The 276,689-nt window shown below is 49.2% G+C and overlaps 6 protein-coding genes across 6 annotated transcripts; 3 read left to right on the top strand and 3 right to left on the bottom strand.

The window, feature by feature from the left end:
- Positions 1-1,235: 1,235 nt before the first annotated feature.
- On the top strand, positions 1,236-17,173 carry CDK5 (cyclin dependent kinase 5). The gene is made up of 12 exons (XM_067470461.1): positions 1,236-1,391; positions 1,493-1,581; positions 1,729-1,796; positions 7,629-7,689; positions 8,011-8,067; positions 10,979-11,074; positions 11,206-11,280; positions 11,894-11,990; positions 12,146-12,215; positions 15,007-15,067; positions 16,628-16,708; positions 16,889-17,173. The coding sequence occupies exons 1-12, from the start codon at positions 1,355-1,357 to the stop codon at positions 16,973-16,975; spliced, it is 879 nt and encodes a 292-aa protein (XP_067326562.1). The 5' UTR covers positions 1,236-1,354; the 3' UTR covers positions 16,976-17,173.
- Positions 17,174-21,281: 4,108 nt separating this feature from the next.
- On the bottom strand, positions 21,282-33,216 carry ASIC3 (acid sensing ion channel subunit 3). Its single transcript, XM_067470589.1, has 8 exons — positions 32,653-33,216; positions 25,603-25,753; positions 23,043-23,170; positions 22,564-22,714; positions 22,226-22,282; positions 21,949-22,102; positions 21,700-21,791; positions 21,282-21,448 (listed from the first exon to the last, which is right to left on the bottom strand). Exons 1-8 carry the CDS (start codon positions 33,214-33,216, stop codon positions 21,282-21,284), a joined length of 1,464 nt encoding a protein of 487 aa, XP_067326690.1.
- Positions 33,217-37,638: 4,422 nt separating this feature from the next.
- Positions 37,639-64,428, bottom strand: LOC132779731 (uncharacterized). The gene is made up of 17 exons (XM_067470460.1): positions 64,320-64,428; positions 64,105-64,211; positions 58,630-58,817; positions 53,746-53,891; positions 52,514-52,687; positions 51,985-52,396; positions 50,558-50,668; positions 48,580-48,661; positions 46,901-47,112; positions 46,572-46,814; positions 46,138-46,236; positions 45,618-45,811; positions 43,102-43,276; positions 41,245-41,401; positions 38,492-38,645; positions 38,284-38,395; positions 37,639-38,088 (listed from the first exon to the last, which is right to left on the bottom strand). Exons 1-17 carry the CDS (start codon positions 64,338-64,340, stop codon positions 37,910-37,912), a joined length of 2,766 nt encoding a protein of 921 aa, XP_067326561.1. The 5' UTR covers positions 64,341-64,428; the 3' UTR covers positions 37,639-37,909.
- Positions 64,429-70,662: 6,234 nt separating this feature from the next.
- LOC132779111 (protein HEG homolog 1-like) lies at positions 70,663-90,854 on the top strand. Its single transcript, XM_060782819.2, has 12 exons — positions 70,663-70,772; positions 77,909-78,022; positions 78,241-78,390; positions 78,503-78,606; positions 78,869-78,927; positions 80,553-80,731; positions 82,027-82,155; positions 82,413-82,455; positions 87,100-87,137; positions 87,335-87,419; positions 89,522-89,687; positions 90,018-90,854. The coding sequence occupies exons 1-12, from the start codon at positions 70,715-70,717 to the stop codon at positions 90,174-90,176; spliced, it is 1,284 nt and encodes a 427-aa protein (XP_060638802.2). The 5' UTR covers positions 70,663-70,714; the 3' UTR covers positions 90,177-90,854.
- Positions 90,855-116,848: 25,994 nt separating this feature from the next.
- AOC1 (amine oxidase copper containing 1) lies at positions 116,849-130,681 on the top strand. The gene is made up of 4 exons (XM_060782802.2): positions 116,849-118,437; positions 121,792-122,080; positions 125,985-126,117; positions 130,379-130,681. Exons 1-4 carry the CDS (start codon positions 116,853-116,855, stop codon positions 130,679-130,681), a joined length of 2,310 nt encoding a protein of 769 aa, XP_060638785.2. The 5' UTR covers positions 116,849-116,852.
- A 3,558-nt stretch (positions 130,682-134,239) lies between these two features.
- Positions 134,240-272,189, bottom strand: KCNH2 (potassium voltage-gated channel subfamily H member 2). The gene is made up of 15 exons (XM_060782796.2): positions 271,963-272,189; positions 261,237-261,467; positions 203,955-204,119; positions 200,478-201,008; positions 194,745-194,959; positions 157,958-158,383; positions 151,578-151,965; positions 149,338-149,537; positions 145,899-146,151; positions 143,357-143,550; positions 143,132-143,231; positions 140,384-140,671; positions 137,766-137,991; positions 137,064-137,244; positions 134,240-135,386 (listed from the first exon to the last, which is right to left on the bottom strand). The coding sequence occupies exons 1-15, from the start codon at positions 272,036-272,038 to the stop codon at positions 135,162-135,164; spliced, it is 3,699 nt and encodes a 1,232-aa protein (XP_060638779.2). The 5' UTR covers positions 272,039-272,189; the 3' UTR covers positions 134,240-135,161.
- Between the last annotated feature and the right edge of the window lie 4,500 nt (positions 272,190-276,689).

The following is a 276,689-nucleotide window of genomic DNA, read 5'->3' as shown; positions in this document are numbered from 1 at the left end:
CGGGGCAGTAGTCATAATAATAATAATAATAAAATAAAATAATAAATGTAATAAAATAATAATATAATAATAATAATACAATATAAAAATAACAAAATAATAATAATAATAAATGCAATAAAATAATAATATAAGAATAAAATATAATAATATAATAATAATAAAATAATAAATGTAATAAATAATAATATAATAATATAATAATAATAAAATATAAAAATAACAAAATAATAATAATAAATGCAATAAAATAATAATAAAATAATAAAATAAAATAATAAAATAATAGTAATAAAATAAAATAATAAATGTAATAAAATAATAATATAATAATAATATAATAATAGTAACAAAATAATAATAATAATAAATGCAATAAAATAATAATATAATAATAAAAAACATAATAATAATAATATAAAAATAAAATAATAAATGTAATAAAATAATATAATAATAAAAATAAAATATAATAATAATAAAAGTAATAAAATAAAATGATGAATGTAATAAAATACATTAAAATGATGAATGTAATAAAATAATAATATAATAATAATAAAATATAAAAATAACAAAATAATAAAAATAATAAATGCAATAAAATAATAATATAATAAAATAATAATAAAAAATAATAATAAATGTAATAAAATAATAATATAATAATAATAAAACATAATAATAATAATAATAATATAAAAATAAAATAATAAATGTAATAAAATAATATAATTATAAAAATAAAATATAATAATAATAATAAAGTAATAATAATAATAATAAAATAAAATGATGAATGTAATAAAATAATAATAATATAATAAAAATATAATATAATAATAATAATATAATAAAATAATGAATGTAATAAAATAATAATAATATAATAAAAATAAAATATATTAATAATAAAATAATATTAATAAAATAAAATAATAAAATGTAATACTAATAATAAATTATTATTATTATTACATTTTATTATTTTATTAAAGTTATTATTTTATTTTTATTACATTTATTATTTTATTCTTATTTGTTATTTTGTTATTAAATAATATTATTTAATATTATTTAATATTATTAATAATATTAATAATATTAGTAATAATATTAATAATGGCCACGCCTCCTCCCTCCCTATTAAATAATATTAGGGTTAGGGAGAGAGGCGGGGCCAAGAGGAGGAGGCGGGGCATCCCGATAAGCCCTCTGCAGCAGGCCTTGTGGCGCAGGGGCTGCCGGGAGGTGTAGTCTCCGCCCCTTTTTGCAGCCATTCAAGGCATGCTGGGAGTTGTAGTCTCCACCCGGTTGCAGAACACAGACAGAGAGAGACAGAGAGAGGGAGAAGATGCAGAAATATGAGAAGCTGGAGAAGATCGGGGAAGGTTTGTTTGGAGTGGGTGGGGGTCCCTCTTTGCATCTGCAGAAGGGGAGAGGAGGGGGCGTTCTTTGACCCCCCCCCCTGTGTCCCCCTCCCCCTTTTAAGGCACCTACGGGACCGTCTTCAAGGCCAAGAACCGCGAGACCCACGAGATCGTGGCCCTGAAGCGGGTCCGCCTGGACGACGACGACGAGGTGGGTGGGTGGGCTAGTTGGGGTGGGTGGGCTAGCGGTGGGCCCCCCTCCGCCTTCCCTTGCCCTTTTAACGCAGTCCCCAGGGAGGCGATGCGCGGGGAGCATGCGCAGAAGGACCCAGGCTGTGCTTCCTCCCTCGCCCTGCAGGGGGTGCCCAGCTCGGCCTTGAGGGAGATCTGCCTCCTGAAGGAACTCAAGCACAAGAACATCGTCAGGTGGGTCCCAGCTCGCCTCCTGATTGGTTCCCTGGCCCCTCGGGGGTTTGGGACTCCAACTCCCAGCATTCCTCGCAGCTTCACGCCCTTTCCTTTCCCCCCTCAACCCCACAATGCCTTCCTCACACTGAGAGGCCTCCTCACAGACTGAGACCTTTCTCCCACTGAGGTTTACCTCAGATTGACAGCTACTAAGCTACAGGCACACCTTCAGGGGTTTGGGACTCCAACCCCCAGCATTCCTTGCAGCTTCACACCCTTTCTTTTTCCCCCTCAAATCCATAATGCCTTCCTCACACTATGAGGCCTCCTCACAGACTGAGACCTTTCTCCCACTGAGGTTTACCTCAGATTGACAGCTACTAAGCTACAGGCACACCTTCAGGGGTTTTGGACTCCAACTCCCAGCATTCCTCGCAGCTTCACGCCCTTTCCTTTCCCCCCTCAACCCGATAATGCCTTCCTCACACTGTGAGGCCTCCTCACAGACTGAAACCTTTCTCCCACTGAGGTTTACCTCAGATTGACAGTTACTAAGCTACAGTCGCAGCTTCACGGCCTTTCCTTTCCCCCCTCAACCCCATAAGGCCTTCCTCACATTGTGAGGCCTCCTCACAGACTGAGTCCTTTCTCCCACTGAGGTTTACCTCAGACTGGCACCTACTAAGCTACAGGCACACCTTCAGGGGTTTGGGACTCCAACTCCCAGGATTCCTCGCAGCTTCACACTCTTTCCTTTCCCCCCTGTGAGGCCTCCTGACAGACTGAGACCTTTCTCCCACTGAGGTTTACCTCAGACTGACAGCTACTAAGCTACAGGCACTCCTTCAGGGGTTTGGGACTCCAACTCCCAGCATTCCTCGCAGCTTCACGCCCTTTCCTTTCCCCCCTCAACCCCATAATGCCTTCCTCACACTGAGAGGCCTCCTCACAGACTGAGACCTTTCTCCCACTGAGGTTTACCTCAGATTGACAGCTACTAAGCTACAGGCACACCTTCAGGGGTTTGGGACTCCAACCCCCAGCATTCCTCGCAGCTTCACGCCCTTTCTTTTTCCCCCTCAAATCCATAATGCCTTCCTCACACTATGAGGCCTCCTCACAGACTGAGACCTTTCTCCCACTGAGGTTTACCTCAGATTGACAGCTACTAAGCTACAGGTACACCTTCAGGGGTTTGCACTCCAACTCCCAGCATTCATCGCAGCTTCACGCCCTTTCCTTTTCCCCCTCCACCCCACAATGCCTGTGTCACACTGTGAGGCCTCCTCACAGACTGAGAGCTTTCTCCCACTGAGGTTTACCTCAGATTGACAGCTACTAAGCTACAGGCACATCTTCAGGGGTTTGGGACTCCAACTCCCAGCATTCCTCGCAGCTTCACGCCCTTTCCTTTTCCCCCTCAACCCCATAATGCCTTCCTCACACTGAGAGGCCTCCTCACAGACTGAGAGCTTTCTCCCACTGAGGTTTACCTCAGATTGACAGCTACTAAGCTACAGGCACATCTTCAGGGGTTTGGGACTCCAACTCCCAGCATTCCTCGCAGCTTCACGCCCTTTCCTTTCCCCCCTCAACCCCACAATGCCTTCCTCACACTGAGAGGCCTCCTCACAGACTGAGACCTTTCTCCCACTGAGGTTTACCTCAGATTGACAGCTACTAAGCTACAGGCACACCTTCAGGGGTTTGGGACTCCAACCCCCAGCATTCCTTGCAGCTTCACACCCTTTCTTTTTCCCCCTCAAATCCATAATGCCTTCCTCACACTATGAGGCCTCCTCACAGACTGAGACCTTTCTCCCACTGAGGTTTACCTCAGATTGACAGCTACTAAGCTACAGGCACACCTTCAGGGGTTTTGGACTCCAACTCCCAGCATTCCTCGCAGCTTCACGCCCTTTCCTTTCCCCCCTCAACCCGATAATGCCTTCCTCACACTGTGAGGCCTCCTCACAGACTGAAACCTTTCTCCCACTGAGGTTTACCTCAGATTGACAGTTACTAAGCTACAGTCGCAGCTTCACGGCCTTTCCTTTCCCCCCTCAACCCCATAAGGCCTTCCTCACATTGTGAGGCCTCCTCACAGACTGAGTCCTTTCTCCCACTGAGGTTTACCTCAGACTGGCACCTACTAAGCTACAGGCACACCTTCAGGGGTTTGGGACTCCAACTCCCAGGATTCCTCGCAGCTTCACACTCTTTCCTTTCCCCCCTGTGAGGCCTCCTGACAGACTGAGACCTTTCTCCCACTGAGGTTTACCTCAGACTGACAGCTACTAAGCTACAGGCACTCCTTCAGGGGTTTGGGACTCCAACTCCCAGCATTCCTCGCAGCTTCACGCCCTTTCCTTTCCCCCCTCAACCCCATAATGCCTTCCTCACACTGAGAGGCCTCCTCACAGACTGAGACCTTTCTCCCACTGAGGTTTACCTCAGATTGACAGCTACTAAGCTACAGGCACACCTTCAGGGGTTTGGGACTCCAACCCCCAGCATTCCTCGCAGCTTCACGCCCTTTCTTTTTCCCCCTCAAATCCATAATGCCTTCCTCACACTATGAGGCCTCCTCACAGACTGAGACCTTTCTCCCACTGAGGTTTACCTCAGATTGACAGCTACTAAGCTACAGGTACACCTTCAGGGGTTTGCACTCCAACTCCCAGCATTCATCGCAGCTTCACGCCCTTTCCTTTTCCCCCTCCACCCCACAATGCCTGTGTCACACTGTGAGGCCTCCTCACAGACTGAGAGCTTTCTCCCACTGAGGTTTACCTCAGATTGACAGCTACTAAGCTACAGGCACATCTTCAGGGGTTTGGGACTCCAACTCCCAGCATTCCTCGCAGCTTCACGCCCTTTCCTTTTCCCCCTCAACCCCATAATGCCTTCCTCACACTGTGAGGCCTCCTCACAGACTGAGACCTTTCTCCCACGGAGGTTTACCTCAGATTGACAGCTACTAAGCTACAGGCAAACCTTCAGGGGTTTGGGACTCCAACTCCCAGCATTCCTCGCAGCTTCACGCCCTTTCCTTTTCCCCCTCAACCCCATAATGCCTTCCTCACACTGTGAGGCCTCCTCACAGACTGAGACCTTTCTCCCACTGAGGTTTACCTCAGACTGGCAGCTACTAAGCTACAGGCACACCTTTGGGGGTTTTGGGCTCCAAGTCCCAGCATTCTTCGCAGCTTCACACCCTTTCCTTTCCCCCTGTGAGGCCTCCTGACAGACTTTCTCCCACTGAGGTTTACCTCAGACTGGCAGCTACTAAGCTACAGGCACACCTTCAGGGGTTTGGGACTCCAACCCCCAGCATTCCTCGCAGCTTCACGCCCTTTCCTTTCCCCCTGTGAGGCCTCCTCACAGACTGAGACCTTTCTCCCACTGAGGTTTACCTCAGATTGACAGCTACTAAGCTACAGGCACACCTTCAGGGGTTTGGGACTCCAACTCCCAGCATTCCTCACAGCTTCACGGCCTTTCCTTTTTCCCCTCAACCCCATAATGCCTTCTTCACACTGTGAGGCCTCCTCACAGGCTGAGACCTTTCTCCCACTGAGGTTTACCTCAGATTGGCAGCTACTAAGCTACAGGCACACCTTCAGGGGTTTTGGACTCAAACTCCCAGCATTCCTCGCAGCTTCACGCCCTTTCCTTTCCCCCCTCAACCCCATAATGCCTTTCTCACACTGTGAGGCCTTCTCACAGACTGAGACCTTTCTCCCACTGAGGTTTGCCTCAGACTGAGAACTACTAAGCTACAGGCACACCTGCTTATATAGAACTGAGTTGGAAGAGACCTGGAGGGCCATCCAGTCCAACCCCATGATGTGAGGCCTCCTCACAGACTGAGTCCATTCTCTCACTGAGGTTTACCACAGACCGACAGCTACTAAGCTACAGTACTGCAGCTTTGTATAGAATCCTAGAGTTGGAAGAGACCTGGTGGGCCATCCAGTCCAACCCCATAAGGCCTATCTCACACTGTGAGGCCTTCTCACAGACTGAGACCTTTCTCCCACTCAGATTTACCTCAGACTGAGAGCTACAGGCACACCTGTATGGTCAATCCACGTGCCGGTTCTGACTGGATCCCTGACTGGATCCTCCTCACAGACTGAGACCTTTCTCCCACTGAGGGTTACCTCACATTGACAGCTACTAAGCTACAGGCACACCTTCAGGGGTTTTGGACTCCAACTCCCAGCATTCCTCACAGGCCCTATTCAGGCCCTATCAATCTATCATCTACCCACCCACCTATCTGCCTACTCATATACCATCTATACATCCATCCATCCTATAGGTAAAGGTTTTCCCCTGACATTAAGTCCAGTTGTGTCTGACTCTGGGACTCTGGTGCTCATCTCCATTTCTAAGCCGAAGAGCCGGCATTGCCCATAGACACCTCCAAGGTCATGTGGCCAGCATGACTTCATGGAGCGCCCTTACTTTCCCACCTATTCATCTACTCACATTTCCATGTTTTCGAACTACTAGGTTTTGAACTGCAGCATCCATCCTGTACCTATACCCCCCTTCCCCATCTCTCCACCTAACCATCCATCCATCCATCTATCTATCCACTGACCTATATCAGCTATCTATCTTATCTAGCTCTCTATTATTATTATTATTATTATTATTATTAACTTTATTTGTACCCCGCTAGCATCTCCCGCAGGACTCGATGCGGCTTACACAGGCCGAAGCCTCAAAAACACAATACAATTTACCAATCTTCTGTCCATACTATACCTATACCTATACCATCTCTCTCTCCACCTATCCATCCATTCATCTATCCACACACCTATATCTACTATCTATCTATCTATCTATCTATCCATCCATCCATCCATCCATCCTATACCTATATCATCTCTCTCTCTCTTTCCACCTATCCATCCATTCATCTATCCATCTATCTATCCACACACCTATATCTACTATCTGTCTTTCTATCTATCATCTATCTTATCTAGCTATCTATCAATTTATCCATCTATCTATACCTAATAGTTATCTCTCTATCTATCTATCTATCTATCTATCTATCTATCTTGCTAGCTAGATATCAATTTATCCATCCTCTATCTATACCTAATAGCTAGCTAGCTATCTATCTATCTATCTATCTATCTATCTATCTATCTATCTATTCACCTGTCTATCCATCTATCATCTATCCATCCTATACCTCTGTTATCTCTCTCTCTCCACCTATCTATCCATCCATCTATCCACACATATATCAGCTATCTATCTAGCTATCTATCAATTTATTTATCCTCTATCTATACCTAATAGCTATCTATCTATCTATCTATCTATCCATCCATCCTATACCTATACCTATATCATCTCTCTCTCTCTTTCCACCTATCCATCCATTCATCTATCCATCTATCCACACACCTATATCTACTATCTATCTTTCTATCTATCTATCATCTATTGTTGATTGTTGTGGAGTTGTAAACCGCGTTGAGTCGCCAATTTAGGCTGAGAAACGGTGGTATACAAGCGCAGTAATAAATAAATAAATAAATAAATCTTATCTAGCTATCTATCAATTTATCCATCTTCTATCTATACCTAATAGCTATCTCTCTATCTATTCACCTGCCTACCCATATATTATCTATCCATCCTATACCTCTATCATCTCTCTCTCTCTCCCTATCCATCCATCAATCCATCTATCCACCGACCTATATCAGCTATCTATCTAATCTAGCTATCTATCTATCCATCCATCCTCTACCTATACCTAACAGCTTCTGACGCTGACCCATTCCTTCCTTCCTCCTTCCCTCCTTCCCCCAGGCTGCATGACGTCCTCCACAGCGACAAGAAGCTCACACTGGTCTTTGAGTTCTGCGACCAGGTAAGAGGGGTGTGTGTGTGTGTGTGTGTGTGTGCGCGTGTGCAGCCATGCCCGCTTCCTCTAGAATGCAGGAGAGGAGCAGGAGGCGTGGAGCCCTCTCTTTGGGGCAGGGCAAGGCCTTCAGCCCACTCACCTGCCTACCTACCACCACCATTGGAAGAGAGGTATGGACCAGTGGTACAGGGTGCATGCTGGGCCCGTTGCAAGAAGGGTCTCGTTAGGGGGTGGTCCCCCTTTTTTCCTCTCAAACAGGGAGGAAGCATTGGAGCTGCCCAACCCCCTCCCTTGCGCTCTCTGCTCTCCCCCTTTTCCTCCTTCCAGGACCTGAAGAAATACTTCGACAGCTGCAATGGGGACCTGGACCCTGAAATCGTCAAGGTAGGTGTGTGTGTTTGGGGAATGCCTCATTTATTTATTTATTTATTTATTTATTTATTTATTTCGCTTACTTATACCCCGCCCTTCTCACCCCGAGGGGGACTCAGGGCGGCTTACAGGGAAAGCACAATTAGATGCCTAAGTCACACAATAAACAATACAAAATACAACAATTCAACATTCAAATTAAAACATCAATACATAATAAAATAATAAGACGATCTCATGTCAGAGTCCATATAACAGAGTCCATATATCCATTCCATTCCATTTGTTCTCGTCTATTGTCAGGTCCTTAAATTAGTTGTCAGGATGACCAAAGGCTTGGTCCCACAACCAGGTCTTCAGTTTTTTCCTAAACGCTAGGAGGGAAGTTGCCGATCTGATCTCCTCGGGGAGTGAGTTCCACAGGTGAGGGGCCACCACTGAGAAGGCCCTGCTCCTCGTCCCCGCCAGCCTCACTTGTGAGAGTGGCGGGGTCGAGAGCAGGGCCTCCCCAGAAGATCTTAAGCTTCGAGGTGAGATGTAGAGGGAGATCTGTTCGGACAAATACACTGGGCTGGAACCGTATAGGGTTTTGTAGGTCAAAACCAGCACCTTGAATTGTGCTCGGAATTGGATCGGCAGCCAGTGGAGCTGACGCAACAGGGGGGTGGTGTGCTCCCTGTACGCTGCTCCGGTGAGCAATCTGGCTGCTTCTCGCTGGACTAGTTGGAGTTTCCGAGCAGTCTTCAAAGGCAACCCCATGTAGAGTGCGTTGCAGTAATCCAACCGGGATGTGACAAGAGCGTGGACCACTGTGGCCAGATCAGACTTCCCAAGGAACGGGCGCAGCTGGCGCACAAGTTTTAATTGTGCAAAAGCTCTCCCGGCCACCGCTGAGACCTGGGGTTCCAGGCTCAGCGATGAGTCCAGGATCACTCCCAAACTGCGAACCTGCGTCTTCAGGGGGAGTGGAACCCCGTCTAACACAGGCTGTAACCCTATACCCTGTTCGGCCTTACGACTGACCAGTAGGACCTCTGTCATTGGCTTTGCCGTTGCCCTCTGACCGCTTTCCTGGGCTGGTGGGGGTCTGGGCAGAGGGGCCTGGGCTGATGTGGGGCAGCAATTGATGCTTCTGTTCGGTGTTTGATGTTCTGTCTATGACAGGTTGCTCTTTTTTTAAATTTAATTTTAGTTGAGAAATCGGAAATTGTTTTTAAGATGTCGGGTTGCCAAATGTCGTTACTATGGGTGTACTGTTGTTGTGATCGGGCATCGAATGTTTGCCTTTTATGTTTGGAATCCACCCTGAGTCCCTCCGGGGGGAGAGAGAAAAGGGGGGGAGGATATAAATTAATTATTACTATTTGAAACACCACAAGATGAGTCCACAGCAAGCAAGGCCACTCTGCTGGCTGTTGAATTGGATCACACGTCGGATCCAATTTATTTATTATTACACTGTGCTGGGAGAGGTCATCCGGAGTTTTGGAGTTGGGTGCCACCTCTACGCAGATGACACCCAACTCTACTACTCTTTCCCACCTAATTCCAAGGAAGCCTCTCGGGTGCTGGACGAGTGCCTGGCCGCTGTGTCGATCTGGATGAGGAGGAACAAGCTGAAGATCAATCCCGACAAGACAGAGGCCCTCCTGGTCGATCGTAAACCGGATCGGGGTATAGGGTGGCAACCTGTGTTGGACGGGGTTACACTCCCCCTGAAGCCACAGGTCCGCAGTTTGGGAGTCCTCCTGGACTCATCACTCACGCTTGAGGCTCAGGCGTCAGCGGTGTCTGTGAGGGCTTTTGCACAATTGAGGCGTGCACCAGCTGCGACTGTACCTCGCGAAGGTGGATCTGGCCGGGGTGGTCCATGCCTTGGTCACCTCCAGATTGGACTACTGCAATGCGCTCTACGTGGGGCTGCCCTTAAAAACGGCTCGGAAGTTCCAACTGGTCCAACGGGCAGCGGCCAGGATGTTAACTAGGGCTCATTACAGAGAGAGGTCAACCCTCCTGTTCAAGGAGCTCCACTGGCTGCCGTTTATTTTCCGAGCCCAATTTAAGGTGCAGGTACTCACCTACAAAACCCTGAACGGTTTGGGACCTGCCTACCTGCGTGACCGCATCTCCATCTACGAACCCACGCATTCACTTTGGTCATCTGGAGAGGCCCTGCTCGTGATCCCACCTGCGTCCGAAGTGCGCTTGGTGGGGACGCGAGACAAGGCCTTTTCTGTGGTGGCCCCCCGACTCTGGAACACCCTCCCCAAAGGCCCCTACATTGGCAGTCTTTAGAAAGAATCTGAAGACCTGGCTGTTCCGATGTGCCTTCCCAGATTAGGAAATCTCCAATACCAAGTCCCAGATGCACTTTACTAGAACTAAGATTGCCACACACCGCACACTGCACTTGCCCTAGAATGCCTTAGATACCACCTGTCACATCAGCACTTTTAATCCTGTACCCATTACTCTGGCCCGGCCCAGTTTTATTGTGTCTTAGTGTATTGTTTATTGTTTGTTGTTTATATTGCTTCAATTGTTTTAATTTGCCTTAGTTGTTGTATTGTTATATTGTTGTGTTGAGGCCTCGGCCTGTGTAAGCCGCATCGAGTCCTTCGGGAGATGCTAGTGGGGTACAAATAAAGTTAATAATAATAATAATAATAATAATAATAATAATATAATTATTAATAACTATAACTAGAATATTATTATTGTTGTTGTTATTATTATTATTATTGGACTCCCTGGGTGTGGCCTCCTCTCCTTCCCAGTCTCCTGGAGCCCCTGCCTGTCTGAATGCCATCCAGGCTCGGCCCTGCTGAGCTCCCAATTACACAAATGGGGTGGGGAGGGGGTCTCTTGGCCACAGCAGAGCACAGCAGCCCCCCTCTCTCTCCCTCTCGCCTTCCCTTTGCAGTCCTTCATGTACCAACTGCTCAAGGGACTGGCCTTCTGCCACAGCCGCAACGTCCTGCACCGGGACCTCAAGCCCCAGAACCTGCTCATCAATCGGGTAAGTCCCAGGCTGCAGAGTGGGGCCTCTCTGCGGTGGGATTGAGCACCAAAATGGGGGGGGGGGGGGTGGACATCCCACCAGGGCTGTGGGGGTCTCAGCCGAAGGGCAACAACCACCTTTGCTTGCAGAATGGGGAGCTGAAGCTGGCGGACTTTGGCCTGGCCAGAGCCTTCGGCATCCCCGTCCGGTGCTACTCGGCCGAGGTGAGTGGAGCCGGTCATTCGGGGGAAGGCTGTGCTGAGGGAGACCTCAAGGAAGTGGCCCAGAAGGAGGACCGAGGGGAGTGGTCTTGGTGGAGGGGCAGGACTCAGGGTGTGTCCGTGGGAAGGGGCTCCCCCTTCTGTCCTGTGCAGAGTGGGTGGGCATGCATGTGCAGATGAGCTGCCCTTGAAGGATCCTCCAGTGGTGCAATGGGTTAAACCCTTGTGCTGGCAGGACTGCTGACCGAAAGGTCGGTAGTTCGAATTTAGCGAGTGGGGTGAGCTCCCATCTGTCAGCCCCAGCTTCTTATACGGGGACATGAAAGAAACCTCTTATAGGATGGTAACACATCTGGGCCAAGTCCTTGCAGACAGCCAATTCTCTCACACCAGAAGTGACTCGCGGTTTCTCACACCACTCCTGACCCTTCCCTGGAAGGGCATCACAAGCGCCCAAGCCTCTTAGGCCGCAGAGGGGTCACTCTGTGGCTGAGTGGGGCCAGCTTTCCATAGCTGTCTCGGTGGCCCCACAGACACCCATGGGGAGGGGGTTCTCCAGCTAGGCCTGTCCCTGCTGCCCTCCCTCCTTTCCTCCCTCCCCCCCCCCCCCACCCAGGTGGTGACCCTCTGGTACCGCCCGCCGGACGTCCTCTTTGGGGCCAAGCTCTACTCCACCTCCATAGACATGTGGTCAGCCGGGTGCATCTTCGCAGGTAACCGTTGCTTTTCTTGCCTGGCAGAAAGGAGGAAAGGGCTGGGCTCTCTCTTCCCTAGGGTCCAGCGATGCTATGACCCTGACCCCTGTCAGTGGGGGTGGGTGCCACTTTGGACTCCGAGTGCTGAGGACCCCCATTTCACCTCTTTGCAGAGCTGGCGAATGCAGGGCGGCCCCTCTTTCCAGGCAACGATGTGGACGACCAGCTGAAGCGCATCTTCCGATATCCTTGCCTTTGGGCTGGAGGGGGGGGGAGGGGAAAGGGGGGGGGGCTCAGGAGTGATGGTCACTCATCGGCCTGAAAGGTGTCTTGTGTCCAATTTTCATGTCAATTCGTCCAGTGGTTCTTGAGTTATGTTCATCCCACAAACTAGCATTGCTGTGGCCAACTTTCCCTCCCTCTTTCTCTCCTTCCTTCGCTTCCTCTTTCTTTCCTTGCTTCCTTCCCTTTTCTTCTTTCCTTCTTGCCTTCCTTCCTTCTCTCCTTCCCTCCCTCTTTCTCTCGCTCCTTCCTTCTCTACCTCTTTCCCTCCTTCTCTTTCTCTTTCTTTCTCCTCTACCTCTTTCCTTCCTTCTTTCACTTTTTGCTTCCATCCTTCCTTCTCTCTTTCCTTCCCTCTCTCTTTCCTTCTCTTGCTCTCTCTTTCCTTCATTTTTCTTTCCTTCTCTCGCTCCTTCCTTCTCTACCTCTTTCCCTCCTTCTCCTTTTTTCCTTCTATTTCTCTTTCTTTCTCCTCTACCTCTTTCCTTCCTTCTTTCACTTTTTGCTTCCATCCTTCCTTCTCTCTTTCCTTCCCTCTCTCTTTCCTTCTCTTGCTCTCTCTTTCCTTCATTTTTCTTTCCTTCTCTCGCTCCTTCCTTCTCTACCTCTTTCCCTCCTTCTCCTTTTTTCCTTCTATTTCTCTTTCTTTCTCCTCTACCTCTTTCCTTCCTTCTTTCACTTTTTGCTTCCATCCTTCCTTCTCTCTTTCCTTCCCTCTCTCTTTCCTTCTCTTGCTCTCTCTTTCCTTCATTTTTCTTTCCTCCTCTCGCTCCTTCCTTCTCTACCTCTTTCCCTCCTTCTCCTTTTTTCCTTCTATTTCTCTTTCTTTCTCCTCTACCTCTTTCCTTCCTTCTTTCACTTTTTGCTTACATCCTTCTCTATTTCCTTCCCTCTCTCTTTCCTTCTTTTGCTCTCTCTTTCCTTCATTTTTCTTTCCTCCTCTCGCTCCTTCCTTCTCTACCTCTTTCCCTCCTTCTCTTTTCCTTCTCTTCCTTCCTTCCTTCCTTCCTTCCTTCCCTGTTTGCTTCTTTCTTTCCCCCTTTCTTTCTTTCTTTCTTTCTTTCTTTCTTTCTCTCTCTCCCCTTCCTTCCTTCCCTTTTTTCTGTATCATCATTTAGCTTTTTGTCATTTAGCTTTGGGGTTTTTAAGTCCTTTCCGCTGTTCTTTGATGGTCACTCGTTGGTCTGTTAGGGGTGGAGTGTCCAAATTTAGTGTCAGTTCGTCCAGTAGTTTTTGAGTTATGTTAATCCCGCAATCGAACATTACATTTTTATTTATATAGATATAGATATTTTTTTAATTTAATATTTTTAATGTAATATTTTATTTGATGTTCTATATGTTTCAGGATTGGTTGTTATAATTTTATGTGGCCGTTTACACTTATGTACCATTTTTACTGGCTGTATGTTCTCTGTGCACCTTGGGGGGGGGGGGGCTTTGTAAGCCGCCCCGAGTCCTTCAGGGAGATGGGGGCGGGATACAAATAAAGTTTATTATGTATTGTCGAAGGCTTTCATGGCTGGAATCACTAGGTTCTTGTGGGTTTTTTCGGGCTATATGGCCATGTTCTAGAGGCATTTTTCCTTCTCTCGTTCCTACCTTCTCTACCTCTTGCCCTTCTCCTTTTTTTTCCTTCTCTTTTTCTTTCTTCCTCCTCTACCTCTTTTCTTCCTTCCTTCGCTTTTTGCTTCCATCCTTCCTTCTCTTTCCCTCCTTCCTTCGCTCACTCTTTCCTTCCTTCCTTTTTCTTTCCTTCTCTCGTTCCTACCTTCTCTACCTCTTGCCCTTCTCCTTTTTTTCCTTCTCTTTTTCTTTCTTCCTCCTCTACCTCTTTTCTTCCTTCCTTCGCTTTTTGCTTCCATCCTTCCTTCTCTTTCCCTCCTTCCTTCGCTCACTCTTTCCTTCCTTCCTTTTTCTTTCCTTCTCTCGTTCCTACCTTCTCTACCTCTTGCCCTTCTCCTTTTTTTCCTTCTCTTTTTCTTTCTTCCTCCTCTACCTCTTTTCTTCCTTCCTTCGCTTTTTGCTTCCATCCTTCCTTCTCTTTCCCTCCTTCCTTCGCTCACTCTTTCCTTCCTTCCTTTTTCTTTCCTTCTCTCGTTCCTACCTTCTCTACCTCTTGCCCTTCTCCTTTTTTTTCCTTCTCTTTTTCTTTCTTCCTCCTCTACCTCTTTTCTTCCTTCCTTCGCTTTTTGCTTCCACCCTTCCTTCTCTTTCCCTCCTTCCTTCGCTCACTCTTTCCTTCCTTCCTTTTTCTTTCCTTCTCTCGTTCCTACCTTCTCTACCTCTTGCCCTTCTCCTTTTTTTTCCTTCTCTTTTTCTTTCTTCCTCCTCTACCTCTTTTCTTCCTTCCTTCGCTTTTTGCTTCCATCCTTCCTTCTCTCTTTCCTTCTTTCCTTCCCTCCCTCTTTATCTCCTTCTTTTGCTCTCTTTCCTTCATTTTTCTTTTCTTCTCTCATTCCTTCCTTCTCTACCTCTTTCCCTCCTTCTCCTTTTTTCCTTCCTTCTCTCTTTCCTTCTTTCCTTCCCTCCCTCTTTCCCTCCTTCTTGTTATGTATCAACATGGCCGTATAGCCCGAAAAAACCCACAAGAACCTAAAGTTTATTATTATTGTTATTATAGGGTAGGCTAGGGAGGGTGCATGTGGACCGGGCACAGCAATAGCAGTCCATTGGGTGGGTGGGGGGCTTCCTTGCGATGCAAAAGCACACACACCCCTTCCTCAGCAAAGGTCCTTGACCGCTCTGCCACGCTGCTGGGGACCCCGACTGAGGAGCAGTGGCCAGGAATGACCAAACTCCCCGATTACAAGGTGAGCCATTCTGTTTGGGGAAGGGGAGAGGGGGGCTCTGGGGCCAGGGAGCACGCACACAGGCACATCCTATATTAGACTGACACTTTGGCACTTGAGTTGTGTATTGGGGGCAGCTGGTTTTAACCATGGATGGAAAGTGTTTTTTAATTGTGCCTTTTACTTTATTTTATTTTAATTGATTTATTTTATTATTTATTTTATTTTATTTGTGTTGATAGTGGTTGCGTATCACTTTTATGTGATATTGTTATTATTATTTGATACAAAACAAGATGAGTCCACAGCAAACAAGATCCCTAACCTGGCTTTTGTATTGGATCCCACATCGGACTCTTCCCAAGTGTCTAGGACTGTGTGACGTATCAGTGAATAATGTGTGCAGATCCCAGTAGGGTGGCCTTCTGCAGCTAACAGGTGGTAATTTTGTCAGCGCAAATTGTTTTTAAGTGCAGGCCAAGGTCTTGAGGCACCTGCACCCAGTGTGCCAATCGCTATTATTATTATTATTATTATTATTATTATTTGATACACAACAAGATGAGTCTGCCGCAAACAAGATCACTCTGCTGGCTGCTGTATTGGATCGCACGTCGGACTCTTCCCAAGTGTCTAGGACTGTGTGACGTATCAGTAAATAATGTGTGCAAATCCCAGTGGGGTGGCCCTTTGCAGCTAACAGGTGGTAATTTTGTCAGTGCCAATTGTTTTTAAGTGCAGGCCAAGGTCTTTAGGCACTGCACCCAGTGTGCCAATCACTATTATTATTATTATTATTATTACTAGCCATCCCCTGCCACACGTTGCTGTGGCCCACATGGAGGTTCTGTGTGGGAGGTTTGGCCCAATTCTATCATTGGTGGGGTTCAGAATGCTCTGTAATTGTAGGTGAACTATAAATCTCAGCAACTACAACTCCCAAATGTCAAGATTCTATTTTTCCCAAACTCCACCAGAGTTCACATTTGGGCATACTGAGTTTTCCTGTAGAGTTTGGTCCAGATCCATCATTGTTTGAGTCCACAGTGATCTCTGGATGTAGGTGAACTACAACTCCAAAACCAAAGGACACTGCCCACCAAACCCTTCCAGTATTTTCTGTTGGTCATGGGAGTTCTGTGTGCCCAGTTTGGTTCAATTCCATCGTTGGTGGGGTTCAGAATGCTCTTTGATTGGCCGTGAACTATAAATCTCAGCAACGATGAAGGAAGGAGAGAAAGAGGGAGGGAAAGTTGGCCAATAACAAAATCATTTTTTTGAGTGAAGGACATATATTGACGTTTCACTTGCATCTATGGCAAGCATTCTCAGAGACCTCACAACCTCTGAGGATGCTTGCCACAGATGCAGGCAAAACGTTAGGAGAGAATGCTTCTAAGGCATGGCCATATAGCCCGAAAAACCTACAACAAGCCAATCATCATCATATTGTGTACAAGTCCCCTGTACCTATTCCTTAGCAACTTTAGCAATAACAACCCAGTTATTCCAGCCATGAAAGCCTTTGACAATACGATGATGATGATGATGATGATGATGATTATCCTTCTTCCTCCCCAGCCGTACCCCATGTACCCAGCAACAACGTCCCTGGTCAACGTGGTGCCCAAGCTGAACACCACCGGGCGGGACCTCCTTCAGGTCAGCGCCCCATTCCGTGCCCCACCCGGGGACACTGTTCACCTTTTGGGTTCTCCTGGACAGGGGAGGGGTCCCCCAACAAGGCCTAGACGGGGATCCCCCATCTCCCTTTGGGGTCTCCTTCTGTGAGACCGGTTTTGCGCACACACCCCAACGTTTCCCCCCTTTCTGGCTCTGCAGAACCTGCTGAAGTGCAACCCGGTGCACCGGATCTCGGCGGAGGACGCCCTGCAGCACCCCTATTTCACGGACTTCTGCCCCCCCTGAGCGCACCCCCTCCCCACCAATGAAGCCCCTTTTGGATGCAGCGGAGGGGGGAGGCTGCTGGTGCGGCCCCTCCCTCCTCTCGGGACCCACTGCACCCCTTTTCTCTCCTCCAGGAAGCGGGAGGGTTTGGGGTGATGATGTTGTCCTGCCTCTGATGTGAATATTTGTGATTCCCATAAAGCACTTCTCCCCCCCCTCCTCCTCTTCCTCTGCTCTCTGGTGGGCCCTTCCTTGTTGTGATGGTGGGTGGTGGTCTTGGGGGGGAGGGGATTCAACCCACAAGCCCCACCCCTTCCAAGGGGTCCAATCCTGACTCTCTGTACACATGACTTCCTTGTTGTGATGGTGGTGGTCTTCAAGTGGGAGGGGGGAGGGAGGGGATTCACCCAACCAACAGGCCCCACCCCTTCCAAGGGGCTTAGTCGCAACTCCCTCTAAACACATGACCCTCCCCGGCGCCCCCCCCCCCCACCGCTCCCCATTTTGGTGGGAGGGCAACATGGCATCACAGAAGGTCCTTTAATGGAACATGGGGGGCGGAGGAGGTGAGAGAGGTTACAGGAGGCAGCAATGTGCTCATGCACAGATCCAGAGCGGGAGAATGGACAGAGAGACCGATTGCCCGGCAGGTGTGCATGCAGGTGGGCTGACCCAGACGCCAGTGGGTCCACGCCTGAGGCTTCCCTGGGAATGGTCTTGCAGGAAAGGGGGAAGGGCAAGGGACACAGGGGGGGGGGCAATTATTGTCCTGAGGCTCAGAAGTGTCCAACCAGTGCTGGCCCTGGGGTCACAAGGGTCACCTGACGCCTCCCTCAGAGTGGTCTTGGGGGGGCTGTCTGCAGGGACAGGTGGGGGTCAAATAATTGTCCTGAGGCCCAGAAGCATCCAACCAAGGCTAACTAATGTGAAACCACCTTCCTTGACTGCTTCCAGCGGCTGCTTGGGGGGCTTCCAGCGCATCTCCCACCTGTGCATCTTGCATCGAGCCCTTCTTGGGTCAAGCAGGGTCATCTTCCGGATTTGGGTGGGGGGCTTCCTCTGAGGATGGGAAGGGGGGTCTGCAGCAATGCTCTATTTGACCTATGGGCGCCCCTCCCATCTGTGTGGCAGGAGCAACATGGGAGGTTTCCAACCCTTCTTTGTGGGTCAAGCAAGGTCTTCTTCCGAATTTGGGTGGGGGGCTTCCCAAGTTCGTAGGGAGGGAGGATCTGCAGCAATGGTTCTCTATGTAGCCTAGAGGCAAGAGCAACGTGGGTGGCAGGAGAAATGTGGGAGGCATCTAGCCTTTTTGGATCAAGCAGGGTCATCTTCCGAATTTGGGTGGGGGGGCTTCATCCTGTTTGGGGCTGGGGAGAGGGGGTCTGCAGCAATGCTCTATGTGGCCTAGAGGCACCTTTCCAATCTGTGTGGCAGGAGCAACATGGGAGGCATCTAGCTTTTATTGGGTCAAGCAGGATCTTTTTCCCAATTTGGGTGGGGGGCTTCCTCTTCTCTGAGGCTGGGGGGGGGTCTGCAACCATAGTTCTCTATGTAGCCTAGAGGCAAGAGCAACGTGGGTGGCAGGAGCAACATGGGAGGCGTCCATCCCTTCTTCTTGGGTCAAGCAGGGTCTTCTTCCGAATTTGGGTGGGGGGCTTCCTCCTCTTTGGGGCTGGGGAGAGGGGGTCTGCAGCAATGCTTCTCTATGTGGCCTAGAGGCGCACTTCCCATCTGTGTGGCAGGAGCAACGTGGGAAGCGTCCATCCCTTCTTGGATCAAGCAGGGTCTTCTTCCAAATTTGGGTGGGGGGGCTTCCTCTTTGGGGCTGGGGAGGAGGTCTACAGCAATGCTCTATGTAGCCTAGAGGCTCCCCTCCCATCTGTGACGCAGGAGCAACATGGGAGGCGTCCAACCCTTCTTTGTGGGTAAAGCAGGGTCTTCTTCCGAATTTGGGTGGGGGGCTTCTGTCTCTTCTTTGAGGCTGGAGGGGGTGTTGCAGCAATGCTCTATGTAACCTAGAGGTGTCCATCTCATCTGTGTGGCAGGATCAACATGGGAGGCGTCCAGCCCTTTGTGGGTCAAGCAGGGTCTTCTGAATTTGGGTGGGCGGCTTCCTCTTTTTTGAGGCTGGGAAGGGGGGGGGGGTCTGCAGCAGTGCTCCTCTGTGGCCTAGATGCAAGAGGTGCCCCTCCCATCTGTGTGGCAGGAGCAACGTGGGAGGCGTTCAGCCCTCCTTTTTGGGTCAAGCAGGGTCTTCTTCCGAATTTGGGTGGGGGGCTTCCTCCTCTTTTTTGAGGTTGGGGAGGGGGGTCTGCAGCAATGCTTCCCTATGTCGCCTAGAGGCAAGAGCAATGTGGGAGACATCGAGCCCTCCTTGGGTCAAGCAGGGTCTTCTGAATTTGAGTGAGGGGGCTTCCTCTTCTTTGAGGCTGGGGAGGGAGGGGGCTCTGCAGCGATGCTCCTCACTAGGCGAAATCCAAACTCCCTATATTTGGCCTAGAGGTGCCCCTCCCATCTGTGTGGCAGGAGCAACGTGGGAGGCGTCCATCCCTTCTTGGGTCAAGCAGGGTCTTCTTCCGAATTTGGGTGGGGGGCTTCCTCCTCTTTGAGGCTGTAGAGGGAGGGGGCTCTGCAGCGATGCTCCTCGCAAGGTGAACTCCTCCGTGTGGTCTACAGCCGTGTCACGAGGTAACGGGAGCGGTGGGGGGTCTCCGAGGGGGTCTCTGGGGCTGCGTGGCAGCGCATAGTAGGCATCCTGTGGTGGAGAAGGTGCAAAGAGGGCCACAAAGAGGAGAGTGAGGACTTGGCGTGTGATTAGGACCTAGGGAGGACAAGGGGGGTGTCTTGCAATGTGAGGAAGGGGCGACCCAGCGGAATGATCTTGCTAGCCCTTGACCCTTTCAAAAGCCAATGGTCACCCCTCAGCGAAGCCTGAGGAGCAAGGTCAGCCAAGTCTCATAAGCTCAGTGGAAGAGGACCTCCCCATGCACCAAAACACCTGGAAAGGAACTTCTACCTGGGTGGTGGTGGGGCCACAGGGCTTCTGCTCTCCCTGGGGGGTCCGCGGGGCAGATCCATGTATTCCTGGCGCAGGTGGGATGGTTCCGATGGAGGGAGAGGGAGGCAGGAAAGGGCAGAGAGGAGGAGAGCAATGAGGAGGAGGAAGGCTTCTCGGCCCCTCTTTCCCCCAAGGTCTGGGGGTGAGGATGAAGCCAATGAAGGGCGAGTATCTCTGAGCATGTGCAGAGTGCTCTTCCCTAGTGCTCACATATATCTAGCCAACCCTGTTGAGGCTAGTGGGGGGGTGGGTGGGGGGAGTTGGGGAGTCTTCAATGGGTGGGTGGGGGGAGTTGGAGGGTCTTCAATGGGTGGGTGGGTGAGGGGAGTTGGAGGGTCTTCAATGGGTGGGTGTTTGGGGGGAGTTGGAGGGCCTTCAATGGGTGGGTGGGTGGGTGGGGGGAGTTGGGATCTTCAATAGGTGGGTATATGGGGGGAGTTGGGGGGTCTTCAATGGGTGGGTGGGAGGAGTTGGAGGGTCTTCAATGGGTGGGTGGGTGGGGGTTTGGGATCTTCAATGGGTGGGTTTATGGGAGAAATGGGAGGGTCTTCAATGGGTGGATGAGTGGGGGGAGTTTGGGGTCTTCAATGGGTGGGTGAGTGGGGGGAGTTTGGGGTCTTCAATGGGTGGGTGGGGGGAGTTGGAGGGTCTTCAATGGGTGGGTTTATGGGAGTGGTGGGTGGGTTTATGGGGGGGGTGGGGTAAGTTTGAGGGGTCTTCAGTGGTCCTTCTGGGCAGCAGGAAATGGGGTCCGCTGCCCATTCCTTGCTCACTTGGGGGTGGGGTGTCTTAAAAAGGGGGTTCCTGGTTACCATGGTGTCGCCGTCAGTCTTCTGGGATTGCTTCCTCGCCTGGTAGAAGCCCCAGAGCTTGTCTCGCAGAACCTGCAGCAGCAGAGCAGAGCAAAGTCCGCATGAGCCTCGGGGCCAGGAAACAGTGCCCCTGAGCAGCCACAGAGTTTTGTTTGTTTTTTCGTGTCAGGAGCGACTTGAGAAACTGCAAGTCGCTTCTGGTGTGAGAGAATTGGCCGTCTGCAAGGATGTGCCCAGGGGACATTGCCCGGATGTTTTTGATGTTTTACCATCCTTCTCTCATGTGCCCGCATGAGGAGCTAGAGCTGACAGAGAGAGCTCATCCATGCTCTCCCTGGACTCGAACCTGCGACCTGTCGGTCTTCAGTCCTGCCGGCACAAGGGTTTAACCCACTGAGCCTAGCCACGGGGGAGGGGGGGGCTGTGGAGGGGAGACTGCTGATCCTGGCTGTAAAGGTCACTGTGCTCCCCAGCCCGCCTGCTCCCCACTGTGGACAGCCCTGTTGACCCCCCAGACCCCCATCCCCACAAAATGGTCACTCACGTCATACAAATAGTCCAGGATCTCCAAGATGGTGAGGAAGCTGGCTCCGATGAAGAGGCCCATCTGGCCCCCAATGTCTCCTGGGGGAGCAACACAGAGTGGCATGGGACCCCATGTGCCAGATCCCCAAAGTGCTTTCCAAGACACCCCTATTCCCCCCCCCCCTCCTGGGGCTTCTGATGACCCACCCAGAGGGTCACCTGAGAGTCCAGAAAAAGCCAGGCCTGCACCATCTATCTACCCACCCATCCACCTGGAGTGGACTTCTGCTTTTGGCTGCAAGGACCCACCATCACCACCACCACCACCACCTTCAGACTCATCCACTCACCCAGCAGCCCAGCCACGTCGTAGGCCTTCTTCTGCTCAATGGTTTCGTAGTTCAGAGCCTCAAAGAAGATGTCCAGCACCAGCAGGTTCTCCCTGGACAGGAAGGGAGCAGATAGAGACGGGGAGGGGTCAACAGAGCTCCTGCGAGGGGGACTTTCTGGGGGTCTCTGGGAATGCTCCCCTCATGCCCTTTGACTATGAACCCTATGGGATCATCAGCACAGTGGGGGGGGGGGGGAGGATCACTCACGCAATGTACTGCTCGCTGCGGTTGTACTTCTTGGCCAAGTACTTTGCGGAGGCCTTGCTGGGGATCCGGACCACCGAGAGCTCTTTGCCGTAGCGCACCATCTCGCAGGGGGTCTCGCAGGCGCAGTACTCATTGTCCTTCTCCACCAGGAAGTCTGGGCAAAGCGGGGGAATGATTGGGGGTGGGCTGGTGCGTGTCTGTGGGAGGGGTCAGGACCGCCCATCATCCAACTTGGGGGCACCTGGCAAATAGGGTCTGGGGGCACCCTGGTGCTTACCCAGGGCTGGGTCAGCGCACACCTTGTACTGCTCCGGAGAGCAGACGATGGCATTCCCTGGGCAGAGAAAGAAAGAAAGGGGGTGGGTGAGGTCGCGCAGGGGCAGGAAGGGGCTCCCCCAGTAGCTGTGTGATGCCCCCATAAGAGGAAGAGGAAGCTATACTGGGGGGAGAGCTGTGCAGACTGGGGTGACGGACTGCACTTGCTTCTGTGGGCAGGAATGCCAGCTGTGGCTCTCCTGCAGAAGGACCGGGTGCCCACACCTCTCCCCCACTGACCCCTGGCTCCCAGCCACACACCAGACAGGACAAGCCATGCAGTAGGATGCCCCGCCGGACCTGGCATGTGCACCATGCGGCAGTTGCACTTCTCAGTCACGTAGCGCGTCTCGCACTCCAGGCGGCAGCCGGCCATGCTGTAATTGGCGAAGAAGGTGGACTCAACAGGGCTGGACTTGCAGACACCCCACGGAGGAGGGAGGTAGAAGAGCTGTGCCAGGGGCAGTTAAGGAAAAGTCTGGCAATACCCCCCCCCCCCCAACACTGCTGATGACCCTGTGACCCCATGTACCCCTCTGGCAGGGGTCTCCTGCAGAGACAGAGAGGCCCCATGTGCATCCTTGGCCCAAGCGCCAGCATCCCTGGCACTGCATCCCTACCGATCTGTCTGAGAGAGGGCCAAGGCTCCCTTGCTCCAGACCAGAAAGATGAGATGCCAGGGAGAGCCCACCATTACAGGGGGGGGGGGGAGGGAGTAGGAGGATACCCCCCCCCCTTTCAGTCAGTCCCTACATCCATTTGCTGGCGTCTGCGGATGCCCTTTGCTCTTGGCAGGAGACGAAGGTCTGGAACCCAGGGGCCACACCGAAGCCCAGCTGGTCAATGGAGGGCGGCTCCTCCTGGCTGTGGATCTGCACCTTGATGCCGGCTTCGTAGGAGGTCTCCTCTGAGGACAAGATTTGAGGACAGAGGGAGTAAGAGACAGGCAAGTAAAACATTCTCACAGAAACTGTGGGACAACCTTGAAGCCCAGGTGTGTTCGGCATGATGTCATGGGTGCCTTGATGGGCTTAAATTAAGTGGTTTGGCTTCAAGCCTCTCAGAGGAGACATAGTTGCTAAAGAATGGGTTTCCTGCCGGTGCTCTCAAGTTCATGAAGAGAGAAGTGGGCAGGGAGGGGGAAAGCAAGAACTACGAATCTCACTGCTTTGGAGTATCACTAATCCAGTGCACAGCGAAACTGCACCTTCCAATGAATCCAGTGTATGAGTCACAGAAATCAGGAGAGAGGTGCCATATGTCCCTCTTCTTAGGCATGGAGGGAAGATGCTGTTGTAGCACAGCAAGCGTCTGAGGATTTGTCAGAAGATGAAGGGGATGATGTGTTTCAAACGAGGAGTCTGTGTCAGATCGGAGATAATTGCAGGCAGATGAGGCTCAGATAGAGAATGCTTTAAATTCTGACACTGGTTCCCAGGCAATGGGGGAAAGTGAAAGTCCTTGAGCTGATGGTGAGTTTTCCCGAGAAATTAGATTAGGTTTGAGAACAGAGGGAGTAAGAGACAGGCAAGTAAAACATTCTCACAGAAACTGTAGCATGACCTTGAAGCCCAGGTGTGTTCGGCATGATGTCATGGGTGCCTTGATGGGCTTAAATTAAGTGGTTTGGCTTCAAGCCTCTCAGAGGAGACAAAGTTGCTAAAGAATGGGTTTCCTGATGGTGCTCTCACGTTCATGAAGAGAGAAGTGGGCAGGGAGGGGAAAAGCAAGAACTACGAATCTCACTGCTTTGGAGTATCACTAATCCAGTGCACAGCGAAACTGCACCTTCCAATGAATCCAGTGTATGAGTCACAGAAATCAGGGGAGAGGTGCCATATGTCCCTCTTCTTAGGCATGGAGGGAAGATGCTGTTGCGGCACAGCAAGTTTCCGAGGATTTGTCAGAGGATGAGCGGGATGATGTGTTTCAAATGAGGAGTCTGTGTCAGATCAGAGATAATTGCAGGCAGATGAGGCTCAGGTAGAGGATGCTTTAAATTTCGATACTGGTTCCCAGGCAATGGGGGAAAGTGAAAATCCTTGGGCTGATGGTGAGTTTTCCTGAGAAATTAGATTAGGTTTGAGGACAGAGGGAGTAAGAGACCGGCAAGTAAAACATTCTCACAGAAACTGTGGGACAACCTTGAAGCCCAGGTGTGTTCGGCATGATGTCATGGGTGCCTTGATGGGCTTAAATTAAGTGGTTTGGCTTCAAGCCTCTCAGAGGAGACAAAGTTGCTAAAGAATGGGTTTCCTGCAGGTGCTCTCACGTTCATGAAGAGAGAAGTGGGCAGGGAGGGGAAAAGCAAGAACTAAGGATCTCACTGCTTTAGAGTATCGCTAATCCAGTGCACAGCGAAACTACACCTTCCAATGAATCCAGTGTATGAGTCACAGAAATCAGGAGAGAGGTGCCATATGTCCCTCTTCTTAGGCATGGAGGGAAGATGCTGTTGTAGCACAGCAAGCGTCCGAGGATTTGTCAGAAGATGAAGGGGATGATGTGTTTCAAACGAGGAGTCTGTGTCAGATCGGAGATAATTGCAGGCAGATGAGGCTCAGATAGAGAATGCTTTAAATTCTGACACTGGTTCCCAGGCAATGGGGGAAAGTGAAAGTCCTTGGGCTGATGGTGAGTTTTCCTGAGAAATTAGATTAGGTTTGAGGATAGAGGGAGTAAGAGACAGGCAAGTAAAACATTCTCATAGAAACTGTGGGATGACCTTGAAGCCCAGGTGTGTTCGGCATGATGTCATGGGTGCCTTGATGGGCTTAAATTAAGTGGTTTGGCTTCAAGCCTCTCAGAGGAGACAAAGTTGCTAAAGAATGGGTTTCCTGATGGTGCTCTCAAGTTCATGATTCAAGTTTCCTGATATAGTTCATGTTTTTTTTGTTCCTGTAAGGATTTGCTTTGGAAGAAGCTCCTTTTTTCTGGTTTATGAATTTTTGTTTGGATCTCTGCTTTGGAATTCTGGTTCTCTTGACTTAATGTGCTTTGCCGTTTTTGGAGTACTGCTATTTTGTATTTCCTGTTTTTGGATTACTGCTATTGGATTCTTTCTATTCTACTGACCCTTTTGGAATTGCCCATTTTTTAACCTTCCCCCCTTAATAAACACTTCTAGTTAGGCATTACTGGACTCTGGTGTGGTTCCAGTGCTAGATTGCAACAGATGCCACTTCCATTCTGTGGTTATAGGTGTGTACAGAAGCAAAGCCCCACTTCAAAGCCCCCCACCCCATAAAAAGCTTTTTTTCCATGTATAACTTGGTCAAGCAGCCCTTCCCTCCCCAGTCCCAGACATGGAAAGAGGTGGGTGGGGCAGCAGGCACTCACCGGTATCCCCCCAGACGGGCAGGTACTCATCCTGCTGGATGTTCAGCATCAGCTCCAGGCCATTGCCGGTGCCCCCCCGGATCACAGAGAGGCGCTCGTAGCCGGGAGCCCCCGAGTTGAAGGTGTAGCACTTGCCCAGGCGGGTGAAGATCTGCAGGCACAGAGGGGGCACACATGGGGTCAGTGTTGGAGTTCAGCCTGTGGTTGTGTCTAACGATCAGGTTGCGCTGGATGTTGGGAATGACAATGATGTTTCTGAGGTTCATGTATCTAATGATGTTCCTAATGATGAGGTTGCTATTGATGCCAAGAATGACAATGGATTCCTGTTCAAAGTGTCTTTTCAGATGAGAATGGTCCTGAAGGGTTTGGGGATGATGGTATGGTCCCTGGAAGAAGGCCTGAATTGCTACCAGAGAATTCCCAGGACTTTGAGCCTGAGAATAGTTCGGCACCTGGGCCAGGTGCAGAAACTAATGAGCCAGTAGATAGAAGGCATGTTTTTAGTTGGCACAGACAAACAAACCAATCTCTCAGGCATTCTGCCAGACTGAGAGAGAGATTGATAACAGAGTCAAGGCTGAAACAAAATCCGTTCCCAGCCGCTTGGGATATAGAGTATATTAAAGGATAAAAGTGTCAAGTACAGAATCTATAGTCAGACGAAGCAATGTTGGACTTGAGTCAAGACGTCTCTCCTGGCCCTTGGAAGCCTTGCCTTAGATAGATCCATGTGTTAAGTGCCTTGTTTGATTTCATGATTCAAGCTTTGGAGTTTTACCTTGGAAATTTCTGTCAAGAGTATTGACGCTTGCCAGCAGGACTGCTAGATCAGCAGACACTGTGTTTCAAAATAAGGACGCTGCAGGCATTTAGTTCCAATAGAAAACTAAGTTTTACTAAGTACATCTACACACGTCTATTCACAGCAAGCTACGGATAGGAACTACTAGGCAAAAACAATAGTCTCTGAACATCTGCTTATCTGACTTCTGGCTGAGACTAGTTCCTCCCTCTTCTTCCCAGTTAGAGGACACGTTATCCCATTTCTATCAAGGTTACAGTTTCACAGCCTCAGCACAGTATTTCTAATACACAATAGAGCAGAATAGAATCCATCTTGAAATACATCTTAATCCATCTTGAATTACATAGAAGCACATTGAAAAACACACATACATAACTAAATAATCCTGACAGTTTCTGTATTTGTTTTTCATGGACTCTGATGGACTAATTTCCTGGACTATTTGTTTCTGCTTATCTTTCTACCTAATTGGATTTACTTATTTTTATGGAGTGTTTTTTTTTTTTTACTGCTACTGCTTTTTAATTATCTTCAATACACTGTTTGCATTTTTACTCAGTTGTGTGGTGTTTGAAGTCAGAGCGCTTTCCTGGCCTGGAGTGCAACAGTCAGGAAGAAGCAGGTTCTTGGGGGGGGGGGGGGGGCAGGAAGGAATGCTCCAAATAAAAAGTTTTTCCATGGCCACCCTCTCCTCCCCAGACGGCCTCATGACTACCTGCGTCAATCTCACCATGGCTCTGTTGTGGTTGCAGGCGTGTGCATGCAAACGTGTCACGTGAGGCCCAAAAGGCTTACAGGCTGCTTGGGATATTTACAACACAAAAAGCAGTTCACGTGGGAGGGAGACGGGAAAATCCGGGAGGGAACAATGCAAGAGGAACAGTCTGGCAAAATGGAATCAGGTGTGGGAATTCTGTGTGCAGCCTATGAACAAGGAAGCTTGCTCTAAGATCTAAGTCAGGCATGGGCCAAATTGTCGATTATTGGCCTCAGAGTGTCTGCTAAGAGGCACAAAACAAATGAAGCATGAAGCCATCATTCAGCTCCAAAGCCTCGGAGCGGCACTTAAAGATTTATTGTTACTTTCTACAAAACTATGTACAAGAATAGCCAAAGACATGTCTTCCCTCTTCGCCAAACATGGCTGGAAGACACTGTTTGTTATCTCAACTTTGGAATTTGTGACGGGACAGGAACTGTCCAAAGTTACACTCTAGGCATAAATAAAAGCTTCATGCATTTAACCCTTGCACCGCATCACACTTCTACACCGAACCCACAGAGTTTAAACTATAAGCAATGTTGTCATCACAGCTGAACAACAGTACTGACACAACTTTGGTCCTCCAGGTGTTTTGGACTCCCTTGTAGTTTGAAGCCATGGTTCCATTGTGTCCTAGTCTCCAGGGAAGCAGAAAACAAGCTTGCTCCCTCCTCCTCCCTGTGGCTTCCTCTCACATATTTATACATGGCTATCATATCTCCTCTCAGCCTTCTCTTCTTCAGGCTAAACATGCCCAGCTCCTTAAGCCGCTCCTCATAGGGCTTGTTCTCCAGACCCTTGATCATTTTAGTCGCCCTCCTCTGGACACATTCCAGCTTAAAGTCAACATCTCCCTTCAATTGTTGTGCCCAGAATTGGACACAGTGGGATTCCAGGTGTGCTCTGACCAAGGCAGAATAGATCATGGGGAGTATGACTTCCCTGGATTTAGGCACTAGACTCCAATTTATACAGGCTAAAATCCCATTGGCTTTTTTAGCTGTAGCATCACATTGGTAGCACAGTGGGTTAAACCCCTGTGATGGCAGGACTGAAGACCGACAGGTTGCAGGTTCGAATCCGGGAAGACTGCAGATGAGCTCCCTCTGTCAGCTCCAGCTCTCCATGCGGGCACATGAGAGATGTCTCTCACAACGATGATAAAACATCAAAAACATCTGGGCATCCCCTGGGCAATGTCCTTGCAGACGGCCAATTCTCTCACACCAGAAGTGACTTGCAGTTTCTCAAGTTGCTCCTGACACGATAAAAAATAAATAAATTGTTGGCTTCAAAAATTTTTTCCACACGTTCTGCTCCAGAGCCAGGCATCGTCCCCCATTCTGTATTTTTTGGATTTCATTCCAGGATAATGGTCAGTGTGTGTTTGCTGCATTAGCAATATAGGCAAAGCCAAGTGGGGGAATGGTCCTCGTGCTTCTTTCCGGCCTTTGGACCAGCAACGCTGATTGGCCACTGGGAGGCACTGTTTGCAAATCTTCCCTTGAAGGCTGATTAAATGAGTTGCATCACAGAGCATTCAGATCTACATGACTCTTCATTGCGAAATGAAACTTGCGATCTCTCATCAAAATCTCTCCTTCGGCTCCTTAAGCATTCTCATCAAAACAGGTCACCTTTCCTACAGTGGCGTTTCTAGTGTCTGAATCTGGAACCCAATAAGCCTTGTACTGCAACTGTGTCCAATAAGAATTCCTGGTTCGGAAGTTTGGTCAAATTTTCCTCTCTTTTCTTTTGAAATATATTTGTAAGCTTGGCTGTCAAATAGTGTCAAGTGCTAGAGTTGTGAATTCAGGGTAAAACTTGACCCATTTCGTGTTCTGCTTTCGGGGGAGGGGGGTGATCCATTTTTAGGGAGCCTCCTGAAATCAGGAGGGCAGGTATCTGTTTTTGCACTGGAGTGAGAAAAGATCCATTTTTATCAGCTCGTGGATGAGTGAGTGGTTGGTTGGGTGGGTGGGTGGTTGGGTGGGCGGGCTTCCCACCCACGTTCCCCTTCCCGGTGTGCACTATAAGGAGGCTTCTTCTTATCTGCTGCTGTTTCTACTCTAGAGTAGGAGGCACTCAATTGTAGGCACTGGCAGGCACGGGCACTTTCTGAGCCTGCACACCACACACGCACTCCCCTTGGAAAGAGAGTGGGTGCATGGCATGCAGGTCCAGAAAGTGCCCATAGCCGCTCTGTCTACTCTAGAGTAGGAGGTGCTCGGATGTAGGCACTGGCCGGTGTGAGCACTTTCTGGGCCTGCACGCCACACATACACTCTCCTTGGAAAGAGAGTGTGTGCATGGCATGCAGGCCCAAAAAGTGCCTGTAGCCACTGTGCCTACTCTACAGTAGGAGGTGCTCAGATGTAGACACTGGCAGGTGTTTGCACTTTCTAGGCCTGCACGCCACACATGCTCTCCCCTTGGAAAGAGAGTGCATGCATGACATGCAGGCCCAGAAAGTGCCTGTGCCTGTAGCTGCTGTGTCTACTCTAGAGTAGGAGGCGCTCAGATGTAGGCGCTGGCAGGCACGGGCACTTTGTAGGCCTACATGCCACACATGCACTCCCTTTGGAAAGAGAGTGCGTGCGTGGCACGCAGGCCCAGAAAGTGCCCATAGCCGTGGTGTCTACTCTAGAGTAGGAGGCGCTTGGATGTAGGCACTTGCAGGCCTGAGCACTTTCTGGGCCTGTACACCACACATGCACTCCCCTTGGAAAGAGAATGTGTGCGTGACATGCAGGTCCAGAAAGTGCTTGTGCCTGTAGCCGATTTGTCTCCTCTAGAAGGCACTTGGATGTAGGCACTGGCAGGCACGGGCACTTCTGTGCCTGTGTCTACTCTAGAGTAGGAAGTGCTCGGATGTAGGCACTGTCAGGCGTGGGCACTTTCTGGCCCTGCAAGCCACACATGCACTCCCCTTGGAAAGACAGTGCGTTTGTGGCATGCAGGCCCAGAAAGTGCCTGTGCCTGTAGCCGCTGTGCCTACTCTAGAGTAGGAGGTGCTCGGATGTAGGCACCGGCAGGCATGGGCACTTCATGGGCCTCCACGCCACACATGCACTCCCCTTGGAAAGACAGTGCGTTTGTGGCATGCAGGCCCAGAAAGCGCCTGTTCCTGCAGCCAAGTGCCTTTTGCTCTAGAGTAAGAGGCACTTGAACTTTCTTTGATCACCTCCTTGTGGCTTCGTTGCACTTCCAGAGGAAAGGGACTGCTTGCTCGCTACTGCTGTGGCTGCTGCTGGAGAGGAATCCTGAGGTGAGGCGTAAGGCGGCCAGATGGAGAGGCATTCACACAACCTCTTTCTTGGCCGCCCCCTTCTTTGGCCAGGGATGGGCTCTTCGTGGCACTCTCCTTATCCAGGACCAGGAGGAGGAGGTCCTAGCCGCCGTCCCCTGCTTCTCTACCCTTGTTGCTTATCCATCCGCAGGTACAGGTGCTTTCTGGGCCTGCACATCGAAAGCGCAAACACATATTTGGGCTCTGAATAGTCCATGATAATTATGTGCTGTTAAGATAAATCTTTCATAGACTCCTAGAATCCTAGAGTTTGAAGAGACCTGGTAGGCCATCATCCAGTCCAACCCGTTTCTGCCAAGAAGCAGGACAATCCCATTCAAAGCACCCCCGACAGATGGCCACCCCGCCTCTGCTTCAAATCCTACATAGAAGGAGGCTCCAGCACACTCAGTTGCAGAGAGTTCCATTGCTGAACAGCTCACAGAGTCTGGAAGTTCTTCCTCATGTTCAGGTGGGATCTCCTTCCTTTCTTGTTTGAAGCCATTGTTCCATTGCATCCTAGTCTCCAGGGCAGCAGAAAGGAAGCCTGCTCCCTCCCTGCTATGACTTCCCCTCACATATTGATACCTGGCCCTCATCATGTCTTCTCTCAGCCTTCTCTTCTTCAGGCTAAACATGCCCAGCTCCTTAAGCCGCTCCTCATAGGGCTTGTTCTCCAGAACCTTGATCATTTGAGTCGCCCTCTTCCTCTGGACACATTCCAGCTTAGAGTCAATATCTCTCTTGAGTTGTGGTGCCCAGAATTGGACACAATATTCCAGGTGTGATCTAACCAAAGCGGAATAGAGCATGGGGAGCATGACTTCCCTAGATCTAGACACTAGGCTCCTCTTGATGCAGGCCAAAATCCCATTGGCTTTTTTTGCCGCCACATCACATTCCTGGCTCATGTTCACCTTCCTGTCCACGAGGACTCCAAGATCTTTTTCACACGTCCTGCTCTCGAGCCAGGCATTGTCCCGCATTCTGTATCTTTGCATTTTGTTTTTCCTGCCAAAGTGGAGTATCTTGCATTTGTCCCTGTTGAACTTCATTTTGTTAGTTTTGGCTCATCATCTCTCTAGTCTGTCAAGATCCTGCTCCTGTCCTCTGGAGTATTGGCTATCCCTCCCAATTTGGTGTCGTCTACCAGCTTGATGATCCTGCCTTCTGGCCCTTCATCTAAGTCATGCCCAGCTCTGTAACCCATCATTTTGAAGGGAAGCAGTCCACCCAAAGCCGGACTAGATGTCCACTCCCTCACCTTCAGCAGACTTCTGCAAAGCCCCTGCAATGGGAAGTGCCCTGCCTGCCTCTGGGACACGCAGAACAGAACTGCTCCCCGTGCCATGAGCTGGGGATCAGATTCTGCCGACTGGGCACCCCTGCCCCCACATCCCAGAGATTTTGGGTTTCGTTGTGCTCAGAGAAAGAGATACGGGATGAGGGATGGATGGAGAGAGGGATGCGGCTCTGCAAGGAGGTGAAACCGGAGCAGCCTTGGGGACACAAAGGAGGGGGAGAGCGAGCGGGAAAGAGTGGGGGAGCGCTGCATCTGGATCCAAACACTGGAAGCGAGGGGGAGGGGGAGGAGGGGGCTGCAGGATTCAGAACATCCCCCCCCCCCGAGGAGCCCAATGCCTCCCCATCACAAAGCACTCTGTACATTTGGCTTCCATCTTTCAACAACAGAATGGAAGCATCAACACTGCATCCCTCAGGTCGAAATAGCATCCACCCCAGGGACCCCCACCCCACAGCCCCTTCCTCAAAACAGCCATGACAGGAAGCATGCACTCTGCACATGCACAGTGGCACTTCAGGCCTCTCGATGGATTTGGAGACCCTTTGAGGCCTCTGGAAATCCTCAGGAAGCTGCAAAATGCTGACCCTATGGAAGTCCAGATCATAGGAAGGGAAGAGAGAAGACCCCCAAGGATATGAAAGGTGGTGGGTCTGGAGGGCAAGCCCTGAACACCCCTAAAAGACAAGGCAGGAAAGAGGGGCTCCCTCAGGGTGCAAGGAGTAGCAGGTCTGGCACTACGGGCTGCACTGCTGACCAATGTACCACTAGCCGTGGCCTGTGGAGCTGGACGGCTGTGGCCAGACATACCTGGGGAGGGTCTTTCCAAGCAGAGGGGAGGCTAGGGGTGTCTGCCTGTGTGTGTGTTGGGGGGGGGGCACACTCACGGAGGTGAAGTTTGCCGGACCGCACTCCCGGCCCCCGAAGCGGCATCCCAGCAGCATCTCCTCCAGCCGGTGTCCGGTCCGGCCCACAAAGGCCTCCATGTCGAAGCGCGTGCTGGGGAAGAAGGGCCCATTGGCGGGGGACCCCTCCCACCCCAGTGCCTGCAGGTAGCGAGGGAAGTCGGGGGGCTCCACACCCAGCAGCGGGGGGCCCACCCAGCGCAGGTCGTCGGGGGTCAGGCGGGAGCGCCGGGCGCGGTTGAAGTTGCAGAGGCTGATGGCCGGGAAGAGCAGGGCTCGCCCTTCGGCCTCGTCCAGGGTGGTCACCCGAGGGTAGTCCTGGAAGTAGCGCACCCGCTCCACCGCCTGGAACAAGAAGGCCCCCACTGCCGCCAGGACGGCCCCCGCCCAGGCCAGCCGTCGCGGGGTGAGCGGCCCCGGCAGGAAGACGTGGCTGAGCCCGTGCAGAGTGCAGCCACCTGCAAAGGCTGCCAGGCTCGCGGAGAAGGTTGAGGGTGGCTCGGGGTCCGGGGGACCCTCCTGGGGAGGCTCCTGCAGCTTCTCCATGACCCTCAGTCTGCCGCTGTGTGCAGGAGGCGCCTCTGCTGCCGTGCCACTGGCCGCACGGGTTGGGTTTCAGCACTTCAGCCGGAGCCAGAGGGAAGGAGCCGAGGCACAGTGCCGGCCAATCCCGGGCAGAGAGGGACAGGCAGGTGACCCAGGGGCCTGGACAGGTGCCAGCCGTGTGGACACAGCGCAATGGAGGGCGGGCAGGTAGGCCACCTGGGAGGTCCACCTGGGAGGGAGAGACACCTGGGCATCAGGTAACTTTGAGTGACCCCGAGGCAGGGAAGGGCTGGCTGCTGCTCAGGCTGACCTCTGCGCAGAGGTCACTCCCTTTGTGCTCCTAGGGCAGGATGTAGGCAGGATGGTCAACTGGGAGAGAGACCTGGTCAGCGAGTGGCTCTGAGGCAGAGAAGGGTCTGCTGCTGCTGTTTGTGAAGAAGAGAAAAAAGCTGAGAGTGAACGAACATAACAACAACAATTGGGAAAGAGAGAGATGCCTGGCCAGTGAGTAGCATTGAGTCAGGCCGAGAAGGGCTTCCTCTTGGCACAGGTAGGAAGAACTTCCTGACTGTGAGAGCCGTTCAGCAGTGGAACTCTCTGCCCCGGAGTGTGCTGGAGGCTCCTTCTTTGGAAGCTTTGAAACAGAGGCTGGATGGCCATTTGTCAGGGGTGATTTGAATGCAATATTCCTGCTTCTGGGCAGAATGGGGTTGGACTGGATGATGGCCCAGGAGGTCTCTTCCAACTCTAGGATTCTAGGATTCTATAACTTCCTGACTGTGAGAGCCGTTCAGCAGTGGAACTCTCTGCCCCGGAGGGTGGTGGAGGCTCCTTCTTTGGAAGCTTTTAAGCAGAGGCTGGATGGCCATCTGTCAGGGGTGATTTGAATGCAATATTCCTGCTTCTTGGCAGAAGGGGGTTGGACTGGATGATGGCCCAGGAGGTCTCTTCCAACTCTTTGATTCTAGGATTCTATGATTCTAGGTGGTAGGAAGCTGCTTATGGGTCCTTTGTGCTCCGCCCCTCCACCTGCCCTCCATGAGAAGTCCAGCAGGTCCCACACACAGAGTCCTGCCCCCACCTTGGGCCACTTTCCTTTGCTTGCTTCCCATTGGGTGCCTGCTCACCGCCTTCCTCTTCCCGAGTCCTTGTCCTGTAGGAAAGCGTGCTGTGCCCACTTGGCCCTCTGACCCTCTGCCATAGAATATCCAGGATGTGGCCCTTCACCTTGCAAGATCCTTGCGCTCCATCCCTTCGGGAGCTGGGCATGTTTAGCCTGAAGAAGAGAAGGCTGAGAGGAGACATGATAGCCATGTATAAATATGGGACAAATGCAAGAGACTCCACTTTGGCAGGAAAAACGAAATGCAAAGATACAGAATGGGGGACGATGAGGCCTGGCTCGAGAGCAGGACGTGTGAAAAAGATCTTGGAGTCCTCGTGGGGAGGAAGGGGAACATGAGCCAGGAATGTGATGTGGTGGCAAAAAAGCCAATGGGATGTTGTCCTGCGTCAATAGGAGCCTAGTGTCTAGATCCAGGGAAGTCCTGCTCCCCATGCTCTATTCCGCCTTGGTTTGACCACTTTACCTGGAATATTGTGTCCCATTCTGGGCACCACAACTGAAGAGAGATGTTGACTCTAAGCTGGAATGTGTCCAGAGGAGAGCGACTCAAATGATCAAGGGTCTGGAGAACAAGCCCTATGAGGAGCGGCTTAAGGAGCTGGGCATGTTTAGCCTGAAGAAGAGAAGGCTGAGAGGAGATATGATAGCCATGTATAAATATGTAAGGCAAAGTCATAGGGAGGAGGGAGCAAGCTTGTTTTCTGCTTCCCTGGAGACTAGGATGCAGTGGAACAATGCCTTCAAACTACAAGAAAGAAGGATATTCCATCTGAAGATGAGGAAGAACTTCCTGACTGTGAGAGCCGTTCAGCAGTGGAACTCTCTGCCCCGGAGTGTGGTGGAGGCTCCTTCTTTGGAGACTGGGTGGCCATCTGTCAGGGATGCTTTGAGTGCAATATTCCTGCTTCTTGGCAAAAACGGGTTGGACTGGATGATAGCCCAGGAGGTCTCTTCCAACTCTAGGATTCTATAGTTCAATGATTCTATGATTCACCTGCCCTGCAGGAGAAGTCCAGTGGGGCCCACACACTGGGGCCCAGAAAACACTGGGTCCCTTGCACTGGGTCCCTTTCCATTGCTCACTTCCACTGCGACAGTTTCACTTTGGTCACCTAGGGAAAGTTCAAGCTCGATTTGCTCTGAATAATATGGACCCATGCAGGCAAAAGTATGATAGCTGGGACCCAATGCTGGATGTGTGACGTGGGTCGGAATTAGAGAAGCGAAGACACAATGTAATATATGACTTGTCCATAGATATGCTGAAAGGATAATATGGGCAGTGTGTTTATGAAACCGTAAGTTTTCATCTATCGTAATTCTTAGATCTCGAACATATTCTTGGATTCAATATCTGATCCAAATATTATGTTTGGCAAAATGCAATAGGGCGGGTTTATTCTCAGCTATTGGCAACTGCCTTTTTTTTTTTAACCATTCTTCACTTCCAAACTTAACTGAATGACATGCGCATGAAGAGTGCTATACACTTCGTGCTGTCAGTTCTTGTGGGTTTTTTCGGGCTATATGGCCATGTTCTAGAGGCATTTCTCCTGACGTTTCGCCTGCATCTATGGCAGGCTTCCTCAGAGGTCTGCTGGAGCTGGGAAAAAAGGGGTTTATATATCTGTGGACTGACCAGGGTGAGACAAAAGGCTTTTGTAAGTTGGGCTAGGTGTGAATCTTTTCAACTGACCACCTTGATTAGCATACAATGGGCTGACTGTGCCTGGAGCAAACTCTTAATGAAAGGTGCTTAGATGTCCCTGCCTGTTTTTCTCTCTGCTGTTTTAATTTTAGAATTTTTTAATACTGGTAGCCAGATTTTGTTCATTTTCATGGTTTCTTCCTTTCTGTTGAAATTGTCCACATGCTTGTGGATTTCAATGGCTTCTCTGTGTAGTCTGACATGGTGGTTGTGAGAGTGGTCCAGCATTTCTGTGTTCTCAAATAAAATGCTGTGTCCAGGTTGGTTCCTCAGGTGCTCTGCTATGGCTGACTTCTCTGGTTGAAGGAGTCTGCAGTGCCTTTCATGTTCCTTGATGCGTGTTTGGGCAATGCTGCGTGTGGTGGTCCCTATGTAGACTTCTTGTCCACAGCTGCATGGTACACAATGGTAGACTCCTGCAGAGGGGAGAGGATCCCTCTTGTCCTTTGCTGAACGGAGCATTGGTTGGATTTTCTTGGTGGGTCTGGAGATAGTTTGTATGTGGTCAATTTCAACAGAAAGGAAGAAACCATGAAAATGAACAAAATCTGGCTACCAGTATTAAAAAATTCTAAAATTAAAACAGCAGAGAGAAAAACAGGCAGGGACATCTAAGCACCTTTCATTAAGAGTTTGCTCCAGGCACAGTCAGCCCATTGTATGCTAATCAAGGTGGTCAGTTGAAAGATTCACACCCAACCCAACTTACAAAAGCCTTTTGTCTCACCCTGGTCAGTCCACAGATATATAAACCCCTTTTTTCCCAGCTCCAGCAGACCTCTGAGGATGCTTGCCATAGATGCAGGCGAAACGTCAGGAGAAATGCCTCTAGAACATGGCCATATAGCCCGAAAAAACCCACAAGAACTGAGTGATTCCAGCCATGAAAGCCTTCGACAATACACTTTGTGCTGTCTCGCGCATGCCTTATTATTATTATTATTATTATTATTATTATTATTATTTATTATTATTAACTTTATTTGTACCCCGCTAGCATCTCCCGTAGGACTCGATGCGGCTCACTTCGCTTGCCATCACTCCCAGAAGAGAGGGGAAGCAAGCGCTTCTTGGAGGAGAGCACGTGGCCAATCCCCCCCCCCCCCTTGCCCTTATTTTCAGGTGGGAGCGGGGAGAGAGCAAGCTTGCTTCCCATCTCTTTTCAGAGTGCCGTCCAGGTGCAGCACCTGCAGGACCCCCAAGTGCTGCAAGGCTGAAACATCTGTGTTCCGGGTGGGAGGGAAGGGAGGAGAGGGGCAGAGGTGAAGCAGCAGAACTGGAAAATGCCTGTTTATCTCTATGAGGAAGAAGCCCAGCATGGAAGCAAAGAAGGAAGTATAAAGGACATTACTTGTGTTGTGGAGACCTTGTAATTGTAAATAGTGCTTCCGATGGGAGAGATCACATTGGTTTGTGTGTTTTGGGTCTTTTTATCGCGTTGGGTTACTGGTCCTGGGTAATAAGTTACTCTGCTGCACAATTATGAGGATCTGCGCGGTCTTCCTTTCGCAGCGAGGACGTGGGTTTCCAGGTGGAAGGCAGTCCGAAAAGAGCTTGTGTGATGCACCACAAAAATGGGGATGGCGAGGTGGAGCCTGTCTTGCATTTTTATTGGGAAAGATTAAGGCACACACCACAAGCAGGCATCAGGGGCACCCCGCCCCCTATTCGACCTCTCCCCCCTTCCGCCCCCCATTATGCCTCTCAGGCCCCTCAGAGAATGGGGCTCCTTCTAAAGCTCCTGCACGAGGACACTAGGCAGACCCAGCAGGATGGGTGCCTCGTCCGCACTGCAGAAGGACGCCTCCCATTCTTTGGCAGCGAGTGAAGCAGCCCCCAGGAAACCACTCTCCGGGGGTCTATCCGGGCCCTTCTTCCTCTTCGGAGAGCTCCTCAGGGGCCAAGGGGCGCAGGTGGCTGGCCCGGACACTGACCAGGGAAGGGCACGATGCCTGGAGGGCGGCCACTCCAACGGCGGTCACTCCGGAGCCGTCCAGGTTCAGCTGGACCAGGGTCAGCTGGCGGAGGAAGCGCAGACCTGGGGGGGGGGCACAAGGAGGGGTTAAGGGGGGGGGCTGTGTGGGAGTCATGGGGGGGGGGTAGCAGCAACCCCTCTTGCCCAAAGAGGCAGTGGTCTGTCTTCAGAAGCAGATGGCAGCAGTCACCTTGGCCCCTCGAGTGCCACGTCCTGCATCGAGGTTTACCATTACCATCCATTCCTTTCCCTGCTTACCTCGGTCAGAGAGGCGCGTCCGGCTGAGGTTGACCTTGAGGAGGTGTTTGCAGTGGGCCAGGCCCCTCCTGGCCACCGAGTCTCCCACCAGTGTACTAGCCAGGCTCAGCACCTGCAGAGGGAGGGGACACAGGAGTAGCTACCTTTACGTGGTCGCCAAGTACCCCCTACCCCCCCCCCCAAGCCAGACAACAGGGAGCCGCCCTACCTGCAGGTGGGGAAGGCGGATGATGCAACGCGCCACCCCTGCACTGGAGACCTTCAGTCGGTCCAGGGCAAGTTCCTCCAGGCCGGCGAGGGCCCCCACCTGCCTCAGGCCCACGTCGGTCACCTGCGTGTTGCAGAGAGAGAGACGCCGCAGCCTGGAGGCCAGGGCAAGCGGTCACTGGGGGCAAGTGGCCCCACAGAAAGGGGGAAGGCACCCCCCCCTCCCAACCACCACATGCACTTTGTTCCAGGGCAACAAGGGCCTTCAAGCACCCCTGCAATGAACACACAGGGATTTTTGGAGCTGTGGACCAAAACATCCAGGGGAAGGGTAAGCCCCCTCCTTTCCTCAGCCAGGGAGCCACCTTGCTTAGTAGCTGTCAGTCTGAGGTAATCCTCAGTGGGAGAAAGGTCTCAGTCTGTGAGAAGGCCTCATAGTGTGAGGTAGGTCTTAGTCTGTGAGAAAGGCTTCTGTGTGAGGTAGGCCTTAGTCTGCCAGGCAGCCATGTTGTCTCCACTGACTAGTCTGTGAGAGAAGCCTCTGTGTGAGGCAGGCCTTAGTCTGCCAGGCAGCCATGTTGTCTCCACTGACTAGTCTGTGAGAGAAGCCTCTGTGTGAGTAGGCCTTAGTCTGCCAGGCAGCCACATTGTCTCCAACTAGTCTGTGAAAGAAGCCTCTGTGTGAGGTAGGCCTTAGTCTGCCAGGCAGCCATGTTGTCTCCACTGACTAGTCTGTGAGAGAAGCCTCTGTGTGAGATAGGCCTTAGTCTGCCAGGCAGCCATGTTGTCTCCACTGACTAGTCTGTGAGAGAAGCCTCTGTGTGAGGTAGGCCTTAGTCTGCCAGGCAGCCATGTTGTCTCCACTGACTAGTCTGTGAGAGAAGCCTCTGTGTGAGGTAGGCCTTAGTCTGCCAGGCAGCCATGTTGTCTCCACTGACTAGTCTGTGAGAGAAGCCTCTGTGTGAGGTAGGCCTTAGTCTGCCAGGCAGCCATGTTGTCTCCAACTAGTCTGTGAGAGAAGCCTCTGTGTGAGATAGGCCTTAGTCTGCCAGGCAGCCATGTTGTCTCCACTGACTAGTCTGTGAGAGAAGCCTCTGTGTGAGATAGGCCTTAGTCTGCCAGGCAGCCATGTTGTCTCCACTGACTAGTCTGTGAGAGAAGCCTCTGTGTGAGGTAGGCCTTAGTCTGCCAGGCAGCCATGTTGTCTCCACTGACTAGTCTGTGAGAGAAGCCTCTGTGTGAGGTAGGCCTTAGTCTGCCAGGCAGCCATGTTGTCTCCACTGACTAGTCTGTGAGAGAAGCCTCTGTGTGAGTAGGCCTTAGTCTGCCAGGCAGCCACATTGTCTCCAACTAGTCTGTGAAAGAAGCCTCTGTGTGAGGTAAGCCTTAGTCTGCCAGGCAGCCATGTGCGTCTCCACTGACTCTGCCAAAGTTTGAGAACCAGTCCCCCAGCTGGGCCCCCGAATGGAAGGGAGGACTGGCCGAAGGAATGTCAGAAATACTAAAAATTATCTAGGTTTTTAAATTACAAAAATGCGAGTCAAGCACTGAAAGGGTTAAATGGATGCAATGACTCTGCAAAATCTGCAGTTCAATATAAGCAGATGTGCCTGTAGCTTAGTAGCCGTCAATCTGAGATAAACCTCAGTGGGAGAAAGGTATGTCTGTGAGAAGGCCTCACAGTGTGAAGTAAGCCTTAGTCTGTGAGATAAGCATCTGTGTGAGGTAGGCCTTAGTCTGTGAGAGAAGCCTCTGTGTGAGGTAGGCCTTAGTCTGCCAGGCAGTCATGTTGGCTCCACTGACCCTCTGCCAAAGTTTGAGAACCAAGCCACCCAGCTGGGCCTCCCAAGTGGGAGGGCTGGCCGAAGGAATGTCAGAAATATTAAAAACTAATTAGGTATTTATAATTACAAAAATATGAGTCAAGCACTGAAAGAGTTAAATGGATGCAATGACTCTGCAAAAGCTGCAGTTCAATATAAGCAGATGTGGCTGTAGCTTAGTAGCTGTCAGTCTGAGGTAAACCTCCGTGGGAGAAAGGTCTCAGTCTGTGAGAAGGCCTCACAGTGCGAGGTAGGCATTATGGGATTGGACTTGATGGCCCACCAAGTCTCTTCCAACTCTAGGATTCTATACAAAGCTGCGGTTCTACATAAGCAGGTGTGTCTGTAGCTTAGTAGTTGTCAGTCTGAGGTAAACCTCAGTAGGAGAAGCTTTACTCTGTGAGAGAAGCCTCTGTGTGAGGTAGGCCTTAGTCTGTTCAATATAAGCACAATGACCGTTCAATATAAGCAGGTGTGTCTGTAGCATAGTAGCTGTCAGTCTGAGGTAAACCTCAGTGGGAGAAAGGTCTCAGTCTGTGAAAAGGTCTCACAGTGTGAAGTCGGCTCACTCTGTGAGAGAAGCCTCTGTGTGAGGTAGGCCTTAGTCTGCCAGCAGCCATGTTGTCTCCGCTGACCCTCTGCCAAAGTTTGATAACCAAGCCCTCCGGCTGGGCCCCCGAGTAGAAGTGAGGATTGGCCTAAAGAAGGCCTGAGTGACCGGCCTGAGTGCAGAGGCACAATCCCGCATAGCAGTGTGAAACACAAAACAGCAAAGCGTGGCCCCCCAGGTATTACTGGGCTACAACCCCCAGTGTGTTTCTCCATAGCCCTACTAGTTAATTGGGATGATGGGAGAAGAGCACCTTGGTGTCCCTTGCCCCCCCCCCCCCACACACACACCAGGGTCCCTGCACTCCCCACTGCCCCTCACCTGGTCATCTGGGGCAGATGCTGGAGCCCTGCGTCAGAGATGTGGGCATAGTCCGTGAGGTTCAGCTCCAGGAGGCCAGAGAGGCGGCAGAGGGCAGCCATCCCATCGTCTGTGACGGTGTGCCGCGAGGGCAGCGCGAGGTGCGCCAGGGGAAGACCTGCAGCCGGGAAGGTGGGGGGGGGGGGGGGTAAGCAGGGAAGAGGTACCCACCAGTTAGGACGGTCATCACGTCAGCGCAGTCTTGCTCCTGGGGGTGATGAGGGCCACAGAGCTGAAGGGGCTCTTACATGGGCCAGAGGGGGTCTGTCAAAACTGACCCCTCCTCTTTTACTACCCTGGAGAGTCATGGACAAATGTGTGTGTGGGGGGGGGGGGCAGGGAGGGGACAGCCATCATGACTCCATCAAGGACTGGTTCCCCTCACAGGACTGTTGCCAGTGGGCAGGGACCCAGGGGTCATCTAGTCCACCTCACGCACTCTGTGGATGAAGCCAGAGCCAAATCTTGGATGGTTCTGGATCTCTAAAAGGGCAGCCATTTGCATTTAAGAGCAGCCCACCTCTCCAACCACTCCTTGTCCAGGTGAGGCTTTGGGCCCAATTCTGCTGACCAGTGTGGTCCCGCCATCCCTCTACCTGTGCTGCCTGGAAACAGGCCTTTCCCCCCACTCTCAAAGGCCTGGGGAGACTCTCTCTTCTGGACACCTGGATCCCCCCCCCCCCTCGGAGTGTCTGTCAGAAATATTAAAAATTAACTAGGTATTTTTAATTAGAAAAATGTGAGTCAAGCACTGAAAGGCTTAAATGAATACAGCAAAAACTGTAGTTCTATATAAGCAGGTGTGCCTGTAGCTTAGTAAGCCTTAGTCTGTGAGAGGTCTATGTGGGAGAAGGGCCTTAGTGTGTTAGTGGGCCTCAGTATGAGAAAGCCTCAGTGAGTTTGCCTCAGAGTGAGAGGGTACTCAATGTGAGAGAGCCCTCAGTGTGAGAAGCCCTCAGAGGGAGAAAGGCCTCAATCTGAGGTAGGCCTCAGTGTTAGTTTGCCTCAGAGTGAGAAGATCCTCAGTGTGAGAGAGCCCTCAGTGTGAGAAGCCCTCAGTGGGAGAAAGTACCTCAATGCGAGGTACGCCTCAGTGTTAGTTTGCCTCAGAGTGAGAGGGTCCTCAGTGTGAGAGCCCTCAGCGTGAGAAGCCCTCAGTGGGAGAAAAGCCTCGATGCGAGGTACACCTCAGGGTAAGTATGCCTCAGAGTGAAAGGGTCCTCAGTGTGAGAGAGTCCTCAGTGTGAGAAGCCCTCAGTGGGAGAAAGGCCTCAATGTGAGGTAGGCCTCAGTGTTAGTTTGCCTCAGAGTGAGAGGGTCCTTGGTGTGAGAGAGCCCTCTTTGTGAGAAAACCTCAGTAGGAGAAAGGCCTCAGTGTTAGTAGGCCTCAGTTTGACCAGGCCTGGTGTGAGAAGCTTTGGTGGGAAGCGCTGGTGTGAAGGCTGCTGTGTGTAAATAGTGACTGTGTGAAGTTCCTGTGCAACTTCAGTGTGAGAGGAGGCTCTGTGAGAGCCTGTTTATCTGCATAAGAAAGCAGCCCAGCGTGGAAGCAAAGAAGGAAGTGTTACGGAAACCTTGTTCTTGTAAACAGTGCAACCACATTGTTTTGCTACAAAGAAAAGCCTCCAAAGGAAGAGATCACATTGGTCTGTGTGTTTGTGTTCTTTTTCTCACTTTGGACTCCTGGCACTAGGTCACACTGCTGCTGCTAAGTTACTCCGCTGTGCATTTATGAGGAGGGTCTTTGCCCACTTGCCCCAACAGTCTCCACTGGCAAGATGCCCCAAGGTGCGCCCCCCCCCCCCCATGACCTGGTACCTGAGATGAGCTCTAGGGCTCGGTTGCCGTCCACCGACTGGACTCCATGGAGGGTCAGGCTGGAGAGGGAGGGGTGCGTGGAGAGGGCCCCGAGGGAGGCCTCGCTCACGGGGGTCCCATCCAGGTGCAATGCCTGCAGGGCTCCCAAGTGCCGCAAGGCAGAAACGTCCGTGATCTGGGTGGGAGGGAAGGGAGGAGAGGGACAGAGGTGAAGCAGCAGAACTGGAAAAGGCCCCTCCTTTTCTGCTCTGGGGGGCAGGGGACGGGGGGGGGGGCTCCCTCCTGACAGACATATTAAAAATTAACTGGGTATTTTCAATTACAAAAGTTGTGAGTAAAACACTGAAATAGTTAGCAGGCCGAAGCCTGTTAGAGTTGGTGGGTTGAAGCGAGGAGAAGATGGGGCAATGCTGACAGGGGATAGGGAAAAGGCAGAACTACTTAATGCCTTCTTTGCCTCGGTCTTCTCACAAAAAGAAAGTCATCTTCAACCTCAGCAAGACGGAGTGGATGAGAGATTAGAGGACATCCAACTCCAAGTCGTACAGGAATACCTGGCCGCTCTAAATGAGTTCAGGTCCCCTTTCAGGGCCAGACCAACTACACCTAAGAGTACTGAAGGAACGAGCGGAAGTCATTTCGGAACCATTGGCAACCATCTTTGAGAGTTCTTGGAGAACGGGAGAAGTTCCAGCAGATTGGAGGAGGGCCAATGTGGTCCCAATCTTCAAGAAGGGAAAAAAGGATGACCCAAACAACTACCGTCCGGTCAGCCTCACGTCGATACCGGGCAAGATTTTGGAAAAGATTGTTAAGGAAGTGGTCTGCAAACACTTAGAAACAAATGCAGTCATCGCTAATAGTCAACATGGATTTATCAAAAACAAGTCATGCCAGACTCATCTGATCTCTTTCTTCGATAGAGCTACAAGCTGGGTAGATGCGGGGAATGCCGTGGATGTAGCGTACCTGGATTTCAGGAAGGCCTTCTTTGACAAGGTCCCCCATGACCTTCTGGCAAGGAAACTAGTCCAATGTGGGCTAGGCAAAACTATGGTGAGGTGGATCTGGAGTTGGTTAAATGGACGAACACAGAGAGTGCTCACGAATGCTTCCTCTTCATCTTGGAAAGAAGTGACAAGTGGAGTGCCTCAGGGTTCCATCCTGGGCCCGGTCCTGTTCAACATCTTTATTAATAACTTAGATGAAGGGCTAGAAGGCAGGATCATCAAGTTTGCAGACGACACCAAATTGGGAGGGAGAGCCAATAGTCCAGAGGACAGGAGCAGGATTCAAAACGATCTTGACAGATTAGAGAGATGAAGGGCCAAAACTAACAAAATGAAGTTCAACAGGGACAAATGCAAGAGACTCCACTTTGGCAGAAAAAATGAAATGCAAAGATACAGAATGGGGGACGATGCCTGGCTCGAGAGCAGTACGTGTGAAAAAGATCTTGGAGTCCTCGTGGACAACAAGTTAAACATGAGCCAGGAATGTGATGTGGCGGCAAAAAAAGCCAATGGGATTTTGGCCTGCATCAATAGGAGCATAGTGTCTAGATCTAAGGAAGTAATGCTACCCCTCTATTCTGCTTTGGTTAGACCACATCTGGAATATTGTGTCCAATTCTGGGCACCACAATTCAAGAGAGATATTGACAAGCTGGAATGTGTCCAGAGGAGGGCGACTAAAATGATCAAGGGTCTGGAGAACAAGCCCTATGAGGAGCGGCTTAGGGAACTGGGCATGTTTAGCCTGAAGAAGAGAAGGCTGAGAGGAGATATGATAGCCATGTATAAATATGTGAGAGGAAGCCACAGGGAGGAGGGAGCAAGCTTGTTTTCTGCTTCCTTGGAGACTAGGACGCGGAACAATGGCTTCAAACTACAAGAGAGGAGATTCCATCTGAACATTAGGAAGAACTTCCTGACTGTGAGAGCCGTTCAGCAGTGGAACTCTCTGCCCCGGAGTGTGGTGGAGGCTCCTTCTTTGGAAGCTTTTAAGCAGAGGCTGGATGGCCATTTGTCAGGGGTGATTTGAATGCAATATTCCTGCTTCTTGGCAGAATGGGGTTGGACTGGATGGCCCATGAGGTCTCTTCCAACTCTATGATTCTATGATTCTATGATATTGTCATCCTGAGGAGTGTGAGGTAAACCTCAGTGTGAGAGAAACTTTGGTGAAAGAAGCCCTAGGTTAAAGACCTTGTGTGTAAAACTTGTGTAAAGCTTCTATGTGAAGCTCCTGTGTAATTTCGATGCGAGAGCGAAGCTGTTTATCTGTATGAGGAAGAAGCCCAGCATGGAAGCAAAGAAGGAAGTATAAAGGACTTTACTTGTGTTTTGGAAACCTTGTAATTGTAAATAGTGCTTCCGATGGGAGAGATCACATTGGTTTGTGTGTTTTGGGTCTTTTTATCACTTCGGGTTACAGGTGCTGGGTCACGCTGCTGCTAATAAGTTACTTTTGTTAATAAACCCACTCGCCTAACACCTCCCTCCCGGCTGACTCACGCCCGTCTGCTTGATGCTGAGGAGGCAGAGCTGGGGGACATGGCAGGGCAGTAGGGCCAGGGTGTGCTCCGTGACCCCCGTCCGGTTGAGGCTCAGGTGGGTCAGGGAGGGGGGCGCCGAGGGCAGGAAGTCCGCCAGGCCTCGGTCCGAGACCCGCGTCTGGTCCAGCGCCAGGTGAGACAGGTGCGGCAGCCCTGCGAGAGAGGGAAGAGCACGAATGGGGGGTGGTCGACACCCCTCCTCTGCACCCAAAGTCCATAATCATGGCCTGTGGCCCCAATCCTCCACCTTTGCCTCTCACGTAGCATGGATCAGCACCGCTTGGGCAAAGCAGGAGCCATGCGCTATTCCCCGTCAAAGGCCTCTACACCAGGAATGGGTAAACTTTGGCCCTCCCTCCTGAGGCTTTTAGGAATGGTGGAAGTCCGAAACACATGGAGGGCCCAAGACACTTTGGACCCTCCCCCCCCCCCCCCACCAAATAATGCAAGAGGTCCAGGAGATAAATAGATGGACAGACCTTTGAGGAACTGGAGGCAGTTGTCTGTGAGCTTGACGCAGGCGGAGAAGTTGAGGTGCTGGAGGTGGGTCAGGTGCGGCAGGGCGGACAGGCCTTGGTCTGAGGGAGAGCGGAGCGGTCAGTCCGGCCTCTGCCTGGCATGAAGAGCAAGGGCGCGTCTTCCTGGCTGAGCTCTCATTGTCCTGGCAGGACACCGGCTCCACTCTGGGCCCCCAAAAGGAGTCCTTACCCCCACTGGAAAGGCCTCAGTTATTAGAGGAGCAGATGATACTCCTCTAACCATTGGGAATCCCATTTAGGAGGGGACTGTGTGTCTCACTCAACCCTCCTATTGCCATAGAAAGGCCTGCAAACCGCAATCCAGGCAGGAGAGCAGTGGTCCTGCCCCAAGGTGACCCCCTCCCACCCGGGCCCCGATCGGCTCTCTCACCCACCGGTGATGACGGCACAGGAGACGAGGCTGAGGTGCCGGAGTCCGGGGAAGGCGCTCAACTGCTGCAGGAGGGCGTTGGTGGCCAAGGGGTAGCAGTCCAGGCGCAGGCGCTGCAGGGGGCAGCCAAAGAAGAGCCGCAGGGAGCGGGGGCTCAGCAGGGACCTCTTCGCCAGGTGCGCCAGGAGCTGCTCCGCCAGGACAGGGGTCAGCGCCGAGAGGCTGCTGCAGTACTGCTTGCGGGGGGCTGTGGAGGAGGGGGGTGTCCAAGAGGCCGTTACGGAGGCACATTGCATAATGGGGGGTGGGAAGAGTAGGGGAGAAGGGACCCACCTGTGAGCAGGGCCACGGTCCCCTGCAGGGAGAGCTGGACGAGGGACGGTATTGCGGAAGTGGGGCGGCCTGGGGGGGTCTTTGCCTTCCCTTCTTCCCCCTCTTCTTCCTCCTCGGCTCCCTGAGCGGCTGCCTGCTGGAGGCGCTGTTCCGCAGCCTGGGCCACGGCGAAAGGCAGGGAGGGAGATCCGGACCCTCCCTCATTTGCAGCCCTGTGGGAGGGAGGCAAAAGAGAGGGGAAAGAGGAAAGGGGGCTCTGAGGTGGACTGGCCCACACCCCTGCAAAGCCCACCCGCCTGGAAATGGACCCTGAGATGATCACAGAGAGAGTCAGGGGTGCGCTTATGGGGCAGCTTTTCAGCCTGCCTTGTAGCCCACATTAACAACAACGACAACAACAAAAGCAACACTTTATCTGTATACACTGTCCCCTCGCTACTTCGCGGTTCGCTTATTGCGGACTCGCTGTTTCGCGGGAGCAGCGGGGGAACACTATTGAGCTTCTCCCCATTCCTTCCTCGCCAGGCCGAGTGTCCAAGGGTGCCCAACCTGGCGAGGAAGGGGCCTCCGAGGCGGGGAGCAGTGGAAGTGGCGAGGAGGAGGCTGCCGTGGATTTTCACTTTACGGATTTTCACTTATCGAGGGTGGTCATGGAGTGGAACTGTTTGAGCTCAGCCTGTGATTGTGTTTCAGGAACAGAGTGCTTTGGATGTGGGGAGTGATGCCAATGAGTTTCAAGACGGCAATGGTTTGGTCAAGGATATTGAAGCAGAGAATAACCAGGAGATCCCTGTTCAAAGCGTAGTTTCCCATGAGAATGTCCCTGAGGGGTGTGCTCTCTGAATTGTTACCAGAGAGTTCCCATGATAGGGAACTTGAAAACAGCTTGGCACCTGGCCCAGCTGCAGAAATTAATGAGCAAATAGATAGATGGGAGGAGATCAGTCAAAACAGGAAAGCCGAACAAGTGGCTTCGGCGTTCTGCCAGGCTCCGAGAGAAAAAGGTAAGAAATTCTCAGCTAAAGCAAAACCAATTTCAGAGCGCTAGAGACATAGCTAACGAAGAGATAAATGTCCCAAGTATAGGATATGTAGTCAGATGAAGCATCGTTTGGAATCAAGTCAAGATCTCATCCTTGTTTCATGGAAGCTTTGCTTGGAAAATTCACGTTTTAAGTGCCTTCGTTTCATGATTTTGATTCTTGGTTACTATGTTTTTATATTCATGCTTTGGATTCCTGATTCCTGATTTCTTGCATTTTATTTGGGAAGTTTTGACTTTGTTTGTATGGACTTTGCTGGACTATTACCCTGGACTACTTTGTTCCTGCTTATCTTCCTACCTAATTGGATTTACCTATTTCTTTAAAGTGCTTTTTTACTTTGCGGCTTTTTAATTATCTTCAATAAAAGGATTGTGGTGTTTAAAGTCAGAGGGCTTTCCCTGTCCTGGAGTGCAACAGGAACACCCGCAATAAGTGAGGGAATACTGTATTGCCCTATCTCCCGGAAGGGACTCAAGGCAGTTTCCAACATATAAGGCAAACATTCAATTGCTGGAAAGAAACCATACAGACAATTACATCAATTCCCCTTGGCCCTCTTCCATGACCCAGCCCCCCCCCCCTCCCTACACCAGAAGGTCCCTCTAAGCCCTGCAGGGCAGGAAGCGCTCTTACCTCAGCCGGTTGCCTTCTGCGGGCCAGTGGTGGCCAGAGCCTGCTGCCCCCCTTGGGCCAAGTTCCAGCGGTGGTGGGAGACCTTTGGAGAGAACAGCCCCCCAGCCCTGTCACGATGGGAGCCCTTCCTCTTTGCAAAAGGGCTGCTCAACCCCTGCCCCCTCCCATGACCCCTGCCCCTCCCTCTCCTGGCCTGGAAGCACTTCCCCTCCCTGCCCCCCTCCCTACTTCAGAGGAGACCCACTGAGTTCAGAAGTTATTGGCTTTCATCCCTGGACTGCACAAGTTTCTTGTGTCATCAAGTTTCCAGCCCTCAATGAGTAGCTAGGCTAGAGATAGGATTAGGCTGAGGGATTCCTCCTCCCACATGTATGTTTTTCCCAAAAGGGCTTTGCCTTCTCTCTTCCTGCCCGCCACTGTCTCCTCCCCCTTTGATGATGTTGCAATGGAATTCTCTGAGGGAACTTCCTCTTTAAGTTTTGCTGTCCTTGGGTTGACCATGCAGTCTCTGTTTGTCTCTTCTGCCTTTCCTTCCCACCAGTAAGGACGCATTTTGTCTCTCTCTAGGCAAAAAGTAGCTGCATGGATCTTTTTACATCTTCGTTAGAAGATGAGACTGAATAAGCTAGTTAGCTCCAAGACCTTTTCTATCCAGAATGCATATCTTTTACTTCAATACATGATTTTGAACCTAAAGCTCTGACTCTACAGTGATAGCCACTCTCTCCTCCCCCTTTTTTAATGATTTAGTAATGGACTTCTGTGAGGGAACTTTGTCTTGAAGTTTTATTGCCCTGTGTTTGACCATGCGGTCTCCATTTGTCTCTTCTGATTTTCCTTCCTACCAGCAAGGACGCATTTTGCCTCTCTCTAGGCAAAAAGTAGCTGCATGGATCTTTTTACCTCTTTTAATCTCCTTTAGAAGAGGAATGGAATTCTGTGAGGGAACTTTGTCTTGAAGTTTTATTGCCCTTGGGTTGCCCATGCGGTCTGCATTTGTCTGTTCTGCCTTTTCTTCCTTCCAGTAAGGACGCATTTTGCCTCTCTTTAGGCAAAAAGTAGCTGCATGGATCTTTTTTCCATTTTTAATCTCCTTTAGAAGATGAGACTGAGTAAGATAGTTGGCTCCAAGGTCTTTTCTGCCCAGAATGTATTTCTTTTACTTCAATACATGATTTTGAACCTAAAGTTCTGACTCTACAATGATAGCTACTCTCTCCTCCCCCATTTTTAATGATGTGGGAATGGAATTCTGTGAGGGAACTTTGTCTGGAAGTTTTATTGCCCTTGGGTTGACCATGTAGTCTCCATTTGTCTCTTCTGCCTTTTCTTCCTACCAGTAAGGACGCATTTTGCCTCTCTCTAGGCAAAAAGTAGCTGTATGGATCTTTTTACCCTTTTTAATCTTGTTTAGAAGAGGAATGGAATTCTGTGAGGGAACTTTGTCTTGAAGTTTTATTGCCTTGGGTTGACCATGCGGTCTGCATTTGTCTCTTGTGCCTTTCCTTCCTACCAGTAAGGACGCATTTTGCCTCTCTCTAGGCAAAAAGTAGCTGCATGGATCTTTTTACCCTTTTTAATCCCCTTTAGAAGATGAGACTGAGTAAGCTAGTTGGCTCCAAGGCCTTTTCTATCCAGAATGTATTTCTTTTATTTCAATAAATGTTTCTGACCCTAAAGTTCTGACTCTGCCATCCTATGGAGAGAAAGCTAATCCTAGCTCACAGAATGTAAGTTTCTGATGGTTATGAAGTTGGCTTCTGGTACTCTGCTACATTTATGGTGGACTGACCCCAACTGAGGGTTATTTTGAGCCTAACACCTCAGATCCCCCAACAGAAGGTAACAGGAATTGGGGGCGGGAAGGGGGTCTGCCATCCTGCCCACCACAGACCACAAACCCACCTCTGTGGGTCCCTCTTTCTTTCTGACCCAGCCCTTCTCACAATGCCATCTTCCTACAGAAATGCCCACCTACCTGGCAACAGGTCCTGCTCCGGCTCTGCCACCTCCTGCTCTTCCTCCTCGGCAAGCTCCAAAGGGCCCTGATCCATGGGCTCCTCTGGAGCATCCAGCTTCTGTCCTCGGCCTGCGGGAGAGCAAAGGAAGAAGACACATTAGCACCATCCATCAACAAGCAGGTCCAGGATTATTTTGGGGGTGGGGTGGGGGGAGAGTTTCTCTATGGGGCCAAGAAGGGACAGATGGACAGACAGGGCCATTATTTATTTATCGTGTCAGGAGCAAACCAAAACAGTTGTATTGCATTTTTTAAATAAACAAATAAAACGCAAAGTTTGCAAGCTTGGTAGTTGATCAAATGTCCTTTGACCAGTCTCTGGCCCCTTGGAGTGCCTCTGGTGTTGCCGCAAGAAGGTCCTCCATGGTGCATGTGGCAGGGCTCAGGGTGCATTGCAGCCGGTGGTCAGTGGTTGGCTCTTCTCCACACTCGCATGTCGAGGATTCCACTTTGTGGCCCCATTTCTGCATCTCGTGGTGCCCGAGTGCATTCTGTTCAGCACCTTCCAAGTCACCCAGTCTTCTGTGTGCCCAGGAGGGAGTCTCTCATTTGGTATCAGCCACTGATTGAGGTGCTGGGTTTGAGCCTGCCACTTTTGGACTCTCGCTTGCTGGGGTGTTCCAACGAATGTCTCTGTAGATCTTAGAAAACTATGTCTTGATTTAAGTCGTTGACATGCTGGCTGATACTCAAACAGGGGATGGGCTGGAGATGTCACTGCCTTGGTCCTTTCACTATTGGCTGCTCCTTCCCGGCGGATGTCAGGTGGTGAAATACCGGCTAAGCAGTGTAGTTTCTCCAGTGGTGTAGGGCGCAGACACCCCGTGATAATGCGGTATGTCTCATTAAGAGCCCCATCCACTGTTTGAGCGTGGTGAGATGTGTTCCACACTGGGCATGCAGACTCAGCAGCAGAGTAGCACAGCACAAGGGCAGATGTCTTCACTGTGTCTGGTTGTGATCCCCAGGTTGTGCCAGTCAGCTTTCGTATGATATTGTTTCTAGCTCCCACTTTTTGCTTGATGTTCAGGCAATGCTTCTTGTAGGTCAGAGCACGGTCCAGAGTGACTCCTCCCAGGTATTTGGGTGCCATTGAGCCCAGGCAACAGGGAATCCCCCCACCTGAGCACAACTGAGGCAGGCCATGCCCCGACCTCCTTCCCTGGGAATCTGGGTGATGCTGCAATGCAATCTGCCGCAAGGTTATGGCCCACCTCCTACGCAGACAGGGCCACAAGGGAGGGGGCTACAAGGCCAAAGGACATCTCTGGGTCATGCAAAGGTCCCCCTTCCATGGAAAGAGGCATTTGGGCACGAACTGGTGACACACAGGTATCTTTTTGCTCCCTGTCCTCCTCCCTCCACCAAAGCTATGTATGACTCACCCCAGCGATGATGGTCAGCGGCAGCCATGTCCAGGGCTTCTGGAATCTCCTCTTGCAGTGGCGGTGGCGGTGGCAGCTGCACGGAGGGTCCACGAAGGACCAGGGCCGTCCTCTCCATTGGGCGGAGCTCCCCTCCCTCCCCCTCCTCCTTGGGGGGTGTCCGGGGGTCCGTTGGGGGGCTCCCAGGGGAGGGGGGCTCCAGGAGGCAGAGGGTGGCGCTGGGGGTCAGGCCCAAGGCCTGGAGGGAGGAGGGGAGGTCGGCGGGGCCAAAGTGCCGCTTGGGGAAGGTCTGGAGGAAGGAGGCGGAGGGGGAGAGGCCCGGGTGGTCCAGCAGGAGGCGCCGCAGGAGGGTCTCCAGGGGGCAGTCGGCCGGGAGGCAGTGGCGGACGGAGGCCCCCCAAGGGAGGCGGATCTGGAAAAAGAGAGTGGGGGGGGGGAGAGAAGGGAGGCTCACCCCAGACCAAGCAGACCCCAACTCACACTTTTTTTGGGGGGGGTTGTCTATTTCTGAAATGGGGGTGCATCTCACCATTAGGAGGCATTGCCCATCCCCAGAGGAAGGGGCCGGGGGATGCTCCTGTTGCTGCTGCGCTCCGTTCTCCGATGGTGATTGAGGGGTGGAGGGGGCTGCTTGGGTCAGCTGCGCCTTCACCTGGACGTGCCGCCGGTCGTCGGCTATCCTCCGCAAGACCAGTTCGTGTTCCTGTGTGATGGGTGGGTGATTGAAATGGTATGACTGGGGTCTGGCTAAGGGCCCATTAAGGCCTGGCAAAGCTGAAGACCCCCTCCTCAAACTGAAACCTGAAAATGCCATCGTGGAGGAACAAAGGGGGTGAAGAACTTGACTAACTTTGGCGTGAAAAGTGCCTTTGGGGAATCTGTGAGGCTCAAAAATAACCCTGAGTTGGGGTGATTCCACCATAAATATACCAGAGGACCAAAAGTAAACTTCATAATCAGCCGAAACATACGTGTGGTGAGCTAGATAAGCTTTCTCTTCATAGGATGGCACCGGATTGCAGAGTCAGAACTTGAGGTTCAAAAGTATTTATTGAAGTAAAAGAAATATATTCTTGCTAGAAAAGGTCTTGAAGCCAACTAGCTCACTAAATCCCTTAAAGTATGTAAAAGGTAAAAAGATCCATGCAGCTACTTTTTGCCTAGAGAGAGGCAAAATGCGTCCTTACTGGTAGGAAGAAAAAGCAGAAGAGACAAACGGAGACCGCATGGTCAACCCAAGGGGAGCAAAACTTAAAGAGGAAGTTCCCTCACAGAATTCCATTGCTACATTTTGCCTAGAGAGAGGCAAAATGCATCCTTACTGGTAGGAAGAAAAGGCAGAAGAGACAAATGGAGACCGTATGGTCAACCCAAGGGCAGCAAAACCTAAAGACGAAGTTCCCTCACAGAATTCCATTGCTACATTTTGCCTAGAGAGAGGCAAAATGCATCCTTACTGGTAGGAAGAAAAGGCAGAAGAGACAAACGGAGACCGCATGGTCAACCCAATGGCAGCAAAACTTAAAGAGGAAGTTCCCTCACAAAATTCCATTGCTACATTTGTATATATATATAATATATTGCATTTATTTTTTACTTGTACGCCGCCCTGAGTCCCCTTCGGGGTGAGAAGGGCAGCATATAAATGTTGTAAATAAATAAATAATAAATGAATGACACCTGGGAGGGGGAGGAGGGAGACCCCGCATGGCGGAGACCCCCTCCCCAGCCCCCCCCCCATGGTTCTGCCCCGGGCCCCACCTTCTTCTTGCTCCTCCTCTCGGCCCTCAGCTGCTCCGCCAGCTGCTCCCGCTGCTGCTTCTCGGCCAGGAGCGCTGGGTCCTCAGCTCTCGCTCGGCTTGCAAGAGGCTCCTGCGTGATGGCGGCTGCTGTGTCCACTCTGGGGCCTGGAGAGAGAAAGGAGGGGGGCAAGAGGGACGTGGTTGCTGAGGGCCACTCTGGGAAACAGCCATGGTGAAGTGGTCCTCCACCCTTTGCCCAAAGGCCAGGACTTGCAAATAAAACAGGAAGGCAACTGGAGATTGGAAACACACAAAAAGTGGGTCTTCCTTGAGAATTACAACCCCCCGGAAGCATTTCTACTTGACAGGCAACGGTCACCCAAAGGACCTTTCCATTGACCGTTTGCAGAAGAGGACCGCAGGAGGACCAGCGACAGCAGAACACGCTGCCAGCATTCAAGGCACACCTGAAGATCTACCTCTTCCTCCAGGCATGTCCAGTCCATTCTGAACTGGGAAATTTAAAGGCACGTTCTTCCACTGGGACCATGTTTTAATCTTTGTATGATGCAATTTGGCACGTGTGTTTTGGCCGTGTTGTACCCGAACTCGAGCTGGGAGGCAAGGTGGGTCACAAATAATAATACAGGCAGTCCTCAAGTTACAAACAGGGTTTGTTCTTAAGTTGCATTTGTTTGTAAGTCAGAACAGGCACATTTTTAAAGTGCAACTAATCAAAAGACAGATCAAAAGACAACCTGGCAAAATGGCATGACCTCAAAGAATCCCACACCTTGTGTGACTGTGGAGCAGGACAGACAACTCTGCTTCTCTATGCTCGTCCTCTATGCCCTGCCTCATGTACAAAGGAGGAATTGTTGGAGGCTACGGACAATGCAGTTGCTGTTGCCCATTTTTGGTCAAAAGATATTTAACTGCCTGCACTCCTTCTATTTGAGATCTTCCAGGGAGGCCCTGCTCTCGATCCCGCCTGCTTCTCAAGCACAGCTGGCGGGGACGAGAGATAGGGCCTTCTCGGTGGTGGCTCCTCGGCTGTGGAACGTCCTTCCTACGGACATTAGACTAGCACCATCTCTAATGGTATTCCGCAAAAAAGTGAAGACCTGGCTGTTTGAGCAGGCGTTCGAATAATTAGTGCAATGATTGGTTAATGAACACTGGAATGGAACAATGGATGACGAATCTGGAACATGTTTTTGATGATGAGACGACAGTGAATGGTTATTGTAGTAATTGTTATTAATTATGTAATGGGTTAGGTTATTAACTGTGTTTTTATACTGTAGCATTGAATTTTTGCTGTTCTTACTTGTTGTGAACCGCTGTGAGTCACCTTCGGGCTGAGAACAGTGGTATATAAGTAAGGTAAATAAAATAAATAAATAAATAAATATTTTTATCAGTTTATGCCATGCTTTTGATATGAAATCTATCTATCTATCTATCTATCTTTCTTTCTTTCTTTCTTTCTTTCTGCCTATCTGCTTTGGGTGGCATATGGAAGGGCCAAGGCCCATGTGGGGTTTGTTTTACTGCCTGTGTCACCTCACTTTCTGTCCCCGTGATCATTGGGTTTTGAAGCCCCAGAAAAGCCTGCTCCTTTGCCCACTTTTCAGCTGGTCATTCTGAATAATAACACTTTAATTACAAGAAAGGAGATTCCACCTGAACATAAGGAAGAACTTCCTGACTGTGAGAGCTGTTCAGCAGTGGAACTCTCTGTCCCAGAGTGTGGCGGAGTCTCCTTCTATGGAGGCTTTGGAACAGAGGCTGGATCACCATCTGTCAGGGGTGGTTCGAATGCAATTTTCCTGCTTCTTGGCAGAATGGGGTTGGACTGGGTGGCCCATGAGGTCTCTTCCAACTCATTCTATGATTCTATGATTCTATGATAGATGTGGTTGAAGTGGTCGGATCCTTAGAGGCAAGTGACCATGTGCTCCTGCAATTTGAGGTACAAAGGAAGGCCGAAACTAAGACAAGTCAAACCCGCATTTTGGACTTTAGGAGAGCTGATTTCCGAAAAATGAAGGAAACACTGAGCAGCATTCTGTGGACACAGATACTAAAAGACAAGGGAGTTACAGATGGATGGGAATTTCTCAAGAGTGAAATACTCAAGGCGCAATTGCAAACTGTGCCAACAAAGAGAAAAAAATAGGACAAGTGCAAAGAAGCCAGAATGGATGTCCAAAGAACTTCTAACTGTGCTAAGACACAAAAGAGACATGCACAAGAAGTGGAAAAAGGGAGAAATCACCAAAGAAGAATTCAAACAAATAGCCAACACCTGTAGGGAAAAGGTCCGCAAGGCTAAAGCACAAAACGAGCTCAGGCTTGCCAGGGACATTAAAAACAATAAAAAGGGATTCTTTTCTTATGTCAGTAGAAAAAGGAAAAACAAAGAGGCGATAGGACCTCTTCGAGGAGATGATGGGGCAATGCTGACAGGGGATAGGGAAAAGGCAGAACTATTTAATGCCTTCTTTGCCTCGGTCTTCCCACAAAAAGAAAGTCATCTTCAACCTTCAAAGCAGAGGTCTCTTCCAACTCTTTGATTCTATGATTCTATGAAACTTAGAGCAGATTACAGCATATAAACAAACACAGGCAAACGTTCAATGCCTTGTGACAAATGAAAACAGAGTGAAATACAAATACGTAGGCAATATTTCCGGCTCTGGAGGAGGTGCTCTTCTCCATTTCCAGGCCAAGGACCTGCGTTGTCGTAGACACCTCCTGGTCGTAGACTATTTGGAGGGTCTTCTTTTTGCCTTTCCCCATCAAAGCGATACCTATTGATCTACTCACATTTGCATGTTTTCAAACTGCTAGGTTGCCAGGAGCTAGGGCTAACACTTGGAGCTCACCCCATCATATGGATTGGAACTGCTAACCTTCAGATCAGCAGTTCAGCAACTCAATTTGCCCTGCAGCCCCCTTGAAGTCTCTGAAATTCCGAGTGAGCAGCATTAACATCCAAGTTATTTGCAAAAGGGTTTAAAGGCTTGCCATGGAAACAGAACATTCTCTACGAACAATAACTCTTTCAGGAGTGGATTTCCCTTCCTTCCTACGGCTGAATTTCTTGAGTAATATTGTTCTAATAATCCTTTTAATCTACTTCCCATTCCAAATTTACTCATAACTAGCTGTCCCCTGCCACGCATTGCTGTGGCCCAGTCTGGTGATCTGGAAAGTAATGAGAAGGTGTTGATTTCTAATCTAGGTAATGTCTTTCTGCTTGTGGATAAACAGTATTTCTTGTTGTTTCTTTGTTAGTGTTGATGTGGAGAGTGTCTGGTTTGCCCACTCTGGAATATGCAAGATATCATTGTCCTCCTTTAGGGGTCCCTTTCAAATCTATGATACTATATCTGTGTGTCTGTGAATCATATCTATCTATCTATCTCTATGGCTGGATGGCTCTTTGCCAGGAGGGCTTTGTTTACGTTTTCTTGCCCTGATGAAGAGGACAGATTTGGAAAAACAGGAATGAATTGCAGAGTCTGCGAAGGTCAAGCAGATTAAAAGAAAAAGAAACAAGGGCTTCAAAGCCTGGAGGCATGTCACAAAACAGTTTCCTCGGCTTTAAGTGCCTCTCGCCGGGTTGACTCTTTAGATCAGGCATCGTTTTAGACTGAGGCATTATCTTGGCAGATCTCCCGTTTCCCGTAGCCTTCATCCCAAGAGGCTTCTAGTGCTCCAAGTACGGTTAATGGATTGCTAACAGGTTCCAGGATTTTACAGTGTTGCTTTTTGTTTTTGATCCAGTTCATGCATATTTGTGATTGCTGATTTTTACTGTGGCTTTTTGACTTTGCATTTTCCTCTATTTTGTAACCATTTCCCATCAATAAAAAGGGATTGTTTTTCCTACAGTCAAGTGTGGTGGATGGTCTCGGTTCCTGCTCTGGGTTGCAACATATTGTTGTTGTTGTTATTTGTTTGGCAGAAAAGATTAACTCAAGCACAACACAAAATCAAAGAATTGGCAATGAAAGAACCTTCAGGTGTTGGTGGGGAACAGAGAGGAGGGGCCAGAGCAGTGTTGCATCCCAGTTCAAGAAACGAGACCATCAGATTAAATCCACCACACTGGACTGTAGGAAAAGCAATCCTTGTTTATTGATGAAAAAATGGTTACAAAAGAAAGGTAAATGCAAAGTCAAAAAGCCACAGAAAAACACAGCCGTCAGTAGAATCTCTGAACTTGAGGAAAATCTCAAAAGCCACAAAACAAGAACCAGGAATCTGTTAGCCTTTTACTAACCATGAACTAAGCCTCTGGGATTACTGGCCATGATACACAGGAATTCTGCCAAGGCACAGCCACAGTCCCAAACGTTGCTTGATCTAAAGAGACACCCGGCAGGAGGCCTCTTAAACCAAAGAAGCTATTCTTTGAAACGCCCCTTGACTTTGAAGACTGGGCCTGTCTCTCCTGTAAACGATGTGACCTTCGTAGAAATTGGGAAACATTTCTGTCTCTAACTATCTGTTCTCTTCGGTCCTCATTAAAAACCCCAGGTGGAGAGATATCACGGCTAGTGATATGACGGCTAACTTCCAAAACATTCTCCTCCAGCTGTTGAGTTTCATTTTCATCCCCGCTGACCTCTGCATCAACAACAGATTCCACACTGTCAGGGTCAGGGAGAGCTTGCTCAGTTGGAAAAACTATCAGAGAATCCGGTTCACACAGATCAGGATCAGGCTGAACCCCAACAAGCAGCCTCCCTGGGAAGTGACCCCTAGTGCCTAGGTGGGGATCCCTGCAAGGGGCCCATGCAGTGAAGACCCTCCCCAACATGGCCCACCTTCCCCCTGAAAGTAGGGTCTGAGAGTGGGGAAGGGGAATGGAGGGGGCTGGCTTCTTCACCTGTTGAGCTGAGGCTCAGTCGAGGAGCAGTTGGCCCCGAGGGGGCTTCGGGGGGCTTCCTGGGCGGGTTGAAGGCGTCCATGGCCCTTTGGTCCGGGGGTCCTCCGGGAGCCCTGCGGCGCTGCTGCTGCTGGTGGGGCAGGATCAGGGCGGGCAGCTGCCCACGGTCCCCACGCTCCTGGAGCAGCCTGCAAAGAGAGAGAGGCAAGGATGGGAGTTGTTGCAATCCAGAGCAGGGAGCAAGGCCCTAAGATAACCATCCACCACACTTGACTGTGAAAAACAATCATTTCTTATTGAAGAAAAATGGTTACAAAATAAAGGAAAAATGCAAGTCAAAAGCCACAGCAAAATCAGCAAACATGAATTTAAATGGACAAAGCAAAACCCAAAACCACACTGTAAAATATGGGAACCTGTTAGCAATCCACTAACCGTACTTGATATCCTAGAAATCTTTCAAGACCATGGCCAAGATCTTCATCAATCTGAAACGATGCCTGAACTGAGAAAGTCAGCCCAGCGGAAGGCACATAAAGCCGAAGAATTGGTTCCATGAACTGCCCCTCTGCTTTGAAGCCGTTGTTTGTATTTCTTTTAATCGGGAAGACCTTCGCAAGCTGAGTGATTTACTTCTGTCTTGCCAAATCTGGCCCCTTCTGTTCTCATTAAAGTTACCAGGTGCAGAAGGGAGTGAAAGGTCATGGCTTCCCTCTGAAACATTCTCACGAACACTGGCACTTTCATTTTCCAAGTCTACAGAAGTTTCTTCCTCACTAATTTCAGGAGCATTGGCATCAAGAGGTACATTTTCATTAGCATCAGGAGGAACAAACAGAGAATCAGGGGTTCAAACTCAGGCTGAACCCCAACAGGAGTCTACACTGACAGATAATCTGGGATAAGGAGATAATCTAGGACCAGTTCCTGGGATATAGGGCAGTGTAGATCCAGCCTGAGAGGCACAACAAGGCTCTAATAATAATAATAATTTTTATATTTTTTATATATGCTATTGTTTTTAACAGAATTTGATTGTTTTTACTTGTTATAATTGTTGAGGCATTGAATTGTTGCCAATTTGTAAACCGCTCCAAGTCGCTTCTGGGATGAGACGGGCGGGATATAAATATAGTAAGTAAAAAAATAAATAATAACAATCTATATATATAAAAATGTAATGTTCGTTTGTGGGGGAAACGTAACTCAGAAACCACTGCTCGAACTGACACGAAATTTTGACACAATACACCTAACAGTCCAATGAGTGTCCATCACCCCTAAACACACACACACACACACAAAACCAGTGAAACTGACTTAAAAACCTAAAAAATTACATCATATATACATATAAACATACACTCATATACATATACACATTCACACATTCAGACACACACACACATATAGATGCACAAGCACACACAAATATACACATATACACACACATAAATATATATACACACATATATACATATACACATGCACACACAAACATACATATATACACACACATATACACATGCACACATACATGCACACATATATACATATACACATGGACACATACATACACACACACATATATATACACATGCACACACAAGCACACATATATAAATATACACATGCACACATACATGCACACATATATACATATACACACATATACACATGCACACATACATGCACACATATATACATATACACATGGACACATACATACACACACACATATATATACACATGCACACACAAGCACACATATATAAATATACACATGCACACATACATGCACACATATATACATATACACACATATACACATGCACACATACATGCACACATATATACATATACACATGCACACATACATGCACACATGCGCACACACATATACATATACACATGCACATACATGTACATACACATATATACACACAAATATGCATATAGACAAGCACACACATATAGACAATATGCACATACACATATAAACACATGAATATATACACCCATATATATACGCAGACACACATATATACACAAATATATACGCACACATAAACACATGTATACACACACAAAACACATATACAAAGACTGGACCACAACAACGTATGGCAGGGGATGGCTAGTACTAATAATAATAATATGCACTTTATTTATGTTCTGCTGTATCTTCCCGAGAGGACTCACAGAATGCATACAAGGCAAACATTCAATGCTATCTCAATTACTAACACAGACAGACAGAGGCAAGGCTTCCCGCTTTTTCCATCTCTGGCACCTGGAGGCTGTACTCAGCTTGGCCACTGGGAGGTGCTGTTGTTCCATTTTACACACTGAGGAGACTGATGTCCATGGACGCCTTCCTGATCAGATTTTGCCAGCATGTTTTTCAAGGGCGCCTTCCACCTCTCCACCAAAGTGGTACCTATTTATCGACCCCTTGGGAGGGATAGCCAATACTCCAGAGGACAGGAGCAGAATTCAAAACGATCTTGACAGATTAGAGAGATGATGGGCCAAAACTAACAAAATGAAGTTCAACAGTGACAAATGCAAGATACTCCACTTTGGCAGGAAAAATGAAAGGCCTGGCTCGAGAGCAGTACGTGTGGAAAAGATCTTGGAGTCCTCGTGGGGAGGAAGGGGAACATGAGCCAGGAATGTGATGTGGCGGCAAAAAAAGCCAATGGGATTTTGGCCTGCATCAATAGGAGTCTATAGTGTCTAGATCTAAGGAAGTAATGCTCCCCATGCTCTATTCCGCTTTGTTTGGACCACTTTACCTGGAATATTGTGTCCAATTCTGGGCACCACAATTCAAGAGAGATATTGACAAGCTGGAATGTGTCCAGAGGAGGGCGACAAAAATGATCAAGGGTCTGGAGGACAAGCCCTATGAGGAGCGGCTTAAGGAGCTGGGCACGTTTAGCTGAAGAAGAGAAGGCTGAGAGGAGACATTATAGCCATGTATAAATACGTGAGAGGAAGCCACAGGGAGGAGGAGGGAGCAAGCTTGTTTTCTGCTTCCCTGGAGACTAGGACGCGGAACAATGGCTTCAAACTACAAGAGAGCAGATTCCATCTGAACATGAGGAAGAACTTCCTGACTGTGAGAGCAGTGGAACTCTCTGCCCCGGAGGGAGTGTGGTGGAGGGTCCTTCTTTGGAAGCTTTTAAGCAGAGGCTGGATGGCCATCTGTCAGGGGTGATTTGAATGCAACATTCCTGCTTCTTGGCAGAATGGGGTTGGACTGGATGGCCCATGAGGTCTCTTCCAACTCTTTGATTCTATGATTCTATGAGGGGAGTTTCAGAGGGGTCACCAAAGACCATCAGAAAACACATATTTCTGATGGTCTTCGGCACGCTTTGGGCAGAGAAGGCTGAAGATCTCTCCACCTGTCCTACTCCTCCTTTTTGGTGTTGGTGAACTACAACTCCCAGAATTCAAAAACAGCCCCACTAACCCCACCAGTATTCAAGGTTGGCCATGGAGGTAGTGTGCCAAGTTTGGTGAAGATTCATTGACGGTTGGGTTTAGAGTGCTCTTTGGTTGTAGGTGAACTATAAATCCCAGCAACTACAACTCCCAAATGTCAAGGTCTATTTTCCCCAAACTCCAACAGTGTTCCCATCTAGGCATATTGAGTATCCGTGCCAAGTCCACAGTGCTCTCTGGATGTAGGTGAACTACAACTCCCAAACTCAAGGTCAATGACCCCAAACCCCTCCAGTATTTTCTGTTGGTCATGGAGCCTGTGTGCCATGGCTCGATTCCATCATTGGTGGAGTTTAGAATGCGCTTTGATTGTAGGTTAACTATAAACCCTAGCAACTACAACTCCCAAATGACAAAATCAATCCCCCCTCCCAACCGCACCAGTATTCAACTTTTGGGTGCATGATGTATCTGTGCCCAGTTTTGTCCAGCGAATGAAAATACATCCTGCATATCAGATATTTACATTATGATTCGTAACAGTAGTTGTAGTTGCTGGGATTTATAGTTCACCTACAATCACAGAGCATTCTGAACCCCACCAACAATGGAATTGAACCAAACTTGGCACACAGTTTTTCCATGACCAACAGAAAATACTAGAAGGGTTTGGTGGGCAGTGTCCTTTGCTTTTGGAGTTGTAGTTCACCTACATCCAAAGATGACTGTGGACTCAAACAATGATGGATCTGGACCAAACTCTACACGAAGACTCAATATGCCCAAATGTGAACACTGGTGGAGTTTGGGGAAAATAGAATCTTGACATTTGGGAGTTGTAGTTGCTGGGATTTATAGTTCACCTACAATCACAGAGCATTCTGAACCCCACCAACGATAGAATTGGGCCAAACTTGGCACAGAGAACTCCCATGACCAACAGAAAATACTGGAAGGGTTTGGTGGGCATTGACCTTGAGTTTTGGAGTTGTAGTTCACCTACATCCCGAGAGCACTGTGGACTCAAACAGTGATGGATCTGGACCAAACTTGGCATGAATACCCAATAGGTCCAAATGTGAACACTGGTGGAGTTTGAGAATAAATAGACATTTGGGAGTTGCAGTTGCTGGGATGTATAGTTCATGTACAATCAAAGAGCATTCTGAACCCCACGAATGACAGAACTGGGGCAAACTTCCCACACAGAACACCTATGACCAACAGAAAATACTTAAGTCCATCCAATCCAACTCCCTTCACCAGGGCAGGAACACATAATCAAAGCCCTCCTGACAAAGAGCCATCCAGCCATAGATAGAGATAGATAGATAGAGATAATATGTTTCATACACAGAGATATATAGTATCATAGATGTGAAAGGGACCCTTAAAGAAGGACTATGCTATGTTGCATATTCCAGAGTAGGCAAACCAGACTGACAAAGAAACAACAAGAGATACTGTTTACTCACAAGCAGAAAGACATGACATAGATTAGAAACCAACACTTTAACATTACTGTATTTTCCAGATCACCAGGCTGGGCCACAGCAACGCCTGGCAGGGGAGCAGCTAGTTATTATTATTATATTATTATTATAAACCCACAAGAACTGAGTTATTATTATTATTTTTAATGTTGTTGTTGTTGTTGTGATGAGACTGCTGTGGCCCCCAAGGGCCATCCAGTCGGGCCCCCTTCTGCTGTAAGGAAAGGAAGGCACCCCTTGACCCCTCCGGGCAGATGTCCCTGCCTCCCTGGCTGACTCACCACTCTGTTATGAGACTGCTGTGGTCCCCAAGGGCCATCCAGTCGGGCCCCCTTCTGCTGTAAGGAAAGGAAGGCACCCCTTGACCCCTCCCGGCAGATGTCCCTGACTCCCTGGCTGACTCACCACTCTGTTATGAGAGTGCTGTGACCCCCAGGGGCCGCCCAGTGGGTCCCCTCTTGTGGCATGAGGAAGGCACCCCTTGACCCCTCCGGGCAGATGTCCCTGCCTGCCTCGCTGGGTGACTCACCAGTCTGCAGCCTCGGGGGCGCTGAGGCATCCTGCGCGGAGGGCGTCCTGGACCTGAACCTCGCTGAAGCCCATCTCGTAGAGGGTCCCCAGGAGGTCGCCCAGCGTCTGCGGAGGAGGAAGAAGGGGAAGAGGGGGCTCAGGCTCTGGGGAGGGGGCTCTGGGGGAGAGAGGGGGGCCCTGCTCCCCTTCCTCCTGCCTCCCCCCTTCGCTCACCTTGGGGCCCTCCTGCTCCATCTCGGGGCCCCCCCTCCTTTGCTTGACCCACACCCAGGCAGCCCTCTCTCTCTCTCTCTCCAGCCAGCCAGGCTGCACCAAGGCGGAAGTCGGCCTCCGATTGGCTGAGCCCGTGACGTCAGGGACACGCAGCCCTCCCTCCTGCCCTCCCCATCAACCAAGAGCAAAACTGCGAGGCTTCCCAATGCTCAGCAAGGTGGGCCAGGGCAACATTCCCCCCTCCCTCCAACAGGCAAGAGTTCTCTCTTTCTCCCACCCAGGACACCATTCCACAGATACAGGAACCCCACTTGCCTACTTTTCCACAGAACCCGCTGCTTCTAAGGATGCCTGCCAGAGATGTTGGATGCAGCCAGGCTTTGAAGTTGCAAGGATATTCAATGCTCACCAAAGTGGGCCATGGCAACATTCACACTTGCTTCAAGCACACCAGAGATCTTTCTCCCACCCTGGACACCATTCCACAGATACAGGAACCCCACTTGCCTAGTTTCCCATAAAACCCTCTGCTTCTAAGGATGTTGGGAGCAGCCAGGCTCTGAAGCTGCAAGGCTATTCAATGCTAATCAAGGTGGGCCATTGCAACATTCATACCCACCTCCAACAAGCAAGAGTTCTCTCTCTTTCTTTCTCCCACCCTGGACACCATTCCACAGATACAGGAACCCCACTTGCCTACTTTCCCACAGAACCCTCTGCTTCTAAGGATGATGATGATGATGATGATGATTATTATTATTATTATTATTATCTTTATTTGTACCCCGCTAGCATCTCCCAAAGAACTCGATGCGGCTTACAAAGGCCAAGGCCTCAAAACACAACACAACAATACAACACTCAAGGCAAATTAAAAACAATGAAAGCAATATTAACAACAAGCAATAAACAATACACCAAGACACAATAAAACTGGGCCGGGCCAGAGTAATGGGTACAGAATTAAAAGTGCTGATGTGACAGGTGGTATGTAAGGATTATGGGGCAAGTGCAGAGTGCAGTGTGCGGCAATCTTAATTCTACTAAAGTGCTTCTGGGACTTGGTATTGGAGATTTCCTATTCTAGGAAATCGGAACAGCCAGGTCTTCAAGTTCTTTCTGAAGACTGCCAATGTAGGGGCCTGTCTCAGATCTTTGGGGAGGGTGTTCCAGAGTCAGGGGGCCACCACAGAAAAGGTCCTGTCTCACATCCCCACCAAACGCGCCTGCGACGCAGGTAAAATCACGAGCAGGGCCTCTCCGGATGAGCAAAGTGAGCGAGTGGGTTCGTAGACAGAGATGCGGTCACGCAGGTAGGCTGGTCCCAAACCGTTCAGGGCTTTGTAGGTAAGCACCTGCACCTTAAATTGGACTCGGAAAATAAACGGCAGCCAGTGGAGCTCCTTGAACAGGAGGGTTGACCACTCCCTGTAACAAGCTCCAGTTAACATCCTGGCCGCTGCCCATTGGACCAGCAGCCAGGCTTTGAAGTTGCAAGGCTATTCAATGCTAATCAAGGTGGGCCATGGCAACATTCCCCCCTCCCTCCAACAGGCAAGAGTTCTCTCTTTCTTTCTCCCACCCAGGACACCATTCCACAGATACAGAAACCCCACTTGCCTACTTTCCAACAAAACCCTCTGCTTCTAAGGATGCCTGGCATACATGTTGGAAGCAGCCAGGCTCTGAAGCTGCAAGGCTATTCAATGCTAATCAAGATGGCCCATTGCAACATTCACAGGCAAGAGTTATTTCATTCTCCCACCTTGGACACCATTCCACAGATATAGAAACCCAATTTCCCTAGTTTCCAATAAACCCCTCAACCTCTGAGAATGCCTGCCACAGATGTGGGCAAACCGTCAGGAGAGAATGCTTCTGGAACATAACCATGCAGTCTGGAAAACTCACAGCAACCCAGTGATATATTGTGTTTAGGCAAGTTTTTAGTTTTTCGGTTCTTTTTTTACTAGTTATTATAAGTTTATATTGACGTTGTTTTGTTTACTGATTGATTTGTTTATTTGTCTGCTTTATTACGGCGTTGAATGTTTGCCACTTGGGTTGGAAACCGCCCTGAATCCCCTCGGAGAGAGAGGGCGGGTTACAAATAAAGTTTGTTTATCATCAGGAGAGAGGCAGGTAATACATTTATTATTCTTGTTATTATCATCAGGAAAGGCAAATAATAAATAAAATTTGTTATTTTCATCACCATTATCAGGAGAAGCAAGTAATGTGGCGTAATATAATGTAAAATAGTTCCCATTTGATGAGCCCACACTTTGCCTTGCCAAAAAAGAAAATATGCCATGCAGGTGAAGAGTAAAGAACAAGTAGTTTACTCTTCGTAATTCAGAACAATGTGATCAGTTGCATCAACTCACATAATGTCCTTTCATGAGAGATTTAAAATGGCCTTTTGTTATCCATGCGGATAAACAACTTCAGCAGCTCATGAAGCGAGAGTACACTCCAAAATATGTCTCTCCCTGCTTCTCTCTCTTTCCGTCTCTGCACCTGTATAGCTCAAGCCTGAACAAAAACGTAATAGTAACCAAAAGTCCCAGGCTCAGCTTGCTTCCAAGCATTGCCCGAGCAATCAGCTTCATGCATGTTATTTTACAGTTGAAACACATGCAGGTAATAAATAAAATTTGTTATTATTCTTATCACCATTGTCGTCAGGAGAAGCAGATAATAAATACATTATTATTACTATTATTATTATTATTATTATTATTATTATTATTGGAGCCCCCGGTGGCGCAGTGGGTTAAACTGCTGAGGTGACTGAAAGGTCGGTGGTTCAAATCCAGGGAAATAGGTGAGCTCCTGTTGTTAGCCACAGCTTCTGCCAACCTAGCAGTTCAAAAACATGCAAATGTGAGTAGATCAATAGGTAACAGCGCTCCATGCAGTCATGCCGGCCACATGACCTTGGAGGTGTCTACGGACAACGCCGGCTCTTTGGCTTAGAAATGGAGATGAGCATCAATAGGTACTGCCCTAGCGGGAAGGTAATGGCGCTCCATGCAGTCATGCCGTCCACATGACCTTGGAGGTGTTTATAGACAACGCTGGCTCTTCGGCTTAGAAATGGAGATGAGCACCAGATTCAGATATGACTAGAATTAATGTCAGGGGGAAACCTTTACTTTTACCTATTACTATTGTCATAATTGCTAGTAGAAGTAGGTAATAAATACATCATTATCATCACCACTAGTAGAGGCAGGTAATAAATAAAATCTGTTGTTGTTGTTGTTATCATTATTATGTAATGTAATAGTAACCAAAAGTCACAGGCTCAGCTTGCTTCCAAGCATTTCCCGACCAATCATCTTCATGCATTCTATTTTACAGTTGAAACACACGCAGGTAATAAATAAAATCTGTTGTTGTTGTTGCTGTTGTTGTTGTTGCTATCATTATTGTGTAATGCAATAGTAACCAAAAGTCCCAGGCTCAGCTTGGTTCCAAGCATTTCCCGACCAATCATCTTCATGTATTATATTTTACAGTTGAAACACACGCAGGTAATAAATAAAATCTGTTGTTGTTGTTGCTGTTGTTGTTGTTGCTATCATTATTGTGTAATGCAATAGTAACCAAAAGTCCCAGGCTCAGCTTGCTTCCAAGCATGTCCTGACCAATCAGCTTCATGCATCTTATTTTACAGTTGAAACACACGCAGGTAATAAATAAAATCTGTTGTTGTTGTTGTTTTTGCTATCATTATTATGTAATGTAATAGTAACCCAAAGTCCCAGGCTCAGCTTGCTTCCAAGCATTTCCCAACCAATCATCTTCATATAAATGACTGGTTGTCCTGACACGACAAATAAATAAGTATCTTCATGCATTTTATTTTACAGTTGAAACACACGCAGGTAATAAATAAAATCTGTTGTTGTTGTTGCTATTATTATGTAATGCAATAGTAACCAAAAGTCCCAGGCTCAGCTTGCTTCCAAGCATTACCCGACCAATCATCTTCATGCATTTTAATTTACAGGCGAAATACATGCAGGTAATAAATAAAATCTGTTGTTGTTGTTGTTGCTGTTGCTATCATTATTTAATGTAATAGTAACCAAAAGTCCCAGGCTCAGCTTGCTTCCAAGCATTGCGCAACTGATCATCTTCATGCATTTTATTTTACAGTTGAAACACACGCAGGTAATAAATAAAATCTGTTGTTGTTGTTGCTATTATTATGCAATGCAATAGTAACCAAAAGTCCCAGGCTCAGCTTGCTTCCAAGCATTTCCCGACCAATCATCTTCATGTATTATATTTTACAGTTGAAACACACGCAAGTAATAAATAAAATCTGTTGTTGTTGTTGTTGTTGTTGTTGTTGTTGTTGCTATCATTATTATGTAATGTAATAGTAACCAAAAGTCCCAGGCTCAGCTTGCTTCCAAGCATTGCCCAACCAATCAGCTTCATGCATCTTATTTTACAGTTGAAACACACGCAGGTAATAAATAAAATCTGTTGTTGTTGTTGTTTTTGCTATCATTATTATGTAATGTAATAGTAACCAAAAGTCCCAGACTCAGCTTGCTTCCAAGCATTGCGCGACCGATCATCTTCATGCATTTTATTTTACAGTTGAAACACACACAGGTAATAAATAAAATCTGTTGTTGTTGTTGTTGTTGTTGTTGTTGTTGTTGTTGCTATCATTATTATGTAATGTAATAGTAACCAAAAGTCCCAGGCTCAGCTTGCTTCCAAGCATGTCCCGACCAATCATCTTCAAATAAATGACTGGTTGTCCTTACACGACAAATAAATATCTTCATGCATTTTATTTTACAATTGAAACACACGCAGGCAATAAATAAAATCTGTTGTTGTTGTTATTGTTGCTATCATTATTATGTAATGTAATAGTAACCAAAAGTCCCAGGCTCAGCTTGCTTCCAAGTATTGCCTGACCAATAATCTTCATGCATTTTATTTTACAGTTGAAACACACACAGGTAATAAATAAAATCTGTTGTTGTTGCTATTGTTATTATGTAACATAATAGTAACCAAAAGTCCCAGGCTCAGCTTGCTTCCAAGCATTGCCCAACCAATCATCTTCATGCATTTTATTTTACAGTTGAAACACATGCAGGCAATAAATAAAATCTGTTGTTGTTGTTGTTGCTATCATTATTATGTAATGTAATAGTAACCAAAAGTCCCAGGCTCAGCTTGCTTCCAAGCATTGCCCGACCAATAAACTTCATGCATTTTATTTTACAGTTGAAACACATGCAATAAAATATGTTGTTGCTTCCATGCATTGCTTGACCAATCATCTTCGTGCATTTGATTTTACAGTTGAAACACACGCAGGTAATAAATAAAATCTGTTATTGTTGCTATCATTATTATGCAATGTAATGGTAACCAAAAGTCCCAGGCTCAGCTTGCTTCCAAGTATTGCCTGACCAATCATCTTCATGCATTTTATTTTACAGTTGAAACACACACAGGTAATAAATAAAATCTGTTGTTGTTGCTATTGTTATTATGTAACATAATAGTAACCAAAAGTCCCAGGCTCAGCTTGCTTCCAAGCATTGCCCAACCAATCATCTTCATGCATTTTATTTTACAGTTGAAACACATGCAGGCAATAAATAAAATCTGTTGTTGTTGTTGTTGCTATCATTATTATGTAATGTAATAGTAACCAAAAGTCCCAGGCTCAGCTTGCTTCCAAGCATTGCCCGACCAATAAACTTCATGCATTTTATTTTACAGTTGAAACACATGCAATAAAATATGTTGTTGCTTCCATGCATTGCTTGACCAAACATCTTCGTGCATTTGATTTTACAGTTGAAACACACGCAGGTAATAAATAAAATCTGTTATTGTTGCTATCATTATTATGCAATGTAATGGTAACCAAAAGTCCCAGGCTCAGCTTGCTTCCAAGTATTGCCTGACCAATCATCTTCATGCATTTTATTTTACAGTTGAAACACACACAGGTAATAAATAAAAGGGTGCATCTACACTAGGCAGGCTGTTAGGAATGATGGGAGTTGAAGTCCAAAACACCTGGACGGAGGGCCAAAGTTTGCCCGTGCCTGATCTACGCTGCACCCCAGTCTGCTCTTCCTCTCACTGGACCCTGAGGAAGGGTCCGGTTCAGGGTCAGAGGGGCTTTGTGGTCCACTATCCGCTCCTTTTGGTCAGGTGCCCCTTTCCCCTGCTTGGCTGCCTCTGGCCCTGGCCGGGCTCCTGTTAATGAGTACCTGGGGCAGGTGGGAGGGAGGGAGGGATGGAGGGGGGGGGTCATTGACCCCTGGCTTCCTTCCTTCCTTCTTCGCTCCCTCCCTGCCGGACAGAGGGCCATCTCCTTCTGGACTTCTAGGCCAGAGATGTGGGTGGGCCTCAGCCTGGCCATAGCCTTCCTGCAGGTGGGGGCGCTCCAAGCAGGTAAGGGGGAGCAGCCAAGGGGGGGGGGCAGCAGAAGGCACTCCTTTCTCAGCCCTGGATGCACCCCCCCCCTCACCCAAGAGCAAGGGTCACTTGGATCATGTGATTCCAATGTTTATACTTGGTGTTTCAATTCTGTGTTTCGAATGTCTAAATGTTGTCTTATTTGTTATGTTTTCATGGTTTTGTTGCTTTAATGCATCGTTAATATGCTTATTGTTTAGCTATATAGTTTGGCCACTATATATCTATGGTGGCCAAACCATATATCTGAACAGTAAGCATATTAATTATGCATTAAAGCAATGCAATAGGGCTGCAATCCCTGGCCAGCTGCATTGCTCCCTTGCACACTCTTCCTAGGGATTGCCAGGGATGGCAGCCCCATTGCATTGCACCCCCCAACTGAGCCTTCCTTCCTCTTGGGGATTTAAGACACCCCCCCCCCCCAAAGTCTTGGTTGTTTGTGTGTCTTGGAGGGAGGGGACGGTCCAGTGCTTCCAGCAAGGAGGAGCTTTCAGTGTTCTTGGCACTGGTTATGCAACCAGGAGGAAGGACGAAGCAAGGAGGAGGGCAAAGGGCAAAAGGGCACACGTCTTCTCCCTCCCTCCCTCCCCATTTGAGTGAACCCTTGACCTGCTGCTGCTGCTGACCCCAGACCCAAATGGCGCTCAAGTAGGCCAGGTCTGGAGCACCTTCTTTGGGTCCTTCTCCCCAGGATCAGGGCTCAGCTGCAGGAAAGGAGTCACCCTGGACATGTTGCAAATTGAATGCTTATAATTGTTTCAATTGTGTTAATTGTAACTGGGCGTTTTTTAATGTATTGTTTTTGGGCATCTAAGGACTGCATGCTGTAAGCTGTCCTGAGTCCCTCTTCAGAGGTGAGAACGACAGGATAGAATGCCCGAAATAATAGTAATAATAATAATAATAATAATAATGCTGTGGACTCATCTTGTTGTGTTTCAAATAATAATAATATGCCAATAATAATAATAATAATAATAATAATAATAATAATGCTGCTGTGGGCTCATCTTGTTGTGTTTCTAATAATAGTAATAATAGTAATATGCCCATAATAATAATAATAATGCTGTGGCCTCATCTTGTTGTGTTTCAAATAATAGTAATTATAGTAATAATAATATGTCCATAATAATAATAATAATGCTGTGGGCTCATCTTGTTGGATTTCAAATAATAATAATAATAATAATAATAATGCTGTGGACTCATCTTGTTGTGTTTCAAATAATAGTAATAATAGTAATAATAATATGTCAATAATAATAATAATAATGCTGTGGGCTCATCTTGTGTTTCAAATAATAATAATAATAATAATATGCCAATAATAATAATAATAATAATAATAATGCTGTGGGCTCATCTTGTTGTATTTCTAATAATAATAATAATAATAATAATAATAATAATGCTGTGGGCTCATCTTGTTCTGTTTCAAATAATAATAATGATGATGATGATGATGTGGACTCATCTTGTTGTGTTTCAAATAATAGTAATAATAATAATATGCCAATAATAATAATAATATTAATAATGCTGTGGACTCATCTTGTTGTGTATCTAATAATAATAATAATAATAATAATAATGCTGTAGACTCATCTTGTTGTGTTTCAAATAATAATAATAATGTGCCCATAATAATAATAATAATAATAATAATAATAATGCTGTGGACTCATCTTGTTGTGTTTCAAATAATAATAATAATATGCCCGTAATAATAATAATAATAATAATAATAATAATAATAATGCTGTGGGCTCATCTTGTTCTGTTTCAAATAATAATAATAATGATGATGATGATGATGATGATGCTGTGGACTCATCTTGTTGTGTTTCAAATAATAATAATAATAATAATAACAATAATGACAAATGCAAGATACTCCACTTTGGCAGAAAAAATGAAATGCAAAGATACAGAATGGGGTACAATGCCTGGCTTGAGAGCAGTACGTGTGAAAAAGATCTTGGAGTCCTCGTGGGGAGGAAGTTAAACATGAGCCAACAATGTGATGTGGCGGCAAAAAAAGCCAATGGGATTTTGGCCTGCATCAATAGGAGCATAGTGTCTAGATCTAGGGAAGTCATGCTACCCCTCTATTCTGCTTTGGTTAGACCACATCTGGAATACTGTGTCCAATTCTGGGCACCACAATTCAAGAGAGATATTGACAAGCTGGAATGTGTCCAGAGGAGGGCGACTCAAATGATCAAGGGTCTGGAGAACAAGCCCTATGACAGGGGCGGTTCTTCCATTACGCTAAGTAAGCGGTTGCTGAATAGTTTGTTTTTCCAGGGGCGCCGGGGGCGCCTCTGTAAATGCCCCTCCACAGTTGCGAGTCGCAATCTTTCTCTGCCTCCAGAGGCGGCTCAAGGCAAATTACACTTTTGCTTAGAGTGCGCGTCTTGGGGGGGGGCGCAGGGGGGCGCCCTTGAGCTCCCTCGCTTGGCCTCCGGGGGAAACGAGAACTGACGGGGGACTCGGTGGAGAGCATGAGGAAGATCAATATGGCGCTTCCTGGCCTGGGGAGGGCTGGCGAGAGAAGAGGGAGCAAAGTGGACAAAAGGAGAGCCGTGGGAGGGGCAAAGGGAGAGACGCCTCTTCTGCCTGTCTTTCCCCTCCATTGGGTTCGGGAGTTGTAGTCTCAGTTTGGCCACAATCCGTGACTTGGTGTGGGAAACTCATTCCCATTTGGTTACTTTTCTGCAATGTTTTGGGGAGGAAAGGCTTGGAATATGGCTTCTCCTCTTCGTTCTCTTCCTCCTCCCACTACTTTGGGACGAGCAGAGATTTCTCCCTGGTGTCCGGAGGAGTCCTGAGGTGTTGGTGTGTTGCCTTCAGGGACTGAACTCTTTGTTGTTGCTCCCGCCTGCTTCTCTTTGGCTTGCAGCAAATGGTTTGCCCGAAGAGCAGGCTTCCCTTCCCTTCTCTCTCTCTCTCTCTCTCCCCACGGCCTTTCCAAGAGCAGGATTCCCTTCCTTTCCTTTCCCCTTCCTTCTCTCTCTCTCTCTCTCTTTTTCTCTCTCCCCCCCCCCCCCATCCTTTTCAAGAGCAGGCTCCCCTTCTTTTCTCTTCCCTTACCTTCTCTCTCTCTCTCTCCCCACGGCCTTTCCAAGAGCAGGATTCCCTTCCTTTCCTTTCCCCTTCCTTCTCTCTCTCTCTCTCTCTCTCTACCCTCATCCTTTTCAAGAGCAGGCTCCCCTTCTTTTCTCTTCCTTTCCCTTCTCCCTCCTGCGTCCTTTTCTCCCGTGGAAGGAGAGACTTTCCGTCGAGATCTTCCCCCGAAGCTCTCGAGGTTTGTAAAGGGTCAGATCTGGGGAATATGGAGTGTTTCCTAGTTTCCCAAGTTTCTCCCCCTTCCCCCTCTCCCTCTCCACGAGCTGTGGTTTCTGCAAAAGGCTTGAAATCCAGCCCCAGGCTTTCCAGCCAGTCCAGGATATTTAATATTGTGTGTTCATATAATATTTATAATATTATAATGTAATATAATATAATACTACTAATAATAATACAAAATAATAATTATATATTTTATAGTAAAGGTAAAGGTTTTCCCCTGACATTAAGTCCAGCGTGTCCAACTCTGGGGGTTGATGCTCATCTCCATTTCTAAGCCAAAGAGCTGGCATTGTCCGTAGACACCTCCAAAGTCATGTGGGAAGCATGACTGCATGGAGCACCATTACCTTCTCACCAGAGCGATACTATTGATCTACTCACATTTGCATGTTTTCAAACTGCTAGGTTGGCAGAAGCTGGGGCTAACAGCAGAAGCTCATGCCACTCTCTGGATTCGATCCTGCGACCTTTTGGTCAACAAGCTTAGCAGCTTAGTGCTTTAACCCACTGCACCACCGGGGGCTCCCAGTAATATAAAATATAATATATTTTATATTACATTTAATATTACTAATAATATTATAATATATTGTATGCATATATATCTTGCAAGCCACTCTGAGTCCCCTTCGGGGTGAGAAGGGCGGCATATAAATGCCATAAATAAATAAATTATATAATATAATGCCAAGTTTTCAAACTTTGATTGTGTGCATGTTTTCTTTTAAATACAGTACAAAGGTACCCTTGGTTTGGTCTGATACCATAAATAAATAAATACTAGGGAATCCTGGAGGCACCAGGACACTTTGGTAAAGAAGGCTAAAGATCTTAGGTGCATCAACAGTTTAGAATTAATGAAGTTAGCCCTGACATTGGCAAACTTTGGCCCTCTAGGCATTTTGGACTTCAACTGCCATCATTCCTAACAGCCTCAGGCCCCTTCCTTTCCTCCCTTTTCCTGCTTAAGCGGCTGAAAAGGAAAAGGCTGTTCAAGCACCTGAGGCTGTTAGGAATGGTGGGAGTTGAAGTCCAAAACACCCAGAGGGTCAAAACTTGTCCATGTCTGAGTTGGCGCCAATTTTAAGTGCCATGGCTCAATGCTAGGGAATTCTGAGAGATGTTGGGTGCTTCCACACTGTAGAATTAATGCAGTTGAGTCTCGCTTTTAATTGCCATGGCTCAATGCTAGGACTTGTGTTTTGGTGAGGCACCAGCACTCTGTTACAAGTATTGCAATCGTTATGGCCATCCAAATGAGGTCCTAAGGAAGAGTCTTACCCTCTCTGTATAGGTAAAACTGTATTTTCATTGCAACTCAGAGTGCATCTCCACTGTCCAATGAATGTAGTCTGGCTGACTTTTAACAGCCATGGCTCAATACCAGGAATTTCAGTTTCTCAAATCACTCCTGACACATAAATTTTTTTTTGGTGAGGCAGCATTTTAGTAAGAAAGGCTAAAAACCTTGGGTGCATCTAACACTGTAAAGTTAATGCATTATGACCCCACTTTTAGGTGCCAGGAGTCAATGCTATGGAATCCTGGAGAAGTGTAGTTTAGTGGAGCACCAGCACTTACAAAGAAGGCTAAAGTATTGTAGTTTGGTGAGGGACCAAGGCATTCAGCAAGTGGCGCAGTGGGTTAAAGCACTGTGCCGGCAGGACTGAAGACCGACAGGTCGCAGGTTCAAATCTGGGGAGAGGCGGATGAGCTCCCTCTATTAGCTCCAGCTCCTCATGCGGGGACATGAGAGAAGCCTCTCACTAGGATGATAAAACATCAAAATCATCCGGGCATCCCCTGGGCAACGTCCTTGCATACGGCCAATTCTCTCACAACAGAAGCAGTTGCTCCTGACACGACAAAAAAAAAAAAAGCAAGTATGGCAGGGACGTAGCAAGTATCTTTATGGCCATCCAATTGAGGTCCTTAAGAGAGTGCCTCTGTGCATGGATGAGACTATTTTCATCATAGGGGGTTGGACTGGATGGCCTATGAGGTCTCTTCCAACTCTAGGAGTCTATGAAACTGCATTAAGGCTACAGTGTATATGCACCTAGTAGGCTGGTGAAGCACTAGTCTTTGGAAAAGATGGCTCAAGACCTTACAAATCTTAAACTCCCAGGATTCCAGAGCATTGAGGCACGGCAGTTAAAGTGGTGTCAAACTGCTTTGCTTCTACAGTGTAGATGCACCCTTTGACTTTTCCAAAGTGTCTGGCCTCTGTCCTCAGCCTTTTCTTGGGCAGTTTGTGAGTACTCTTGCGTGCCTTGGCACCCTGCTTTCTTCCCCACCCTTTCCCAAGCCGTCCTTCGCCTTGTAAAACGAGGCTTTCGGGAGATGCTGCAGGTCATGTGGCTGTGTTAGTGCAAAACTGGACTTTCCAAGAAGAGAGAACCTCAGGACAAAGTCTTGGCTTTCCATTGCTCTTTGGCCTCTCCTTCACTCACAGTGGAGAGTGCATCACCAGATTTTTGGAATTGTAGTGTTACTCGCAAGAACATGACACACTCAAAACACCCAATTTCCATGACTCATGCTAATGTTTGTATGCAAAGATATAGGCTGGCTCTACACCAGGTGTGGGTAAATTCTGGCCCTCCAGGGGTTTTGGACTTCAATTCCCACCATTCTTAACAGCCTCAGGCCCTTTCCTTTTCCCCCTCAGCCACTTAAGCAGGAAACGGGTGAAAGGAAGGGGCCAGAGGCTGTTAGGAATGGTGGGAGTTGAAGTCCAAAACCCCTGGAGGACCAAAATTTGTCCATGCCCATATATATGTGTGTGTGTGTAATTGTTGTTTTTTTTGGGGGGGGGGGGCGCCAAAATACTCTTTGCTTACCATTGAAAATTACCTAGGGCCGCCTCTGCCTATGAGGAGCGGCTTAGGGAACTGGGCATGTTTAGCCTGAAGAAGAGAAGGCTGAGAGGAGACATGATATCCATGTATAAATATGTGAGAGGAAGCCACAGGGAGGAGGGAGCAGATCAAGGGTCTGGAGAACAAGCCCTATGAGGAGCGGCTTAGGGAACTGGGCATGTTTAGCCTGAAGAAGAGAAGGCTGAGAGGAGATATGATAGCCATGTATAAATATGTGAGAGGAAGCCACAGGGAGGAGGGAGCAAGCTTGTTTTCTGCTTCCATGGAGACTAGGACGCAGAACAACGGCTTCAAACTACAAGAGAGGAGATTCCACCTGAACATGAGGAAGAACTTCCTGACTGTGAGAGCCGTTCAGCAGTGGAACTCTCTGCCCCGGAGTGTGGTGGAGGCTCCTTCTTTGGAAGCTTTTAAGCAGAGGCTGGATGGCCATCTGTCAGGGGTGATTTGAATGCAATATTCCTGCTTCTTGGCAGAATGGGGTTGGACTGGATGGCCCATGAGGTCTCTTCCAACTCTTTGATTCTATGATTCTATGATTCTATATGCCCATAATAGTAATAATAATAATAATAATAAGGCTGTGGACTCATCTTGTTGTGTTTCTAATAATAATAATAATAATAATAATAATGATAATGATAATAATAATTATGATGCACTCACTCTCAAGCACTTGCAGCTGAAGGAAAGTCCCTTTGCACCTGCCCCTGCCCAAGGCCTTTCCTTCACCTGCAAGTGCTTGAGTGTGAATGCCTGCCTTGCAGCCTCGCCCACCAGAAGCCACGTCCTTCTGGGGCTCACCAAACATGGCATGACACAAAGGCTGTTGCCCCCTCCCCAATTCCCGCCACCCTCCCCTCCCTCTTTTAGAGGACATCATAGCCAACTGGTCAACGGGCGTGGGCTCCACCACCTGGACTGTTCCCACCACCATGGAGACTGTGACTGAATGGACGACAGTGGATCGGCCCATGGGGGTGATAGGTGAGTGGCCACAGGTTGGTCAAGGGGAAGAAGGAGCACCTGGAGCAAGGCCAAGGGGGGGACCATAACAGCAAGTGATGGGGAACATGGGGAGGTCATCTCTTCTGACCTCCCCACAGCCCCCATTTCCAGGCTCCACCACCAGCCCTTTGAGGTGGGCCTCTCACACTTCTTCCAGCCCTGTATAGTGATGCATTCTTTGCCCCCCTCCCCACCAGAGCCCCCCCTGGCCTGCAAAGGGGAGGGGGACTGCCCTCCGTGGAGCCATTGCAAGAAGGAGGAGGAGGAAGAGGAGGAAGGGTCTGGGCGCAGGTTCTGCCACTGTGGGCTGGGCTACCACCTGCACCCTACCCTGGGCTGCATTCCAGGTAAATCAAGGGGGAGGGAGGGGGCACACCTGGGGGTTGGGGCCAAGCCCTCCCAGGCTACCCACTCCCCATTTTAAAAGACCACCACTGCCTGCTCCTCTCACCCATGAAGCCAGGGTCTTCGCTGCCCGCCTGCTGCTGCTGCTCCCACCACCTCCACTGCCCCCCTTGGAAGCCCCCTCAGAGGAGCAGGTGGACTTCCAGCTCCGGAGCTTGGTGAGGACCCCCTCCCCACATCCCCCCTTCCTTTGGGGCTTGCTCCCCCCTGGCCTGGCCCCATGCCCCTCCCTGGCACCTGGCCGGTCTTCCTCCACAGTGGTCCAGAGAGGTGAGAGGCACTGGGTTAGCAGCACTGGGGGTGGGCCAGAGAGACGAGGGGCAGGAATTGGGGGGAGCGTACTGGGGGGGGGGGTCAGAGGTAAAATTGACACACCACCCAGCTCCCCCCCCCTTATACTCTCTCCATCCACCCCAACAGTTCCAGCGCATCTTAGGACACCTGGATGGCTATCTGGGAACATCTGTCCAGGAGATGAAGTAAGTTGGGAACCAACTGGACAATGAGGGTGTGGGGGGGTATGTTTCACTACCCCCCCCCCCAGCATTTCCCAGGTGAATACTGAGCCACAGGTGGTTAATCATGCCGTCCATCCTTCTCGTCCTCTGCTGCCCATCTGTTGTGGTTCACATACATGTAGATGAGATCGGGATTCCATAGCCTGGAGGGCCTTTGGAGAGTGGTAGATGGTTCTTTCACTGAGGGAACTGAGAGGATTTTAGATCAAGATTCTGTCTGTGAGATGGGACTTGGAAATGAAACTATTTTGGAGTTCAACGGTCAGGGGAGACTGTGAATGGTGGAGATGACTTTTTGCCTACAGGTAGCAGAGCAACTCCTGATAAAGGCCTGGAAGGCCGGGATAGTTCACCTGAGAGAGCAGGTGTGTTCGACAGGGGTGCCAGGCTTGTTTTGAGGGAGCAAAACATTCAGCTTAGGAAATTCAAAAGGCTTCGTGAGAAGGAAGCTCAGAGGAAGTCAGAAAGTCAAGGCCAAAGAAATGCATTCATGTTTTGCAGTCCTTAAATGAGAGTGCGCTTCTTTGAACCTTCAGATCAGGCAACACTGTGAGGTAGTGAGGATCTCTAGTCCTGTTTCCAGTTCGTGTTTTAGCCAAAGTTTGTGGGTTTTCTGGACTCATGTTCATGTTTTGATTTCTGCTGCCCTGGATTCATGCTCATGTTATGACTCTTGTTTTTCCTGTACCTTTTGGATTATTTGACTTATTCTCTTTGAAGTGTTTTACTCCTGGAATATTGTGTCCAATTCTGGGCACCACAATTCAAGAGAGATATTGACTCTAAGCTGGAATGTATCCAGAGGAGGGCGACTCAAAGGACCAAGGGTCTGGAGAACAAGCCCTATGAGGAGCAGCTTAAGGAGCTGGGCATGTTTAGCCTGAAGAAGAGAAGGATGAGAGGAGATACGATAGCCATGTATAAATATGTGAGAGGAAGCCACAGGGAGGAGGAGGGAGCAAGCTTCCTTTCTGCTTCCCTGGAGACTAGGACGCAATGGAGGAATGGCTTCAAACTACAAGAGAGGAGATTCCACCTGAATATGAAGAAGAACTTCTTGACTGTGAGAGCCGTTCAGCAGTGGAACTCTCTGCCCCAGAGTGTGGTGGAGGCTCCTTCTTTTGAAGCTTTGAAACAGAGGCTGGTTGGCCATCTGTCAGGGGTGATTTGAATGCAATATTCCTGCTTCTTGGCAGAATGGGGTTGGACTGGATGGCGAAGGTGTGGTGGACTTCAACTCCCACAATTCCTTGAGGCTCGTGTAAGCCTTTGGGGCGAATGCCGAGCCTCAAGGAATTGTGGGAGTTGAAGTCCATCACACCTGGAGGGCCGAAGGTTCCCTACCCCTGGCCTACCAGGTCTCCTCCAACTCTAGGATTCTATGATTCCTCACCAGCTTGATTGGTTTTTTCCTTTTACTTATGGACTACTTTTTCTGATTACTGATTGGATTTTCCCTTTCTTATCCCTTTTGGTGACTTTTCCCTTATTTAATAAGCTGTTGTATTATTGCTTTGGAGTCCTGGTTGATGCTAAGGGGCAAGGGGATCTCTGGCTGAGGCGCAACACCATCTGCCCCTCCACAGGTGGCCCGGTCCGGAGGTGACTCTGACCCACCACTTCTCGGCCTGGATCCCGGCCACGGTCCAGGAGGTGGAGGGGGCCCTTGCTGCCTTCTGGGCGCAGTGCCGTGACAGGAGCAGCCCCCTCAGCCATAGCCTGGCCTGCGTCTTCCTGCGCCAAGTGGACATGGACACCTACCAGAGTGAGTGGAAGCCAAGGCAGGGGTCACTCCTGTCTACCTCCCCCACCCCATCCCACCCCAGGTCAGAGGTTTCAGCGTTCAGGTCCTAAGAGGGAAAGGGGGGGCATTGTGAGGAGGAAGAGGGGCTTGGCTTTCCTTTCTGGCAATGGTATAGAGCTGGAATTTAGGGGTCCGACCAATCAGACTCCTCAAAGAGTTCGTTGCCCTGGCGAGACAGAGAAGCACCCAATATTTCTCCCTGATTTTCCCAATAAAAGGTCTCACCAAGTTGAAGGAAGTGCCACCGAGGTTTATTAGCGATTCAACTGAAAAGGATGCAAAGCAGCAATCATTCGCCAAGCAAAGCATGTGGTTACAGAAATAAATGGCATTTTTATAGAAAATACAGAGTTGTGGGTTTCAATTCTCCTCGCTCCCTGCCCTCCGCCTGGCTGAAAAGTGATTGGCTGATGCCCCAACAGCTGGGAGGAGGCTTGGCCACCCTCTGAGTGTGTGGGCGAATCAGAAGGCTCCTGCCACTTTGGCGCATTGGCAAATCAGGAGGGAGAGAGGTGGGACAAGGAATACAATGCATTCTTGAGTGGATTATGGAAACTCAGGAAATGTCCCAATGCCTGGCGAGTCCTAGAAAGGCCTGCAATCCAGTCTATTGTCCTGTGATGGGTGGCAATAAACATAATCCATGTTTTCTTTACCAGCACAGACAGGGGAACAATGGGAGCAAGGGATGTCTATAGATAAGAGTTCTTTGTGATGGCTAATTTCTGCCCCTCCAGGATCAGGGCAACTTCCTTACACATTTTTCCTCAAGGAGATGGGAAGATGGGAAGGGGGCAAAAAGGGTCAGGGCAAGGTCAGATACATGAAGGGAAATATAGAAATACAGGAGAAAATATGAAAATATAGAAGTCATAATACAGAGAGTAAACCCAACTACCCTCCCTCAGTGTCCATAAAGGGAAATCTATCCATGAGGGGAAAGAGAGTCCCTTGTTTGTGAGATGGGGGGCCATCAGGAGCCCAGGTGTGCCTCAGGTGGAAAAAGTCAAATACTTTTGTGGCATGATTTTCAGTAATAAATTGGTTACCTTCTGCTATAAATATATGAAAATAGGGTATAAAGCCTTGATTAAACGATACACATCAAATTGACCAAGGCTTAACCCTTATTATCCAGTCTGGTGTCCTTGCTCTTAGCAAACTATAAGTTACTATCTCTAATGGGGGGAGGGTCATGTTCGACTTCAGCAAGGTGCCTCTCATCTCATTTCATCTCATCTCATCTCTCCCTTCAGGCCTGAGCCTCTGCGACCTCGACCCCTGCGACCCTGTCTCGACCATCTGCTCCGCCCAGGAGGGCCTCCTCCATTGCGCTTGCCGGGCGGGCTTCCTCCAGGCCAGTCCCATGGATCGCACCTGCGCAGGTGGGGTGGGGTCTTTAGGCCCTTGGGGACCAGCAGTCCTTCCTCTGCCATCCATGGGGGGCTTGGCCTTTGGTCCCCAATGACAGAGGATGGAGATGCCCATTCTGGGGGGCTGGCTGTTGAGCCATTGAGTTCAGGGCCCATTCCTTGCAGGTGGACCCCTTGGCTCTTCTCTGAGGGGTTCCTTGAGGGGTGGAGGGGGGTTGCTTGCCACCCTCCCCTCATATCTTTCTCTCCCTTTCACCCCTCCTCCACAGCTTGCCCCAGTGGGCTTTTCCTGCAGGACGGCACCTGTGCCAGGTGAGCCGAGCCTACCTTCCTTCCTTCCGGAGCGACCCCCTCCTTCCCTCCCTTCTCCGCCTCTCTTTCACCACGTTAAGCAGGACACTCCCCACATCAATGGGGAAACGTTGTAGTGAACCCCAAATGGTTCCTGTTCTTTTAATGCAGAGTTCAAGGCATAGTAAGGCAGCTTTGATCAATGAGGCACTTCAGAGACCATGCTTGGTTTGAACACTGTTCATGTGACATTTATTGAGTATCATCCAATTAGAAACCCATCAGAATCGTATCGAGAGAGAGAGAGCTCTCGTTCTCTCATCTCACGCACTCACGCACTCTCCAAATGAGGATGATCGGCCTTCTTCGAGAGGATGGACGTCTCGTTGCCACGGTTCAGCTTGATCTTGGACGTCCCTTGCCTTTATAGCCTGAAGTCACTCTTCAACAGGTTGTTCCACTCTCTTGACTTCAGGACATTCACATTCACCTTTCAGGTGGTGTGATTTATGGGGCACGGCCTGCATTGTCCATTGTTCCCCAGCTGCGCCTTCCCGCTTCCTCACTTCGTCTGCCAGGTCCGCCCCATATCATGCTTTGCGAGAGTTCCATGTTGATTCTTCAAGCCTGTTTTCTTCTGGTCGTCTTCATAGAATCCTAGAATCCTAGAGTTGGAAGAGACCTCATGGGCCATCCAGCCCAACCCCATTTTGATATAGATAAAGATGGGTGGGTGGATAGATAGATACAAAGATAGAGATGGATGGATGGATGGATGGATGGATGGATGGATAGACAGAGATGGGTGGGTGGGTGGATAGAGATGGGTGGATAGATAGAGAGACTATAGAGATGGGTGGATGGAAGAGAGAGGGGGATGGATAGACGGATGGATACATAGAGATGGATGGATAGATTGAAGATAGAGATGGGTGGATGGATGGATGGATGGATGGATGGATAGGTAGGTAGGTAGGTAGACAGACAGACAGATAGATAGAGATGGGTGGATGTATAGAGATGGTTGTATAGATAAAGATGGGTGGGTGGATAGATAGATACAAAGATAGAGATGGATGGATAGATAGACATAGATGAGTGGGTGGGTGGATGGATGGATAGAGATGGGTGGATAGATAGACTATAGAGATGGGAGGATGGAAGAGAGAGGGGGATGGATAGACAAGGTGGATGGATACATAGAGATGGATGGACGTCTAGATAGACTGAAGATAGAGATGGGTGGATGGATGGATGGATGGATAGGAAGATAGATAGATAGATAGATAGATAGATAGATAGATAGATAGATAGATAGAGATAGATAGATAGATAGATAGATAGAGATGGGAGGATGGTTGTATAGATAAAGATGGGTGGACAGATAGATACAAAGAGAGAGATGGATGGATAGATAAATAAATAGACAGACAGATAGATAGAGATGGGTGGATGGAAGAGAGAGGAGGATGGATGGATAGACAGATGGATGGATACATAGAGATGGATGGATGTCTAGATAGATTGAAGATAGAGATGGGTGGATAGGTAGGTAGGTAGGTAGATAGGTAGATAGACAGAAAGATAGAGATGGGTGGATGTATAGAGATGGATGGATGGTTGTATAGATAAAGATGGGTGGACAGATACAAAGAGAGAGATGGATGGATAGATAAATAAATAGATAGACAGACAGACAGATAGATAGCGATTAGTGGATGAAAGAGAGAGGAGAATGGATGGATAGACGGATGGATGGATGAATACATAGTGATAGATGGATGGTGAGATAGATAGAAGATAGAGATGGGTGGATGGATGGCTACATAACTAGAACTGGATAGATAGATAGATAGATAGATAGATAGATAGATAGATAGGTAGATAGATGTGTTGATAGATACAGTAGATAGAGAGATGGATAGAGAGATGGATAGCTAGAGATAGGTGGATGGATGGATGGGTGGACAGATAGACAAGCTGTAATTTTTTTCATGACGGTGCTCTCAACCAGAGCTTCCTCCCTCTTGCCTGGAAGGGTTGGAGAAGAAGGGCTACCAACAGAATGGTGAGGTGGGAGCACAAGGGGGATCCCAGTACCCCCAGCTGACCCAAGTCCCTTTCTTTGTGCCAGTGGTGGCCGGAGAGTCTCTTGGTCTCCTGGACCTTGAATGCTTGCTTTGTGCTGGCCCCGCCCCTCGGAATAAGTAATTGACAAGAGATGTGTGGCAAAGACTGCATGCACCCATCCAGGCAGGGCTTGGTCCTGGGCCCTTTGGAGCCAGTGCCTTTTCCCTCCAAGAGCCACAGTTGCCTCTCCGGCCTCCCTCCCTCCCTCCCTCCCTCGTCCTCTCCGCTTATCACCGGCCAGATCTGCTGCCCTTCGCCCCCTTCAGCCGGGCCCTCTGCTGACGCTGCAGCAAACCCTTCTCTGCTGGTAGTAGAGAGGGAGAAAACTCCACCGAGAGCCCCTCCTGCACTTTTAGGGGGTCTCTGGAAAGGGGGCCTTGCCTTCCCTCCTATTTGCCCCAGATCCGCCCCCAAAAGGGTCCCTGGGGTGTGCCTACTGCAGGCATGGGCCAACTTTTGTGAGGAATTGTGGGTGTTGAAGTCCAAAACACCCGGAGGGTGGGCTGAAGTTGGCCCATGCCTGCTGTTGTATGATCGGAGGTGACCCCCCCCCCCCCCCCCGCTTTCCAGGGCTCTGTAAAAGATAGTTCAAAATCAGGGGATTCATAGCTTTGCCAAGAACACCAGGCTGAATTGATCCCATAATCCCCTATCTCTCCTCCTGTTTTTATGAATGGACTCTGACTACTCATTGCTCCCCTAAACTTCCATGCACCCCCCCCCCCCCCAATGAACTCTTACGGGTTCTTATTAACTTTCACCAGAAGCGACTTGCAGTTTCTCAGGTCGCTTCTCACACGATTAAAAAAAATTAACTTTCATTAACTTTATAGGAACTTCTATAAACTCTTGCCAAACTTTATGAACTTTTATAAACTTTGGGGGGGGGGGGGCTGTCATGACTTCTCCTTAGACCTTGCATGATTCCCCCTTTTCCTATGAACTCTGTGTATGCTCCCTTGCCCAATTCCTCATTCCCTATATGTATGTATGTCTATATTGGAAAATATGAAGGAAAGCAACCTCTTCAAGAACCAGCAACTCATGGCTCTTGGAGTTTCCAAACTTCCTGGGCTGATAATCCCCTAACAAAGGACTCAACCAGATCCATTTGCATGGACAATAAGTAAATGGCCTCGGAGAGCTAATAGGGCCTCGGAGAGCTAATAGCCAGGCCATCCAGAACAATGGAGTCTATGGACATCCTGGATCACCCAACACAAAGGACATCTTCTGGGCACCACAATTCAAGAGAGATATTGACAAGCTGGAATGTGTCCAGAGGAGAGCGACTAAAATGATAAAAGGTCTGGAGAACAAGCCCTATGAGGAGCGGCTTAGGAAGCTGGGCATGTTTAGCCTGAAGAAGAGAAGGCTGAGAGGAAATATGAGAGCCATGTATAAATATGTGAGAGGAAGCCACAGGGAGGAGGAGGGAGCAAGCTTCCTTTCTGTTTCCCTGGAGACTAGGACGCAATGGAGCCATGGCTTCAAACTACAAGAGAGGAGATTCCATCTGAACATGAGGAAGAACTTCCTGACTGTGAGAGCCGTTCAGCAGTGGAACTCTCTGCCCCGGAGGGAGTGTGGTGGAGGCTCCTTCTTTGGAAGCTTTTAAACAGAGGCTAGATGGCCATTTGTCAGGGGTGATTTGAATGCAATATTCCTGCTTCTTGGCAGAATGGGGTTGGACTGGATGGTCCCAGGAGGTCTCTTCCAACTCTTTGATTCTATGATTCTATGATTCTATCTCTCCATCTGCGAGGAGCCGGGGATTTGTCATCCGCCTCCTTGCTGTGCCACATCCTGATCTCCCGAAACTAGCATCTACTTCATCAATGAACTCCATATTGCAGGACAGCGTGACAAAGGACCTCTCAGGGCTACATAATTATGTTAATTCAAGGAATCAAACAATAACCTAGGCCAGGCTTGAGAGCCTGAAGCTATCGCCGGGTCATTTGGCAAACACCAGCCATTCTTCATCCAGTCAACTAGACATTTCTTCATTGTTTCCCTGTTGCCCACCACCTTTCCACCTCATTGGCTGGGTGGCCAAAAGTGGGGCAGGGCCCTCATTGGATCTGCTCAACCAATCATAACAAAGCCAGCTCCGGTGGGGGTGGGGGGGGGATGGGAACTATTGAACCTGAAGGCTATAAATATTCTATTTTTCTGCCCAGTGAGTTATGTTGGCTCCTGGACAGATTACTGCGGTCGTCATCCATTCCAGCTGGAATGAAATAAACATCTCGGTGGCTTTCCTTCAACTTGGAGAGACTTTATTTTGGGGAAAATTAGGGAAAAATCTTCTCTGGTGCTTGCTGTCTCACCAGGTGTTCCAGATCCTCTTTCTTGGTCTGGCCAGTCTCTGCCTAGGCAGCCCCCCCCCCCCCCCCAAATTCGTGTTTGACATCAGTAGAAGCATTCTGTGAGGGTTCGGGCCCCCTCCTTGGAAGGAAAGGCCCAAATAGGTTGCAGTGCCCTCCTTAGGACGTGGTGCAGCGGTGACCTTTCCTCCCTTTCCTCTTCCAGGTGTCCCTTTGGGTTCGGTGGGCCCGGCTGCCAGGAACGTAAGTACCCCCCCCAATTCCCCCTCCCTTGATCTCTATCCAGGACTCCGATCCATTGGAGCACATCCTACTATGGAATGGAGAGGGATGCAGTTTGTCAAGGCACCGCCAAGCAGCCAGGAAAGCTGAAAACAGTGTCAAACTACAACTCCCAGGTTCTCTTACCCTGCACTGTCCTCTCTTTGCTTCTCCCGCAGCCTTCCTGCTGGCCTTGGTCCTGGTCTCCTGCTTTGCTGGGATCCTCCTCCTCCTCCTGTTTGTGGGGATGGTCCTCCTGCCAGGGTAAGAGGGGCAGACCCCCATCACCCTCCTCCCAAGTGAGGCCCTGGCCTCCTCCTTTGGTCCTGGCCTTGGTGTTTGGGGAGGGGAGTCCCAGTGTGAGGGTCTAGTCCTGCTTCTTGAGAAACCAGGAGCAAGCCGAGGGGGCCTGGAGAGGGTCCTCTGACCCACTTTGGCTTCTCTCTCTCTTATGGAGATGGGCACTTGACCAAGATGGGTGGAGGGGATAGATAGATAGATAGATAGATAGATAGATAGATAGATAGATAGAGATAGAGATGGATGAATTGATAGATAGACATAGATGGATGGGTGGATAGGTAGATAGATAGATAGATAGATAGATAGATAGATGATAGATAGATAGATAGATAGATAGATAGATACAAAAATAGACATGGATGGATGGATAGATAGATAGCCATAGATGGGTGAATAGATGGATGGATGGACAGATAGAGATGGATGGATGGATGGATGAATAGAGATGGTTGGATAGATAGAGAGACATGGATGGATGGAAGAGAGGGAGGTGGATGGATAGATAGATAGAGATGGATGGATGGCTAGATAGATAGATAGATAGATAGATATAGAGATGGATGTATTGATAGATAGACATAGATGGATGGATGGGTGTATGGCTAGATAGATACAAAAATAGAGATGGATGGATGGATAGACATAGATGGGTGAATGGATGGATGGATGGGCAGATAGAGATGGATGGATGGATAGAGATGGATGGATAGAGAGAGAGACTATAGAGATGGGTGGATGGAAGAGGGGGATGGATGGATAGACGGATGGGTAGATGGATGGATAAATAGATAGAGATGGGTGGAGGGGTAGATAGATAGATAGATAGATAGATAGATAGATAGATAGATAGATCAATGATAGAGATGGGTGGATGGATAGATAGAAGATAGATAGAGATGGGTGAATGGGTGGCTAGATAGATAGATAGATAGATAGATAGATAGATAGATAGACAGATGTGTTGATAGACAGACAGTAGGTAGATAGATAGATAGATAGATAGGGAAAGAGAGAGGCACCATTAGTCTCTTGCATGCGAAGGAAGGAAGGAAGGAAGGAAGGAAGGAAGGAAGGAAGGAAGGAAGGAAGGAAGGAAGGAAACTTCCAGTTCCCAGAATCTCATAGCATTGCCCCAGGGCTGTTAACGTGGTGCCAAATTGCATTAATCCATTCAGTTTAGACCAGTGGTTCCCAACCTTTTTTTGACCAGGGACCACTCACTGGTCTTCTCTCTCGTTCCCACCAGCCGTGCTTGGGATGGGGGTGGGACTGAGAGCAGGGCCTCCTCCGATGGTCGCAGTGCCCGAGCTGGTTTGTAAGAGGAGATGTGATTGGTCAAATAGCCTGGACCTGAGTTGTTTAGGGCTTTGAAGGTGATGACCAGCACCGCGTGGTCAAGCCAGGGCAATAAAAATACCTTTAAAGAGGAAGTGACCGCATCCCTCACAGAGATTCTATTGCTACATCTTCAAAAAGGAGTACAGAGACAGAACTTTGGGTTCAAAATATTTATTGAAGTAAAAAGAAATCCATTCTAGATAGAAAAGTTCTTGGATCTGACTAGCTGACTAAGCTCATCTTCTAAGGAAGGTAAAAATGATGAAAAGTCAAAAGTATCCATGCAGCTACAGTTTGCCTGGCGAAAGGCAAAATGCGTCCCCACTGGTAGGGAGACAAAAGCAGAGAGAAAGAAACAACAATGGAGAATCAAAACTTGGCCAAGCCAGGGCAATCAAAATACCTTTAAAGAGGAAGTGACCGCATCCCTCACAGAGATTCCATTGCTACATCTTCAAAAAGCGGAGAGGAGATCGTGGAAAGGAAGAAGAGTAAAAACCAATCCCCTTCTGAGAGAAGCATGCATAGGAATGTGGGAGAAGGAATCCCTCACTCTAATCTTATAGCTAAGTCTAGCTACTCATTGAGGACTGGAGACTTGTGCAGTCCAGGGATGAAACCCAACACTTTCTATTTGGATGCCCGAGTCTTCCATCCATTTTTGTCCAGTTGTGTTTGGGGGCTGAAGGGTCTCTCCTTCCTTCCTTCCTTTGTTTCTCCCCCAGAAGAAGAGCCCCCGACCCACTTCCAGAGCCCCCCGGGCCCCCTCCGCTGCCCCTCCTCTCTCCGGCCCTGAGCCTGCCCCGTGTTCGGCCCCCCTGGACCCAGGCAGAGGAGGATGGGCCCCATAGAGACAGCCGGCGCCCCCCACCTGTGGCCCTCTGGGAAGCGGTGAGTCTCTCTTTCGTGGGATAGATGGGGACTGGCCTGGAGGACCTTCCTTTGGGGGTCTCCTTCCTTCAGGGGAGCTGAGTTGGGTGGCCCTTGGGGTCCCTTTCCCTTTCCTAGGAGGCAGGGGGTGGAAGTGGGTGGGGAATAAGGGGGGTCTCAGGTGTGAGGGGGGGAGGGGGTCCTGAGGGTGCCTCTACCCCCATATTTGCCCTCAAAGGCCCCCCATGATTCCATTTTTGGAGGCAAATAGAGGAGGGGGCCACATCTGCAGGATTTCACTTCCAGTTGATGCTCCTCTCACGGAACCCCTGTGGTTTTCCTTCCTTGCAGAGTGGGGTCCCAGGATCCGGTCCCCGCAGCATGAAGACCTTCCTGGGGGGCCCTAGGACCCCTCCCCCTGCTGCGGACCCCCCACCTCTTGCGGGGAACACCAATCTCATCTTTGTCGGAGATGGGACGGAGGGGACGGGCAGGAGGAGCGCCTTCTGAAGTGCCGGAGTGGGGGGTCTCTTGGGATCATGACATGTGCCCCATTATCCCCCTCCCCAACTGTGCATTTGGAACTGGATTTCTCACTGATTTCCTGGGGGGGGGGGGGAGAGAAATAGATGATATTGGAAGGTCAGAATGGGCTGCAAGGGGCTGATTTGGAAAGAGACTTGCGGCTTCTCTCTTTGGCCCTTCAAGTGTTTTGGACTCCAACTCCCACCATTCCTAACAGCCTCAGGCCCCTTCCTTTTCCCCCTCAGCTGCTTAAGCAGCTGAGGGGGAAAAGGAAAGGGCCTGAGGCTGTCAGGAATGGTGGGAGTTGGAGTCCAAAACACCTGGAGGGAGGGTCAAAGTTTGCCCATGCCTTTTTTTATAGCAAGGAGGAGCCTGGTGTCCAGCTTTGCATGGTCCACTTCTTGCTAAGGTCAAGGCCAAGGCCTGTGGTTGGCTGCCCGGTCGGTCGGTCCATCGGTCAGTGAAGCCTCCTGGCAAACATAGCCCGTTGCCATGAAGTCCACTTGACTTGGTCAAGATGGGCAGCGAAGCCTCCTGCCTGCTGGGAATCATGCAAACCCTGAGATGAAACAGATTCTCCGAGGTCTTGCAAATCTCTGGGCTTTTAAAGTATGGTTTTGCCAAATACAATTGTAAATAAACAACGCTTCCTTGTCCTCCTCAGTCTGGTCTGGCCGACTGACCCTCCAGCCAGGAGGCCTCTTTGGGAAACTGGTTTAATACTTCTTGGGAAGATCTAACCTCTAGATTAGGTTTGCTTCCATCCGTTTGAATTAAAAGTCCCACAAATATATGAGACCTGGCTGTAAGGTGGAAAAGTAATAAGTCGATGCGAGGCAAAATCAAAATATGTATCGGAATAGTTTCCTCACGAAGACTTGTACATAGGTAAAATGCTTTGTTGCAGTAAAGCAGTCAGGAAGAATATAATAATAATAATAATAATAATAATAATAATAATAATAATAGCCATCAAAGCCAGAATAGAAAAGTTGATGACAGATCCCAAGTGTAGACTCTGCAAGGAAGCAGAAGAAACAATAGATCCCATCCTCAGCTGCTGCAAGAAGATTGCGGACAGACTACAAGCAGAGGCACTACACTGTTGCTCAGATGATTAATTGGAACTTGTGCCACAAACACTATCTGCCTGCCACAAAGAATAATAATAATAATAATAATAATAATAATAATAATAATAGCCATCCAAGCCAGAATTGAAAAGTCAACGATCCCAAGTGTAGACTCTGCAAGGAAGCAGATGAAACAATAGATCCCATCCTCAACTGCTGCAAGAAGATCGCACAGACAGATTACAAGCAGAGGCACAACGCCTTTGCTCAGATGATTCATTGGAACTTGTGCCACAAACACCATCTGCCTGCCACAAAGTATAATAATAATAATAATAATAATAATAATAATAATAATAATAATAATAAAAGCCATCAAAGCCAGAATAGAAAAATTGGTGACAGATCCCAAGTGTAGACTCTACAAGGAAGCAGATGAAACAATAGATCCCATCCTCAGCTGCTGCAAGAAGACGTGCAGACAGACTACAAGCAGAGGCACAACGCCTTTGCTCAAGTGATTCATTGGAACTTGTGCCACAAATACCATCTGCCTGTGATGAAGAACTGGTGGGATCACAAGCCAGAAAGAGTTACAGAGAATGAACACGTCAAACACCTCTGGGACTTCCGGATTCAGACAGAGTTTTGGAGCACAAGACTCCTGACCTCACAATCATGTTAAAAAACAAAATATGGATCGTCGATGTTGCAATTCCAGGTGACAGCAGGATGGAAGAGAAGCAACTGGAAAAGCTGAAATGATATGAGGATTTAAAGATTGAACTACAAAGACTCTGGCACAAGCCAGTCAAGGGGGTCCCAGCGGTGATGGGCACACTGGGTGCAGTGCCTCAAGACCTTGGCCTGCACTTAAACACAATTGGCGCTGACAAAATTACCGTCTGCCAGCTGCAAAAGGCCACCTTACTGGGATCTGTACACATTATTCGCCTATACATCACACAGTCCTAGACACTTGGGAAGTGTAGAACGTGTGATCCAATACAACAGCCAGCAGAGTGACCTTGTCTACTGTGGACTCATCTTGTTGTGTTTCTTATAATAATAATAAAACTGCATAGCCAGCAGAAACCTACGTATGGTGAGCCAGGATAAGCTTCCGTTCAACAGAAGGCACAGGACTGCAGAGTCACAACTTTAGGTTCAAAATATTTATTTCAGTAAAAAGAAATCCATTCTAGATAGAAAAGTTCTTGGAGCTGACTAGCTGACTAAGCTCATCTTCTAAGGAAGGTAAAAAGGATGAAAAGTCAAAAGTATCCATGCAGCTACATTTTGCCTGGAGAAAGGCAAAATGCGTCATCACTGGTAGGGAGACAAAAGCAGAGAGAAAGAACCAACAATGGAGAATCACCACATGGCCAAGCCAGGGCAAGCAAAATACCTTTAAAGAGGAAGTCGCCTCGCCCCTCACAGAGATTCCATTGCTACATCTTCAAAAGCAGGTGGGGAGATAGTGGCAAGCAAGAAGAGTAAAGACAAAGCGCCTTCTGAGAGAAGCATGCATAGGAATGTGGGGAAAGGAATCCCTCCCTCTAACCCTGGTTACCCACTGAGGACTGGACACTTGTGCAGCCCAGGGATGAAACCCAACACTCTCACATGGTGGTCATAGTTAGAACGACTCCACACAGGCCCAAAAAGCAGCCCATGCTCCATGCATCATGCAGGAACAGGTAGGGAAACGGAGACACCCTAAACTCTAAGGCAGCATGGTGAGCACTGACTCAGATTCTCACTCTAAGAGCAAAGGGGGAGCATGACTTTTAGAATCATAGAATCATAGAATCATAGAATCAAAGAGTGGGAAGAGACCTCCTGGGCCATCCTCCAGTCCAACCCCATTCTGCCAAGAAGCAGGAATACTGCATTCAAATCACCCCTGACAGATGGCCATACAGCCTCTGTTTCAAAGCTTCCAAAGAAGGAGCCTCCACCACACTCACTCCGGGGCAGAGAGTTCCACTGCTGAACGGCTCTCACAGTCAGGACGTTCTTCCTCATGTTCAGATGGAATCTCCTCTCTTGTAGTTTGAAGCCATTGTTCCATTGCGTCCTAGTCTCCAGGGAAGCAGAAAACAAGCTTGCTCCCTCCTCCTCCCTGTGGCTTCCTCTCACATATTTATACATGGCTATCATATCTCCTCTCAGTCTTCTCTTCTTCAGGCTAAACATGCCCAGCTCCTTAAGCCGCTCATCATAGGGCTTGTTCGCCAGACCTTTTATCATTTTAGTCGCCCTCCTCTGGACACATTCCAGCTTGTCAATATCTCTCTTATTATTTATTTATTTATTTATTAGCTGCATTTGTTGACCGCCGTTCTCAGCCCTAGGGCGACTCACGGCGGTGTACAACATATAAAAGGCAATTTACAAAAGGCAATAACAAAATAACAACATATCCATAATACAACAGTTATATAGTTACACTAAAAAATCCGCTCCGTCTCAAAGTAGAATCGTAACCAATCTCATAATCCATATTCCGTTCCAGTCGTCTTTACCAAATTATTGTAGCACTTAGTTAAATGCCTTCTCAAATAGCCATGTCTTTAAGCTTTTACGGAAAGACATAAGGGAGGGCGCCTGTCTGATGTCTGCGGGGAGAGTGTTCCACAGCCGGGGGGCCACCACCGAGAAGGCCCTCTCTCTCGTCCCCGCCAGACGTGCCTGTGAAGCAGGCAGGATCGAGAGAAGGGCCTCCCCAGACGATCTCAAGGCCCTCGTGGGCTCATAGGCCAAGATGCGGTCCGAAAGGTATTTTGGGCCGGAACCGTTTAGGGCTTTGTAGGCCAACACCAGCACCTTAAATTGGGCCCGGTAGCAAATCGGCAGCCAGTGGAGCTGGGACAACAAGGGCGTTGTGTGCTCCCTGCGACCCGCTCCTGTTAGTAACATGGCTGCCGCGTGCTGGACTAGCTGAAGCTTCCGGGCCGTCTTCAAGGGCAGCCCCACGTAGAGAGCTTTGCAGTAGTCAAGGCAGGATGTGACCAGAGCGTGTACCACCATGGCTAAGTCAGACTTCCCAAGGTACGGGCGCAGCTGGCGCACGAGCCTAAGCTGTGCAAATGCTCCCCTGGTCACCGCTGAAACCTGGGGATCCAGGCTCAACGATGAATCCAGGGTCACACCCAAGCTGCGAACCTGCGCCTTCAAGGGGAGTGCAACCCCATCCAGCACAGGCTGTAACCCTATACCCTGTTCGGCCTTGCGACTGACCAGGAGTACCTCTGTCTTGTCTGGATTTAATTTCAGTTTGTTCGCCCTCATCCAGACCGTTACAGCGGCCAGGCACCGGTTCAGGACCTCGACAGCCTCCTTAGTAGCAGGTGGGAAGGAGTGACAGAGTTGGACATCATCTGCGTACAGATGACACCGCACCCCGAAACTCCGGATGATCTCACCCAGCGGCTTCATGTAGATGTTAAACAGCATGGGGGACAGTATAGAGCCCTGAGGAACCCCACAGGTCAAAGGCTGTGGTGTTGAACAGGAGTCCCCCAATAACACCTTCTGGGTACGGCCCTCCAGAAATGACTGGAGCCACTGCAAAGCAGTGCCCCCAAGACCCATTTCCGCAAGGCGCCCCAGAAGGATACCGTGGTCGACGGTATCGAAGGCCGCTGAGAGGTCCAGGAGCACCAACAGGGACACACTCCCCCTGTCTAGCTCCCGGCGCAGATCATCCACTAAGGCGACCAAGACCGTCTCGGTACCATGTCCCGGTCTGAAACCAGACTGTGCCGAATCCAGATAATCCGTGTGTCTCAAGAATACCTGGAGTTGTGAGGCCACCACGCTTTCCATGACTTTGCCCAAAAAGGGGAGATTGGAAACAGGCCGAAAGTTGTCAAATTTAGTGGGGTCCAATGATGGTTTCTTCAACAGCGGTTTTATAATAGCTTGTTTTAAGCTCGCTGGAATCTTGCCTTCCCGAAGGGAGGCATTAACCACCACCGTTACCCACTCAGCCAATCCCCCTCTGGCCTCCCTCAGAAGCCAGGATGGGCAGGGGTCTAGGATGGACGTGGTGGGCCTCATTCCTCCAAGTATCTTGTCCACATCCTCGGGCTTCACAAACTGAAAAGAATCCATCAAAATAGGACAAGCAGGTGCTCTTGTCACATCCTCAGAGACTGCATTTAACATGGCGTCCAGCCCAGAATGGATCAAGGCGACTTTGTCTGCAAAGAACCGAGCAAATGCTTCACAGCGCGTGACCGAATTGTCAGGGCTCCCGCCTGAGGTGGCGGGAGTTAAAAGACCTCTGACAATCCGAAACAACTCCGCCGGACGGTTCCTTGCAGACGCAATAGTGGCCGCAAAGAAAGTTTTCTTTGCAGCTTTTATTGCCGCGGCATATGCCCTTAGAAAGGACACAAACCGTGCTCGATTTGACTCGCTCGGATCCGAACGCCACACGCTCTCTAGTTCCCTCTTCCTTCGCTTCATCACTGCCAGCTCCTCAGTGAACCAAGGAGCTGGTTTAGCTCGGCTACTTGAGAGGGGATGCTCCGGAGCGATCATGTCAATTGCCCTGGCCATCTCCCCATTCCAGAGAGCGACCAAGGCCTCGACATGGTCACCTACCGAGGTGGTGGGGAAATCCCCAAGAGCCGTCAGGAATCCATTCGGATCCATAAGCCTCCTGGGGCGGACCATCTTAATGGGTCCTCCACCTTTGCAGAGGTTAGAGGGCGCAGTAAGCCTAAATCTGATCAGGAAGTGGTCAGTCCATGGCAACTGAGAGATAGACAACTCCTCCACACCGCCACCCTGCTCCCAACCCTGGCAGAAAACCAAGTCCAATGTATGTCCAGCACAGTGGGTGGGGCCAGATATTTGTTGGGACAGCCCCATGGTTGCCATGGCAGACATGAAGTCCTGAGCCGCTCCTGTGAGGGTTGCCTCGGCATGGATATTGACGTCTCCCAGCACAAGAAGCCATTGAGACTCCAACGCCAGGCTCGAGACTACCCCCGCTAGCTCAGGTAGGGAGACTGTAGTGCAGCGGGGTGGACGGTACACTAGCAGAATCCCTATTCTGTCCCAGTCACCCACCCTCAGGTGGACGCATTCAAAATTTGCGGTCTGCGGGATGGGACTTGAATTGTGGTGCCCAGAATTGAACACAATATTCCAGGTGTGGTCTAACCAAAGCGGAATAGAGCATGGGGAGCATGACTTCCCTAAATCTAGACACTAGGCTCCTCTTGATGCAGGCCAAAATCCCATTGGCTTTTTTTGCCGCCACATCACATTCCTGGCTCATGTTTAACTTGTTCCCCACGAGGACTCCAAGATCTTTTCCACACGTCCTGCTCTCGACGTCCCCCATTCTGTCTCTTTGCATTTCGTTTTTTCTGCCCAAGTGGAGTATCCTGCATTTGTCCCTGTTGAACTTCATTTTGTTAGTTTTGGCCCATCTCTCTAATCTGTCAAGATCATTTGAATCCTGCTCCTGTTAGGCATCAAAGAAAAATGGGGACATGCTTTTGTTCATGTAGCGCCCCCCCCCCCCGGCCCAAAAGGAAGCAGGTGCATGCAAATGTGATTTGGAGTGTCATAAACAAGCAGGGAGACAAGGAAAAACAGAGACAGGGACCGAGCATGTGGGATTGTTTTTCTCCAACAGAGTTTACCTCGCAGGCCCCTCCCTGGACCCAGAAGTGACCGACCGAGGGCCATTAAAGGAGGGCCCTCCAAGGGTGGCTGGAGTGAGCGAGCGAGCAGGACTGACCAGCCAAGCACTGTGTTCCTTGGCCTAGCTGAGTTAATGGCTCGGAAACGGAGGCACGAGCACTGAGGGGACCTTTCCCCTCCATTGCTTCTCGCAATCAATCAGTGCCTCTGCCTTGAATGCCCTTCTTGTTTTGCCCATTGGCTTTCTCAGGGACAGCATGCTCATTCCTCTGGATCTTGCACCCTGGGAAAGCAAAAGGCAGCCTTCGTGCCAGGGAGACGGGCAGGTCGCTTTCCTTAGTGCATAATGTTCAGGCAACATGCCCTCGGCGCATGCCACATTCCCTTTGCTTTTTGACACTTAAACCTTTGCAAACACACCATAGAAGGGCAAGGCTGGCAATGGGAGGAGCAGTGGGGGTTCTTTTATTCCTCCCCCCCCCCCAGCAGTTCCAATGAGGATCACCTTTGGACCTGCCCAGCCTTGGAGTCTCCATCTTCAGCTGAAGCTACTGAACACAAAGGGTTGCCCTGCCTCTTAGCAAGGGCATCATTTTGGGAGATGATGGGCAGGTCTAAATGACTGCCTAGATGGGAAGAGGCACCTAAAGGCCATCCAGTCCGAGCGTTGCCCTCTAGCCCTGGAACACCTTTCCCCCAGCACCACACAGAGTCCAGTCCTAGCTAACTACAGCAGTTGATTTACACAAAGCATATGCAAAAGGAGGAAAGGGCATTTCCCAAACAGCAGTAGAAAAGGTGCTAGTAGTCCAAAGATACAAAGATCAATAGTCCAAGATAGCAAAGTACAGGAAATCCATGAAGTCAGGAACACAGGCATAAATCCATCGCATGAAAACAGGAACTTTCCAAGACAGAACTCTTCCAGGAACACAGGCATCTTGAGAGCTGAAGTTGATTCTATGGCAGCGTTGTCTGCTCTGAAGAGACCAGGAAAACATCACTTGCTCAGAGGATTGCTCCTCCTCACCATTTCTCCCAGGACGAAGAGTGGGCTCTGGTAATGCGAACTGGCCAGGAAGAGCCCTTTCTGGCATTGGTTGTTGGCTTTGGGGGCAGGGGAGGCCGTGGGGTGGAAGGGCTTCCTCGCCTGCCCCTATGGCTCCGTTGTGGAAACCCAATGGCCACATTCCTTGGCTTGAAAACACTGACGAATAAACCCTCGGACTTCGGCTTCAGCTCTCAAAATTCCCAACTATTGAGCAAACTGTTGAAGGCTTACTGAATCAATAATTCAATCAATCAATCAATCAATCAATCAATCAATCAATCATAGAATCCTAGAATTGGAAGGGGACCCCAAAGGCCACCCAGCCCACCCCCTTCAGCCATGCAGGCACAGTGAGTGAAGTATTCTGTCTGTCTGTCTGTCCGTCCGTCCGTCCGTCCGTCCATCTATCCATCCATCCATCTACCTATCTAGCATAGGATGCTAGTATTGAAAGTGTTAGAAGGGGACCCCCAAAGGCCATACAGTCCAACCCCTCTTAGGCCATACAGGAAGACACAATACATCAATCAATCAATCAATCAATCAATCAATCAATCATAGAATCCTAGAATTGGAAGGGGACCCCAAAGGCCACCCAGCCCACCCCCTTCAGCCATGCCGGCACAATGCATGAACTTAGCTGTCTGTCTGTCTGTCTGTTTATCCATCCATCCATCTATCTGTCTATCTATCTATCTTTCTATCATAGGAGTCTAGAGTTGGAAAGGGACCCCCAAAGGCCATCCAGTCCACTGGTCCTGCAGGAAGACACAATGACTGAGTTATTGAATCTATCTATCAAGCATAGGATGCTAGTGTTGAAAGTGTTGGAAGGGGATCCCCCCAAAGGCCATCCAGTCCAACCCCCTTAGGCCATGCAGGAAGACTCTATCTATCTATCTATCTATCTATCTATCTATCTATCTATCTATCATAGGAGTCTAGAGTTGGAAAGGGACCCCCAAAGGCCTTCCAGTCCACCCCCTTAAGCCATGCAGGAATACGCAACGCATCTATCTGTCTGTCTGTCTGTCTGTCTGTCTGTCTGTCTGTCTGTCTATCTATCTATCTATCTATCTATCTATCTATCTATCAATCTATCAATCAATCATAGGATGCTAGTGTTGGAAGGGGACCCCCAAAGGCCATCCAGTCCAACTTCATTCTGACACAACCCAAGCCCTCCCGAGAGATGGCCATCCAGCCTCTGCTTTAAAAACCCCAGGGAAGGAAAGAAGGAAGGAAGGAAGGAAGGAAGGAAGAAAGGAAGGAAGGAAGGAAGGAAGGAAGGAAGGAAGGAAGGAAGGAAGGAAGGAGACTCCACCAAGTGAAAAGGCCTTTACTCCAGGGTAAGGTCCCAGGTAGAGAACAGCCGCCTGAAAGGAGAGAGAGAGACCAGAGAGGGATGCAGACTTTGCCTCTGAAGCAAGAGAGCCCCCTTCCCCCTTTCCTCACCGTCTTGCCTCAGCAAACACTCCCCAGGCGTGAAGCCTGATCTTTGCCAGGCCATAAAAGAGAGATTATTGTGGCGGGGAACAGGACCTTGTCCCGGGCGGGGAGTCCTCAGGCGGCAAAGGAACAAGGCGTCCCGGCCTCGGCTGCAAGCGCTCTGCAACAAGGTTCCCTCTCCTGCAGGGTCAAGGCGCTGCCCTTGGTTCTTGCACCAGCAACTCCAGATCTCTGCCTTGATAGGATAGATTGCATGGCTTGTGATTGAAATGATAACAGAATCACTGAAGGCAGCAAAAAGTGCTGCCAAATGAAAGGCCAGGGCCACAGCGTCCAAAAGCCTTGGGAACAGTTCCTTCTGGGTGCTGGAGCACAACTCCCATCATCCCCCAGCAGAGCCAGCAGGTGCTGGGAAAGGTAGTCCTCCAAAGAGTTGACCCAACAAACACACATCTAATCTTATCTGGACCATTGCATCAGGCTAATGACTTTATGGGTATGATGTCGCTGGTCTCATTTACGGGGTGCAGAAAGTGGGCCCAAGGAAAGAGGAGGGAGCATGTCCGGCAGGGACCTCCATCTCTGGGCCCGGCCCCTTCCCCAGCCCTCAGTACCTTGTGTAGAACCGCAAACTCCTTGAGTGGGGAGAGACCCCAAAGGCCATCCAACCCAACCCCCTTCTGCCAGGCAAGGAGGCACCACCCAAGCCCTCTGAACAGAGATGGAGACTCCACTGGACCTCCAAGCAACCTATATTACACTAGAGATTGAAGGTGGCCATCTGTCAGGGGTATTTTGATGGTACTTTTCCTGCAGGGCAAGGGTTGGACTAGATGGCCCATGTGGTCTCTTCCAAGTCTAGCATTCTATAAATCTATGGATTACCACCCAGTTCAACTCCATTCTCCCAGACAGGAAGCCACCTTTGATATCTCCTGACAGGTGGACATCCAAACTCTTCCTTGACTTGGTGAGACACCCTTCTCATAGAATCCTAGTGTTGGGAAGGGCTCCCAAAGGCCATCTAGTCCAGCCCCTAGAATCATAGATTTGGAAGAGACCCTCAAAGACCATCCAGTCCAACCTCATTCTGCCTAGAAGCAGAAAAAGTGCATTCAAAGCACCCCCGACAGATGGCCACTCAGCCTCTGCTTGAAAGCCTCCAAAGAAGGAGCCTCCACCACGCAGAAAGAGAGATCCACTGCTGAACAGCCTTCTCTCATAGTTCTTCTTCCTATCATGAGGCAGGGAGGCACCACCCAAGCCCTCTGAACAGAGATGGAGACTCCACTGGACTCCCAGGCAACCTATATTGCACTAGAGATTGAAGGTGGCCATCTGTCAGGGGTACTTTGATGGTGCTTTTCCTGCATGGCAAGGGTTGGACTAGATGGCCCATGTGGTCTCTGCCAACTCTAGCATTCTATGAATCTATGGGATGCCACCCAGTTCAACTCCATTCTCCCAGACAGGAAGCCACCTTTGATCCCTCCCAACAGGTGGACATGCAAACTCTTCCTTGACTTGGTGAGACACCCTTCTCAAGTTCTCATAGACTCCTAGCATTGGAAGGGCTCCCAAGGGCCATCCAGTCCAACCCCCTTTTTCATGTCATTGGGCAGGGAGGCACCATCCAAGCCCTCCCGACAGATGTTCTGCCAGTCTCCAGAGAAGATAGGTGAAGGGCTCCAAAAGGCCATCCAGTCCAACCCCCGAGAATCATACATTTGGAAGAGACCCTAAAAGACCACTCAGTCCAATCCCTTTCTGCCTAGAAGAAGGAAAAGTGCATTCAAAGCACCCCCGACAGATGGCCATCCAGGCTCTGCTTCCACCACACTCCCTCCAGGACAGAAAGAGCCACCTTTGATCCCTTCCGACAGGTGGACATCCAAACCCTTCCTTGACTTGGTGGGCCTCCCTTCTCATAGACTCCTAGCGTTGGGAAGGGTTCCCAAGGGCCATCCAGTCCAACCCCCTTCTTCATAGTAAGGGTTGGACTAGATGGCCCATGTGGTCTCTTCCAACTCTAGCATTCTATGAATCTATGGGATGCCACCCAGTTCAACTCCATTCTACCAGATCAGAAGCCACCCTTGATATCTCCCGACAGGTGGACATCCAAACTCTTTCTTGACTTGGTGAGACAACCTTCTCATAGACTTCTAGCATTGGGAAGGGCTCTCAAGGGCCATCCAGTCCAACCCCCTTTTTCATGTCATTGGGCAGGGAGGCACCATCCAAGCCCTCCTGACAGATGTCCTGACAATCTCCAGAGAAGATAGGTGAAGGGCTCCAAAAGGCCATCCAGTCCAACCCTCGAGAATCGTAGATTTGGAAGAGACTCCAAAAGACCACCCAGTCCAATCCTTTTCTGCCTATAAGAAGGAAAAGTGCATTCAAAGCACTCCTGACAGATGGCCATCCACACTCTGCTTCCACCACACTCTCTCCAGGACAGAAAGAGCCACCTTTGATCCCTTCCGACAGGTGGACATCCAGACTCTTCCTTGACTTGGTGAGACAACCTTCTCATAGACTCCTAGCGTTGGGAAGGGCTCCCAAGGGCCATCCAGTTCAACCCCCTTCTTCATGGTGAGGGTTGGACTAGATGGCCCATGTGGTCTCTTCCAACTCTAGGATTCTATGAATCTATGGGATGCCACCCAGTTCAACTCCATTCTACCAGATCAGAAGCCACCCTTGATATCTCCTGACAGGTGGACATCCAAACTCTTTCTTGACTTGGTGAGACAACTTTCTCATAGACTTCTAGCATTGGGAAGGGCTCCCATGGGCCATCCACTCCAACCCCCTTCTTCATAGTAAGGGTTGGACTAGCTGGCCCATGTGGTCTCTTCCAACTCTAGGATTCTATGAATCTATGGGATGCCACCCAGTTCAACTCCATTCTACCAGATCAGAAGCCACCCTTGATATCTCCCGACAGGTGGACATCCAGACTCTTTCTTGACTTGGTGAGACAACCTTCTCATAGACTCCTAGCGTTGGGAAGGGCTCCCAAGGGCCATCCAGTTCAACCCCCTTCTTTATGGTGAGGGTTGGACTAGATGGCCCATGTGGTCTCTTCCAACTCTAGCATTCTATGAATCTATGGGATGCCACCCAGTTCAACTCCATTCTACCAGATCAGAAGCCACCCTTGATATCTCCCGACAGGTGGACATCCAGACTCTTCCTTGACTTGGTGAGACAACCTTCTCAAGTTCTCATAGACTCCAACCCCCTTCTTCATGTCATTAGGCAGGGAGACACCATCCAAGCCCTCCCGACAGATGGCCTTCCAACCTCCAGAGAAGATAGGCGACCTCCCTGGACTCTTCCGGCCAAGGAGAGAGACCCCGAAGCCAAACCCTTCGGAGTCAGAAGTGGGTGGGTTGGGGGTCTTTCTTCTGCTCTGAGTCAAGGGGAAGGGTTCTCCTGTCCCTCCTGGCCTCGCCCCCTCCCACCAGGGAAGCCTATTCCAGGTAAAGGAGGTCCTGGGGCCACTTTCTCACCCTCCGGGCGGGTCTCTCCGTGCCTTCAGGTCCCTCCAGGCCCCGCCCCCTTCCCTGCGGCAGCCAATCCCCGCCCGCCCTGGCCCCCCGCCCTCGCCACGCCCCTCCGGCCAGGTATGAAGGCTCCGTCGAGACACCTGCGGGAGGGCACTTCCGAGGGAGGCGCACAGCGGACGCGTGAGTGAGTGACAGGGGCACGGGGAAAGGGGGTCGGGGGTCGGGGGGGGGGAGGGGGCTTGGCCCAAGGGGAAACTCCGGAGGGAGGGAGGGGTGTCCCTTTAGCACACTCTGCCCATGCTCTAGGGCAGGCAGGGGCCAACCTGAGCCATCCAGGTGTGTTGGACTGCAACTCCCACCATTCCTCACAGCCTCAGGACCCTTCCTTTTGCCCCTCAGCCGCTTAAGCGGCTGAGGGGCAAAAGGAAAGGGCCTGAGGCTGTGAGGAATGGTGGGAGTTGCAGTCCAACACACCTGGAAAGAGGGCCAAAGTTGGTCCATGCCTCCTCTAGAGTCAGGCGTGCAAGGCTGTCAGCCAGAGGCATTTCCCCATTACCACTCTCAGACACACCTGCCCGGGTTGGTGGACCCCACCTGGAAGGAAGGAAGGAAGGACAGAAAAAAGAATGGAAGGATGGAAGGAAGAAAGAAAGGAGGAAAGGAAGGAAGGACAGAAGGAAGGAGGGAAGGACGAAAGGAAGGAGGGATGGACGGAGGGAAGGAAGGAGGGAAGAAAGGAGGAAAGGAAGGAAGGAAGAACAAGAGGAAGGAAGGATGGACAGATGGAAGGAAGGAAGGAAGAAAAGAAGCAGGGAATGAAGGGCGGAAGGTAGGAAGGACAGAAGAAAGGAAGGAAGGATGGAAGGAAGAAAGGAAGAAAGGAAGGACGAAAGGAAGGAAGGAAGGACGGACAAAAGGAAGAAAGGAAGGAAGGAAGAAAAGAAGGAAGGAATGAAGGATGGGAGGAAGGAAGGAAGGACAGAAAAAAGGATGGAAGAATGAAAGGAAGAAAGAAAGGAGGAAAGGAAGGAAGGAAGGACAGAAGGAAGGAGGGAAGAAAGGAAGGACGAAAGGAAGGAGGGATGGACGGAGGGAAGGAAGGAGGGAAGAAAGTAGGAAAGCAAGGAAGGAAGAACAGAAGGAAGGAAGGATGGACAGATGGAAGGAAGGAAGGAAGGAAGAAAAGAAGCAGGGAATGAAGGACGGAAGGAAGGACAGAAGAAAGGAAGGAAGGATGGACGGAAGGAAGGAAGGAGGGAGGAAAGGAGGAAAGGAAGGATGAAAGGAAGAAAGGAAGGACGAAAGGAATGAAGGAAGGAAGGAAGGAAGGAAGGAGGGAGGAAAGGAGGAAAGGAAGGATGAAAGGAAGGAGGGATGGATGGAAGGAAGGAAGGAAGGAGGAAAGGAAGGAAGGAAGGAAGGAGGAAAGGAAGGAGGGATGGATGGAAGGAAGGAAGGAAGGAGGAAAGGAAGGAAGGAAGGAGGGAAGAAAGGAAGGATGAAAGGATGGAAGGAAGGAGGGAAGAAGGGAAAGACGGAAGGAAGGACAGAAGGAAGGATTGAAAGGATGGACAGAAGGAAGGACAGACGGAAGAACAGACGGAAGGGAAGGAGGGGGTTGGAGTGGATGGCCTTTAGAGATCCCTCTCCACTCCAGGCCTTGGCTTCCCCTTCACCACTTTTCCTGAGGAGGATTGTTTTGAGGGTGTTTTAGTCCTGCTTCTATCTCTCGGCTGAGACACAAAAGCCTTCAATAGGAGCAATGCCATTGAAACCCTAAGCGAAGACCCCTTAACACCCACCAACAGTCTTTCTGGGTGGTTGTAAGTTTTCTGGGCTGTCTGGCTGTGTTCCAGAAGCATTCTCTCCTGACATTTCACCTCCATCTCTGGCAGGTGTCCTCAGAGGTTGGGAGGTCTGTTGGAAACTAGGAAAATTGGGTTTCTATATCTGTGGAATAATGTCCAGGGTGGGAGAAAGAAAGAACTCTTGTTTGTTGGATGTAAGCGTGAATGTTTCAATTGGCCATCTTAATTAGCATTGAATGGCCCAGCAGTTTCAAGATCTGGCTTGTTACTCACTGGGAGAATCCTTTGTTGAGAGGTGATTAGCTGGCCCTGATTGTTTCTTGTCTGGAGTTCCCGAGAGTTTTGAGTTTTGTTCTTTATTTACTGTTATGATTTTAAAGTTTTTTTTTAATACTGGGAGCCAGATTTTGTTCATTTTCATGGTTTCTTCCTTTCTGTTGACATTGCCCACCTGCTTCCTGTGGATTTCAGTGGCTTCTCTGTGTAGTCTGACGTTATGTTGATGAGAGTGGTCCAGCATTTCTGTGTTCTGAGATAATCTGCTGTGTCCAGGTTGGTTCATCAGGTGCTCTGCTATGGCTGACTTCTCTGGTTGACTTAGTCTGCAGTGCCTTTGATGCTCCTTGATTCATGTTTGGGCAATGCTGCGTTTGGTGGTCCCTCTGTAGAGTTCTCCATAGTGGCAAAGTATAAAGTAGACTTCTGCAGAGGTGAGAGGATCCCTCTTGTCCTTCTCTCCCTCCCTCCGAAAACCTTTCCTCCTTCAAAGCCCTGCACTCATCCCACCTAGAGTCATAGAAGGGACCCCCAGAGGACATCCAGCCCAACCCCCCCCCCTTGTTAGAGGTAAACAATGGTGCATCCCCTCTCTGCCTTTCATAGAATCATAGAATCAAAGAGTTGGAAGAGACCTCCTGGGCCATCATCCAGTCCAACCCCATTCTGCCAAGAAGCAGGAATATTGCATTCAAACCACCCCTGACAGATGGCCATCCAGCCTCTGCTTAAAAGCTTCCAAAGAAGGAGCCTCCACCACACTCCGGGGCAGAGAGTTCCACTGCTGAACGGCTCTCACGGCTCTCACAGTCAGGAAGTTCTTCCTAATGTTCAGATGGAATCTCCTCTCTTGTAGTTTGAAGCCATTGTTCCATTGCGTCCTAGTCTCCTAGTCTTCCTTCTTCTTGTCTGCTTTATGGTACCTCCATGTGACATTTGCACGGGCATACGTGACCATTTGCAAGCCCGCCTCCTTTCTAGGAGTTTGGGAGCGATAAAAGGGAGCGGGCCCTGCTCTTTGCTCCCCTCCGAGAGAGATAGTCCTTGCGCCAGTCCCTGTTTGTTGCTCTCCTCCTGCGCAAGGTGCAAGGTGCATGGAGCATGGAGCACGGCCTCCCCTTGGGCCCTGCCTGTAGATGTTGGGTAGATGCAATCTCACACACATTCCTGCTGTAATGTGACCTCCTCAAAGTTTATTGGACCTGATTTAAATATGCACGTAAGCTAATGAGTTTTCTACCATCTCTGAAGGTGTTTGGGGCACGTCGCATCTCTCCCCATTTGCCCATTTGCTCTTTTTGCTCTGCTTTGCTCTGTTTTGCTACCTTTGGGGATGTGACTGTTTGGAGGAGAGAGGCTTAAGGCCTTACTCATTGCTGTGAATATAACCAAAAGATCTGTTACCTGCATGACTTTACATCATGCAAGCTTTTCTTAGTAAGTAAATTCATAGAATCCTAGAATCAAAGAGTTGGAAGAGACCTCATGGGCCATCCAGTCCAACCCCATTCTGCCAAGAAGCAGGAATATTGCATTCAAATCACCCCTGACAGATGGCCATCCAGCCTCTGCTTAAAAGCTTCCAAAGAAGGAGCCTCCACCACACTCCCTCCGGGGCAGAGAGTTCCACTGCTGAACGGCTCTCACAGTCAGGAAGTTCTTCCTCATGTTCAGATGGAATCTCCTCTCTTGTACTTTGAAGCCCTTGTTCCATTGCGTCCTAGTCTCCAAGGAAGCAGAAAACAAACTTGCTCCCTCCTCCTCCCTGTGGCTTCCTCTCACATATTTATACATGGCTATCATATCTCCTCTCAGCCTTCTCTTCTTCAGGCTAAACATGCCCAGTTCCCTAAGCCGCTCCTCATAGGGCTTGTTCTCCAGACCCTTGATCATTTTAGTCACCCTCCTCTGGACACATTCCAGCTTGTCAATATCTCTCTTGAATTGTGGTGCCCAGAATTGGACACAATATTCCAGATGTGATCTAACCAAAGCAGAATAGAGCATGGGGAGCATGACTTCCCTAGATCTAGACACTAGGCTCCTCTTGATGCAGGCCAAAATCCCATTGGCTTTTTTTTTGCCGCCACATCACATTCCTGGCTCATGTTCACCTTCCTCCCCACGAGGACTCCAAGATCTTTTTCACACGTACTGCTCTCGAGCCAGGCATTATCCCCCATTCTGTATCTTTGCATTTCATTTTTTCTGCCAAAGTGGAGTATCTTGCATTTGTCCCTGTTGAACTTCATTTTGTTAGTTTTGGCCCATCATCTCTCTAATCTGTCGAGATCCCTTTGAGTCCTGCTCCTGTCCTCTGGAGTCTTGGCTCTCCCTCCCAATTTGGTGTCGTCTGCAAACTTGATGATCCTGCCTTCTAGCCCTTCATCTAAGACATTAATAAAGATGTTGAACAGGACCGGGGCCCAGGATGGAACCCTGAGGCACTCCACTTGCCCATGTGCTCTTTTTGCTCTGCTTTGCTCTGTTTTGCTACCTTTTGGGATGTGACTGTTTGGAGGAGAGAGGCTTGCTGCTTACCATCGTTAAGGCCTTACTCATTGCTGTGAATTTAACCGAAAGATCTGTTACCTGCATGACTTTACATCATGCAAACTTTTCTTAGTAAGTGAATTCTTTGATCTTTACTATGCATGTGTATTTCCTAAAAGGGAGAAAGTGGGGGTGGCAGTGTACCTTTGTTGGTCTCAAACGTCTTTAAGCCGCAGGCAGGGCTGTAGCCAGAAAAAAAAAAATTCAGGAGGGATTGAAATTTTCGGGGGGGGGGGGGTTGAAAATTTCACGGGGGAGGGGGTTGAAACCTGCCTCCTAGCTCACGCTGAAGCAAAGAGCGCAGCATGGGGCAGAGCAGCCTTCAATAGCCTGAAGCTCCGCCCTTGTCAACCACCTCCACCAAGTCTGGCCTCCTTAATGAGAGCATTCAACACCCCCCCCCCCACTTGGTTGCATCACTACTGTTCTGTCTTGCGCTGGGCCTGTAAATAATTGTCTTTAGAACAGGATGTGCAACCTTTGCCCAGCGGGAAGCCAGGGGGCCTAAAGAGAAGCTCTCAGAGGTTTCCACCACAAACAGTCTTTAGATGGCTTGAGAAGTACAACAAAGTCTTTTATTAGTGAACAATCAAACAGAAACGTCTCTTGTCTTCAGTCAAGTTAAGCAAATGAGAGATATTGACTCTAAGCTGGAATATGTCCAGAGGAGGGCGACTAAAATGATCAAGGGTCTGGAGAACAAGCCCTATGAGGAGCGGCTTAGGGAACTGGGCATGTTTAGCCTGAAGAAGAGAAGGCTGAGAGGAGATATGATGAGGGCCATGTATAAAGATGTGAGAGGAAGCCACAGGGAGGAGGAGGGAGCAAGCTTCCTTTCTGCTGCCCTGGAGACTAGGACGCAATGGAACAATGGCTTCAAACTACAAGAGAGGAGATTCCACCTGAACATTGGGAAGAACTTCCTGACTGTGAGAGCCGTTCAGCAGTGGAACTCTCTGCCCCGGAGTGTGGTGGAGGCTCCTTCTTTGGAAGCTTTTAAGCAGAGGCTGGATGGCCATCTGTCAGGGGTGATTTGAATGCAATATTCGTGCTTCTTGGCAGGGGGTTGGACTGGATGACCCATGAGGTCTCTTCCAACTCTTTGATTCTATGATTCTATGATTCCAAGCTTTTAGGCAACTGGTGAATTCCTAATCTTGCCCACGAAGGACAGGCAACTGTCTTCAATAACTTCTTCTTTAAAGGAAAATCCCCTTTTTAACTTCTCCCAGGCTGACTGTAATCTAACCCTTACTGATGTGGGCTCCGCTACCAGGTCGAACTGCGTCTCGAACGCCGAGTGGACCTACCAGCAAGGCAGTAGATGTTCTCCAGCTGGAGTTCATTGGTCTTTAGGGCTGTTTTCCTGGAGATTCTTTGGAGACTCTTAAGACTTTTCTTCCCCGGAAGGTCTTAAGGGTTGAAGCTTTTGTACAGGGGAAGCTTGCACACATCCTATACATAAGCTTTCCTTGCTGAGACTAACTAAAAATGGCTCCCTTCCCAATTGCCCTGAGCAAGGGGCGGGACCAAAACTTAACCATGATGGACAGGTGACTTGCTCTATGACTGCAACCAAAGAAGCCACCTATCTGCAGAGTCCCTGAAACCTAGGACTGCAACCAAACATTTCCTACAAAGCAAATAAAGCTGGAGCTCCTGGTACAGCTGTATTAGAACAACTACATCAGCTATTGCTGCAAGTAATGACAGTGTGAATAAATTGCTAATACTTGCTTGAGATCGTGCTTGCAGTTCTGGGGGGGCTCTTGATTTTTTGCATCTCATAGACTTAGCAGCAGGGGGATTGGGTTCACCAGTTAAAATTCACGAGTAAACCAGGTTTTTTTAAAAAAATCTGAAACATTTCGGGGGGGGGGGGTTGAACCCCTAAACCCCCCCCCCTCGCTACGGGCCTGGCCGCAGGCATTCACTACCTTAGCTCTGTCCGCAAGCTTCCTGCTGTGTACTTTTAAGGCTATTCAATAAGCCAGCATTGATCTGGTATTGTAACTACTACCACAGTGTTTCTCAACCTTCCTAATGCCGCGACCCCTTAGTACAGTTCCTCATGTTGTGGTGACCCCCAACCATAATATTTTTTTTTTTTGCTACTTCACAACTACAATTTTGCTACTGTTATTAATCATAATATAAATATCTGATATGCAGGATGTATTTTCATTCACTGGACCAAATTTGGCACAAATATGTGATATGCCCCAATTTGAATACTGGTGGGGTTGGCAGGGGATTGATGTTGTCATTTGGGAGTTGTAGTTGCTGGGATTTATAGTTCACCTACAATCAAAGAGCATTCTGAACTCCAACAATGGAATTGAACCAATCTTGCCACACAGAACTCCCGTGACCAACAGAAAATACTGGAAGGGTTGGGTGGGCATTGACCTTGAGTTTTGGAGATGTAGTTCATCTAGATCCAGAGAACACTGGTGGAGTTTGGGGAAAATAGACCTTGCATTTGAGAGTTTTCGTTGCTGGGATTTATAGATCATTCTGATCCCTACCAATGATAGAACTGGGTCAAACTTCCCACATGGAACCCCTATGACCAACAGAAAATACGTTTTTGGATAGTCTTTGGTGACCCCTCTGAAACCACCTCGTGACCCCCCCCCAGGGGTCCCGACCCCCAGGTTGAGAACCACTGGACTACCAGGTTATGCAAATGTAGTTTTATTCATCAGTAGGGTGCTTCTCCCATTGAGACCTCCATGTGAGAGAAAGCAGAGGAATCTGCCTTTTTCCCTCACTCTTTGGGACTCTATTCTTCCTCTCATGCACTGCAACCATGTGTTCTACCTGTGGGGTGTCTTTGCGCAAGTTTTTCATGCATAAACCGTTTTAATACATCCTATTGTTGCCGTGTTGTTATTTACCTCTTGCATCTAGACACCTGCTTAGTATGGTATCAATACCACATTAAAAAGTCTTTGATAAACTTACTCTGACTCTAAATTGACTGTGTTGATTTGAGTTAAACAGCTTTTATTTTGTCACAGGCTTTCACAACCTCTGAGGATGCTTGCCATAGATGTAGGCGAAATGTCAGGAGAGAATGCTTCTAGAACATATAGCCCGAAAAACCTACAACAACCCAGCTTTTAGTTTATTTATTTTGTATTATTATATACTAACCATCCCCTGACATGCGTTGCTGTGGCCCATGTGTGCTTTGTGTGTATATATGTGTGCATGCATATGTATATGTATATATTTATATATGTGGTTTTGCGCATGCGTTGTAATAATATTTTTTTGGCTTTAAAAGTCCCTTCTGCTGTTTTTTTCCAGTGTTTTTATGAGTGATGGTCACTTGTTGGCCTGAACAGTTTCCTTCTCTCCTTCCTTCTCTACCTTTCTCTCTTTTCTCCCTTCTCTTGTTCCCTCGTTCCCTCCTTCCTTCCCTCTTTCTTTCCTTCCTTCTTTCACTTTATTTCCTTCTCTCCTTCCTTCCTTCCCTCTTTCTTTCCTTCCTTCTTTCACTTTATTTCCTTCTCTCCTTCCTTCCTTCCCTCTTTCCTTCCTTCCTTCTTTCACTTTATTTCCTTCTCTCCTTCCTTCCTTCCTTCCTTCCTTCGTTCCTTCCTTCCTTCCCTCCCTCTTTCTTTCCTTCCTTCTTTCACTTTATTTCCTTCTCTCCTTCCTTCCCTCCCTCCCTCCCTCTTTCTTTCCTTCCTTCTTTCACTTTATTTCCTTCTCTCCTTCCTTCCTTCCTTCCTTCCTTCCTTCCTTCTTTCCCTCCCTCTTTCTTTCCTTCCTTCTTTCACTTTATTTCCTTCTCTCCTTCCTTCCTTCCTTCCCTCTTTCTTTCCTTCCTTCTTTCACTTTATTTCCTTCTCTCCTTCCTTCCTTCCTTCCTTCCTTCCTTCCTTCTCTCCTTCCTTCCTTCCCTCTTTCTTTCCTTCCTTCTTTCACTTTATTTCCTTCTCTCCTTCCTTCCTTCCTTCCTTCCTTCCTTCCTTCCTTCCTTCCTTCTCTCCTTCCTTCCTTCCTTCCTTCCTTCCTTCCTTCCTTCCTTCCCTCTTTCTTTCCTTCCTTCTTTCACTTTATTTCCTTCTCTCCTTCCTTCCTTCCTTCCTTCCTTCCTTCCTGCTCTCCTTCCTTCCTTCCTTCCCTCTTTCTTTCCTTCCTTCTTTCACTTTATTTCCTTCTCTCCTTCCTTCCTTCCTTCCTTCCTTCCTTCTCTCCTTCCTTCCTTCCCTCTTTCTTTCCTTCCTTCTTTCACTTTATTTCCTTCTCTCCTTCCTTCCTTCCTTCCTTCCTTCCTTCCTTCCTTCCTTCCTTCCTTCTCTCCTTCCTTCCTTCCCTCTTTCTTTCCTTCCTTCTTTCACTTTATTTCCTTCTTTCCTTCCTTCCTTCCTTCCTTCCTTCCTTCCTTCCTTCCTTCTCTCCTTCCTTCTTTCCCTCTTTCTTTCCTTCCTTCTTTCACTTTATTTCCTTCTCTCCTTCTCTCCTTCCTTCCTTCCTTCCTTCCTTCCTTCCTTCCTTCCTTCCTTCCTGCTCTCCTTCCTTCCCTCTTTCTTTCCTTCCTTCTTTCACTTTATTTCCTTTTCTCCTTCCTTCCTTCCTTCCTTCCTTCCTTCCCTCCCTCTTTCTTTCCTTCCTTCTTTCACTTTATGTCCTTCCTTCCTTCCTTCCTTCCTTCCTTCCTTCCTTCCTTCCTTCCTTCCCCTTTCTGTGTATATGTGTTTTGTGTGTGCATATATGTGTGTATATATTTGCTTATTGTTGGGAATCGAGAGCTGTTAGTGAGCAAGGATTGACTTCCATTCAGCAGGATGGAACAGGATTGCAGATCCACAACTCATAGGATCAAAAATAATATGTTTATTAAAGAGAAAAGAAATCCATTCTGGATAGGAAAGGTTCTTGGAGCTCACTAGCTTCACTGAGCTATCATCTAAGGCAGTGGTTCTCAACCTGGGGGTCGGGACCCCTGGGGGGGTCATGAGGAGGTTTCAGGGGGGTCGCCAAAGGCCATCCAAAAACATAGTATTTTCTGTTGGTCATTGGGATTCTGTGTGAGAAGTTTGACCCAATTCTATTGTTGGTTGAGTTCAGAATGCTCTTTGATTGTAGGTGAACTATAAATCCCAACAACTACAACTCCCAAATATCACGGTCTATTTTCCCCAGACTCCGCCAGTGTTCACATTTGGGCATATTGGGTATTCGTGCCAAGTTTGGTCCAGATCCATCATTGCATGAATCCACAGGCATGATCATCAAGTTTGCAGACGACACCAAATTGGGAGGGATAGCCAATAGTCCAGAGGACAGGAGCAGGACTCAAAGGGATCTTGACAGATTAGAGAGATGATGGGCCAAAACTAACAAAATGAAGTTCAACAGTGACAAAAGCAAGATACTCCACTTTGGCAGAAAAATGAAATGCAAAGATACAGAATTGGGGACAATGCCTGGCTCGAGAGCAGTACGTGTGAAAAAGATCTTGGAGTCCTCGTGGGGAGGAAGGTGAACACGAGCCAGGAATGTGATGTGGCGGCAAAAAAAGCCAATGGGATTTTGGCCTGCATCAATAGGAGCCTAGTGTCTAGATCTAAGGAAGTAATGCTACCCATGCTCTATTCTGCTTTGGTTAGACCACACCTGGAATATTGTGTCCAATTCTGGGCACCACAATTCAAGAGAGATATTGACAAGCTGGAATGTGTCCAGAGGAGGGCGACTAAAATGATCAAGGGTCTGGAGAACAAGCCCTATGAGGAGCGGCTTAAGGAGCTGGGCATGTTTAGCCTGAAGAAGAGAAGGCTGAGAGGAGATATGATAGCCATGTAGAAATATGTGAGAGGAAGCCACAGGGAGGAGGAGGGAGCGAGCTTCCTTTCTGCTTCCCTGGAGACTAGGACGCGGAACAATGGCTTCAAACTACAAGAGAGGAGATTCCATCTGAACATGAGGAAGAACTTCCTGACTGTGAGAAGGGCCGTTCAGTAGTGGAACTCTCTGCCCCGGAGGGAGTGTGGTGGAGGCTCCTTCTTTGGAAGCTTTTAAGCAGAGGCTGGATGGCCATCTGTCAGGGGTGATTTGAATGCAATATTCCTGCTTCTTGGCAGAATGGGGTTGGATTGGATGGCCCATGAGGTCTCTTCCAACTCTTTGATTCTATGATTCTATGAAAAGGAAGAGAGCCTGAAAAATGGAGACAGGCCACCTGGCCCAGGCCAGGGCAATAAAAATACCTTTAAAAGAGGAAGTTCCGTTTTCCTTATAGGATTACATTCCTTGGTATTCAAATGAGGAGGAGATAGTACCACGCAAAGGGCAATGCCCCCTTCTTAACCCCTTCTTAACCAACTCAACTACAGGAAATTGGGAGGAATCCCTAAGTCTATCTAGTCTATCTACTCATCTAAACCACAGACATGTGCCTTTCGTCTCAAGAACAGAGAAGCATCCCGAGCTCTGAGGATTATCACCTGGGAAGGAATCCCACTGGAGCATTGCAGCGCACCCAAATACCTGGGAGTCACTCTGGACCGTGCTCTGACCTACAAGAAGTACTGCCTGAACATCAAACAAAAAGTGGGCGCTAGAAACAATATCATACGAAAGCTGACTGGCACAACCTGGGGATCACAACCAGATACAGTGAAGACATCTGCCCTTGCGCTGTGCTACTCTGCTGCTGAGTATGCATGCCCAGTGTGGAACTAATATCACCACGCTAAAACAGTGGATGTGGCTCTTAATGAGACATGCCGCATTATCACAGGGTGTCTGTGCCCTACACCACTGGAGAAATTACACTGCTTAGCCGGTATTGAACCACCTGACATCCGCTGGGGAGTAGCAGCCAATAGTGAAAGGGCCAAGGCAGAGACATCTCCAGCTCATCCCCTGTTTGGGTATCAGCCAGCACGTCAATGACTTAAATCAAGAAATAGTTTTCTAAGAACTGCAGAGACACTCGCTGGAACACCCCAGCAAGCGAGAGTCCAAAAGTGGCAGGGGGTACCAGCCAATAGTGAAAGGACCAAGGCAGAGACATCTCCAGCTCATCCCCTCTTTGGGTATCAGCCAGCACGCCAACGACTTAAATATAGACATAGTTTTCTAAGAGCTACAGAGACACTCGCTGGAACACCCCAGCAAGCGAGAGTCCAAAAGTGGCAGGGGGTACCAGCCAATAGTGAAAGGACCAAGGCAGAGACATCTCCAGCTCATCCCCTGTTTGGGTATCAGCCAGCACGTCAACGACTTAAATCTAGACATAGTTTTCTAAGAGCTACAGAGACACTCGCTGGAGCACCTCAGCAAGCGAGAGTCCAAAAGTGGCAGGCTCAAACCCAGAACCTCAACCAATGGCTGATACCAAATGAGAGACTCCCCCCTGGGCACACAGAAGACTAGGTGACTTGGAAGGCATTGAACAGACTGCGCTCTGGCACCACGAGATGCAGAGCCAACCTTCAGAAATGGGGCTACAAAGTAGAATCCTCGACATGCGAGTGGGGAGAAGAGCAAACCACTGACCACCTGCTGCAATGCACCCTGAGCCCTGCCACATGATGCACAAGGGAGGACCTCCTTGCGGCAACACCAGAAGCACTCCAAGTGGCCAGATACTGGTCAAAGGACATTTAACCAGCTACCAAACTCACAAGTTGTGTACTTTTCTGTTTGTTTGCTTTGTTCTGTTAGACTGGTTGTTCTGACACGGCAAATAAATCTACTCATTGAGGGCTGGAGACTTGTGCAGTCAGGGATGAAACCCAACAATTATATATGTGTGTTTGTTTATATAGGTGGTTTTGCGCATGAGTTGTAATGTGGTTTTTTTTTGTTTTTTTGCTTTTGAAGTCCCTTTTGTTGTGTTTTTCAGTGTTTTTAGGAGTGATGGTCACTCGTTGGCCTGAGAGGTGCCTTGTGTCCAAATTTGGTGTCCATTCGTCCAGTGGTTTTTGAGTTATGCTAATCCCACAAACAAACATGACATTGTTATTTATATAGATTTGTCTATCTATTTATTGTTATATAGCCAAGTCAATCAGGGCTCCTGGTGGCACAGCAAGTTAAACCGCTAAGTTGCTGAACTTGTTGACTGACAGGTTGGCAGTTCAAATCTGGGGAGTGGGGTGAGCTCCTGCTGTTAGCCCCAGCTTCTGCTAATCTAGCAGTGTGAAAACATGCAAATGTTAGTAGATCAATGGCGGTTACCTTCTGCAGGAAGGTAACCGCCAAGCTGCTGAACTTGCTGACCGAAAGGTTTTCAGGTCGAATCTGGGGAGTGGGGTGAGCTCCTGCTGTTAGCCCCAGCTTCTGCCAACCTAGCAGTTCAAAAATATGCAAATGTGAGTAGATCAATGGGTACTGCTTCTGCAGGAAGGTAACCGCCGAGCTGCTGAACTTGCTGACCGAAAGGTTGGCAGGTCGAATCTGGGGAGTGGGGTGAGCTCCTGCTGTTAGCCCCAGCTTCTGCTAACCTAGCAGTTCAAAAACATGCAAATGTGAGTAGATCAATGGGTACCAGATCAATGGGTACCGCTTCTGCAGAAGGTAACCGCCGAGCTGCTGAACTTGCTGACTGAAAGGTTGGCAGGTCAAATCTGGGGAGTGGGGTGAGCTCCTGCTGTTAGGCCCAGCTTCTGCCAACCTAGCAGTTCAAAACATGCAAGTGCAAGTAGATCAATGGGTACTGCTTCTGCCGAGCTGCTGAACTTGCTGACCGAAAGGTTGGCAGGTCAAATCTGGGGAGTGGGGTGAGTTCCTGCTGTTAGGTCCAGCTTCTGCTAACCTAGCAGTTCCACTGCTGAACGGCTCTCACAGTCAGGAAGTTCTTAAAATCATAGAATCCAAGAGTTGGAAGAGACCTCCTGGGCCATCATCCAGTCCAACCCCATTCTGCCAAGAAGCAGGAATATTGCATTCAAATCACCCCTGACAGATGGCCATCCAGCCTCTGCTTAAGAGTCTCCATAGAAGGAGCCTCCACCACACTCCGGGGCAGAGAGTTCCACTGCTGAACAGTCAGGAAGTTCTCCCTGGGCAACGTCCTTGCAGACGGCCAATTCTCTCACACCAGAAGCGACTTGCAATTTCTCAAGTTGCTGCTGACATGAAAAGAAGTGTGTTATGATTAATTTCAGAGTGGGAAGAGACCCCAAGAGGGCATCCAGCTGAACCCCTTTCTTGCTTATGCTTTCTTTCTTTCTTTCTTTCTGCCAGGCAGGAGAGCACCACCCGATCCCTCCCGGCAGATGTCCCTCCTCCTCCGCGTGGCGATGGCTCCTTCCGTCCTTCTTCTGGGGGTCCTCCTCCTTCTCCTTCCTCCCCTGGCGACCCCCCAGAGGGCTCCTGAGGAGGGGGAGGCGTGGGCGTCGTCGTGGCTGTTCGGGGACCTGTCTGCGGGGGAACTTCGCGCGGTGCGGGACTTCCTGGTGGGGCGGCCGGAGCTGGGTCTCGCGCGGGACCCTTCTTCCCACTCCCCGCCCTCCCTGGCGCGGAACGAGCTCTTCCTGGTGGAGCTGGAGCCCCCTCCCAAGCGGGCGGCCTTGCGGGCGCTGCACTCCACGCGTGGGCGGCCCCCTCCCCCCCGCCGGGCGCGCGCCGTGGTCTTCTTCGGGGCGGGGCCTTCCCCCAACGTGACCGAGTACCTGGTGGGGCCGCTCCCCTCGCCCACCTGGCTGCGCCCCTCCGGACGCCCGCTGCCTTTCGCCTCGCGGCCCGTGACCCACGAGGAGGCCGGCCTGATCCACGCGCGCCTCTCGGAGCTGCTCTCCCCGCTCTCGGCCTTCCTGGAGGAGTCCACGGGCGGATTCTCCTTCGGCCCCGGCTGCGGGAGCAAGTGCCTGGCGCTGACCGACGTGGCCCCGCGTGGGTTGGCCTCCGGGGAGCGGCGCTCGTGGGTGATGCTGCAGCGCGGCGTGGAAGGCTTCTTCCTCCACCCCACGGGCCTCGAGGTGCTGCTCGACCACCGCGACTTGGACCCGCGGGAGTGGAGCCTCCAGCGCCTCTGGTACAACGGGAAATACTATAGCGGCGTGGACGAGCTGGCCTCCCTCCACGCGCGAGGGGAGCTGGAAGTGGTGCGCCTGCCTCACGTGGAGCCCGAAGGTGGGTTCGCCTCCTTCGCGCCGCGGGGGGAGTTCTCCACGGAGGAAGAGCCCCCCGCGGCGGAGGCCTGCCCCCCGCCCACGGAGAGGCCCTTCTCGCTGCGTGGGAACCGCGTCTCGTACCGCGGGTGGCGCTTCTCCTTCCGCCTGCGCTCCTCGTCGGGCCCGCAGCTGCTGGACGTGCGCTTCGGGGGGTCCCGCGTGGCCTACGAGGTGAGCGTGCAGGAGGCGCTGGCCTTCTACGGGGGGGCCTCCCCGGCCGCCATGCAGACGCGCTTCGTGGACGCCGGGTGGGGGATGGGCGCGGCCACGCACGAGCTGGCCCCCTCCGTGGACTGCCCGCCCGGCGCCGCCTTCGTGGACGCCCACCACCTCTACAACTCGGCGGGGCCCCTCCGCCTCCCCCGCGCGCTCTGCCTCTTCGAGGCCCCCACGGGCACCCCGCTCCGGCGGCACTTCGACCCGGACTTCTCCTCGGCCTCGCCCACGGGCTCCACGGCGCGCTTCTACGGGGGGCTGCCCGGCGCCGCCCTCGTCCTCCGCGCCTCCTCCACCGTCTACAACTACGACTACCTCTGGGACTTCCTCTTCCACGCCAACGGGGTCCTCGAGGCCCGCGTCAGCGCCACCGGCTACCTCCACGCCTCCTTCTTCACCCCCCACGGGCTTCGCTACGGCACCCGCATCCAGGAACACCTCCTCGGGAACCTCCACACCCACCTCGTCCACTACAAGGTCGACCTCGACGTGGCCGGTGAGGAGGGGGGAGGGGGGAGGGGGCCGAGAAATAGGCAACCCCGAGATCAAGGCACCACCCCTCCCAGGACCCCCGGGATCAAGGCGGGGGGGGGGGGGGAGGGCGTGGCGACGGGGATAATTGCTTATTATTATTGTTATTGTTATTATTTAGAAATAGGGACTCTCCACTCATTGATCAAGGCAGGATGTGTCACTTTGCCAGGGCTCTGCCTTATTTGGGTAGGGATGAATCAAACTCCCAGTTTTATCAAGGCAGGATGTGTCACTTTGCCAGGGCTCTGCCTTATTTGGGTAGAGATGAATCAAACTCCCAATTTTATCAAGGCAGGATGTGTCACTTTGCCAGGGCTCTGCCTTATTTAGGTAGAGATGAATCAAACTCCCAGTTTTATCAAGGCAGGATGTGTCACTTTGCCAGGGCTCTGCCTTATTTGGGTAGAGATGAATCAAACTCCCAATTTTATCAAGGCAGGATGTGTCACTTTGCCAGGGCTCTGCCTTATTTGGGTAGAGATGAATCAAACTCCCAATTTTATCAAGGCAGGATGTGTCACTTTGCCAGGGCTCTGCCTTATTTAGGTAGAGATGAATCAAACTCCCAATTTTATCAAGGCAGGATGTGTCACTTTGCCAGGGCTCTGCCTTAATTAGGTAGAGATAAATCAAACTCCCAATTTTATCAAGGCAGGATGTGTCACTTTGCCAGGGCTCTGCCTTATTTAGGTAGAGATGAATCAAACTCCCAATTTTATCAAGGCAGGATGTGTCACTTTGCCAGGGCTCTGCTTTATTTAGGTAGAGATGAATCAAACTCCCAATTTTATCAAGGCAGGATGTGTCACTTTGCCAGGGCTCTGCCTTATTTGGGTAGAGATGAATCAAACTCCCAATTTTATCAAGGCAGGATGTGTCACTTTGCCAGGGCTCTGCCTTATTTGGGTAGAGATGAATCAAACTCCCAATTTTATCAAGGCAGGATGTGTCACTTTGCCAGGGCTCTGCCTTATTTGGGTAGAGATGAATCAAACTCCCAATTTTATCAAGGCAGGATGTGTCACTTTGCCAGGGCTCTGCCTTATTTGGGTAGAGATGAATCAAACTCCCAATTTTATCAAGGCAGGATGTGTCACTTTGCCAGGGCTCTGCCTTATTTGGGTAGAGATGAATCAAACTCCCAATTTTATCAAGGCAGGATGTGTCACTTTGCCAGGGCTCTGCCTTATTTGGGTAGAGATGAATCAAACTCCCAATTTTATCAAGGCAGGATGTGTCACTTTGCCAGGGCTCTGCCTTATTTGGGTAGAGATGAATCAAACTCCCAATTTTATCAAGGCAGGATGTGTCACTTTGCCAGGGCTCTGCCTTATCTGTGTAGAGATGAATCAAACTCCCAATTTTATCAAGGCAGGATGTGTCACTTTGCCAGGGCTCTGCCTTATTTGGGTAAAGATGAATCAAACTCCCAATTTTATCAAGGCAGGATGTGTCACTTTGCCAGGGCTCTGCCTTATTTGGGCAGAGATGAATCAAACTCCCAATTTTATCAAGGCAGGATGTGTCACTTTGCCAGGGCTCTGCCTTATTTGGGTTGAGATGAATCAAACTCCCAATTTTATCAAGGCAGGATGTGTCACTTTGCCAGGGCTCTGCCTTATTTAGGTAGAGATGAATCAAACTCCCAATTTTATCAAGGCAGGATGTGTCACTTTGCCAGGGCTCTGCCTTGTTTGGGTAGAGATGAATCAAACTCCCAATTTTATCAAGGCAGGATGTGTCACTTTGCCAGGGCTCTGCCTTATTTGGGTAGAGATGAATCAAACTCCCAATTTTATCAAGGCAGGATGTGTCACTTTGCCAGGGCTCTGCCTTATTTGGGTAGATATCAATCAAACTCCCAATTTTATCAAGGCAGGATGTGTCACTTTGCCAGGGCTCTGCCTTATTTAGGTAGAGATGAATCAAACTCCCAATTTTAACAAACAGTTAAATTAATTAAAACAGCACTGACTTGCTGGCTGTTTTTATAGTCCAAAATATCAAACACAAAGATAGCACACAGCTATAGAATAAACAAAAACTGATAGCAAAAATAACTTTGTAGTCAAAAGGGTCCAGTCCAGGGGTCAGATGCCGAGAGTTCAATAAACAAAGTCCAGGGATCAAGAGTCTATACCGTAGTCCAAAGCCAGTCCAAGGGTTCAAGGTTCCAGGGTTCCAAGGTTACAGGAGACAGGTCAGGATACTGAAAATCCAACAGACCTGGGGGGGGGGGGGGGAAACCAGCAGCATCCACCACCAAAATGCAAGAGATACTTTTCTCCCAAAGATCAGTCCCAAGGTTAGCTCCTTAAATCCAGTGACACCCAGCTGCAACCCATCTCCTGCACACCTCCACCCCTAATTGATTTCACCCATGAACTCCCACTTACAGATTACCAAACCCTCTAGAATACTCACAATAACCCTTCCATCAACAGCTTTCATGGCTGGAATCACTAGGTTCTTGTGGGTTTCTTCGGGCTATATGGCCATGTTCTAGAGGCATTCTCTCCTGACGTTTCGCCTGCATCTATGGCAAGCATCCTCAGAGGTAGTGAGGTCTGTTGGAATTAGGACAATGGGTTTATATATCTGTGGAATGGCTGGGGTGGGGCAAGGAGCTCTTCTCTGCTGGAGCTAGGTGTGAATGTTTCAGTTGACCACCTTCATTAGCATTTGAAGGCCTGGCTGAGCCTGGGAAAATGTTTTGTTGAGAGGTGTTAAGCTGTGCCTGGTTGTTTCCTCTCTGCTGTTTTGCTGTTGTAATTTTAGAGTTTTTTAATACTGGTAGCCAGATTTAGTACATTTTCATGGTCTCCTCCTTTCTGTTGAAATTATCCACATGCTTCTTGTGGATTTCAATGGCTTCTCTGTATAGTCTGACATGGTGGTTGTTGGAGTGGTCCAGCATTTCTAATGAAGGTGGTCAGCTGAAACATTCACACCTAGCTTCAGCTGGTATTTTTGTAGTTGCTGGTATTTTTAGTTCTCCTACCATCAAAGAGCATTCTGAACCCTACCAATGATTGAATTGGGTCAAACTTCCCACACAGAACCCCCATGACCAAAAGAATATATTGTGTTTTCTGATGGTCTTTGGCGACCCCTCTGAAACCCCCTTGCGACCCCTCCAGGGGTCCCGACACCCAGGTTGAGAAACACTGCCTTAGAGAGTCTTGCCGGGGAGGGCTGGGTCTCCCTCCTTTCCTCCCTCCCTCTCTCTCACTCCGTGGCCCTCCAAGGGAAAGGGCTGGACTAGATGACCCCTGTGTGCCCCCCATCCTAAGCTTTCCTTCTTCCTCTTCTTCAGGGACGGAAAACTCCTTTGAGACCATGGAGCTGGGCCTGGAGAACATTTCCGTGCCGTGGGCGCCGGAGCAACGCATGGTGCAGCCCTTCCTGGAGCGGAAGCCGCGGTCCCGAGAGCGCCAGGCCGCCTTCCCCGTGGGTGCCCCACTGCCCCGCTACCTGCTCTTCCGCAACCCGGCCCGGAGGAACCGCTGGGGTCACCGGCGCTCCTTCCGCCTCCAGCCCTTCTCCCACGCTGGGCCCATCCTCCCCCGAGGGTGGAAGGAGGAGCGTGGCGTCTCCTGGAGCAGGTGAGTGGACCAGGGGTTCGGCTATGTGGCCTCAAGAGCCCCCCTGGGGTGGGGAATGCCAGAGAGCTGATTTAGGTCTCCCTTCAGAGAGGAACAGAGGAGGGAATACAGAAAGATGATGGGCCAAAACTAACAAAATGAAGTTCAACAGTGACAAATGCAAGATACTCCACTTTGGCAGAAAAAACGAAATGCAAAGATACAGAATGGGGGACAATGAGGCCTGGCTCGAGAGCAGTATGTGGGAAAAAGATCTTGGAGTCCTCGTGGGGAGGGAGTTAACCATGAGCCAACAATGTGATGTGGGGGCAAAAAAAGCCAATGGGATTTTGGCCTGCATCAATAGGAGCCTAGTGTCTAGATCTAAGGAAGTAATGCTACCCCTCTATTCTGCCTTGGTTAGACCACATCTGGAATATTGTGTCCAATTCTGGGCACCACAATTCAAGAGAGATATTGACAAGCTGGAATGTGTCCAGAGGAGGGCGACTAAAATGATCAAGGGTCTGGAGAACAAGCCCTATGAGGAGCGGCTTAGGGAACTGGGCATGTTTAGCCTGAAGAAGAGAAGGCTGAGAGGAGATATGATAGCCATGTATAAATATGTGGGAGGAAGCCACAGGGAGGAGGAGGGAGCAAGCTTGTTTTCTGCTTCCCTGGAGACTAGGACGCAAGGGAACAATGGCTTCAAACTACAAGAGAGGAGATTCCATCTGAACATTAGGAAGAACTTCCTGACTGTGAGAACTGTTCAGCAGTGGAACTCTCTGCCCCGGAGTGTGGTGGAGGCTCCTTCTTTGGAAGCTTTTAAGCAGAGGCTGGATGGCCATCTGTCAGGGGTGATTTGAATGCAATATTCCTGCTTCTTGGCAGAATGGGGTTGGACTGGATGGCCCAGGAGGTCTCTTCCAACTCTTTGATTCTATGATTCTATGATAATGATAATAATACCAATAGATAGCTGCTATGAGTCTCCTTGTGGAGAGCAAAGGCAGGCTATAAATTTATTTTATTTTATTTATTTATTTACTTACTTTGCTTCTATACCACTGTTCTCTATACCGAAGGCGACTCACAGCGGTTCACAACAATAAGAGACAGCAGAAATTCAATGTACAATATAATAACAGTTAGCAGTGTAATCCATTACACAATTAATAACAATAAACAATTAGCGATTACTGCAGTAACCAATCACTATCGTCTCATCATCAAAAACATGATCCAAATACGTCATCCGTTGATCCATTCCAGTGTTCGTTAACCAATCATTGCACTAATTGTTCGAACGCCTGTTCAAAGAGCCAGGTCTTCACTTTTTTGCGGAATACCATTAGAGATGGTGCTAGTCTAATGTCGGTAGGAAGGGCGTTCCACAGCCGAGGAGCCACCACCAAGAAGGCCCTATCTCTCGTCCCCGCCAGCCGAGCTTGAGAAGCAGGCGGGATCGAGAGCAGGGTCTCCCCGGAAGATCTCAAAGTCCTGGTGGGTTCATAGGCAGAGATGCGGTCGGATAGGTAGCTTGGGCCAGAACCGTTTAGGGCTTTAAAGGCCAACGCCAGCACTTTGAATTCAGCCCGGTAGCAGATCGGTAGCCAGTGGAGTTGGCGCAACAGGGGGGTTGTATGCTCCCTGCGCTTCGCTCCTGTTAAAATCATGGCTGCCGAGCGTTGGACTAGTTGAAGCTTCCGAGCTGTCTTCAAAGGCAACCCCACGTAGAGAGCGTTGCAGTAGTCTAAACGGGATGCAACCAGAGCGTGGACTACCGTGGCCAAGTCAGACTTCCCAAGGTACGGGCGCAGCTGGCGCACAAGCTTTAGCTGTGCAAATTGGGCCCTCCCTCCTTCCCTGACCCTCCAGGTGTTTTGGACTTCAGATTCCACAATCCCTAACAGGCCCCTTCCTTTTCCAATTATTATTATTATTATTATTATTATTATTATTATTATTAGAAACCCCACAAAATGAGTCCACAGAAGACATTTTGCTGGTTGTATATATTGGCTCACACCTCGGACCCTTCCCAAGTGTCTAGGAATGTGTGATGTATTATTATTATTATTATTATTATTATTATTATTATTATATTATTATTATTATTATTATTATTATTATTATTATTATTATTAGAAACCCCACAAGATGAGTCCACAGCAGACACTCTGCTGGCTGTTGAATTGGATCGCATGTTGGACACTTCCCAAGTGTCTAGGACTGTGTGATGTACTATTATTATTATTATTATATTATTATTATTATTATTATTATTATTATTATTAGAAACACCACAAGATGAGTCCACAGCAGACACTCTGCTGGCTGTTGAATTGGATCACACGTCGGACCCTTCCCAAGTGTCTAGGAATGTGTGATGTATTATTATTATTATTATTATTATTATTATTATTATTATTATTATTATTAGAAACACCACAAGATGAATCCACAGCAGACACTCTGCTGGCTGTTGAATTGGATCACATGTTGGACACTTCCCAAGTGTCTAGGACTGTATTATTATTATTATTATTATTATTATTATTAGAAACCCCACAAGATGAGTCCACAGCAGACACTCTGCTGGCTGTTGAATTGGATCACATGTTGGACACTTCCCAAGTGTCTAGGACTCTGTGATGTATTATTATTATTATTATTATTATTAGATTTTTTTGTCGTGTCAGGAGCGACTTGAGAAACTGCAAGTTGCTTCTGTTGTGAGAGAATTGGCTGTCTGCAAGGACATTGCCCAGGGGATGCCTGGATGATTTGATGTTTTTATCATCCTTGTGGGAGGCTTCTCTCATGTCCCCGTATGAGGAGCTGGAGCTGATAGAGGGAGCTCATCCACCTCTCCCTGGATTCGAGCCTGCAACCTGTCGGTCTTCAGTCCTGCCGGCACAGGGGTTTAACCCACTGCGCCACTGGGGGCTCCATTATTATGTATGTATGTATCTATCTAATTATTATTAGATACATAACAAAATGACTTCACAGCAAACAAGGTCACTCTACTGGCTGTTGAATTGGATCACACGTCAGACCCTTCCCAAGTGCCTAGGACTGTGTGATGTATTGGCGAATGATGTGTGCAGATCCTAGTAAGGTGGCCTTTTGCAGCTGGCAGAGGGTCAGCGCTGATTGTGTTTAAGTGCAGGCCAAGGTCTTTAGGCACCACACCCAGTGTGCCCACCACCACTGGGACCCCCTTGCCTGGCTTGTGCCACAGTCTTTGCAGTTTGATCTTTGAATCCTCATATCATGTCATCTTTTCCAGTTGTTTCTCTGCAATCCTGCTGTCACTTGGGATTGCAACATCGACAATCCATACTTGGTTTTTCTCCATGATTGTGAGGTCTGGAGTGTTGTGCTCCAAAACTCTGTCTGTCTGAATCCGGAAGTCCCAGAGAAGTCTGACATGTTCATTCTCTGTAACTCTTTCTGGCTTGTGATCCCACCAGTTCTTTGTGGCAGGCAAGATGGTGTTTGTGGCACAAATCCCAATGAATCATCTGAGCAAGGGTGTTGTGCCTCTGCTTGTGGTCAGTCTGCGGGATCTTCTTGCAGCAGCTGAGAATGGGATCTAGTGTTTCGCCTGCTTCCTTGCAGAGTCTACACTTGGGATCTGTTGTCGACATTCCAATTCTGTCTTTGATGGCATTAGTTTGAATGCCTTGTTCTTGGGCTGCCAGAATCAGGCCCTCCTTGGTCTCCTTTTTCATAATTATTACTATTATTATTTGGAAATAAGTGCTCACCTCGCACTCCATGGGCCGGAGGAAAGACCTCACTGCCTCTTTCCCAGAGACCCCACCACCTGAGTCTTCCTGGCCCCCAATTCTGTCTCCTGAACCCAAGGGTGGTGGTACTGATGTCATCCTTCCCTCCCTCCCCCACGGACCAGGTACCACTTGGCGGTGACGCAGCAGCACGACTCCGAGGAGCGCAGCAGCAGCATCTATGCGCAGAACGACCCCTGGCAGCCCCGCGTCTCCTTCGAGCGCTTCCTCCGTGACAATGAGAGCATCGAGAACAAGGTTTGGCACTGGACACGAGTGGGGAGGGAGGGATGGGGTGCACAATCACCCACCTGCAACACCTTCCTTGGAGGCTTTGAAACAGAGGCCAGGTGGCCATCTGTCAGGGGTGTTTGGATTGTGCTTTTCCTTCATGGAAGAATGGGGTTGAACTGGATATGTAACCAAATTTTCAAAAAATGTTCTGTCCCTGGTGTGAAAGTATTCTCTCCTGTTTAATTGTGTGGTCCTTAGGGTTGCTGTTTGTCCGGGCTGCCTGGCCACATTCCAGAAGCATTCTCTCCTGATGTATTGCCCACATCGATGGCAGGCGTCCTCAGAGGTTGTGAGGTCTATTGGAAACTGGGCAAGTAGGGTTTATATATATATCCCTGTGGAATGATGTCCAGAGTGGAAGAAAGAAAGAACTCTTGTCTGTTGGAGGCAAGTGTGAATGCTGCAATTGGCCACCTTGATGATTAGCAGACTAGCAGGAAGCAGCCAGGCTTTGAAGCTGCAAAGCTATTCAATGCTAATCAACGTGGCCAATTGCAATATTCCCACTTGCCTCCCACAGACAAGAGTTCTTTCTTTCTCCCACCCTGGGCATCATTCCACACTTGCCTCATTTCCAACAGACTTCTCAACCTCTGAGGATACCTACCATAGATGTGGGCAAAACGTCAGGAGATAATGCTTCTGGAACATGGCCAGACAGGCTAGAAAACTCCCAGCAACCCTGTGATGTCCAATGTGGGAGAAAGACTCTTGTCTGTTGGAGGCAAGTGTGAATGCTGCAATTGGCCACCTTGATGATTAGCATTGACTAGCAGGAAGCAGCCAGGCTTTGAAGCTGCAAGGCTATTCAATGCTAATTGACGTGGCCAATTGCAACATTCCCACTTGCCTCCAACAGACAAGAGTTCTTTCTTTCTCCCACCCTGCGCATCATTCCACACTTGCCTCATTTCCAACAGACTTCTCAACCTCTGAGGATGCCTACCATAGATATGGGCAAAACATCAGGAGATAATGCTTCTGGAACATGGCCAGACAGGCTAGAAAACTCCCAGCAACCCTGTGATGTCCAATGTGGGAGAAAGACTCTTGTCTGTTGGAGGCAAGTGTGAATGCTGCAATTGGCCAGCTTGATGATTAGCATTGACTAGCCTTGCAGGAAGCAGCCAGGCTTTGAAGCTGCAAGGCTATTCAATGCTAATTGACGTGGTCAATTGCAACATTCCCACTGGCCTCCCACAGACAAGAGTTCTTTCTTTCTCCCACCCTGGAAATCATTCCACACTTGCCTCATTTCCAACAGACTTCTCAACCTCTGAGGATGCCTGCCATAGATGTGGGTGAAACGTCAGGAGAGAATGCTTCTGGAACATGGCCAGAGAGGCTGGAAAACTCCCAGCAACCCAGTGATGTCCAGTGTGGGAGAAAGAACTCTTGTCGGTTGGAGGCAAGTGTGAATGCTGCAATTGGCCAGCTTGATGATTAGCATTAACTAGCCTTGCAGGAAGCAGCCAGGCTTTGAAGCTGCAAGGCTATTCAATGCTAATTGACGTGGCCAATTGCAATATTCCCACTTGCCTCCCACAGACAAGCGTTCTTTCTTTCTCCCACCCTGGACATCATTCCTCGTTTCCAACAGACTTCTCAACCTCTGAGGATGCCTGCCATAGATGTGGGTGAAACGTCAGGAGAGAATGCTTCTGGAACATGGCCAGGCAGGCTGGAAACCTCCCAGCAACCCAGTGATGTCCAGTGTGGGAGAAAGAACTCTAAGTGTGGGAGAAAGAAGAAACTCTTGTCTCTTGGATGCATGTGTGAATGCTGCAATTGGCCAGCTTGATGATTAGCATTGACTAGCCTTGCAGGAAGCAGCCAGCCTTTGAAGCTGCAAGGCTATTCAATGCTAATCAGCGCGGCCAATTGCAACATTCCCACTGGCCTCCCACAGACAAGAGTTCTTTCTTTCTCCCACCCTGGACATCATTCCACACTTGCCTTATTTCCAACAGACTTCTCAACCTCTGAGGATGCCTGCCATAGATGTGGGTGAAACGTCAGGAGAGAATGCTTCTGGAACGTGGCCAGACAGGCTGGAAAACTCCCAGCAACACAGTGATGTCCAGTGTGGGAGAAAGAAGGAACTCTTGTCTGTTGGAGGCAAGTGTGAATGCTGCAATTGGCCACCTTGATGATTAGCATTGACTAGCAGGAAGCAGCCAGGCTTTGAAGCTGCAAGGCTATTCAATGCTAATTGAGGTGGCCAATTGCAACATTTCCACTTGCCTCCAACAGACAAGATTTCTTTCTCCCACCCTGAGCATCATTCCACACTTGCCACATTTCCAACAGACTTCTCAACCTCTGAGGATGCCTGCCATAGATGTGGGTGAAACGTCAGGAGAGAATGCTTCTGGAACATGGCCAGGCAGGCTGGAAACCTCCCAGCAACCCAGTGATGTCCAGTGTGGGAGAAAGAACTCTAAGTGTGGGAGAAAGAAGAAACTCTTGTCTCTTGGATGCATGTGTGAATGCTGCAATTGGCCAGCTTGATGATTAGCATTGACTAGCCTTGCAGGAAGCAGCCAGCCTTTGAAGCTGCAAGGCTATTCAATGCTAATCAGCGCGGCCAATTGCAACATTCCCACTGGCCTCCCACAGACAAGAGTTCTTTCTTTCTCCCACCCTGGACATCATTCCACACTTGCCTTATTTCCAACAGACTTCTCAACCTCTGAGGATGCCTGCCATAGATGTGGATGAAACGTCAGGAGATAATGCTTCTGGAACATGGCCAGACAGGCTGGAAAACTCTCAGCAACCCTGTGATGTCCAGTGTGGGAGAAAGAACTCTTGTCTTTTGGAGGCAAGTGTGAGTGCTGCGATTGGCCAGCTTGATGATTAGCATTGACTAATCTTACAGGAAGCAGTCAGACTTTGAAGCTGCAAGGCTATTCAATGTTAATCGAGGTGGCCAATTGCAACATTCCCACTTGCCTCCAACGGACAAGAGTTCTTTCTTTCTCCCACCCTGGACATCATTCCTCGTTTCCAACAGACTTCTCAACCTCTGTGGATGCCTGCCATAGATGTGGGTGAAACATCAGGAGATCATGCTTCTGGAACATGGCCAGACAGGCTGGAAAACTCCCAGCAACTCTGTGATGTCCAGTGTGGGAGAAAGAACTCTAAGTGTGGGAGAAAGAAGGAACTCTTGTCTCTTGGAGGCAAGTGTGAATGTTGCAATTGGCCAACTTGATGATTAGCATTGACTAGCCTTGCAGGAAGCAGGCGGGCTTTGAAGCTGCAAGGCTATTCGATGCTAATTGAGGAGGCCAATTGCAACATTCTCACGCCTCCCACAGACAAGAGTTCTTTCCTTCTCCCACCCTGGACATCATTCCCCACTTGCCTCATTTCCAACAGTCTTCTCAACCTCTGAGGAAGCCTGCCATAGATGTGGGTGAAACGTCAGGAGATAATGCTTCTGGAACATGGCCAGGCAGGCTGGAAAACTCCCAGCAACCCAGTGATGTCCAATGTGGGAGAAAGAACTCTTGTCTGTTGGAGGCAAGTGTGAATGCTGTAATTGGCCAGCTTGATGATTAGCATTGACTAGCCTTGCAGGAAGCAGCCAGGCTTTGAAGCTGCAAGGCTATTCAATGCTAATTGAGGAGGCCAATTGCAACATTCTCACGCCTCCCACAGACAAGAGTTCTTTCTTTCTCCCACCCTGGAAATAATTCCACACTTGCCTCATTTCCAACAGACTTCTCAACCTCTGAGGATGCCTGCCATAGATGTGGATGAAACGTCAGGAGATAATGCTTCTGGAACATGGCCAGACAGGCTGGAAAACTCCCAGCAACCCTGTGATGTCCAGTGTGGGAGAAAGAACTCTGTGGGAGAAAGAAGGAACTCTTGTCTCTTGGAGGCGTGTGAATGTTGCAATTGGCCAACTTGATGATTAGCATTGACTAGCCTTGCAGGAAGCAGGCGGGCTTTGAAGCTGCAAGGCTATTCGATGCTAATTGAGGAGGCCAATTGCAACATTCTCACGCCTCCCACAGACAAGAGTTCTTTCTCCCACCCTGAGCATCATTCCACACTTGCCTCATTTCCAACTGACTTCTCAACCTCTGTGGATGCCTGCCATAGATGTGGGCGAAATGTCAGGAGGGAATCACTGCTACACACGTGTTCTACAGTGTCATGCTATGATCCTATGGTTCTCTGACTCTCTGGGGTGTCTCCCCCTCCCCTGCAGGACCTTGTTGCCTGGCTGACGGTGGGCTTCCTGCACATCCCGCACGCCGAGGACATCCCCAACACGGCCACTCCGGGCAACGCGGCCGGCTTCTTCCTGCGGCCCTTCAACTTCTTTGACGAGGACCCCTCCGCCGGCTCCCGCAGGACCCTCCTCGTCCGGCCCGACCACTTGTCTGACCCCCCCGTGATGCGGGCCCAGAGCTGGATGCCGGAGAGCCCCCCCGCCTGCGCAACGCAGCACCCCTTCAGCTTCGATGGCACCTACTGGGCGCAGGAGGAGGAGGAGGAGGAGGAGCAATAGCAGTAGCAGAGCCCACCCATAGAGACCCCAAGGGGGCTGCCTGGAGCTCCCCCCCAGAAGACCCCCATCTGAAGATGTCCCCCCATTGCTAAGAGGAGCAATCTTTGGGTTAAGGACGAAAGGAAGAGGAAGTCACGTCTTGGGTGGGTGGGTGGGGGGGGGTCTTTTGGACAAAGCTCAGGAGTCTCCCTGCAGAAAAGTCAGCTCAATGTCGCTTTGAGCCTCCTCGTGGCGAGAAACAGCGGGATAGAAACAAACATCACAATAAACATAATAAACATAATAAACAACAACAATAATAGGACATTTCATAGAATCCTAGAGTTGGAAGGAGCAATAGCAGCAGCCGAGCCCACCCATAGAGACCCCAAGGGGGCTGCCTGGAGCTCCCCCCAGAAGACCCCCATCTGAAGATGGCCCCCCATTGCGAGAGGAGCAATATGAGAGGAGCAATATTTAGGTTAAGGACGAAAAGAAGAGGGAGTCACGTCTTGGGGAGGGGGTCTTTTGGACAAAGCGCAGGAGTCTTCCTGCAGAAAAGTCAGCACAATGTCGCTTTGAGCCTCCTCGTGGCGAGAAAAAGCGGGATAGAAATAAACATCACAATAAACATAATAAACAATAACACCAATAATAATAGGACATTTCATACAATCTTAGAGTTGGAAGAGACCTCATGGGCCACACAATCCAACCCTATTTTGCCAAGAAGCAGGAAAATCACATTCAAAGCACCCCCAAGAGATGGCCATCCAGCCTCTGTTTCAAAGCCACCAAAGAAGGAGCCTCCACCACAGCAGAGAGTTCCACTGCTGAACAGCTCTCACAGCGAGGGAGTCCTTCCTCAGGTTCACGTGGAATCTCCTTCCGAAGGAGCCTCCACCACACCTCGAGGCAGAGAGTTCCATTGCTGAACACCTCTCTCTCACAGCGTGGAATCTCCTTCTGAAGGAGCCTCCACCACACTTCAAGGCAGAGAGTTCCACTGCTGAACAGCTCTCTCTCACTGTTAGGAAGTTCTTCCTCAGGTTCAGGTGGAATCTCCTTCCGAAGGAGCCTCCACCACACTCTGAGGCAGAGAGTTCCACTGCTGAACAGCTCTCTCTCCTAGCGTAGAATCTCCTTCCAGAGGCGCCTCCACCACACTTCAAGGCAGAGAGTTCCACTGCTGAACAGCTCTCATAGCGTGGAATCTCCTTCCGAAAGAGCCTCCACCACACTCTGAGGCAGAGAGTTCCATTGCTGAACAGCTCTTTCTCATAGCGAGGCAGTCCTACCTCAGGTTCAGGTGGAATCTCCTTCTGAAGGAGCCTCCACCAAAACTCCAAAGCAGAGAGTTCCACTGCTGAACAGCCCTCTCTCACAGCGAGGCAGTTCTTCCTCATGTTCAGGTGGAATCTACTTCCGAAGGAGCCTCCACCACACTTCCAAGGCAGAGAGTTCCACTGCTAAACAGCTTGCTCTCATAGCGTGGAATCTCCTTCCGGAGGAGCCTCCACCACACTTCAAGGCAGAGAGTTCCATTGCTGAACAGCTCTTTCTCACAGCGAGGCAGTCCTACCTCAGGTTCAGGTGGAATCTCCTTCTGAAGGAGCCTCCACCAAAACTCCAAAGCAGAGAGTTCCACTGCTGAACAGCTCTCTCTCACTGTTAGGAAGTTCTTCTTCATGTTCAGGTGGAACTTCACTCCTTTCCTGTAATTTGAAGCCATGACTTCATTGTGTCCTAGTCTCCAGGGCAGCAGAAAGGAAGCCTGCTCCCTCCTCCCTATGACATAATCCCCTCCCCTCTTGATCCATGGCCCTCATCATGCATGTCTCCTCTCAGCCTTTTCTTCTTCAGGCTAAACATGCCCAGCTCCTTAAGCCACTCCTCATAGGGCTTGTTCTCCAGACCCTTGATCACTTTAGTTGCCCTCCTCTGGACAGAATTGGACACAATATTCCAGGTGTGGTCTAACCAAGGCAGAATAGAGCATGGGGAGCATTACTTCCCTAGATCTGGCTCCTCTTGATGCAGGCCAACATCCCATTGGCTTTGGTTGGTGCCACATCACATTCCTGGCTCATGTTCACCTTCCTCCCCACGAGGACTCCAAGATCTTTTCCACACGTCCTGCTCTTGAGCCAGGACTCATTGTTCCCCATTCTGTCTCTTTGCATTTCGTTTTTCCTGCCAAAGTGGAGTCTCTTGCACTTGTCACTGTTGAACTTCATTGTGTTAGTGTTGGCCCATCATCTCTCTAATCTGTCAAGATCGTTTTGAATCCTGCTCCTGTCCTCTGGAGTATTGGCTCTCCCTCCCAATCTGGTGTCGTCTGCAAACTTGATGATCCTGCCTTCTAGCCCTTCATCCAAGTCATTAATGAAGACCCTGACCAGGACCGGGCCCAGGACGGAACCCTGCTGATGACACTCCACTTGTCACTTCTTTCCAGGATGAAGAGGAAGCCTTGGGGAGAATCACCCTCTGTGTTCGTCCACTTAACCAATTACAGACCCACCTCACCGTAGTTTTGCCTCGCCCACATTGGACTCATTTCCTTGCCAGAAGGTCATGGGGGACCTTGTCGAAGAAGGCCTTCCTGAAATCCAGGTACACTCCATCCACGGCATCATTCCCCGCATCTACCCAGCTTGTAACTCTATCGAAAAAAGATGCCTCCAAAGCTCTGCATTTCTTCCCAGGTCTTTTTTGCAGCAGAAAAAGCAGACAGTAAAATTACCAGTTGAATTTCCTCAAGTCTAATGCACTACCGAATCTAATGTGCACCTAAGTTTTCAAAATCCTGAAATTACATCTCTGTCTGTCTGTCTGTCTATTTATTTACTTACAGTATTTATATTCTGCCCTCCACAAGGGACTCAGGGCGGATTATGATATACACATACATGGCAACAATTCAATGCCATAGACACACAACGTATATAGACAGACACTCAGAGGCTATTTAACATTCCAGCTTTTCATGATGGTATTCTGGCCACCGGGGGAGCTGTTGCTTCATCCATTTGTGACACTGATGAAGTACTTCCTCATTCTTTGCATGCTTGCTGGAGATTTTTTTAATGGCCTCATAAATTAGTTAAATTAGCCTCCCCACATCAGCGGTACCTAAATTTCCTACTTGGGAGATGCAACTGTCTTTCAGGCTGCAAAGGTCGACAGCAAGCTACACAAATTGGTCGGAAGCTCACTCCGACCAGCGCTGGCTTCCAACTCATGACTTTTTGGTCAGTAGTGATCTTAATGCAGCTGACTCCCAGCCAGCTGCGTCACAGTTCTTGCATATCAGATATTTATGTTACAATTCATAACAGTAGCAAAATTAGTTATGAATTAGGAATGTAAATAATGTTCTGGTTGGGGGTCACCACAATAGGAGGAACTGTGTCAAGGGGTCGCAGCACTAGGACGGTTGAGAAACACTGATATAGAGCATGGTGTGCACATAATTGCAGAATCTTGGTAGGGCCACATTTTGAGCCCCCTCTTGACCCCCCCCCCCACCCCCATGCATGACCTCTTCCTCCCCCAAAGGCAGACCAAAGGCAGGTATCCAACTTCAGGTTTATTATTAGGCATCGCTTGCTAATGCTGAGAGTACAGCATGCGGGGGTGGGGCAGGGTGGGGGGGGGTGGTTGTCATGTGCATCCAGACATCAGTGGTGGAGCATGGCCTGGGCTTGATGCCCCCCCATCCAAATTGTGGCTGCATGGAAAAGGGGGTCTCAAGCGACCCCATAAAAGGTCCCACTCCTTCAGCCTCCGCAATTGAGGGGCATGGCAGTCTCTTGCAATGGCAGGTCGATTTGGGGAGGGGGACGGGGAGGGGGAGACGTACCATCCAGAAGATATCCCTTCATAGGGAGATGTGCTCAGGCCTGTCCCAGGGCACAGACAAAGGGGCACCTCTATTACCCCCACCCAACCCCACCCTCAACACACATAGACACGGGAACACACACAGGGCCACAATTGGAGACCCCCCTCCCCATCTAAAATGCCCCCCTCCCAGTCTGGAGCATTGGGGTCACAGAAGGGATAATAATAACAATGATCCCTTTGGCCTCGGGTGATATGTCTGGGGTCACAAGGGGACTCTAACCCATATTGGAACCTTATTATTATTATTATTATTATTATTATTATTATTTGCTATGCGTCACGATGACCGCTCTCCCTGCAGGCAGGCAGCCTGTCTGTCCATGAGCAGCGGTCTCTCCGTCCAGTCCGCCGGCCGGAGGGCTCTCCAAGGGGGCCAAACGCCCTTCCCGCCCCTGTCGGGCCAGCCAACAGCCGAGCGAGCGAGCGAGTGAGCGGGCAACGGCCGGCCCTCGAGTCCACTCATCCGCCACGGCCGGAGCGGCCCTCCTCTTCCTTCTCGAAGGGACCCTTCCCACAAAGTGGCGGGCCAAGAGGGGCCGGCAGAGGCTCTCTCCCAGAGCGCCCCCAACGAGGGGCCAGGCTCAGCGGGGCATTAGCTGCCGGGGTCCGAGGAGGAGCAGTGTCTGTGCAAGTCTGCCGCCAAGGAGGAGGAGGAGGAGGAGGAGGAGGGAGGGGGGACGGCCTGGGGGAGCTGGCCCGGGAGGGAGAGGCGCCGGGGGGCCAGGGGGGGCTCCACCAGCAGCACAACATCACTGTCCCGGCTGCTGCAGGGGGGCCGCGCAGAGGGGTCCAGGCGCCCAGGCAGGAAGTCAGGGACCTGGAAGGGAAACGCAGGAGTCAGCAGAGTTGGCGGGGAGAAGAGACCCCCAAAGGACACCCAGAACAACCCCCTTCTGCCACAAAGACAGGCACAATCCAAGCTTATCTCTCTGTCTCTCTATCTCTCTATCACAGGTCTGGGCCAACTTGGGCCCTCCCTCCAGATATTTTGGTCTTCCACCATTCCTAACAGCCTCAAGCCCCCTCCTTTTCCCTTTCCTTTTCCGTTTAATCAGCTGAGGGGGAAAAGAAAGGGGACTGAGTCAGTCAGGAATGGTGGGAGTTGCAGTCCAAAACACCTGGAGAAAAGACCCAGGTTTGACCATGTCCTATCTGTCTGTCTGTCCGTCCGTCCGTCCATCCGTCTATATATCCATCTATTCATCTGTCTATCTGTCTGTCTGTCTCTCCATCCATCCATCTATCCATCCCATCTATTCATCTATTTATTCATCTATCCATCCATCTCTCTATCTATCATCTGTCTATCTGTCTGTCCATCCGTCCATCCATCCATCTATCTATTCATCCACCCACCCACCCATCCATCCATCTATCCATCCCATCTATTAATCTATTTATCTACCCATCTATCATCTATCTATTCATCTATCTATTCATCTATCTATCTATCTATCTATCTATCTATCTATCTATCCATCCATCCATCCATTTATCCATCCATCCATCCATCCATTTATCCATCCATCCATCATTCATCTATCTATCTATCTATCTATCTATCTATCTATCTATTCATCTGTCTATCTATTCATCCATCCATCATCTATCTATCTATCTGTCTGTCTGTCTATTCATCCATCATCTATCTATCTATCTGTCTGTCTGTCTGTCTGTCTGTCTGTCTGTCTATTTATCCATCATCTATCTATCTATCTATCTATCTATCTATCTATCTATCTATCTATCTATCTATCTATCTATCTATTCATCTGTCTATCTATTCATCCATCCACCCACCCACCCATCCATCTATTCATCCATCCATCTATCTATCTGTCTGTCTGTCTGCCTGCTTGCCTGCCTGCCTATTCATCCACCCATCCATTCGCCCATCCCTCCATTCACCCATCCATTCATTCACCCATCCATCTATTCATCCATCCATCCATCCATCCATCCATCCATCCATCCATCCATCCATCCATTCACCCATCCATCTATCCATCCATCCATCCATCCATCCACCCACCCACCCACCCACCCGTCTGTCTGTCTGTCCGACTGCCTGCCTGCCTGCCTATTCATCCACCCATCCATCTATCCATCCAAGCTTTGGATATCATAGGGAAGGATGGATGCTCCTGTTGTGTTTCCTTTGCTGCCTGTGCCCTGTGAGCTGTTTGCAAGTCAGATGTTTACAACTCGGGGATTGCCTGGCATTTGAGCATGGCTCCCATGCCAACAGTTGACCCAACCCTAGCTGCCGAAGCCCCTCCTCAGAGGGATCCGGATCCCGAGTCACCAGACCTTTGACCCCTTGGGTGGCCCTTTCCTGGCCTATATGAGGTCAAGACCTGCCTGCCATCCCCACCTTATAGGAAGGTGTTCAGTTGGATGGATGGATGAATGGATGGGCAACGTGTGGCCTCCCAGGGGCTGCTGGGCCAATTCCTCCCCATTTTGGACAGGGCTTGGGCCCCCTGTCTCTCACCTGAGTGGGGGGCAGGTGGGGGCCCTGTGGGGGTCCGGCTGTCAGGGGCCGTTCCTCGGGGGCCAAGGGGGGTGGCGGGAGCGGAGATGAGACTGTGCTGTAGGCGGGGGGCACCAGGACCGCCTGGCGTTGCAGCAGCTGCAGGATGGCCGACACGTCCGCGGTCAGACGACTCTCCAGTCTGCGGAGGGAAGCGGAGGCACGGGGTGACCCCCATCCAGGTCTGGTCCGAGCCCCAGCACTAAGCCCCTCAGGGCATGACCCACACTGGAAGGAAATGCCTGGGTGACCCCCTCCTAATGCTGTCACCCCAAGATGGGCCTCTTCTTTGGAACTCCAGACCTGGTCTTGATGGTCCACTCTAAGATCTACCTGCACAGAGCCTGGTTCTGGGATGCCCTCCAGACACCTTCTCAGGCATGGCAAACTTTGGCCCACCTCCAGGTGTTTTGGACTCCAACAGCCGGTAGGCTGTTAGGAATTGTGGGAGTTGGAGTCCAAAACACCTGGAGGTGGGCCCAAGTTTGCCCTTGGCTGGTCTATCTGCTTCCAGAAATGGAGCTTCAACCCTCAAAGGCCCATCTTAAGACCACCCCCCATTTCCATTGCAACCCTGAAGTCCCAGTATCCCCCGGTGGGCTCCCACTTGCCCCACCCCCTCTGCCCCCCCCCTCCATAACCCCCCCCCCCCATTCAGCGTACCTGTTGATCTGCTTCTGGAGCAGGTCCAGGCGTCCCTCCAGCTCAGAGCGGTGCCGGTGGGAAGGTCCTCCAAGGAGGGCAGGGGGGCTGTTTCCGGCCAAAGGGATGTTGAGGGCGGTGGGGGGCGCGGGTGGGGGGGCTGGGCAGCGGGGCAGCTCCTGGTACTGGCGGCCCCCCCGGCCCTCCCCCCAGAAGCTAAAGATGTTGGAGACCCCCGAAAAGGCCCCTGCCAGGAAGAGAAGAAGCAAAGGAGGGAAGTGAGGTACCGGGCATGCTTGCTGATCCTAGAAGCACAAAGATGGAAAGAGACCCCAAGGGCCCCCCAGCCCAAGAAAGGCACAATTCAAGCCCCCCTGGAAGACGCTTGGGGTGGGCTATTAAAGCAATCTGCACGTCTCCAGTCCTCAATGAGTAGCTAGACTAGAGATACAATTGGAGTAAGGGATTCCTCCCTATACATCCCCATTTACTCTTCTTGCTTGCCACTATCTCCCCCCTCCCCCCCCCGAAGATGTAGCAATGGAATATATGAGAGGGATGAGGTAACTTCCTACTTAAAGGTATTTATTTATTGCTCTGGGTTTTGACCATGTGGTCATTCGCCATTTTGGCCCTCTCTCTTCTGCCTTTGTCTTCCTTCTGGTAAAGACGCATTTTGCCTCTCTCTCCAGGCAAAATGTAGCTGCATGGACAATTTAGATGCATTGGATTGTTATTGATATGCGAATATTGTGTATTATGCTTTTATGGTTTTAAATTGTATACTGTTGATTGTTGTATTTTGTTGTAAACCGCGTTGAGTCGCTGGCTAGGCTGAGAAACAGCGGTATACAAGTATAGCAAATAAATAAATAAATAAATAATAGATATTTTATCCTTTGACCTTCCCAAAAGATGAGCTTTGTAAACCAGTCAGTTTCAAGACCCTTTTCTGTCTATATTACTTCAATAAATATTTTGGCTATGTGGTCATTCTCCATTTTGGCCCTTTCTCTTCTGCCTTTGTCTCTCTTCCAGTAAGGATGCATTTTGCCGCTCTCTCCAGGCAAAATGTAGCTGCATGGACACTTTTGATATTTTATCCTTTTACCTTCTTTAGAAGACGAGCTTAGTAAACCAATCAGCTCCAAGACTCTTTTCTGTCTATATTATTCAATAAATATTTTGAACCTAAAGATGTGTCCTTGCAATTCTGTACCATTCTGTTCAATGGAAACTAATTCTGACTCACCACATGTAATTTTATGCTGGTTATGAAGTTTACCCGTGGTAATCTGCTATATTTATGGTGGAATTACCCCAAGTGAGGGTTATTTTTGAGCCTAACAGCTCTGATTCCCCAACAATTAACACTGCTTTCATTGGAACTGCATTCTATGCACGGTGAGCGGCCCTTGGTAAATACAACACATAAATCCCCTGTGATGGTGCACAGCCATGTAATCTCCCTTAAGGCAGCTTTTGCGCTGCTGGATAACAAGGCTGCCATTGAGTTTACACTGGGAAGGGATGTCGTTCCATCCCTCGGCTCCGGAGGAGATCTTCCAGGTTTTGGAGATCACGACTAGATTGGCTCCTGCCCAGGATTGGGGATTTCTGCTTCCTAAGGTTGGCTCATCCCTTGTTATTCTTTTGGAAGCCCTTGATCCCACTTTTCCAAGGCTGACCCTGGCCTCCTGGGTAAGAACTATCATCACCTTCATCCAGGGCCATAGCCAGGAAAAAAATTCGAGGTGGGGAAACGGACAAACTTTTTTTTTTAGCAAATCATGAAGAATAGTTTGACAACACAAAATTATGTAAATGGTATGGCACACTCTATATTTTTATATAAGGTAAAGGTTTTCCCCTGGCATTAAGTCCAGTTGTGTCTGACTCTGGGACTCTGACGCTCATCTCCATTTTGAAACCGAAGAACCGACGTTGTCCATAGACACCTCCAAGGTCATGTGGCCAGTCTGACTGCATGGAGCACCAATACCTTCCAGCTGGTACCTATTGATCATTGGTACCTATTGACCATTCACATGTTTTTGAACTGCTAGGTTGGCAGAAGCTGGAGCTAACAGCGGGAGTTCACCCTGCTTCCTGGATTTGAATCTGCAACCTTTCGATCAGCAAGTTCAGTAGCTCAGTGGTATAACCCACTGCGCCACTGGGGACACCTTATATTTTTATATAGACTTAATTAAATCCATTTTCTATTTTAATTACAAAATTTCAAATCTTTAAAAGAACTGATAATGACTGTTATTTGGAAATTTATAGTAACAAACACTTGGAAACACTTGAAAACTGTGTCAATACACTTTGCTCGAAAACAGGCTCCACTGATAAACTTTGGTGGACGCTCAAGAGTGCCAGTCCAGTCAGCTTATTTTGCCCCATTGTGCTTCTTATGTATGTTTGCACATTTTTAAGAGTTGAAAACGACCTATATATAGGCAAGGTGATGGGAACCCTACTACTGATTTTTGCTTCTCATAGACTTAGCAGTATGCAGATTGGGTTAACGAGCCCTGCCCTCATCATCCTCTTGATCTGTGACCCCTCCCTCTCCAGATTGAAGCCCTCCCCACAACCCCCTCCCCCTTGAAGCCCCCCCCCCCGGGTCCTACCTGAGAGCGGGTTGCAGGCCTCCTCACTGCGCTTGTGCTCCGCTGGGGGTGCAGGGGAGGGGGGCTGCCCACCGGGGGTCGCAGGGGGGCCAAAGGGTGAGAGGTCGGCGTTGGAGGGGCAGGGGGCACTCTCCTCTTCACCCTCACCCTCGTCGCTGGAGGGGGGGCTGGAAGCCAGGGAGCTGCTCAGGCAGGGCTCCCACTTGGGGGGGCCGCAGGGGACCCCCTGGCAGTTCTGGCCCAGCAGCAGCGCCTTCGGAGGCTTGCCCTCACCGCCCTTCTCTTCATCTGTGGAGAGAACCAGAAAGAAGACCCCAATGAAAGCCTTGATTCAACTGCACCCCTCTCCTCAACACGCGTAGCCCCCCCTCCCTCAAAGGTCCAAAGTGGGGGGAGTTGGGACTGCCACATGTGTGGATCTTCCACGAGGCATCCATTCATCCCTCTGTTGCACCATTTGCAAAGGAGTCATGGCCAGGACTGGAAGTCTTGATGCTAACTTGTATGTCACATTCTTTGCAATGCAGCAGTGGTTCCCAACCTGTGGTCCATGGACCACCAGTGGTCCACAAGAACTAAAAGATGGTTCACAACCTCATGGTTACTACACCACTGCAACAACTACAACAGGTCTAGCGAACCCTCCTTATAGTGCCAAGGCTTATTAAATATGGTTTTCTGTGGATGAGCAGATGGGGACTACTGGATGGCATATGTTCTGTATCAGAAGCTAGAGATGATGGGGTCTATCCAATGCAACTTTCTGAACCAGCACCCCAAATAACCAAACTGAATCTAAAGTTGACCAAAAACCGATTCGTAACCATTTTGGGACCAGCGTTGGAGAGTGAGTGGTCCCTGGTCAAGGTGGTCAAAAAGAGGTTGGGAACCACTGCAATACAGGGAAACTCCTCTGCTGACTTCCATCTTGGCAAAATGCTCAGCATGCCAAGCAAAGGCCAGGCTGTGTCTTGCAGAAGAACTGACCCCTTCCTCCAGGAATGGCAACATTGAGGCCCCTGGGCATTGGACTAAACTCCCTGGAAGAATAAATAATAATGATGATGATGATTTTTTTTTTGTCGTGTCAGGAGTGACTTGAGAAACTGCAAGTTGCTTCTGGTGTGAGAGAATTGGCCATCTGCGAGGGTGTTGCCCAGGAGATGCCCGGATGATTTTGATGTTTTTATCATCCTTGTGGGAGGCTTCTCTCATGTCCCCGCATGAGGAGCTGGAGCTGATAGAGGGAGCTCATCCGCCTCTCCCCGGATTTGAACCTGCAACCTGTCGGTCTTCAGTCCTGCCAGCACAGGGGTTTAACCCACTGCGCCACCCGGGGCTCCTATGATGATGATGAAGCATTGGAAAATTGAACTGTTTGTTGGAAATGCAAACTACGGACCTTGTCAACATCAGGAGAGGAATTTTCCAGGGAGACTCATGGTCCCCACTGCTTTTCATCATTGCCATGATCCCTCTGTCAACAATCTTACAAAAAACAAACCTTGTCTATCAAACGTCTCAGAGATCTCACAAAATTTCACACCTGCTGTACATGGATGACCTGAAGCTGTATGAAAAAACCGAAACCGAAATCCAGTCTCTTGACTAACACTGTCAGAATCTTTAGCACTGATACCAACATGGAATTTGGTTTGGACAAATGTTTGACAGTGGCCCTGAAGAAGGGGAAAATCATGGAAAGTGAGGGCATAAATATGCAAAAAAGTGTCACCAGCCAGAGGCCTAGAAATATCTGGACAGACTACAGCTGGACAACATCAAACATGAACATGAAAATGGATATGCAAAAATACTGTGGGACTTTTGAATCCAGACTGACAAAGTTTTGGAACACAATACACCAGACATCACGATTGTGGAGAAAAAATGGATGATTGATGTCACCATTCCAGCTGATAGTCGCATTGAGGAAAACAACAGGAAAAACTCAGCTGTTCTCAGAACCCCAAAATTGAATTGCAAAGGCTCTGGTAGCATAAACCAGTACAGGTGGTCCCAGTGGTAATGGGCACACTGGGTACGGTGCCAAAAGACCTCAGTTGGCATTTGGATACAATAAACATTGACAAAATCATGATCTGTCAACTGCAAAAGGCCACCTGACTTGGATCTGTGCGCATCCTTCGAAAATACATCCCACAGTCCAAGACGCTTGGGAAGTTTTCGACTTGTGATTTTGTGATACGAAACCCAGCATAGAGATCTCATTTGCTGAGACATACTGTGCTTTCGTGTCAGTAAAATAATAATAATAATAATAATAATAATAATAATAATAATACAACTTTATTTGTATCCTGTTCTATCTCCCCAGAGGGACTCGGGGCGGATTCCAAACATAAAAGGCCAACGTTCAATGCCCGAATACAACAACAATACATCCATACTAACCCAACATATAAACACAAATTATGACTTAACAACTAAAATTAAATAAAAAACGTAGCCTGTTATAACAGACATAAGACAAAACATCAACCACTGAGCAGAACCCAAAGTGGCACAGCCAACAGTGGACGATGGGGAGGATTGTTGTTCCTCAACATTCAAGGGCCATGAGGTGCCCATCTTTGGCACTATAAGAGGGTTTCGCAAGACCAGTCGCTCCACGAACCACAGGTTGGGAACCACTGTATTCAAGGGCTGGACAGCCCTGTATTTCCTTCTCTAGGGCAGAACCCAATCCCAGGAGTTGTGGGTGTGTGTGTGTATGGGGGCAATCACCTTTCTCAGTCCTCCGGCGGAAGGAGAGCTTGCGGCGCCGCAGGCGGTTGAAGCCGCCGTTCATTTCCTCGCTGCTGGGCGAACCTGGGATCATATTGGTCTGGAACATAATAGAAGTAACCATTAGTAGCCTTCAAACTGGCATTCGGGGAAGGGGACAGCACAAAGGAAAAGGAGTAGGGTAACCCCCTCCTTCACCTCCTCCTCTCAGGGGGCACAACTCACATCTCGCAAGTTGAAGGTGATCTCCAGGTTGGACCAGAAGTGGTCAGAGAATTCAGGATACATGTCCAGCACCTCCAGCAGGTCTTCCCGGTGAATCTTGTGCAGGTCGCAGTAGGTCAGGGCCCTCACGTCCGCGTTGGACTTCCCCGGCCGCGCATAGAGGTTGAGGGGCTCCCCAAAGATGTCGTTCTTCCCTGGGGAGGGGGGCAAGACAAGGCTTGGCTTATGGAAGGCATCTCATAGAAATGGGGTACCAATTGCCATAAGCAGCCCTGCTCCCTGCATTTGCCCGACGTCCTTCTCTGCTGCAGGCGTCAGACTGGATGCCCTCTGAGGGTCTCTTCCAACTCTAGGATTCAGGGCAGGAGCTTTATCTTTCTGAGTTTGGAAGCCTGCTTCTTAGGGACACAGATTCCATACATAAATGCACATTTCAGGAGCACCATTCCTTGGGGAGCAAAGGTGATTCAGGCTTTTGCAGGTGGGTTTGGGCCTCAGTCTTCTTTCAGGGGGAGGGAGGGAGGGGAGGGAGGGAGGGGGGAGGGAGGGGCGTCTGCTTGAGCCAAGGATCTTGGAAGGGCATCATATAGCCAGTCATTCTATATCCAACTTACAAACAACTCATAACATGTTTCCCTAAAAATAAGACACTGTCTTATATTTATTTTTTTCTCAAGAAAACACACTATGGCTTCTTTTCAGGGGTGTCTTATTTTTATGCAGTATGGTACAACAATCTGCTTATATGGGATGATCTCTCTGGGCTCAGGAGCAGACTGCTTGTTGAAGCTTTTCCCCTATCTATCCCCTGGTGTTTGGGGGGAGGGGGTGTGAGAGAGACCCACAGGCTGTTGCTGGTTGGTGCTGGGGGAGAGAGACCCACAGTGCTGAATAAAACAGCAGCCACAGCTTTACTTCTTCTCCATGAGGACATACGATTCCTAAAGCAAAAGCTTTACTTCTCCCCCCTGAGGACACACAATACCTAAAGCAAAAGCTTTACTTCTCCCCCCTGAGGACACACAATACCTAAAGCAAAAGCTTTAGTTCTTCTCCCTGAGGACACACAATATCTAAAGCAAAAGCTTTACTTCTTCTCCCTGAGGACACACAATACCTAAAGCAAAAGCTTTAGTTCTTCTCCCTGAGGACACACAATACCTAAAGCAAAAGCTTTACTTCTTCCCCCTGAGGACACACAATACCTAAAGCAAAAGCTTTACTTCTTCCCCCTGAGGACACACAATTCCTAAAGCAAAAGCTTTACTTCTTCCCCCTGAGGACACACAATTCCTAAAGCAAAAGCTTTACTTCTTCCCCCTGAGGACACACAATTCCTAAAGCAAAAGCTTTACTTCTTCCCCCTGAGGACACACAATACCTAAAGCAAAAGCTTTACTTCTTCCCCCTGAGGACACACAATTCCTTAAGCAAAAGCTTTACTTCTTCTCCCTGAGGACACACAATACCTAAAGCAAAAGCTTTACTTCTTCCCCCTGAGGGCACACAATACCTAAAGCAAAAGCTTTACTTCTTCCCCCTGAAGACACAAAATATCTAAATCAGAGCGTCCTGCTCCTCACTCCACTGAGGAGACTTTCGCTTTCTATGTCTCCCTCTACGCCTCAGCTTGCAGCACGCACACAACTATTGGGACCTGACAGGGAAGCCAAACTTGTATGCTGTATAGCCACGCCTCTCACTATTTCTTATTTTTGGAGTCCACTTTGGGGGAAGACAAAGCTACAGAGGATAGAGAGGTTGCCTGTTTTCCGGAAGGAATAGGGTGGAGGACCTGTAGAGACACTCTGGCAAGGCCTCCTCCTGTAATGGGAGATTCATTTGGATCTCTCTGAGCCAGCAGGTCCTGTCTACATGAGTGGCCAAGACCAGGCTGGAATCAGGTGGTCAAGGCCCTTAGAAGAACCTCACCAGCAGCTCCAGGGGAAATTAGAAACCTCCAGAGGAGGACACTCCATTGGATTCCCAGGCTGTCGATATTCCACTAGAGTTCAAAGGGCACCCCAAAGGTCATCTAGTTCAGCCACATTCTGCCAGGCAGGAAGACATCACCTAAGTTCTCCCAACAGATGGCCATCAGTCTCTGTTTAGAAACCTCCAGAGAAAGTGACTCCACCAGACCCCCCATCAGAGTTGGAAGGGCCCTCCAAAAGCCATCCATTCCAACCTCCTTCTTTCCACCAAGCAGGAAGGCACCATCCAAGCCCTTCGTTTTGAAACCTCTAAAGAAGGAGGCTTCCTCAGACTCCCAGAAAGCAGCAGATTCCCCTTTGTTTACTTTGGGCCAGTGACCATCGCCAAAGCCCAGTTTCCTCCCACAAGAGCCAGCCAGGGGCTCCCCCTGGGATTCCTCTGGGAATGACAACAGTTGGGAGGTCGCACATTTGAGTAAAGGAAGCAAGGAACCTTACAACGCATCCCACACAAGCAAGAGGGGTTCTCCTTCCTCCAACCTCCCCATCCCGCCTCCCCACTGCACTGTATGCCCCCTTCCCTGGCTGAAAGTACCCCACCCACTTACCCAGGATGGCCACCACCACGTCTCCGCGCAGGATCTCGATGGAGCCCCGGGAGATGAAGTAGAGGGCGGTGAGGACGTCCCCGGCGTGGACCAGGGTGTCCCCGGGGGGCGCGTGGGTGGTCTTGAACTTCATGGCCAGTGCCCGCAGGCAGCCCTTGGTGGCCCCCTTGAAGGGCCGGCAGTTCTGCAGGAGGGTGCGGTTCAGGTGCAGGCAGATGTCCGCCTGGAGGCACTCCGGGAAGCCCTTCAGCACCTGCAGCGGGTGGACAGGCCCAGGAGGGGCAAGGAGAGAAGAGCGCTGGAGAATCAACAACCTCCCACGCTTCCTTCACTCTGTGTCAGTCTGTGTCTAGGTGTTTGAATGCCTACCTGTTAGTACAGCCATGGGCCAACTTCGGCCCTCCCTCCAGGTGTTTTGGAATACCCTCCCCAAGGACAGTACTCAGAAGATGAGGGAGGGGATGCTGGGATAGATTCAGAGGGCCCAGAGGGGGACAGAAGTGGCCTGGAGAGAGTTGTTTTGGAATCTCCTAGCAGTTCCCACGAGACTGGAGAAAGTGGTATCAGTTCTCATGAGAATCTGCCAGGAGTGCAGGCTGAGAGAAGTGTGGGAGACAAATGTTTGTCCAGATCAAGGTGCTTGGCACTTCGGAGGCAGATCATGCAAGAGAGACAGACTCGCTTTTCCCAGAGGCTTAGAGATAAGGAGAGGAAAAGCAGGTGTTCGCGTAATGATGTCATGGGAGGGACTGAGGCCTTTTAAAGTGGTTTCTGCTGGTACAATCTTTTGTGAGAGCAGTGTTGCATTCAGGTGAACACCTCTTGCTTTCTTGGTCCTATGTTTTTGGAAATTCATGTCTTCAAGTTTCTAAGCTGTTCTTGTTTCTCGCAAAGTAAAGACTTTCTGTATATAGTTCAGATTTCAATATTAATGTAAAAAATACGTAGTATGATTTTACATAGGATTTGTGCTACTTTGGAACAGTAAAGACAAATGTCACTTCAGCAAAATAAACATTAAATATTAAATAACCAGAAAAATAAAATAAGGTGTAAACACTAAGCTACTCTGGGAATCTGCTGGGAATAAGGCAGGCATTGCTATTGTGTGACATAAGAGTGCCTGCCTTGGATTCCTATCATGCTTTTGGATATATCTGTGGATTGACTCCCGAGATTGTAAAGGTAAAGGTTTCCCCTGACATTAAGTCTACTTGTGTCCAGCTCTGGAGATGGGGCTCATCTCCCTTTCTAAGCCAAAAAGCCGGTGTTGTCCATAGACACCTCCAAGGTCATGTGGCCATAGGCATGACTTCATGGAGCGCTGTTACATTCCCGCTGAAGCGGTATCTATGCATCTACTCACATCTGCATGTTTTCAAACTACTAGGTTGGCAGAAGCTGGGGCTAACAGTGGGAGCTTGCCCTGCTTCCCAGATTTGAACCACTGACCTTTTGGTCAGCAAGTTCAGCAGCTCAGCGGTTTAACCTGCTGCACCACCGGGGCTTCTTGGGACTGTATCTGAAAGGATTTTGGGACTCTTGCCTATCTTGGAAATAACTTTTGGAACTTTGATTTTCTTTTTAGCTTTGTTTCTTTTTATATACTCTTTTCTAAATAAACTTTTACTTTTTGGATTATCGGAACAGTGTGTAGTTTGTGTTGAAAAGGTGTCTCAGGGCTCTAGTGCAGCAGGTCTGGCAGTATCTCTGGGGCCGGATGCACAATGGGGGCATTGCCCAGTGAGAGAGATCCCCACAGGACCCTCAGCAGAGAAGGGGACTGGGGCGCACTCTAGTCCCATGGCATGGCTGAAGGGATCTCCTATTTGCTTATCTAACCAGCAATGCAAAATGGTGAGCAAGGGGACAGGCGGACAGTCTGAGCAAAATAAGACACTGAGGAGTAAAGGATTGTTTTCTTCTTCTTCCTTTTAGGACGCCTCAAGCTGGAAGTGATACATGGAGAGAGAGAGTTTGTTTGAAGATGAAACAGTTACTTAAGTTTATTTGTATCATTCTTACGGTATAAGCGTAGTGGTTACGTAAGATCAAATGCTTGAGGCTTATAGAACAACGTTTCAATGTGAGTTTTTCTCAAAAGGACTTCTTTACTAATACTGTGCTGGTACGGCTGTACCAGGAGCTTCTGCTTCATTTTCTTTCTATTGAGTGTTTGCATATATTCCAAGGTTCCATGCATTTGCAACAAGGTGGCTTCCCTTGGTTTGCAATCACAGGGCTAGCCACCTGTCTATCATTGCTAAGTTTTGGCACCGGGATTGTTAAGTTAAGCACCAGGATTGTGGCACAGCTGGCTGAGTGTCAGCTGCATTAAGATCACTCTGACCAAAAGGTCATGAGTTCGAAGCCAGCCCGGGTTGGAGTGGGTTTCCAACCAATTGTGTGTAGCCTGTTGTCGACCTTTGCAACCCGAAAGACAGTTGCATCTGTCAAGTAGGAAAATAAGGTACCACCTTAAAAGTGTGAGGACGCTAAATTAACTGATTTATGAGGCCATAAAGAAGACTCCAGCAAAGCATTCCAGCGGGGAAGCGTGCGGGGAATGCGGAAGTGCTTCATCAGCGTCGCAGTGGGTTTCCAACCAATTGTGTAGCCTGTTGGCGACCTTTGCAACCCAAAAGACAGTTGCATCTGTCAAGTAGGAAAATTAGGTCCCACCTTAAAGTGTGGGGAGGCTAAATTAACTGATTTATGAGGCCATAAAAAAGACTCCAGCAAAGCATTCCAGCGGGGAAGCATGCGGGGAATGCGGAAGTACTTCATCAGTGTCGCAGATGGACGAGGAAAGTGACAGCTCCTCTGGTGGTCAGAAAAAGTGAAATAGCCTCTGTGTATGTCTGTATATGTTTGTATGTCAAAAATTGGCATTGAATGTTTGCCATATATGTGTACACTGTAATCCGCCCTGAGTCCCCTGCTATGGGGTGAGGAGAAGAGCAGAATAGAAAAGCTGTCAATAATAAATAAATAAACAAATAAATAGGCTGTTCAGTTGGGCTTCTCCCATTGTCATCCTTGCCTCTGCCCCTCTTTCAAGTCTTGGCACCCACTCATTTGCATATGGCCAATCAGGTCGCTCTCATGCAAATAGCTCTCCACTGGTGATATCGTTCTCTGGGCACCACAAGGTAGGTCACTTCCCAACTTCCTAAAGTGAGTCAGGTTCGTTACAGGGACCATTCCAAATCATGGCTCATTGGTCAGAACCAGGCGCTTTTCCAACTGCGGACAACCCCCACCAGTCATGGAATGGCCAGAGGGAGGGGGAGATCTGTAGTGCAGGCTTTTAGGGGCGGCTAGTCAGGAGCAAGCCCTCCTTGACCACTCTCCTCTTCACCTTGACCCTTTGCCCTTACAATGAGTGCTCACCCCGCCCCCCCCCCCCCCCCCCGACAGTCCTGCGACCTGGACTCACGGCGTTCATGTCGATGCCATTGGTGTAGGACCACGCGTGCTGGAAGTACTCCTCCAGGCGTTGGCGCAGCGGGTTGGGGATCTGGTGGAAGCGGATGAACTCTCGCACCCGCAACATCTGGGTGTGGTAGCGGGCCGTGCCGGAGTAGAGCCGCTGGATGATGGCCGAGACATTCCCAAAGATGCTGGCATACATGAGCGCTGCAGTGGAAATGAGAGTGGGGAGGTGAGTGAGAGAGAGGAGGGGTCTTCCGTCCAGAGATACCCCCTGCTCTCCCAGAGTCTTTGTCCAAGACTCAAACCATTAAGATCTGATGGAATACCATTAAATGCCATACAATCCCATGTTTAGCCAGTCCTTTCTCTACTGGGACTGCATTATATTTAGCCCCCCCCCCCCCCCTACCAAGAGCCTTGCAAAGTGGGTGAGGATGAGAAGAGGTCTGGGTTTGATGGAATGCCGTTAAATTCCATATACTCTATTTCGGTGTTTCTCAACCTTCCTAATGCCGCAACCCCTCAATACAGTTCCTCATGATGTGGTGACCCCCAACCATAACATTATTTTTTGTTGCTACTTCATAACTGTAATTTTGCTACTGTTATGAATCGTAACGTAAATATCTGATATGCAGGTTGTATTTTCATTCACTGGACTAAATTTGGCACAAATGCCTGATATGCCCCAATTTGAAAACTGGTGGGGTGGGGTTGATTTTGTCATTTGGGAGTTTTAGTTGCTGGGATTGATAGTTCACCTACCATCAAAGAGCATTCTGAATTCCATCAACAATGGAATAGAACCAAACTTGGCACACAGAACTCCCATGAACAACAGAAAATAGTGGAAGGGTTTGGTGGACATTGACTTTGAGTTTGGGATTTGTAGCTCATCTACATCCAGATAGAGCACTGTGGACTCAAACAATGATGGATCTGGACCAAACTTGGCACGAATACTCAATATGCCCAATGTGAATACTGGTGGAGTTTGGTGGAAATAGAATCTTGACCTTTGGGAGTTGTAGTTGTTGGGATTTATAGTTCACCTCTAATCAAAGAGCATTCTGAACCCCACCAACAATAGAATTGGGTCAAACTTCCCACACATAACCCCCATGACCAATAGAAAATATGGATCTGGAGCAAACTTGGCACAAATACTCAATATGCCTAAATGTGAACATTGGTAGACTTTGGAGAAAATAGACCCTGCCTTTTGGGAGTTGCAGTTGTTGGGATTTATAGTTCACCCAAAATGAAATAGCATTCTGAACCCCACCAACGATAGAATGGAACCAAACTTTCCACACAGAACCCCCATGATCAACAGAAAATATTGTGTTTTCTGATGGTCTTTGGCGACCCCTCTTACACCCTGTCATGACCACCCCAGGGGTCCTGACCCCCAGGCTGAGAAACGCTGCTCTATTTACTCAAATCTAATGCTCATATTTTTTGGCCAAATTACTTGGCCAAAACTAGGGTGCGCATTAGATTTGGGTCACATCTTAGTGCTGAGCCAAAGCAAAAGGGGAAGGTGCTTCTGGAGCTGAGTCCAAAGATCCTCTTTGAGGAACCTCATCTCTAATTTAATGGTCATAGTTCAATGCTATGCTATCCTGGAATTTGTAGTTTGGTGAGGCATCAGTAAACTACAAATCCTTGTTGTTGGGCTTCATCCCTGGACTGCACAAGTCTCTTGTGTGATCAAGCTTCCAGACCTTAATGAGTAGCTAGACTAGAGGTAGGATTAGACTGAAGGATTCTTCCTCCCCCACCACATTCCTATGCATGTTTCCCAAAGAGGGTTTTGCCATTCCTTCTCCTCCTTTACTTGCCACTGCCCCCCTCCCCCCAAGATGTAGCAATGGAACCCCCCCCACCCACCCACCCTGGAAGATGTAGCAATGGAATCTCTGTGACTTCCTTTTTAAAAGTATTTTTATGGCCATTTGCCACCAAATACTTTTTTTGGTTTCAGGGTTTTGAAAATGAAGGTGCGCATTAGATTCGATGGTGCATGAGACTTGGGTAAATACGGGTAATTCCATGTTGAACCTGTCCTTCCTCTATTGAGACTGCAGTACAGTGAGTCTTGCTCTCTCTCCTCCAAAGAGCCCCGCAAGGTGTGATTTCCAAGAGGTGAGGGGCTTGGCTATCACCCTGCAGACATGGCTTTGGGAGACCTAGCGCCCCCTTTGCCCCTGGTGCCCCCAACCCATACACCCACCCACTCACATCCGATGAGCATGACGCAGATGGAGAAGATCTTCTCGGGGTTGGTGTTGGGGGAGACGTTGCCGAAGCCCACGCTGGTGAGGCTGCTGAAGGTGAAGTAGAGGGCGGTGATGTACTTGTCCTTGATGGTGGGGCCCTGGTGTGGCGTGGACTCGTTGAAGGGCTTCCCAATCTGGCTGCCCAGCGAGTGCAGCCAGCCGATGGCCTTGCCCTCCATGTTGCCGATGGCGTACCAGATGCAGGCCAGCCAGTGCGCTATCAGCGCAAAGGTGCACATCAGCAGGAAGAGCACCGCCGCCCCGTACTCCGAGTAGCGGTCCAGCTTGCGCGCTACCCGCACCAGCCGTAGCAGCCGTGCCGTCTTCAGCAGGCCGATCAGTGTGGTGGTCTGTGGAGAAGGAAGGAAGTGGACACAAACACAAATGGAGTGATTCTCAAGGTGTCTCACAGATGATTAAAATAGGCATGGGCCAACTTGGGCCCTCCCTCCAGGTGTTTTAGACTTCAACTCCCACAATTCCTAACAGCTGGTTAGGGTTAGGGAATAGGGAGATAACTAGGGCAGTAGACACGATTGCTCCAGAATGCCCCCTCTTGAGTAACCAAGATAACCAGCCCCTTGGCAGTGATGAAGTGAAAGAAGAGGTAATTAGAGTGAGTGTGGTGCTGAAAACGTAGCAGATCAGCCTGAGCACGCCTGGGCACATTTTTAAGGACCTTTGACATGGCAATAAAGGCTGCACAGAAATCTTTGTTTGCAGCCAATATTGCGTCTGCAAAGAACTGTCCAGTTGAGCTGTTCCAAGTTGTCAGAAGGCTGTTAAATCCACCTCAGAACAGAATCCCTGGCAACTTGGCAGCTCACTGTGAAGCATTTGCTCGGTTCTTTGCGGACAAAGTCGCTCTGATCCATTCTGATTTTGATACCACATTTATGGCAATATCTGAGGATGTAACATGAGCACCTGCTTGTCCAGTTTTGATGTATTTGTTTCACTTGGTTCAGCTTGAGGACGTGGACAAGATCCTGGGAGAAGCGAGAGCTACCACATGCATCCTAGACCCCTGCCCATCCTGGCTGATAAGAGAGGCCAGCGAAGGTTTGGCAGAGTGGGTTTTTTTTTTTGTTGTGTCAGTAGTGACTTGAGAAACTGCAAGTCTCTTCTGGTGTGAGAGAATTGGCCGTCTGCAAGGATGTTGCCCAGGGGATGCCCGGATGTTTTAATGTTTTATCATCCTTGTGGGAGGCTTCTCTCATTTCCCTGCATGAGGAGTTGGAGCTGATAGAGGGAGCTCATCCGCACTCTCCCCGGATTCGAATCTGCGACCTGTCGGTTTTCAGTCCTGCTGGCACAGGGGTTTAACCCACTGCACCACTGGGGGCAGAGTGGGTGAAGGTGGTGGTTAATGCCTCCTTACAGGAGGGCAAAATTCCAGCCAACTTAAAACAATGTATTGTCGAAGGCTTTCATGGCTGGAATCAATGGGTTGTTGTATGTTTTTCCGGGCTATATGGCCATGTTCTGGAGGCAATTTCTCTCCTGACATTTCGCCTGCATCTATGGCAAGCATAGATGCTTGCCATAGATGCAGGCGAAACCTCATTGCCTCTGATGATGCTTGCCATAGATGCAGGCGAAACGTCAGGAGAAACATTGCCTCCAGAACATGGCCATATAGCCCGGAAAAACCTACAACAACCCAACTTAAAACAAACTATCATAACACCACTGTTGAAAAAACCATCACTGGACCCCACTCAATTCGTCAACTATCAGCCAGTTTCCAATCTCCCTTTTTTGGGCAAAGTCCTGAAACGTGTGGTGGCTTCGCAACTCCAGGTATTTTTGAAAGACACTGACCATCTAGAACCAGCACAGTCTGGCTTTAGACCAGGACATGGAACTGAAACAGCCTTGGTCATCTTAGTAGGTGATCTACGCTGGGAACTAGACAGAGAGAGTGTCTCATCGGTATTCGATACCGTTGACGACGGCATCCTTCTTGCACTTGAAAGGTGCAGAGGAAGGCTGGAGCTGTGTATGGAACACATGACTCAAGTGGCCAAGCCTGGCACCCGGCTTCCCCAAGGCATTCCTCTTCCGCTCAACGGAAGGGCTTTGAGGAGACACACACACACACCTGGCGCACACCTGAGGCTCTGGGACTGCCCTCGCTTCCTCCTCCTTGCCAGATTGGCTGCCCCACATGCGCCTGGCAGGATAGACGTGGCACCTCCCTCAGGACGGGACCCAGTTTTCTCCCAGGTCCCTGAAGTTGCCACGTGATGGGAAGGTGGGGGAAGGGGGGGAGGGCCAGAGAAGGCTGCAGGTGAATGCCAGGGAGGCATTCTTCTGGACTGGATGACCCAACCTCCTTCTGGACTGGATGACCCTTCCAACTCCCCATATTCCCCGCTTCTTTCCACATTGAGGACAGACTTTGGGAGAGTAATGGTGCAAGGCCTGTCCCACCAACATCATGTCTTGGATGGAATCATAGAATCATAGAATCAAAGAGTTGGAAGAGACCTCCTGGGCCATCATCCAGTCCAACCCCATTCTGCCAAGAAGCAGGAATATTGCATTCCAATCACCCCTGACAGATGGCCATTCAGCCTCTGTTTCAAAGCTTCCAAAGAAGGAGCCTCCACCACACTCCCGGGCAGAGAGTTCCACTGCTGAACGGCTCTCACAGGAAGTTCTTCCTCGTGTTCAGATGGAATCTCCTCTCTTGTAGTTTGAAGCCATTGTCCCATTGTGTCCTAGTCTCCAGGGAAGCAGAAAACAAGCTTGCTCCCTCCTCCTCCCTGTGGCTTCCTCTCACATATTTATACATGGCTCTCGTATCCCCTCTCAGCCTTCTCTTCTTCAGGCTAAACATGCCCAGCTCCTTAAGCCGCTCCTCATAGGGCTTGTTCTCCAGACCTTTTATCATTTTAGTCGCTCTCCTCTGGACACATTCCAGCTTGTCAATATCTCTCTTGAATTGTGGTGCCCAGAATTGGACACAATATTCCAGATGTGGTCTAACCAGAGCAGAATAGAGGGGTAGCATTACTTCTTTAGATCTAGACACTAGGCTCCTCTTGATGCAGGCCAAAATCCCATTGGCTTTTTTTGCCGCCACATCACATTGTTGGCTCATGCTCACCTTCCTCCCCACGAGGACTCCAAGATCTTTTTCACACGTACTGCTCTCGAGCCAGGCATTGTCCCCCATTCTGTATCTTTGCATTTCGTTTTTCCTGCCCAAGTGGAGTATCTTGCATTTGTCACTGTTGAACTTCATTTTGTTAGTTTGGATGTTGCTGATTGTCTTGCTAATCCACATCTGCAGGTTTAATGCTATGTTTCAATCTGGCTTTAACTTTGGGGTTCTTGGAGCCCCCAGTGGCGCAGTGGGTGAAACCCCTGTGCCAGCAGGACTCAAGACCGACAGGTCGCAGGTTCGAAGCCAGGGAGAGGCGGATGAGCTCCCTCTATCAGTTCCAGCTCCTCATGCGGGGACATGAGAGAAGCCTCCCACAAGCATGATAAAAAAACATAAAATCATCCAGGCGTCCCCTGGGCAATGTCCTTGCAGACGGCCAATTCTCTCACACCAGAAGTGACTTGCAGTTTCTCAAGTCACTCCTGACACGATAAAAATAAAATAAAATCTCATTTTAACTTCTGTATCTCATGGATTGTTAAGGACCATATTCGTGTCGATGTTGACCTTGGGGATAAGTTGAGGGCAGGTTTTCAAGCCAAAATTCGGGATGTTGATGTGACCTCTGGATAAGTCAAGGGTTCGGTGGCTGGGAGAGCTGCCCAGCCACCAGTCACCCTCTCCGCATTAGAAAAGCCCAGGGGAAAGGAGATGATGCTTTTTCAAGGCTTTCCAGGATGGAGTGACCGCTATTCAGAGAAAGGAGGGGGGTGTCCTTTTTTGGTGAGAGTTTAGGTAAAGTACTTATACCGACCCCTGGATAAGTCCATGGCGACTCAAATGATCAAGGGTCTGGAGAACAAGCCCTATGAGGAGCGGCTTAAGGAGCTGGGCATGTTGAGCCTGAAGAAGAGAAGGCTGAGAGGAGATATGATAGCCATGTGTAAATATGTGAGAGGAAGCCACAGGGAGGAGGAGGAGGGAGCAAGCTTCCTTTCTGCTTCCTTGGAGACTAGGACGCCATGGAACAATGGCTTCAAACTACAAGAAAAGAGATTCCATCTGAACCTGGGCTCACAAGGACATGCAAATAGCACTATGTAACACAATTTTTGTTCCTGGATTAGGTTAGGTAAAGATTTCCTCTGGACATGAAGTCCAGTCGTGTCCGACTCTGGGACTCTGGTGCTCAATTCCATTTCTAAGCCAAAGAGTTGGTATTGTCCGTAGATGCCTCCAAGATCACGTGGCCATTGGCATGACTGCATGTAACGCTGTTACATTCCTGACGGAAAGGTACCTATTGATCTACTCACATTTGCATGTTTTTGAACTGCTAGGTTGGCAGAAGCTGGAGCTAACAGCAGGAGCTCACCCCGTATCCTGTATTTGAATCTGCAGCCTTTCGATCAGCAAGTTCAGCAGCTCAGCAGTTTAACCCACTGCGCCACCGGGGGCACCTTATATTTTTATATAGACTTAATTAAATCAATTATAAAATTTGAAGTCTTAAAAAAACCCCTGAAAATGTTATTTCATAATTTATAGTAACTAAAGAATACCATGATGTCTGTTGGAAACACTTGAAAACTGTGTCAATACATTTGCACGTTTTCAAACTGTTAGGTTGGCAGAAGCTGGGGCTAACACTGGGAGCTCACCCCACTCCCCAGATTTGAACCGGCAACCTTTCGGTCAGCAAGTTCAGCAGCTCAGCGGTTTAACCCACTGCGCCACCGGGGGCACCTTATATTTTATATAGACTTAATTAAATCAATTTTCTATTTTAGTTACAAAATTTCAAGTCTGAAAAAAAAACCTGAGAATGACTGTTATTTCATAATTTATAGTAACAAATGTTGGAAACACTTGAAAACTGTGTCAATACATTTGCATGTTTTCAAACTGTTAGGCTGGCAGAAGCTGGGGCTAACACTGGGAGCTCACCCCGCTCCTTGGATTTGAACCGGTGACCTTTCGGTCAGCAAGTTATACCATGACTGTTGACCGAAAGGTCACCGGTATGAATCTGGGGAGTGGGGTGAGCTCCCAGTGTTAGCCCCAGCTTCTGCCAACCTAACAGTCAGCAAGTTATACCATGACTGTTGGGAGCCCCCAGTGGTGCAGTGGGTTACACCCCTGTGCTGGCAGGACTGAAGACCGACAGGTCGCAGGTTCGAATCCGGGGAGAGGCGGTTGAGCTCCCTCTATCAGCTCCAGCTCCTCATGCGGGGACATGAGAGAAGCCTCCCACAAGGATGATAAAAACATCAAATCATTCGGGCGTCCCCTGGGCAACGTCCTTGCAGACGGCCAATTCTCTCACACCAGAAGCAACTTGCAGTTTCTCAAGTCACTCTTGACACGTCAAAAAAAAAACAAAAACCATGACTGTTGGAAACACTTGAAAACTGTGTCAATACATTTGGATGTTTTCAAACACTTAGGTTGGCAGAAGCTGGGGCTAATACTGGGAGCTCACCCCGCTCCCCGGATTCAAACCAGTGACCTTTCGGTCAACAAGTTATACCATGACTGTTGGAAACACTTGAAAACTGTGTCAATACATTTGGATGTTTTCAAACTGTTAGGTTGGCAGAAGCTGGGGCTAACACTGGGAGCTCACCCCGTTCCCCGGATTCATACCGGTGACCTTTCGGTCAACAAGTTATACCATGACTGTTGGAAACACTTGAAAGCTGTGTCAATACATTTGCATGTTTTCAAACTGTTAGGTTGGCAGAAGCTGGGGCTAACACTGGGAGCTCACCCCACTCCCCGGATTCATACCGGTGACCTTTCGGTCAACAAGTTATACCATGACTGTTGGAAACACTTGAAAACTGTGTCAATACATTTGGATGTTTTCAAACTGTTAGGTTGGCAGAAGCTGGGGCTAACACTGGGAGCTCACCCCGCTCCCCGGATTCAAACCGGCGACCTTTCAGTCAGCAAGTTCGGTCAGGGGGTTCCTGAGTTATAAATGTTATTTTCTAATTGGTTCTATCATAAAAAACATGGGAAAGGGGACATCATCCTGCAACACATTTTGCTCTAGCTTTTCAATGAATATCTCATCATAGAGACTCAACCAATTCAACCTAGTTTGTATCAACCACACAAACAACGTTTCTGGCGTATAGCAACGTTGTGGTTCTTATTATCATAGTAATGACCGCACAATTACACAGGAAACAGGGATAGGGGAGCCCATGCGTGGGGCCTACCTCCTCAGACCCGGACCCGAAGATGAGGAGGTCGAAGGGGATGGCGGCCACCATGTCGATGAGGAACCAGCCCTTGAAGTAGTGGATGGCGATCTTCCCCGGGTGGCTGACCACCTCCTCGTTGGTGTTGACGTAGGTGGTGCGGAAGTTGATGAGGATGTCGATGATGAACATGATGTCCACGATGAGGTCCACCACGTTGAGCGGGCTGCAGGAGTAGCCGCAGGAGCGCCTGGCCGGCTCGTCCCGGTCGTTCAGCAGGAAGGCCGCCGAGTAGGGCGTGAAGATGGCCGTGTAGATGACCAGCAGCAGGATCAGCCAGTCCCACACCGCCTTGAAGGGGCTGTAGTGCAGGATGGTCCACTTGTGGATGCGCGGCGCCTGCAGCTTGTACTCCGGGAGGACGTCCGCACCCAGGGACAGCACCTGCAACAAGGAGAGGGGTCAGAGATGGCCAACCAAGAAGGGACTCTCCTACAGAGTCAAAAAATTGCACTGGATAGACCACATCAGCTCTAGTTTCTGATACAGAACATATGTCACCCAGTAGTCACCATCTGCAGTGCAGATTTCAGAAAATTGCATTGGATAGACCACATCAGCTCTAGTTCCTGATACAGAATGTATGCTACCCAGCAGTTGCCATCTGTGGTGCAATTCAGAAAATTGCATTGGATAGACCAAATGAGCTCTAGTTTCTGATACAGAACATATACTACCTAGTAGTCACCATCTGAGGTGCAGATTCAGAAAATTGGATTGGAAAGACCACATCAGCTCTAATTTCTGATACAGAATGTATGCTACCCAGTAGTCGCCATCTGTGGTGCAGATTCAGAAAATTGCATTGGATAGACCACATCAGCTCTAGTTTCTGATACAGAACATATACTACCCAGTAGTCGCCATCTGTGGTGCAGATTCAGAAAATTGCATTGGATAGACTACATCAGCTTTGTTTCCAATATAGAATATATGCAACCCAGTAGTCGCCATCTGTGGTGCAGATTCAGAAAATTGCATTGGATAGACCACATCATATCTAGTTTCTGATACAAAACATATGCTACCCAGTAGTCGCCATCTGTGGTGCAGATTCAGAAAATTGCATTGGATAGACTACATCAGCTTTGTTTCCAATATAGAATATATGCAACCCAGTAGTCGCCATCTGTGGTGCAGATTCAGAAAATTGCATTGGATAGACCACATCATATCTAGTTTCTGATACAAAACATATGCTACCCAGTAGTCGCCATCTGCTGTGCAGATTCAGAAAAATGCATTGGATAGACTACATCAGCTCAAGTTTCTGATACAGAACATATGCTACCCAGTAGTCGCCTTCTGCGGTCCAGATTCAGAAAATTGCACTGGATAGACCACATCATGTCTAGTTTCTGATACAGAACACATGCCACCCAGTAGTCACCATCTGCGGTGCAGATTCAGAAAATTGCACTGGATAGACCACATCATCTCTAGTTTCTGATACAGAACATATGCAACCCAGTAGTCACCATTAAAAAACAAACAAACACAAAGTTTGTAGGCTTGGTATTCTATCAGATGTCCTTTAGGGATGGGAGAGAAGCCTCCCCACAGGGTTGCAAGACATCTAGATGTCCCCTGGGCAATGTCTTTGTAGACAGCTGATTCTCTCACTCCAAAGCGACCAGAAGCAACTTGCAGCATGCCACCAAACATGAAATCCAAATAAAATCAGGATAGTTAATAAAGGCAGGGGAGCTCCAGATGAGAAACAATCAGGGACAGCTAGTCACCTCTCAACAAAGGAATTTCCCAGGCACTAACAAGCCACACCTAAAGACTGCCAAGCCATCAAATGCTAATCAAGGTGGCCAATGGAAACATTCACATCTGCCTCCAACAGACAAGAGTTCTTTCTCCCAAACCAGACCTTCCACAAATATACAAACTCAATTTTCCAAGTTTCCAGCAGACCTCACAACCTCTGAGGATGTTTGCCACAGATGCAGGCGAAACATCAGGAGAGAATGCTTCTAGAACACGTCCATACAGCCCAAAATACCTACAACAACCTAGTGATTCCGACCATGAAAGCCTTCGACAATACATCAGACTGGAAATGTTTAAGCAGAGGCTGTCAGGAGTGTTTTAATGGTGCCTTCCTATCTTGGAGAAGGGGGCTGGACTGGATGGCATTCGGGGTCTCCCCCATCCCTAAGATTCTGTGGGGAGGATTCCTGGGTCAGAGAAGTGTGTGGGGATGGAGGATGGGCCTATTGCTCCCCTCTCCACGGTCACTTTGACCCCTATGGCATAGAATCAAAGAGTTGGAAGGGACCTCCTGGGCCCTCATCCAGTCCAACCCATTCTGCCAAGAAGCAGGAAAATTGCATTCAAATCAGCCCTGACAGATGGCCATCCAGCCTCTGTTTAAAGGCTTCCAAAGAAGGAGCCTCCACCACACTCTGGGGCAGAGAGTTCCACTGCTGAACGGCTCTCACAGCCAGGAAGTTCTTCCTCATGTTCAGGTGGAATCTCCTCTCTTGTAGTTTGAAGCCATTGTTCCCTTGCGTCCTAGTCTCCAGGGAAGCAGGAAACAAGCTTGCTCCCTCCTCCTCCCTGTGGCTTCCTCTCACATATTTATACATGGCTGTCATATCCCCTCTCAGCCTTCTCTTCTTCAGGCTAAACATGCCCAGCTCCTTAAGCCGCTCCTCATAGGGCTTGTTCTCCAGACCTTTGATCTGCTCCCTCCTCCCTGTGGCTTCCTCTCACATATTTATACATGGCTATCATATCCCCTCTCAGCCTTCTGTTCTTCAGGGTAAACATGCCCAGCTCTTTAAGCCGCTCCTCATAGGGCTTGTTCTCCGGACCCTTGATCTGCACCCTCCTCCCTGTGGCTTCCTCTCACATATTCATACATGGCTATCATATCCCCTCTCAGCCTTCTCTTCTTCAGGCTAAACATGCCCAGCTCCTTAAGCTGCTCCTCATAGGGCTTGTTCTCCAGACCCTTGATCTGCTCCCTCCTCCCTGTGGCTTCCTCTCACATATTTATACATGGCCCTCATCATATCTCCTCTCATCCTTCTCTTCTTCAGGCTAAACATGCCCAGCTCCTTAAGCCGCTCCTCATAGGGCTTGTTCTCCAGACCCTTGATCATTTTAGTCTCCCTCCTCTGGACACTTTCCAGCTTAGAGTCAATATCTCTCTTGAATGGTGGTGCCCAGAATTGGACACAATATTCCAGGTAAAGTGGTCTAACCAAAGCGGAATAGAGCATGGGGAGCATGGCTTCCCTGGATCTAGACACTATGCTCCTCTTGATGCAGGCCAAAATCCCATTGGCTTTTTTTGCCACCACATCACATTCCTGGCTCATGTTCCCCTTCCTCCCCATGAGGACTCCAAAATCTTTCTCTTCCCTAGATGTAGACACTATGCTCCTCTGGATGCAGACACAGCCGCCTTGCTCTCCAAGGAATGCAGAGGAGGGTCTCTTTGGAAGTGCCAAGGCCTCCCTCCACAGACACAGACAGAGACGGGCACGCCATGCCTTGTGCGCACGCGCTCCCCCTCCTCCTGCCAAGGCCAAGCCAAGGGAGCATCAGCCGCTGCGTGGCCAAGCGTGAGGGGAAGCGGCCTCAGGCAGGAGCTGTCCCTCGGTGGCGGCTGCAGCGGCTCATCCTCCCTGACAAGCGGCGCGTGGCTTCGGCTTTGGCGCAGGCTCACAAGGCGCCCCACACGGCTCTCTCTCTCTCTCTCTCTCTCTCTCACGCACCTCCTTCCTCTGATGCTCCAGCACTGCCTCCACCCTCCCATAACAGACAAGGCCAAAGCAGACAAGAGTGGGGGCCCAGCTCCAACTCCACTGCTCATGTACGTCTTCCCAATGGGTCCTGAGGGTTCTGCACATGGACATTAGATACACAACAAGATTAGTACACAACAAACAAGATCATTATGCTGGCTGTTGTATTGGATCACATGTCGGACACTTCCCAAGTGTCTAGGATTGTGTGATGTATCAACGAACAATGAGTGCAGAACCCAGTAGGGTGGTCTTTTGCAGCTGGCAGATTGTAATTTTGTCAGCACCGATTGTTTTTGAGTGCAGGCCAAGGTCTTGAGGAAATGCACCCAGTGTGCCCATCCCCACTGGGACCCCCTTGACTGGCTTGTGCCAGAGTCTTTCCAGTTCAATCTTTAAATCCTCATATCGTGTCATCTTTTCCAGTTGTTTCTCTGCAATCCTGCTCTCACCTGGGATTGGAACATCAACGATCCATACTTTGTTTTTTAACACGATTGTGAGGTCAGGAGTCTTGTGCTCCAAAACTCCAAATTATTATTATATATTGTCGAAGGCTTTCATGGCCGGAATCACTGGGTTGTTGTAGGTTTTTTCGGGCTATATGGCCATGTTCTAGAGGAATTTCTCCTGACGTTTCGCCTGCATCTATGGCAAGCATCCTTAGAGGTACTGAGGATGCTGGCCATAGATGCAGAGGAAACGTCAGGAGAGAATGCCTCTAGAACATGGCCATATAGCCCGAAAAAACCTACAACAACCCAGTGATTCCGGCCATGAGAGCCTTCAACAATACAAAGCACAGTATGTCACAGCAAACAAGATCTATATGCTGGATTTAGTATCACAAAATCACAAGTCGAACATTATTATTATTATTATTATTATTAGAATCATAGAATCATAGAATCCAAGAGTTGGAAGAGACCTCATGGGCCATCCAGTCGAACCCCATTCTGCCAAGAAGCAGGAATATTGCATTCAAATCACCCCTGACAGATGGCCATCCAGCCTCTGCTTAAAAGCTTCCAAAGAAGGAGCCTCCACCACACTCCGGGGCAGAGAGTTCCACTGCTGAACGGCTCTCACAGTCAGGAAGTTCTTCCTAATGTTCAGGTGGAATCTCCTCTCTATTATTATTATTTTTTATTATTAGTAGTATTATGTTTATTTTTCTTTTCACAAGGAAACCCTAAAGGCAAAGGGCTGCTATGCACACAATGGGGAGTTGCCCCTGAGCATCTACAGAGTGCAGCCCTGAAGGGTCAGAGGCTCAGCTACCAAGGCCAGTCTATTTGCAGGTGTATATCTCTATGTACGAAGCAGAAAATAAGAGCGATTCAGAGTGGCCCAAGCATGGGAGGCTGGGACTCAAATCCTGCACTGCTTGGCCAAAGAAGCCCACTGTCCGATCTTGGAAAAGTCACACTCTCTCAGCCCAAGAGGATGGGCGAAGGTGGCCAGCCTGCCTGGAGAAGAAACCCTGATAGCCAGTTGAACTTGCTTGAAAGCATACAGCCTCAACAATAATAACAGTGACTCTCCACCTCCTCCAAGATGAACCGAACCACCTCATCTGGGCTCTCCAGGCCAAGGGAGACTCCACCTCAGACATCAGAAGAGCGGCAAAACAACAGCGAGGAAACAATTGGGGTCACCTAATCACCTCTCAACAAAAGATTGCTCCAGGCACTGCCAGGCCATCAAATGCTAATCAAGGTGGTTGGTTGAAACATTCCCACCTAGCTCCAGCAGACAAGAGTCCTTTGTCCCACCCTGGTCATTCCACACATATATAATCCCCTTTTTCCTAGTTCCAACAGACCTCACTACCTCTGAGGATGCTTGCCATAGATGCAGGTGAAACGTCAGGAGAGAATGCCTCTAGACCATGGCCATATAGCCCGAAAAAACCTACAACAACCCAGTGATTCTGGCCATGAAAGCCTTCGACAATACAATAACAATGACTCTTGAGCATGTGCAAAGTGTCTTTTACTGCAACCACACAGGAGGGCTGAGTCCCAGGAAGCCAAGGGGTCAGTGGCAAGAGACTGCCCTCCCTCTTCTACATCCTGGCTATGTCCAAAGGTCCCACCGGACCTCCCCAAAGGCCATCCCAGGTCACAAGAAAGAAGCCCAAAATGGGCCGCAAGAGGAACCTCTGGGCTGAAGGTGAAGGTGGGCAGCAGCCCAGCTAGACCAATGCTCAGAGCTAAACAGAGAGCCCCTTGCCCTGATGAGCTTCCGGAGAGAGCTCCAGCCCCCTTCTCCAGTGGAGTGGGCCAGTGATGACACACCTTGACTTGCCCCCGCCCCCAGTGAGGACCCCCTCCCTCTCCTTTCAGATGTGCTGCAAGAGGTGCCCCTGAGCATCATCAAAAGGAGCGCACCTTTCTGCACCTTTCCTCCTATTGTGCAGCCGGGGAAAGATGGCATGACGTAACCATGGCCTCTTTGGGGAATTTCATAACAACAACAACAACAACAATAAAGTTTATTTATTTACATCCCGCCCTATTTCCCTAATGGGGACTCGGGGCAGTTAACAACGTACAGCAGCAAATATTCAATGCTGTGAAGTGCAACCAAGAGTAAATACAACTACCAGAAGATAAACAATAGCACATTAAAACGGACCTAGGACAACTTTGGACTTCCACCATTCCTCACAGCCTCAGGACCCTTCCTGATGGCCCCAGGCACTGCCTGGCCATCAAGGTGGTCAGTTGAAACATTCACACCTACCTCCAACAGACAAGAGTCCTTTGTCCCACCCTGGTCATTCTACAGATACATAAACCCAATTTTCATAGTTTCTAACAGACCTCACAACCTCGGAGGATGTTTGCCATAGATACAGGCGAAACGTCAGGAGAGAATGCCTCTCGGTCCCACCTTCACACTAGGGATGGAGGTGGGACCGAGAGGAGGGCCTCTCCCGTAGAGTTTCATAGGAATGGTGGAACTCCAAAACAGTGGGTTGTTGTAGGTTTTTCGGACGATATGGCCATTTTCCAGAAGCATTCTCTCCTGACGTTTCGCCTGCATCTAAAACACATGGGGGGATAGGAGAGGGAAGAGGGATATCCAAAAACACAATAACAACAAGAAGGACTAGTGGGAAGAAGGGAGGGAGGGTGGGGGCTTCCTCTCCTAAGCCCCTCTTCTCCAAAGGAAGGAGAGTGCCCCTGAGCATGCCTTAGGAAGGTTGAGAACCACTGTCCTAGAAGCATTCTTTCCTGACGTTTCGCCTGCATCTAAAACACATGGGGGGATAGGAGAGGGAAGAGGGATATCCAAAATTGCAACAACAACAGGGACAAGCGGGAAGAAGGGAGGGAGGGAAGGGGGTTCCTCTCCTAAGGCCCTCTTCTCCAAAACTGGCCCAACCTGGAAGGAAGGAGAGCGCCTCTGAGCATGCTTGGGGGGGGGGGGGGAGAAAGGAAGGGTCTCCCAAAGAGGGGAAGGAACCGAGAAGGCCCTGTCTCTCTTGTCCCCAACTGCCGCACTAGGGATGGAGGTGGGACTGAGAGGAGGGCCTCTCCTGTAGATCGAAGCAAAAGTTCATAGGAATGGTGGAACTCCAAAACAGTGGGTTCTTGTAGGTTTTTCAGGTGATATGGCCATGTTCTAGAAGCATTCTCTCCTGACATTTCGCCTGCATCTAAAACACATGGGGGGGGGCCTCCAAAACACATGGGGGATAGGAGAGAGAAAAGGGATATCCAAAAATACAACAACAACAACAACAACAACAGGGACTAGTGGGAAGAAGGGATGGGGGGGTTCCTCTCCTAAGCCCCTCTCCTCCAAAACTGGCCCGACCTGGCAGGAAGGAGAGCGCCTCTGAGCATGCTTTGGGGAAAGAAAAGAAGGGTTTCCCAAAGAGGGGAAGGAACCGAGAAGGCCCTCTCTCTCTTGTCCCCAACTGCCACATTAGGGATGGAGGTGGGACCGAGAGGAGGGCCTCTCCTGTAGATCGAAGCACCTCCAAAGGTTCATAGAAATGGTGGAACTCCAAAAAAGTGGAGTCTTGTAGGTTTTTCGGGCGATACGGTTATGTCCTAGAAGCATTCCCTCCTGAAGTTTCGCCTGCATCTAAAACACATATGGGGGGATAGGAGAGGGAAGGGGGATATCCATAATTACAACAACAACAGGGACAAGCGGGAAGAAGGGAGGGACACACAACACAACAACAACAACAACAACAACAACAGGGACAAGCGGGAAGAGGGGAGGGAGGGAGGAGGGGTTCCTCTCCTAAGCCCCTCTTCTCCAAAACTGTCCAGACCTGGAAAGAAAGAGAGTGCCTCTGAGCATGCCTTGGGGGGGAAGAAAGGAAGGGTCTCCTAAAGAGGGGAAGGAACCGAGAAGGTCCTCTCTCTTGTCCCCACCAGCCATGCTAGGGGTGAAGGTGGGACTGAGAGGAGGGACTCTCCTGTAGATTGAAGCACCCCCAAAAGGTTCATAGAAATGGTGGAACTCCAAAACAGTGGGTTCTTGTAGGTTTTTCGGGTAATATGGCCATGTCGTAGAACAGTGTTTCTCAACCTGGGGGTCGGGACCCCGGGGGGGGGGGGGGGTTGCAAAGGTGTGTCAGAGGGGTCGCCAAAGACCATCAGAAAACAGTACTTTCTGTTGGTCATGGGGGTTCTGTGGGAACTTTGACCCAATTCTATCATTGGTGGGGTTCAGAACACTCCTTGATTGTAGGTGACCTATAAATCCCAGGCACTAAGGCTCCCAAATCAACCCCCCCCCCAACCCCACCAGCATTCAAATTTGGGCATATTGGGTATTTGGGATTTGAAAATCCATCCTGCATATCAGATATTGACATTATGATTCATAACAGTAGCAAAATGACAGTTACGAAATAGCAACGAAAATGTTATGGTTGGGGGCCACCACAACGTGAGGACCTGTACCAAGGGGTCGCGGCATTAGGAAGGTTGAGAACCACTGTCCTAGAAGCATTCTCTCCTGACGTTTCGCCTGCATCTAAAACACATGGGGGGATAGGAGAGGGAAGAGGGATATCCAGAAACACAATAACAAGAGGGAGTAGCGGGAAGAAGGGAGGGAGGGGGCTTCCTCTCCTAAGCCCCTCTTCTCTTCTCCAAAGGAAGGAGCATTGGGGGGGGGGGGGTGTTTGAAAGGCAAGGTCTCCCAAAGAGGGGAAGGGGCGCCCCCCCTTCCCAAGGGCCGTACCTTGTCTCCCTGGGGGGGCTGGTCTTCGTGTCCTTGGCGCGGGCTGTTTGCCTTGGGGGTGGGCCGCCCCCCGTGGAGGCAGGCGCCGCAGAGGGGGCTCAGGCGGGGGGGCATGTCCCTCCTGGAGGGGGCGCCCCCTCCCCTCCCCCCTCCTCCTCCCCCTCCGCGCGGGGGGGCCGAGCAGTCCTGCAGCAGCTGCAGCAGAGAAGGCAGCATCCTCGCCGGGGGAGGAGGGGGGGGGGGAAAGGGGGCAAAGGGGGGCACCAGGGGCCGGGGTGGGGGGCTCAGTGGCCAAAGCAGCGCCCCTTCTCCTCCTTTTCCTCCCCGGGGGGCATCACCCCACAAAATATGGGGCGCAAAGAGAGAGAGACAGAGAGGGAGCGCAGGAGGCCGTCGGGGATGCTGTGCCTGGGAAGCGGCGCGCGGCGGGCGAGTTATTGGGGCGGAAATATTACCCAGCCTGCTCTCGGAGCACCAAAGGAGGCAGCCGCCGCCACCCCCCCGCCCCGTTTGCGTAGATGGGGAGGACCCACACCAACCCCTCCCCCCACACACAAGGGGAGGGCTTTGCACGGGAGGGAGGGGGGGAGCGCCTGCCAAAAGGGGAGGAGGGGGCCATTCTGGCCAAAAGGAAGACCCCTCCCCTCACACAACATGGGGGGGGGGGGTTGGCATCAGGACCCAGCCCTCTCTGACGGTCCAGAGGGAGGCAGCCCCCGCCTCTCTGCACATCTATTTTTGGAGCAGAGCCTTCTCTTCGCCGACCCCTCCGTATTTCCTATATCTTATCAATAAATAGGCTGCAAGTCGGTCCAGCCTCGCTTCAGATATCAGCCAGCAATCAGGAAACGGCTTCCTAAGACAGACAGAGATATTCACAGCAAGCAAGACACCTCAGCAAGCAAGAGTCCAAAAGTGGCAGGCCAAAACCTGAAACCTCAAGCCATGGCTGAGACCGGATGAGAGACTCCCTCCTAGACAGACAGAAAACTGAGCGACTTGGAAGGCACTTCCAACTCTTCATGACTTCCCGGTCGGCCGTCACCACCCCCAGCTCCTTCAAGGGGCGTAGATGGGGAGGACCCACACCGCCCCCTCCCCCACACACAAGGGGAGGGCTTTGCACAGGAGGGAGGAGGGGAGGGCCTGCCAAAAGGGGAGGAGGGGGCCGTTCTGGCCAAAAGGAAGCCCCCTCCCCTCACACAACATGGGGGGGGGGAATCAGGACCCAGCCCTCTCTGACGGTCCAGAGGGAGGCATCCCCCGCCTCTCTGCACATCTATTTTTGGAGCAGAGCCTTCTCTTCGTGGACCCCTCCATATTTCCAAGACCTTATCAATAAATAGGCTGCAAGCTGGCACAGCCTGTCTTCGGATATCAGCCAGCAATCAAGAAACAGATTCCTAAGACAGTCAGACATATTCACAGGAGCACCTCAGCAAGCAAGAGTCCAAAAGTGGCAGGCCAAAACCCGAAACTTCAAGCCATGGCTGAGACCACTGATAGCTTATCAATAAATAGGCTGCAAGCCGGCCCAGCCTCTCTTCATCCTAAGACAGTCAGAGATATTCACAGGAACACCTCAGCAAGCAAGAGTCCAAAAGTGGCAGGCCAAAACCTGAAACCTCAAGACATGGCTGAGACCACCGATATCTTATCAATAAATAGGCTGCAAGCCGGCCCAGCCTCTCTTCGGAGATCAGCCAGCAATCAAGAAACAGATTCCTAAGACCGACAGAGATATTCACAGGAACACCTCAGCAAGCAAGAGTCCAAAAGTGGCAGGCCAAAACCCGAAACCTCAAGCCATGGCTGAGACCGGATGAGAGACTCCCTCCTAGAGAGACAGAAAACTGAGCGACTTGGAAGGCACTTCCAACTCTTCGTGACTTCCCGGTAGGCCGTCACCCCCCCCCCCCCCAGATCCTTCAAGGGGTGTAGATGGGGAGGACCCACACCAACCCCTCCCCCCACACACAAAGGGAGGGCTTTGCACAGGAGGGAGGAGGGGAGGGCCTGCCGAAAGGGGAGGAGGGGGCCATTCTGGCCAAAAGGAAGCCCCCTCCCCTCACACAACATGGGGTGGGAGTTGGCATCAGGACCCAGCCTTCTCTGATGGTCCAGAGGGAGGCAGCCCCCGCCTGTCTGCACATCTATTTTTGGAGCAGAGCCTTCTCTTCATGGACCCCTCCGTATTTCCGATATCTTATCAATAAGCAAGCCGGCCCATACTCTCTTCTGATATCAGCCAGCAATCAAGAAACAGATTCCTAAGACAGACAGAGATATTCACAGGAACACCTCAGCAAGCAAGAGTCCAAAAGTGGCAGGCAAAAACCCGAAACCTCAAGCCATGGCTGAGACCACCGATATCTTATCAATAAATAGGCTGCAAGCCGGCCCAGCCTCTCTTCGGAGATCAGCCAGCAACCAAGAAACAGATTCCTAAGACAGTCAGAGATATTCACAGGAACACCTCAGCAAGCAAGAGTCCAAAAGTGGCAGGACAAAACCCGAAACCTCAAGCCATGGCTGAGACCACCGATATCTTATCAATAAATAGGCTGCAAGCCGGCCCAGCCTCTCTTCGGAGATCAGCCAGCAATCAAGAAACAGATTCCTAAGACCAACAGAGATATTCACAGGAACACCTCAGCAAGCAAGAGTCCAAAAGTGGCAGGCCAAAACCTGAAACCTCAAGCCATGGCTGAGACCACCGATATCTTATCAATAAATAGGCTGCAAGCCGGCCCAGCCTCTCTTCGGATATCAGCCAGCAACCAAGAAACAGATTCCTAAGACAGTCAGAGATATTCACAGGAACACCTCAGCGAGCAAGAGTCCAAAAGTGGCAGGCCAAAACCCGAAACCTCAAGCCATGGCTGAGACCACCGATATCTTATCAATAAATAGGCTGCAAGCCGGCCCAGCCTCTCTTCGGATATCAGCCAGCAATCAAGAAACAGATTCCTAAGACCGACAGAGATATTCACAGGAACACCTCAGCAAGCAAGAGTCCAAAAGTGGCAGGCCAAAACCTGAAACCTCAAGCCATGGCTGAGACCACCGATATCTTATCAATAAATAGGCTGCAAGCCGGCCCAGCCTCTCTTCGGAGATCAGCCAGCAATCAAGAAACAGATTCCTAAGACCGACAGAGATATTCACAGGAACACCTCAGCAAGCAAGAGTCCAAAAGTGGCAGGCCAAAACCCGAAACCTCAAGCCATGGCTGAGACCACCGATATCTTATCAATAAATAGGCTGCAAGCCGGCCCAGCCTCTCTTCGGAGATCAGCCAGCAATCAAGAAACAGATTCCTAAGACCGACAGAGATATTCACAGGAACACCTCAGCAAGCAAGAGTCCAAAAGTGGCAGGCCAAAACCTGAAACCTCAAGCCATGGCTGAGACCACCGATATCTTATCAATAAATAGGCTGCAAGCCGGCCCAGCCTCTCTTCGGATATCAGCCAGCAATCAAGAAACAGATTCCTAAGACCGACAGAGATATTCACAGGAACACCTCAGCAAGCAAGAGTCCAAAAGTGGCAGGCGAAAACCCGAAACCTCAAACCATGGCTGAGACCACCGATATCTTATCAATAAATAGGCTGCAAGCCGGCCCAGCCTCTCTTCGGAGATCAGCCAGCAACCAAGAAACAGATTCCTAAGACAGACAGAGATATTCACAGGAACACCTCAGCAAGCAAGATTCCAAAATTGGCAGGCGAAAACCTGAAACCTCAAGCCATGGCTGAGACCACCAATATCTTATCAATAAATATGCTGCAAGCCGGCCCAGCCTCTCTTCGTCCTAAGACAGTCAGAGATATTCACAGGAACACCTCAGCAAGCAAGAGTCCAAAAGTGGCAGGCGAAAACCCGAAACCTCAAGCCATGGCTGAGAGACTCCCTCATAGGCTGACAGAAAACTGAGTGACTTGGAAGGCACTTCCAACTCCTAGTTGGCCGTCACCACCCTCAGCAACTTCAAGGGGTGTAGATGGGGAGGACCCACACCACCCTCTCCCCCACGCACAAGGGGAGGGCTTTGCACAGGAGGGAGGAGGGGAGGGCCTGCCGAAAGGGGAGGAGGGGGCCATTCTGGCTAAAAGGAAGTCCCCTCGCCTCACACAAAATGCAGGAGGGGGTGGCATTAGGACCCAGCCCTTTCTGACGCCTCTCTGCACATCTATTTTTGGAGCAGAGCCTTACCTTCATGGACCCCTCCGTATTTCCGATATCTTATCAATAAATAGGCTGCAAGCCGGCCCATCCTCACTTCGGATATTAGTCAGCAAGCCAGCAATCAAGAAATAGTTTTCTAAGATCTACAGAGACACTCGCTGGAACACCTCAGCAAGCAAGAGTCCAAAAGTGGCAGGCTCAAACCCAGCACCTCAATCCATGGCTGATACCAAATGAGAGACTCCCCCCTGGGCACACAGAAGACGGGGCGACTTGGAAGGCGCTGAACAGACTGCGCTCTGGCACCATGAGATGCAGAGCCAGCCTCAAGAAATGGGGCCACAAAGTGGAATCCACGACATGCGAGTGTGGAGAAGAGCCAACCACTGACCACCTGCTGCAATGCACCCTGAGCCCTGCCACATGATGCACAAGGGAGGACCTTCTTGCGGCAACACCAGAGGCACTCCAAGTGGCCAGGTACTGGTCAAAGGACATTTAGTCGCATGCCAAGACTTTAACTTTGTTTGTGGTTTTAAATTTATTACAACTGTACCCCCAAGTTGCTTTCTAAGATACTTGCAGGAACAGCTCAGCAAGCTAGAGTCCAAAAGTGGCAGGCTAAAACTTGGAACCTCAATTAGTGGCTGATACCAAATGAGAAACTCCATCCTGGGCATACAGAAGAGTAGACGACCTGGAAGGTGATGAACAGGCTGCACTCTGGCCCAGTCATGCAACTGGGATTCAGCCCTGACTATTGGTATCCTCCCTTTAAATAGGGGGGTGGGAGGCCTTGAAATGGGTATTCCTGGCCCAGACCCCCAACTGCAATCTAGGATTGACCCTTCTCCAAAGTCCTGGGAAGGAAGGAAGAGGAAGGAGAGGAGGCCTCTTTTGGCTTCAGCAATGTCCTCCCTTTTTATGGGGGGGGGGGGGGGGGGTAACAACAGGACAACACAGCCTGGTTACCTAAGAGCTGACCCTGACCCTGCTAAAATTAACCGGCCTCTGCTGGGCACCAAATTGGGTCAAAATCTGGCCAGACGGGGCTTGGCTGTTGGCTGGGGCAGCAAAGGGGAAGGCCCCTGGGGAGTGACTTGTGTGTGTGTGTGTGTGTGTGTTGGGGGGGGGGGGGTCAGTGGCATTGGTGTTTTGTTTTGGGAAGGGGGGGCAATGCAAGAGGAGGAGGAGGAAGCCATTGGGGGAGAGGAGGAAGCCTGGACACAAGGAAGACGGGCTTGCCAGACACACTCCTTTCCTCCCTAGCTAATAATAATAATAATAATAATAATAATAATAATAATAATATTGATAATAATATTGATAATATTAATATTGATAATATTAATAATATTAATAATGTATTGTTGAAGGCTTTCATGGCCGGAGTCACTGGGTTGATGGCCTGGCAGTGCCTGGAGCAATCTTTTGTTGAGAGGTGATTAGCTGTCCCAGATTGTTTCCTCTCTGTATTGTCGAAGGCTTTCATGGCTGGAATCACTGGGTTGTTGTAGGTTTTTTTCGGGCTATATGGCCATGGTCTAGAGGCATTCTCTCCTGACATTTCGCCTGCATCTATGGCAAGCATCCTCAGGGATAGTGAGGTCTGTTGGAAGTAGGAAAAAGGGTTTGTATATCTGTGGAATGTCCAGGGTGGGACAAAGAACCCTTGTCTGTTGGAGCTAGGTGTGAATGTTTCAACTGACCACCATTAGCATTTGATGGCCTGGCAGTGCCTGGAGCAATCTTTTGTTGAGAGGTGATTAGCTGTCCCAGATTGTTTCCTCTCTGTATTGTCGAAGGCTTTCATGGCTGGAATCATTGGGTTGTTGTAGGTTTTTTTCGGGCTATATGGCCATCGTCTAGAGGCATTCTCTCCTGACGTTTCGCCTGCATCTATGGCAAGCATCCTCAGGGATAGTGAGGTCTGTTGGAAGTAGGAAAAAGGGTTTGTATATCTGTGGAAGGACCAGGGTGGGACAAAGAACCCTTGTCTGTTGGAGCTAGGTGTGAATGTTTCAACTGACCACCTTGATTAGCATTTGATGGCCTGGCAGTGCCTGGAGCAATCTTTTGTTGAGAGGTGATTAGCTGTCCCAGATTGTTTCCTCTCTGTATTGTCGAAGGCTTTCATGGCTGGAATCACTGGGTTGTTGTAGGTTTTTCCGGGCTATATGGCTATGTTCTAGAGGCATTCTCTCCTGACATTTCGCCTGCATCTATGGCAAGCACCCTCAGAGGTAGTGAGGTGAGGATGCTTGCCATAGATGCAGGCGAAACGTCAGGAGAGAATGCCTCTAGACCATAGCGTGAAAAAAACCTACAACAACACAATATTAATAATAATAATTTAATAATAATAATAATACCTGTCATAAGATATACTGCTGGCCTCATAAACTGGACACAGGCAGAACTGGACAATTGGACAGAAAAACAAGAAAGCTCATGACCATTCATAATTCATGACATCCTCGCAGTGATGTTGACCGGCTCTATCTGCCGAGAAGGTCTGGTGGCAGAGGACTTTTACAAGTCAAACAAGCAGTCGAAGAAGAAAAACAGGATGCCCTGGCAGAAGATGTCAAGGAAAGCCAAGAACCTGCTTTGATTGAAGTCAATAATCGGAAACTTCTCAAAGCACAGCAGACAAAGAGTCAGTACAAGAAAACTGCACTCCAAACCAGAGCTGACAGCTGGCACCCTTAAGGAATCATTTTGGGAAAACTGTAGATTGCCAATCACAATTTCTATATTCTAAGAATTTCTACATTGAATGTAACATGAGAACATTCACACGATTAATTAAAGCCTGTTTATAATTGGAAGATAATTTTTCAATACTTTGTTAACATTGTAAAACTAGAGCTTCCAAAATCACAATTACGTAATGTCAGGCACAGTGACACACAATAACACTTCCTATATTATCGAAAGATCTTCTTTCGTAAACAACATCAAAAACAATGACACATGGTTTATCAATATTTCGTCAACACAATGAGCTTAGAGCTTCCAAAACAACAGTTAAACAATATCCGGCACAGTGGCACAAAATAACACTTTCTATGTTGTCGAAAGATCTTCCATAAACAACATCAGTGACCGTGACACACAACAAGGTCTCCTGGGTTGTTTTCCTTGTTTCGCAATGTCTTCATCAGGTGTTGTGATGTTGTAATTCAATTCTTATAGGTGGCTATCAGTTCTGTTTTGATTTCCTATCAGCATTTATAGTTTTTGGATTCAATTCCTGTAAACAGCCTTGGCTCTGAGTAAGGAGTTCTGAGTTTGTTTACAAGTCAAACAAGCAGTCGAAGAAAAACAGGATGCCCTGGCAGAAGATGTCAAGGAAAGCCAAGAACCTGCTTTGATTGAAGCCAATAATCGGAAACTTCTCAAAGCACAGCAGACAAAGAGTCAGTACAAGAAAACTGCACTCCAAACCAGAGCTGACAGCTGGCACCCTTAAGGAATCATTTTGGGAAAAGTGTCAGTCAATGTTTTTCTTTGGGGGGGGAGAGAGCATCACCTGCAAGGAGGGGGGTTGATGTTGCTCATCTTTTGAGCCAAAGAAGGTCATAGAATCATAAAATTATAGAATCCTAGAGTTGGAAGAGACCTGGTGGGCCATCCAGTCCAACCCCATTCTGCCAAGAAGCAGGAAAATCACCTTCAAAGCACCCCCAACAGGTGGTCATCCAGCCTCAGCTTCAAAGCATCCAAAGAAGGAGCCTCCACTACACTCTGTGGCAGAGAGTTCCACTGTTGAACAGTTCTCCCTCACAGTGAGGAAGTTCTTCCTCATGTTCAGGTGGAATCTCCTTTCTTTCCTGTAGACGGAAGCCATTGCGTCTTAGTCTCCAGGCCTGCTCTCTCCTCCATATGACTTCACATATTTATCCATGGCCCTCATCATGCCTCCTCTCAGTCTTCTCTTCCTTATAATGTGTCAAGAAGTCAAAATTGCAACCCCACACCCCCATTTTAGACAGTTTGTTCCTGGGCTTCTGGACAGCTCTCTGTGAAGATTCCACCTGAACATGGGGGAAAATGTCCTCACTGTAAGGATTGCATTGTTCAATGGTGGCACTCTCTGCACTGGAGTGTGGTGGAGGCTCCTTCTTTGGAGGCTTTGAAACGGAGACTGGATGGCCATCTGTTGGGGGTTCTTTGGAGGAGATTTTCCTGCTTCTTGGCAGAATGGGGCTGGACTGGATGATGGCCCATCAGGTCTCTCCCAACTCTAGGATTCTATGCGTTATCAATCAACTTTCAGTCCCCAGAAGGGAGTGGACTAGATGGCCTCCAAGACCCCTTCTAACCCTATCATCCTTTGTTTCCCTTTGGCCAAAGAACCTTATGATGAAGAGGCTTGCCAGGCACTCCTCTCCTCCTCGGCCACCACCTATGGCCTCCTTCCAGAACTAAACAGGACCCCCAAGGACCATCTAGCCCAGTGCTTCTCAACCTTGGGTCCCCAGATGTTTTGGGCCTACAACTCCCAGAAATCCCAGCCAGTTTACCAGCTGTTAGGATTTCTGGGAATTGTAGGCCAAAAACATCTGGGGACCCCAGGTTGAGAACCACTGATCTAGCCCAACCCCCGTCCAATGGTGCTGAAACCCCACTACTAAAGACCCCGAAAGAATCATTGTGGGGAAAGGGTCCGTCAGTGTTTTTGTTTTGTTTTGGGGAAAACCAAACAGAGCCGCCTGCAAGGAGAGGGGTTGATGCTGCTCATGGGTTGAGCCAAAGAAGATGGTGTCAAGTGGACAACATTGCAAGCCCCCCCCCACCCCCCATTTTGGACAGCTTATTTCTGGACCAATGGGGCCTCTGTATGTCTCCAATCTCCAGTGGACTAGATGGCCTCCGAGGCCCTTTCCAACACTATCATGCTTTGCATTGCTGTGTGTTTTCCCACTCTGGACATTCCAATGTTACAGTTGGCCAGCTTGATAAGCATTGGATCACCTCCCGACAAAGAATTCCCCCAGGCAGGAAGCAGCCAGGCTTTGAAGCTGCAAGGCCATTCATAGAAACATAGAATCATAGAATCCTAGTTGGAAGAGACCTCCTGGGCCATCCTCCAGTCCAACCCCATCCTGCCAAGAAGCAGGAATATTGCATTCAAATCACCCCTGACAGATGGCCATCCAGCCCCTGTTTCAAAGCTTCCAAAGAAGGAGCCTCCACCACACTCCCTCCGGGGCAGAGAGTTCCACTGCTGAACGGCTCTCACAGTCAGGAAGTTCTTCCTCGTGTTCAGATGGAATCTCCTCTCTTGTAGTTTGAAGCCATTGTTCCATTGCGTATATATATATAGTGATTCCATCGAAAGTGGGAGAACATTTTATGGATAGGAAAGTAGTAGGAAAAAAAAAGAAAAACGAGGGAAAGGAGAAGAAAGGATAAAAAGGTAAGAAAAAAAAAGTGTCCAAAAACGGGAAAAAATAAAAAAATAATGTGTTAATTTCCATCTGATCTTTCTTGGTCTTTTGTGTCTTTATCCTTCTATGGAGGCTTTTAAACAGAGGCTGGATGGCCATCTGTTGGGGGTGCTTTGAACATGATTGTCCTGCTTCTTGTCAGAATGGAGTTGGACTGGATGGCCCATGAGGTCTCTTCCAACTGGTCAATTGCAACATTCAGACTTGCCTCCAACAGACAAGAGTTCTTTCCCCCACCCTGGACATCAGAAGCAGACACACACACACCCCACTTGCCTTGTTTCCAACCACCTCTGAGGATGCCTGCCATAGATGTGGGCGAAACATCAGGAGAGAATGCCACCCAGTGATTCCAGCTACTAAAGCCTTCGACAACACAACGAACTCTACCATCCTTTGTTTCCCTTTGGCCCGAGAACCGCAGCTGCTGTCAGGCTCACAGGAAGGAACGCCGTGCCCAAACTCTCCCCAAGCGACCATGTCCAGCTGCCCACCCCCTCCCGGCCTCCAGGCTGCATTGGGTAGGATTGACTGCTCCCCAGGTAGACGTCCAGCCCTCCCTCGGCGCCTCCCTTGCCAGGCTCTGTGCCCAGAGCGGAGTTGGCAAGCCGCCGTCCATCCTTGGCAGGCCAGAGCAGGAAGGTCCCACGCTCAGACCAGACAGCCCCCCCCCCCCCCTTGCTCTCCTGGAGAACACAATTTCCAAATTAAGGGGAAGCCTGGATGGGAGACAAGTGCCGAGGCTGGGAAGCTCAGCCGAACTCCGGCTCACAACATGGATCTCTGGAAGACAGGGAATGGGCTCCAGGAGGGTTGTAAACAACACCCAGATCGAAATAGGAGCCCTTCTTTGTTTCAGTGGGAGGAACATCCTGTTACTGCACATTATGCTCAAGTTCAGGCATGGGAACACTTGGGCCCTCTTTCGATGTGTTTTGGACTTGGAATCCTAGAGTTGGAAGAGACCTGGTGGACCATCCAGTCCAACCCCATTCTGCCAAGAAGTAGGACATTGCATTCCAAGCACCCCTAGAATCATAGAATCAAATCATAGAATCATAGAATCAAAGTTGGAAGAGACCTCCTGGGCCATCCAGTCCAACCCCCTTCTGCCAAGAAGCAGGAATATTGCATTCAAATCACCCCTGACAGATGGCCATCCAGCCTCTGCTTAAAAGCTTCCAAAGAAGGAGCCTCTACCACACTCCCTCCGGGGCAGAGAGTTCCACTGCTGAATGGCTCTCACAGTCAGGAAGTTCTCCCTAATGTTCAGATGGAATCTCCTCTCTTGTAGTTTGAAGCCATTGTTCCATTGCGTCCTAGTCTCCAGGGAAGCAGAAAGGAAGCTTGCTCCCTCCTCCCCCCTGTGGCTTCCTCTCACATATTTATCCATGGCTATCATATCTCCTCTCAGCCTTGTCTTCTTCAGGCTAAACATGCCCAGCTCCTTAAGCTGCTCCTCATAGGGCTTGTTCTCCAGACCCTTGATCATTTTAGTCGCCCTCCTCTGGACACATTCCAGCTTGTCAATATCTCTCTTGAATTGTGGTGCCCAGAATTGGACACAATATTCCAGATAATGTGGTCTAACCAAAGCAGAATAGAGCACGGGGAGCATTACTTCCTTAGATCTAGACACTATGCCCCTGACTGATGGCTCCTTCTTTGGAGGCTTTGAAGCAGAGGCTGGATGGCCATCTGTCAGGGGTGATTTGAATGCAATGTTCCTGCTTCTTGGCAGAATGGGGTTGGACTGGATGATGGCCCAGGAGGTCTCTTCCAACTCTAGGATTCTAGGATTCTATGAAAAAGATCTTGGAGTCCTCATGGACAACAAGTTAAACATGAGCCAGGAATGTGATGTGGCGGCAAAAAAAGCCAATGGAATTTTGGCCTGCATCAAGAGGAGCCTAGTGTCTAGATCTAAGGAAGTCATGCTCTCCCTCTATTCTGCTTTGGTTAGACCACATCTGGAATATTGTGTCCAATTCTGGGCCCCACAATTCAAGAGAGATATTGACAAGCTGGAATGTGTCCTGAGGAGAGCGACTAAAATAATAAAGGGTCTGGAGAACAAGCCCTATGAGGAGTGGCTTAAGGAGCTGGGCACGTTTAGCCTGAAGAAGAGAAGGCTGAGAGGAGATATGACAGCCATGTATAAATATGTGAGAGGAAGCCACAGGGAGGAGGAGGGAGCAAGCTTGTTTTCTGCTTCCCTGGAGACTAGGACGCAATGGAACAATGGCTTCAAACTACAAGAGAGGAGATTCCATCTGAACATGAGGAAGAACTTCCTGACTGTGAGAGCCGTTCAGCAGTGGAACTCTCTGCCCCAGAGTGTGGTGGAGCCTCCTTCTATGGAGGCTTTGAAACAGAGGATGGCTGGCCATCTGTCAGGGGTGATTTGAATGCAATATTCCTGCTTCTTGGCAGAATGGGGTTGGACTGGATGATGGCCCAGGAGGTCTCTTCCAACTCTAGGATTCTATGATTCATCCAGCCTCTGTTTAAAAGCCTCCAAAGAAGGAGCCTCCACCACACTCCAGGGCAGAGAGTTCCCCTGCTGAACAGCTCTCACAGTCAGAAAGATCTTCATAATGTTCAGGTGGAATCTCCTTGAAGCCATTGCTCCATTGCGTCCTAGTCTCCAGGGCAGCAGAAAACAAGCTTGCTCCCTCCTCCCTAGGACTCCCCCTCACATATTATACATGGCTATCATGTCTCCCATGTCTCTTCTCTTCTGCAGGCTAAACATGCCCAGATCTTTAAGCCGCTCCTCGTAGGGCTTGTTCTCCAGACCCTTGATCATTTTAGTCATAGAATCCTAGAATCCTAGAGTTGGAAGAGACCTGGTGGGCCATCATCCAGTCCAACCCCCTTCTGCTAAGAAGCAGGAACATCGCATTCAAAGCCCCCCCCCCCCCCCCCGACAGATGGCTATCCAGTCCCTGTTTCAAAGCCTCCGTAAGTAGGATTCTATGTGTCTGTCTGTCTATCTATCTAGTTCGGATTGGATGGCCTTTGGGCGCCCCTTCCCAATGTAGGATTCTCTCTCTAGGTTGGACTAGATGCCCTTTGGGCGCCCCCTCCAGCCTCCAAACCTGGAGGAGCGGGGGCTCTAGGGGTGTGTGTGTGTGTGGCAGATCCAGGGCAAGGCACTTCTTCTGGGAGACCCCCTCCCTCACCTCCCCCCACCCCCAAAGGCCATCCCATCCAAACCGCCCATCTCGTTAGTGGCGAGGCCGGGGAGGTTGAGATTGGATGGCCTTTGGGTGCCCCTTCCAAATGAAGAATTCTATCTATCTATCTATCTATCTAGGTTGGACTAGATGCCCTTTGTGCATCCTCTCCAGCCTCCAGACCTGGATGAGTGGGGGCTCAAGGGGTGTGTGTGTGGCAGATCCAGGGCAGGCTACTTCTTCTGGAAGACCCCCCCCCCCATCTCTACCCCCCCCCCCCAAGGCATCCAATCCAAGCCGCCCACCTTGTTGTGACGAGGCTGGGGAGGTTGAGATTGGATGGCCTTTGGGTGCCCCTTCCAAATGAAGAATTCTATCTATCTATCTATCTATCTATCTAGGTTGGACTAGATGCCCTTTGTGCGTCCTCTCCAGCCTCCAGACCTGGATGAGTAGGGGCTCAAGGGGTGTGTGTGTGGCAGATCCAGAGCAGGCCACTTCTTCTGGGAGACCCCCCCCCCACCTCATCTCTACCCCCCCCCCCCAAGGCATCCAATCCAAACCACCCACCTCGTTAGGGGCGACGCTGGGGAGGTTGAGATTGGATGGCCTTTGGGTGCCCCTTCCCCATGTAGGAGCCTGCTTGTCTATCTGATTTGGACTGAATGGTCTTTGGGCACCCCTTCCAAATGAAGAATTCTATCTATCTATCTATCTACCTGCCTACTTACCTATTTATTTATTATAAATAAATAAATAATACTTAAGTATTATTAAATAAATAAATAAAGTATAAATAAATTATTATTAAATAATACTTTATTTATAGGTAAGTATTATTTATTTATAAATAAATAAATAATACCTATCTATCTACCTACCTACTTACCTATCTATCTATCTACCTACCTATCTACCTACCTATCTATCTACCTACCTACTTACCTATCTATCTATCTATCTATCTATCTATCTATCTACCTATCTACCTACCTACTTATCTATCTCTCTATCTACCTACCTATCTATCTCTCTATCTATCTACCAACTTACCTATCTATCTCTCTACCTACCTACCTACTTACTTATCTATCTATCTACCTACTTATCTATCTATCTACCTACCTACCTATCTACCTACCTACTTATCTATCTCTCTATCTACCTATCTACCTATCTATCTCTCTATCTATCTACCAACTTACCTATCTATCTCTCTATTTACCTACCTACCTACCTACTTACCTATCTATCTACCTACTTATCTATCTATCTATCTATCTACCTACCTATCTACCTACCTACTTATCTATCTCTCTATCTACCTACCTATCTATCTCTCTATCTATCTACCAACTTACCTATCTATCTATCTCTCTATCTATCTACCTACCTACTTATCTATCTCTCTATCTACCTACCTACCTATCTCTCTCTCTATCTATCTACCAACTTACCTATCTATCTCTCTATCTATCTACCTACCTACCTACTTACCTATCTATCTACCTACTTATCTATCTATCTATCTAGGTTGGACTAGATACCCTTTGGGTGCCCCTTCCTCCAGCCTCCAGACCTAGAGGAGCGGGGGCTCAAGGGGAGGAAGGTGGGGTGGGGGGTGGGAGGCCACTTCCTCTGGGAGACCCCCCTTCCTCTCCCCCTTACTCTCCCCCCCCCCGCTTCCCCGGCTTGCGTACCTCGTGTGCGGCGAGGCTGGAGATGCGCGCTGCCCTCCGTGCCCGTCCTTGCCCCTTCCCCTTTCCCTCGGCGGGGCCCCCGGCTCCTCCGCTGCCCTTCCTCCCCGAAGACGACGGCGGTGGCGGCGCCCCCGAGGGAGCCCGCCCGGCCTGCGCCATCCCCCTCCCCGGCCCGGAACGGGGGGCAAGGCGAATGCCGGCTCACGTCGGGCAAGGAAGGAAAGAAGGAGAAGCGGGCGAGTGGGAAAAGGCAGGCTGGCAGATGGCGCTCCGGGCGGGACTCCCTCTCCCTCCCACTCTTCTCTCCCTCCCTCCCTCCTCCCCCCCCCCCGGGAGGGACCGCAGCGCCCCTCCCGCCGCCCGCAGAGAAGAGCCCAGACCGAGGAAGGGAAGGGAGGAAGGAGGGAGGAAGATGGGGGCGAAGGGAAGGGGATTGACCTTGGAGGGGAACCCACCCGCGGGGGAAAGGGATGAGGAAGGGTCTGGGGAGGGGGAGGGGGAGGAAGACCCCCAAGGGATGGAAAGAGTGTAGGGCGCTCCCCCCCCCCCCCCCCCGCTCCCTTCCCGCCGCAGGCAGGCGATGAAGGTGAAGGATGAATGCGGCACCCGAAGGAGAAAGAGGAGGGGAGGGAGAGAAAGAATCCTAGAATCCTGGAATCAAAGAGTTGGAAGAGACCTCACGGGCCATCCAGTCCAACCCCATTCTGCCAAGAAGCAGGAATATTGCATTCAAATCACCCCTGACAAATGGCCATCCAGCCTCTGCTTAAAAGCTTCCAAAGAAGGAAGGAGCCTCCACCACACTCCGGGGCAGAGAGTTCCACTGCTGAACGGCTCTCACAGTCAGGAAGTTCTTCCTCATGTTCAGATGGAATCTCCTCTCTTGTAGTTTGAAGCCATTGTTCCATTGCATCCTAGTCTCCAGGGAAGCAGGAAAAAAGCTTGCTCCCTCCTCCTCCCTGTGGCTTCCTCCCACACGGCTATCATCATGTCTCCTCTCAGCCTTCTCTTCTTCAGGCTAAACATGCCCAGCTCCTTAAGCCGCTCCTCATAGGGCTTGTTCTCCAGAACCTTGATCGTTTTAGTTTCTCTCCTCTGGACACATTCCAGCTTGTCAATGTCTCTCTTGAATTGTGCTGCCCAGAATTGGACACAGTATTCCAGGTGTGGTCTAACCAAAGTGGAATAGAGCATGGGGAGCATGACTTCCTTGGATCTAGACACTATGCTCCTCTTGATGCAGGCCAAAATCCCATTGGCTTTTTTTGCTGCCACATCACATTCCTGGCTCATGTTCACCTTCCTCCCCACGAGGACTCCAAGATCGTTTTCACACGTACGACTTCCAAACTAGGCCTCATCATCCCCCATTCCGTCTCTTTGCATTTCGTTTTTCCTGCCAAAGTGGAGTCTCTTGCATTTGTCCCTGTTGAACTTCATTGTGTTAGTTTCGGCCTGTCATCTCACTAATCTGTCAAAATGGTTTTGACTCCTGCTCCTTGTCCTCTGGAGTATTAGCTATCCCTCCCAATTGGGTGTCCTCTGCAAACTTGATGATCCTGCCTTCTAACCCTTCATCTAAGTCATTAATAAAGAAGGAGAGGAGGAAGAGGGACACCCGTTTCCCTTCCCCTCCAGGATGACCACCCCTCCCCAATCTCCCTCAGTCACACTATTACTATTGCGACTCCTACTACTGTTCTGCCTCTCTGCTCACGCTGCCCATCCCCGTCCTGTGAGCCCCTCACATTCCCCTTTCCCTCTACCCCCCCTCCCCAATAATATGCCCTCTGGTTTCTCCTCTTAAGGAGCCCCCCCGGCCCAGTGGGTTAAACCGCTGAGCTTCTGAACTTGCAAACTGAATGGTCGCAGATTCGAATCCGGGGAGCGGGGTGAGCTCCCGCTGTTAGACCCAGCTTCTGCCAACCTAGCAGTTCGAAAGAATTCAAGTGTGAGTAGATCAATAGGTACCACTTCAGTGGGAAGGCAAGAACGCCAGCTCTTCGGATTAGAAATAGAGATGACCCCCCTCAATTTCCCCCATCACATTATTATTACTGGAGCCCCCAGTGGGTTAAACCGCTGAGCTTCTGAACTTGCTGACCGAATGGTCGCAGATTCGAATCTGGGGAGCAGGGTGAGCTCCCACTGTTAGACCCAGTTTCTACCAACCTAGCAGTTTGAAAGAATGCAAGTGTGAGTATCATAGAATCCTAGAATCCAAGAGTTGGAAGAGACCTCCTGGGCCATCATCCAGTCCAACCCCATTCTGCCAAAAAGCCGGAATATTGCATTCAAAGCACCCTTGGCAGATGGCCACCCAGCCTCTGTTTAAAAGCTTCCAAAGAAGGAGCAGATCAATAGGTACCGCTCCGGTGTGAAGGCAAGAACACCAGCTCTTCGGATTAGAAATAGAGATGACCCCCCTCAATTTCCCCCGTCACATTATTATTACTGGAGCCCCTGATGGGTTAAAGCGCTGAGCTCGCGGAACTTGCTGAAATCTTGACAAGCTGTCTCCTCTCGGCCTTCTTTTCTTCAGGGTAAACATGCCCAGCTCTTTCAGCCGCTCCTCATAGGGCTTGTTCTCCAGGCCCTTGACCATTTGAGTCACCCTCCTCTGGACACATTCCTACTTGTCAATAGGAAGGGTGGTGCCCAGAATTGGACCCAGTGTGATTCCAGGGGTGGTCTGTCCAAGGTACAATAGAGCATGGGGAGCATGACTTCCTTGGATCTGGGCACTAGGGTCCTCTTGATGCCGGCCACACATTGTCTGGAGTCTGTAAGCATCTCCCACAGCAGTTCCTGGACCACATGGACAGCAGGGATGGTATTGCATCTTCTAACCACCAGGGGGAGCATGCTTCCAAACAAAAAGTTTGCTAGGTCTAACTTTTGGGGGAGGCCTTAGATTTATAATTCAGCAATACCTCTACTAGGTCTTATTTACAGGGGGTGTCTTATTTTCCAAATAAAAACTTTGCTAGGTCTTACTTTTGGGGAAGGCCTTAGATTTATAATTCAGCAATACCTCTACTAGGTCTTATTTTCAGGGGATGTCTTATTTTCCAAATAAAAACTGCTAGGTCTTACTTTTGGGGAAGGCCTTAGATTTATAATTCAGCAATACATCTACTAGGTCTTATTTTTTGGGGATGTCTTATTTTATAAACAAAAACTTTGCTAGGTCTTACATTCAGGGGAGGCCTTAGATTTATAATTCAGCAAAACTTCTACTAGGTCTTATTTTCAGAGGATGCGTTATTCTCCAAACAAAAACTTTGCTAGGTCTTACTTTCAGGGGAGGACTTAGATTTATAATTCAACAAAACTTCTACTAGGTCTTATTTTTTGGGAATGTCTTATTTTCCAAACAAAAACTTTGCTAGGTCATACTTTCAGGGGAGGCCTTAGATTTATAATTCACCAAAACCTCTACTAGGTCTTATTTTCAGGGGATGTCTTATTTTCCAAACAAAAACTTTGCTAGGTCTTACTTTCAGGGGAGGCCTTAGATTTATAACTCAGTAATACCTCTACTAGGTCTTATTTTCAGGGGATGTCTTATTTTACAAACAAAAACTTTGCTAGGTCTTACTTTCAGGGGAGGCCTTAGATTTATAATTCAGCAAAACTTCTACTAGGTCTTATTTTCAGGGGATGTCTTATTTTCCAAACAAAAACTTTGCTAGGTCATACTTTCAGGGGAGGCCTTAAATTTATAATTCAACAAAACCTCTACTAGGTCTTATTTTCAAGGGATGTCTTATTTTTCAAACAAAAACTTTGCTAGGTCTTACTTTCAGGGAGGCCTTAGATTTATAATTGAGTAATACCTCTACTAGGTCTTATTTTTGGGGGATGTCTTATTTTTCAAACAAAAACTTTGCTAGGTCTTACTTTCGGGGAGGCCTTAGATTTATAATTCAGCAAAAGTTCTACTAGGTCTTATTTTCAGGGGATGTCTTATTTTCCAAACAAAACTGTTGCTAGGTCTTACTTTCGGGGTAGGCCTTAGATTTATAATTCAGCAAAACTTCTACTAGATCTTATTTTCAGGGGATGTCTTATGTTCCAAACAAAAACTTTGCTAGGTCTTACTTTCAGGGGAGGCCTTAGATTTATAATTCAACAAAACTTCTACTAGGTCTTATTTTTTGGGAATGTCTTCTTTTTTGGGAATGTCTAAATAGGGTAGAAAGCTAGTCAGCTCCAAGGCTTTTCTATCTAGAATGTATTTCTTCTACTTCAATAAATATTTTTGAACCTCAAGTTCTGACCATGCAGTCCTCCTCCTCCATCTAAGACTCTAAGGAATAGAGTCTTCTCCCAGCTCATCACAAGTAAGTTTCTGCTGATTATGAAGTTGACTTCTAGGAGTCTGCTATATTTTTGGTGAAATCATCCCAACTGAGGGCTATTTTTGTGCCTAACAGCTCAGATTTCCCAACAGAAAGGACACCCGAAGCCAAGGGCCCCCAGGAGCCATCTAGTCCAACCACAGGCAGCCAGACAGGCAGGCAGGAAGGAAGGCATAGCTATAGCCCCCTGACACCAAATTGGGAGGGATAGCCAATACCCTAGAAGATAGGAGCAGAATACAAAATGATCTTAACAGATTAGAAAGATGGACCAAAACTCAGAAAATGAAGTTCTGCGGGGACAAATGCAAGAGACTCCACTTAGGCAGAAAAAAAGGGAAATGCAAAGAGACAGAATGGGGGACGAGGCCGAACTCAACAGCAGGATGTGTGGAAAAGATCTTGGAGTCCTCGTGGACAACAAGTTAAACATGAGCCAGGAATGTGATGCTGCAGCTAAAAAGGCCAATGGGATTTTGGCTTGCGTCAATAGGAGTCTAGTGTCTAAGTCCAGGGAAGTCACTGACGGTGAGAGCTGTTCAGCAGTGGAACTCTTTGCCCCGGAGTGTAGTGGAGGCTACTTCTTTGGAGGCTTTGAAGCAGAGGCTGGATGGCCATCTGTCAGGGGTGATTTGAAAGTGATTTTCCTGCTTCTTGGCAGATGCGGTTGGACTGGATGGCCCTCCAGGTCTCTTCCAACTCTTCTAGGATTCTATGAAAAGCTGCAGTTCTATATAAGCAGGTGTGCTGTAGTTTAATAGCTGTCGGTCTGAGGTAAACCTCAGTGGGAGAAAGGTCTCAGTCTGTGAAAGGCTTCACAGTGTGAGGTAGGCATTATGGGGTTGGACTGGATGGCCCACCAGGTCTCTTCCAACTCTAAGATTCTATACAAAGCTGCAGCTCTATATAAGCAGGTGTGCCTGTAGGTTCGTAGCTGTCAGCCTGAGGTAAACCTCAGTGGGAGAAAGGTCTCAGTCTGTGAGAAGGCCTCACAATGTGAGGTAGGTATTATGGGGTTGGACTGGGTGGCCCACCAGGTCTCTTCCAACTTTTCTAGGATTCCATGAAAAGCTGCAGTTCTATATAAACAGGTGAGCCTGTAGTTTAGTAGCTGTCGGCCTGAGGTAAACCTCAGTGGGAGAAAGGTCTCCGTCTGTGAAAGGCTTTACAGTGTGAGGTAGGCATTATGGGGTTGGACTGGATGGCCTATTAGGTCTCTTCCAACTCTAAGGTTCTATACAAAGCTGCAGTTCCATATAAGCAGGTGTGCCTGTAACTTAGTAGCTGTCGGTCTGAGGTAAACCTCAGTGGGAAAAAGGTCTCAGTGTGTGAGAAGGCCTCACAGTGTGAGGTAGGCATTATGGGGTTGGACGGGATGGCCCTCCAGGTCTCTTCCAACTTTTCTAGGATTCCATGAAAAGCTGCAGTTCTATATAAGCAGGTGAGCCTGTAGTTTAGTAGCTGTCGGCCTGAGGTAAACCTCAGTGGGAGAAAGGTCGCCATCTGTGAAAGGCTTTACAGTGTGAGGTAGGCATTATGGGGTTGGACTGGATGGCCTATCAGGTCTCTTCCAACTCTAAGGTTCTATACAAAGCTGCAGTTCTATATAAGCAGGTGTGCTGTAGTTTAGTAGCTGTCGGTCTGAGGTAAACCTCAGTGGGAGAAAGGTCTCCGTCTGTGAGAAGGCCTCACAGTGTGAGAAAGGCATTAAGGGGTTGGACTGGATGGCCCACCAGGTCTCTTCCAACTCGAGGATTCTATGAAATGCCCAGCTTCCAGAGAAGGAACCCCTTCTGCCTCCCTATTGTGTTGTTCTTTGGGTCTCTTCTTTGGGCCTAGAAAACTTTGGCTGGGGGGGGGGGGTTCTTCTTCTTCACACCAACACCCTCCACCCAGAAGGATGGCCAGCTGCTCCTCAGGCCCTCCTCCGCCCACCCAAGGATTTTGGTTTTGCATAACACAACGTTTTAATCCTGGCCGGTTGATGCCAGGGACATGGACTCGGTGCCAAGGTATGCAGAGCTGACCTAGAATGAGACCTAACGAGAACGTAATCATTGGCAAGCTGATCAAATATGCAGATGGCCCCCAAGTGGGAGGCAGAATGAATATTGCCAATGACGGGATCAGAATCCCAAGTGAGCTTCCCAGATTAGGGAGCCAAATGGCCCAAATTAACCAAATGGATTTCAACATATGCAGAGTTACAGGCTTGAAAACAATCTGGGTGTCGTAGGAGACCGGAAGATGAACATGAGCCAGGAGTGTGAGGCAGCAGCTCAAAAAGCCAATGCGATGGGCTGGATATGGGCATCTGTCAGGAGGAATTGGATGGTGCCTTCCTGCAGAGAGGGGCTGGACTGGATGGCCCTTGGGGGTCCCTTCCAGCTCTAGGTTGGGTTGTAATGTTCTATGTACACCGACTAGATGGCCTTTGGAGTTCCCTTCAAGTTCCTAGTGCCGGCATGGGCAAACTTGGGCCTTCCTTCTGGGTGTTTGGGACTCCAACTCCCACCATTCCTAACAGCCTCAGACCCCTTACTTTTCCCCCTCAGCCATTTAAGCGGAAAAGGAAAGGGAAAAGGCAGAGGCCTGAGGCTGCTAGGAATGGTGGGAGTTGCAGTCCAAAACACCTGGAAGGAGGGCCCAAGTTGGCTCAGGCCTCTCCTATAGTTTCTATTGATTCCATGGTATTTTATATGTATTTATGATGTAATTTAATTTTTGCTTTTAACTGAGATATGTATGTGTGTAAAAGTACGTGTGTGTGTACATACACACACACACACTAGCCGCCCCCTGCCATGCATTGCTGTGGCCCAGTTTGTGTATGTGTTTTGTGTGTAGTAAAGGTAAAGGTAGTCCCCTGACATTAAGTCCAGTCATGTCTGACTCTGGGGTGTGGTGCTCATCTTCATTTCTAAACCGAAGAGCCAGTGTTGTCCGTAGACTCCTCCAAGGTCATGTGGCCGGCATGACTGCATGGAGCGCGGTTACCTTCCCGTCGGAGCGGTACCTATTGATCTACTCACATTTGCATGTTTTCGAACTGCTAGGTTGGCAGAAGCTAGGGCTGACTATATATATGTATATATGTGTGGGCGTATATTTGTGTTTATGCGTATATGTGTGGTTTTGCGCATGCATTATAATGTATTTTTTATTTTTTTGGCTTTTTACGTCTCTTTTGCTGTGTTTTTCAGTGCTTTTAAGAGTGATGGTCACTTGTTGGCCTGATAGGTGTATTGTTTCCACATTTGGTATCAATTCGTACAGTGATTTTTGAGTTATGTTAATCCCACAAACGAACATATATATGTATGTATGTATGTATGTATGTATGTATATGTATATATAATGGGCCCCCGGTGGCGCAGTGGGTTAAAGCACTGAGCTGCTGAGCTTGTTGATCGAAAGGTCGCAGGTTCGATTCCGGGGAGTGGCGTGAGCTTCCGCTGTCAGCCCTAGCTTCTGCCAACCTAGCAGTTCGAAAACATGCAAATGAGAGTAGATCAATAGGTACCGCTCCGATGGGAAGGTAACGGCGCTCCACGCAGTTATGCCAATGGCCACATGACCTTGGAGGTGTCTACGGACAACGCCGGCTCTTCGGCTTAGAAATGGAGATGAGCACCACACCCCAGAGTCAGACATGACTGGACTTAAAGTCAGGGGACAACCTTTACCTTTTTATGTGTATATATATATATATATATATAGTATCTAATTGTGCCAGTCTGTATGCCGCCTTGAGTCGCCTTTGGGCTGAAATGGGCGAGATAAAAATGAACGTAAATAAATGAATAATAGGACCTACAGCACCTGTCCAGTCGATTTGGGAAAAAAAAAACCTGAGCAGGCCAATTTCCCAAAGCAAACCTGGAAGAGAAAGTAGTTGCAGAGCCTGGATGGCCATCTGTTGAGAGGGCTTGGAGGGTGTCTTCGTGCGGGGCAGAAGGGCCCTTGGAGCCCCTTCCAACTCTTATGATTCTATGATTCCATGGTTCAGGCCTTTCCTTACAATGGCTGCATCCTTTGGATCGCTGGGCTCTGTAGTTCAGGAGGCAGTTCTAGGACTCTCTAGAACCCTGATGGTGAACCTATGACACGCGTGTCAGCACTGACACGCGTGGCCATTTTCAATGACACACAGCCGCATGCGGCCACATACAGAGAAGATGGGGCCGCATCCCAAGAAGGACATTCCATCCTCGGCTCCTACACCAGCATTTTTCTATAATGCCGAGATATATGTCATTATAGAAAAAGCAGGTAAGTTAAATAATTAATATTTGGTTTATTAAATACAGTTATATATTTCAGTATATTTATATTTTTGTCATTAAACTATAAATATAATGAAATTATGGGGTTTTTTTCTCTCAAAGTGACACCCCACCCGAGTTATGCTCGGTTTTTCGGTGAGTATTGACACACCAAACTCAAAAGGTTGCCCATCACTGCTCTAGAAGTCCGGGGGGGGGGGGGGTGGTGGTCCAAGGGCAGCTGTGGTGTGGGTGGGGGGAGGAGGGCAGCCGATGGGCAGATGCTGCGTGGGAAGGGGCCTCAGAGGAATGTGTTGTGAGCATCCATCTGCCAGGGATCCCAGGGGTGCCACCTGTGCCATCGCCCCGTGCTGCTCTCCTCTCCTCCTGCTCTGGCCAGGCTCCAAAGAGAAGGTTGTGTGTCCATGGGGTGGGGTGGGGGTCAGTCCTTCCAAACTACTTTGTTGGTATCCCCCCCCCCCCCCGCCGCCGCCCCCAAAAGACCCAGAGATAGGATTTGCAAACCCAAGGTGCCCTTTGACCTGTGCAGAATGGGTCAGCACCATGCTCCTGCGTTCCCCACACCCAGGCATTGCCATAGCCAGAACCCAGATGGCGGCTCTTTGGTGCAGATGGAGGCGGCATCAGGGAGTCAGGCAAGGGTCACTCCGCCCACCCTCCTGCATGCAAGTGTGCCTCGAATGCAGCCGCATCTGGCTGACGTTCACGAAGGAGGCAGAGTTCTTCAACTGCGTGAGCGTGCAATGGCAGAGAGAGTTGTGGCAAGGTCTGGGGGCACAAGGCTGCGCACTGGGCTGTGCATGCACTCCCAGTAAAGCCAAAGATGTGGGGCTGCCATTGTGTCCTGAGGCAGAGGGAGGTCCCGGTTGCAAAAGGCGCAGCCAATGATGGCAGGCAGCAGCCCCTCCCCTGACACCAGGCCCACCCACCTTCACCTTCTGCCTCCTGCCTGAGAAACAGAGGGGAGGGGCTCCGGCAGGAGAGAACCCCTTCTAAGACTCCTAGACAAGATACACCTGAGTCATTTTACCTGGCCAACTGAGCCTCAGCCCTCCCTAAACACAGAAAGAAGCTGGGTGGTTGTAGTCACCTCTCTAATCACCTCTCAACAAAGGATTCCCCCAGGCACTAACAAGCCACACCTAAAAACTGCCAGGCCGTCAAATGCTAATCAAGGTGGCCAATCAAAACATTCCCACCTAGCTCTAACAGACAAGAGTTCTTTCTCCCACTCTGGACATCATTCCACAGATATATAAACCCAATTTACCCAGTTTCCAACAAACATCACAACCTCTGAGGATGCCTGCCATGGATGTGGGCGAAACGTCAGGAGAGAATGCTTCTAGAACATAGCCATATAGCACAAAAAACCTACAACAACCAAGTGATTCCAGCCATGAAAGCCTTTGACAATACAGAAAGCCTCCAAAATACACCTCAGAGGTGAGTAAATATCCAGGATCGCTTCGCAAGAGAACACCTTTGTTCCAACTCCCAGTTGACACCTCCACTTGTCCCTCTGTCCTTGCCCTCCCCGGAGAATGACCAAGGCGGGACAAAAGGGAGCATCCCCCTCTCATCTTTCTCCCTCCAACACATTCTCACACAAAAGGACTGTGGCGATCCTTCAAGTTGCTGATGCTGCTCACTAATGCTTCCTCTTCATCTTGGAAAGAAGTGACGAGTGGAGTGCCGCAGGGTTCCGTCCTGGGCCCGGTCCTGTTCAACATCTTTATTAATGACTTAGATGAAGGGCTAGAAGGCATGATCATCAAGTTTGCAGACGACACCAAATTGGGAGGGATAGCCAATAGTCCAGAGGACAGGAGCAGGATTCAAAACGATCTTGACAGATTAGAGAGATGAAGGGCCAAAACTAAAAAAATGAAGTTCAACAGGGACAAATACAAGATACTCCACTTTGGCAGGAAAAACGAAATGCAAAGAGACAGAATGGGGGATGCCTGGCTCGAGAGCAGTACGTGTGAAAAAGATCTTGGAGTCCTCGTGGGGAGGAAGTTAAACATGAGCCAGGAATGGGATGTGGCGGCAAAAATAGCCAATGGGATTTGTCCAGCATCAAGAGGAGCCTAGTGTCTAGATCTAAGGAAGTAATGCTCCCCATGCTCTATTCTGCTTTGGTTAGACCACACCTGGAATATTGTGTCCAATTCTGGGCACCACAATTGAAGAGAGATATTGACAAGCTGGAATGTGTCCAGAGGAGAGCGACTCAAATGATCAAGGGTCTGGAGAACAAGCCCTATGAGGAGTGGCTTAAGGAGCTGGCCATGTTTAGCCTGAAGAAGAGAAAGCTGAGAGGAGATATGTCAGCCATGTATAAATATGTGAGAGGAAGCCACAGGGAGGAGGAGGGAGCAAGCTTGCTTTCTGCTTCCTTGGAGACTAGGACGCAATGGAACAATGGCTTCAAACTACAAGAGAGGAGATTCCACCTGAACATGAGGAAGAACTTCCTGACTGTGAGAGCTGTTCAGCAGTGGAACTCTCTGCCCCGGAGTGTGGTGGAGGCTCCTTCTTTGGAAGCTTTTAAACAGAGGCTGGGTGGCCATCTGTCAGGGATGCTTTGAATGCAATATTCCTGCTTCTTGGCAGAATGGAGTTGGACTGGATGGCCCACGAGGTCTCTTCCAACTCTTTGGTTCTAGGATTCTATGATTCTATGATTCTATGAAGTGCCCAGTGTCCAAGGTCTCTGGCCAGCCAGGTGCCCGCCCTCCAAGGGACCCTTCCTCACCCCCAGGGCCAGCAAAGCAGAGGATGAATATACCCAACGAGGATGGTGCTGTGGATGGGGGCTCAAGCCACAGGTAGGTCTTCCACCTCACCCCCAAAACACAAGCAATCTAAGGAGAAACTTGAATGCAGCTCCTTTGAGGGAAGTGACGCTCCCTCCCTCTCTCTCTCCCTTCTGAGGGCATTTTGCTTTGAGGCCACCCCTTTTTCCCAGTGGAAGCTCAGAGTGGAAATCCAATCCCAAGGAGCTGCAGAATGAGCAGTCTCCAAAGGTCCTCTTCACCCCACACAATGGGTGGAGCTTCAGAATCCTGGCATCTCTAGTTTGACAAGGATTATTATTATTATTATTATTATTATTATTATTATTTACTATATTTCTATACCGCCCACCTGACATCCGCCGGGAAGTAACAGCCAATAGTGAAAGGACCAAGGCAGAGACATCTCCAGCTCATTCCCTGTTTGGCTATCAGCCAGCATGTCAATGGCTTAAATCAAGACATAGTTTTCTAAGATCTACAGAGACACTCGCTGGAGCACCTCAGCAAGTGAGAGTCCAAAAGTGGCAGGCTCAAACCCAGCACCTCAACCATGGCTGATACCAAATGAGAGACTCCCTGCTGGGCACACAGAAGACTGGGCGACTTGGAAGGCGCTGAACAGACTGCGCTCTGGCCCCACGAGATGCAGAGCCAACCTCAAGAAATGGGGCCACAAAGTGGAATCCACGACATGCGAGTGGGGAGAAGAGCAAACCGCTGACCACCTGCTGCAATGCAACCTCAGCCCTGCCACATGATGCACAATGGAGGACCTTCTTGCAGCAACACCAGAGGCACTCCAAGGGGCCAGAGACTGGTCAAAGGACATTTCATCAACTACCAAGCTTGCAAATTCTGTGTCTTTTGTATGTTTGTTTGTTTTGTTCTGTTAGAAATGTAATACAATTGACTGGTTGCCCTGACATGACAAATAAATACCGCCCTTCTCAACCTGAGGGCAACTCGGGGCGGTTTACAGAACCGACACAATTCGATGCCACAATAAAATAAACAATTAAAAGCATATAAACATCACAAAATTCCATAAACAATATTGCAATTGTCAGCCGTTCCGAGGTCAGATCATTATTTACTACATTGCATTTGAGAACGCCTGCTCACAAAACCAGGTTTTGACTTTTTTTCGGAATGGGTTGTTGTAGGTTTTTTCGGGCTCTATAGCCATGGTCTAGAGGCATTCTCTCCTGACGTTTCGCCTGCATCTATGGCAAGCATTCTCAGTGAGGATGCTTGCCATAGATGCAGGCGAAACGTCAGGAGAGAATGCCTCTAGACTATGGCCATACGGCCCGAAGAAACCTACAACAACCCAGTGATTCCAGCCATGAAAGCCTTCGACAATACATTTTTTCGGAACGTTAGGAGAGTGGGAGCTGATCTAATATCTCTGGGGAGGACGTTCCATAGCTGAGGGGCCACCACTGAAAAGGCCCTATCTCTCATCCCCGCCAACTGAACCTGTGAAGAAGGCGGGACAGAGAGTAGGGCCTCTCCAGAAGATCTTAAATTCCTAGATGGTTCATAAGGAGAGATATGCTCGGACAGATAAGCAGGGCCAGAACCTGTCAAGCTACATGTCAGACTACAAATCCCAGGATGGTGCCCTGATGGCAGCTAAAAGTGGGGTGACTGTGCAGGAGGAAAGGGACCCAATCCATCTGCAGGACCCCCACCTTGGACAAACTGTCCCCAAAGCACCAACGTGGAGAAACGTGCATTCCCACGACTCTCGCGCCCGCAAGCATGCATCCGCCACCACTAACCTGGGTGACCTTCTCAGTGACGTTGTGAGTGCGTTCCTTGAGTTTGCTGGAGGCGATGATCTCCTTCTCGTTGGAGGGAGAGGTCAGGAAGGCCTCGGCCTTGAAGTCCACGAAGTTGAGGGTGATCTGGGGGATCTTGCTGATGGCGCGGTAGCGCATGAGGTCCGAGTCGGAGGTGGAGTTGAGCAGGTGGCTGCGGGCGTTGTTCATGGCGCCTGTGGGAGATGTGGAAGGGAAGGTGGTCAGGGGTCTGCAAGCCTAGCCCACCCACAACACAGGACAAACCACCTCTTGGGGCCTTCAAATCATCTCCCACTTGTGGCCACACAGGTTTCTGGTCACCGAAGCCTTCCTCTGAGGCTGAGAGAGTGACTCCAGGGCACACAGTGGGCTTCCATGGACAAGCAGGGATTCAACTAGGGGAGACTAGGATGCGGAGCAATGGCTTCAAACTACAAGAGAGGAGATTCCATCTGAACATGAGGAAGAACTTCCTGACTGTGAGAGCCGTTCAGCAGTGGAACTCTCTGCCCCAGAGTGTGGTGGAGGCTCCTTCTTTGGAAGCTTTTAAGCAGAGGCTGGATGGCCATCTGTCAGGGGTGATTTGAATGCAATATTCCTGCTTCTTGGCAGAATGGGGTTGGACTGGATGGCCCAGGAGGTCTCTTCCAACTCTTTGATTCTATGAACTGCAAGTGCAATGGTCAGTTCTGTTTTTCATTAAAGTCAGGAGCAAGGGGAGCAATGATTTAATCCGATGAGCAATTGTTGGGTGCCTTTGTAATAAGAAATTCAATGTGTAGATTTGATAAATGTGAATTTAATATGATGTATGGGAATGAATGGAAGGACATATGGATGGAGTTAATAATTTTGGAAGCACCAGTAAAATATTAAGGCCTGCAATGACTAACTACCTGCTTGCTGGACTGTAATTAAAGGTTGCTAATGAGAACTGAAAAGTAAACTTTGATAAGGACTGTGATAACGGTTCTTTCAAGTTAAGAGAAATGTTTACAACATTCATTATGTTAAGAAGGAAGTCAACCCAAGGCTAACACCAACCAAGAGGAGTCAATATCTGGCCAGGAAACTGAGTTGGAGTCAATATACTCCAGGATGGAAGACGTCTATCATTAATCTGCAACTTTTGGGAAGACAGCAGAATATTCCTATAAAGAATCTATCTAATAATGCTCAAATTGTGGCAGACCTGAGGAGTCTGGTTCACCAGCATTGAAGCAATGGTCCTCTGCCATCAACTCCGCTGGACCGGCCACATTGTCCGGATGCCTGACCACTGTCTTCCAAAGCAGTTGCTCTACTCCAAGCTCAAGAACGGAAAACGAAATGTTGATGGGCAGGAAGAGAGATTTAAAGATAGGCTCAAAGCCAACCTTAAAAACTCTGGCATAGACACCAAGAGAGAACGGGGAAGCCCTGGCCCTTAAGCGCTCCAGCTGGAGGTCAGTTGTGACCAGCAGTGTTGCAGAATTCGAACAGGCATGAATGGAGGGCGAAAGAGAGAAACGTGCCAAGAGGAAGGTGCGTCAAGCCAACCCCGACCGAGACCGCCTTCCACCTGGAAACCGATGCCCTCACTGCGGGAGAACATGCAGGTCAAGAATAGGGCTCCACAGCCACCTACGGACCCACAAGAATACTGATCCTGGAAGACTATCCTACTCGGCCAACGAGGGATCGCCTAAGTAAGTAAGTAAGGGGGTTGGACTGGATGGCCTTTGGGAGTCCCCTTCCAATTCTAGGTTTCTATGATAGATAGATAGATAGATAGATAGATAGATAGATAGATAGATAGACAGACAGACAGACAGGCAGACATATAGTGTCTTCCTGTATGGCCGAAGGGGGTTGGACTGGATGGCCTTGGGGGGTCCCCTTCCAACACTTTCAACACTATCATCTTATGCTTGATAGATAGATTTGGGATGACATCAGCAGAATATTCCTATAAAAGACTCAATCTAATAATGCTCAAAGTGTGGCAGACCTGAGGAGTCTGGTTCACCCGCCATGCTCTGCTTCATGGCGGATTTGCAAGGGAGCAGGCTGGTCACTTTGGCACTTCTTTCTCAAGGGAAGAGGAAGAAGTGCGCTTTTGGAGTCTTGGATTTTGTGCAGGGAGTCAGCTTCTGCTGTGTGGAAGGCAGGGATCTGGTCCTTGGCATTGTACTTAGAGAAAGGATGCATTTTGGAGTTTTGAAGGCATGGAAGTTTTGGAACTATGCATTGGAAGGGCTGCATGAAAGCAGGGTCTTTACTTCTCCAAGGAGGGAGAAAGGGATATGGTAATATCTGGATGCATGAGAATGAATGCATGTACATGTGTGTGAATGCTGAGTGAAAATGTCATCCTCCTTTGTTTGTTTGCTAGCCACATAATTGTGAATCCAATGTAGTTGCATAGAATCAGTATGTCTGTATGTCTAAATGTTTTTCTGCAATCTGATCTGCAATAAAAAGAACCTCTGCTTGAAAGTTATTGAAAAGCTATTCACGGCACCTTCAAGTTCTATCTGACTCACCCAACCCTCAGGTGGCTCCAGCACAAGCTTTTCCCGGGTTGAGAGTGTAGGACTCATGCCAAGTGACTCATTGGGCTTCCACGGCTGAGCAGGGATTCCAACTCTAGTCTCCAGAGTCCTAGCCCAACGCCAACTCAAGTAGCCCAACGGGGTTTATAGATGTATGTGTGGGCGGGGAAGACTGTTGGGGATTTACTGTGGGCTTCGTAGGCGGCCATGCTGAGTAAACATGTGCTCATCCTCTAGATCAGTAGTTCTCAACCTGGGGTCCCCAGATGTTTTTGGCCTACAACTCCCAGAAATCCCAGCCAGTTTACCAGCTGTTAGGATTTTTGGGAGTTGTAGGCTAAAAACATCTGGGGACCCCAGGTTGAGAACCACTGCTCTAGATGTTTAAGGCCCCAGAGCACTGCCATGGATGGAGCTGTACGCAAAGCCCTCGGCCTTGATGGTATCCCTTGTGGGGTCTACAAAGTCCATGGGCCACAGGCAGCCCTCACCTTTCACAGGCAGATGGCCAGGTCCTAATACTGGCACAGACAACCACCACCTGGACCTGAGCCATGCAAGCGGGTGCTCCCGTCCAGCTCTCCATGGCTGGAACCCCCACTGAAAGTGCCGGTTCCCCCCAAGAAGGCATGATTCCATAGGGTCAGGTTTTAGCACAGCTGGCTTATCACCAGCAGCAATAGATCATACCAATCAAAAGGTTGGCAATTCGAAGCCCGGGTTGGGGTGAGCACCCGACCTTCAGCCCAGCTTACTGTTGGGACTCAGCCTGTGTGTGACCCTGTGTGTGAACTTGAGCCGGAATCTCCGATTGTGTTGCCTAATGTTGATAATATTGATGTAAACGTTGATGGGCCCAGTTTGGATAGTGAGGCTGAAGTGATCAATGAGGACGAGGCTCAAGATGGAGACACTTTGGGCAGGAAAAATCCTACAGTCTCACTATCCAAACTGCCGATCTACTACCAGGCTCAATTCAAGGTGCTGGCACTGGCCTATAAAGCCCTAAACGGTTCCGGCCCAAGATACCTAACTGACCGCCTCTCGGCCTATGAGCCCATGAGGACTTTGAGATCTTCCGGGGAGGCTCTGCTCTCGATTCCGCCTGCGTCACAGGCACTGGCGGGGACGAGAGATAGGGTCTTCTCGGTGGTGGCTCCTCGGCTGTGGAACACCCTTCCTGTGGACATCAGGCTAGCTCCCTCCCTGTTGATATTCCGCAGGAAATTAAAGACCTGGTTGTTTAAGAAGGCATTTGAGCAAGAAGTGCAATGATTGATAATTTGACCATAGGAATGGAACAACGGAAATGATATCGGATTGTGGGTTTGACGATGAGACAACACGGAATGGCTTTTCTAGTAATGTTTGATGTTTTTGATTAGGATGTTTTTGATAATGATAATGTTTTTTGATAATGATGAATTATTTTTACACTATGTCTTGTATTTTGCACCTGTTTTTCTATGTTGTACACCGCAATGAGTTCGCCCCTGGGCTGAGAATTGCGGTATATAAGCGAAGTAAATAAATAAATAAATAAATAAATTTAGAGGCTTCAAGGGAAAAGCCAAGTTCTCATGAGAAAGAAAATTCACTCCCTTTTCCTTCTGGCCCAAGATAACTTGACACCTGGTCGGGTCAATGATAACAGCCACAGTCTGGAGATAAGCCAGAACCGCAGGGAGACTCAATGTTTACGTAGGTCTGAGAGAATCCGACAACTGAAACCAAAGATTAGAGTTAGCCGGAATCAGTTTTTGAGATTTAAGAGTGGCCATTTATTTATTATTTATTTATTACGGTTGCTTATACCCCGCCCTTCTCACCCGAGGGGACTCAGGGCGGCTTACACAAACAAGGCACAATTCGATGCCTGTATTACAAAAACATAACATCAAAATGAGGGGGATTTCCTCAGACCAAGCATCATTTACGTAAACGATGCTCCAGGGTTTTCCAGTTTCCAGCGGCCTGGTCTCCAAGGAAATTTCTGGCTTCAAGTGAGGTTAGCAAGGGCTACTCTGTTCATAGATTTCTATTGAGAGTATTCTGGATTTTACTGCTTTGGATTCTCTGCAAGATTCCAGGATATTGCTGTTTGCTGTTTCATTTTGACTTCCTTACCTTTGGACTTCAATCTATTTTATATTCATCATTAAATAACATTGTATTTTTCCTAAACCAAAGTATGGTGTATTAATGACAAGAGGGCTCTGTTTCCTGCGCTGGAGTGCAACACTTACTGTCCACCTAAGCTGTCCGAAATCAGTTGTGAGATGTTAGTAGAGAAATTAGGCACCGCTTAAGCGGGTAGATATTTTATGGCACCATAAAGGAAATACTAGAAAAATGCTGGTGACCAAAGGAAGGAGGATATCTGTGATCAAAGGCTCTTCGTCATAGAGGATGGAGCGACAGCACCACCCTGTGGCCAGAATTGAGCACAACCTCCAGGACGTCGAAGTTGGGAAAATGCTGAGATAATACCTCTATCTGTTGTCAGTCCTGTCTGCTTAATGGCATTGAATGTTTGCGGTGTATGGCTCTTCGTCATAGAGGATGGAGCGACAGCACCCCCCTGTGGCCAGAATTGAGCACAACCTCCAGGACGTCGAAGTTGGGAAAATGCTGAGATAATACCTCTATCTGTTGTCAGTCCTGTCTGCTTAATGGCATTGAATGTTTGCGGTGTATGGCTCTTCGTCATAGAGGATGGAGCGACAGCACCCCCCTGTGGCCGGAATTGAGCACAACCTCCAGGACGTCGAAGTTGGGGAAAATGTTAATACCTCTATCTGTTACCTGTCCTGTCTGTTTAACGGCATTGAATGTTTGCCATGTATGTGTTCTGTGATCTGCCCTGAGTCCCCTCCAGGGTGAGAAACAAGGATGGAATATAAATGCTGTAGTTAAATAAATAAATAATAAACCATGCCTTCTTGTGCTTAGAGACAGTCCATGGCACCAAGGTCAAGAGCAGACCTTGAGGGTCTCATACCCCCAGGAACAGAGTATGAGGGGACCCCGAAGGCCACCTAGTCCACCCCTTTGACGACAAGGATGACGATGCCGTGAGTCCACCTCCAAGGGCCACCCTGCAAGGCGGTGCACCCAGCCTCTGCTCAAATGAGGGAGACCCTCCATCCATGTAGCCCCTCCCTCCCCACCGACTGACCTGTGCTGGCGTGGCGGCTGTGCCCGCGGCCCTTCTCTCCATCGCCCTTCATGGCCTCAATGTCGTCCACAGAAGAGGCTCGGCGCACGCTGTAGAAGCTCTCACGCGATCGGCTGCGCACCAGGCTGCAGTTGGAGAAGGAGGCCTCCAGGCTGAGGCGAGCCTTCTCCGTGCGGGGTGAGGAATGGGTCACGGGGGGCTCTAGCCGACCGCCCCCACCTCCGCCTCCGCCGCCTCCTCCATCGCTGCCCTCCTCCGCTTCATGGTCTTCCTCCTCCTCCTCTTCCTCCTCCTCCTCCTCTTCCTGGGGCTCCATCAGGGCCTGCTGGTCCTCGGGGCCACCGCAGCCCAGGCAGTGGTTGTCCAGGGAGGCCGTGACCTCGTCCAGTGCCACCGTCTCACTGCTCCGCTTGGAGAAGTCCACCACCAGCACTGAGGCTCCCTCCGGGTCCGGGTCCTGTGGCAGGGACTGCTTGCTCCCCGCCAAGGCCAGCAGCGCAGGCAGCTTCAGGCGGAAGGACTTCCCGCGGCCTGGGGGGGAAACGGTCAAGGGACAGTTAAGCCATGTGGCCATTCTGACCTTCTAGAAGCCCACCTGGAAGACAACCCAGTGGTCATCCTTTGACCAGAAGCCCACCTGGAAGACAACCCAGTGGTCATCCTTTGACCAGTAGCCCACCTGGAAGACAACCCAGTGGTCATCCTTTGACCAGTAGCCCACCTGGAAGACAACCCAGTGGTCATCCTTTGACCAGTAGCCCACCTGGAAGACAACCCAGTGGTCTTCCTTTGACCAGTAGCCCACCTGGAAGACAACCCAGTGGTCATCCTTTGACCAGTAGCCCACCTGGAAGACAACCCAGTGGTCTTCCTTTGACCAGTAGCCCACCTGGAAGACAACCCGATGCTGGACTCTAAGTCACCCTTTGTCCCCTGTGAGCCTCTCAGGTATGCTGCTCCGCTGTCCCAGGTGCGTCTACACTGCGGAATGAATGCAGTTTGACACCCCTACAACTGCCGTGGGTCAACGCATTGCAATCCTTTTTATTTCCAAAGTACACACATTATATCATAAGTATTGGTAAACAGTGGATTATATCTATATAAATAAAAATGTTATGTTCGTTTGTGGGATTAACAGAACTCAAAAACCACTGGACGAATTGACACCAAATTTGGACACAAGACACAAATCCGTTCAATGAGTGGCCATCACTCGTAAAAACACTGGAAAACATAGCAGAAGAGACTTAGAAAGCCAAAATAACAAAAAAAAACCACTACATCACATGCACAAAACCATATATATATATACACACACACACACAAACACACATACACATATACACAAATATATACACACATATATGCCTATATATGCACACAAAACACATATACAAAGAAAGGGGAAGGAAGGAAGGAGAGAAGGAGGGAGAGAAAGCGGGAAAGAAGGAGGGAAGGAGAGAAGGAAGGAAAAAAAGAAAGGTAGAGAAGAAAGACAGGAAGGAGAGAGGAAATAAAAAAGTGAAAGAAGGAAGGAAAGAGAGACGGAAGGAAGGAGAGAAGGAACGAAAGAGAGAAAGAGGGAGGCAAGGAAGGAAGGAAAGGGACAAGGAACCAAAGAGCAAAGGAAGAGAGGAAAGAAACAGGTAGAGAAGGAAGAAAGGAGAAGGGAAAGAGGGTGGGAAGGTTGGCTACAGCAATGCATGACGGGTACAGCTAGTAATATTATAAAATTATAATATAATATACTAATAATATAATTATAATATTGCAATAAGACAATATAGTGCTAATAATAATATGATATTATAATTATATATTTATATTGCATGTAATATTACTAATAATATTACAATATAATGGTATAGTACAATATAGTAATATTTAATACTGATATTGTACAATGCTAATAATATAATATAATATAATATAATATAATATAATATAATATAATATAATGTAATGTAATGTAATGTAATGTAATATAATATAATATAATATAATATATTGTGTGTGTGTGTGTGTGGATATATATATATATATATATATATATATATATATATATAATCTATCTATCTATTTATCTATCTTGTAAGCCGCTCTGAGTCCCCTTCGGTGTGAGAAGGGCGGCATAAAAATGTCGTAAATACATAAATAATAAATGAATAAAATTTAATATAAAAAGAAATAAATAAATTTAATGTTTATGTATGTGTACAGCCTATTTATGTCCCACCACTGAATGTTTGCCGTTTATACGTTGTGCTTTGCCCTGAATATTTTGCCCTATCAAAGCGCTTAACTAGCAGTGTTTGGGTGTATAGGAAGGTGTGTATGTATGTATGTGTGTGTGTGTGTGTATATATATATATATATAGGAGCCCTCAGTGGCACAGTGGGTTAAATCACTGAGCTGCTGAACTTGTTGATCAAAAGGTTGCAGGTTCAAATCTGGGGAGTGGCATGAGCTTCTGCTGTCAGCCCCAGCTTCTGCCCACCTAGCAGTGTGCGTAGATTAATGGGTACCCCTCCGGCAGGAAGGTAATGGCACTCCATGCAGTCATAGTAGCCACATGACCTTGGGGGTGTCTATGGACAATGCTGGCTCTTCCGCTTAGAAATGGAGATGAGCACCAGAGTCCCAGAGTCGGACATGACTGGACTTATTGTCAGGGGAAAACCTTGACCTTTACCTAGGAAAGGTAAAGGCTTCCCCTGTCATGCAGTCCAGTTGTGTCCAACTCTGGGACTCTGGTGCTCATCTCCATTTCTAAGACAAAGAGCTGGCGTTGTCCGTAGATGCCTCCAAGGTCATGTGGCCACCGGCATGACTCATAGAGTGCCATTACTTTCCCACTTTCCCACCAGAGCAGTACCTATTGATCTACTCACATTTGCATGTTTTTGAACTGCTTGGTTGGCAGAAGCTGGGGCTAACAATTGGAGCTCATCCTGCTCCCCAGATGCGAACCGTCAACCTTTTGGTCAGCAAGTTCAGCAGCTCAGGTTTAACCCGCTGTGCCACCAGGGGGCCAGATATAGATATAGATGTGTGTGTGCATGTGTATATATATCACATCATATACATAGATACATACATAGATACATACATACATACATATAGGGCCCCCTGGTGGTGCAGCGGGTTAAATCGCTGAGCTGCTGAATTTGCTGACACACACATATAGTTTAAATAAAGGGAGCTGTAGTTTTCCAATGCCTTTAGCCCTCTCTGCCAAAGAGTGCTGGGACCTCACCAAACTACAGCTCTCACAATTCTACAGCATGGAGCCATGGCAGTTAAAATGGTGTCAAACTGCATTCATTCTGCAGTGCAGATGCACCTCAAGACCTGCAGACCGGTCACTCTTTTTCGTCACCCGCCTCTCAATTCCCTCCAGATGACCAGTGGTGGGCCCACAATGCACCCATGGCGCGTGCCCCCATCCCTTTCTTTCTAGGGTCCTTTCCTACCTGTGGGGAGCCAGGCGGCCGGAGAGACCCAGTGGTTGGTGTTCTTGACCGGACTGGTCAGCAGGTCCCGGTCCATCACCACCTCGAAGTTGAGGATGAACATGATGACGGCCCCATCCTCGTTCTTCACCGGGACCACGTCCACCAGGCACAGGAAGCAGCTGCCTGGAGCGGGCAAAGGGGAAGAAGAAGCAGAAACGTAAACATAAGCATCATCATCATCATCATCATCATCATCATCATCATCATCATCAATAAATCTACCACTGCCATATGTGTGCCCTGTGTGTATGTTCTAGCAATGTGGGCATTGCAAATGAGGGAAAGAGGGAGCCCCCTCCCCAACTGGTCAGCCTTCCTTGAGGGTCAGCAATGGGGTCACGGTGTTCCCAAAGCAAGGAGAACAAGGAGGCAGAGCAGCGACGGAGGCAAAGTCTGAGGAAGGACCTCAATGGAGAAACAGAGACTGAGGGCCCTTCCAGACTGGCCGTTATCCCAGGAGCATCCGTGTTTAAAAACGTGGATGTTCCCAGGGGTCCATCAACACACGCCCCAGAAAGCGCATGGAAAACCATGGGAATACTGTCTGGAGTGCAGTAGTGGATTATCCAAGAAGGCGTGGAATAAACCCACTATCAAATTAATTCAGGTGTGTCCAGGACATCATCTGGACAGCCCCCTTTTTATTGTGGGAGACTGTCTAGATGCGCCCTGAGGTGGGGAGAGTCATATGCAGCGACCCCAAAGGGGTCAAAGCCAACCTTAAAAACTCTGGCATAGACACCGAGAACTGGGAAGCCCTGGCCCTTGTGCGTTCCAGTTGGAGGTCAGCTGTGACCAGCAGTGCTGCAGAATTTGAAGAGGCACGAATGGAGGACGAAAGAGAGAAATGTGCCAAGAGGAAGGTGCGTCAAGCCAACCCTGACCGGGACCGCCTTCCACCTGGAAACCAATGCTCTCACTGCGGGAGAAGATGCAGGTCAAGAACAGGGTTCCACAGTCACCTATGGACCCACCACCAGGATACTACACCAACAGACCCACTGCCAGTACTGCGATCTTGGAAGGCAATCCTACTCAGACAATGAGGCATCGCCTAAGTAAGTCTTATCAAAGACTCAGTCTAATAATGCTCAAAGTGTGGCAGACCTGAGGAGTCTGGTTCACCTGCCATGCTCTGCTTCATGGGAAGGACAGAGGCGGTGTATTTGGAGTGGCAGATTTGCAAGGGAGTGGTCTGGTCACTTTGGGGCTTCTTTCTCAAGAGAAGAGGAAGAAGTGCACTTTCGAAGTCTTGGATTTTGTGCAGGGAGTCAGCTTCTGCTGTGTGGAAGGCAGGGATCTGGTCCTTGGCATTGTACTTTCAGGGAAAGGATGCATTTTTGGCGTTTTGAAGTTTTGGCGTTCTGGAAGTTTTGTACCTGTGCGTTGGCAGCCTTCAGGAAAGCAGGGTCTAGCCCAACAAGTGCTTCTTGGGGAGAGGAGATTCCATCTGAACATTAGGAAGAACTTCCTGACTGTGAGAGCTGTTCAGCAGTGGAACTCTCTGCCCCGGAGTGTGGTGGAGGCTCCTTCTTTGGAAGCTTTTAAGCAGAGGCTGAATGGCCATCTGTCAGGGGTGATTTGAATGCAATATTCCTGCTTCTTGGCAGAACGGGGTTGGACTGGATGGCCCATGAGGTCTCTTCCAACTCTTTGATTCTATGATTCTATGATTCTCCAAGGATATAAAACACTGATCCTGGAAGACTATCCTACTCGGCCAACGAGGGATCACCTAAGTAAATAAGTAAGTAAGGGATCCCTAAACTCCATTCCTACCCTTTGTATCCCTTCTTCTCCTGCAGATGCCCAAACTGGGTTCAAAGTGGGGTCTAAAGCCAGGAGGCGCTCTCCAACACTATTCCGCAAACATGGAGTTGGAATAGACCTCATGGACCAACTCCATGGGGTCTAAAGCCAGGAGGCGCTCTCCAACACTATTCCGCAACCATGGAGTTGGAATAGACCTCATGGACCAACTCCATGGGGTCTAAAGCCAGGAGGCGCTCTCCAACACTATTCCGCAACCATGGAGTTGGAATAGACCTCATGGACCAACACCATGGGGTCTAAAGCCAGGAGGCGCTCTCCAACACTATTCCGCAACCATGGAGTTGGAATAGACCTCATGGACCAACTCCATGGGGTCTAAAGCCAGGAGGCGCTCTCCAACACTATTCCGCAACCATGGAGTTGGAATAGACCTCATGGACCAACTCCATGGGGTCTAAAGCCAGGAGGCGCTCTCCAACACTATTCCGCAACCATGGAGTTGGAATAGACCTCATGGACCAACTCCATGGGGTCTAAAGCCAGGAGGCGCTCTCCAACACTATTCCGCAACCATGGAGTTGGAATAGACCTCATGGACCAACTCCATGGGGTCTAAAGCCAGGAGGCGCTCTCCAACACTATTCCGCAACCATGGAGTTGGAATAGACCACATGGACCAACTCCATGGGGTCTAAAGCCAGGAGGCGCTCTCCAACACCATTCTGCAACCATGGAGTTGGAATAGACCTCATGGACCATCCAGTCCAAACCCCTGCGATGAAGCAGGAACATCGCATTCAAAGCACCCCTGGCAGGTGGCCATCCAGTCATAGGCTCTCACTCCCAATCTGGTCCCGTCTGCAAACTTGATGATCCTGCCTTATCACCCTTCATCCAAGCCATTAATAAAGATCCCGAGCAGGATCTGCTGATGGCACTCCGCTCATCACTTCTTTCCAGGATGAAGAGGAAGCCTTGGGGAGAATCACCCTCTGGGTTGGTTTGTTTCTCCAATTCCATGTCATAGAATCATAGAATCCTAGAGTTGGAAGAGATCTCATGGGCCATCCAGTCCAACCCCCACCAAGAAGCAGGAATAGAGAGGAGATGCCATGAGGAACATGAGGAAGAACTTCCTGACTGTGAGAGCGGTTCAGCAGTGGAACTCTCTTCCCCGGAGTGTGGTGGAGGCTCCTTCTTTGGAAGCTTTGAAACAGGGGCTGGATGGCCATCTGTCAGGGGTGCTTTGAATGCAATATTCCTGCTTCTTGGCAGAATGGGGTTGGACTGGATGATGGCCCACCAGGTCTCTTCCAACTCTTTGATTCTATGATTCTATGAATATTGCATTCAAATCACCCCTGACAGATGGCCATCCAGCCCCTGTTTCAAAGCTTCCAAAGAAGAAGCCTCCACCACACTCTGTGGCAGAGAGTTCCACTGCTGAACGGCTCTCACAGTCAGGAAGTTCTTCCTCATGTTCAGATGGAATCTCCTCTCTTGTAGTTTGAAGCCATGGATCCCTTGCATCCTAGTCTCCAGGGAAGCAGAAAGGAAGCTTGCTCCCTCCTCCTCCCTGTGGCTTCCTCTCACATATTTCTACATGGTTATCATATCCCCTCTCAGCCTTCTCTTCTTCAGGCGAAACATGCCCATTTCCTTAAGCTGCTCCTCATAGGGCTTGTTCTCCCTTGATTGTTTTAGTTGCCCTCCTCTGGATGCATTCCAGCTTGCCAATACCTCTCTTCAACTGTGGTGCCCAGAATTGGACACAATATTCCACAATATTCACCATAGATTTGCTTAGCCCACATTGGACTCGTTTCCTTGTCAGAAGGTCATGGGTGGGAGTGGGTCTGGCTGGTGCTAAGATGGCATGTGCGTGTGTGTTGCATCCACTTAGGCAGCCCACACTCTCTCAGCCTCATTCCATCCCACTGACAACAAAGGCAGAAGTGACCGATGTGTGTTGTTCTGTTTTGCACTGAGATTATGTTGATGAACATCTCTGGATGTTCAGCACCATCAATGCATGCCCCCCCTCCCCTTATTCCCCTCTTGTGCACAGTGGGGGGGGGGGGGCATGGTGCCAGAATCAGGAAATGAGCCAAGAGATTGGGGAGGGGGGGGGGAGATTGAGGCAGAACAACCCATAATCCGCCCAGAGCATTTCTGACAGCTGTGGCGCTAATCCGGCACAACTGGAGCCAGAGGAGGATTATCTCACGCTCATCTGGGGAGGAAGACCACCCCACCCCCCTCCCTTAAGTCCCAGAGATGACACCAGAGGGTCATCCGCTCCCGCTCCCATCAATGGGAGACCAGAATGGAGCCAAAGGGGTGGAGAGAGGGGTCTTTCCTGGGGGACAGGCCAATGCAGAGGCCTTTCCATGGGGTGCGGGGGAGACTTCACTGCCAAGAGGTCAAGCTCCAAACCCCATTCCAGGCCTGACCTCATTTGCAAGAGAAGCCAAAGGGATTTGGGGCCGCCCTCCTCCTCCTCCTCCTCCTCCTCTGAGAGCAATTTTCCCTACAGATGCTCAGGCCCCAAAGATAGCCCCTTGACCCCTCCTCTCTTGGACATTGCTCTTTGCAAAGCCTTGGAATGGACGCAAGAGGCAGCAGTAGCAACAGGGACGAGGGAGGTGCTTCTGAAAGGCCTTTGCACATGCTCAGGAGCCCTCTTGGCACAAAGAAAGAGCTCTGGAGCAAAGCAGTTCCAGCCCCATTTTCCCAGCCTCAGAGCCCCCCACACATCACCCAAAATACACCTTCACACGCTTACGTCCACTGCAAAGCAGGACAAAGCACTCTGCACATGCTCAGGAGCCTTCTTGGCACAAAGAAAGAGCCCTGGAGCAAGGCAGTGCCCTCCCCCTCCCCATTTTCCCAGCCTCGGACCCCCCACTCTAAATACACTTCCACACACTTACGTCCACTGCAAAGCAGGACAAAGCACTCTGCACATGCTCAGGAGCCTTCTTGGCACAAAGAACGAGTTCTGGAGCAAGGCAGTGCCCTCCCCCTCCCCATTTCCCAGCCTCGGACCCCCCACTCTAAATACACTTCCACACACTTACGTCCACTGCAAAGCAGGACAAAGCACTCTGCACATGCTCAGGAGCCTTCTTGGCACAAAGAAAGAGCCCTGGAGCAAGGCAGTGCCCTCCCCCTCCCCATTTTCCCAGCCTCGGACCCCCCACTCTAAATACACTTCCACACACTTACGTCCACTGCAAAGCAGGACAAAGCACTCTGCACATGCTCAGGAGCCTTCTTGGCACAAAGAACGAGTTCTGGAGCAAGGCAGTGCCCTCCCCCTCCCCATTTCCCAGCCTCGGACCCCCCACTCTAAATACACCTCCACACACTTACGTCCACTGCAAAGCAGGACAAAGCACTCTGCACATGGTCAGGAGGCTTCTTGGCACAAGGAAAGAGCTCTGGAGCAAGGTGGCGCTCTCCCCCTCCCCATTTTCCCAGCCTCAGACCCCACCCCACCCTAAATACACTTCCACACACTTACATCCACTGCGAGCCTACCAGGACAAAGCACTCTGCACATGCTCAGGAGCCTTCTTGGCACAAAGAAAGAGCTCTGGAGCAAGACAGTGCCCCCTTTCCCTCCCTATTTTCCCAGCCTCAGACCCCCACCCCACCCCAAATACACCTATGTCCACTGCACCCCAAATACACCTACGTCAGACCCCCCTCCACCCTAAATACACTTACGTCCACTGCAAGCCTGCCAGGACAAAGCACTCTGCACTCTGCACATGCTCAGGAGCCTTCTTGGCACAAAGAAAGAGCTCTGGAGCAAGGCAGCGCTCTCCCCCTCCCCATTTTCCCAGCCTCAGACCCCCCACCCCACCCCAAATACACCTATGTCCACTCCACCCCAAATACGTCAGACCCCCTCCACCCTAAATACACTTACGTCCACTACAAGCCTGCCAGGACAAAGCACTCTGCACTCTGCACATGCTCAGGAGCCTTCTTGGCACAAAGAAAGAGCTCTGGAGCAAGGCAGCGCTCTCCCCCTCCCCATTTTCCCAGCCTCAGACCCCCCACCCCACCCCAAATACACCTATGTCCACTCCACCCCAAATACGTCAGACCCCCTCCACCCTAAATACACTTACGTCCACTACAAGCCTGCCAGGACAAAGCACTCTGCACTCTGCACATGCTCAGGAGCCTTCTTGGCACAAAGAAAGAGCTCTGGAGCAAGGCAGCGCTCTCCCCCTCCCCATTTTCCCAGCCTCAGACCCCCCACCCCACCCCAAATACACCTATGTCCACTCCACCCCAAATACGTCAGACCCCCTCCACCCTAAATACACTTACGTCCACTACAAGCCTGCCAGGACAAAGCACTCTGCACTCTGCACATGCTCAGGAGCCTTCTTGGCACAAAGAAAGAACTCTAGAGCAAGGCAGTGCCCCCCTCCCCATTTTCCCACCCTCAGACCCCACACCCTAAATATACCTCCACACACTTATGTCCACTGCAAAGCAGGACAAAGCACTCTGCACATGCTCAGGAGCCTTCTTGGCACAATGAAAGAGCCCTGGAGCAAGGCAGTGCCCTCCCCCTCCCCATTTTCCCAGCCTCAGACCACCCCCCACCTTAAATACAACTCCACACACTTATTATTTATTTATTTATTTATGTCCACTGCAAACACGTCCACTGCAAGCCTGCCAGGACAAAGCACTCTGTACATGCTCAAAGAAAGAGCTCTGGAGCAAAGCAGTGCCCTCCCCCTTTTCCCTGCCTCAGACCCCCCCCCCCCCCAAAATACACCTCAACACACTTACGTCCACTGCAAGCCTGCCAGGACAAAGCACTCTGCACATGCTCAAAGAACGAGCTCTGTATCAAGGCAGTGCCCTCCCCCTCCCCATTTTCCCACCCTCAGACCACCCCCCACCTTAAATACACCTCCACACACTTATGTCTAATGCAAAGCAGGACAAAGCACTCTGCACATGCTCAGGAGCCATCTTGGTGCAAAGAAAGAGCTCTGGAGCAAAACAGTGCCCTCCCACCCCTCATTTTCTAAGCTCCAGACCCCCCACCTCCTCCCCAAATACACCTCCACACATCCACGTCCATCTTGACCGCTCATCTCCTTATTTGAAGGCGAACACGAGACTCCATCAGAGGGAAGTATGAAGGTATTTTTGGTATGCAGATAGCAAGGATGGAGATGGTCAAAGCAGGGATGGGAACGAGAGAGGCCACAGGATGGGTCGACACCAACTTTGGTCCTCCCTCCAGGTGTTTTGGACTCCAACTCCCAGCATTCCTAACAGCCTCAGGCCCCTTCCTTTCCCCCCTCAGCCGCTTAAGCGGCTGAGGGGGGAAAGGAAAGGGCCTGAGGCTGTTAGGAATGCTGGGAGTTGGAGTCCAAAACACCTGGAGGGCCCAAGTTTGCCTCAATCCTGGCCTACACTGGGACTGGGGCCCTGGGGTCACTCACCTCCAGGTCAAGGCCGGACACAGGGCTCTCCTTGGTCCAGAGGGAGGGAGGTGGACGTTAGGGATGGATGGATGGAGAGCCAGCAGTGGCATCCAAGGAAGAGAGAAGCCTGGAAGGAGGCTGCTGGGGATCCGGGGAGGGCGAGCAAGGCCGGGATTTCATGCCTAAATATGGCCAGGTCCAGAGCAACGCCATGGCAACGGGGAAGCAGGACGAGGCAACCTGACCCCTGGCAAGGGAGGAAGGGAGGGAGGGAAGGAACCCAGGCAGAAGGGATCTGGAGATGGAGGAGGAGGAGGAGGAAGAGAGGCCTCCAAGGGACGTCCCTATGACTGACCACTCCAGGCCACACACAGGGTAAAGGTAAAGCTTTCCCCCTGGCGTTGTCCAGTCGTGTCCAACTCTGGGACTCTGGTGCTCACCTCCATTTCTAAGCCGAAAAGCCGGCGTTGTCCATAGACACCTCCAAGGTCATGTGGTCACTGGCATGACTGCATGGAGTGCTGTTACCTTCCTGCCAGAGTGGTAACTATTGATCTATTATTTATTTATTTACTTAATATATTTGTATACCACCCTTCCCAGTCCTTAGGCGACGCAGGGTGGTTTACAATGGCAACAATCAAAGGCTTTCATGGCCAGAATCACTGGGTTGTTGTAGGTTTTTTCGGGCTATATGGCCATGGTCTAGAGGCATTCTCTCCTGACGTTTTGCCTGCATCTATGGCAAGCATCCCCAGAGGTTGTGAACTCTTGTCTGCTGGAGCTAGGTGGGAATGTTTCAACTGACCACCTTAATTAGCATTTGATGGCTTGGCAGTGCCTGGGGAAATCTTTTGTTGAGAGGTGATTAGATGTGCCTGATTGTTTACTCTCTGTTTTTGTGCTGTTGTAATTTTTGAGTTTTTTAATATTGGTATGTGTCCAGGTTGGACACAGCATATTCTTTGAGAAGACAGAAATGCCGGACCACTCTCACAACCACCATGTCAGATTACACAGAGAAGCCATTGAAATCCACAAGCATTTGGACAATTTCAGCAGAAAGGAGGAAACCATGAAAATGAACAAAATCTGGCTACCAATATTAAAAAACTCAAAAATTACAACAGCAAAACAACAGAGAGGAAACAATCAAGTACATCAGGTGAAACATTCCCACCTAGCTCCAGCAGACAAGAGTCCTTTGTCCCACCCTGGTCATTCCACAGATATAGAAACCCTTTTCCCTAGTTCCAGCAGACCTCACTCCCTCTGAGGATGCTCGCCATAGATGCAGGCGAAACGTCAGGAGAGAATGCCTCTAGAACATGGCCATATAGCCCAAAAAAACCTACAACAACCCAATGGCAACAATGTATTTATGGATGTATTTTTTAACTTAATTTATGTCTAATTGTAGTGTGTAATTGTAATTGTTTGTACTGGCATTGAATATTTGCCATTACTTATGTGTAAACCACTTTGAGTCCCCCTCAGGGTGAGAAAAGCGGTATACAAATACTGTGAATAATAAAATAACGATTCAATGCCCCAAACCATAAAACATTTAAAAACATTAACACATAATATAAAACCATAAGAGGAATACTAAAAGCATACATCATTTGAGTCTCCTAATAAAAAAAATCTACGCACATTTGCATGTTTTCAAACTGCTAGGTTGGCAGGAGCTAGGGCTAACAGCGGGAGCTCACCCTGCTCCCCAGATTTGAATCTGCGACCTTTCAGTCACCATGTTCAGCAGCTCAGCACTTTAATCCATGGCGCCACTGGGGGCTCCCTAACATACAAGGATCTGCAAATAACTATCTAAGCAAGAAAGACTCCCCAATGATGTCAATCAAGGAGAAATCTGGGACTTGTTTATCACCTTTTCACAGCAAACATCAATAATGGGCTTTATGAATTAGACCAGAATCTCTCAAACCTGGGAGGTATCAGAGAGGATGCCAAGGAACATCAGAACACACAGTATTTTCTGTTGGTCATCGGTTCTGTGTGGGAGGTTTGGCCCAATTCCATTGTTGGTGGGGTTCAAAATGCTCTTTGATTGTAGGTGAACTATAAATCCCAGCAAGTGCAACTCCCAAACATAAAGGTCTATTTTCCCCAAACTCCACTAGTGTTTACATGTGGGTATATCGAGTATTCGTGCCAAGTTTGGTCCAGATCCATCATTGCTTGAGTCCACAGTGCACTCTGGATGTAGGTGAACTACAACTCCCAAACTCAAGGTCAATGCCCACCAAACCCCTTCCAGTATTTCCTGTTGGTCATGGGAGTTCTGTGTGGGAAGTTTGGTTCAATTCAATCATTGGTGGAGTTCAGAATGCTCTTTGATTGTAGGTGAACTATAAATCCCAGCAACCGCAACTCTGAAACATCAAGGTCTATTTCCCCCAAACTCCACCTGTGTTCATATTTGGGCATATTGAGTATTTGTGCCAAATTTGGTCCAGATGCATCATTGTTTAAGTCCACAGTGCTATCTCTGGCTATAGGTGAACTACAACTCCCAAGCTCAATGCCCACCAAACCTTTCCAGTAATTTCTGTTGGTCATGGGAGTTCTGTGTGGGAAGTTTGGTTCAATTCAATCATTGGTGGAGTTCAGAATGCTCTTTGATTGTAGGTGAACTATAAATCCCAGCAACAACAACTCCCAAACATCAAGGTCTATTTTCCCCAAACTCCACCACTGTTCACATTTGGGCCTATTGAGTATTTGTTTGGTCCAGACCCATCATTATTTGAGTCCACAGTGCACTCTGTATGTAGGTGAACTACAACTCCCAAACTCAAGCTCAATGCCCACCAAACCTTTCCAGTAATTTCTGTTGGTCATGGGAGTTTTGTGTGCCAAGTTTGGTTCAATTCCATCATTGGTGGAGTTCAGAATGCTCTTTGATTGTAGGTGAACTATAAATCCCAGCAACAACAACTCTTGAATGTCAAGGTCTATTCCCCCCAACTCCAACAGTCTTCACATTTGGGCCTATTGAGGATTTGTGCCAAACAATGATGGTCCAGATCCATCATTGCACGAGTCCACAGTGCTCTCTGGATGGAGGTAAACTATAACTCCAAAACTCAAGGTCAATGCCCGCAAACCCTTTTAAGAAGGACAAGAACACTGTAGAGTTTCCCTCCTCACCCTCCTCCTCTTCCTCCTGTTCTTCTCCAATGAACCAAGTGGGACATTCTCCTGAATGGTCAGCAGGTGGCACTCTCAGCCCAGCATTCTAGCCAATTGCATGTCCATCCATCCATCTCTGGGTGACATCCTTGATGCAAGGCTTGCTCAGTGCACCTGCTCCCAGCGCAGTGTGTCCCGTGTGGCCCTTGAGGCCTGGCACAAAGTCTAGGCCAGAGGTGGGGGACTGACCATTGCAGCGGCCACTCCGATTTTGCAACGGGCCACCTTCCCTGGTTGACTGGATTAAATCTGTCTTGGCTCAATTCATGGAGAAGAGCCAGAAAGGGTCTGATTGGTGGGCTTCCGTAGTTGGGAAATCCTTTCCCCTCATGGCAGGCACATGATCAAGTGGAGCCTCCTTCTCTGGAGGTTTTTAAGAAGGCTAGATGGACATCTGTTGGGAAGGATTAGATAGCGCCTTCCTGTCTGGAAGAATGATGCCCAGCTCCCAGGCCCGTAGCCAGTATTTTGATTTGGGGAGGGGGGGGGCTGAGTTTGATGGGGGGGCTGAGTCTGAGTGGAAGAGGGTCTAGCCTAGCAAACCTTTTGTATCGTTACCCCAATAATACCCCCATGCATATGGAATATATTGATTATAGTGATCAGATCATGATATGAATAAACATAACAGTTTAAATAATGCACCAGTAAGGCCTTCTCATGGACCACCATTAGAATTTCGGGGGGGGGGGTGAAGCCCCTCAAGCCCGCCCCTCCCCCCCGGCTACATGCCTGCCAGCTCCCTAAGCCGCTCCTCATAGGGCTTGTTCTCCAGACCCTTGATCATTTTAGTCGCCCTCCTCTGGACACAAGAGGATGGGCTGGATGATCTTCTAATTCTTGGAGCATATGACTCCATGGTGAAGATGAATCTAGCAAGGACAATCTTAATCTTTGCTGGGGTTTGGGTCCAGGACCCTCCATGGGTGCTCAACAATGTGATGTGGTGGCAAAAAAAGCCAAAGGGATTTTGTCCTGCATCAATAGGAGTCTATAGTGTCTAGATCTAAGGAAGTCATGCTACCCCTCTATTCCGCTTTGGTTAGACCACTTTACCTGGAATATTGTGTCCAATTCTGGGCATCACAATTCAAGAGAGATGTTGACAAGCTGGAATGTGTCCAGAGAAAGAGGGCGACTCAAATGATCAAGAGTCTGGAGAACAAGCCCTATGAGGAGCGGCTTAAGGAGCTGGGCATGTTTAGCCTGAAGAAGAGAAGGCTGAGAGGAGACAGGATGAGGACCATGTATACATATGTGAGGGAAAGTCTCATAGAGAGGAGGGAGCAGGCTTCCTTTCTGCTTCCCTGGAGACTAGGACGCAATGGAAGAATGGCTTCAAACTACAAGAGAGGAGATTCCATCTGAACACGAGGAAGAACTTCCTGACTGTGAGAGCCGTTCAGCAGTGGAACTCTCTGCCTGGAGTGTGGTGGAGGCTCCTTCTTTGGAAGCTTTTAAACAGAGGCTGGATGGCCATCTGTCAGGGGAGATTTGAATGCAATATTCCTGCTTCTTGGCAGAATAGGGTTGGACCGGATGGCCCACCAGGTCTCTTCTAACTCTGTGATTCTATGATCCAAGTCCCATTGTATACCAGGGTGGAGTAAAATGGTAAACCTTCTATCAAATGACAAAAGCAAGGATGGTTTTGAGGATACTTTGGAGGATCTCTGGAAGCTGTGGCTGCAGAACCCATGGCTCCAGAGGGCTGTAACTTATTATAGGTAACAAAATACTTGCGATTACTAATTATGCTTGTTTTGGGCAACAATTATGGCTTAAGTCACAATGGAATTCTATCGTCATGAGGGGTGATCCTGCACCTTTTGGGGGTGCCAACGACAACTGTTTCAGTTCCTTTTCCTGTTTCAAGATGTGTGTGGCATCACTATTGACGTGTGGATGTTTTGTATCCCAAGCCTGTTGTTTGTTGCATTTGGATGTGGATGTTGGTGGAAACAAATAAAACCTAAACAACCCACAAGGTAGCTATTCTAGTTACTTTTGAATAACAAGGAAGCACAGAACTACTTCTAACAGGGCTAGTGCAAAGCTAGCCCATTACTTTGGTGAGTGCGGCTAACAGCAATTTCTAAGTTGTGTTCCAATCTGCAAATGCAAATGCACCCCCGCCCTCCACGACTGGTCTTGGAGGTGTCGCACTCTCTCACCTTCAGGCGGAAGCAAGAGCAAACTCCATTGGAACTAAACATGACAGGAATCCCCATGATGGGTTCACTTTTGGGTTGCCGTAAGTCAGGAACAACAACTGGGAGCACTCGTGACTGACGCAAGGGACCCATCTACACCAGTGTTTCTCAACCTGGGGGTCAGGAACCCTGGAGGGGTCGCGAAGTGGCGTCAGAGGGGTCGACAAAGACCATCAGAAAACACAGTATTTTCTGTTGGTCACGGGGTTCTGTGTGCCAAGTTTGGCCCAATTCTATCATTGGTGGAGTTCAGAATACTCTTTGATTGTAGGTGAACTATAAATCCCAGCAACTACAACTCCCAAAGGTCAAGGTCTATTTTTCCCTAAATTCCACCAGTGTTCACATTTGGGCATATTGAGTATCCATGCCAAGTTTGGTCCAGATTTATCATTGTTTGAATCCACAGTGATCTCTGGATGTAGGTGAACTACAACTCCAAAATTCAATGCCCACCAAACCCTTCCAGTGTTTTCTGTTGGTCACGGGAGTTCTGTGTGCCAAGTTTGGTTCAACTCCATCATTGGTGGAGTTCAGGATGCTCTTTGATTGTAGGTGAACTATAAATCCCAGCAACTACAACTCCCAAATGACAAAATCAATCACCCCCCAACTCCACCAGTATTCAGATTTGGGTGTATTGGGTATTTGTGCCCAGTTTGGTCCAGTGAATGAAAATATACTCTGCATATCAGATATTTACATGACAATTCATAACAATAGCAAAATTACAGTGATGAAGTAGCAACAAAAGTAATTTTATGGTTGGGGGTCACCACAACATGAGGAACGGTATTAAGGGGTTGCGGCATTCGGAAGGTTGAGAACCACTGATCTACACTGACCATTTGAAGCTGGTTTCAAACTGCGGTGGGCATACAAGTGTGCAAAATAAAGCTTTGTGCGGTCAAAAAGCTAAACAGAAATACAGATCATAGAATCCTAGAATCTTAGAGTTGGAAGAAACCTTGTGGGCCATCTAGTCCAACCCCATTGTTGCACCACAGCTAGGGTTCACCTTGCTCAAGCACTCACCAGGAAGCCAAAAGTAGGAATAACCAGTTTGTTGAAAAAGCACACACAGTAAGAGAGTAAAAAATCCAAACAGGTAAGATAAAAGGAGTTCCAAAAGCCAGAGATAAATCTCCAATGCAAAGGTTAAAGCATGAACACAAATCCAAGGAGCAGGGGAAAATCATGAGCTTGAATAATCCAAAAGACAAGGAATAAAACATCAACTTGAGTAATCCAAGAATCAAAGAACAATACATGAGCTTGAGCTCATGGTAAAATCCCCAAGACTTAAAGCAGTGTTTCTCAACCTGGGGGTCGGGACCCCTGGAGGGGTCGCGAGAGGGTGTCAGAGGGGTCACCCCCTCACAACTTTGAGCACAGTATTTTCTGTTGGTCATGGAGGTTCTGTGTGGGAGGTTTGGCCCAATTCAATCGTTGGTAGGGTTCAGAATGCTCTTTAATTGTAGGTGAACTATAAATCCCAGCAATTACAACTCCCAAAGGTCAAGGTCTATTTTCCTCTAAACTCCACCAGTGTTTACATTTGGGCATATTGCGTATTCGTGCCAAGTTTGGTCCAGATCTATCATTGTTTGAATCCACAGTGATCTCCGGATGTAGGTGAACTACAACTCCAAAATTCAATGCCCACCAAACCCTTCCAGTATTTTCCGTTGGTCACGGGAGTTCTGTGTGCCAAGTTTGGTTCAACTCCATCATTGGTGGAGTTCAGGATGCTCTTTGATTGTAGGTGAACTATAAATCCCAGCAACTACAACTCCCAAATGACAAAATCAATCACCCCCCAACTCCACCAGTATTCAGGTTTGGGCGTATCGGGTATTTGTGCCCAGTTTGGACCAGTGAATGAAAATATACTCTGCATATCAGATATTTACATGACGATTCATAACAATAGCAAAATGACAGTTATGAAGTAGCAACAAAAGTAATTTTATGGTTGGGGGTCAACACAACATGAGGAACGGTATTAAGGGGTCGCGGCATTTGGAAGGTTGAGAACCACTGATCTACACTGACCATTTAAAGCTGGTTTCAAACTGCGGTGGGCAAACAAGTGTGCAAAATAAAGCTTTGTGCGGTCAAAAAGCTAAACAGAAATACAGATCATAGAATCCTAGAATCCTAGAGTTGGAAGAAACCTTGTGGGCCATCTAGTCCAACCCCATTGTTGCACCACAGCTAGGGTTCACCTTGCTCAAGCACTCACCAGGAAGCCAAAAGTAGGAATAAACAGTTTGTTGAAAAAGCGCACACATTAAGAGAGCAAAAAATCCAAACAGGTAAGATAAAAGGAGTTCCAAAAGCCAGAGATAAATCTCCAATGCAAAGGTTAAAGCATGAACACAAATCCAAGGAGCAGGGGAAAATCATGAGCTTGAATAATCCAAAAGACAAGGAATAAAACATCAACTTGAGTAATCCAAGAATCAAAGAACAATACATGAGCTTGAGCTCATGGTAAAATCCCCAAGACTTAAAGCAAAACTTGACCAGGACATGGCTTGAACCGAGAACCAAGGCAAAAGATCCTCGCTCTATCTGCTACATTGCTAGATCTGAAAACCAAAACTGTTCTTTCTCTAATTAAGGACAGCAGAGCATGAAAGCATTCCTTTGACCCTGAGTACTCCCTCTCGGTCTCACTTTCCCATGGCCTGGCTTGCACCTGGAATTCTTACCCTGCAGAAGCAGTCTTGATTCTCTGTCCAACCTCCCTTCCTCCATTCTCTTGCCTGTCAGCTTCTAAAACAGTTTTGTTTTCACACAGAGAATCCCCCAAATCCCCCTCCGTTCTCCCAACCGAGGAATCACCATCCCCTTCTAACATCCCCTCTGCCTGAGCATCACCAGTGTTGTGGTTCAACAGCAACAGCATGATGGGACTGAGGGTGCAGATGAGCATGATGGAAATGAGAGTACAGATGCAGGTGTGGGCTTTCAGTTTTCTCAGTCACAATCTGTAGCTAGAGACAAGCCGCTGTTCTCACAGGAACGGAATGTAGCTGATAGGGCAGTTGGTGGGGATCAAGGTCAGGCTGCCCAGCAGGTGTTGAGACGGAGTTTACGAATTGCGGCCAAGTGTTGAGCTCATCCGTTGGTAGGAAAACTGCTTGTTAGCTGCCTGTTTGATGTTCAATGTTTTGATGTTTTACCTATAAGTAAACTGCCTTGGAGCTGGTTCTGTGTCAGTTCCAACGTTGCTAAATGGCTTGCTTGCCTTCGGCTCTGGGGCTTGGGGAAAGCCTGCTTCACGTTACCTCATGCTATTTCCTGGACTGTTACTCTGCTTCTATGCTTCAAGTCTCCTGCTTTGACTCAAAGGGATTGTATTGGATTTTTACCTTGTACAACTGATCTTTTCACTGCTGATGAACTGCTTTGTTTGAAAACTTCACAATAAACTTTCTACCTCACAATTTTGGCTGGTTTGTCAGAGATAGCAAGGTGAATCTTAGCCTGAGATACAACAACCAGAAGCATCAGGCCTTGCAGGCCCTGCACTTCCAAACCACCTATCATCATCCTCAGCTGGCTGGACTACACCAAACCCCTCATCCTCCTCTTCAGCTGGCTGAGCTCCAACACCCATTCTACCAAGAAGCAGGAAAATCGCATTCAAAGCGTCCCCAACAGATGGCCACCCAGCCTCTGCTTCAAAGCCTCCAAAGAAGGAACCTCCACCACACTTTGGGGCAGAGAGTTCCACTGCTGAACAGCTCTCACAGTTAGGAGGTTCCTCCCAATGTTCAGGTGGAATCTCCTTTCCTGTAGTCGGAAGCCATTCTTCCACACCCTAGTCTCCAGGGCAGCAGAAAACAAGATATTTAGCTCCAGACCACTAGAATCATAGAATCATAGAATCAAAGAGTTGGAAGAGACCTCATGGGCCATCCAGTCCAACCCCATTCTGCCAAGAAGCAGGAATATTGCATTCAAATCACCCCTGACAGATGGCCATCCAGCCTCTGTTTAAAAGCTTCCAAAGAAGGAGCCTCCACCACACTCCGAGGCAGAGAGTTCCACTGCTGAACGGCTCTCACAGTCAGGAAGTTCTTCCTCATGTTCAGATGGAATCTCCTCTCTTGTAGTTTGAAGCCATTGTTCCGTGTCCTAGTTTCCAAGGAAGCAGGAAGGAAGCTTGCTCCCTCCTCCTCCCTGTGGCTTCCTCTCGCATATTTATACATGGCTATCATATCTCCTCTCAGCCTTCTCTTCTTCAGGCTAAACATGCCCAGCTCCTTAAGCCGCTCCTCATAGGGCTTGTTCTCCACACCTTTTATCATTTTAGTCGCTCTCCTCTGGACACATTCCAGCTTGTCAATATCTCTCTTGAATTGTGGTGCCCAGAATTGGACACAATATTCCAGATGTGGTCTAACCAAAACAGAATAGAGGGGGAGCATTACTTCCCTAGATCTAGACACTATGCTCCTATTGATGCAGGCCAAAATCCCACTGGCTTTTTTTGCCGCCACATCACATTCCTGGCTCATGTTTAACTTGTTGTCCGCGAGGACTCCAAGATCTTTTTCACACGTCCTGCTCTCGAGCCAGGCCTCGTCCCCCATTCTGTATCTTTGCATTTCATTTTTTCTGCCAAAGTGGAGTCTCTTGCATTTGTCACTGTTGAACTTCATTTTGTTAGTTTTGGCCATTCATCTCTCTAATCTGTCAAGATCGTTTTGAGTCCTGCTCCTGTCCTCTGGAGTCTTGGCTCTCCCTCCCAATTTGGTGTCGTCTGCAAACTTGATGATCCTGCCTTCTAGCCCTTCATCTAAGTCATTAATAAAGATCCTGATCAGGACCGGGCCCAGGACGGAACCCTGCGGCACTCCACTTGTCACTTCTTTCCAAGATGAAGAGGAAGCATTAGTGAGCACCCTCTGGGTTTGTCCATTTAACCAATTCCAGATCCACCTCACCGTAGTTTTGCCTAGCCCACATTGGACTAGTTTCCTTGCCAGAAGGTCATGGGGGACCTTGTCAAAGAAGGCCTTCCTGAAACCCAGACACGCTACATCCACGGTACACAGAACTCTCTCGATGTCGACAAATGTGCATGCGCACACATGAAGCATCTCTTGGTCTCCCTGGGCTTTCTTCTGGGCTTGGATAAATCCACCAGGGGGCTCCCGAGAGCATGGAAAACAATTAGGAGGGGGGCGGGGTCCATCATCATCATCATCATCATCATCATCATCATCATCATCAGGCACATCCTCCATCTGCAGAGCCCCCTCCTCTTCCTCAAAAGCATTTGGTGGAAATGCCCCGCTAATAACATCTTCCTTGAGACAACTTCCTCCTTCCACCTTGCTATCTCAATGTTGCTTAATCTTCCAAACCAGCAAACATGTTGATGTTTTGTTTTCCTTTTATCAATGATACAAATGCTCCCCGTTCTTCCAAAAAGTTCTCCTTTATCAAGCAAGAATGCCGCCCTCTAAAATACAATGGAAGGCAGTATCTGTCTGTGTCCCTTCAAATACATCCAGACTCCAAGGGAGAGTGTCCTTGAGTCCTGCAAGGTTCAGGGGTCAGGCCCCTGGGTTTGGCCTCCTGCCCTCTCTTTCCCCCTTCCAAATAAGGCCAAGGCTGCACAGAAAGTGGGCAAGGACCCCGGAAGTTCTGCAGGCATGATATGGACCCTTTTGCTTTTTGTAGGAGTCCAGGAATAGAACCTGGCAGCCCTCACCTCAGAGGATCCTAGAGTTTGAAGGGAATCCAAAAGGCCATCTAGACCAACCTCTTTTTGGCCATCTAGACCAACCTTAAGGCCACCTAGAGCAACCTAAAGGCCATCTAGGCCAACCTAAAGGCCATCTAGACCAACCTAAAGGCCATGAAGGCCAACCTAAAGGCCTTCTTGACCAACCTCTTGGGAGTCACCACCCAAGCACTTCCAAGAGATGGGCATGAAACCTCAAGAGAAGGGAGAAGGCTCTACCACAGGCATGGGCGAATGTTGGCCCTCCAGATGTTTTGGACTTCAACTTCCACCATTCCTAAAAGCCTAAAAGCCATCTAGGTCAACCTAAAGGCCATCTAGGCCAACCTAAAGGCCATCTAGGCCAACCTAAAGGCCATCTAGGCCAATCTAAAGGCCATCTAGACCAACCTAAAGGCTATCTAGGCCAACCTTGAGGCCATCTAGACCAACCTAAAGGCCATCTAGGCCAACCTAAAGGCCATCTAGGCCAACCTAAAGGCCATCTAGGCCAACCTAAAGGCCATCTAGACCAACCTAAAGGCCATCTAGGCCAACCTAAAGGCCATCTAGGCCAAACTAAAGGACATCTAGGCCAACCTAAAGGCCATCTAGACCAACCTAAAGGCCATCTAGGCCAACCTAAAGGCCATCTAGGCCAACCTAAAGGCCATCTAGGCCAACCTAAAGGCCATCTAGACCAACCTAAAGGCCATTTAGGCCAACCTAAAGGACATCTAGGCCAACCTAAAGGCCATCTAGGCCAACCTAAAGGCCATCTAGGCCAAACTAAAGGACATCTAGGCCAACCTAAAGGCCATCTAGACCAACCTAAAGGCCATCTAGACCAACCTAAAGGCCATCTAGGCCAACCTAAAGGCCATCTAGACCAACCTAAAGGCCATCTAGACCAACCTCTTGGGAGTCACCACCCAAGCACTTCCAAGAGATGGGCATAAAATCTCAAGCGAAGGGAGAAGGCTCTACTACAGGCATGGGTGAATGTTGGCCCTCCAGATGTTTTGGACTTCAACTCCCACCATTCCTAAAAGCCTCAGGCCCCTTCCTTTGGGAGGTTCCTCTCATGTCCCCACTTGAGAAGCTGGAGCTGACAGATGGGAGCTCACCCTGCTCCCCGGATTCGAACCACCAAACTTCAGGTCAGCAGTCCTGCCAAAACAAGGATTTAAACCATTGCGCCACCAGTGGGCAAGTGCATAGGATTAGAACCAAATGTCACCGTGTGTGTGTGTGTTAGGAGTGACTTGAGAAACTGCAAGTCGCTTCTGGTGTGAGAGAATTGGTCGTCTGCAAGGATGTTGCCTAGGGGGTGCCCAGATGTTTTACTATCCTTTGGGAGGCTTCTCTAATGTCCCTGCATAAGAAGCTGGAGCTGACAAATGGGAGCTCACCCCACTTCCTAGATTTCAACCACTGGCCTTCAGCTCAGCAGTCCTGCCAGCACAAGGGTTTAACGCATTGTGCTGCTGGGGGCAAATGCATAGGATTTGAGCCAAATAATCGTGAGTTCAAATGTCACCATTTTTTTTGTGTGTGTATCAGAAGTGACTTGAGAAACTGCAAGTCTCTTCCGGTGTGAAAAAATTGACTGTCTGCAAGGTGTTGCCCAGGGGATGCCTGGATGTTTTACCATCCTATGGGAGGTTTCTCTCATGTCCCAGCATGAGAAGCTGGTGCTGACAGACGGAAGCTCACCCCACTCTCTAGATTCAAACCACCAGCCTTCAGGTCAGCAGTCCTGCCGGCACAAGGATTTAACCCATTGTGCTAACGGGGGCAAATGCATAGGATTTGAACCAGACAATCGTGAGTTCAAATGTCAACAATTTGTGTTTGTGTGTCAGGAGTGACTTGAGAAACTGCAAGTCTCTTCTGGCGTGAGTGAATTGGCTGTCTGCAAGGATGTTGCCCAGGGGATGACTGTTTTACCATTCTGTGGAAGGCTTTTCTCATGTCCCAGCATTTGTGTGTGTGTGTGAGTGTGTGTCAGGAGTGACTTGAGAAACTGCAAGACACTTCTGGCGTGAGTGAATTGGCTGTCTGCAAGGATGTTGCCCAGGGGATGCCTGAATGTTTTACTATCCTGTGGAAGCCTTCTCTCATGTCCCAGCATTTGTGTGTGTGTCAGGAATGACTTGAGAAGCTGCAAGTCGCATCTGATGTGAGCGAACTGGCTGTCTGCAAGGATGTTGTCCAGGGGATGTTGCCTGGATGTCTTGATGTTTTACCATCCTTGTGGGAGGCTTCTCTCATGGAGCTGGAGCTGACAGAGGGAGCTCACCCACACTCTCCCCGGATTCAAACCAGCAACCTTCAAGTCAGCAGTCCTGCCGGCACAAGGATTTAACCCACTGCGCCACTAAGCCATTGAGAATAACGCATTGCAACATCAACATCCATCCACAATCCAGCCAAAGCCACATTGGGCGGGGGGGGGGGAGAGAGAATGACCTTTTCTCTTCCCAGCCACCCCGTCTCCGTTGCCACAATGTCTCCCCCCCCCCCCCCAAGTCTGGCCTGCTCCTAATTCTCAGAGATGACAACCTGCCAGAAGTGTAACCGGCTCTGCTTTTCTTTGCTGCTCCGTTTAAACAGCTTCCTATTATTTTTAATGCAATGTTTTAACGAGGCTTAAATCTTATTGACAGTTCAATTACATTTTTTAAACGTTAACCTTTCGGTGTGTTTTTTGTGTTGTCACCCACATCGCCCTCGCTTGGGAAGGAAAAGGTGGGACGTAAATCAAGCTCTTCAAAGGCGGCGGAGACGGCAGCAATAGCAAAAAGCCATTTCCAGAGCCGGTCATCCGGAGAGGAGAAGTGGACCAGAGAACGGCCTCATTTCCTTCTCCAAAGCATCATTTGACCTCCAATGAAGGCACCTGGGCGGCCTAATTCAGTGGTTCTCAACCTTCCTCAACCCCTTAGTACAGTTCCTTATGTTGTGGTGACCCCCAACCATAACATTATTTTCATTGCCACTTCACAACTATAGTTTTGCTGCTGTTATGAATTATCTTGTAAATATCCAATATGCAGGGTGTATTTTCATTCATTTGGCACAAATACTCGATACGCCCAAATTTGGATACTGGTGGGGTTGAGGGGAGGACTGATTTTGTCATTTGGGAGTTGTAGTTGCTGGGATTTATAGTTCACCTACAATATAAAAGAGCATTCTGAACTCCACCAATGTTGGAATTGAACCAAACTTGGGTCACAGAGTTCCCATGATCAACGGAAAATACTGGAAGGGTTTGGTGAGCACTGACCTTGGGTTTTGGAGTTGTAGTTTACCTGATGTATCTGGACCAAACTTGGCATGAATACTCAATGTGACCAAATGTGGACACTGGTGCAGTTTGGGGAGGATAGACCTTGACATTTGGGAGTTGTAGTTGCTGGGATTTATAGTTCACCTATAATCAAAGAGCATTCTGAACTCCACCAATGATAGAATTGGGCCAAACATGCCACACGGAACCCCCATGACCAACAGAAAATACTGTGTTTTCTGCTGGTGTTTGGCGACCTCTCTGACACCCCCTTGTGACCCCCCCCCCCAGGGGTCCCGACCCCCAGGTTGAGAAACCCTGGCCTAATTCCACTTACTAATAGAAAAGCACTCTGCACATGCTCCATTGCACCTGTGGCAGGGACAAAACACCACAGCTGGTGCCAGGAATTGCTAGAATATAGTCTGGGAGCTCTTTAGCAGTTGGAGAAGACGGAGAGAATGGAGAAGTGAAGTGGTGGGTCCATCTTTAAATACTTAAAAGGGATCATGTTTGTTTCTGCTGCTCCAGAGACTGGGAAACAGAGCCATGGGTTCACAGAGACATACAGAAAGGGGTTGGATGGGCATCTTTCAGGGCTGCTTGAGTTGTGGATCCCTGCAGGACCAGACCAATCAGGACCAAACTTGGCACACAGAGCCCCTATGACTCACTCTACATCCCGGTGCAGTTTGCAGGAATTTCGACCATGCATGATGGGACTTGCAGTATCTTCACTTCTCACTTCTTGAGACTCACTTCTTGAGACCACTGAGACCCACACCAATGATCAAACTTGGCACACAGACCCACTCTACATCCTGGTGCGGTTTGGAGGAGGTTGGACTATGGATTATGAGACTTGCAATAACTTCAACCACTTCCTGAGACCACTGCGACCCCCACCAATGATGGATCATGACCAAACTTGGCACACAGAGCCCCCATGAACCACTCTACATCCTGGTGCAGTTTGCAGGAGTTTGGACCATGTGTGATGGGACTTGCAGTATCTTCACTCACTTCTTGAGACCGCTGAGACCCACACCAATGACTGAACAAGACCAAACTTGACACACAGAGCCTCCATTACTCACTCTACATCCTGGTGCAGTTTGCAGGAGTTTGGACCATGTGTGATGGGACTTGCAGTATCTTCACTCACTTCTTGAGACCGCTGAGACCCACACCAATGACTGAACAAGACCAAACTTGACACACAGAGCCTCCATGACCCACTCTACATCCTGGTGCAGTTTGGAGGAGGTTGGACTATGGATTATGGGACTTGCAATAACTTCAACCACTTCCTGAGACCACTGCGACCCCCACCAATGATGGATCATGACCAAACTTGGCACACAGAGCCACCATGATTCACTCTACATCCTGGTGTGGTTTGGAAGAATTTGAACCATGCATGATGGGACTTGCAGTATCTTCACTCACTTCTTGAGATCACTGAGACCCACACCAATGACTGAGCAAGGTCAAACTTGGCATACAAAGCCCCAAGGACCTACTCTACGTCCTGGTGTGATTTGTGGGATGATGGACCATGGATGATGGGACTTGCAGTACCTTCACTCACTTCCTAAGACCACTGCAACCCACACCAATGACTGAACAAGACCAAACTTGACACACAAAGCCTCCATGACCCACTCTACATCCTGGTGCAGTTTGGAGGAGGTTGGACTATGGATTATGGGACTTGCAATAACTTCAACCACTTCCTGAGACCACTGCGACCCCCACCAATGATGGATCACAACCAAACTTGGCACACAGAGCCCCCATGAACCACTCTACATCCTGGTGTGGTTTGGAAGAATTTGGACCATGCATGATGGGACTTGCAGTATCTTCACTCACTTCTTGAGATCACTGAGACCCACACCAATGACTGAGCAAGGTCAAACTTGGCATACAAAGCCCCAAGGACCTACTCTACGTCCTGGTGTGATTTGTGGGATGATGGACCATGGATGATGGGACTTGCAGTACCTTCACTCACTTCCTAAGACCATTGCAACCCACACCAATGACTGAACAAGACCAAACTTGACACACAGAGCCTCCATGACCCACTCTATATTCTGGTGTGGTTTGGAGGAGGATGGACCATGGACAGATATTCATTCTGACCAACTTGGCATTCAAGTTCATACAACTTCAGTTTCCAATACACCTTGCGTTCACTATGACTATCAATAAAGCATAGAGCAATCTTAGCAAGTGTGCAGTTTAGATTTAGAAAACAATTGCTTCGCTCAGGGGCAACTATACGTCGCATGCTCCAGAGTCAGTAAAACGTCAGATCTTTATGTTTATGCAGGAAATGGACAAACCAAAAATGAAGTCAATCCACTAGCTTGACAATAAGGAAAGATTTCTATTAATTATTAATTATTACTATTGCCACCATTATAAAAGCAGTTGGGTAAATTCTCCAGTGAGATATAAAGGCCGAAGCAGGCATCCACCAGCATGAAAACTAACATTTTGAACATACATGGGTTTTGACTCTCAAATCTGTCATTCTCTTTAACTTCTCAAGGTAGATTTTTGCCCTTCTTAAATGGAAATGATGCAGGGATTCATAACCCAGATCCATATCAGTACAACGTCCCGAGAAGGATGGAGACTTCACCAGACTTCACCCAGGCAATTACAACAGAGACAATTTGAAGAAGAACAACAAATATGGCGACCTCGAGTAACCTCCTGACCATTTTTCCCCTCTGGACTTTTGCCTGCCACTTCTGGGATTGTTATTATTGCGGTTTATTTAGACCAGGCATGGGAAAACTTTGGCCCTCCTTCCAGGCGTTTTGGACTCCAACTCCCACAATTCCTGGCCTCAGGCCCCTTCCTATCCCCCCTCAGCCGCTTAAGCATCAAGTCTGGACAATAGAGGTAGAAATCAGAGGACCAACAAGTCTGGATGTGGACCTCTCCTGAAGTCCCGGGATTTTTAGCCTGTCTGGAAGTGCCCTGAGGAAGTGATGGGCTGTTTATGGCTCTGTTTTTTCTTCTTCCAACTGCCATTTGTTATGTGTTTTCCCCTGGCTTCATACTCAGACTAAGGCAGATTTCCTTCTAATGCTAAAGACTAAGGCCAGATCCAGACAGGCCTTTATCCCGGAAACATCCGCATTAAAAAAAAATGCGGATGTTTCCAGGGGTCTGTCCACACTCGCCCCAGAAAGCGTGCACTTTCTGGGGTGGGTATTCAGATGTTCTCTTGGGAATAGCTCGAGAGAACATCTGAAGGCCCTACCACCGTCCCCCAAGCCCCCAGACCCCTTAGAAAAGTAGCAAAAACATACAGCGGAAGGATAGGTATGTTTTTGCTACTTTTCTAAGGGGTCTGGGGGCTTGGGGGGACGGTGGTAGGGCCTTCAGACATTCTCTCGAGCTATTCCCGAGAGAATGTCTGAATACCCACCCCAGAAAGTGCAAGCTTTCTGGGGTGGGTGTGGACAGGCCCTTGGAAACATCCGCATTTTTTTAATGCGGATGTTTCCGGGATAAAGGCCTATCTGGATCCGCCCTTAGTCTTTAGCGTTAGAAGAAAATCTGCCTTAGTGTTAGTAGGAAGCCAGGGGAAACACACATAACAAATGGCAGTTGAAAGAATAATAATAATAATAATAATAATAATAATAATAATAATAATAACAACAACTTTATTTGTACCCCGCTACCATCTCCCCAAGGGACTCGGTGCGGCTTACGTGTGGCCAAGCCCACAACACATCAATAAACAAAAGCAATAACAACAGTCAATACAAAACAGTTAAAACAGAGAAAACGGAAGAGAAAACAGAGCCATAAACAGCCCATCACTTCCTCAGGGCACTTCCAGACAGGCAAAAAATCCCAGGACTTCAGGAGAGGTCCATATACAGACCTGTTGGTCCTCGGATTTCTACCTCTGTTGTCCAGACTTGATGCTTAAGTGGCAGAGGCCAGGAATTGTGGGAGGTGAAGTCCAAAACACCTGGAGGGGTGATGCTTTCCCATTCCTGATTTATACCCTATTAAAGTGGAAGGTAAAAGGAAGAGGGGCCGACCAAGGGCAAGATGGATGGATGGCATCCTTGAAGCGACTGGACTGACCTTGAAGGAGCTGAGGGTGGTGACGGCTGACAGGGAGCTCTGGCGTGGGCTGGTCCATGAGGTCACAAAGAGTCGGAGATGACTGAATGAATGAACAACAACACAACTTTTCTCTCCACACGGAGCCACAAGTGTATGGGATGTTGGTATGCAGCGGAAGGATAGGTATGTTTTTGCTACTTTTCTAAGGGGCCTGGGGGCTTGGGGGGTAGGGCCTTCAGATGTTCTCTTGGGCTAGTCCCGAGAGAATGTCTGAACACCCACCCCAAAAAGTGCATGCTTTCTGGGGTGGGTGTGGACAGGCCCCTGAAACATCCACATGTTTTAATGCGGATGTTTCCGGGATAAAGGCCTGTCTGGATCCGCCCTTAGTCTTTAGCATTAGAAGAAAATCTGCCTTAGTCTGAGTATGAAGCCAGGGGAAATACACATAACAAACATCAGTTGAAAGAAGAGAAAACAGAGCCATAAACAGCCCATTACTTCCTCAGGGCACTTCCAGACAGGCACAAAATCCCGGGACTTCAGGAGAGGTCCACATCCAGACCGGTTGGTCCTTGGATTTCTGCCTCTGTTGTCCAGATTTGATGCTTAAGTGGCGGAGGGTGAAAAGGAAGGGGCTGGAGGCCAGGGATTGTGAGAGTTGAAGTCCAAAACACCTGGAGGAGTGATGTTTTGCCATGCCTGCTTTATACTCTGCTTTTTCTCGCCACACGGAACCCCAAGTGCATGGGATGTTGGCATGCAGCGGAAGGATAGGTACAGTTTTACTCCTTTTCTAAGGGATCTGGGGACTTGGGGGGTAGGGCCTTCAGATGTTCTCTTGGGTTAGTCCCGAGAGAATGTCTGAACACCCATCCTAGAAAGTGCATGCTTTCTGGAGTGGGTGGGGACAGGCCCCTGGAAACATCCGCATTTTTTTAATGCGGATGTTTCCGGGATAAAGGCCTGTATGGATCCAGCCTTAGCCTTTAGCCTTAGAAGAAAATCTGCCTGAGTCTTAGTATGAGGCTTAGTATGTTACACATAACAAATGGCAGTTGAAAGAAAGGAAAACAGAGCCATAAACAGCTCATCACTTCCTCAGGGCACTTCCAGACAGGCAAAAAATCCCGGGACTTCAGGAGAGGTCCACATCCAGACCTGTTGGTCCTTGGATTTCTAACTGTGCTGTCCAGATTTGATGCTTAACTGGCTGAGGGTGAAAAGGAAGGGGCCTGAGGCCAAGAATTGTGGGAGTTGAAGTCCAAAACACCTGGAGGGGTGATGTTTTGCCATGCCTGCTTTATACTCTGCTTTTTCTCTCCACACGGAACTCCAAGTGCATGAGATGTTGGCTTGCAGCGGAAGGATAGGTACAGTTTTTCTCCTTTTCTAAGGGATCTGGGGACTTGGGGGGTAGGGCCTTCAGATGTTCTCTTGGGTTAGTCCCGAGAGAATGTCTGAACACCCACCCTAGAAAGTGCACGCTTTCTGGGGTGGGTGTGGACAGGCCCCTGGAAACATCCACATTTTTTAGTGCGGATGTTTCCGGGATATATACCCTGCTTTTTCTCTCCACATGGAGATGCAAAGTGGGATGCTGGCATGCATCTGAACCCACTCCTGCCTGATTCCCAAAGGGAGACCAATATGGGGAGGGGGTTGCCTCCCTGCCTGTCCCCAGAAGCCCCTTCCTCTCCTTCTCTTCCCTGTATCTCCCTCTCTCCCTCCTTCCCTCCTCCTCCTCTCATTCCCTCCCAGAGGCCTCCTTCCTCTCTGCAGCTGTTGACGCAACCAAAGCCATGTCCACCGCCACTGCAGCCGGCCTCCCAGAGACACAAAGCAGCCTCCGCCGGCTGTCAGCGCCACCCACCCCCTCCCCTCCTTCAAGGCCTGCAAAAGGAGGGTGGGGAGATGGGGGGGGGGGATAGGCTCCAGCCAGATGGAGCTGGACAGACGGACACTTGAGGACAGAGAGGCACCATGGCAGGGCATCCCCTCCCCACCCGCTGAACGGGCAGAGAGTCATCGGCTGGAGATGGAAGGGAGGCTGGGCTGCAGGGAGAAGAAAAACACGGGGAAACCTATGGTGACGGAGAAAGGAAAGAGAAAGAAAGACAGAACGTCAAGCCAGGCTTGACAGGCAATGGGATAAATGGTGCAAAACAAACCAGGGGAGGCCGTGACATTGAAAGGGACAAGGGGCCAGGTTTCCTTGCATTCATAAATAGTATGAAGACTAGGTTTGATTAAATAAATAAACTTTGGGCGCGTCCAGACAGGACGTTTATTGCGGGATCTACCGCAATAAAAGAGGGGCTGTCCAGACAATGTTCCGAGCAGTCCTGAGTTAATTCGCTACAAACCAGGAAAACCCTGCTTTGTAGCAAACTAATTTGTTAGTGGATTGATAAATTCAGTATTTCCAGGTCCGGATTGCAGAATAGTGCAGTCCAGACACAATTCCCACATATGTATCATCGAAGGCTTTCATGGCCGGAATCACTGGATTGTTGTAGGTTTTTTCGGGCTATCTGGCCATGTTCTAGAGGCATTCTCTCCTGACGTTTCGCCTGCACCTATGGCAAGCATCCTCAGAGGTAGTGAGGTCTGTTGGAACTAGGAAAAAGGGTTGATATATCTGTGGAATAATGTCCAGGGTGGGACAAAGGACTCTTGTCTGCTGGAGCCAGGTGGGAATGTTTCAACTGACCACCCTGATTAGCATTTGATGGCCTGGCAGTGCCTGGAGCAATCTTTTGTTGAGAAGGGATTAGATGTCCTTGTTTAATGTATCGTCAAAGGCTTTCATGGCCGGAATCACTGGGTTGATGTAGGTTTTTTCGGGCTGTATGGCCATGGTCTAGAGGCATTCTCTCCTGACGTTTCACCTACATCTATGGCAAGCATCCTCAGAGGTAGTGAGGTCTGTTGGAAGTAGAAAAATGGGTTGATATATCTGTGGAATAATGTCCAGGGTGGGACAAAGGACTCTTGTCTGCTGGAGCTAGATGTGAATGTTTCAACTGACCACCTTGAAATACACAAGCATGTGGACAATTTCAACAGAAAGGAGGAAACCATGAAATTGAACAGAATCTGGCTACCAGTATTTAAAAAAACTCTAAAATTACAACAACACAACAACAGAGAGGAAACAAGCAAGGACATCTAATCACCTCTCAACAAAAGATTGCTCCAGGCACTGCCAGGCAATAAAAATGCTAATCAAGGTGGTCAGTTGAAGCATTCACACCTAGCTCCAGTAGACAAGAGCCCTTTGTCCCTCCCTGGTCATTCCACAGATATATAAACACTTTTTCCTAGTTCTAACAGACCTCACTACCTCTGAGGATGCTTGCCATAGATGTAGGTGAAATGTCAGGAGAGAATGCCTCTAGACCATGGCATATAGCCCGAAAAAAACCTACAACAACCCACCATTCCCACAATTTACTGGGCTAAATAATTATTTATTTATTATTTATTTATTTATTATTTGCACTTGTTAACCGCCACTCTCAAGCCCGAAGGCGACTCGTGGCGGTGTACAGAACATAGAACACAAAGGACAACAGGTTACAATAAATCAGGACCACAACACACATCTTACTAATACACAGCTACTTAACTAAAAATCCGCTTTAAGCCTGGTTAACTATGGAAATACCCACCCTCTTCCCCTCAAGCAACAAGACTCCTTAGAAAGGTAGTAAAAACTTACCTATCCTCCATTAGAAGCCTTGGCTGGCTCTCCCGGAGTGTAGAAATGATGCGCCAGGAGAGTAGAGGGGGAAGAGGAGGGAGGAATATCACCCCCCCCCCCGCTCTCCTGGTGCATCATTTCTTCATGCTGAGAGAGCCGGCTGAGGCTTCCAAGGGGGGATAGGTTTTACTACTTTTCCAAGGGGTCTGGGGGTTTTGGGGGGAGGGGAGGGAGGGCCTTCAAATGTTCTCTCAAGCTGGTCCCGAGAGAACGTCTGAACAGTCGTCCTAGAAAGCGTGCACTTTCTGGGGTGGGTGTGGACAGGCCCCCGGAAACATACGCACTTTTTTTAATGCGGATGTTTCCGGGATAAAGGCCTGTCTGGATCCAGCCTTAGTCTTTAGCGTTAGAAGGAAATCTGCCTTAATCTTAGAATGAAGCCAGAGGAAATGCACATAACAAATGGCAGCTGGAAGAAGAGAAAACAGAGCCATAAACAGCTCATCACTTCCTCAGGGCACTTCCAGACAGGCAAAAAATCCCGGGACTTCAGGAGACGTCCACATCCAGACCGGTTGGTCCTCACATTGCTGCCTTTGTTGTCCAGACGGGATGCTTAAGCAGCGAAGGAGGGAAAGGAAAGGGCAAAACACCCCAGTCATTCCTGCTGGGAAAGCCTTGCACAATGCAAGAATACAAAGGGGGTCTTCATATCATAAGACAACACACTGAGGCCACCCCTTTTTAACTACTTTTCTAAGGGGTCTGGGGGCTTGGGGGAAGGGGGGAGAATGCCTTCAGATGTTCTCTTCCATATCTCAAGACAACCCACTAAGGCCACTCCCCTCCCCCTGTTGCTGGGCTTCATGCATGTGGTTGGTTGGGGCCGGAGAGCCTCCCCCCCCCCTTGAGCTGAGGACAACATGGGAGCTATCCTGGGGAGGAACGGCCGCAGGATAGGTACTTTTTTACTACTTTTCTAAGGGGTCTGGGGGCTTGGGGGGAGGGCCTTTGGACGTTCTCTCAGGCTAGTCCCTAGAGAATGTCTGAACACCCACTTGAGAAAGTGCAAGCTTTCTGGGGTGGGTGTGGACAGGCCTCTGGAAACATCCGCATTTTTTTTAATGCGGATGTTTCCGGGATAAAGGCCTATCTGGATCCGGCCTTAGTCTTTAGCGTTAGAAGGACATCTGCCTTAGTCTGAGTATGAAGCCAGAGGAAACGCACATAACAAATGACAGTTGGAAGAAGAGAAAACAGAGCCATAAACAGCCCATCACTTCTTCAGGGCACTTCCAGACAGGCTAAAAATCCCGGACTTCAGGAGAGGTCCACATCCAGACCTGCTGGTCCTTGGATTTCTGCCTGTGTTGTCCAGACTTGATGCTTAAGCGGCAGAGGGGGGAAAGGAAACCATAAACAGCCCATCACTCCCTCAGGGCACTTCCGGACAGGCAAAAAATCCCAGAAACATCTGCATTAAAAAATGAGGATGTTTCCAGAGGCCCTTCCACACCCACCCCAGAAAGTGTGCACTTTCTCAGGTGTCTGTTCAGACATTCTCTCGGGACTAGCCTGAGAGACTCCCGGACTTCAGGAGAGGTCCACATCCAGACCTGTTCGTCCTCACATTGCTGCCTCTGTTGTCCAGACGGGATGCTTAAGCAGCGGAGGAGGGAAAGGAAAGGGCAAAACACCCCAGTAATTCCGGCTGGGAAAGTGTTGGGGTTCAGCCTCCGTGAGAACCAGAACCTGAACCTGGTTCTTTAATTGTATTTCCTGAACAGGCCTCGGAACATGTATCTTTCCCTGATGGTGTTGAAACTGTTGATTCTGAGGCCAGTGGCGGGGAAAGTGAAACTGAACTTCTTGACCAGAATGTTTTGGAATCAAGCAGTGAGAGCTCTCCAGAGGGACTCACACCTGGGTTTGCTGATGAGGATCGAGGAGAACAGATTTGGAAAAACAGGAGTGAGTCGCAGTTTCTGCGAAGGTCAAATAGATTACAGGAGAGGGAGGCTTCAAAGTCTGGAGGCGTTTCAAGAAATAGTTTCTTTAGCTTAAGGGGCCTCTTCCCGGCTGCCTAGCTAGATCAAGCAATGTTTAGACTGAGGCAGTACCTTGGCAGATTTCCTATGTTCCACGGCCTGCATTCCAAGAGGTTTCTAGTTTTCAAGTACAGTTAGTGATGCTAACAGGTTCCTGGTTTCTGTATTGTGGCTTTTGGAATTTTGCTCAAGTACAGAGATTTTCCTGACTGCTGTGTTTCTACTATGGCATTTTGACTTTGCGTTTACCTTTCTTTTGTAACCATTTTTCATCAATAAAGAGGATTGTTTTTTCCCACAGTCCAGTGTGGTGGATTTAATCTTATGGTCTCGTTTCCTGAACTGGGACGCAGCAGAAAGCCTTGCACAATGCAAGAGTACAAAGGGGGTCTTCCATATCGCAAGACAACACACTAAGGCCACCCCCTTCCTCTGTTGCTGGGCTCCATGCATGCGGTTGGTTGGGGCCTCAGAGTGACACCACCCTACCCCCCCCCCCATCCGAGCCGAGGACGACGTGGGAGCTATTCTGGGGAGGAACGGCAGCAGCGCTGACGCCGGAGCCAGGGAAGCCGGGGACGGATGCAAAACCGCAGCAGCCCTTCTGAGCAGAAACCCACTTCCCGCCCTGAAACTCGTTAGCCGCCTTAACGAGGAACAAGTGTGAACTGGGGAAGGCAACAGGGCCGCAGTCTCTCCAAGGCGCAATTGAAAGGGTCCCGAATGGACTCGGGGGGGGGGGGGGGTCCCTTTGCCTTTAGATGGGGAGTCCATCCACCCACTTGTTACCCCCTTTTGCCCCTCTTCCTACCTTGAAATGGGGCCACCAAGCTCTTCCTGGCAGGGCTGTGGGCTTGGCTCTGAGGAAAATGGGGTGGGCAAAGCGGGACCCTCTTTCCAACGGAAGGATAGCTCTGGCCTTTGACCTCAGGCCCTTGCAATCTGTGCCCATAAATAGGCTGTTGATAAAATGCCTTCTCTGCACGACTGAGCCATCGAGGATGTGCTGACACGGGCTTGGGGAGGGGACGGGCTTTGTTTTGCTTAGCATTTTGAGTCTGGGGGCCCAGGACGCCAAAGAGATAGAGACATACAAAGGATATTGTGTTCTCAAAGGCTTTCATGGCTGGAATCACTGGGTTGCTGTGAGTTTTTCAGGCTGTCTGGCCATCATAGAATCATAGAATCAAAGAGTTGGAAGAGACCTCCTGGGCCATCCAGTCCAACCCCATTCTGCCAAGAAGCAGGAATATTGCATTCAAATCTCCCCTGACAGATGGCCATCCAGCCTCTGCTTAAAAGCTTCCAAAGAAGGAGCCTCCACCACACTCCCTCCGGGGCAGAGAGTTCCACTGCTGAACGGCTCTCACAGTCAGGAAGTTCTTCCTCATGTTCAGATGGAATCTCCTCTCTTGTAGTTTCAGAAGCATTCTCTCCCGATGTTTCGCCTGCATCTATTTCAGGCATCCTCAGAGGTTGTGAGGTCTGTTGGAAACTAGGCAAGTGGAAGGTATATCTACCTGTTCAATGATCTCCAGGGTGGGAGAAAGAACTCTTGTCTGTTTGAGATGATAATAATAATAATAATAATAATGGAATTTTATGGATGTTTATATGCTTTTTACTGTTTATATTATTGTGGCATTGAATTGTGACAATTTTGTAAACCACCCTGAGTCGCCCTCAGGCTGAGAAGGACGGTATAGAAATATAGTAAATACATAAATAAATCATAATAATCTCTATTTATGCCCCGCCACCATCTCCCCAAAGGCAAGTGGCTAACGTGAGGCCAAGCCCAAAGGTAAATACAGCAAAATAAAATTCAGACAACAAAAATACATCAGAATAAAATACATTCAGTAGCAAAATGAAATAAATATAGCAAATTGGCATAATATAAAATCGAACACAATGGACAAGTGTGAATGTTGCTATTGGCCACCTTGATTAGCATTGGATGGCCTTGCAGCTTCAAAGCCTGGCTGCGTCCTGCCTGGGGGAATCCTTTCTTGGGAATGTTGCTGGCCAACTGCAATATTCACACTTGCCTCCGACAGACAAGAGTTCTTTCTCCAAACCTGGACTTTCCACTCCACTTGCTTAGTTTCCAAGAGACCTCACAACCTCGAGAGATGGCTGAGCCTGGAACTTCTGAATACTGTTTTATTTTTGTTCAGGCTTGAGATGGGCAGGTGTTCAGATAGAGATGAAGAGCGAGACAGGAGGCTGCCTGCCATAGATGTGGGTGAAATGTCAGGAGAGAATGGTTCTCAAACATGGCCAGGCAGCCTGGAAAACTCACAGCAGCACAAAGGATTGGGTTGTTGTAGGTTTTTTCGGGCTATATGGCCATGGTCTAGAGGCATTCTCTCCTGACGTTTCGCCTGCATCTATGGCAAGCATCCTCAGAGGTTGTGAGGTCACTACCTCTGAGGACGCTTGCCATAGATGCAGGCGAAACGTCAGGAGAGAATGCCTCTAGACCATGGCCATATAGCCCGAAAAAACCTACAACAAACCAGTGATTCCAGCCATGAAAGCCTTCGACAAAACACAAAGGATATTTCCATGTGCAAAAGGAGGGGTCTGCAGAGACTGTCAGGAGGGGAAAGTGAGCCCCTTCCCCACTGAGTGAGTGTGGTGGGGGTGGGGGTCAGGGAGAGGCAGGGAGAGGGGTCATATGCATGTCATCCATGCATAGGACCCCACTTTTTTTTGCAAGAAAGCCTTATGTAGCACCCCCCCCCCCTCCAGTTGGCCTGGCTTTGCCAATGGCTCCCAATTAGTGCCTTTGCCTTTGATCCAAGCAGAAGAGAAAGCGGGGAAGCGGAAAGTGAGAAGCCCCCCCCCACCCTCCTCCTCCTCCTCCTGCTTTTCTTTTCATTCTTGTTCCTTAACCAGGTCACTTTCCATGGAGAAGGGAAAAGGTCGCCCGGCTGCTTGGCAGTATTGAAGGCCAGCTTCTTCTGTTTCCCTCCCAGTGGGATCTCGGCATGGGTTCCTCTTCCTTTCTGTCTCCTTCTCAATCGATGCTCGGATGCAGTGGCGCATCGCCTGCAGCCTGGAGATGGGAGGAAGGAGCCCCAGGAGCCATGGAGACCACCCCCCCCCCCCGCAAGCCACACTTCCTTCTCTCCTGCGAGGTCTTGCCACGTGCCTCTGTGTTTGTGCTCCTCTGGGCCCCACAACGGCTCTTCCCATTGCCCAGCAACGGGTGTGCGGGGTGCACCTGGGAGACGGCGGCGGTGTTTACCCATCTCTGCCTTCCAGAAGAAAGAGAGAGAGAGAGAGAGAAAGAAGAGGCTGCCGCTGGAGGCAGGTGCCACGGGAAAAGAGCCACCTGGTGTCCCTGGAAAGTGGGGGGGGGGGCTCACACGTGGCACCTGCCAGCCTCCAAGCCCCAGGGAGAGAGAGCAGCAATATCCTACGGCAAGGGAGGGAAATCCAAGTCAACCACTCCCTGTTAGCCAAAGTTCTGGCCTAATGTAAAATAAACCACGTGTAGTCCATGTTGGATCAGCCTTGAAATAAGCTTCAAACTACAAGAGAGGAGATTCCATCTGAACATGAGGAAGAACTTCCTGACTGTGAGAGCCGTTCAGCAGTGGAACTCTCTGCCCCGGAGGGAGTGTGGTGGAGGCTCCTTCTTTGGAAGCTTTGAAACAGAGGCTGGATGTCCATCTGTCAGGGGTGATTTGAATGCAATATTCCTGCTTCTTGGCAGAATGGGGTTGGACTGGAGGATGGCCCAGGAGGTCTCTTCCAACTCTTTGATTCTATGATTCTATGATTCGATAAGTGTTGTGGCTCAGTCTGAGCCTGAGCTTTCTGAGCCTGAGTTTCTCAGGACGAGGAGGAGAATGGGTTACAGATTTCTGAACATGTCCCTGTTGTTGAGGCAGACAGTGTTGATACCGAAGACGAGGCGGCGTTTCAGTTTCCCAGGGAAAGGAATGTTGTTTTAGAAGATGGTCATGATTTGGATGAAACTTCACAACTGCAGGTGGAGGAGTCAACCGCTCCATCTGTGAGCTCAGTGCCTGTCGATTCTCAGGCTGGCCAGTCCCAGGATAATGAGTTATTCAGCCTTGAAGGTGATGGGGATTTAGTTAGGGAGGACTGTTTGCAATTAAGGGTACGCTGAACCACTCTGCTTGCTAACAAATGGGAAGTTCGAGGTCAACGTAATGTTTTCATGCTAGGAAAGCATATTTAACGATCTCATTGAAGTCAACACTTAGTCAGTGCAACTTTGCTTACACCCTGTTAACTTCTTTGCAATTGCCTCGGCTTTTGGGGAAAGCTTTTGGCTCTTTGGGACTTTGGTTTTGATTTCTGAGGACTTTGTCATGCTGCCATGGATTCTTGTTTGACCAATGCTACTGAATTATACTTCATGTTATTTGTCTTTGGACCTTGGAAACTCTGCCTTAGCAATTAAGACTCTGTTTTGGCTATTGAACTTTTGCAACCTTATGTGAGAGGAAGCCACAGGGAGGAGGGAGCAAGTTTGTTTACTGCTTCCATGGAGAATAGGACAAGGAACAATGGCTTCAAACTACAAGAGAGGAGATTCCACCTGAACATGAGGAAGGACTTCCTGACTGGGAGAGCCGTTCAGCAGTGGAACTCTCTGCCCCGGAGTGTGGTGGAGGCTCCTTCTTTGGAAACTTTGAAACAGAGGCTGGATGGCCATCTGTCATGGGTGATTTGAATGCAATATCCCTGCTTCTTGGCAGAAAGGGGTTGGACTGGATGGCCCATGAGGTCTCTTCCAACTCTTTGATTCTATGATTTCTATATTTATGATTTTGCTTTTTCTTCAATAAACTACAAAACCTTCAGCCTTGGTGTGTGGTGTTGTTCTGAGCAAGGTGAATCTATCCTGACTTGCGACAATACGCCATGCAGGTGAACAGTGAAGAACAAGTAGTTTACTCTTCTTAGTTCAGAACAACGTATGGACAATGTGATCAGTTGCATCAATTCACGTCATGCCCTTTTATGAGAGATTCAAAACTGTCTTTCTTTGTCCATGTGGATGAACTCCTTCAGCAGCTCTTGAAGCGAGAGCACACTCCAAACTCTGTCTCGCTCAGCTTCTCTCTCTGAACACCTGCATAGCTGAAGCCTGAACAAAAGTGTAACAGTATCCAAAAGTCCCAGGCTCAGCCACCTCCCTGGGCATTGCCCGACCAAGAGCTTCATGCATCTTATTTTACAGTTGACACACATACACACTGATTCCTTGTAAGCTCCAACCAAAGGGGTGGGTTCTCTGTGTTGGAGTTCAACCTGTGATTGTGTTTCAAGATCAAGGTGCTTTAGATGTGGGGAATGATGTCAATGAGGGTCAAGATGGCGATGGTCTGGTCAATGATATTAATGCAGAGAATGACATAGAGACATCGCTTCAAAGTGTGGTTTCACATGAGAATGTTCCTACAGGGTATAGGGAGGAGAGTTTACTCCCTGAATTGCTCCCAGAGAGTTCCCAGGATTTGGGGCTTGAAAACAACTTGGCACCTGCAGGGACTAATGAGCAGATAGACAGGCGGGTGGAAATTAGCCAGAACAGACAGCTTGGCCAAGGCCTTTGGCGTTCGGCCAGGCTTCGACAGATAAGGATGAGAGGCATTCCGGGAAAGCAAAACCAATTTCTGAGTGCTTGGAATAGGCTTTGTGTGAGGATATAAAGTTCCCCACTTGGGAAATATAGTCAGATGAAGCATCGTTTCAGATTCCTGCTTAGTTCTTGCTCTTGAAAGCCTTGCTTGGAAGATTTATGTTTCTTGCTGTATGGTTTGACTCTTTGTCTCTTGTGATCACCTAGTCATGCCTTGGATCAACGTTTCCCTATTTCTTTGGATTTTATTAGAGAAGCCTGGACTTTGTTTTTGAACTTTGCTGAACCACACCTTGGACTAATTTGTTCTTGCTTATCTTCTAACCTAATGGGATTTCTCTATTCCCTTAAATGTTTTTCTACTTTGCTGTTTTTACTTATCTATATATATAAGAATCTGAAGGGCGTCCTTAGGCGGTCAAAAATGGAGAAACCATCAGACAAAATCTCACCAAATTTGGCCTGCTAATACCTCTTCCTGCAAGGTATGACCAACAACCCTCAAAACACCAATACGCAACAACACAAACGCACAATACCCGAAAAACACGGAGCATGCGCAGAGGCCTTGGGAGGAATACGATGAGGAAGGACTCCATTTCCCAGCTTCCCCCACGCCCAAGTCGCCCTCCGCATGCGCACTCCACCTGCCTGCCTCCCTCTACCCCAGGCATGGGGAACCTTCGGCCCTCCAGGTGTGGTGGACTTCAACTCCCACAATTCCTTGAGGCCAAGGTAAGCCTTTGGGGCGAATGCCGAGCCTCAAGGAATTGTGGGAGTTGAAGTCCACCACACCTGGAGGGCCGAAGGTTCCTGACCCCTGCTCTACCCCATCGCTCCCGCCGCTGCCTCAGATACACAGACGAGCCCAGCCTGAGAAAGCCCACCAGGCCGATGTAAGCACTAATGACTGGGGAGGGCATGGAAGCTGCGGACCTCGATTTCTGCCGCAGCCCGGTGCCCCTCTTGCCTTCGGCGGCCTCTGAACCTGCCCAGTGGGAGGTGGGTCTCTCCCAACTGGTTCTCCTGCCCGCTGCCATTTCACTTTTTTAACTATGTACTCCTCATTTCTGGGATTTATGGTTTTGAACCACTCTTGGCACACTGAACTCCCATGACCAACAGATAATACTGCAACGGTTTGGTGCCCATTGACCTTTCCTTTCGGTATTGTGAAAGACAAGGGTAGTGAAGGAAGGAAGGAGAGAAGGAGGGAAAGAGCAAGCTTCCTTTCTGCTTCCCTGGAGACTAGGACGCAATGGAACAACGGCTTCAAACTACAAGAGAGGAGATTCCATCTGAACATGAGGAAGAACTTCCTGACTGTGAGAGCCGTTCAGCAGTGGAACTCTCTGCCCCGGAGTGTGGTGGAGGCTCCTCCTTTGGAGGCTTTTAAGCAGAAGTTGGATGGCCATCTGTTGGGAGTGCTTTGAATGCAATATTCCTGCTTCTTGGATGAATGGAGTTGGACTGGATAGCCCAGGAGGTCTCTTCCAACTCTAGGAATATAGGATTCTACGGTTGGCCTTTGGGACCCCAGCATTGAGCCAAGGGGATCCCCTTTGTGGTTGGGACCCACACTTAAGAAGTGGTGATCTAGTCCAATATTAAGCCCCAGTTTCCATGGTGCAAGCATGGACTATAAATTAAAACCAATTCAGCAATCCCAAGGATGATTCCCCGGCAAAGCCTTGATGGCAGGTGGCCCGGGGTCAGTGTCCCTTGTGTCCCTCTTGCACGTTTACATTTCCTGGGGGACAGTTTGGATTCTGCAAGCGGCACCCAGCTGTGTTTCCTCACCCTTCCTTTGAGAGCCAGCTGCTTCCCCTTTCGGGCCTGTCGTGATCTTCCTTCAGATTATTTTCGTAAACAAACGTTCCTCGGGACACGAGGCCTTGGCCTCCCGAGGAGAATGGGATTGGGATCACCCAAGTTCCTTCCTTCGCTTAAAGAGACGGCATCCTCCCACGGAGGCTCCTTGGCCAGATGGTCAGTTGGCCAGGGTGACGGTGACTGACCTCTCCCAAATGTGTCTGTTTCAGGTCCAGCCTCTTTCTCTCCCTTTAATGTGCACTGCGTTGTGACCCATTGCATTGTCATTGTGTATGGAAACACAGCCTACTGGCTGTTAGGAATGGTAGGAGTTGAAGTCCAAAACACCTGGAGGAGGGCCCAAGTTGGCCCATGCCTGCCATAAAGGGATCTGAACCCTGATCTCCATCAATCAAACCACCAGCCTACTTCTTCTAGGCTTTCCTTGGCCAGATTTCCTCAGAAGAGGCCTGTCTCCGAGGCTGAGAGAGTGTGACTTGCCTAATGGCCATTCAGAGGGAGGATTCTCTGGATCAGAATGCCAGTCTCCAGAATCCCAAAACAGCCATTCAGGAACTCCCAATCATGATTCAGAGGGGATTTGTCATTGCCTTCCTCAGAGGTTGAGAGAGTGTGACTTGCCCAACAGCCACCCACTGGGATTCTATGGACATAAAAGGATCAGAATCTTGGTCTCAAGAAACCTAAAATAGAATCCTAGAATCCAAGAGTTGGAAGAGACCTCCTGAGCCATCCAATCCAACCCCATTCTGCCAAGATGCAGGAATATTGCATTCAAAGCACCCCTGACAGATGGCTGTCCAGCCTCTGTTTCAAAGCTTCCAAAGAAGGAGCCTCCACCACACTCCCTCCGGGGCAGAGAGAACCTTCAGAAACTCCCAAGCATGAATCAGAGAGAACTTGAGGCTGAGAGGGTGTGACTTGCCCAATGGCCATCCAGTGGGTTCCCATGGCCATAAAGAGATCCGAACCCTGATCCCCAGAGTTTCAGTCCATCAATCACTGCCTCTTCTAGGTTTTCCTTGGCCAAATTTCCTCAGAAGAGGCCTCTCCCTGAGGCTGAGAGTGTGTGACTTGCCTAATGGCCACCAAGCGTGATTCCATGGCCATAAAAGGACCAGAATCTTGGCCCAAAATAGCCGTTCAGAAATTCACTAGCATGATTCAGAGGGGATTTGTCGTTCCTTTCCTTGGAGGCCGAGAGAGTGCGACTTGCCCAATGTCCACCCAGTGTGTTCCTATGGTTGAATCAAACCCTGAACTTAGGTCTCTTGCACCCCAGCACTCCAACGCCGGCCCTGCAAAGAAGCATAGAGTCCTAGAACGAGGGGAAGGGGCACCCAAGGCCATCAATCCCACCCTCTTTAGGAAGCCAGCATCCAGGGGAAGCTTGGAAGCCTTCCCTGGACTCAGAGCCATGCTTCTGTCGTTCCTCATTGAGATGTTCTGCCAATTGCTTGGTTGTGTGTGCCCACGGCTTGTGAGCTCGTGCCATTTGCGGGGTCAGCTCATAGCCAGGATGTGTGACCCAGGGCCAGGTCACGCTCTGGCCTTGGGTGGGGAGGCGTCCTGGGTGGCCGGCTGGCAGAGGGACAGGCCCGCCCACCGCCAGGGCTCTTCACTCGAGGGCCCGTCTGCCCCGATGGACGCCAGCCTTCACCCGCGGCACAAATAGACATAAATCTCCCGGAAGAGCGCATACCTGCCTTCCCAGAGCCAGAGCCAGGCCTCTCTCTGTGTGTGTATGTGTGTGTGTGTGCGCGCGCTTTGGGTTTTTTGCGTGTGTGCTGTGCCCAGAAGTGTCGCCATGGCGACTGCCAAAACATCTGCCTACAGAGGAAGGTGGAGGAGACACTTTGGGGACAGCCCTCCCAGCAGCCTCCTTCTCCTCTTCTTATGGGGATTTGGGGGAAAATAGAAACATAGGCGCATAGCGTTGGCACGCTCCAAACTGTTTATATCCACAGGCTGAAAATAGGACAGTATTGTAGCATCACATACTATCAAGAGGTCCCCAAGGGCCATTCAGTCCAACCCCCTTCTGCCAGGCAGGAAGACACAATGCAAGCCACCCAGGCAGATGGGCATCCAGCCTCTGCTGAAAGACCTCCAGGCAGCAGCATATTCCACTACGGAACAGCTCTTTCCATCAGGAACTTATTCCTCACATTGAGATGGAATCTCTTCCTCTGCCATTTGAACCCATAATAATAATTGGGTTGTTGTAGGTTTTTTTGGGCTGTATGGCCATGGTCTAGAGGCATTCTCTCCTGACGTTTCGCCTGCATCTATGGCAACCATCCTCAGAGGTAGTGAGGTCTGTTGGAACTAGGAAAAAGGGTTTATATATTTGTGGAATGACCAGAGTGGGACAAAGGACTCTTGTCTGCTGGAGCTAGGGGTGAATGTTTCAACTGATCACCTAAATTAGTGGGTTGTTGTCGGTTTTTTCAAGCTATATGGCCATGTTCTAGAGGCATTCTCTCCTGACGTTTCACCTGCATCTATGGCAAGCATCCTCAGAGGTAGTGAGGTCTGTTGGAACTAGGAAAAAGAGTTTATATATCTGTGGAATGACCAGGGTGGGACAAAGGACTCTTGTCTGCTGGAGCTAGGGGTGAATGCTTCAACTGATCACCTTGATTAGCATTTGATTGCCTGGCAGTGCCTGGAGCAATCCTTTGTTGAGAGGTGATGTCCTTGTTTGTTTTCTCTCTGTTTTTGTGCTGTTGCAATTTTGGAGTTTTTTTAACACTGGTGGCCAGATTTTCTTCATTTTCATGGTTTCCTCCTTTCTGTTGAACCTACAACAACCCAGTGATTCCAGCCATGAAAGCCTTCGACAATACATAATAATAATAATAATAATAATAATAATAGTAATAATAATAATAATAATAACTAAAGGTAGACCCAGTGGTGATCGGCACACTGAGTGCAGTGCTGGCCTACACTTAAAAACAATCACCACTAACAACATGACCACCTATCAGCTGCAAAAGGCCACCCTACTGGGATCTGCACACATTATTCACCGATACTTCACACTGTCCTAGACACTTGGGAAGTGTCCGACGTGTGATCCAATACAACAGCCAGGAGAGTGTCTGCTGTGGACTCATCTTGTTGTGTTTCAAATAATAATAATAATAATAATAATAACTGGAAAAGCTGACACAATATGAGGATTTAAAGATCGACCTACAAAGACTCTGGCACAAGCCAGTCAAGGTCGTCCCAGTGGTGATTGGAACACTGGGTGCAGTGCCTCAAGACCTTGGCCTGCACTTAAACACAATTGGCACTGACAAAATTACCATCTGCAAGCTGCAAAAGGCCACCTTACTGGGATCTGCATGCATTATTTACTGATACATCACACAGTCCTAGACACTTGGGAAGTGTCTGGCATGTGATCCAATACAACAGCCAGCAGAGTGACCTTGTTTGCTGTAGACTCATCTTATTGTACAGCAAGATGGTCCCAGTGGTGATCGGCACACTGGGTGCAGTGCCTAAAGACCCTGGCCTGCACTTAAACACAATTACCATTTGCAGAAGGCCGCCTTACTGGGATCTGTACACATTATTTGCCGATACATCACACAGTCCTAGACACTTGGGAAGTGTCCGACGTGTGATCCAATTCAACAGCCAGTGGAGTGTCTGCTATGGACTCATCTTGTTGTGTTTTAAATAATAATAATAATAATAATAATAATAATAATAATAACTGGAAAAGCTGACATGATATGAGGATTTAAAGATCGAACTGCAAAGACTCTGGCACAAGCCAGTCAAGGGGGTCCCAGTGGTGATCGACACACTGGGTGCAGTGCCTCAAGACCTTGGCCTGCACTTAAACACAATCGGCGCTGACAAGATTACCACCTGCCAGCTGCAGAAGGTCACTTTACTGGGATATGCATGCATTATTTGCAGATACATCCCAGTTCTAGGCACTTGGGAAGTGTCTGACATGTGATCCAATTCAACAGCCAGCACAGTGATCTTGCCTGCTGTGGACTCATCTTGTTGTGTTTCAAATAATAATAATAATAATAATAATAATAATAATAATAATAATAATGATAACTGGAAAAGCTGACACAATACGAGGACTTAAAGATCGACCTGCAAAGACTCTGGCACAAGCCAGTCAAGGTGGTCCCAGTGGTGATTGGCACACTGGGTGCAGTGCCTCAGGATCCTGGCCTGCACTTAAAAACAATTGGCACTGACAAAATCACCATCTGTCAGCTGCAAAAGGCCACCCTACTTTGATCCGTACGCATTATTTACCGATACATCACACAGTCCTAAACACTTGGGAAGGGTCCAACGTGTGATCCAATACAACAGCCAGAATAGTGATCTTGTTTGCTCTCATCTTGTTGTGTTTCTAACAACAACAACAACAACAACAATAATGACATCATAAACTGGATGCAGGTAGAACTGGACAATTTGGACAGAAAAACAAGAAAACTCATGACCATTGATAATTCATTACACCCTCACAGTGATGTTGACCGGCTCTATCTGCCTCGAAGGTCTGATGGCAGAGGACTTTTACAAGTCAAACAAGCAGTCAAAGAAGAAAGACAGGATGCCCTGGCAGAAGATGTCAAGGAAAGCCAAGAACCTGCTTTAATTGAAGTCAGTAATTGGAAACTTCTCAAAGCACAGCAGACAAAGAGTCAGTACAAGAAAACTGCACTCCAAAGCAGAGCTGGCCCAACAAAGCCTTGCATGGGCAGTTCCTTGAGAAGATTGAAGGAAAAGTGGACAAGGAGAAGACCTGGAGATGGCTCACGAATGGAACCTTGAAGAAGGAGACAGAAGAAGGCCTGGTTCTTGCAGCTCAGGAGCAAGCCATCAGAACCAATGCAATTAAGGCCAGGATCGAAAAATCAGTGGATGACCCAAAATGCAGACTGTGCAAGGAAGTAGAGGAAACCCTGGACCATCTCCTCAGCTGTTGCAAGAAAATTGCACAGATGGACTACAAAGACACAACTCTGTGTCCCAGATGATTCACTGGAACTTCTGTCACAAGGACCACCTGCCAGCAGCAAAGAATTGGTAAAGGGATCAAAAACCCGCAAAGGTCGTGGAAAATGAACATGCAAAACTACTGTGGGAGTTTCGAATCCAGACTGACAAAGTGTTGTAACACAATACATCAGACATCACAACTGTGGAAAAGAAAAAAGTCTGGATTATTGATGTCAACAAACCAGGTGACAGTCGCATTGAGGAAAAACAACAGGAAAAACTCAGTCACTATCAGGACCTCAAAATCGGACTGCAAAGGCTCTGATTGCATCAACCAGTCCAGGTGGTCCCAGTGGTCATTGGCGCACTGGGTGCTGTGCCAAAAGATCTCAGCTGGCATTTGGAAACAATAAACATCAACAAAATCATGATCTGTCAACTGCAAAAGGCCTCCTGACTTGGATCTGTGCGCATCATTCAAAAATACATCACATAGTCCTAGACGCTTGGGAAGTGTTTGACTTGGGATTTTGTGATACGAAATCCAGCATATAAATCTCATTTGCTTTTGTGCCAGTAAAATAATCATAATCATAATCATAACTGGAAAAACTGACACGATATGAGGATTTAAAGATAGAACTGCAAAGACTCTGGTACAAGTCAGTCAAGGGGGTCGCAGTGGTGACTGGCACACTGGGTGCAGTGCCTCAAGACCTTGGCCTGCACTAAAAAACAATTGGCGCTGACAAAATTACCACCTGTCATCTGCAAAGGGCCACCCTACTGGGATCTGCACGCATTGTTTACCGATACATCACACAGTCCTAGGCACTTGGGAAGGGTCCAACTTGTGATCCAATACAACACCCAGCAAAGTGTCTGCTGTGGGCTCATCTTGTTGTGTTTCTAATAATAATAATAATAATAATAATAATAATAATAATACTTTATTTATATTCCACCCCCCTCTCCCTGGAGGGACTAAGGGTGGATTCCAAACATAAATGGCAGGCATTCAATGCCCGAGCACAACAACAATGCATCCATAGTAACGACATTTAGCAACCCAACATATAAACACAAATTACGGCTTAACAATTCAAATTAAACCAAAAATGCAATCTATTATTTATTTATTATTTATTTGGGGTTCTTTTACCCCGCCCTTCTCACCCCGAAGGGGACTCAGGGCGGCTTACAGAAGCAAGGCACGATTCGATGCCTGCAGTACAAAACAATCAAGACACAAAGTTAAACAATTACACAATTACATCACACTAATTCATATATCAATAAAATCAATACAAACCAATACAAACCCAGTTCCTCTCTTACAAGGTCAGCGATGGCTAACTCATAGTTCTAGTTTTCCATTCCACTTCATCAATCGTGTTGATCTTATTCACCTGATTGTCTTTTAATTGCTTGATTGCCCGAAGGCCTGGTCCCACAACCACGTCTTCACCCTCCTCCTGAAGGAGAGGAGGGATGATGATGCCCTGATTTCCCCCGGGAGTGAGTTCCACAGGTGAGGGGCTACCACTGAGAAAGCCCTGCTCCTCGTCCCCACCAGCCTCACTTGTGAGAGTGGTGGGGTCGAGAGCAGGGCCTCCCCAGATGATCTTAGATTTCGGGGTGGGACGCAGAGGGAGATACGTTCGGACAGTCTTCAAGGGCAACCCCACGTAGAGCGCGTTGCAGTAGTCTATTCGGGATGTGACAAGAGCGTGGACCACTGTGGCCAGATCAGACTTCCCATATTAGACATAAGCCAAAGCATCAAACATCGAACAGAAGCATCAATTTCCCAGTTCCTGAGGGGCCAATAGATTGATCGTTGCTTGAGATATCTATTGAGCTGCTGGACTCCATCTGCGTCTTAAGTCTCTTTAGCAGCAGAAAAGGAGCCCCCGGTGGCACAGGGATGAGCTCCCTCTGTCAGCTCCAGCTCCTCATGCAAAGGGGACATGAGAGAAGCCTCCCACAAGGATGATAAAACATCAAAACATCCGGGCATCCTCTGGGCAACGTCCTTGCAGACGGCCAATTCTCTCACACCAGAAGCGACTTGCAGACACGACAAAAAAAAGGAGCCGAAGACAAGCCTCCTCCCTTCTCAATGTGACAGACTTTTAAATAGGTAAACATGGAGAGTAAATGAAGGCAGACAGGGATCATAGAATCCTGGAGTTGGAAGAAATCTAGTCCAACCATCCAGTTCGACCCCTTTCTGTCAAGCAGTAGGACAATCGCATTCAAAGCACCCCTGACAGATGGCCATCCAGCCTCTGCTGGAAAACCTCCAAAGAAGGAGCCTCCACCACATCCTGGGTCAGAGAGTTGCAAAAATGCTCAGGGTCTAAGGGCAAGGCTTGGGGGGTGGCAGGATCATCATTCTCATCACCATCTTCCTACCCCCCCCCCCCCCCCACTTTGCATTGCCATAGGTTGCATTGCCAATCTCCCTTTAATCTCCATATATGTGGAGGGGATGATGGGATTGGTTGCTCCCTTTTATTTTTTTACTAATTTTTATTCAGAAATAAAGAAAACAGCAAAAAAGCAGAAATAATATCAAAACAGAATAAATCTATATAAATAAAAATGTAATGTTCATTTGTGGGATTAGCATAACTCAAAAATCACTGGGCAGATTGACACCAAATTTGGACACAAGACACCTCTCCGGCCAACGAGTGACCATCGCTCATTAAAACGCCGGAAAACACAGCAGAAGGGACTTACAGGTCAATAAAATAAAATAAAATAAAAACAACGCATGCACATAGCCACATATATGCACAAACACACACATATACACGCACGCACACACACGAAACACATATACACAGAAAGAGGGAGGGAAAGAAGGAAGGAAGGAGAAGGAGGGAAAGAAAGAGGGAAAGAAGGAGGGAAGGAGAGATGAAAGGTAGAGAAGTGAGGAGGGAGAGAAGGAAATAAAAAAGTGACAGAAGGAAGGAAAGCCAAAGGGAAGGAAGGAAGGAAGGAAGGATGGAAGCAAAGAGCAAAGGAAGTGAAGAAAGAAGCAAGTAGAGAAGGAAGGAAGAAGAAGGGAAAGAAAAAGAGGGAGGGAAGAAAAGAGGGAAGGAAGGAAGGAAGGAGAAGGAGGGAAAGAAAGAGGGAAAGAAGGAGGGAAGGAGAGATGAAAGGTAGAGAAGTGAGGAGGGAGAGAAGGAAATAAAAAAGTGACAGAAGGAAGGAAAGCCAAAGGGAAGGAAGGAAGGAAGGATGGAAGCAAAGAGCAAAGGAAGTGAAGAAAGAAGCAAGTAGAGAAGGAAGGAAGAAGAAGGGAAAGAAAAAGAGGGAGGGAAGGAAAGAGGGAAGGAAGGAAGGAAGGAAGGAGAAGGAAAGAAAGAAAGAGGGAAAGAAGGAAGGAAGGAGAGATGAAAGGTAGAGAAGTGAGGAGGGAGAGAAGGAAATAAAAAAGTGACAGAAGGAAGGAAAGCCAAAGGGAAGGAAGGAAGGAAGGATGGAAGCAAAGAGCAAAGGAAGTGAAGAAAGAAGCAAGTAGAGAAGGAAGGAAGAAGAAGGGAAAGAAAAAGAGGGAGGGAAGGAAAGAGGGAAGGAAGGAAGGAAGGAAGGAAGGAAGGAGAAGGAAAGAAAGAAAGAGGGAAAGAAGGAAGGAAGGAGAGATGAAAGGTAGAATAGTGAGGAGGGAGAGAAGGAAATAAAAAAGTGACAGAAGGAAGGAAAGCCAAAGGGAAGGAAGGAAGGAAGGATGGAAGCAACGAGCAAAGGAAGTGAAGAAAGAAGCAAGTAGAGAAGGAAGGAAGAAGAAGGGAAAGAAAAAGAGGGAGGGAAGGAAAGAGGGAAGGAAGGAAGGAAGGAGAAGGAGGGAAAGAAAGAGGGAAAGAAGGAGGGAAGGAGAGATGAAAGGTAGAGAAGTGAGGAGGGAGAGAAGGAAATAAAAAAGTGACAGAAGGAAGGAAAGCCAAAGGGAAGGAAGGAAGGAAGGAAGGATGGAAGCAAAGAGCAAAGGAAGTGAAGAAAGAAGCAAGTAGAGAAGGAAGGAAGAAGAAGGGAAAGAAAAAGAGGGAGGGAAGGAAAGAGGGAAGGAAGGAAGGAAGGAAGGAGAAGGAAAGAAAGAAAGAGGGAAAGAAGGAAGGAAGGAGAGATGAAAGGTAGAGAAGTGAGGAGGGAGAGAAGGAAATAAAAAAGTGACAGAAGGAAGGAAAGCCAAAGGGAAGGAAGGAAGGAAGGATGGAAGCAAAGAGCAAAGGAAGTGAAGAAAGAAGCAAGTAGAGAAGGAAGGAAGAAGAAGGGAAAGAAAAAGAGGGAGGGAAGGAAAGAGGGAAGGAAGGAAGGAAGGAGAAGGAGGGAAAGAAAGAGGGAAAGAAGGAGGGAAGGAGAGATGAAAGGTAGAGAAGTGAGGAGGGAGAGAAGGAAATAAAAAAGTGACAGAAGGAAGGAAAGCCAAAGGGAAGGAAGGAAGGAAGGATGGAAGCAAAGAGCAAAGGAAGTGAAGAAAGAAGCAAGTAGAGAAGGAAGGAAGAAGAAGGGAAAGAAAAAGAGGGAGGGAAGGAAAGAGGGAAGGAAGGAAGGAAGGAAGGAAGGAAGGAGAAGGAAAGAAAGAAAGAGGGAAAGAAGGAAGGAAGGAGAGATGAAAGGTAGAATAGTGAGGAGGGAGAGAAGGAAATAAAAAAGTGACAGAAGGAAGGAAAGCCAAAGGGAAGGAAGGAAGGAAGGATGGAAGCAAAGAGCAAAGGAAGTGAAGAAAGAAGCAAGTAGAGAAGGAAGGAAGAAGAAGGGAAAGAAAAAGAGGGAGGGAAGGAAAGAGGGAAGGAAGGAAGGAAGGAGAAGGAGGGAAAGAAAGAGGGAAAGAAGGAGGGAAGGAGAGATGAAAGGTAGAGAAGTGAGGAGGGAGAGAAGGAAATAAAAAAGTGACAGAAGGAAGGAAAGCCAAAGGGAAGGAAGGAAGGAAGGAAGGATGGAAGCAAAGAGCAAAGGAAGTGAAGAAAGAAGCAAGTAGAGAAGGAAGGAAGAAGAAGGGAAAGAAAAAGAGGGAGGGAAGGAAAGAGGGAAGGAAGGAAGGAAGGAAGGAGAAGGAAAGAAAGAAAGAGGGAAAGAAGGAAGGAAGGAGAGATGAAAGGTAGAGAAGTGAGGAGGGAGAGAAGGAAATAAAAAAGTGACAGAAGGAAGGAAAGCCAAAGGGAAGGAAGGAAGGAAGGATGGAAGCAAAGAGCAAAGGAAGTGAAGAAAGAAGCAAGTAGAGAAGGAAGGAAGAAGAAGGGAAAGAAAAAGAGGGAGGGAAGGAAAGAGGGAAGGAAGGAAGGAAGGAGAAGGAGGGAAAGAAAGAGGGAAAGAAGGAGGGAAGGAGAGATGAAAGGTAGAGAAGTGAGGAGGGAGAGAAGGAAATAAAAAAGTGACAGAAGGAAGGAAAGCCAAAGGGAAGGAAGGAAGGAAGGATGGAAGCAAAGAGCAAAGGAAGTGAAGAAAGAAGCAAGTAGAGAAGGAAGGAAGAAGAAGGGAAAGAAAAAGAGGGAGGGAAGGAAAGAGGGAAGGAAGGAAGGAAGGAAGGAAGGAAGGAGAAGGAGGGAAAGAAAGAGGGAAAGAAGGAGGGAAGGAGAGATGAAAGGTAGAGAAGTGAGGAGGGAGAGAAGGAAATAAAAAAGTGACAGAAGGAAGGAAAGCCAAAGGGAAGGAAGGAAGGAAGGATGGAAGCAAAGAGCAAAGGAAGTGAAGAAAGAAGCAAGTAGAGAAGGAAGGAAGAAGAAGGGAAAGAAAAAGAGAAAAAGAGGGAGGGAAGGAAAGAGGGAAGGAAGGAAGGAGAGAAAGAAAGAAAGAAAGAAAGAAGGAGAGAAAGAGGGAGGGAAGGTTGGCCACAGCAACGCGTGGCTGGTACAGCTAGTGCGCAACCATTGAGCCACTACAGCATGCAACGAGGCTAAATCAAACAAGCACACTGACGTAACGCAGACTGACATTAACAAGTACATACTAACCTACAAACACACAGCTACCGAGGCAGATCTACAAACCTTCCACTGCTTGTCTGTTGTTTTTTTACTGCTTATTATTTTGCTCGCTCCAGGTGTTTTGGACTTCATCTCCCACTGGCTGTTAGGAATTGTGAGGGTTGATGTCCCAAACACTTGGAGGGACCACGTTTGCACATGCCTGCTTTGGATAGCACTATATAAACATGCATCTAGTTTTAATAACATTTAGTAACAGTGGTGCAGCAGGTTAAACTGCTGAGCTCCTGAACTTGCTGACTGAAAGGATGGTGGTTTGAATCCGGAGAGTGGGGTTAGCTCCCACTGTTAGTTCCAGCTTCTGCTAAGCTAGCACTTCGAAAACATGCAAATGTGAGTAGATCAATAGGTTCCGCTTCTGCAGGAACGTAACGGTGCTCCATGCAGTCATGCTGGCCTCATGACCTTGGAGGTGTCTAAGGGCAACTCTGGCTCTTCAGCTTAGAAAAGGAGACCTAGAATCAGAGACCCAGAGTCAGACTCGACTGGACTTAAGGTCAGGGGAAACCTTTACTTTACTAATAACCCCCAACAGCCCTGTTCTAGAAGGTGGCAAGTGGGTTAGTTGGGGGTCTGTTGGCCCCATGATTGCATCACACACACACACATGCACAACCTGCTTACTTTGCATCAAAGACCAAGGAAGGAAGAGAGGGAGGAAGGAAGGAGTAAAGGAAGGAAGGAAGGAAGGAAGGAAGGAAGGAAGGAAGGAAATGGGAAGGGAAGGGAAGGGAGGAAGGAAGGAAGAAGGGAAGAGGGAAGGGAATAAAGAAAGGAAGAGAAGGAAGGGAGGAAGGAAGGGAAGGGGAAGAGAATGAAGAAAGAAAGGGGAGAGGGAGGGAGGGAGGGAGGAAGGAAGGAAAGAAGGAAGGAAAGAAAGAAAAGAAAGAAGGAGTGAAGGAAGAAAGGCAGGAGGTGGGAAGGGAAGAGAAGGAAGGAAGGAGGAAGGGAAGAGGGAAGGGAATAAAGAAAGGAAGAGAAGGAAGGAAGGAAGGGAGGGAGGGAGGAAGGAAGGAAGGGAAGGGGAAGAGAATGAAGAAAGAAAGGGGAGAGGGAGGGAGGAAGGAAGGAAGGAAGGAAGAAAAGAAAGAAGGAGTGAAGGAAGGAAGAAAGGCAGGAGTGGGAAGGGAAGAGAAGGAAGGAAGGAGGAAGGGAAGAGGGAAGGGAATAAAAGGGAGAGAAGGAAGGAAGGAAGGAAGGAAGGAAGGAAGGAAGGAAGAAAGAAAGAAAGAGAAGGGGAAGAGAATAAATAAAGAAAGGAGAGGGAGGGAGGGAGGGAGGGAGGGAGGAAAGAAAGAAGGAAGGTGTGAAGGAAGGCAGGAAGTGGGAAGGGAAGGAAGGAAGGAAGAAAGGGAGGAAGGAAGGAAGGCAGGAGGTGGGAAGGGAAGGGAAGGGAACGAAGGGAGGGAGGGAGGAAGGAAGGAAGGAAGAAAGGCAGGAGGTGGGGAGGAGGAAGGGAAGGAAGGAAGGAGTGAAGGAAGGAAGGAAGGAGTGAAGGAAGGTAGCAGTGAAGAAAGAAAGAAAAGCAGGAGGTGGGGAGGGAAGGCAGGCAGACAGAAAGGAAGGAAAGAAGGAAGGGGAGGAAGAGAGATGCACAGGAACTCGGCGCTCAGCAGAGCAACTGACTGTTGTGGCTCCATTTCTCAGGAAAGGCTGCCTGGGTTTCAGTTGCATTTCCTCTTTCGAAACCAACTGCCCCAGAGCAAAACAAAGTCCCTTGTAATGGGCAAATTTGGTGCGGAGGCAGAAGGCAGCCCTTAGGGCAGGCAATGCCCGTTGCTCATCCTCCCCAGCACAGAGGCTTCCATTGGGGAGGAGGGGGCAGCACTAATAGAGACCCCCCCAGGCCCCAAAGACAGCACAGAGACCCCATCAGGGAAGGGTTTTGCACACCAAAGATCAGGGGTTGCTTTGGGGGGGGGGGAGGATTCCACCTCCAGCCCATACGATAGCAGGCACCATGGGGGGGGGGGGGGAGACTGAGATCCACTCATTGTGATGGTAGGGGGTGAAGTGGAGGAGTGGATTCTGCACCCCTTTTGGACATCGAGTTTTTGTGCCTCTCCCCCTTGAGCTCTTTCAAGGGGGCAAAGGGGCAGTGCCCACTGGCCATAGAAAGACCCCCCTCCCAAGCTCCAAAATACATCGAACACAATACCCCAGAGTTGTAGGAAACCCAAAGGGCCATCCCGTCCAACCCCCTTCTTCCAGGATGGATGACACAATCCAAGCCCTCCCAACAGATGGCCATCCACACCTCCAGAGAAGGCATGGTATAGAAACCCAAGCAGGAGCATCCTCACTACCTCTGAGGAAGCTTGCCATAGATGCAGGCAAAACGTCAGGAGAAAATGCCACTAGAACATGGCCATATAGCCCGGAAATACCTACAACAACCTGGGGATGGACTGCCGGGGGGGGGGGGGGGGGGGAGGGGATATTCTCTCTTCCCATTTGGGGGGGGGGGTCTGCATAGACAGCGGACTCTCCCCAACCAATCCCAAGCGACAAAGGTTCCCCCCTCCCTTTCTGCCCCTGCCCCACTTCAGTCACACCATAGGATTCAAGGGGGCTCAACGCATTAGCGCTCACCTTGAGCGCAAGGGCATGATGATCCAGCCATTAGCAAGGCCGTATTGATGTCCACGTTGCGGTGTCAACGGCCCCATTAGAATAAAGATTTTCTTCAAAGGAGAGAGTGCTCCCACCCCCACCGTTTGAGCCACATGATTAATGAGCCCATGAGAAAGCGCTTTTGTTCAAACACCTTTTCTTTTTGCCCTTTCCCCTCATTACTTTTTAAATACCATTAGACATGAATGTACCTGCTTCCAAAATAACTCCGAGTGCAGAATAGGGAGCGCATTCACAAGAGGCGAGGTATGGAAATGTGCCACGGAATCCTAAATCCTAGAATTAGAAGGGACCCCAAAGGGCCATCCAGGCACGAAGACACCATCCAAGCCCTCCTGACAGATGGCCATCCAGCCTCTGATGATTTTTCCCAATAGAAGAGATATACCAAGTCAGATGTTGCTAAGCATAGAGTCAAGGGATTCAATGGGACTGCTCTCAGACCCATGGCAATCTCATCAATGGTTTTTAATTGATTTTCGTGTATATGTATTATTATTATTATTATTATTATTATTATTACTGATGAAGGATTTGCCACTGAGATGTGGTTTTACAGCTGGAGGTCAGCTGAGACCAGCAGTGCTGTGGAATTTGAAGAGGCACGAATGGAGGGCATAAAGAAGGCGGTATACAAATAAAGTATTATTATTATTATTATCGATGAAGGATTTGCCACTGAGATGTGGTTTTACAGCTGGAGGTCAGCTGTGACTAGCAATGCTGTGGAATTTGAAGAAACACAAATGGAGGGTATAAAGAAGGCAGTATACAAATAAAGTATTATTATTATTATTATCGATGAAGGATTTGCTACTGAGATGTAGTTTTACAGCTGGAGGTCAGCTGTGACTAGCAATGCTGTGGAATTTGAAGAAACACAAATGGAGGGTATAAAGAAGGCAGTATACAAATAAAGTATTATTATTATTATCGATGAAGGATTTGCCACTGAGATGTGGTTTTACAGCTGGAGGCCAGCTGTGACCAGCAGTGCTGTGGAATTTGAAGAGGCATGAATGGAGGGAGAAAAGAAGGCGGTATACAAATAAATTATTATTATTATTATTATTATTATTATTATCGATGAAGGATTTGCCAATGAGATGTGGTTTTACAGCTGGAGGTCAGCTGTGACCAGCAGTGCTGTGGAATTCTAAGAGGCACGAATGGAGGGCAAAAAGAAGGTGGTATACAAATAAAGTATTATGATTATTATCTTGAAGAGGCACGAATGGAGGGCGAAAAGAAGGCGATATACAAATAAAGTATTATTATTATTATTGATGTAATAAAGGATTTGCCACTGAGATGTGGTTTTACAGCTGGAGGTCAGCTGTGACCAGAAGTGCTGTGGAATTTGAAGAGGCACGAATGGAGGGCGAAAAGAAGGCAGTATACAAATAAAGTATTATTATTATTATTATTATTATTATTATTATCGATGAAGGATTTGCCACTGAGATGTGGTTTTACAGCTGGAGGTCTGCTGTGACCAGCAGTGCTGTGGAATTTGAAGAGGCATAAATGGAGGGCGAAAAGAGGGTGCCAAGAGGAAGAAGGCACATCATGCCAACCCTGACCGGGACTGCCTTCCGTCTGGAAACCGATGTCCTCATTGCGGGAGCAGATGTGGGTCAAGAATAGGCTCTACAGTAGGAAGACCAACTACACTGGGAAGACCAACATATTTGGACAACGAGGGATCACCAAAGCAAGTAAGTGGTTTTACAGGTGTCCAAATTTCCCTCCCCCACAAAATAAACCACCAGAAAGGAAAAGAGGTCTAGAGAGTCACTTGGGGCCTTTTGGGTGGCGGCTCCTAGCCTGCGGAACTCCCTGCTGCAAGAGAATGGACCAGATCCCTCTCTGGCGCCCTTCCCATTTCAGAAATATCTTTATTCCGGGCAGACTTTCCGGAACCGAATGCTTTTAACGGAAGACTGTGGCATTGCTTTCAGTTGTGTTGTTTCCCTCTGCTCCGCAAACACTTTTAGCCTTCGTTTTAATGGTGTGGTTGGGATTGTTTACTCAATATCGCTGCGAGTCGGATTCCATTTTAACGCTGACCTCATGGACGTTTTGCACCACTGCGCCAAAAGCCTCTTTGGAACAAACCTTGCCACGAAACCACGGCAAAAGGGTTGCTTTGAGGGTCACCAGGGGGTGGAAATGACTTGAAGGCAAACGACAACAACAAGAAGAAGAAGGCTTGACGACATCCCCGGAGCCATTGATAGGAAGGCGGGGGGTGGGTACAAATCAGATCGATAACAACAACAACAACAGCTTCGAGACTTCCAATCCAGAGTCTTGTTGGTCTGAGACAAAAGATAAGAACCAGCACAACTGTGCCGTCGCGCCTGGGGACTATAAAACTCTTAGCGAAAGAGACATAGACGTGACATCTTTCCCCAAGCAGATTGCTTCTTGCCTTCCTTTAGAGAACTGGAACTCCCAAGGACCAAAACACTGTAGATAACTCAAAATAGGTTTTATTGTTCACAGTTATGCCTTTAACTCCATGAACATGAGCATAAGACTTTCCCAAAGATCTTAGACATAGACTTGAACGTGGCACAGGAACAAGACCCAAGGTGTACACAGCAATGCAGTGTTGCCTGTTCTGACCCTTTCAGTAAACAGCACAGTGATTTAAGGTCCACAAGCCATGAAGTCATACCTTTGACACCTGCTCTGTTTCAAAGATTTCTCACAAAGTCTCTGTGACCTCTGTAATCTGACTCCATCCTCCTGTAGATCGAGTCTCCTCTTCCTATTGATCTCAGGGGAAAGCTCTTTCCCTTTTAGCTCCTTCTGTTGCCAAGGAACGACCCGGGAAAGGGTCTTCCTTATCTTTTGATACCAAAGCATCATCTCCTGTTGCTCTGAAGCCATTTCTTTCTGACGAGACCCAGACTCACCTTCCCAGGCAGAATCGTGATCCAAAATCCCCTCATTTCCCACACTGGAAAGCCCATCATTCCTCAGGACGTCTGACTGAACCATCCCCTTGTCTTCAGCCTCTGGCTGAACCACAACAGTCTGAGCCAAGTTCACATCAATCATACATCCGTAGGGAGACCAAGGTGCTTGTTTATAAAGCCATTGTCCTCCCAACCCTGCTCTATGCCTGCGAAACGTGGACTGTCTACAGACGTCGCATGCAACTCCTGGAACAATTCCATCAGTGCTGCCCCCGGAAAATCCTGCAAATCTCTTGGGAAGACAAGCGGACAAACGACAGCGTGCTGGAAGAAGCAAAGACCACCAGCATTGAAGCGATGGTCCTCCGCCATCAACTCTGCTGGACTGGCCACATTGTCCGGATGCCTGACCACCGTCTCCCAAAGCAGTTCCTCTACTCCGAACTCAAGAACGGAAAACGGAACGTTGGAGAACAGGAAAAGAGAATGAAAGATGGCCTCAAAGCCAACCTTAAAAACTCTGGCATAGACACTGAGAACTGGGAAGCCCTGGCACTCTCAAGAGATGAAAACCCAGACTCTGCTTTGAAACCTCCCTTGGAAGGGGCACCCAAGGGCCATCCACTCCAACCCAGAAAACACAATTCAAGCCCTCACTACAGATGGCCATACAGAAGGCACTGCAGACTCCTTCAACCAGAGAAGTCAGCCGTAGCAGATGAACCAACCTGGACACGGCATCTAAACTGCCAGGCCATTAAATGCTAATCAAGGTGGCCAATGGAAACATTCATACCTATCTCCAACAGGCAAGAGTTCTTTCTCCTAGGAAGTCCAGACAAGAAACAATCAGGGACAGCTAATCACCTCTCAACAAAGGATTCCCCCAGGGACTAACAAGCCACACGTAAAAAATGCCAGGCCATCAAACGCTAATTAAGGTGACCAATTGAAACATTCCCATCTGCCTCCAACAGACAGAGTTCTTTCTCCCGGGAAGTCCAGACAAGAAGCAATCAGGGACAGTAATCACCTGTCAACGAAGGATTCCCCCACGGACTAACAAGCCACATCTAAAAACCCCCAGGCCATCAAATGCTAATCAAGGTGGCCAATTGAAACATTCACACCTGCCTCCAACAGGCAAGAGTTCTTTCTCCCACCCTGGACATCATTCCACAGATATATAAACCCAATATTCCTAGTTTCCACACACCTCACAACCTCTGAGGATGCTTGCCACAGATGCAGGCGAAACGTCAGGAGAGAATGCTTCTAGAACATGGCCATACAGCCCGAAAAAATGGGCTGGAACTTCCAGAAACTTTGTTTTTGTGGCACAAACGATGCTGAACTGGTTGGAACCCGATGAGATACTGAAAAACTATGGCAAGACGTGCTGCTGCAGGATGTCCCTCTTGCAAAAACAAAGTTTGCGCGGTTTAATAAGCTTTTCCCATGTTTTTATGACAAGAGCAATTCGGAAATGACATTTATAGCCCGGGAACACAAATCGGGTTCCATAGAGATACTGAAACCAAGCTCTTCCCAAAGGTAAACAAACATCCCCTGGAGCAAACTCGTCTGTTCCTCGGAGGGACCTTCCAAATGGGGGTCACTCTTGGGGGGGGGGGTCCCCATGACTTACCATCCTTGCGGTAGAAGGAGATCTCCACCTTGCGCTCCTCGGAGCCCATGAGGGCCTGGGCGATCTGGGCGGCGGCAGTGCGCTGGGTGCAAGGGCCGTAGAGGAAGTCGCATGTGCAGGGCTTCTGCATGACCTCGGCCCTCGTGTAGCCACACAGGTCGCAGAAGCCATCGTTGCAGTAGATGATGGCGCAGTTCTCCACCCGGGCGTTGGCGATGATGAACTTGCGGCCTGAGAAGGAGAGGGACAAGGGTCAGGACAAAGGTCGCACAACCCAGGGTCCTTCTGCCAGGAGGAACACTCCAACAGATTGCATATAGGGTGTAGTGGTGCGGTTTCCGGGCTGTGTTCTAGCAGCATTTTCTCCTACAGGCGAAACGTCAGGAGAAAATGCTGCTAGAACACGGCCATACAGCCTGGAAACCATACAACTACAGCCTATATGCAGGCGAAGCATCAGGATAAAATGCTGCTAGAACATGGCCATAGAGCCTGGAAACCACACTATATATGTAGGAGAAATGTCAGGAGAAAATGCTGCTAGAACATGGCCATACAGCCTGGAAACCACACTATATATGTAGGAGAAATGTCAGGAGAAAATGCTGCTAGAACACGGCCATACAGCCTGGAAACCATACAACTACAGCCTATATGCAGGCGAAGCATCAGGATAAAATGCTGCTAGAACATGGCCATAGAGCCTGGAAACCACACTATATATGTAGGAGAAATGTCAGGATAAAATGCTGCTAGAACATGGCCATACAGCCTGGAAACCACACAACTACAGCCTATATGCAGGCGAAACATCAGGATAAAATGCTGCTAGAACATGGCCATACAGCCCGGAAACCACACAATATATGCAGGAGAAATGTCAGGAGAAAATGCTGCTAGAACATGGCCATACAGCCTGGAAACCACACAACTACAGCCTATATGCAGGCGAAACATCAGGATAAAATGCTGCTAGAACATGGCCATACAGCCCGGAAACCACACATTATATGCAGGAGAAATGTCAGGAGAAAATGCTGCTAGAAGACGGCCATACAGCCCAAAAACCACACAACTACACCCTATATGCAGGCGAAACGTTAGGAAAAAATGCTGCTAGAACATGGCCATACAGCCCGGAAACCACACAACTACACCCTATATGCAGGCGAAACATCAGGAAAAAATGCTGCTAGAATATGGCCATACAGCCCGGAAACCAGCTGCATTAAGATCACTACTGAGATCATGAGTTCAAAGCCAGTCTGGGTTGGAGTGAGCTTCCAACCAATTTGTGTAGCTTGCTGTCGACCTTTGCAGCCCGAAAACCAGTTGCATCTGTCAAGTAGGAAATTTAGGTGCTGCTTATGCGGAGAGGCTAATTTAACTAATTTACGAGGCCATAAAAATCTCCAGCAAGCATGCAAAAGAATGAGGAAGTAATCCATCAGTCTCAAAAGGACAGTGAAGCAACAGCTCCCCCGGTGGCCAGAATACCTTCATGAAAAGCTGGAATGTTAAATAGCCTCTGAGCGTCTGTCTCTATATATGTTGTGTGTCTATGGCATTGAATGTTTGCCATGTATATGTACATTGTAAGTCCTTTGCGGGGTGAGAAGGGCGGAATATAAATACTGCAAATTAATTAATTAATTAATTAATATTTGGAAGGATGCTCCATTGAGGGCAGAATATAAATACTGTAAATAAATAATAAATAAATGTTGACTCTGCTTTAATGTGTCCGGAGGAGGGCAACTAAAATGATCAAGGGTCTGGAGAACAAGCCCTATGAGGAGCGGCTTAAAGAGCTGGGCATGTTTAGCCTGAGGCTGGATGGCCATCTGTCGGGGGTGCTTTGAATGCAATATTCCTGCTTCTTGGCAGAATGGGGTTGGGCTGGATGGCCCACGAGGTCTCTTCCGGCATTGAATGTTTGCCATGTATATGTACGTTGTAAGTCCTTTGCGGGGTGAGAAGGGCGGAATGTAAATACTGCAAATTAATTAATTAATTAATTAATTAATAAATATTTGGAAGGATGCCCCATTGAGGGCAGAATATAAATACTGTAAATAAATAATAAATAAATGTTGACTCTAAGCTGGAATGTGTCCAGAGGAGGGCGACTAAAATGATCGAGGGTTTGGAGAACAAGCCCTATGAGGAGCGGCTTAAAGAGCTGAGCATGTTTAGCCTGAGGCTGGATGGTCATCTGTCAGGGGTGCTTTGAATGTGATTTCTTGCTCCTTGGCAGAATGGGGTTGGACTTGATGCCCACGAGGTCTCTTCCAACTCTAGGATTCTATGATTTATGTGGAGGAACCTGCAGAATCAAAAACTCCCCCATAAAATGGCAAAAGGAGAATGACATCATCGCATGAAACTGTGCAAAATCATATAAACGTTTGGGAGGATAAATAACACATCCCGACGTGGGTCTGGTTTTTTCCCTTAAGAGGAATCAAGGAATCCAAGGACTGCAAAAAGGCGTCTAGCCCCCTCCCCTAGTGAAAAGACCCTCCCCATTACTGAGCTGCAGCCCCCCACTCTGCTCCAGCCCTCCAGATCCAGATCCAGATCTAGATCCAGATCCGACATATGGTTCCTGTCCTTCTGCCCAGATCCCTTGCAATGAAGCACCAATTAAGCCAAACGTAGGGGTGACTCATCTCCGCTGAATGGGTCATAGGGTGCTGAAGGTATCCCCCCCCCCCCCAAGGTTCTTTTTTCGGTGTCAGAGAAACTGCAAGTCGCATCTGGTAGAATCCTAGAATCCTAGAAGAGTTGGAAGCGACCTCCTGGGCCATCCAGTCCAACCCCATTCTGCCAAGAAGCAGGAATATTGCATTCAAAGCACCCCCGACAGATGGCCATCCAGCCTCTGCTTCAAAGCCTCAAAAGAAAGAGCCTCCACTACACTCTGGGGCAGAGAGTTCCACTGCTGAACGGCTCTCACAGTCAGGACGTTCTTCCTCATGTTCAGATGGAATCTCCTCTCTTGTAGTTTGAAGCCATGGTTCCATTGCGTCCTAGTCTCCAGGGAAGCAGAAAACAAGCTTGCTCCCTCCTTCCTAGGACTTCCCTTCACATATTGAACCTTGGCCCTCCTCATGTCTCCTCTCAGCCTTCTCTTCTTCAGGCTAAACATGCCCAGCTCCTTAAGCCGCTCCTCATAGGGCTTGTTCTCCAGACCCTTGATCATTTTAGTTGCCCTCCTCTGGGCACATTCCAGCTTGTCAATATTTCTCTTCAATTATGGTGTGAGAGAATGGGCCATCTGCAAGGACGTTGCCCAGGGGATATTGCCTGGACGTTTGACCATCCTGTGGGAGGCGTCTCTCATGTCCCTGCATGAAAAGCTGGAGCTGACAGATGGGAGCTCACCTTGCTCCCCAGATTCTGCAAGGACATTGCCCAGATGTGTTACCATCCTGTGGGAGGCTTGTCTCCTGTCCCCACATAAGAAGCTAGAGCTTAACTGAGGGAGCTCATCTGTGCTCTCCCTGGATTCGAATCTCCAACCTGTTGGCCTTCAGACCATCGCGCCATTGGGGGCTCCAGACACTGAAGGACATGGAGGCAAGTGGTCTACAGGCCATAGCTGGGTGGCCAAGGTGGGCAACCAAGCTGGGTTTGTTCACCAACAAAGGGGCTGGAATTAGACCTGGGTTCAACCCTCATCTGTAACATTGACTTGGTGTGTCTCCATGAGTGAGTTCTCTGCTCTTCTCTGCCTCAGTTTCCCTTTATGTTAAATGGGAGCCTGGACCAGAGTAAACAGGGAGGAGGAAAGAGCCGAGGGAGTTGTTATTTATTTCTTCAGTGGGTGACCTCATGGACCAGTGACCTCATGGACCAGACCATCATGGACCAGACCAGACCCTCCTGCTGGCCAGGGCCACCCCCAGCTCCTTCAAGGTCAAGCCAGTCCCTTCAAGGAGACCATCCCTCCATCTTGCCCGTGGTCAGTCCCTCTTCCTTTCTCATCCCATTTTCCCCATGGACCAGACCTCCATGGACCAGACCATACCAGACCAGAGCTCCCTGCTGGCCAGGGCCACCCCCAGCTCCTTCAAGGTCAAGCCAGTCCCTTCAAGGAGACCATCCCTCCATCTTGCCCGTGGTCAGTCCCTCTTCCTTTCTCATCCCATTTTCCCCATGGACCAGACCTCCATGGACCAGACCATACCAGACCAGAGCTCCCTGCTGGCCGGGGCCACCCTCAGCTCCTTCAAGGTCAAGCCAGTCCCTTCAAGGAGACCATCCCTCCATCTTGCCCTTGGTCAGCCTCTCTTCCTTTCTCATCTCATTTTCCCCATGGACCAGACCTCATGGACCAGACCATCATGAACCAGACCAGACCAGAGCTCCCTGTTGGCCGGGGCCACCCTCAGCTCCTTCAAGGTCAAGCCAGTCCCTTCAAGGAGACCATCCCTCCATCTTGCCCGTGGTCAGCCCCTCTTCCTTTTTCCCCAGCATTATTGTGTTCTCCAAGGTCTCCTGTCTTCTCATGATGTGGCCAAACGACTTCATCTTGGCCTCTCATCTCCGTCCCTCCAGGGAAACCCCCACCCACCCCAAAGGAGTTCCCAAAGGGAAGCATGAGCCCCAAAAGGTTGGCCAAGGTCAAGCCAGTCCCTTCAAGGAGACCCAGCCCTTGGTCAGCCTCTCTTCCTTTTCCCAAGCAGCATTGTCCTCTCATGATGTGGCCATCATGAGAGGACAATCTTTGTCTCTCATATCCTTCCCCCCTGGGAGACCCCCAAAGGGAAACATGAGCCCCAAAGATGCAGTTTAGGCATGGTCAAGGAGACCCAAAAACTAGGCAGGTGCATGGATGCTCAGCTATACCACGGCCTCTGCTCCAGGCTTGCATCAAAGGGCTGTTGTGGCTTCAGCTCCTCCCCCAACAAAGAGGTCACTGGTCAGGATGTGGCAACCAGCGGGGAGGAGGTAGTGACCCCAAACATAGTAGGGGAGGGGGGGGCTAGGTAGCATTCCCTCCTTGAGCTGTGTTCTCTGCAAAGGCCAAGGTCAAGCAGAGCCTGGATCTGCAAAGCTCATGAAGGGATTTATTTATTTACTTACAATATTTATATTCCACCCATCTCACCCCGCAGCGGACTCAGGGTGGATTACAATGCACATATACATGGCAAACATTCAATGCCATAGGCACACAACATATATAGACAGACACACAGAGGCTAAATTAGCCTCCCTGCATAAGTGGTACCTAAATTTCCTACTTGACAGATGCAACTGTCTTTCGGGCTGCAAAGGTTGACAGCAAGCTACACAAATTGGTCGGGAGCTCACCCTGACCTGGGCTAGCTTCGAACTCTTGATCAGTAGTGATCTTAATGTAGCTGACTCCCACCCAGCTGTGCCACAGTCCTGATGATGCCAAACAGGGTACCCCCACCTGCCTCCCCTCCCCAGAGGAAACAGCAATAGTGGGTATGTGTGTGTGTGGAGGGGGGGGAGGCATGAGAGGAGCCCACTACTGCTGTTTCCTCTGGGGAAACCAGTCAGCCCAGTGCCCATACTGGAGAACACCCCCCCCCCCCCATTTTGTTGAAGGAGAGCTTGCTCCCCAGGCCAGGGACCAACTGGAGCAGACCCTCACTCTGCACATGCTCGGGGAAAACATGAGGGGAGCCAACTTCTGCTGTTTCTTCTTGGGAAACTAGTCAGCCCAGTGCCCATACTGGGGTACACCCCCCCCCCCATTTTGTTGAAGGAGACTTTGCTCCCCAGACCAGGGACCAGCTGGAGCAGACCCTCACTCTGCACATGCTCGGGGAAAACATGAGGGGAGCCAACTTCTGCTGTTTCCTCTGGGGAAACTGGTCAGCCCAGTACCCATACTGGGGTATTACCCCCCCGCCCCAATTTTGTTGAAGGAGACCTTGCTCCCTAGGCCAGGGACCAGCTAGAGCAGACTCTCACTCTGCACATGCTCAGGGGACCTTTGTCCCTCACAACTTCCAAAGCCTGCCTCCAAACATAGAGGGAGATGGGGAAGCAGGGACATTCCAAGGACAAAGAGGGCTTGCTTTGCTCCACAAAGTGGGTCCTTGCTGCCCCAAAGGCCCAGGGGCCCCAATGGAGTCTTATTGGGGAAAGAAAAAGTGGGGTATACATTCACATCATACACATAAACATAAACATAAACTTAATAATAATAATAATAATAATAATAATAATAAGTTGCCTCTGGCTTCCAATCCCTTTGCCGCTCCAAGTCTCCTGGGGAAGATGGTGGCGGGGTATAAATGAATTATTATTATTATTATTATTATTATTATTATTATTATTATTATTATCATCCCTCTCTCTCTCCCTCTTGCTGCTGGCACGGCCATGGCTGTGTTTACACCTCCCTTCTTCTCCTCCTTCTGCCAGTCCTTGGAGATGATGCCTCCCGTGGGGGAGTGGATGGGATGCACCGAAAGAGGCGAAAAGCCCCTTTCGGGCAACTGCCTCCCCCACAGCCCTCTCTCTGGCCCCACATTCCTCTCCCTTTCGCCCAGCATCCCTCGACCAAGCTGGCCTTGGCCTGGAAACACAGCAACAGCAGCAACACAAGGGGAGCAAGGGGACAAAGGAGGAGGGGGGTTGCACCCCCAGGGAGGGGGGAGTATGACCCCCCACCCACATTAGAGAAAGAGGGGGGTCAGTAATGGAGCAGGAGGGGGGTTGCACCCCCCAGGGAGGGGGGAGTATGACCCCCCACCCACATTAGAGAAAGAGGGGGGTCAATAATGGAGCAGGAGGGGGTTGCACCCCCCAGGGAGGGGGGAGTATGACCCCCCACCAACCCTAGAGAAAGAGAGGGGTCAATAATGGAGCAAAAGGCCAAAGGTGGGGGGGATTGCAACCCCAGGGAGGGGGGAGTATGACCCCCACCCACCCTAGAGAAAGAGAGGGGGTCAATAATGGAGCAAGAGGCCAAAAGAGGAGGGGGATTGCAACCCCAGGGAGGGGGAAATATGACCCCCACCCACCCTAGAGAAAGAGAGGGGTCAATAATGGAGCAAGGGGCCACAGGAGGAGGGGGGTTGCAACCCCAGGGAGGGGGGAGTATGACCCCCACCCACCCTAGAGAAAAAAAAGGAGGTCAGTAATAGAGCAAAAGGCCAAAGGAGGGAGGATTGCAACTCCAGGGAGGGGGAAGTATGACCCCCACCCACCCTGGAGAAATAATGGAGGGAGGGAGAGCCAGATGAAGGGGAAGAAGGAAGGAAGCAGGAAGCTGGCCCAGGTTGCCCAGGGAGGCCACAGAGTGGGCCAGGAGAGGAAGAGGAAGAGGGGAAGGATGGAAAAGTGGAGGAAGAAGAGAGGAGAGGTATTGTCAAAGCCTTTCATGGAATCACTGGGCTGCTGTAAGTTTTTGGGGCTGCCTGGCCATGTTCCCGAAGCCTTCTCTCCTGACTGGGTTGTAGGTTTTTGGGGCTGTATGGCCATGTTCTAGAGGCATTCTCTCCTGACATTTTGCCTCTATCTGTGGATGCTTGCCACAGATGCAGGTGAAAAGAGAGAATGCCTCTAGAACATGGCCATACAGCCCCAAAAACCTACAATCCAGTGATTCCAGCCTGACATTTCGCCTCCATCTGTGGCAGGTATCCTTCGAGGTTGTGATTAGCAGAGTCTACTCTTGGATGATGATGATGATTATTATTATGATGTTTATTTATACCCTGCTTTATCTCTCCTGTAGGAGACCCAAAGTGGTGTGCCTTCTTACTGCCCGGGGGAATCCTTTGTTGAGAGGTGGTTAGTTGTCCCTGGTCGTTTCTTGTCTGGAGTTCCCCTGTTTTGGAATGTTGTTCTTTATTTAGAGTTTTTTTAAAATACTGGGAGCCAGATTTTGTTCATTTGTCATGGTTTCTTCCAGAATGCTCATACAGTCCAAAAAACCATACAGCAACCCAGAAGATGGGGGCTCCTTTTTTGAAAGCTTTTAAACAGAGGCTGGATGGTCATCTGTCGAGGGTGTTTAGAATACAATTTTCCTGCTTCTTGGTGGGAGGTTGGACTGGGTGGCCCCCCAGGTCTCTATGATTCTAAGAGGAGGGGTCTAGGGACAGGGACAGAGGCAGACCACCCATAAACAGCCCCTCCCCTCCCCTTCCCCTTCCTTCCCTTATCTTGCCCTTCAAGGCCATCATGGTCCTGCTAGACACAACATGTGCTCCCAGATGGGCTTGTGTGAGTGTGAGTGTGTGGGGTGGGGGAGACACAAGGGAATGACCCCCTCCCCAAGGACGCCCCTCCCTCTATTTCTGGGAGAGGTTCTCTGGGGTGTGTGTGTATGTGTCTCCGAGTGTGGAGGTGTCACACTCGCAGGGGTATTCCGCCCCTCCCTCGGAGGAGACACAAAGGAAGGAAGGAAGGCCTTGGCAGGCGCACTCACACTCATGCTCACGCACCCACCCACCCCCCTCCCCACTCCTGGCACCATATGCTCGGTGCAGCTGCTGGGACTCAGCCGAAGGAAAGGAACCCCCAGAAAGAGGGCCCCCGTCTTAGCCAGGGAGGGGCCCAGGGAGACAGACAGCGAAGAGACCCCTCCCCAAGACTGCAGGGAACACCCTCCTCATCCTCTTCTTTCTGCCTTTGGTTTGGGTTCAGTTTGAGAAGGAAGAATGGTGTGGTGATTAGGATGGGGATGGAGACCTGGGGCACATCGCCCCCCCCCCCAAGCGACAGAGCCCCCTCCCCAAAACTGCAAGGAACCCCCTCCTCCTGAATTTGGGTTTGGGTGCAGTTTGAGAAAAGAGAAAGTTGGGTGAGATTGTTATGGTGGGGATGGAGCCTCGGTGGGGCGGTTCATCGCCCCCCCAAAAGCGACAGAGCCCCCAAGATTGCAGGGGACCCCCTCTTCCTTCCCTTTCTGCCTTTGGTTTGGGGGTGCAGTTTGAGAAAGGAGAAAGTCGGGGGTGATGATTAGGATGGGGATGGAGCCCTGGCCTTGCTGCTCCAGGGCACATTGCCCCCCCCCCAAGCGACAGAGCCCCCTCCCCAAGACTGCAAGGGAGCCCCCCCTTTCCTCCTCTTTCTGCCTTTGGTTTGGGGGTGCAGTTTGGTAAGGGGGAAAGTCGGGAGTGATTATTAGGATGGGGATGGAGCCCTCCATGGGCTGGTCCTGGCAGGGGCCCTGAGCCCCCCAGCCCCACACGAGGAGCCCCCTCCTCAACCCCGGTAACGAGGAGTGACCCATCCCACGCTGCCCCCTCCCTCCACAGACCTCCTCTTTCTGCCTTTGCTTTGGGGGTGCAGTTTGAGCAGGGAGAAAGTCGGGGGTGATTATTAGGATGGGGATGGAGCCCTGGCCTTGCTGGTCTGGGGCATATTGCGCCCCTCCCCCCAAAGCGACAGAGCCCCCTCCCCAAGACAGCAGGGATCCCCCTCCTCCTGCTGCTTTTGGTTTGGGTGCAGTTTGAGAAAGGAGAAAGTCGGGGTGATGATTACGGATGGTGATGGAGTCCTGCCAGGGACCCTGAGCCCCCCTTGGGGCGCCCCCTCCTCAGCCAATAGATAGGCTTGACCCCTCCCCTTCCCCCCCCCCCCATAGTGTGATTATTATGACTCCATCCCCGAGTCCTGGGTTGAGCCGGTCCTGCCAGGGGCCCTGACCCCCTTGAGCCCCCCTTGGGGAGCCCCCTCCCCAGCCAGTAGCGAGGCGTGACCCACCCCCCTCCGCCCCCCTTCCCTCCACAGACCCTCCTCCTCTTTCTGCCTTTGGTTTGGGGGTGCAGTTTGAGAAAAAGAGAAAGTCGGGGGTGATTATGAGGATGGGGATGGAGTCCTGCCAGGGACCCTGAGCCCCCCTTGGGGCGCCCCCTCCCCAGCCAGTAGCTAGGCTCGCCCCCCTCCCCCATAGTGTGATTCTTATGACTCCATCTCCGAGTCCTGGGTGAGCCGGTCCTGCCAGAGGCCCTGACCTCTTGAGCCCCCCTTGGGGAGCCCCCTCCCCAGCCAGTAGCGAGGTGTGACCCACCCCCCTCCGCCCCCCTTCCCTCCACAGACCCTCCTCCTCTTTCTGCCTTTGTTTTGGGGGTGCAGTTTGAGAAAAGAGAAAGTCGGGGGTGATGATTAGGATAGCCCTGGCCTTAGTGCTCCGGGGCCCATCGCCCCCCAGCAAATGGAGCCCCCAAACACGACAGAGCCCCCTCCCCAAGACTGCAAGGGATCCCCTTTCTCCTCTTTCTGCCTTTGCTTTGGGGGTGCAGTTTGAGAAAAGAGAAAGTCAGGTGTGATGATTAGAATGGTGTTAAGAGTCCTGGTTTGTTAAGAGCCTTGGCCTTGCTGCTCCGGTGCCCATCGCCCCCCATTAAATGGAGCCCCCAAATCGAAAAGCCCCCTCCCCAAGACTGCAGGGGACCCCATAGTGTGATTATTATGACTCCATCCCCGAGTCCTGGGTGAGCCGGTCCTGCCAGGGGCCCTGACCCCCTGAGTCCCCCTTGGGGAGCCCCCTCCCCAGCCAGTAGCGAGGCGTGACCCACCCCCCTCCGCCCCCCTTCCCTCCACAGACCCTCCTCCTCTTTCTGCCTTTGCTTTGGGGGTGCAGTTTGAGAAAAGAGAAAGTCGGGGGTGATGATGAAGATGGGGATGGAGTCCTGCTGGAGATCCTGAGCCCCCTCCCCAGGAAGTAGCGAGCCGTGACCCACCCCATCGCCCCCCACAGACCCCCCCCCAGTTAGAGACTCACTCTGCCCCTCGAACTTGCGGATGATGGTGTCGAGGAAGGTGTTCTGGGGGGCCACGTGCCCGCGGCGGACAGGCATCCTCTCAGCCCATGGGGCCCTCCCCAAGGGGCGACACCCCCGACAGGAAGGAGGAGGAGGAGGAGACCACCACCACGCAGGCCCTGCGCCAAGGAGGGGGGGGCAGGAGGGAGGGGGCGACGGGGAGGCGGGGGGCTTTTCCTTCCTTCCTTTCCTTTCCTTCTTCTTTCTTTCCTTCCTTCCTTTCTTTCCTGGGCAGGTGCTTCAGGGCTTGGGAGGGGCTTGGGAGGACCCCCCCATGTCGGCTCCTCCTGGCCTCCTCCCCCCTCCCTCCCTCCCTCGCCCTCCCCCTCTTCTCCGGCCTCGTCCTCGGCGCCCCTTATTTAGGCAAAAGCGAAGCCGCGGAGAGAGAGAGAGAGAGAGGGAAGGAGAAAGAGAAAGGCGGAGGGAAAGAAGGAAGGAGGGAGAGAGAGAGAAGGAGGGAAAGAAGGAAGGAAGGAGGCTCCGGAGCCCCGAGGAGAAGGGGATGCTCTTCTTCCTCTTCTTCTTCTTCTCCCCCTCCCTTCTCCGTGCGCGCTCCCGAGGCGCGGCCCCGACGGTCCCAAGGGAAGGAGGGAGGGAGGGAAAGAAGGAAGGGGGGGGGGGTGAGGAGAAAGGGGGCGGGGCCAGGCGCGCCTCTCAGCCAATAGGGAGGGGCTTCGGGGAGGAGGGGCCTCGGAGGAAGGCCGGCGAGGGGCTCCGGGGCGCGCGCAGAGTGCCCTCCTCTTCCTCCTCCGCCAAACGAGAGAGAGGGAGGGAGGGAGCTCTCCCTGGTGCTGCTGGGGGGCACACAATGGGAGGAGGAATACACTCCTCCGCCTGGGAGGGGATGGTTAGCCCGGCCATTCAAAGTTCGGACTACAGCCCGGCCAGGATTGCATCCAAGCGGACTGTACTAGGGACCCCCCCCCCCACATTCCAACCGTCTAAGCAAGGCCATTGGGGTGCTGCTGGGGGAGACTGGGAGGAATACACTCCGCCGCCTTGGAGAGGGTTGTAAGCCCAGCCACTCAAAGTTCGGACTACAGCCCGGCCTGGATTGCATCCAATGGGACTGTGCGAGGGACCCCCCTCCCATCTTTCAAGCCTCCAAGCAAGGCCATTGTGGTGCTGCTGGGGAGACTGGGAGAAATATAGTCCAGCACATTGGAGAGGATTGTAAGCCCAGCCACTCAAAGTTCGGACTACAGCCCAGCCTTGATTGCATCCAATGGGACTGTGCGAGGGACCCCCCTCCCATCTTTCAAGCCTCCAACCAAGACCATTGTGGTGCTGCTGGGGGAGACTGGGAGGAATACACCGCCTGGGAGAGGATTGTAAGCCCAGCCACTCAAAGTTCGGACTACAGCCTGGCCCGGATTGCATCCAAGGGGACTGTACTAGCCCCCCCCCCCCCCCACCTTCCAACCCTCCAAGCAAGGGCATTGTGGTGCTGCTGGGAGAGACTGGGAGGAATACACTCCGCCGCCTTGGAGAGGGTTGTAAGCCCAGCCACTCAAAGTTCGGACTACAGCCCGGCCTGGATTGCATCCAATGGGACTGTGCGAGGGACCCCCCTCCCATCTTTCAAGCCTCCAAGCAAGGCCATTGTGGTGCTGCTGGGGGAGACTGGGAGGAATACACCGCCTGGGAGAGGATTGTAAGCCCAGCCACTCAAAGTTCGGACTACAGCCTGGCCCGGATTGCATCCAAGGGGACTGTACTAGCCCCCCCCCCCACCTTCCAACCCTCCAAGCAAGGGCATTGTGGTGCTGCTGGGAGAGACTGGGAGGAATACACTCCGCCGCCTTGGAGAGGGTTGTAAGCCCAGCCACTCAAAATTCGGACTACAGCCCGGCCCGGATTGCATCCAAGAGAACCTAACTAACCCCCATCCCCCACACCTTCCAACCCTCCAAGCAAGGCTGGGGGAGACTGGGAGGAATATATTCCACCGCCTGGGAGAGGATTGTAAGCCCAGCTACTCAAAGTTCGGACTACAGCCCGGCCCGGATTGCATCCAATGGGACTGTACTAGCCCCCCCCCCCGCCCCCACCTTCCAACCCTCCAAGCAAGGCCGTTGTGGTGCTGCTGGGAGAGACTGGGAGGAATACAGTCCAGCGCCTGGGAGAGGGTTGTAAGCCCGGCTACTCAAAGTTCGGACTACGGCCCAGCCTGGATTGCATTATTGGGACTGTACTAGCCCCCCCCCCCCCCCCCACCTTCCAACCCTCCCAGCAAAGTCACTGTGGTGCTGCTGGGAGACTGGGGGAATGCACTCCACCGCCTGGGAGAGGACTGCAAGCCCGGCCACTCGAAGTTCAGACTACAGCCTGGCCCAGATTGCATCCAATGGGACTGTGCGAGGGACCCCCCCTCCCATCTTCCAACCCTCCAGCCAAGACCATTGCTCTGGGCGCAAAAGGGGGTCCCACGAGGTCACCCAGAAGGGAGCGGTGTCATGAGCCAGAAATTTGTATTGTTATGAGTGATGGATGACATGTGTCTCTTTCAAGCCTAGCCACACTTTGGCCCTCCAGGTGTTTGGTAATCCTTCTGCCTACAATTAGGGTCTGGGCTGGCCGGCCCTTGGGGTCTCCCCCAGCCCTGTGTGTCTATTGCAGCAGCTTCCAGGGAGGAGGAGGAGGAGGGTGGGGGGCGGCTGGTGCAGTCCTTGCTCACCAAAACAGACCGAAGCCTTGGCGCTTCTGTCCAGGTCACAGGGGTTCAAAAAGGCGATGTTTCCAGGTTCTGCTTTCCTGCTTTGGTCAGGCTTATTATTGAGTAAATTGCTTTGCACGGTTCACAACAGAATGATGTCACTGAAAGTTTTTCTCACCCTTGACAACTATATTTTCTTTGGCCTTGCCTGTGCTTTGAGAAAACCGCTTTGGTGGAATCCGCTCAAGTACAAGTGATGTCAAGTTGGGTTGAGGACCACATGGCATCACAGGACGGCCTTTGGAGTCCTCACACCAAATACCTGTGGCTGGGACGGTAGTTGGCAATCCATGGCCTAGGGAGGGATAGGCTTGGCCACAAGTCCCTCATCCACCATTCATAGACCAAGCATTGGTGCTCCAGGTTCTTTGGACTTCAACTCCCACAATTCCTAACAGCTGGTAGCCTCTCAGGAGAACCCAGGGGACTCTCAGGCAGCACATCCCACTGCTGAATAACTCTTCCTATCAAAGACCTGGTGCTTTGAAGATATATTTGAGTGCTCTTCCAGCAGTTACCAGCCAATTGCTCTCCAATGCCAGAAATGCAGCTTAATGGTGTAACATTAGAAAATGTGGACCCCTTCCGCTCCCTTGGCAGCCACCTCTCCACCAAAGTCAACATTGACACTGAAATTCAACACCGCCTGAGCTCTGCGAGTGCAGCATTTTCCCGAATGAAGCAGAGAGTGTTTGAGGACCGGGACATCCATAGGGAGACCACGGTGCTTGTTTATAAAGCCATTGCTCTCCTAACCCTGCTTTACGTCTGTGAGACGTGGACTGTCTACAGACGTCACAGGCAACTCCTGGAATGATTCCATCAGTGCTGCCTCCAAAAAAACCTGCAAATCTTTTGGGAAAACAGGCGGACAAATGTCAGCATGCTGGAAGAAGCAAAGACCACCAGCATTGAAGCAATGGTCCTCTGCCATCAACTCTTCTGGACCGGCCACATTGTCCGGATGCCCGACTACCATCTCCCAAAGCAGTTGCTCTACTCCGAACTCAAGAACGGAAAACAGAATGTTGGTGGGCAGGGAAAGAGATTCAAAGATGGGTTCAAAGCCAACCTTAAAAGTTCTGGCATAGACACTGAGAAATGGGAAGCCCCCGAGTGCTCCAGTTGGAGGTCAGCTGTGACCAGCAGTGTTGCACAAATGGAGGGCAAAAGAGAGAAATATGCCAAGAGGAAGGCGCGTCAAGCCCGTTTGTTTTCCCAAGAGATTTGCAAGATTTTCCAGGAGGCAGCGCTGATGGAATCGTTCCAGGAGTTGCATGTGACGTCTGTAGACAGTCCACGTTTCACAGGCGTAAAGCAGGGCTTGGATGACAATGGCTTTATAAACAAGCCCCTTGGTCTCCCTATGGATGTCTCGGTCCTCAAAAACTCTCAGCTTCATTCGGAAAAATGCTGCACTCGCAGAGCTCAGGCAGTGTTGTATTTCAGTGTCAATGTTGACTTTTGTGGAGAGATGGCTGCAAAGGTAGCGGAAATGGTCCACATTTTCTAATGTTACACCATTAAGCTGTATTTCTGGCATTGGAGAGGGATGGGCTGGTGCCTTTTGCTAGAAGAGCAATTTGGTTTTCTCAATGTTGAATGAGAGACTGGGCTTCTCGAATGCTTCTGCAAAGGTGTTTAGGGTGGCTTGTAGGTCTTCTTCTGAATGTGCTCAGACTACGTTATCATTGCCATATTGGAGTTCTATAATGAAGGGTCTGGAGAGCAAACCCTATGAGGAATGACTTAAAGAGCTGGGCATGTTTAGCCTGAGGAGAAGGCTGAGAGGAGACATGATAACCATGTATAAATATGTGAGAGGAAGCCACAGGGAGGAGGGAGTGAACTTGTTTTCTGCTGCCTTGGAGACTAGGACACAATGGAGCAATGGCTTCAAACTTCAAGAAAGGAGATTCCATCTAAACATTAGGAAGAACTTCCTAACTGTGAGAGCTGTTCGGCAGTGGG

This window comes from Anolis sagrei, chromosome 6 (genome assembly GCF_037176765.1).
Source record: "Anolis sagrei isolate rAnoSag1 chromosome 6, rAnoSag1.mat, whole genome shotgun sequence".
Classification (NCBI taxonomy): domain Eukaryota; kingdom Metazoa; phylum Chordata; class Lepidosauria; order Squamata; family Dactyloidae; genus Anolis; species Anolis sagrei.
The sequence above is the reverse complement of the archived record's forward strand: the minus strand, read 5'-3'. Positions and strand labels throughout refer to the sequence as shown.

Bases quoted from the DNA above. Each gene is read 5' to 3' on its own strand.
- CDK5 (XM_067470461.1), top strand. From the start codon at position 1,355: ATGCAGAAATATGAGAAGCTGGAGAAGATCGGGGAAG. The intron at 1,582-1,728 runs GTGGGTGGGTGG...CTCGCCCTGCAG, and splicing joins GCCTGGACGACGACGACGAG to GGGGTGCCCAGCTCGGCCTT. The intron at 7,690-8,010 runs GTAAGAGGGGTG...TCCTCCTTCCAG, and splicing joins TCTTTGAGTTCTGCGACCAG to GACCTGAAGAAATACTTCGA.
- ASIC3 (XM_067470589.1), bottom strand. From the start codon at position 33,216: ATGGAGAAGCTGCAGGAGCCTCCCCAGGAGGGTCCCCCGGACCCCGAG. The intron at 25,754-32,652 runs GTGAGTGTGCCC...CTGTGCCTGCAG, and splicing joins GTCCGGCAAACTTCACCTCC to ATCTTCACCCGCCTGGGCAA. The intron at 21,792-21,948 runs GTGAGTGATCCT...CTTCCTGTCCAG, and splicing joins CGCAGCGAGCAGTACATTGC to GGAGAACCTGCTGGTGCTGG.
- LOC132779731 (XM_067470460.1), bottom strand. From the start codon at position 64,340: ATGGAGCAGGAGGGCCCCAAG. The intron at 64,212-64,319 runs GTGAGCGAAGGG...CCTCCTCCGCAG, and splicing joins TGGAGCAGGAGGGCCCCAAG to ACGCTGGGCGACCTCCTGGG. The intron at 53,892-58,629 runs GTGAAGAAGCCA...TTCTCTCTCCAG, and splicing joins ACTGAGCCTCAGCTCAACAG to GCCCCAGAGTGGACACAGCA.
- LOC132779111 (XM_060782819.2), top strand. From the start codon at position 70,715: ATGTGGGTGGGCCTCAGCCTGGCCATAGCCTTCCTGCAGGTGGGGGCG. The intron at 70,773-77,908 runs GTAAGGGGGAGC...TCCCTCTTTTAG, and splicing joins GGTGGGGGCGCTCCAAGCAG to AGGACATCATAGCCAACTGG. The intron at 80,732-82,026 runs GTGAGTGGAAGC...CTCTCCCTTCAG, and splicing joins GGACATGGACACCTACCAGA to GCCTGAGCCTCTGCGACCTC.
- AOC1 (XM_060782802.2), top strand. From the start codon at position 116,853: ATGGCTCCTTCCGTCCTTCTTCTGGGGGTCCTCCTCCTTCTCCTTCCT. The intron at 118,438-121,791 runs GTGAGGAGGGGG...CCTCTTCTTCAG, and splicing joins GGTCGACCTCGACGTGGCCG to GGACGGAAAACTCCTTTGAG. The intron at 126,118-130,378 runs GTTTGGCACTGG...CCTCCCCTGCAG, and splicing joins ATGAGAGCATCGAGAACAAG to GACCTTGTTGCCTGGCTGAC.
- KCNH2 (XM_060782796.2), bottom strand. From the start codon at position 272,038: ATGCCTGTCCGCCGCGGGCACGTGGCCCCCCAGAACACCTTCCTCGAC. The intron at 261,468-271,962 runs GTGAGTCTCTAA...TCTCCTTCTCAG, and splicing joins CCGCAAGTTCGAGGGGCAGA to GCCGCAAGTTCATCATCGCC. The intron at 151,966-157,957 runs GTAGGCCCCACG...CCTTCTCCACAG, and splicing joins TCGGGTCCGGGTCTGAGGAG to ACCACCACACTGATCGGCCT.